This window comes from Dipodomys spectabilis, unplaced genomic scaffold, assembly GCF_019054845.1.
Source record: "Dipodomys spectabilis isolate Male_0828 unplaced genomic scaffold, ASM1905484v1 ptg000083l, whole genome shotgun sequence".
Classification (NCBI taxonomy): domain Eukaryota; kingdom Metazoa; phylum Chordata; class Mammalia; order Rodentia; family Heteromyidae; genus Dipodomys; species Dipodomys spectabilis.
Window position 1 is genome coordinate 775,694 of NW_024870760.1, and position 288,358 is coordinate 1,064,051.

General features: G+C 41.5%; 3 protein-coding genes, 1 long non-coding RNA gene and 2 pseudogenes across 5 annotated transcripts; 4 read left to right on the plus strand and 2 right to left on the minus strand.

The window, feature by feature from the left end:
- Positions 1-35,402: 35,402 nt before the first annotated feature.
- Positions 35,403-178,502, plus strand: Rab31 (RAB31, member RAS oncogene family). The gene is made up of 7 exons (XM_042683684.1): positions 35,403-35,546; positions 100,236-100,315; positions 110,119-110,200; positions 128,277-128,348; positions 131,221-131,327; positions 164,298-164,407; positions 178,296-178,502. The coding sequence occupies exons 1-7, from the start codon at positions 35,508-35,510 to the stop codon at positions 178,391-178,393; spliced, it is 588 nt and encodes a 195-aa protein (XP_042539618.1). The 5' UTR covers positions 35,403-35,507; the 3' UTR covers positions 178,394-178,502.
- Positions 141,294-141,895, plus strand: LOC122110963 (annotated as a pseudogene).
- A 3,817-nt stretch (positions 178,503-182,319) lies between the features above and the next one.
- Positions 182,320-192,237, minus strand: LOC122110964. The gene is made up of 3 exons (XR_006147953.1): positions 192,226-192,237; positions 189,841-189,844; positions 182,320-182,400 (listed from the first exon to the last, which is right to left on the minus strand). It is a non-coding gene; the product is annotated as an uncharacterized LOC122110964 (long non-coding RNA).
- A 2,341-nt stretch (positions 192,238-194,578) lies between these two features.
- Txndc2 (thioredoxin domain containing 2) lies at positions 194,579-196,900 on the plus strand. Its single transcript, XM_042683690.1, is given in 3 exon segments — positions 194,579-194,602; positions 194,742-194,811; positions 194,814-196,900. Coding segments are annotated over 3 exon segments (2,181 nt in total).
- Positions 196,901-241,285: 44,385 nt separating this feature from the next.
- Positions 241,286-280,189, plus strand: Vapa (VAMP associated protein A). 2 transcript variants are annotated; one of them, XM_042683656.1, is made up of 7 exons: positions 241,286-241,615; positions 255,495-255,647; positions 260,256-260,359; positions 261,284-261,364; positions 269,753-269,887; positions 274,773-274,946; positions 279,426-280,189. In XM_042683656.1, exons 1-7 carry the CDS (start codon positions 241,537-241,539, stop codon positions 279,582-279,584), a joined length of 885 nt encoding a protein of 294 aa, XP_042539590.1. In that variant the 5' UTR covers positions 241,286-241,536; the 3' UTR covers positions 279,585-280,189. The 2 variants fall into 2 exon arrangements, with proteins under 2 accessions (XP_042539590.1, XP_042539589.1); XM_042683655.1 differs by lacking the exon at positions 269,753-269,887 and having other exon boundaries at positions 241,288-241,615.
- A 7,391-nt stretch (positions 280,190-287,580) lies between these two features.
- Positions 287,581-288,358, minus strand: part of LOC122110974 — a 1,233-nt pseudogene continuing 455 nt past the window's right edge.

Here is a 288,358-nt window from a genome sequence, read left to right on the forward strand (position 1 = left end):
AAAAGATTGTACATGTTCAGTAAAAGTGCAATGTTTTCTAATATTTTCTCTGTTGTTGATTCTACAGAGGGATCCATACATGGGTATTGAAGGCAAACTGTATTCACATTTAAAGATAGAGTTTCCCGGCCTCTAACCAGCAGTTATTTCCTTTCCTCGGGGGCATGATATGAGGGCTAGGCATAATGTTTGTGTTAGTTGGAGGGATTTTGAAAATGAAAACCCCAACCTCAACTAACCTGAGCTGCAGAAGAATTTATTGGCTTGTTCTTCCAAGCTTAGGAAAGAAATGACCCAAGGTGATTAAGACTGTGGTACCTGCAACCTTGGACATGGGTGTCCTCTATCTTTTAGATTTATAGCCAAATCTTGATGCTTCTATACTTCTAAAACAGTCACTAAGGCAAGGACAAGCCTGGCTTGTTCAGATGAAAGGTTTTAAGTAACAGTCTTTGTGAATGTGTCGTAGTCACCCACCTACTCTAGAGGCAGCTTTTGGGGCCCTACATTGTGTCTCCTCCCTCTGCTAGGTTGGGTTTCTCTTAGAGGTTCTGCTTCCTCTCTGAAATACAGAGACTTAAAGCTACCCTGAGCTTTCCTGGACTGACTTACATATGTGTATTCTTCTTCTCCTGGTAAGTTCTTTCCTAATGCAACACCCTCTAGTATAAAAAAATAAGAAAGATCCAGGCATTGGTGGCTCACACCTGTAATCCTAGGTACTCAAGAGGCTGAGATGTGAAGATCTTGGTCCAAAGCCAGCCCGGGCAGGAAAGTCTGTGAGACTCTTATCTCCAATTAACCAGGAGAAGTGGTACTATGGCTCAAGTGGTAGAGTGCTCACCTTGGGCTGAAGAGCTCAGAGGCAGCACCCAGGCCCAGAGTTTAAGCCCCATGACCAACAAAAAAAGAAAAAAGAAAAGAAAAGAAAAAGAATTATGTACTCATTATCTTGCCCATGTAATTGTAACCCCTCTGTACGGTATGTTCACAAAAAATAAAAATAAAATAAAAAATAGAAAAAAAAAGAAAGAAAAAGAATTAGAGTTCTTCAGAGAAATAGCTGACTGCATGTCTGGGATAGGTACAGCAAAAGTAAACCTGAAACACATATTGTGTGAGAATGCACTCAATACAGAGGGAAAAGATCACTCTACTTGGGAAATCTAGTGTATACCACCTCAACCAAGTCAGCATCATTGACAGAGAAATAGTCTTCCACTTGTGCTTTCTGCTGTAACAAAATTGGAAGAATGCACCTGCCCTTTGAACATTGTCACCAAAATCTTTGACCTGAGTCTAATGAGAAGGAAACACCAGACACATCCAGATCATAAAGTACTCTGGAAGAAAACAGCTCCTCACAAATGCTAAAAAAAAAAAATCTTAGAGGAAGCTAGACCCCTTTGTTCACACCTGTAATCCTAACAACTCAGGAGGCTGAGATATGAGGAACCTGATTCAAACCTAGGTAGGGAAGAAAAGTCCATGACACTCTTATCTCCAAGTAATCACCAAAAAGCTGAAAGTGGTGGTATGACTTATGTGGTCAAATGCTAGCCTTGTACAGAAAAAGCTCAGGAACAGCACGTAGGTCCTGAGTTCACCAGGACCAACACACACACACACACACACATCTTAGGGGAACTGGACATTGGTGGCTCACACCTGTATTCCTAGCTACTTAGTAGGCTAAAGAACAGGAAAATCGTCTAACACCTGAATCATGTTCATGAGATACTTTTCAAATGAATACTAGGCATGGTGGTGTATTGCTGTCATCCTTGTCACACTGGAGATCACAATATGGAGGATCATAGTTCCAATCCAGCTCTAAGCAGAAAAATATACAAGACTCCATCTTAGTGAAGAAGCTGAGTAAGGTGGTTGTATGCCTGTCATCCCAGCTACAATGGGAAGCCTAGATTGTGGTCCAAGTACATGCCTGGTGTTAGCCCAATAGCCTCCTCTCTCATAGTTTAGCGTGCTCCTTTCCCAGGCAAACAGTAGGCCCATTTAGTAAAAGTAGTGAATAATTAGCCTCCACCCCCCTTTACCTTGAGAGGCACTCTTTTGGGACAGCTATAACCATGTAAGACAGCAAGATACCCTAAACTTTGCAGGTTATAAAGGTCATCTGAGACAATTGCTGGCACTTCTCTTGTGAGAAGGGGTTTTGCCTGTCCCTTTACTGACAATAAACCCTTCCTTTGTTCTTTGTACCTGGGTGTCTGATGTGGTCTTCTGGCAAAATCTAATTTACTCTAACACCCAGGCTATAACTGAGACCTTTCTCACTAACAGTGTAAAAAAAAAAAAAAAAAAAGAAGGGTTGATGGTATGGGCCAAGTAGTAGAGCACTTGCTTAGCAAGTGTGAGGCCTTGAATTCAAACTGCAATCCTGTAGAATCCTGGCTCCTGCAAATATATCCACTGACTCAGATCAAAAGGGAAGGGAGTCTTTATTAGCTGCGTGGAGACTACATCCCACTCCCCATTCATCGGGTAGTGAAGCATAGTGATCAAGCTCTCTCACAGGATGGCTTATAAAGGAAAGAGGTCACATGCAGGTCAATAATCACAAATAGTAATTTTCCAGAGTTTAACTGATGTTTACCAAAACATATCCCAAGCTTCCTATTCACAAAAAAACACATTTCAAACACATTTCACACACCTTAGACACATTTCACATAGCCTAGACAACATACATTTCAAACACATTTCACATATCCTAGACATTTCATATATCCTAGACAAAATATTCAAACACATTATCCTAGACTTCTTGTTTATTAAGTCTAAGGCCAAACCACCTTCCTAGTTTCTAGGCTTTTCCTGAATTCTGCTGTTATTTACCACATTTCAGTAAGTTGATGTTTAACTTATTTAACCTGGACTTTCTCTTTACAAAGAGGTTCTGCCTTAAATGCTTTGTCCTATTTTTAATAATAATTTTATTCTGTCTCTGCGTTTGCATTTTACAATACCACATGTACATACAAACACAAAATTGTGCAGGAAAAGAAAGCCATGAAATAGTTCTAGATTAACTATGACATCCTTGATTGGATCTCAGCTCAACTCCCATGAAAACAAATTAAAGACTAATTATGTTAAAATGAATTGCACATTAGATGACTTTGTGCCTTGGGAGTGATGTTATTATAATTTTATAAAAGTGCTTTGGTTTTGGTAGATAAATGCTGAAGCATTTAGAGATGAAATGTGATCTCTTTCAAACTCTGTAATGTGTGAGTGTGTGAGTGTGTGTGTGCAAGCAAAAATGCACACACTCTTGGGCTTATGCATACACACATAGACCTAGAGATAGGGGGTGAGAGGGAAAGCAAATATGGCAAATGTCAATTGGTGGTTGTAGACAAAGGTGTCAGTCTGGATGTTTTAATTCTTCTGTAGCCTTGAAAATTTCAAAACAAAATGTTTGAGGCAAACATTGTCAATTCTCCTGTTGGCAGCAGCCACTTGATAACACCATAGAGCAAGTGGAGGTCCACATAGCGCTTAAAAATAGAATATAAGATATATTAGAAAGAAAGTTCCAGGGGCTGGGAAAATGGCTCAGTGGTAGAGCACTTGCCTTGTATGCCTGAGGCCCTGGGTTCGATTCCTCAGCACCACATAAGCAAAAAGAAAAAAGCCGGAGTGGCGCTGTGGCTCAAGTGGTAGAGTGCTAGCCTTGAGCTGAAGAGCTGAGGGACGGCGCCCAGGCCCAGAGTTCAGGTCCCACGTCCGGACCCAAAAAAAAAAAGAAAAGAAAGAAAGTTCCATCACTGATTCCACCATTCACAATTGGAACAAACCTTAAAGCCATAGAATTTAGCTCCAGAGTCTTAGATTTCATGGGGGAGAAGAGGGACAAGGCATAAGGGCAAAAGGATAGAGAGAAACAGAAGGAGAGAGAGAGGGAGGGAGACAAAGAGAGAACAAATAAAAATGGGGAAATTACATAAAGTTAACTTTACATTGTGTAATAATGACTGACATTCATTTAATAATGAATACTTATATAATTAACATGCCATAACAATTGATTATCTTTTTTTGTCCGTTGTGGGGGCTGAAGTCTGGCCTGGGCGCTGTCCCTCAGCTCTCCAGCTCAAGGCTAGCACCCTACTTGAGCCACAGCACCATTTCCATCTTTTTCATGCTTATATGGTGCTGAGGAATTGAACCCAGAGGTTCGAGGTTGTGAGGCAAGCACTCTACCACTGAGCCAACTTCCCAGCCCCAGACAACCGATTATCTTGCAGAGAAGTTTCTAAAAATTTGATATAAGCCAAGCATGGGTAGTTCAAGTCAGTAATCCTATCTATTCAGTAGATTGAGATTTAAGGGTTACAGTTCAAAGCCAGCCTCAGTGGCTCACACCTGTAATTCTACCTTCCCAGGAGTCTGAGACCTGTGGATTGTAATTCATAGCCAGCCCAGTCAAGAAGGTCCATGAAACTACAATTAGCCACCAAAATGAAACAAAAAGCCTAAGCAAACAAAAACCCACCAGGAAGTGTAACTGTGGTAGAGTGCCAGCCTTGAGTGAAAAAGCTAAGGGACAGTGCTCAGATCTGAGTTCAAGCCCCAGTACTGGCAAAATTTTAGAAGCGGGGGGGACAGCAAAGCTAGAAACCAACCTACTTTCTAAGTTCTTGGCTTATTATTGATTTGTTAACATTTTTGGAGCCACCCTAACTGGTAGGCTTAGATGGTAGCATATCTAGGAGTTTTTTTCTGTTGTTCATAACAATCCCCCATACACTGGGTAAATTATAAAGAGGTTGATTTTTATGTCATGGTTCTGAGCCAAAGTTGAACACCATATCTGGTGATAGTGAGAACCCTATCTTCCTTGTAGCACAGTTCCCAGGCCTCACATAGCATCACTTGGCACACAGGAAATGCTTGTATATGTGCATTTGTCTCATATGTTATCTCTTAGTTTTGTTTTGTTTTAAATTTGTGCAACTGAGGACGTGGGTTCTGCCCCTCAGTTTTTTGTTTTTTGTTTTTTGCTCAAAACTGGTGCTGTACCACTTGAACCACAGCTCTGATTGTGGCTTTCTGATGGTTAAATGGAGATAAGAGTCTGACAGACTTTCCTGCCCAGGCTTGCTTAGAACCACAATCTTCAGATATAATTTCCTGAGTAGCTAATATTACAGGCTTGAGTCACTGGTGTCAGGCTCTCCCCATTCTTAATAAGACACCAGATTCATACCTGGGCTGTCTATTCTAATGTTCTTTCCTAACCTTACTTACTTCTCAAAGACCTTTCCTAAAGACCATAGAGGCATTGCATTGTCTCCACTCCCTTAATATGCCACATTGTGAATTAAATGTCAACACAAGAAACCTCAGGAACACTCACACCCTACCCTACAAAAGCACCTTTGGAGTCATCATTCTACCAGCATAGCTGGTTGGAAAAGGGGAATCTGGAGTTTCTAGATAGTTCAGAGACTGTGCAAATGTGGATTTAGGGTTTTGACCATGAAAAGTTGAAAAATACTGTCTTGAATGTCTGATAACATCTTCTGAAGTAAGGAAGAAAAAAGACAGAAAGACTCAAGGAGACAGGATAAAACTGGACTTTGAGCAGGCCACCTGTGACTCACACCTGTAATCCTAACTACTCGGGAGGTTGAGATCCAAGGATTAGGTTTTCAATCCAGCCCAAGGACTCTTCTCTCCAGGTAACCACCAAAAAGCCAGAAGTAGCCCCGTAGCTTAAGTGGTAGAGTACGAGCCTTGAGTGGAAAAGCTCAAAGACAGTGCCCAGACCTCAGTCCCAGGGACTGAAACAAAAAATAATCAAACAAATTTAAAAAAAGAAAAAAGAAAAACTAGACCTTGAGGAACATTGGTTTACATAAATGGCTCTCAAATTTTAGTGTACAGGAATTTCTAATTTAGTAGTTGAGGGAAGAACTTGAAAACTTTAATTCATAAACATCAGATGATTCTGGTGCTGCTAGTCTGGGGATTATGGTTTGAGAACCACTAGTTACACATTCAGAGATGTAGAATTCTAGCAAAGGCTGATTGGCAAGGAGATGGAGTAGATGTAGGGAAGTGGGGGGAAAAGGGGTAAGATTTTGTAGATTAGTGAGTGTCATGTTGAAGAATTGGAACTTTATTTGATAGGCAAGATCTCAGAGTAGAGGAGAGGGATTTCAAATGGTTATACTTGTCTAGGGGGAGTTGTTATCTCAGTCCAACAAAACACAGGACATGAGAGATGCAGGAAGTTGAGAACTTCATTACAGGAGCCACACTAGTTGAAAGAGAAAGTAACAGCTGCCTCCTTCTGCTGTGATTCCAGAAATTGTAGAGGAAGTTCTTGCTGCTGTTGGAATCCCAAGTGTTTCTGAGAGTCTTCAGAAAACTCTATTGCTCCCCCACTGCCATCAAAGCTACTCTATCAGGCAAACCAAAGGAAGGTTCCGGTGTTCAAGCAGAGGAGAATCCAAGTACCTCAAAGTCAAATCAGATTCTGAGTGGCTGCTCATTACTATAAAGAAGATGGTGACTGACTTGGTAGAATTTCTATGTGACAAGTACACAAGAAAGGAACCTGTTAAAAAGAAAGAACTGCTGAAGTATGTTACCAAAGAGCTCAAGAGTTACTTTCCCCAAATCTTCAGAACTCTTTGTGAATGCATGGAAGGAGTCCTTGGCATTGAGATGAAGGAAACAGATTCTTCTCCCCACTCCTATATGTTCATCAAAATTCTAGATCTTATCTATGATGGGATGGAGAGTGATGATGACAGCCTTCCCAAGACTGGCCTTCTCCTAATTGTACTATATGTGATCTTCATGGAGGGCAACCATGTCCCTGAGAAGGTCTGGGAGGTGCTGAATATAACTGGCTGTATTCTGGGAAGAAGAATTTTATTTTTGGAGATCCCAGGAAGTTGATTACTGAAGATTTTGTGCAGGTGGAGTATCTGAAGTACAGGGTGGTGTCCTTCACTTACCCAGCTTACTATGAGTTCAGGTGAGGCCCAAGGGGCCATGCTGAAATCAGCAAGATGAAACTCTTGCCATTTTTCTCCAAGGTCAGAGGAAGTAATCGCCAGACCTTTGCAGCTTTGTACAATGAAGCTATGGTTGGTTGAAGAGGAAGAGAGAATTAAGCTTGCAATAGGCACTCAGAATGAGTCTTAATTTTTTTTTTTTTTTAAGATTTAGAGCCAACTACAGCAGCTCCAGTACCTTAAGTAAAGACGGCATCGGGCAGGAAAGTTCGTGAAACTCTTAATTCCAGTTAACCACCAGAAAACCAGAAGTGGCACTGTGGCTCAAGTGGTTAAGCACTGGACTTCAGCTGAATTGGTCAGGGACAGTGCCAAGGCCCAAAGTTCAAGCCCCATGACTGACAAAAGAAACAACAACAATAACAAAAAGAATGGTTATATTCTTCACTCTATGCTTGAAAAAGTCAGTGGAAGCTCTGTGTAATGGAGTCCAGGGCGAAGCTGGGGTGGGAGCAGAGGGTACAGCATCTCAGCCTTTCTACTCTCGATGAGTAACAGATATATTTTTGTGCAATTTTCAAATATAATAAGCTGTACATCAGAATCTAAAGTTATGAATGGTGGGTCACACATTTATAGCACCTTATGCTTGAAACTAGAAACTGTCATTTAGCAAAACAAATTGTGAAATCTTCAAATGTTTTGTGATCTGAACATAATATGATGACATTGCAAGAGACATTTCCTTGAAAATTTGAAAAAAAATGCCAGCAGGAAATAAAAAGAATTCAAGAAATAGAAGGAAAACTCTAATGGACAGTTAATTCTTACAATTATCTTTCACTACTTTTCCGGATAATGAAACAATATTTATGAATTTTCTGTTGGTTATTTGAGGTGTGAGGTGGCTCACACCTGTAATCCTAGCTACTCAGGAGGCTGAGATCTGAGGATCACGGTTCAAAGCCAGCCAGGGCAGGAAACTCCGTGAGACTCATCTCCAATAATCCACTAGAAAACCAGAAGTGGTGCAGTGGCTCAAGCGGTAGAGCGCTCGCCTTGAGCTGAAGAGCGCACGGACAGCACCCAGGCCCAGAGTTCAAGCCCCATGACCGACAAAAAAAAAAAAGAGAAAGAGTCCAATTATGAGGCAGGAAATATGAGGGTAGATCTGAAAGTAACAGTAAGATGCCAGGGGAAACTGAGGAAAAGACCCTTAGCTATTGTCATGTTGGTATAATCCCCAACCCAGACTCCTGATTAGGAGTATTTATGCCATAGGAAGTCTTATTCCCTTGTTTTCTCAGGCAAATAGGAGGAGCAAAGTACAAACTTCTTGGTTCTTAGTGTGAGGAAGCTAGAAATGGGACCTGGAAATCAGTAGCCTTACTGCAGACTCATGAGGAGTCTCTAAGTCCTTTTGGTGAGTCTCAGCTGCTCACCACCTGGTTGAGTCACGTGCTCCTACTTAGCCCCAGGGAGGAGTGTGTGTAGGTTCCAGAGTCAAGGTCTTTGCCTTCTTACAGTTGTTATCTTAACTTTCCCAGAGGATAGGACAGGCTCCAAAGGGCAGTCACAACTTTCCCAAGATCTTTTGAAAGAGTAGGAGGTACAGTCTCCAGGGGCCATCAGGAAGAGGTCTCTATCTGCCTACATAGGTCTAAATCTCCCTTATTATAACACATCGAAGGGTATGAAAGCTAGATGCTGGTAGTTCATGTCTGTAAGCCTGGATATTCTGGAGGCTGAAACCTGAGAATTGCAATTCAAAGCCAGCTCAGAAAAATTTGTGAGACTCCAATTAACCAGCAAAAAGAAGGAGGTAGAAATGTGGCTCAAGTGATAAAAAGACAAGTGAGTGTTAATACCCTGAGTTCAAGCTCCAGTATCAGCACACACAGACATGCATAGGCACATACACACACAGGAGTGAAGTATTTAAAAATGCCACAAGATGGAGATGCAAATTGCAGAAAGGCCCAGGATGGGGAAAAAAAGTGTGGCCAGATGTGGACATACTGGATTCGATGTGACCTCAGGGCCTGGAACCTCCCATGGTCCTAGGGGAGGGGTGAGTGAGGTCAGCCCAGGAAGTGACATCAGAGAAGGGGAGAAGAGGCTGCTTCCAGGTGTGCAGTTACCTCGGTGACTCAGGTACTGGGTGGAAACTTAATCAAGAGGAGGGAGGAGTCTGCCTGGGTTCCCGGGGTGGACCTTACAGTAAGCACTCTAGTGTCAGTAGTTCTTAGAATCCGTCTGGTCCTCCACAATGTGGAGCCAAGACTGAAAGCCACTGCACAAAGTCATTGTCCCAATTATTACTAGCTCTGCCTCCAAGTTCTTATCAGAGCTGTCACACTCCCTTTTCAGTTTTAATTTGTTCTACTTGGTGATTTCAGAAGATAATTCTTTAATACTCCATTAAGCTTTTTTTTTTTCTGGTTGGTCATGGGGCTTAAACTCAAGGCCTGGGCACTGTCCCTGAGCTCTTTTTGCTCAAGGCTAGCACTCTACCACTTTGAGCCATAGCACCACTTCTGGGTTTTGAGTGGTTAATTGGAGATATGAGTCTCACAGGGACTTTTCTGCTGGAGCTGGCTTCAAACTGATGTGGTGAAGAAAGTGAGGATAAGAGATAATGTTTGATTTGAGTTATATAAAATTAATAATGAATGATTTTAAGATATAACTGTAACCATGCTTATTTTTTTTTTTTTGGTCGGTCGTGGGGCTTGAACTCTGGGCCTGGGCGCTGTCCCTCAGCTCTTCAGCTCAAGGTGAGTGCTCTACCACTTGAGCCACAGTGTCACTTCCAGTTTTCTGTTGGTTTATTGGAGATAGGAGTCTCACGGTCTCTCCTTCCCGGGCTGGCTTTGAACCGTGATCCTCAGATCTCAGCCTCCTGAGTAGCTAGGATTACAGGCGTGAGCCACCAGCGCCCAGCTTGTAACCATGCTTTTTTATGGATAAGACTAAGATTTCTCTGCTAACTAACCAGCTGTTTCAGCTTCTGTAACTCTACTTCTGCTGTTTTTTTAACAATGTGTGTCAAGCTGAGTCACCATCGCCCTTTGTTCTATTCTCCAGCCTCCGGCCAATTCTGATAAAATCCCTATGCGGGAAAACCCTAGATGGAAAGCTTAAACTGAAGGCACGACTTTTTGGAATAGCTGTGTATGCTTGTATCCTCCCCTTCTCCCTGCCCCAGCGAAAATTGCTTAAAAGGCAACATAGATCAGTGCTCAGGCGGTTCCCTGAGATCCCAACCTCAGGAGCTGACCTGGCACATCAGCACTTTCTTGTCAAATAAAATTTTGTTTTAGCTATAAAAGAAAAAAGGAAAAAAAAGAAAAGAAAAATGCCACAAGATGGATCAAACTCAAAATCATCATGCTCAGTGGAAGAAGTCATGGACAGAAGGCCACATACAATTTGACTCTATTTATGGGAAATACATGGAATCAGCAAAACTATAGAAACAGAAAACACATCAGTGGTTGCCTAGTGTGGGGAGAGGGAGAATATGGAGGGACTGCAAATGAGTATGCAGTATCCCTTTGGAGTGATCAAATGTTCTGGAATTAGAAAGTGATGATAATGACATGGCATTGATATACTGCATTTCACTGAAGTTATGTGTACTTTGTTATACTAAAAAGTAGCATGTTCTTCCAGATTAGATAAAATGAATACTTGGGATACAATCCTAAGTAATACAAGATACAAAATTATTTATGAAGAATGGTTATAACCATATCAAGGCTCAATATTATCCACAGAAAGTGAGAGCTCTGTGTATGTGTGTGTGTGTGTGTGTGTGTGTGTGTGTGTGTGTGTGTGTGTGTGTGTATGTTAGCTGGCTAAAGTAATGTGATTTATTTCCTATCATAGTTTTCCTTAATTTTCAGTAATAACCAAATATTACTTACATAATTTTTAGAAGGTTTAAAAAACAGAGGAAAAGGAAAGGACCAATTTGAATATAATATACTAAGACTGAGTCTTCTCTAGAAAAGGAGTATTGAGTCTGAGCAATGAGAAAGAGTTGTGAGTTGGTGTGAGGATTTAAGGAGTCTGGGGTTCTTTGAAAAAATAAATAGAATTGATGGACCATTGGCAAGATTAATTAAGAAAAGAAGAGAGGAAACCCAAATTAACAAGACCAGGGATGCCACGGGAAAAAAATCACAAGAAGTACCCAAGATATCCAAACAATTTTAAAGGACTATTTTCAAAAGTTATACTCTCTAAAGAAAGAAAACCTGGCAGAAATTGATACATTTTTAGAGAAATACAAGTTGCCCAACCTGAGCAAAGAAGAAGTAAATCAAATAAGCCAACATCTTACAACAAGATACAGGAAGCAATCAGAAGACTTCCAACAAGGAAAAGCCCAGGACAAGATGGATTCACAACAGAATTCTATAAGACCTTTAAAGAAGAACTAATACCCATACTACTCAAGCTCTTCAGAGAAACAGAGAAGGAGGGAACTATCCCAAACTTATTCTATGATGCCAATATCACACTCATCCCCAAACCAGGCAAAGACCCAACCAAAAAAGAGAACTACAGCCAGGCACTGGTGGCTTACACCTGTAATCCTAGCTACTCAGGAGGCTGAGATCTGAGGATTGTGGTTCAAAGCCAGTCAGGACAGGAAAGACCGTGAGACTCCTATCTCCAATAAACCAACAGAAAACTGGAAGTGGCACGGTAGCTCAAGTGGTAGAGCACTCGCCTTGAGCTGAAGAGCTGAGGGACAGCACCCAAGCCCAGAGTTCAAGCCCCATGACTGACAAAAAAAAAAGAGAGAGAGTGAGAGAGAGAGAACTACAGACCAATTTCCTTGATGAACACAGATGCAAAGATCCTTAACAAAATTCTAGCTAACAGAATCCAGAAACAGATTTTTTAAAAAAAATCATACATTATGACCAGGTAGGCTTCATCCCAGAGATGTAGGGATGGTTTAACATACGTAAGTCAATAAATGTAATCCAACACATTAACAGAGCCAAGGTCAAGAATCACATGATTATCTCCACAGATGCAGAAAAGGCTTTTGAAAAAATACCACATTCATTCATGTTAAAAGCTCTGGAGAAAATAGGAATAGAAGGAACATTCCTTAAAACAAAAAAAGCCATATACGACAGACCAATAGTGAATATTATCCTTAATGGGCAAGAACTACAACCAATTCTCCTAAAATCAGGAACAAGGCAAGGATGCCCACTGTCTCCACTCCTCTTCAATATAGTCCTGGAACCCTTAGCCAGGGCAATAAGGCAAGAAAAAGACATTAAAGGTATCCACATAGGGAAAGAAGAAGTTAAACTATCCCTTTTTGCAGATGACATGATATTATACCTTCATGATCCCAAAAACTCCATCCCTAAACTCTTAGAAATTATAACTCACTTCGGCAAAGTAGCAGGATACAAAATCAACCCACAAAAATCAGTTGCCTTCCTGTACACTGACAGTGTACAAGCAGAGAGGGAAATAAAGGAAGCAATCCCAATCACAATAACCGCCCAAAAAATAAAATATTTAGGAATTAACCTAACCAAAGATGTATAATGAAAACTTTAAAAAGTTAAAGAAAGAAATTACAGAAGACACTAGGAAATGGAAAGACAGATAGGCAGACTTAATATAGTGAAAATGGCAATACTGCCAAAATTAATATATAAATTCAATGCAATTCCAATTAAAATCCCAATGATGTACATCTCTGAAATACAGAAAACAGTCCAAAAATTCACAACAAAAGACTAGAATAGCCAAAACAATTCTAGGAAAAAAGACAACATGGGAGGGATCTCGATGCCAAACTTCAAACTCTACTATAGAGCCATAATAACGAAGACAGCATGGTATTGGCACAAAAACAGACCCGAAGACCAATGGAATATAATAGAAGATCCAGAAATAAAACCACATGCCTACAGTCAGCTGATATTTGGCAAAGGATCCAAAGACATACAGTGGAAGAAACAGCCTCTTCAACCACTGGTGCTGGGAAAACTGGGCGGCCACATGCAGAAGACTAAAAGTGGACCCCAGCCTATCACCATGCACCAACATCAACTCAAAATGGATTAAAGACCTTAACATCAAACTTGAATCTCTGAAACTACTGCAGGACAGAGTAGGAGAGACACTTGAATTTATAGGCACAGGAAGGAACTTCTGAACAGAGAGTCCCAGGGTCACAACAAATTGGAGAGAGACTCGACAAATGGGACTACCTTAAAATAAAAAGTTTCTGCACAGCTAAAGCTATAGCAACCAAGCTACAAAGACAACCAACTAATTGGGAAAAAATATTTATCAGCAGTATATCAGACAATGGTTTAATATCCAGTATATACAGGGAACTCCAGAAACTAATCCCTCCCAAACCTAACAAACCAATTACTAAATGGGCAAGGGACCTAAAGAGAGACTTCTCAGAAGAAGAGATAAAAATGGCAAAGAAACACATGAGGAAATGTTCATCATCTCTGGTTGTGAAGGAAATGCAAATAAAGACAACCCTGAGATACCACCTTACCCCAGTCAGAATGTCCCACATCCTCATGTCAGCCAATGACAAATGCTGGAGGGGATGCAGAGAAAGAGGAACCCTATTACACTGCTGATGGGAATGTACACTTATACAACCACTTTGGAAAGCAGTCTGGAGGGTCCTCAGAAAGCTAAATATTGACCTCCCTTATGATTCAGCCATACCACTTCTAGGCATCTATCCTGAACAACAGGAACCAATATACAAGGACACATGCATCTCCCTGTTTATTGCAGCACTGTTCACAATAGCCAGGATATGGAAACAACCCAGATGTCCCACCACAGATGAATGCATCCAAAAATTATTATATCTATACACAATGGAATATTATGCAGCCATTAGAAAGGACAAAATAATGGCATTTGCAGGAAAATGGATGGAGACAGAAGAAATGTTGAGCGAGGTAAGCCAAGTACAAAGAGACAAATGGCACATGGTGTTTGGTGATATGACAAATTTAACAGGACTTAAGAAACAAAGGACTTCTACTCATCTGGTCGAATCACCACTAAATAACCCCATGCTGCTGATCACATGTATGGTATATATGTGCACACTGGAGGGAAACCAGGAGGACGACACAGAACTAGAGGGAATCAGGGAAAAACGTACAACAGCAGGACCCATCAGCTGCACTGGACATTGACCAAAATGAACTAAGCAACTCAATGGCAGAGATGGGAAGGAGGGAACAAGTGGGAAAGAGGGAACAGCTGATGCTATGCAAAACAAAAGAAATGTACATATCACCAATGTGGAAGAAATCACTGTATTGCAAAGCTCATAGAACTCATAAATGTTATAGACCATGATAGACAATTCGCTCCATGAAAGTTAGAATGTGTTTGTGACTTTAACTAAGCATCACTATCCCACAATACTGTGAAATTTGGGAAATTAATCACAATAAAAAATTGGGGGAAGAAAGGGGGGGAGGGTTCTGGCCTAGGGGAAAGAAGGGTAGCAGAGTGACGGCAGATGGAGATGTCCTAGAGCAGAAGTGGTGGCCACACACTGCCCCACCCAAGGTCCCTGCTTGTCTCCTCAGCCCTCCCTCTTCTCTTTTACTTCCTTTTCATTTTCTCCTTTGATTCATCTATCATATCCCCCACAGATTTTATTCATCCACCCATTCATTTCTCAACAATACTGAATATCTATTCTCTGTCTCAGTACAGCTCTACTGTCCATGTAGCTAACTTGCAGGCCCACTGTCATGTTATTCTGGCCAGCAGGGACTGGTTAAAGTCTTTGTGAGGTTTTTTCCTCTCATATTCTAGATAGGCTTGTTTTCTAGTCCTAGACTGGATGTAGCCCTTTCTCAGTTCCTGTGGACAATGAGGAAGTAAAGCCTTTTTGTTTCCTTTCTCTTAGTCATCTTTTTTTTTTAATTTTTTTTGGGGGGTTCGGTTGGGGGGCCTGAACTCTGGGCCTGGGTGCTGTCCCTCAGCTCTTCAGCTCAAGGCTAGTGCTCTACCACTTGAGCCACAGTGCCACTTCCAGCTTTTTTTCTTTTTGCTTATGTGGTCTAAGGAATCGAACCCAGGGCCTCAGGCATGCAAGGCAAGCGCTCTACCACTGAGCCACCTTCCTAGCCCCTTTTATTTTATTTTATTAACTCAAGGTCTGGGTTGTTGTCCCTTAGCATTTCTGGTTAAGGTAGCACTCTGCCAATTTAGCCACAACTAGCTTTGTGGTGGATAATTGTAGATAAGAATATCATGGACTTTACTCCTTGAGCTGTCTTCAAACCTCAATGCTCAGATCTCAGCCTTCTGAGTAGCTAAGATTACAGTAAGCCATAGGTGCCTGCCTATGGCTTTGAGACAGGTTATATAATGTAGTCTCAACAAAGTCCTTGACATACTGATGGTGTCCTTAGCAAGGCTTTCTAAAATGATCTCTCCAGAAGGCCCAGCTTCATGCAGAGGCCCTGCTGTCCTGTTCTCAACCATCATCTTTCACTCTCACATCTCTGCTTTTCCATCAGCTTGGCTTTCTAGTTCTGCCACTTCTTATAGACTAAGACTAAATCTATCCTTATTTTTATCTGGATTTACTATCTGTAGTTTTTTAGTCATTACTGACCTTGTCCTTGCAACCTGACTATGGCTCAAGGCAGGGCACTAGTGGCTCATGCCTGTAATCTTAGCTACTCTAGAGGCTGAAATCTGAGAGTTGAGGTTCAAAGCCAACCTGGGCAGATCAGTCCACATGACTCCAATTACCCATCAAAACGCTGGGTGTAGAAGTGTGGCTCAAGTGGTTGATTGCCAGCCTTGAGCAGAAAAAGTTAAGCAAAGAGCACAGAGCCCAAGTTTCAGTCCTAGTACTAACACAAAAAAGAAAAGGAAAGTTAAAAAAAATACAACTCAAATCATACTCATGAATTCTTACATTGGGGCTGCAGAAAGAGAAATATTCCTTAAAAGGGTAATGGTTGACAGCACACTCAGACTGGGGCATCCTGATGCCAGCACTTGTGACCTTCCAGAAAGACCTCTGTCACTTGGCCTTCAATTTGGCACAGATAGGTGTGTTACTATTATTTGTGCAACAGAATCAGAGTTTGTAGGTGTGTATACTGGATGTGAATTAAGACAAAAACATTTCACTATTGTATTTATCAGCGTTCTTCAGAGAAATATGACTCATAGTATAGATGGATTGTTCTCTATATGGGTAGATCAATAGATGATTTTAAGGAATTACCTCGTGCCATTGTAGAGACTGACAAGTCTAGGCAGAAGAATCCAGAGAAAATTTGGTTTTGCAGCTAGAGTCTGAAGACAGATTGCATGAGGCCAAACACATTATGCTGGATACTCTGCTTTACTCAGAGTTTACTGATATAAATATTAATCTCAGCTACAACACCTTCACCGGACTGTCTGAAATAATGTTGATCACATGTTTGTGTACTAAATGCTAGCTAGGTTCAAATAAAGAACTGACAACTACAAATACTGTTGTGATTATTGGTTGTTCATGTTAGAACTCTAAGATATTAATAATATACTAATAAATAATAGTGATACCCTAAGAAATACCCTAATAAATTATACCCTAATAAATAATGATAGTATATTCGAATGTAAGATGTGTTTCATAGAAATGATACCTTGTGGTCAGTTAATACTTATTATTCAGGGAGTTAAAATTCCTCACACCTGAAGGAAAATTACAATATTGGGCTATAGTTGTCAAGCCCCTAGAAGCTTCTGGCCAACAGGAGGCATTGGATCTGGACCAATAGCAATGAGTGATTATGCCAATCTCAGGCAATTTGCTTATTTTGATTGCTAATTCCTGATTTTTCACATTGAGTTCCAAAGCTTTATATCCCTCTCTGCTTAGTTTTCTTGTCTGATATCCCTGCTATTGCCTTAAACTCAAAACTGATTAAGGTGCACATGCCTTTGTAGTTCCTGTCCTTCCTGAAGCCTATGGGATGAGTACAGGCTGCTAAGGATCTTCCTTGAATGCCTTTGCAGAGCTCTTGGCCTGACTGGAGAACAATGGTCCTTCCTCTGGAAAGACAGAGAGCAGTGAGATCACTGATAACAGATGTTGGCACCTGTAATTGGTGGCCTGTAATTGGTACTTAGCTAGTGATTAAACTTCAGTATTAGCCTGTGTGGTGAGTTGAATCACTCTGCCTTTCAGTATGTTTATTTTCTGTGGTATTACTAGGGCTTGAATTCAGGGCCTAGGTGCTGTCTTTTATATTGTTCAAGGATAGTGCTCTAGCACTTGAGCCACAACACCATTTCTGGCTTTTTGGTGGCTAATTGGAGATAAGAGGTTTATGGACTTTTCTACTTTGGCTGGCTGCAAACCTTAATCCTCAAATCTGCATCCTGAATAGTTAGGATTACAGATGTGAGGATCCTTTCAGGTTGTTATGCAGAAGAGTGTCTCATTATTTAGACTCAAAGTCTCTTTTCTTCTTTTTTCTTTTTCTTATTTATCTATTGTTCTGAGCCGAGGGCTCTCCCTCTCTGGAACTCACTCTCTCTCCCTCCTTCTCTCTCTCTACTTTTTTTTTTTTTGGTCGGTCGTGGGGCTTGAACTCTGGCCTGGGCGCTGTCCCTCAGCTCTTCAGCTCAAGGCGAGCGGTCTACCACTTGAGCTACAGCGCCACTTCCGGTTTTCTGGTGGTTTATTGGAGATAGGAGTCTCCCGGTCTCTCCTGCCCGGGCTGGCTTTGAACCGCGATCCTCAGGTCTCAGCCTCCTGAGTAGCTGGAATTACAGGCGTGAGCCGCCAGCGCCCAGCTCTCTCTCTATTTTTATGCTAACTAAAATATTGCCCAAATAAGATTTTTCAATTCTTTGGCTAATCTTGGTGTGCGTGCGTGCGTGCATGTGTGTGTGTGTGTGTGTGTGTGTGTGTGTGTGTGTGTGTGCTGATACTGGGGTTTTCTTATTTGGCTCTCTTGTTCAAGGTAGCATTCCACCACTTGAACCACAGCTCTAAGAGTTTCTGAGATTCTTCTGTCTAGGCTGTCTTTGAACCTTAGTCCTCAGATCTCAAAATGCTGAGCTGCTAGGATTACAGACATGAGCCACTGGCGCCTGTCAGAAACTGTGTGCCTTCACTTTCTTTCCTCATACATACATACTCTGCTTGTGAATTGCCTGATAATGTCTGCTTCATTTTCCCTAATGTGCTGGTTTTATAAAACCAAATTAGCGTAGTTCTATGTTAAGATCACTAATCATTAACATTTATACTACATAGTATCCCAGATTGCAGTATTGTGTTTATAATATTTATTTCACAAAATAGATGTTAACTTGTATGTGATCAAATCAATAACCCTCTTTTTTTAATTGAAAAAGTAATGATCAGGGGAGTTACAGTTACATAAGTAAGGTAATGAGTACAATTGTTTTTTATCTTTGTTACCCAATCCCTCATTATCTCCCACTTACCCCTCCGTATTCCCCTCCCTGCCAAGTTGTAAGGTTCTTATCCCACATAGTGTTAAGTAAGTATCAGTGTTGCATTAGTTCATCCTTTGTCCTGATGTTTCTGTGACCCTTTCCCTTCCACATATCAAGCAATCTTACATACAAAACACATGGTACCGAAAACTGAGAGAAAGAAAAAAAAAGAAAAAGAAAACTACGTACAGGACCATTGTAATAACCTCTTATTTCCATATACGCTTCATTATATATGGTCCTATGCAGAAAGCAATTGAATAGCCCTCTTTTCTTGTGATTTCTGAGTAAAAACCTTTATTTCCCTTTCTCTGTTTAGGAGAACTAAAGCTTTGGTTCTCCATTCCCAGACTTTCCACAGCAAACCACTAAATACTCTTGACACCTTACTTTTAAAAATCACTGACAGTAGAGCCAAGATAGGTTCTGTTACGTTTGGTCTAAGTCTGTCTCCTTACATATTTCAAGTTTGGTCTAAGGGTTGTTTTTCAAATAGTGAATTAATGAACTATAGCCTAGTTTGATGTTTAAACAACTGCAATCCATTCTTGTGTGCGCACGTGTGTGTGTGTGTGTGTGTGTGTGTATTTGAGTGTGTGAGTATGTGTGTGTGTGTGTGTGTGTGTGTGTGTGTGTGTGCTGGTACTAAGGCTTGAACTCGGGTCTTAGGCACTGTCCCTGAGCTTTTATGTTCAAGGCTAGCTCTCCACACTTAAGCCACAGTTCCAGTTCCAGATTCATTTGGTGATTAATTAGAGATAAGAGTCTCCATGGACTCCTGCCTAGGCTAGCTTTGAACCTCGATCCTTAGATCTCAGCCTCCTGAGTAGCTAGAATTACAGACTTGAGACACCAGCACTCTGCTGTAATCTATTCTTGTATTAAAGAGCTCAGTCTCTGCTAATTATAAATGGCCAACTGTTGGAAGTGGGGCAAAGTGTTGCGAATCTATCTGTGGTTTGCTGCTCAGTTTGCTTTCTGGGTATAAATACAAACTGTAAGTGTCCCAGGAAGGACTTTTCTTTGGTCTAGATGGCTGCCTGGTTCTTTTTTTTTTTTTTTTTTTTTTGGGTCCGGTTGTGTGCCTGAACTTTGGGCCTGGGTGCTGTCCCTTAGCTCTTCAGCTCAAGGCTAGCGCTCTACTACTTGAGCCACAGTGCCACTTCCAGCTTTTTTCTTTTTGCTTATGTGGTGCTGAGGAATCAAACCCAGGGCCTCAGGCATGCAAGGCAAGCGCTCTACCACTGAGCCACCTTCCCAGCCCCTGCCTGGTTCTATAATCACAAAGCCAATTATAATCTGCAATTTCTTGTTATTTTTTCTCTTTGTAATTACTCCATAGTTTGAAGCTCAGGGACCAGATGTGAGCTAAGTGAATGATTGTTTGCAAGAAGGTGAATATCCCAGAAATGCTTATCCAAAGGAGAATTCTACTTTAAAGATCTTAAAGTTGGGGTTGGGAAGGTAGCTCAGTGATAGAGCGCTTGCCTTGTATGCATGAGGCCCTGGGTTCAATTCCCCAGCACCACATAAGCAAAAAGAAAAAAAAAGCCGGAAGTGGCGCTGTGGCTCAAGTGGTAGAGCGTTAGCCTTGAGCTGAAGAGCTGAGGGACAGCGCCCAGGCCCAGAGTTCAGGCCCCTGGACTGGACCCAAAAAAAAAAAAAAAGATCTTAAAGTCGCTTGTGCCAAAGTTAGTAGTAGCGGCTCATGTTTGTAACCCTAGCTAATTCAAAGGCTATGGATCAAGGTTTGAAGCCAGCCTGGGTCAAACAAGTCTGAGAGACTGTTATCTCTAATTAACTAGCAAAAAGCCAAAAGTGGAGGTATATGTCAAGTGGTAGCGTGCAGATGTAAGAAATATGCTGATCCACAGTGTGATGTCCTGAGTTTAAGCTCCTGTATGAAATACACACATATCCCTTGCATCAGAGTTCCTGATGACTGGTGCTGAAAGAAAGGCTGAGTTCAGTAGGAAGGTGACATTGAAGACACAAGTGCAGGGAAGTGTTGACTTGGTGGAGAGGGGGTGGAGGGGGTGGGGACTCTTATGGAGCAGGGACCTGTTGCTAGCAGAAAATAAAGCCATCATTTCTTATTTCCTGTTTTTGTTTTTTCTTTTCCCATACTAATGATAATGCCTTTCAGTAAAGCAGTTGCTATTTAGCTGAAGTTTTAATTAGCATAATGAGCTTGCTGTATGAACTGAGTGTGAGAGGGAGAGACAATCATGGATAATTGAGAGGTTTATTCTTATCCTTTCAATACAGTTTTCTGAATCTGGAGTGTTTTCTACACTCAATTCTGACAAGCTGAGGAAGGAACTTAGGGTGTTTGGAGGTTAACACCTTTTTTTAATAGGTAACAAAGCAAAAGGAGTTACCTAAGCTAAGAGAAGGGTATAAGGATAGAAATCCTTACTGTTTTCCTTGCAGCTGAAGATTCCCAGGATGCAGGATTTTCAGTGCTGAAATATGAACCATTCCACACAAATGGGCAGCTCATCATCTAGATTTGCCATTGACATACGTGGATCTTATGTAATCCCTCAAACAATTCACCTCTGTGTGTGTGTGTGTGTGTGTGTGTGTATACATGTGTGTGTACGTGCTGGTATTGGGGCTTGAACTGGTCCTCATGCCACAGCTCCACTTCTGGCTTTGTGGTTCACTGGAGATAAGATTCTCTTGGGGCTGGGAAGGTGGCTCAGTGGTAGAGTGCTTGCCTTGTATGCATGAGGCCCTGGGTTTGATTCCTCAGCACCACATAAGCAGAAAAATCCTGAAGTGGCGCTGTAGCTCAAGTGGTAGCTCAAGTGGTAGAGCAATAACTTTGAGCTGAAGAGCTGAGGGACAATGCCCAGGCCCAGAGTTCAGGCCCCACAACTGACCAAAAAAAAAAAAGAAAGAAAGAAAAAGAAAAAGAAAGGAAAAGAAAGAAAGAAAGATTCTCTTATCTTCTGCACAGACTGGCTTCAAACCACAATCCTCAAATCTTAGTCTTAGGATTATAGGTATTAAGCCAGCAGGACCCAGCCAAACAATGCATCTTTTATTTTTTTTATTGTAAAAATACTGTACAGAGGGGTTACAATTACATGGGCAAGATAATGAGTATATTTCTTATCAAGCATTGTAGCCTCCTCCTTTGTTTCCCCTTCCCATCCATTCCCATCCTCCCCCTGCCCCCCCCAATCCTCCCCCCCAACAAAGTTGTAAAGTTTGTTTTCGACAGAAAGACTTGTACATCTCATTGTTGCAATGGGTCCACCTTTATCCCTATTTAAACCATTTGTTTTTCCCCTTCCCCTCCACAAATTATACCGACACCAAATACAGTGAAAGCAGGGGTTATACTGTGGGGGAGGGATATACAAAGCAACAAAGGAATAATCTTATAAATATGTTAGAAACAATCGCATGAAAGAAAAAAAAAACATTTGAATACATATCTTAGGGTTCATTTCCCTAACATCACCTTATCTGACCTTTTCTGCTTGACTCAGACATATACTAGATATTGCAAATAAGGGAAACCATGGGACATATGTTTCTTTGGGCCTGGCTTACTTCACTTAATATAATTTTTTCCAAGTCTTTCCATTTCCTAACAAATGGGGTAATGTCATTCTTTCTGATGGAAGCATAGAATTCCATTGTGTATATATACCACATTTTCTTGATCCATTCATTCTACTGAGGGGCATCTGGGTTGGTTCCATATCTTAAATAATGCTGCAATAAACATAGTCATGCTGGTAGCTTTAGTGTGGTCTCAAACAATGCATCTTTTATGTCTGCATTTGACATAGGATAAAACTATAGAGATTCAGAAAGTCAGGAATAAAAAAGCAAGAGTAGACACTTAGTCTTTTTTTTTTTTGTCTAAGTGTCAAAGTGATCTTTTGGCTCAACTATACTGATTTTTTCCCCTTCTTTTCTATTTCCTTCCTTCCTTCCTTTCTTCTTCCTCTTCCTCCTCATTCTTCTTCCTCCTCCTTCCTCTTTCTCTTTCTCTTCCTCCTCCTCCTTCTTCTTTTTTGCCAGCACTGGGCTTGCACTCAAGACCTAAGATCTAGGTGCTGTTCACTTAGCTTTTTCATTCAAGGCTGGCACTCTGTCACTTGAACCAGAGCTCCACATCTGGCCTTTTGGTGGTAAATTGAAGAAAAGAGTTTCACAGACTTTCTTGCCTGCACAGGTTCAAAACGCAGGTCCTTAGATCTCTGTCTCTTCATTAGCAATGATTACAGGCATGGGTTCCATGCCAGCAAGCAGCCTCTTTCTCAGCTGATTGTCCCAAGTGTGGTGCACAGAAGTGCCTCCTGAATGGGTGAAGACACAAACTTAAGTCACCTTTTAGTTTGACTCTATCTATTATAAAAACAGTGATCATAGTCTCTTAAAAAATCCTAAACTGCATAGTATTTGTTAGCGAAATCAACTCCCTTCCCATAGCTTAGTCCACTCCTTCACCTCTCTACAGCTTAGCATGCTCCCTTCCTAAGCAACACTAGGCCCACTTAGTAAAGGCAATACATAATCAGCTTCCAACCCTCTTTACCTTGGGATGGTACTTCTCTGGGGCAGCTACCACCATATAAGGCAACAGGAGCCCCCTTAAGAGTGACCTTCAGGTCTGGACAGCTGCAGGGACCCTTATCTATTATTTGGATAGCAGCCATAAATCTTAGTCTGCCATGATGAAGCCCCTGGCCTGCATTCCACACCAGGGTCTCCGCCTTCTATCCCCTTCTAGCTCCTCCTAAGCCTCCTAGGTTATATAGGTAACCTCAGACAATAGCCTGTGCTTCTTCTCACTTTTCCCTTGTGAGCAGGGGACTTGCCGGCTCCCTTTCCCAACAATAAACCTTTCTTTGTTCTCTGTATCTGGATGTCTGTTTGGTTCTCTGGCAAAGTCTAACCTAATCTATCACTATTACTCAAAGTAATTGTAATAAATTTCACAAGACCAGCCAGAAAAAAACAATTTATTGATGGTATAAGATACAAAATTGGTTACAGTGACATTGGTCTGTTATCACTGTCATTTGAATTTTCCATTTTTGCAGTAAGAACAGGTCTGGGTGAATTACATTACCATGGCTATTAGGAGGATCTATAGCTGGTTCAATCCCTGACATTCTTGGGAACTGCTAATTCATATCTGTATTTTCTTTTCTTTTAATTCAACACTTTCAACGGAAGCAGGATTTCAAAGAACAGCAAAGTCCTTGTACTCATTTGACCACACAGAGGCCAGCCACCTGGATGACAAGGTTGCTGTAAGCTACTTCTTTCTGGCAATAAGGAAGGTGCATCTAAAACATTTTAACGTGGTCACCAGACACCAATCCTTTATGAATCCCACAGAGGCCTGTCTTATGTTGTGTAAGGGCAGGTAATTGGAGTTACACTGCTTAGGAAAGGACAAAACTGAGGAGCATTTCTGCCTTCTTCTGCTCCCATCCATCTGTCTGTCCAGCTGAGTGGTCAAAAGCCTTTGGCAGCTGTTCCTGAGCTTCTGAGAGACCTCATTGTCCCTTCCAACAGTGGTACAGACACCCTGTGAGGAGGGCATAGTCCTTCACTAAGGGTCTTGTGCCCTCTTACATTTCACTACCTCTTCCCTGCTGCCACATATGTTCTGGAGGCTTCCTCAGCCACTTGCCTGCCATAGATAGAGGCTAGTTCACTTACTGGTCAGCAGGTAATTTGGAAGGCTCCCTCACCTTTATTAATTCAAATCCTACCTCTACCCACATGGGCTCAGAATTTGAAAGCACCCATCCCAGAAGATCATGTGGACACAGTCACATACAGGAAAAGCAGTTTATTACCAGCAGAGGATGACAAGGCCACCTCCCTCACTGGAGACTGAAAAATGTTACCTCTCTCTTTCCCAGGGGGACCCTTATACCACTGGGGCTAGGGGCAGGAGATACTCTGCATGGACAGCCCAAAGCAGCACGTGGTGGGGGCGGGGGCAGTTTAGGTTTAAGCAGAGAGCAGGAATGCAGGATCTGGGAGTTCTCTTTTCTTTGTGAAAGGCAGGTCTGGGTGGAGTTCAGGTCTGGGTGGAAGGCTTTCTGCCGATCCAGCTGGGGGCTAAAGACATATGCTACTAACAGAATTCATTTCTTCAAAAGATCTGAGGTTCAAGCAAGATAAGGCAGAACTGTTAACAAGTTTCTGAAGCCAAAGGAAACAAGGAAAGGAATGAGGGAGGGAGGAACAAATATCATATAAAAAAGAAGCTATTCAAGATGGGCACCAGTGGCTCTTGCCTGTAATCCTAGCTACTCAGGAGACAAGACCTAAACATTACAGTGTGAAGCTCATTTGAAAAGACAAGGAAAAGATCATGTGTAAAGTTTGCAAGAAAGGACATCACCACATGGTTCAAGGCAGAAATAATTTTTGGGGGGAGAGCAAACTGCAGGCCCCCAAGAGATGGAGGCATGCGGAGACAGAAGGGAAGGAAGAAGAGAAAAAGAGAGAGGGATATGTTAAGCCAGATAATATAGGAAAGGCAGGAGACAGGACCACAGTGGATGCGGATGTGATGCCTGGGGAACCTCTCCCTGTCTGAGGAAGATGTGACCAGGGCAGTTCAGGAAATGACCTCAGCGGATGAGGAAGTGACCTCAGAGCCTGGGATCCTTTGTGGACTCATAGTCAGGTGATTGACAATCAGATGATTATTGGTTTCAGGCAGGTGAAGAGGAAGGAGAGAGGGGCTCTCCTCCCTGGCAGACCTAACACCATGAGATTCTTATTTTGAATTAACAAAGAAAAAGAAAAAAAACCAAGCCAGATAGGGAGCTGTGGCTCAAATAGTAGAGTACCAGCTTTGAGCAAAAAAAAAACTAGGAGAGAGGCCCGGAGTACACTGCCCAGGCCCTAGTACAAAACAACAACTACAACAACGAAATCCAATGTTGAAGCAGACCAGATGATTCACCTCTGGAGCCAGAGCTCTAGAGGGCTGTAACATTTCTACTGATTAGAATATTTAATATGTAGAGATTTCTTTGAGTCATGCTTTTTTTGAATAGGTTCTTATTTCTCATAACAGCCTCTATAAGTCCACATAGTATTTAAAACCTAACTAACATTACTGGACATCATATGTTGCTTAGCCATTTCCCAATTACTAAGAAACCTTTGTTCCTATCCATTTCATTTCTAGTAGATGCAACTACTCTGTTTACGTTCCTCTAAACAAAAGATGATCTTCCATTTTTCTTGTACATGTATTGATGCACAAACAGGCATTTCCCCCCTTTATCAAAAAGAATTGATTTAATAATAATAAAAAAAAAAAAAGAATGGAACTGGGTCTTGCATTCTCACTTAGCTCTTTCACTCAAGGTTGGCTTTCCATTTCCAGCTTTTGGGTGGTTAATTGGAGATAAAAATCTCAGAATTGGGCTGGGAAGGTAGCTCAGTGGTAGAGCGCTTGCCTTGCATGCATGAGGCCCTGGGTTCGATTCCTCAGCACCACATAAGCAAAAAGAAAAAAGCTGGAAGTGCCACTGTGGCTCAAGTGGTAGAGTGCTAGCCTTGAGCTGAAGAGCTGAGGGACAGCGCCCAGGCCCAGAGTTCAGGCCCCATGACTGGACCCCAAAAAAAAAAAAAAATCTCAGAATTTACTGTCCAGGCTGGCTTTGAGAATCTTCCAAGGTTGAGGAGCATTCCTTGTTCTACACTCTACTATATGAAGAGTCTCCTGAACCAGATTCTAGGATCCTACTAGAATGATTCTGCAGTCTTCTAGGCCTTAAGATCCACCAGGGATCTTGTGGATTTTATAGTCTTGTTTATAACTGTATAAAGTTATATGATTTCTAATCATTTAAAAAATGGCTATGCATTTACAAGACATGCTGGGGAGTAGATTTTAGATGGTATTGCTATCAATCTGTCAGGGTTCTTTTGGGGGGGGGAGGGGTCAGGTCGTGGGGCCTGAACTCTGGGCCTGGGCGCTGTCCCTCAGCTCTTCAGCTCAAGGCTAGCGCTCTACCACTTGAGCCACAGCGCCACTTCCAGCTTTTTTCTTTTTGCTTATGTGGTGCTGAGGAATCGAACCCAGGGCCTCATGCATGCAAGGCAAGCACTCTACCACTGAGCCACCTTCCCAGCCCCTGTCAGGTTCTTTTGCTCAACCTGAGGTAGCAATTGTGAAGAGACAATGCCAACTGAGGAGGGAACAGACATTTGTTATGGTCTGGGTGCTGTCCCTGCACAGGTGCACTGGTGATTCTGCTGGTCCAATACTGGCACCTCACATGGTCTAGGAGTCTTTAATATACCTTGTCTAATCTTCATTCAGCTCAGTGATCTGCCTATGGTTGTTGAGTCTATTAGGGATTAGTTTATAGAAAAATCGCAGAGATGTCACTGCTGTTACCCCAGGAAGATCATATATAGGTTGCAATGGACATTCATTCTGCCCAGAGTCTCTTTGAAAAGCAATTCCTGGACCTGGTTATCCTGTGAGTATGACAGGGAAAAAAATTGTGTGTGTGTGTGTGTGTGTGTGTAATCAGAGCCCTCTATTTAATCTTAGCATGGTGTCCTTGGAGATGTTGAAGCAGCAAAAGAGTATAAGTCCTAGTACAATGAGTTTCACTTTATGAAGTCCTCATTAAAAAAATGACATTTTCTAACCAGGTGCTGATGGTCTGTAATCCCAGCCACTCAGGAGGCTGATATCTGATCATTTTAGTTCATAAACAGTCCTCACAGAAAAGTATGTCCAACTTAACAGCAAAAGGGCAGGAAGTGAAGCTGTGGCTCAGGTAGTAGAGTGTCTACCTTGAGCAAAAAAACTAGAGGACAGTGCCTGTGCTCTAAGTTTAAAACCCCAGTACTGCCACACACATAAGAAACTGCATTTCCTAATTTATATTTTTAAAATTTTTGGTTATCATTGGTTTTTAAAAATCATTTTTATGAAACTATATCAACACTTTTTGTTTTTGCAGAATATTCTGAAGGAGTCAGGTTGGGTACTGTGGTCTGGACAAAGTCAAGGTGTGTCCATCAACCAAACATTCATGTTTGGGGATGCTTGGTCCCCAATGGTATGATGCTTGGAAGTAGTAAAACCTTTAAGAGATAAAGCCTAATGAGAGGTCCTCAGATACCTAGGGATCTTCCTTCCCAAGAGATTAAGGTAACTCTCCTGGGATCCCTGAGCTCACTCTGGGTGAATTGGTAGAAGAGTGATTGTTACCCTTCAACTGTATTCTGCTTCCTGCAACTAGAACTCTTCTCCTAGCTGGGCATGGATGGTTCATGATCTGAGGATCAAGGTTCAAAGCCAGCCTGGGCAGGAAACTCTGTGAGACTCTTATCATCAATTAACCACCAGAAAATTGGAAGTGGTGCTGTGGCTCAAGTGGTAGAGTGCTTGCCTTGAGCTGAAGAGCCCAAGAGGGACAGCACCCAGTCCCAGAGTTCAAGCCACATAACCAACAGCAACAACAACAAAAAGAACTCTTCTCCTTTGCAGTCTTGCCTTCACTGACCACTGTATGTGGCCACTCCAGAGCTGGCTGGATGAGTCTGTGCCATGCTGTTTGGATTTACAGCCTTTAAAACCATGAGCTGCTTGTTCCTTATACTTAGTCTGCGTCAGATGTTTTGCTACAGTGATGCAATCCTGACTAATATGAAGAGTCCTCAGTAAAGTCAAGGTATAATAATGGAGAACGTCATACCTTTGAAAAGTTGAAAATTATCTAGGCTATATCATGCATAGAACATATTTTACATGCTTTGTGGTAGTCATCTTGTCTTCTTTGTGTTAGGTCTGCCCTGGAAAAATGGCCCCTTCCCCATAATCCAGGTAAGTGGCACACCTGGGGGGCCAGGGGATGTCCCCCAGGCTGAGGTCTTCCCTGTGGCCATACCTCCTCCCTGCCCTCTCCCTGTATATCAGTTTCCATCATTAGTTCTGCTCCCTTGCAGCCTTTCCCCTTGTCCTTTTCCCCTTGGCCCCTTTCCCTTTCCCTGCGCCCCTCCAGGCTGACAGTATGATGCTCCTCCCTCCCCCCACCACTGCCCAGCTTCCACCGCAATGAACTCTTTTAACCATGTAGTGGTCTCCTTTAACTGAACCTTAAACTTTGAGTTAGAGCTTTCTTTTTCTTTTTTGGTTGTGTGTGTGTGTGTGTGTGTGTGTGTGAGAGAGAGAGAGAGAGAGAGAGAGAGAGAGAGAGAGAGAGAGCGCACGCACTAGTCCTGGGCCTTCAACTCACCATCTGTCCCTTAGCTTTTTTGCTCAAGTTTAGCCCTCTACCACTTGGGCCCCAGCTCCATTTCTGTCTTTTTGCTAGTCAACTGGGGATGAAAGTCTCACAGACTTACCTACCAGGGATGACTTTAACCCATGATCCACAGATCTCAGCCTCCTGAGTAGCTGGGGTCACAGATGTAAGCCACCAGCACTGGTTTTGAATCACAACTTTATGCCTGTCACCTGACAGAGGTAAGGTTTAGTGAAGCTCCCTTTAAATACAAGAACTCTTCTCTTAGGGTTCTTGACTTTGATTGCCCATTAAGGATTTCTGGACAAGTCACAATGGTAAGAAAACTTGGCAGGGCTTTATTAAATAAACAAGCAAGGAAACAGACAAACAGAAGGGCAGGGGCCTACTTTAGCAGAGTGTGAGTACTCTCATAGGGACACAAAGACACAGACAAACACAAGGAGACACCCAGAGAGACACACAGCTCCTTGGACTGCTGGGTATTTATAGGGTAAAGGCAGGGCGTCTGGCTCTAAGTTATGCAAAGCTAGGTGCTTTGTCTTTGCTTTAACTACACCTGGTGTTATTCTCTGAGTTTCCAGGTAAGAATGCATCCTGCCATAAAACAGATCCTTATCCTTGAAACAAGAAGACACCCTGCCTTGCCATCTGCATTTTGGAGCATCCTGTCAGGCAGTTGTGAATTCTTGGGTGAGAAATGCATCCCTCAGGAAAGAATGCATTCAGTTACCTCTCTTTGAAGCAAAGATAGCATTTCTAAGTTTCTAGATACCATATTTCTGAGGTACTTATACCAGGCTTCAGTTTTCTTAAGTTATCCTGCTTCATGACCATGGCCTGGTTTTTATGACATGACACCATGCTGAAGTCTCCAGGTATGTCCTAGCTGAGAAGGGAATTCTAAACCTGTGAACACTTTTCTTGACAAACTAGACTGCCACTTTGTAAAGCAGAGATAAAGATCTGATCTTAATAAGACACGAATAATAAACAAGTTGGGATGATTCTCAAGGAGGCCAGGCCTGAAAAGAATACTTTTAGGAAAGCCTAGAGGGTGTGTGAGTATCTCAGATACCGGTCAAGTGAAGAAGAATAAAGCAGAATGGAACGAATGATGAAAAAGAACAGGGAGCAGAGGGGAATTCTGTCTCCTCACTTTCCTCATTTCTGAGCATAGTCTAGCCCTTAATGTCTATTTCAAATTTATGAAAACTTGCTTGCTTCTATGAAGTGGAAAGTGTTTCTTCCTCCTGGTTTCACTGACTTGTGCAGCCAGTAGAAATGCCAAAGGAAAGCCATCTCCTTTTCGTGGGAGATCCCTAGGAGTAGTGAAAGCCTAGGAAAGACTTGGCCAAGGTGTCTCTGTGACACTGAAGCAGTTTTTTCCCAGGCTCAGTAAACCTGAGCAACAGTGGGGTATTGTCTGCAGAACCGGACAGTGCTCTGCAACCTCTATTCCTCCTGCCCACACAGAGCACTGCACAAGATGCAGTCAAGGATGGATACTGACACATTATGGGAACTGTGACTTAGCCAGACTAGAAGGCTACTTTTTCATCAATTTAGTCCAGATAAGTTGTCCTTCACCTGACTCAAAGCCAAGTCCCCACTGCTCTGGAAAATTCAATTGTCAAGTGTTTGTGTTGTTGATTTTTTTTTTTTGCTGTTGTTATCCTAATGTTGTTCTCTCTGGAGGGCTTGCTTTGGAAGCTTCCATTATATGGGGTTTACTCAGGTACTGGTTTCAATAGGAGAAAAGTCAGATAATCAAGGTGGCTGGTATGCTGAGAGAATGGAAAAGCCATTGATAAAACATGCAAAGAGAAGCCTTAGAGTTAGAGATGGTGAATGAAATTTGTTAAACCTAGACTTTCAAAAACAACAAGGTGGATGTCAATGACTCACCTATAATCCTAACTACTCAGGAGGCTGAGAAAGTTCAAAGCCATCTGGGGCAGAAAAGTCCAGGCTTAGCTCTAGCCAGCAATCAGCTGGAAGTGGGAAACTGTCACCAGATGCAGATGTCACTTCACTTAGGGTCCTTGATTATCATCACAGAATAAGACTTTTTGGACAAGTCATAATGGCAAGAGAACTTGGCAGAGCTTTATTGAGTAAGTGAACAAGTAGGCAAGCAGATAAAAAGCAGACAGACAAGCAGAAAAGCAGGGGCAAACTAACAGAGTGTGGGTGCTTCAAAGGGAGAGATTCTCAGCTCTTTGGCTGTCAGGGGTATTTATATGGTAAAGGCAAGCAGTCTGATTTCAAAGTTATGCAAAGATAGATGTTTTATCTTTGCTCTAATCTTTCCTAATGTTCTTGGGTGTTTTGGGCTTTTCTTCCAGGTAAGAATGCATCCAGACATAAAACAGATACTTATCCTAGAGATAAGGAAGGCATCCAGATGCTTCTCTTTAAGATAAGGAAGGTGTCGTGTTGTCTACATTTTTGGTAGGTGATTGCTTATGTTTTGGGGGAGCATTTCTCTCAGGATAGCATATATCCTACCAAACAAATATCAATTCTTGGGGTGAGACATGCATCTCTCAGGAAGGAATGCATCCTGTTGCTTTTCTTTGAAACATAGATGGTGTTTCTATGTTTCTAATTACCGTGTTTCTGAGTTGCCTTCATCAGGCCTCCTTTTCCTCCTGCCTCAGAGCTGTGGCTCAAGTGGTGGAACACTAGCCCTGAGTAAAAAAAACTAAAGACAGCCTTCAGGCCCAGAGTTCAAGCCCAGGTACCTGCACAAAAACAAAACAAAGTTTCCAATCTGAAATATCAACAGATGATTCAGATTCTATCCAAAGGCTAACAATGATGTAACAGCCACCAAAGAAGCTATTTGAGTGGGTGAAGCACCCCAGGCCAAACACAGAGAGAAAAGAGCATGATCCTTCTATAAGACTCAGACTCCTCGGGCTGGGAAGGTGGCTCAGTGGTAAAGTGCTTGCCTTGCATGCTTGAGGCCCTGGGTTCGATGCCTCAGCACCCATAAGCAAAAAACAAACAAAAAAAGCCACAAGTGGTGCTGTGGAGGGGCAGCGCCCAGGCTCAGAGTTCAGGCCCATGACGGGACCCAAAAATAAAACAAACAAACAAAAACTCAGACTCCTCATTTCTTAAAGAAGCTGCCAAAGGTCAAGAGCTCCACTTTCTTTCTCTTTCCCCTCCTTTCTTCTTTCCCTTTCCCCTCCCCTTCTTTCCCCTCCCCCTCTTTCCCCTCCTGGAGCCAGTGCAAGGCTTGTCTTCTTGTGCCAAGATCAGGGCTTGAACTCTGAACTCAAGGGTTTGCATTTTCTCTCCTTTGAGATTTCCATTCCAGTCTGGCACTGTACCAATTGAGCCTTACCTCCACTTATGGCTTGTTGCTGGTTAACAGTAGATGAGTTGTTAGTATTATGCTCACCTTTGGTTCTTTGCTCCACCCAGACCTGAGCCCCTTCCATCCCTGGAGTTCCTACTGTACAACCGGCCTCTCCCTCTCTCCACCCTGGTCTCCAATCCACCTCTCTTCCAACCCTCAGAGCTCTCTTATTACCTGGATGGTGGCAGAGGCTATGTGGTCCCTCTTGGGGGAAATATAGCTCCTCTAATGAAGCTTGTAATAATCTTTCTCCTGTGCCTGCCTGCCTCCGCATGGTCCCCTGGGATGGATGTGTGGGACCCTTCCAGAGTCTCACAAGGAAGTGGCGCTGTGGCTCAAGTGGTAGAGCACCAGCCTTGAGCTGAAGAGCTGAGGGACAGCACCCAGGCCCTGAGTTCAAGCCCCACGACCGACAAAAAAAAAAAAGTCTCACAAACTTTCCTTCCAGAGATGGATTTGAACAATGATCCTCAGATCTCAGTCTCCTGAGTAGCTAGGATTACAATCAGTTCCTGACTCTAGCTTTACTTCTGAGGAATGGATTCCATGACCACACAAGTTGTTGGACTTTCTATAAGCAAGGGAAGGAGCTCCCTGACAATTGAATTTCCCTTTCAAGCCCTGTCAGACCAGTATTGGAGGTAAAAACGGTCTACTATTTCCAGAAATCATCTCCAGTTTCATACAGAAAAATGAATATAAGAATGAAAGTGAGGAGCTATAGGAGGTAATTTAAAGCCCCAATATCAGGAGGACAACTGCAGGTATACCTTGCCTCTCCTCACCCATCCAGGTTGTTTGTTCGGTGGCTTGATAATCTTAATGAAGTGGGGAGATCTGGTCTGGCCTGGGTCATCTTGGCCACGTGGTGAATGATAGGATCTGGTAACTTGTCTTCCTGGTGGGGGAAGGTGAAGCCCCTGCCTCCCAGGTGGGGAGTGTGCTTGAATCCCTGAGGCAGGGGCAGGGACTTGGATGATAGGCTACTAAACCTGTCAGTTCAGTGCCTGGAACTCAAGTTTCCTGTGACCCTGCCCCCAAAACACCTGCCCTCCCTCCCCCGCCCATTATTTAGGCCAAGACCAGCTCAGACACTACGCCACACATCTCCTTGTCTGCTCATGGCCTGTCTTGTGGCACTTCTCTGGTTGCCATGGCATCTCACTTCAGCTTTCCATTGGAGCTGAATTGGTTTGTTGTTATTGTTTTATTCTTTCTTTCCTCTCCGGGCCTTATGGCTCAGTTTCCTAACAGTGTTAAGTGTATTTGCTGGCTACAGATCTTTGAGACAAGAGTTCATCTGAAGTCACTGGCCTTTTAGTAAAGACTCCAAATTCGACCTCTCAAAATGTGGCTTTTGCCAGGCACTGGTGGCTCACATCTATAATCCTAGCGACTCAGGAGGCTAAGTGTTAGCAAAATGAGCTCCCTTTCCGTAGCTTAGTCCACTCCTTCCCCTCTCCACAGCTTAGCATGCTCCCTTCCAAGGCAACACTAGGCCCACTTAGTAAAGGCAGTAAATAATCAACTTCCAACACCCTCTACCTTGGGATGGCACTTCTCTGGGGCAGCTACCACCATATAAGGCAACAAGAGCCCCTTAGAGTGACCTTCAGGTCTGGGCAGCTGCAGGATCCCCTATCTACTATTTAGACAGCAGCCATAAATCCTAGTCTGCTATGATGAAGCCCCTGGCCCGCATGTCCACACCAGAGTCTCAGCCTCCTAGTCCCTTCTAGCCCCTCCTAAACCTCCTAGGTTATATAGGTCACCCCAGACAATAGCCGGTGCTTCTTCTCACTTCTCCCTTGTGAGCAGGGGTCTTGCTGGCCCCTTTCCCAGCACTAAACTTTTCTTTGTTCTCTGTACCTGGATGTCTGCGTGGTTCTCTGGCAAAGTCTAATAATCTAACACTGAGATCTGAGGATCAGGATTCAAAGCCAGACTGTGCAGGGAAGTCTGTGAGACTCTTACCTCCAATTAACCACCAGAAAACCAGAAGTGGGGCTGTAGCTCAAGTGGTAGTGTGCTAGCCTTGGACTGAAGAGCTGAGGGACAGCGCCCAGGCCCTATGATCAACAACAACAAAAATAAAATGTGTCTCTGTTTTCTCCTTGAAGCTGGATACACTAGGGGAAAATGAGGTACGGTTAGCTAACAGTAAATACAGGAGATATTCCCTCATGTTCTTCCCTTACAATTAAGGGAACAGTCATTTTAGGGGAAATGAAGCAGGATAACTTAAGGAAACAGATCTGGTGAAGGCAACTCAGAAGTACGGTATTTAGACACATAGAAGTGCTGTCTTCGCTTCAAAGAGAGACAACAGGATGCATTCCTTCCTGAGAGATGCATTCCTCCTCACCCCAAGAATGAGCACTTGTCTGACAGGATGTATGCCTTCCTGGGAAAATTGCTTCCCCAAACTTAAGCCACCTCCTGCCTCAAAATGCAAAGAGCAGGGCACTTCCTTGTCTCAAGGATAAGGATCTGTTTTGGCAGGATGCATTCTTACCTGGAAACTAAGAAAGAACTAACAACAGTTGTGATTAGAACAAATGCAAAGCATCTATCCTTACATAACTTTGAAGCCAGACCCCCTGTCTTTATCCTAGAAACACTCCAACAGCCCAAGGGACGGTGTGTCTCACCCTATGAGGGCATCCACACTCTGCTAAAGAGTGTGCCCCTGCCCTTTCATATGTATTTGTCTGCTTTTTGTCTGTCTGCTTGCCTGCTTGTTTACTTAGTAAAGCTCTGCCAAGTTTTCTTACCATTGTGACTTGTCTAGAAATTCTTATTCTGAGATCCAAGTCAAGGTCCCTAAGTGAATAGTTCCTACGTTTAAAAGGCAGCTTCACTAAACCTCACCTCGGTCTGGTCTGGTGACATCCTGACCGGATTTATATCTGATTTACTGTACGACATTAATGGTAGGGTTCCCCATAGATTCCCAAGGGCTTCCCAAGTGCTCCGTGCCCAGCATCCACTCTGTGGATGAGAGGTGGTATCCGAAGGGATCGAGCCTCCCACGCCAGGACTCGCAGCCCCAGGCGTGTCCCGGGGGCGGGCGGAGGCTCTGAGCTGGCCAGGGGGAGGCGATCTGCTGAGCTGTGGCTGCTGGGCGGCCTTGGGGCGGCTGTGCCCGGACCCCACGCGCCGCCCGGGAGGAGCTGGGCGGCACGTGACCCAGCGCAGCCGGCTCGGCCCAGAAATAGCCAAGACGGCGGTTCCGCCTTGGGCCGGCGCGGTCTTGGGGAGACGGCGGGACGCAGGCCGGGCGCGGTGCAGCCCGGACGATGCTGCTGAGCCCCAGCACGGCCCTGCCCGGAGCACATGATGGCCATACGGGAACTCAAAGTTTGTCTTCTCGGGGTGAGTGCCGGTCCCCATTCCCCGGGATGCGGGGTCCCTTGGCCCGCGCCTCCGGATCCAGCCCCGCACCCGTCCCCGCGCCGCGTTGCTCTGGCCCCGCACCCGTGCGTCGCGCCCCTTCTGGCCGTCCGCAGCCGGCTCCCAGCTGCCCCTGGCTGGCCCGCTCCGTACCCCGTGCCTGAACACGGCAGGGACGAGGGCAGCGGGCAGCTCCCTCCCAGCCGGCCAGCCCCGACCCCGGCCACTCGGGCAGCCCCCCACGGCCCCAGAGGGCTGGCCCCCCTCCGCCCGGATCACTTCCTTCCGGCAGAATGCTGAAGTTCCCCAGCCAAGGCGCCAGTTGTCCTGGGCCTCCCTGGGGCTCTAGGTTTACTCATTAAGCAACAGAAGTCCAAAAGCCAGCAGAAAGCCCGGGGCTTGGCCAGACTAAGGCCAAGGAAGTGTGGTGCACACTGGGGCCTAGCAAACTTCGCTGCTGCCTTTCAGAGCCCGCCGGAGACCAAGTTCAATCCTCATCTTGTCCCCATTTTGCCTCCCCAACCAAAACTTTCCCAGTCCCAGCAACATCGCAGCCCTTGAAACAAAGAAGCAACTCTCCCAGCTGGTGGCAGAGCTGCCTCCCCGAAAAGTGCCCCAAGAAATTCGGATAATGAGGAAGGTCATTTCCTTGGGGTGCCCACATCCAGTTCCAGAATCTTCCCGAGGAATAGCTGTTCTTGAAGAGCTCAGCCTTTGCCACTGGTGTCTAGTGGGCTGCGGTTGGTTCTGGTTGGCAAATCTGGAGCCCCAAATTCATTTCCTAAGTAAGAGAGCAGAGACAGCAGACCCGCTCTGTTGTCTCAAAGCTGTACTTGGTGGTCTGTCAAGACTGCACACACAAAAGATGCAGTCTAAATAGACAGACTGACTGTAGTTTAGGACTGAATTGTTCCAGACCAGGGTGTGTCTAGGCTTCATCTGGGGTCTTCCCATCCTTTGGTAGAAGGTAGAAGGATGTTCTCCTGACTGCACCTACTACCATCTTCTAAAACATTTACTTAGCTCCAGGAGTTAGTGTGGTTGGCTGGGGGGCTCCAGGGGTTCTCTCCAAACCCCTTCTCTTTTAGGCCAGCACAGACTCCCCTCTGTGAGCCCCAGTTGTTAGGGGCCCAGTTGTTAAGTGCTGATCTGGGCTTTCTTAAGGATGGCAGACTGTCCAGACTGTTGCTGCCATTCCAGGCTTCCTCAGAGCTATATGTCAGCCCCAGAGATAGCTTCAAAGACGTACAAGGACTAGCATGTCCAGGGAACCAAGGGGGTAATTTGTGTGTGTGTGTGTGTGTGTGTGTGTGTGTGTGTGTGTATGTGCACGTGCCAGCCAGTCTGGAGCTTGAACTCAGGGCCTGAGTGCTGTCCCTGAGCTTCTTTTTGCTCAAGGCTAGCGCTCTACCACTTGAGCCATAGCACCACTTCTGGCTTTTTCTGTGTATGTGGTACTGAGGAATCAAACCCAGGGTTTCATCCATGGTAGGCAAGCACTCTGCCACTAATCCACCTTCCCAGCCCTCAAGGGGTAATTTTGACATGGGTTTGATGGGTCACACTTGGTCTTGCTGTTGTTGTTGGTCATGGGGATTGAACTATGTTCTTCAGCTCTTCAATTCAAGGCTAGTGCTCTACCACTTGAGCCACTGTGCCACTTCTGGTTTTCTGGTGCTTTATTGGCGGTAAGAGTCTCATGGACTTTCCCACTTGGGCTGGCTTTGAACCACTATCCTCAGATCTCAGTCTCTTGGATAGCTAGGATTACAGGCTTGAGCCACGGGTGCCTGGCTTTCTTCCTTTTTCTTTTGGAAGGCACAGGCCCTACTCCATCGTGACAGTGTTAATTTTCATTTTCAATCTTTAGTGATAAGTCTTTATATCTTTCTACAAGGACCAGGCCAGGAGGTAGGAGCTCAGAATCAACTTGGAGGTAGGAAAACTGGGCTCTCCTGTCCCATGTATGAATTTACAGGTTTGGACAAGTACTTGTATTACATCATTTATAAAATGAACATAATATCAACTTCTGTTTTAAGGCAGAGCACAATACTAGATTGTCTCTTAAGATATGTGGTATCATTTCCTGCTTATCTGTGATGACAGGGTAATAGTAAACTGGATAAACAAGGCAGCAGGATATGGCTGTACATCTTTTATTCTTCATCTCCAAGAATGATACATTGTTCTTTCTTTGTGCTGGTTTTGTGGATAGGAATTTGAACTTGGAGAGGGAAAGACTGGTGCCAATGCAGAAGAAAAAATTGAGTTCTAGGCAGATGTCTCATACCAAATCATTGTGGCCTTCTGTTCTTAGTACATTTAATCTAAGGCCAGAGGAAATTGTGCACTTCTGCGTGTGCATGTGTGTGCGCACATACACACACACACAGAGGAAGGCTTGAACCCAGGGCCTCACATTCTTGTTTGACTTTTCTGCTCAAGACTGCCCCTCCTTAGGTATTTAAGTAGGTAGGTTTAATTAGGTAAGGTGGAGACCACGTGGCGGAAAAGGGCGGGCTGAGTTCAGACCTGGGGTTAAGTAGAAAGGGGGCAGGGAGAAGGTATGGACAGGTGAGGGAAGGTGTGGCCACACTAGTGTGGATGTGACTTAAGGGCCTAGGATTCTCCTCTGGTCGGATGGGAATTGTGACCAGGGGTGGCCCAGGATGTGACCTTGGAGGAGGGGGAGGTCACTGCCCAGGTGTGCCAGTTACCTAGGTGACAAAGGTACTGGGCGGAGACTTAGCCAAGAGGAGGGAGGAGTCTGCTTTGACTTCCCAGAGCAGACCTTACATCTACAACTTGAGCCACATCATTCATTCAGTCTTTGTCTTTGGAGGACTTCTAGAAAGGCTGGTATTACTTAATTACGGAAACAGAACAAGAACAATTCTTTGAGGTTCTGCCTATTTGCTTTAAGATGATATAAAGAAGACATTGCTTGAAAGTTGGGGGAGAAGGATGGAAGGGCTGATATATCAAGATGCATTATACTCTTATCCTGACTCATGGAATTGAAACCTCTTTGTATAACTACTTACTAAAACAAAATAAAGTAAAATAAACTTTAATGTGGGTAAGAACCTTCAAGGTTCGTTTAAATAAGGATACAGGTGGACCCGTTGCAACAATGAGAAGTACAAGTCGTTATGTTCAAAACGAACTTTACAATTTTGGTGGTGGGGGGGGGGACGGGGAGAAGGGAAGGGATGGGAAGGGATGGGAAGGGGAAACAAAGGAGGAGGCTACAATGCTTGATAAGAAATGTACTCACTATCTTGCCCATGTAATTGTAACCCCTCTGTACAGTATTTTCACAATAAAAAATAAATAAAAATTAAAACAAAGAACCTTCAAGGTAAAAATGAACTTGAAATAGAATTACAGGTATTACAATTTTTATTTTTTTATTTTATTTTTTTGGGTCCGGTCATGGGGCCTGAACTCTGGGCCTGGGCACTGTCCCTCAGCTCTTCAGCTCAAGGTAGCACTCTACCACTTGAACCACAGTGCCACTTCCAACCTTTTTTGTTTATGTGGTACTGAGGAACGAGCCCAGGGCTTCATGCTTGCTAGGCAAGCACTCTACTAACTAAGGCTCATTTCCAGCCCAAGATATTAAAATTTTTAAAGCACAAAAAATAGTTTTGGAAGTTAACCTAACATAATTTAGTATTAAAATCTTGTGATTTGGGGCTGGGAAGGTGACTCAGTGGTAGAGGCTAGCCTTGCATGCACGAGGCCCTGGGTTCGATTGCTCAGCACCACATAAGCAAAAAGAAAAAAGCCGGAAGTGGCGCTGTGGCTCAAGTGGTAGTGTGCTAGCCTTGAGCTGAAGAGCTGAGGGACAGCACCCAGGCCCAGAGTTCAGGCCTTACGACCGGACCCAAAAATAAAATAAAATTAAAATCTTGTGATTTATGTGAAGATTCTATAGAACTCACTTGCTGGACTATTATGCAGCTAGTGTTCTCAAAAAAAAAAAAAGAAAAAAAATTTCTTGAGAGCAAAATGAGAGCATCAAAATGATGCTTATCACTGAATCTTCTCTTTCCTCTTGCAAACAGGTTATTGCAAAAGGACTATAGAAGAAAATAGCCCAGATCAAAGGACACAGATAAAGCCAGGCACTGGTGGCTCATACTTGTAATGCTAGCTACTAAGGAGGTGATCTGAGGATCAAGGTTCAAAATCAGACTGTGAGAATTATCTCCAATCAACTGCTAGAAAACCAGAAGTGGGTCTGAGGCTCCAAGTAGTAGAGAGCTAGCCTTGAACAAAAATGCTCAGGGAGCTGGGCGCTGGTGGCTCATGCCTGTAATCCTAGCTACTCAGGAGGCCTGAGATCTGGTTCAAAGCCAGCCGGGGCCGGAAAACTGGAAGTGGTGCTGTGGCTCAAGTGGTAGAGCGCTAGCCTTGAGCTGAAGAGCTGAGGGACAGTGCTCAGGCCCAGAGTTCAAGCCCCCTGACCAACAAAAACAAAATAAAACAAAACAAAAAAATGCTCCAGGACAATGCCTAGGCTCTGAGTTTTAAGGCTCACAACCACCACCACTAATAACAAAAAGGATACAGATAAAGTTGTGAGACTTTTAGTTAGTTCACAAGATCCAGCAGAAGCATCTTACAGATGGAAGAGGGAAAGGAGTCAATGCTGAATCCAAATGTCCTTCCAGAATTTTATCAGCATCTCCAGAGTCCTTTATTCTTTGTGTAGGGAGGCTTTTCCTTTCTGGATGGAGTGTGTCATGCAGCTGGCATTTACCTTCCTGGTGTGTGTGTGTGTGTGTGTGTGTGTGTGTGTGTGTGTGTGTGTGTGTGTGTGTGTGTGTGTGTGTGTGTGTGTGTGTGTGTGTGTGTGTGTGTGTGTGTGTGTGTGTGTGTGTGTTCAGTTGCTAGGCTTGAACTCAGGCCTTGGTCTGTCCTATAGCTTTTTGGCTTAAGGCTGGTACTCTACCACTTTGGACACTTACAGCTTTTGGAGGTTAAATGGAGATAAGAGTCTCACAGACTTTCTCATCCTGGCTTTGATCCTCAGATCTCAGCCTCCTTATTAGCTACGATGACAGACGAACTACCTGTGTCTGGCAGCTTCCTGGATTTTGGTCATGCTACATCTCCCTGAAGTCTCAATATGATTAAACCCTTGGAAGACATAACCTTGCTTGCCTAGAAGGTGATGGAGAATATGGACTTATAGCAATGTTTTCTGTCTCCTTGGATAAGTTAGGGGCAGTCTTTTTGTGCCTGGTTGCATACTTGGTGTTTGCTTAAATCCCCAAGTGCTTTCAAACATGGTGGTGCTGCCTTTATCCCAGGTACCCTGGTAATTTCTCTTTCTACTGTTAGGCTCTTACCCTGGATTTCAAGAGGCGAGTGTCTATCTCCTGAGGTCATTTGCAGCAGATGGAAATGAGATCAAGGTGACCCAAAGGCACAATCTTTTTGTGCCTGTACCTAAGCCTTTCAGAATCCTGACACTGTTTTCTGGGCATGTGAAGCATGTCAGATCTTACTTCTTTGGTGAGTGTTCCAAGACTAGATTGGCAGTTGCCTAAGGGGCATTCTTTGAATGATTAGTGCTCAAGAGTCTTGAATCTATTTATGTTACCTGTGATAATTTCTTAGCGTGCATTTTTCAAGTATGGACTTTCTCATGCTTCTCTGCCTGGGACAGTGCTCTTCCCTGTGGTAGGCAAGCTGATTGGAAGCTAACAATATATAGGGGAGTGTTTGGCCAGGAAAAGCAAATTGGGCAGGAGCTGGTGAACACCCAAGATCCCAAGAGTCTCAGCCTTCCAGTCACCCCACTATGGAACCAGAGCTACTATTGTGAAACATGTAGTTCTAAAACACTCATAAAACCAGCGGAGTACATTAAAAAAAAAAAAAAAACCTAACAAAACCAATATTGAGTCAGCAGCTGTTTCCACCTCAAAGGTGGAAACCTTTCCAGTATGCATTTTTAGCACTCATTACCATGTGACAGAAGAACAAGAGGGAGGAAGAGAGGACAGGGGAGAGGTGGGGAGAGGAGAAAGGGAGAGGAAGGAAGAGATATGTGTATGTGTGTGCACACGGATACACCCACAAGAACACTTCCGGAAGGAATCCCAAAGAGATTTATATTTGTACTTTGGTTGTCTTGACAACAGTGTAGAAAGTTCTGCTGCTTCCCCAACAGCTGAGTGAGTAAAGGACAAGTAAGGGCTTCTGTGTCTCTGTTAGGCAATGTGTGGAAACATCTCTTCTTGGCTTTGTTAGCATCTAAATTGTGCCTCATCAAAGAATTATGATTATGATTATTATTATTATTGTCGGTCGTGGGGCCTGAACTCCGGGCCTGGACACTGTCCCTCAGCTCTTCAGCTCCAGGTTAGCGCTCTACCACTTGAGCCACAGCACCACTTTCGGTTCTTTCTGCTTATGTGGTGCTGAGGAATCGAACCCAGAGCATCATGCATGCAAGGTAACCACTCTACCACTGAGCCACCTTCCCAGCCTTCAAAGAACAATTATATTCCCAGGTTTTAGTGAGACATCTGGGCAGTGAGATTTTAGATTTGTACAGAGTTGCACATGGTAAGCCTCTGTGATTCCCAAAGGTACCAGAACCTAAGTGAACAGGTTTCTGGTTGCCAAAAAGCAGAGCAATTAAAGCTGGGCAACCTCACATGGATCCTGAGTGCTGGTGAGCTCTCCATTATTGAAAAAGCTTCCAGTAAGGTTATTTGAATTTGTTAGAGTTATTGTAGAAGGAATGTGCTGAGCGCGCATATAGCATCATGCTTAGACTAGTAAGTTTCATTCAATTTATTCAAACACTTCAAATATAATCCACACCAATAACTCATGCCTAATTCTACTAAGCTTGTCCCACATGCAGGGTTGCTCCCGTGGCATGTCACTTGGTCCAGAGGTCAAGGGGAGTCTGCCGAGGGTGTCCTCTGCGCTGCTTCGAGTCGCTGAAGGGAGAAGCGGCCAGCTTGCTGGGCGGCTCTAGTGGAGAGTCAGTCCGACGTGGAGTCCCCTCATTTGGGGAGGCCGTCTCACTGGGTCTCTGCTGCCCTGGGCTTTAGGCTGGGCCTTTTCATTTCTGGTTATGTCTGATTATCAGGGTTGCCTTGATGGCTGCTTCGCTTGTGGCCTGGTTATCGAGAGGACAGGGTTGCCTTGTTTCTGGCTGTCTAGTTGTCATGGTAGGCCTTGGTGATGGCTCTGTAGGCTCCCTGGGTGTGTACTTAACCTCTATATTCCATAGTTCTAACTCCTAACTTATAACTCCTAATTTTACAGCTTAATACTTTATACTACTTCGCAGCACACATGCATTCAATGTATTCCTATTCAATAACCTACCATGTCAATATTCAATAACACAGTGTCAGTGTTCCATAATATTCACTACAAGGAACTAATGCATACAATAGTGGGCTGAGGTTGGTAACTGTTTTAGGCTATTTTCTCTTACTGTAAATTTAGAAGGTAAAGAGGCTTATTTGCCTTGTGATTGTGGTGACTAGAGTGTCCAAAGAGCATGACATTGGCCACTTGTAAGGAAATATGAGGGGAAGGAGATCCAAAATAAAATGGCCCTTGTTAGTGGGGTCCATGGGAGAGGGAGTCAGGCTGTGAGTGGAATAACAGAGCCTGGAGTCCATGTTCCCTTTCCTCATCCATTTCCTTTCTGTTCCAAGAGCCATTCCCAGATTCCCCATTGCCAGCCTCCAGTAGGCTTCATCGGTTTTCCACACCTTCCACTATATCACATGACACCACAAGAGTAGACCACGGTGCCCCTCCTGTGCATGTGACTGTTCTCACTGCCCACCTAGGTCTCCAGCAGGGACCAGAACCCACCTTCCCCATTTTCTGTCTCTAGGAGAGTTAACACACTAGCTTGCTGGAGCAGGTCCTCAAAACACACCTTGAGCACAAATGTGCTGTCTCTCACAGGGTTCTCATATCTAATAAGATGGTTGACAGTATCAAACCGGCCCCTTTCACGGTTGCCAGTTCCTTTTCATATACTTTATTTTTAAAGTTATTCAAACTTAAAAACAGTTGATAGAATAATGTAAGTGGTTCCTTTTATTGCTGGTTCTCTTACCTTCAGTCAACTGGGGTCTGAAAAAGGTAAACAGAAAGTTCCTCAAAAAGCAGACACTGGTGGCTTATGCCTGTAATCCTAGCTACTCAGAAGGCTGAGATCTGCGGATTGCGGTTTGAAGCCAGCCCGGTAGGAAAGTCTGTGAAACTCTTATCTCCAATAAACTGCTCAGAAAAAGCTGGAAATTGTGCTGTGGTAGAGCCTAGCCTTGAGTACAAAGAGGCTCAGGGACAGCTCCCAGGCCCAGAGTTCAAGCCCCAAAACAGGGAAAGAAAGAGAAAGAGAGAGAGAGAGAGAGAGAGACAGACAGACAGACAGACAGACAGACAGACAAACAGAAAGAGAGAGAAATAGAAAAAGTTCCTGGAAGTAGAGAATTCATGAACTGGAGGCCTATGGCTCCTGCCTCCTAGCCACTAAGGATATGTGTTGAGCTTCCAAGTCTCTTATCTTCAGTTAACTAGCAAAGAAGCCAGAAGTAGAGCTGTGGTTTAAGTGGTAGAGCATTAGCCTTGAGTGGAAAAAGCTGAGGGCCAGTGCCTAGACCCTGAGTTCAAGCCCCCGCAACAAGCAAGTGCGCGAATCCACATACACACACACACAGAAAAAAAAAATCACATTTTTTTGCCTTTGTGAGATAAATTCTCACTATATATTACAGGATGGCCTTGAATTATTGATCTCTTGTATCAGCTTCCTAAGTGCTGGGATTACAAGGGTACACCACAATGCTCTACAGACTTTTCTGTCTGAGGTGGCCTCTAATGTTTATCATCCCATTTTCCAAGTAGCCTCTAAGTAGCTAGGATTGTTGGTAGTTAGCCAAAGCCCCTAATACAATAGACTGCTATAATTAGTTTACTAAATTGTTACTTATTGTTGCTAATGCCTTGCTGTGCTTAATTTTTGAGCTAAAAATTTCCATATGGGGCTGGGAAGTTGGCTCAGTGGTAGAGCGTTTGCCTTGCATGCCTGAGGCCCTTGGTTCGATTCCTCAGCATCACATAAGCAAAAAGAAAAAACCCGGAAGTGGCACTGTGGCTCAAGGGTAGAGCGCTAGCCTTGAGCTGAAGAGCTGTGGGACAGCGCCCAGGCCCAGAGTTCAGGCCCCATGACCGGACCCAAAAAAAAAAAAAAAAAAAAATTCCATATATGTATGTATAGGAAACAATAGTATGTACAAACTTCAGTATTATAGGCCTACTCTAGGGGTCTCTGAAATGTGTATCCACATAGAAGTAGGAGACTCCTTTTCCTGAATCATCTCAACCAACAAAAGTAAATTTCAGACAAGACAAATATCCCTAAATATTCAAGTGTGTAACTTTTATTATTTTGGCAGTACTGAGCTTTGAACATAGGGCCATGTGCTTGCTAGGCATGTAATATAATACCTAAAACACAACCCCAGCTCCTAGCATGTGTCTTTTAGTGAGAAGGACATTCTTCTACACAATCACAAAACCATCATCTCATTCCAAAATTGAACACAATTGCAATTGTAGTCAGAGGTCATTTGTTTCATATGCTTGTGATAATTCTTCAGCCTTAAAAAAAACAGCCCCTTCCTTCTTTTTCTTCTTAACACTAGTATTTTTGAAGATTTCAGGACATTTGCTGGATGCCAGTGGCTCATGTCTATAATCAATCCTAGCTGCTTTGGAGTCTTGAGATGTAAGGATCAAGGTTCAAACCAACTTGGGCAGAAAAACCCATGAGACTCAACTCCAATTGGCCAACAAAAAGCTAGAAGTAGAGCTGTGGCTTAGTGGTAGAGTGGACAGCCTTGAACAAAAAAGCTAAGGAATCTGGGCATTAGTAGCCCATGCCTGTAATCGTAGCTACTTATAAGGCTGAGATATGAGGATCATGGTTCAAAGCCAGCCCAAGCCGGAAAGTCTCTGAGACTTTTATCTCCAATTAACTACAAAAAAAAAGCCAAAAGTAGATCTGTGGCTCAAATGGCAGAGTTTCAGCCTTGAGCAAAAGAAGGTCAGGGGTAGCACCCAGGTCCCCAGGTCCTGAGTTCAAGTCTTAGAACACACACACCTTGAACTTTGATCCTTACATCTCGGACTCCAAAGCAGCTAGGATTGATTATAGGCAAAGAGAAAGAGCGAGAGAGAGAGAGATCACTAAGGGATAATGCCTAGGCTCTGAGTGTAAGCCCTTAGTACCAGCACATATCACATACTGTACACACATCTAGTACCCTATTTACCTAATTCATCAGAGTGTCTTTCAGGCTACATGTTTGATTAAGAATACAACACAGAAATGATGTTCAGTGCTCTTGTATTTCTATCTGATCATGTATGATATTAATGTGCTCTGCCATTTATGTCTATGGCATTCAATCAAATATTAGCTTCTACCTGCATGTAGAATGAAATAGACCAGGACTTTGGCCATATGGAACCTATCTGTTAGAAGGAAAATAGAAAAAATAAATTAGTGCTTAGTACCCTTCACCTGAAATGGTTGGGGCCAGAGAAGTTTGAGATTTTGGAACTTTGCACATTTGGGGATATTTGCATATAATTAACTTGGTGATCATTCTTAATAACAAATATGAGATTTGAGATTCTCCAAAATCTGAAACTTTGGGATGTTGTGATGGTGCTCAGAGATTGCAGATTTTTGAGGCACTTCTGATTTCACACTATTGGGTTAGAGTTGCACAGGATGTATGTGTGTGTGTGTGTGTGTATGTGTGTGTGTGTGCTGGTACTGAGGCTTGAATTAAAGGCCTCATATTCTCCCTTAGCTTTTACTATTCAAGTCACAACTCTATTTCTAGCTTTTTGGTGGCTAATTGGAGGTAAGAGCCTCACAGACTTTTTTGGCTGGGTTGTAATCCTCAGATTTTAGCCTCTTGAGTATCTAGGGTTATAATCATGAGTTACAAATGGGCACTCTTTGCTAAGGTGGCATGTGCTTCTTGGTAAATCAGACAGTGAAACAGGGACCCAGAGCCCTGGGGAAGGTGGGAGCTGGGTGGTGGGCTATTAGTGTTGATTTTCTACTGAAAACTTGGGTTACTTCGATTCTGTAGCCTTTCTTCATGCCTTTGGCATGGCTTCTGAGCTGCTAAGAGGAGGAAGTGTTCTGAGAAGCCACAGCTGTTTTTCTTGGTGCCTAGCTTTGCCAGCAGAAATAAGAACAAGGAAATTGAGACTTAATATGGAGTTACAGAACAGGTTTGTCACTGTGGAATCTTGTTTCTGTGAATCTTTATCTAATAAGTATTTTCTTGCTTTTGATTTTTTGGGTCTGATCAGCTTCTCAGGAGCTCATGAATGGAACTTCTGTTTCTTCTGCATTTAACCTTTTATTTATTTATGCTGGTACTTGGGCTTGAACTTAGGACCTAGATACTGTCCCCTTCGCTTTTTCACTCAAGGCTGGCACTCTACCGCTTGAACTACATTCTCCTTCCAACTTTTTTGGTGGTTAATTGGAGATGAGGGCCCCATGCTAGCTTTGAATGACTGTCTTCAATCTCATCCTCTTGAGTACCTAGGTATATAGGCATGAGCCACCAGTGCTTGGCATCTTCTCCTCGCTTCAGTCCTTTCAGAGGTACCTAAAAACTCTAGTTTCCAGAATATTGAATGGGACCTGCAGGACAGCTGATAGAAGATAACATGTGATATGTCAGTCAGATTTTATTTTCTATAACAAAATACCTGAGAAAAACAATTGGAGGGAGAAAAGATTTATTGGTTTAAAAAATGTCCATGGTTGGCTGGCTCAGTTATTTCTGGGCCTGTGGTAAAATGGCAGAATTTTTCACCTCATGGTGGCAGAGAGATGTCAAAAGAGGCCCAAGACAAGATATAGTCCTCAGTCAGGTAACAGCTACTCAAAAGGCTGAAATCTGAAGATTGAGATTCAAAGCTAGCTGGAGCAGGAAAGTTTATGAGACTCTTATCTCTAATAGATTACTCAGAAAAAGCCTGAAGTGGAGCGGAGGCTCAATGGTAGAATACTAGCCTTGAGCCGAAAGAAGCTCAGGGATAGCTCTCAGGCCTTGAGTTCAAGCCCCAGCACCAGCACATACACAAAAAACAAAACCTGGAAGTGGAACGTGCAAGGGTAGAGGTCAAGGGGAGACAAATAAAGTGGGGGTGGGTAAGGGAGAGAATGTAGTCAAGAATTCATTGTGTATTCCACAAAGTTAAGAAAAGTAAGGGAAGGGGTAGATCGAAGGTGGGTAAGAATGTTAAAGGGGTGACACTGTCAAGATGCATTATATTCATAAACTGCTTTGTTAAATGGCAAATCCTTTGTACAATTACTTTATAATAAAAAAATTTAAAACCTAGAGGTGGAGATGTGGCTCAAGTGGTAAGGGACCAGCTGTGAAAAAGCTAAGGACAGCACCTTGAATTCAAGCTCCATTACTGGCATATATACACACAAAGATATAGCCCCCAAAGACACATCCTCACATACTTTCTTTTTTTTTGGTCTGCCATGGGGCTTGAACTCTTGGCCTGGGTGCTGTCCCTGAGCTCATCAGCTCAAGGCAAGCTCTACCACTTGAGCCACAACATCACTTCTGGCTTTCTGGGTAGTTAGATAATTGGAGATAAGAGACTCACAGATCCCTGCCCTTCCCCCCACCCCCCCAAGCTGGCTTTGAACTGCCAACCTCAGATCTCAGTGAGTAGCTAGGATTACAGGTGTGAGCCACTGGCACCCAGTTTCAGTCACTTTCTCCAGGTACCACCACCCTCAGTTTTCCAGTGCCCAGTACTACGAAATATGAATTTATCAGTGGATTAACCCATTGATTATGGTTAATCTCTAAAGATCTAATTACTTCCCAGTAATTGGACCTACCAGCTTGGGACTAAGACTTCAATAAATGAGTCTTGGTGGGGAGCCATTTCATATTCAAACCATAGCAAAAGGGAAATAATCTCCTCTTTGTGTTCTCTTTTTTTGGATAAGGTCTCTTTGTATCAATGTATTTGTTTTTCTGAGAAAAAAAAATTAGCTGAATACTCCAGCATTACTCCCTTTTTGCTCTCACAGCATCACTGGTCTACTTAGGATCTTTAATGTGATGATTGTCCCCAAAGTGCTTTTATCTAAGTTTCCCTACAAAGGGAGGCAGGGGGGAGAAAGGGGAGGATACAGGAGGGGAGAATGGGAGAGAGGAGGAAAGAAGGGGAACAAAAGAAAGGAAAACACACACACTAAAACTAGCCTTCCTTTGAACTAGAAAAGAACAAAGTGTCCCTGCTTTGTTTTTGTGGCCAAACTCTTGATCAAAGAATTTACATTTATGGAACATTTAGTTAAGAAAGTCTACTTCCTTCTTTCTTTCATTTCTTTCTTCCTTCCTTTTTTGGTATTTCTGAAGTTGGAATTCATGCTTGTTCAGGAGATGCTCTACTGCTTGAGCTATGCCCCAGCCTTTTTTGTCCATTGTGGGGCTTGAACTCATGGTGTGGGTGCTGTTCCTGAACTGTTCTGTTCAAGGCTAATACTCTACCACCTTGAGCCACAGCACTACTTCCTGTTTTTGAGTGTAATTGGAGATAAGAGCCTCACAGACTTTCCTGCCCAGGCTAGCTTTGAACTGTGATCCTCAGATTTCAGACTCCTGAGTAGCTAGGATTACAGACATGAGTCACTAGCACCCAGTCCTTTATATTATGGTCTTTTTTTTTTTGGCAGTACTTGGGTTTTGAAAGCCTGTGTTTCTAGGCAAGTGCCCTACTACTTGTGCCACATCTTAGTCTTTTTTGCTTTAGTTACTTATTTTTTTCTTCTATAGGGTCTCACTTTTATTGTTTTTCAGGAGTAGCCTCAGACTGTGATGATCATTTATGCCACCTATGAAGCTGGGATTACAAGTGTGAAGTCACAGTACCCCAACTTCTCTTGCATTTTTTACCTGGGCTGGCCTCAAACTGCTATCCTTCTGCTATACTCCTTTTGAGTAGCTGGGGTTAGAGGCCTGAGTCACTACATGCAGTTCTACTTTTTATTTTCTGATCAGCATTCTGCCCACTTTCTTCTTCAGTGGGTCCATTCTGTTCTTCTGGCAGTATTGTTTCCTTTTTATCACTCCTCATGCGAAACCATTGGCATGTCCTCTCTGGAAGTGGCACCCAGGGCTTTAAGGCTCTTGCAGGATATTGGGTCCAGATCTACATTACACTGTCCCATACTCAGCTCAGTGGACTATGGCTGTCATGCCAGGGTGCTCAGCAAGTGGCTGTGTGCAGCTATAGAGAATAACTCAGACATTCCTTAAGTTGTGTGGTTTTAGTTCCAAACATAACAAAAAGGAGTCTCTATAAACTCCTGGAATAAGCCAAACACAGGCTCATGCCTGTGACTTTAGTTACTCGGGAGGCTTAAGTTGAGGATCACCGTTGTAAACTAACCCAGGTAGAACTTATCGTGGGACTCTTATCTCCAGTTAACCACAAGAATGCCAAAAGTAAAGATGTAGCTCAAGTGCCTGCCTTGAGCAAAAAAGCCAAGCAAAGAGTGTGAGGCTCTGAGTTCAAGCCCCAGTACCCAAGTACTAACACATTAAAACAACAACAACAACAAAAACCCCAACAACATGAAAGTTCAGGAATCAAGGGAGAAAACTTGAGTGTCTCCATCCTCTCACAGGTATATAGGGTTCCTGACTGTGATGTGCCAGCTCTCACAGATTGAGGGCTCAGTTACCAAGACTGCTCCTATTCCTGCTTCAGTGTCAGTCACAAGTCTCAGGTTGTACCTTTGTTTTTGACAGAGCAGCTATCAAGAGATTCCCATACTTCTGCCTTGGAATCAGTTAAGTCACCAGAATAGCTCAGAGAACTCTTTACTGGTTTATTATAAAAGACTTTAAAAATGATAGAGCTGTAGAGATGCACAGGTCAGCTGAGGGATGGGAGAAGGTGTGCTGAGCTTCCATGCCTACTTTCTGCGCCCTGTCTACCGATGTGTCCAGTTTTCCAGAAACCTCCAACCCTGTCCTCTTGGTTTTTGTGGAGGCTTCATTATAGAGCATGATATGCTACATAATTCTCCATGATGATCAACTTACCCTTTAACCTCTCTCTTCTCCCCACAGATTGAGGATAGGGCTGAAAATCCTAACCCTCTAGTCCCATTTTTCATATGACTGACCCCATCCAGAAGCCACTTAGGGATTATAAGTCTCCAGTCTTCTCATTCTAACTCCCCCCCCCCCCCGCCCCCTCCCCCCAGCAGCAGATCCTAAGGATTTTAAAGGGAATATTGTATATATTTCACCATGTCAGTAAAAGTAAGTCTTTTGTTAACACATAATGGACCAGTTATTGTGAGGGACAAATAGAAATCCTTAGTTATCAAACATGTATTACATGGAGTAATACATGGAATAGGCTAAAAAAATAAGGGACTCTGGCCAGGCACTGATGGCTCAAGCCTGTAATCCTAGTTACCTAGGAGGCTAAGATCTGACAATTGAGCTTTAAGATATCCTGGACAGAAAGGATTATGAAACTCTATTTCCTATTAACCACCAAAAATGCTAGAAGTAGAGCAGTAGGTCAGTTGGTAGAGTGCCAGCCTTGAGTGGCACCCAGTCTAGTATTGGCATTAAAAGAAAAGAAAGAACCTCGGGGAAGGGAGGGAGGGAGGAGATGGTAGGGGGAAAACAATGGAGGGGGTAACAATGTTCAAGAGGAAGTGTACTCATAACCTCACTCATGTAACTGTAACCCTCTGTATAGTAGCTTTACAATAAAAAAAAAAAAAAAAAGAAAAGAAAAGAAAGAAACTGATCTTGAGGTTTCCAGTCTAGCAGGAAACTTAAAATAGGCCTTGTTTTTTTTTTTAACTTGCTTAACTTGGGAAAAGTAACAATACTATACCTCATGAGATGCCCTGTGATGGAAAAGGGGGCACAGAAGAGTCTGGGAGTGAAGGTGGGCTAAGGTGCCCGCTGAGAGCTGGAGGAATGGTAAGGTGAAGTTAGTACAGAAGAAGGACATGTCTGGGAATGAATAAGGAGTTTCACCTCACCTATGCGAAGAAGATTTTGAGAAGACACCAGTGCCAAAGTGGTTACTGTGTGGAATGAGGACAGATTTGGGCTTGAAAATCATTTTTGTTCTTTCTTCTTTTCTTTTCAGTATTGCTTTATTTAGTAAGCATATACTACTTGTATAATTAAACAACAAAAATGTACTATTTGTTTAGAGTGTGTGTGTGTGTGTGTGTGTGTGTGTGCGCGTGCGTGCGTGCGTGCGTGCTGGTAATAGGGATAGAACTCAGGGTCTCTCTCTCTCACTTGACTTGTTTGCTAATAACTCGTACTCTATCACTTGAGCTATATCTTCAGCTCACTATTTTACTGGTTAACAGGAGACAAAGTTTTGCAGCATTTTAAAAATAATTCTTCATTTTGAATTTTGTTTTTCATTTTTCCAGTTGTTTAACTTTTTTTCTACAAAAAGAGACTTAAGTTCATGAACATTTGATTCTTGACATGTTTAAAGAAATACGCAGTAACATCACTGGTACTAAATTTACATGTGTCAATTTTAAAAAATCAGCCTAGATTAAAGGTGCATTGAGGTCTGTCTTGCATATTTTCCTTTTTTAAAATTTTTTATTTTTGTCTGTCATGGGGCTTGAACTCTGGGCCTGAGTGGTGTCCCTCAGCTCTTCAGCTCAAGGCTAGTGCTCTACTAGTTGAGCTACAGCGCCACTTCTGATTTTCTAGTGGTTTATTGCAGAGAAGAGTTTCATGGACTTTCGTGCCCGGGCTGGCTTTGAACCATGATCCTCAGATCTCAGCCTCCTGAGTAGCTAGGATTACAGGCGTGAGCCACCAGCGCCCAGCTTATTTTCCTTTTTAAATTATATATTTTATTTTCTTTAAGTAGTATACAAAGGGGTTTCACTTTTACAAATCAGATTATGAGTACCAATGCTTCTTGATCAATGTTACCCCTCCCATCATTCTTTCCCATATTTTATGCAGATTTTTATGTCCAGGCTGGCTTTAAATTGAGACCCTCTGATCTCAGTTTTCTGAGTAGCTACAGGCACAAGCCACCAGCACCTGGCTGTTTGTTTGCTTTTGTTGCTGTGAATTGAGCCTGGGACCCTGCAAATACACTCTAACCCTGAGCTACCCTCCCAACCCCAATGTTTTGTTTTGGGAAAAATAAATACAGTTACATCCTGTATCTTCTAAGCCATCATCCTGTAACAGAACTCTGTGTCATAGCTTTAAGGCCCACTGAAACTGGGAATAGAGAAAAGAAGTAGGCATCGTTAGTAAAAAATCATGTTCTGGGCCACATGAGGACCAGGTGACTGCCTGGCAGATGCCTTAGGTGTTTTCCGAGTTCCTGCTGTATGCCAAACACCTTTCTTGTGCCAGGTGATGAAAGTCACCATGCTACCTTGTCTCATAGAGCTGAAATCTTAGATGCATACAGGTGCTGAATGTGACTGGTAGAGAAAAGACAGGGCAGAATCTGGGAGGGTGGGCTGGCAGGGCACAATTGAGGGACTTGTAAAAGTCTCACTGAGAAGGAGGCATCTGAGCCTGAGACATGTATTCCTGGTCTCGGTAGCTATGGGCAGAGGGGACAGAGCTAGAGTTGGGGTGGGAATCCTGGTAAGCTAAGGAATATCAGGCAGGCAGGTGGCTGTGGTAGAAGAGAGGAAATAGAGGAGGGGGATGAGCACAGGAAGTGAGGACAGCTTGTGACCTGGTCCTGTGGGATCTTATGAGCTCATGTTGGGATGTTGGTGTTTTCCCTGTCATTAAAGTGGAGGGAGCTAGTGAAGGTTTTTAGGCAAAGAAGCTACACATTCTGATTAAACCTTTTTTGGGGGGGGGAGGTTGCTGGTACTGGGTCTTGAACCCAGGGCCTGGGCATTTTGCCTTAGCTTTTTCACTCAAAGCTGGCATGTTACAGTTGAACTACACCACCATTTTTTAACTTTTTACTGGTAAATTGAAGATAAAAATCTTAACAGACTTTCCTTCCTGGGCTGGCTGCAATGCTTAGATTACAGGTGTGACCCACAGGCTCCCAGCTTGACTCACCTTTTATCAAGATGACCCTAGCAGCCGTGCTGAGGGTGGACCATAGGAGGGTGCTGGGAGCCTGGAGGTGTCAGTGATTTCCAGAGCTTGACAGCCAGGTGGTGGGTCCCTCCCACTAAAGTTTTGAGGGAGCAGATGACAGTGTGAGGGTTTAATGCATTTGGTGCCAGAATCATGCTGACCTCAGAATTCAGCTACAGCAGAAAAATGTGGCCCATCATGGAAAACTCATGTTAATTAAATGCCATAGGATTTTTTTTTTAATTATTTTTTTTATTGTAAAGCTACTATACAGAGGGTTACAGTTACATGAGTGAGGTTATGAGTACACTTCCTCTTGAACATTGTTACCCCCTCCATTGTTTTCCCCCTACCATCCCCTCCCTCCCTCCCTTCCCCGAGGTTCTTTTTTTTTTTTTTTTTTGATTGTGATTAAATGATTACATAATTTCAAAGTCACAAGTTCATTCTAACTTCCCTGGAGCAAATTGTCTACCACAGTCTGTAATATATAACAGTGTTCACATGTTATATACCATATTTGTGCTCAGCAGCATGAGGATATTTAGTAGTGGTTCAACCAGATGAGCGGGAGTTCTTTGTTTCTTAAGTCCTGTTAGTTTTGTCGTATCACCTAACATTTTGGATTTAGCATCCACTTATGAGGGAGACCATGTACCGTTTGTCTCTTCGTTCTTGGCTTACCTCGCTCAACATGATTCCTTCTAGCTCCATCCATTTCCCTGCAAATGCCATTATTTTGTCATTTCTAATGGCTGCATAATATTCCATTGTGTATAGATACCACAATTTTTGGATCCATTCATCTGTGGTGGGGCACCTAGGTTGTTTCCATATCCTAGCTATTGTGAACAGTGCTGCAATAAACATGGAGGTGCACGTGTCCTTGTATATTGGTTCCTGTTGTTCAGGGTAGATGCCTAGAAGTGGTATGACTGGGTCGTAAGGGAGGTCAATCTTTAGCTTTCTAAGGACCCTCCAGACTGCTTTCCAAAGTGGTTGTATAAGTGTACATTCCCACCAGCAGTGTAATAGGGTTCCTCTTTCTCCACATCCCCTCCAGCATTTGTCGTTGGCTGATTTGTGGATGTGGGACATTCTGACTGGGGTAAGGTGGTATCTCAGGGTTGTCTTTATTTGCATTTCCTTCACCACCAGGGATAATGAACATTTCCTCATGTGTTTCTTTGCCATTTTTATTTCTTCATTTGAGAAGTCCCTCTTTAGTTCCCTTGCCCATTTAGTAATTGGTTTGTTAGGTTTGGGAGGGATTAGTTTCTTGAGTTCCCTGTATATACAGGATGTTAACCCCTTGTCTGATATATTGCTGGTAAATATTTTTTCCCAATTAGTTGGTTGTCTTTCTAGCTTAGTTGCGATAGATTTAGCTGTGCAGAAGCTTTTTATTTTAAGGTAGTCCCATTTGTCGAGTCTCTCTCCAACTTGTTGTGACCCTGGGACTCTGTTCAGGAAGTTCCTTCCTGTGCCTATTAGTTCAAGTGTCTCTCCTACTCTGTCCTGCAGTAGTTTCAGAGATTCAGGTTTAATGTTAAGGTCTTTAATCCATTTTGAGTTGATGTTGGTGCATGGTGATAGGCTGGGGTCCACTTTTAGTTTTCTGCATGTGGCTGCCCAGTTTTCCCAGCACCAGCGGTTGAAGAGGCTGTGTTTCTTCCATTGTATGTCTTTGACTCCTTTGTCGAATATCAGCTGGCTGTAGGCCTGTGGATTTATATCTGGATCTTCTATTCTGTTCCATTGGTCTTCGGGTCTGTTTTTGTGCCAGTACCATGCTGTCTTTGTGATTATAGCTCTGTAGTAGAGTTTGAAGTTCGGCATGGATAGCCCTCCCATATTGTCTTTATCCCCTAGAATTGTTTTGGCTATTCTAGGTCTTTTGTTGTTCCATATAAATTTTTGGACTGTTTTCTGTATTTCAGTGATGTACGTCATTGGGATTTTAATAGGAATTGCATTGAATTTGTATATTAGTTTTGGAAGTATCACCATCTTTACTATATTAAGTCGGCCTATCCAGGAGCATGGGAGGTCTTTCCATTTCCTAGTGTCTTCTGCAATTTCTTTCTTTAACTTTTTATAGTTCTCATTAAATAGTTCTTTTACATCTTTGGTTAGGTTAATTCCTAAATATTTTATTTTTTGGGAGGTTATTGTGAATGGGGTTGCTCCCTTTATTTCCCTCTCTTCCTGTGCGTTATCAGTGTATAGGAAGGCAACTGATTTTTGTGGGTTTATTTTGTATCCTGCTATTTTGCCGAAGTGACTTATGATTTCTAAAAGTTTGGGGATGGAGTTTTTGGGATCGTGGAGGTATAGTATCATGTCATCTGCAAAAAGGGATAGTTTCACTTCTTCTTTCCCTATGCGGATCCCTTTAATGTGTTTTTCTTGCCTTATTGCCCTGGCTAAGGGTTCTAGGACTATGTTGAAGAGGAGTGGAGACAGTGGCCATCCTTGCCTTGTTCCTGTTTTTAGGAGGATTGGTTGTAGCTTTTCCCCATTAAGTATAATATTGGCTATTGGTCTGTCATAAATGGCTTTTATTGTTTTTAGAAATGTTCCTTCTATTCCTATTTTCTCCAGAGCTTTTAGCATGAATGAATGTTGAATTTTATCAAAGGCCTTTTCTGCATCTGTGGCGATAATCATGTGATTCTTGACCTTGGCTCTGTTGATATGCTGGATTACATTTATTGACTTACGTATGTTAAACCATCCCTGTGTCTCTGGGATGAAGCCTACCTGATCATAGTGTATTATTTTTTTTATGTGTTTCTGGATTCTGTTAGCTAGAATCTTGTTAAGGATCTTTGCATCTGTGTTCATCAAGGAGATTGGCCTGTAATTCTCCTTTTTGGTTGGGTCTTTGCCTGGTTTGGGGATGAGTGTGATATTGGCTTCGTAGAATGAGTTTGGGATAGCTCCCTCCTTCTCTGTTTCTCTGAAGAGCTTGAGGAGTATGGGTATTAGTTCTTCTTTAAAGGTCTTATAGAATTCTGCTGTGAATCCATCTGGTCCTGGGCTTTTTTTTGTTGGAAGACTTTTGATAGCTTCCCGTATCTCATTATAGGATATTGGCTTATTTAATTGGTTAACTTCTTCTTTGCTCAGTTTGGGTAACTTGTATTTCTCTAAAAATGCATCCATTTCCGCCAGATTTTCTTCCTTTAGAGAGTATAGCTTTTGAAAGTAGTCTGTTAGAATTGTTTGGATATCTTGGGTACGTGTTGTGATGTTTCCCGTGGCATCCCTAATCCTATTAATATGGGCTTCCTCTCTTCTTTTTTTTAATTAATCTTGCCAACGGACCATCAATTTTGTTTATTTTTTCAAAGAACCAGCTTTTTGTTTGGTTTATTTTGGTTATGGTTTTCTGATTTTCTAATTGGTTAATCTCTGTCTCAATTTGGTTATCTGGCTTCGTCTAGTAGCTTTAGGTCCCATTTTTTCTTGTTTTTCTAGCTGTTTTAGTTGCAACATGAGATTATTTACTTGGTCTGTCTCCATTCTCTTGATGTGGGCACTGAGGGCAATAAATTTGCCCCTCAGGACTGCTTTTGCTGTGTCCCACAAGTTTCTTTGTGAGGTGTTTTCATTTTCATTGAGTTCTAGGAAATGCTTTATTTCTTCTCTGATCTCTTCTGTTACCCAGGCCTTGTTAAGGAGTGTGCTGTTCAATTTCCATGTATTAGAGAAATTTCTGCGGTATGCTTTGTTATTGAGAGCTAGCTTGATTCCACTGTGGTCAGATAGGATACAGGGGATTATGTCGATCCCTTTGTATTTGCTTAAGTTCCTTGAATGAACTATGATATGGTCTATTTTGGAGAAAGTTCCATGAGCTGCTGAGAAGAATGTGTATTGTGTTGTTTTAGGGTGAAATACTCGGTAGATGTCAGTTAATTCCGCTTGAAGTATGGCCTCACTTAATTCGGTAGCTTCTTTGCCAATCCTCTGGTTGGTAGACCTGTCCTTTGGTGAGAGTGGCGTGTTAAAGTCTCCTAGTATTATCGTATTGGGATCTATTTTATTCTGTAAGTTTGAGAGCATTTGTTTAACATATCTGGGTGCACCAATATTTGGGGCATATAAGTTGATGATGGTTATATCCTCCTCTTGGATTGTTCCCTTTATTAATATGTAGTGTCCGTCCTTGTCTTTCTGTACTGATTTTAATGAAAAGTTTATTTTGTCAGATATCAGGATAGCTACACCTGCTTTCTTACTGGGGGCATTTGATTGGTAGATCCTTTTCCACCCCTTCACTCTGAGTTTGTTTGTATGTTTGGCTGAGAGGTGGGTCTCCTGAAGGCAACAGATGGATGGGTCTTGTTTTCTGATCCAGTCCTCAGTTCGTTTTCTTTTAATTGGCAAATTCAGCCCATTTATATTAAGAGAAAGTATAGAGAGATGCATTGTTGTCCCTGCCATTCCGTTTTCCTAAGTTTTTCTTCTTTCCTTTCCTCCTGTGCTTGCTCAGTTAGACTTTGAGTAATGCCTGTTTGGGGCAGGTCCCAGTTCCTGGTTGCTTTCTTCAGGTTGTGTCCCCCCTCTTAGAATTCTTTGTAATGCTGGCTTAATGTTTATGTATTCATTTAGTTTTTCTTTGCTATTAAAAGTTTTCAGTTCTCCATCGAATGTGAATGCTAGCTTTGCCGGGTATATCAGTCTGGGTTGGCAGTTATTGGCTCTCAGGGCTCGTATGGTGCTTTCCCAGGCTTTTCTTGCATTCATTGTTTGTGTGGAGAGATGTGCAGTGATTCTAATTTTTTTCCCGTTGTAGTATAGCTCCTTCTTCATTTTTGCTGCATGCAGTATTGTTTCCTTATTATTCAGATCCATCATTGTTACTATTATGTGCCTAGAAGTGTTTCTCCTGGGATCTTGCTTGTTGGGTGTTCGATAAGCTTTTGTGATGTAGTTAAGATGGTCGTTTTTGAGGTGGGGAAAATTTTCATTGACTATCTTGTTAAATAGGTGTTGCATTCCCTTGCTCTGGAATTCCTCACCTTCGTCCACTCCGATTATGCGAAGGTTAAATTTTTTAGCATTATCTGCTTGCTCTTGAATTTCCCTTTGGTTTAATTTGAGTGCTTTTTCCATATCTGTCACTTTTTGGTCCAGTTGGTGTATTCTGTCTTCTGTATCTGACACTCTACCTTCCATTTCATTCACTCTGTTGACCGTGGCTTCTATTGTGGTTTGCATGGTGGAAATGGATCCCTTTATGGATTCAATGTTGGTTCTCAGAGTACTGATCTCACCTCTCAATGAGGTGAGATCAGTATGCATTACCTCTAATTTGGCGTTTATCTCACTTCTTACTGAGGTTTGTGCAGCTTCTATTTTTGCATCCAACTTTTGTTTGATATCCTGTCTATCTTTTGATAGTTCATCCTTGTGCTCTTTCAATTTCTGATCCATTTCTCGCTTTATTTCTTGAGTCATTGCCTCCAGCAACCCTTGGATGTAGCTTTTGTCTTCCATTCCTGCTTTGCTCCCACTGAGGCTCTCCCCTGCGTGGCTGCTGGCTTTTGAGGTGAGCTTGCTGTCCTGGGTAGTGGTAAACCTTGTGATTTTTCTCTGTGATTTTCGCATGGGGGTTCAGGAGACTGCTCTTCAATTTTGTTTTGGTGTGTCTGTCTTTGCTTGGTTGCTGATTCTGTATTGGTAGAGAGAGTCTGTGCCTGATCTGGATTCTGTTGGGAGCCTATTTCCAGCTGCTATTCACTTAGGATTCTCAGCTCTCTGCTGTAGCAATTCCCGCCTTTGGAAGGGTTGAGCAGCCTAGACTGCTTGTGTTTGCTCCTGCGGATGCTCTTGGGAAGATCAGATGCTCTGGATGCACTCTCCCAAATACTGGAGTCTGCTATGGGCTCCTGATGTGTTTTTGTTTGTTTGTTTTGGGCTGGTTGTGGGCTTGAACTCTAGGTTTGGGTGCTGTCCCTCAGCTCTTCAGCTCAGGGCTGGCACCCTACCATTTGAGCCACAGCCCCACTTCTGACCCTTTTTGCTTTGTTCAGGCGCCGGTCCCCTGGTCTGGTTCCGGCCCCAGCCTGGAGCGCGCTCGTTAGGCCTGTGCTAATGTGTATACCACCTTGGTTATGCAGCCTGGAGGACACAGTTCAAATTTCTTCTACTGTTGGTAGTCTTGACCCAGGGGCACTGTTCCTGGCTTGAGCATTTAAGCTCCCTTCCAGGGGCGCTCTTGCTCTGGCCTGGCCAGCAGAGTGTGCTCCACCGGCTGGTGGAGCTCTCGAACAGTTCCCAGTTTTAGTGGGTCCTGTGGTCCGGGTGTTGGGGTAGGGAGTCTAGGTCAGGGTCTGGGGATTCCCTCCAGCTCTGGTCTCCCTTGAGGGATTCACTGTCCCCTGATGGGTACTCACCCTGTAGGTCGTCAGTTGTTGTTGCAGTCCGTCAGTTGTTGTTGCAGTCCGAGTTCAGTTGGGGTGGTTGCGGGCTGGGTTGGGCGGCCCCCCGCCGGGTAGTTGCGATCGCGATTGGGCGGGTGGTGTGCGGACAGGTCCCTTTGTGGCGCTGCTGGTGCCGGGCGGCTTTGGCGGGATGGAGCCTCTCCGCTCCGGTGGAGAGTGAGGGGTGGGGGTGGGATCCTCGTGGAGACTCCCGGCTGGTAGGTTTCTCTGTTCCTGGCGATCCGCTGTTCTGCAATCCGGTACCTGGTGATCTGCAAGCAGCCCCCTGTGACTCTGGGGCTCCGGCAGCCCCCGCCGGGCCGGCTGGCCGGCGGCTTGGCGCACTGCCGCGCGGCCAGTAAAGGTTGGGGGAGGGGTCTTCGCTCTTCTCTGTTCTGAAATTCTTCTTTTCCTCTCTTTGTTTTTTTGTTATTTTCCACCTCTGGTTTTTCTCTGAGTTCGTCTTTTTGTTGTTGTCGGTCTCTTGGGGAGATTAAAGGTTGGAACTCGAACTCTCTTTTTGGTTGGAGAGAGCTGTGGCGTTTCCCTACTGCCCCGTCGCCATCTTGGTCCCCCCTCAATGCCATAGGATTTTATAGCTCAATCCAGTGCATTTGTCTTAGTATGTTGTTTTAGAATAGTATAACTAGTTATGTATGCTTATGTGTATGTATTTGTGTATATTCACGCAATAAAATACTTCATGACTACATTTGGGTCTATGGGCAGTTATTTTGAAGTGACCTGGTAAGCCCCACTCTGACCATTGAGGCTGGCTCTGGGTGAAGGGGTGCTTTTGTTCCCTAAGCGAGGGTTGGTTCATTGGCAGGGCTCTGGCCACAGTAGGCTATGTTCTCATGGCATCAGCAAATAGAACCTGGAGGAGGGTTTTGAGGATGGCCCACTGTTTCTTAGGCTGTTCCTTCAATACTATCCCCAGGTTTATAGTCCACTACTTTTTCTGACATCGTAAAACTGACAAATAAAATCCTAAGTGCACCCACATCAGTATCTGTGGGCATTTGAAAAATCAAGGGTGATGTGGACAAATAAATTGGAAAATGCATTAAGGTTTTTTTTTTCATGAAAGTATTTTATAGGCATGTGAATAATTATAGAGAGTCTAAAATATTCTTAAAAATAAGAAACCATTAATAAACAAGATTTTTTTTTTGTCAGTAGTGGGACCTGAACTCTGGGCCTGGGCGCTGTCCCTCAGCTCTTCAGCTCAAGGCTAGTGCTCTACCACTTGAGCCTCAGCACCACTTCTGGCTTTTTCTGCTTATGTGGTGCTGAGAAAATGAACCCAGGGCCTCATGTACGCAAGGCAAGCGCTCTACCACTGAGCCACCTTCCCAGTCCCAACAGTCAATATTTTTTTAAAAAATGAGTGGTATTATTTTTAGACCCATCTAAAAATAAATTATTCTTAGTAAGAATGAATGTGTAGTATTTTATAATTAAACTAATGTTAATTTGCATGTTGTTCGTTTTATAATCAAATATATTTGGGGGAGGTTAGTAATGGGGATTGAACTCAGGGGGTTTTGTGCTTGCTAGGCAGGCATCCTATGACTTGAATCAGACCTCCAGCCCCAAATACAGTTTTTTGTGTGTGCTGAACTCGGGGTCTGGGTATTGTTCTATAGCTTTTTCACACAAGGTTAGTGTTCTACCACTGAGCCACAGCTCTGCTGCTGGCTTGTTGGCAGTTAATTGGAAATAAGAATCATGGATTTTCCTGCTTGGGCTGACTTTGAACTGTAGTCCTCAGATCTTAGCCTCCCGAGTAGCTGAAACTATAGGTGTAAGCCATCAGTGCCCAGGTCTAACCATATTTTTTTTAAATGCTTCTGTTGGGTAGATCGCATGGCTGTATATTTTACTTGCTTTAGACTTTGTTTCTGATTTGCTCCTTAGAGCTACTGTGTCACCCAGTTGGAGTCTCGTGGACTTTTCTGTTTCAGACTGGCTTCAAACTGATCTTCAGAATAAGGTGGCCCTTATCAGGCAATAAACAAGGTCATTACACTGCAAGTAACTTTTCATATAGACTTCTTCCTTATTGAAAAGATATTTGGGTGAAAGAAAAACAGTAATTATAAGCTCACAAGCACTGTAATAATTTGTCATGGCTCCTACCATGGATCTTGGTGACATCAGTAGTGGTTGAGAAGGTCTGGCACAGAGCCCTGGGTGGAAGCCAGAACTTGCTCCTGTGTTTCCCATTCAAGGAAGCACTTCAGAAAGCCCGTGATTAAGAAGGATGTCATTGTACATCACTGATGAGCTTGTAATCACTGTAGACACACAGCAGTGGGCCTGGGCTGAGAGTTGCAATGGCCCACTGATGTGTAACAACCCACCCTCAATTGAGAGTTATGATTGGCTACATTTAGCTGGGCAGTTCTGACTCAGGGTTTCTCATGCAGTTTCTGTCTGATGGTAGAGGAAGCTGGGTGCTAGTGGCTCATGCCTATAATCCTAACTACTCAGGAGACAGTCTGCCAGTCCTGGTAGACAAATCCAGGAGACTCTCCAATTAACTACCAAAAAGCCAGACATGGAATTATGGCTGTAGTGGTAGAGCGCTGGCTTTGATTGAAAAAGCTAAGTGAGTCCTGAGTTCAAGCCCCCCTCTCTCCCCCCCCCCCTCCCCCCCCCACAAAATGATGGTTAAGGGTAGCACCATCTGAAGGCTTTGTCATTCACATGCCTGGTGCCTGGGCAGTAGATCAAGCAACTCCCTCAATGTGGTCTCCCTAACCAGTTGGCTTGGTCATCAGATTTGTTTGCAACTTAGTATTAGCTGCTTCCATAGCAAGTGTTTGAAGAACTTGGGTGGGTGATAGCTGAAAAGTTTTTGTCCTGATGGATAGATCCCAGAATGTTACTTCTTCCTTCTTCATTGATCAAGTCTGTCACTACCTCTTGATGGGAGACAGAGCCAGAATTCTTCTTTCCTTCTTCCTCCCCCGCCCCCCCCTTTCCTTTTTTCTTTTTTGACAGATAGTCTGGGCTAGGTGAAGTCAGGATCCTATTGTTTCAGACTTAACAGTGCTAGGATTTTAAGTGTATGTCACCAGTGGAGATACAGCACAAGTGGTAGAGTATCACCCTTGAGCAAAAAAGCCAAGCAAGAGTAAGAAGACCTGAATCCATGCTCTACTACTGGCACTGGTGTGCAAGCACACATGCATACACATACATGAGCCAACATGTTGCTGTGTTCTAGTGGCTCAAGCCTGTAATCTTGGCTACTCAGGAGGCTGAGACCTGAGGATCACAGTTCTGCCCAGTGTGGGCAGAAAAGTGTAAGACTCTTTTTTTTTTTTTTAATTTAATTTTATTTTATTTGAGAACATACTGTACAGAGGGGTTACAATTACATGGGCAGGATAATGCATACATTTCTTACCAAGCATTGCAGCCTCCTCCTTTGTTTATCCTTCACCTCCCTTCCCAGCCTCCCTCCTCCCCCCCACCCAATCCTCTCCCCCCCCCCCACACCGATATTGTAAAGCTCGTTTTTGACATGACAATTTGTACTTCTCATTGTTGCAACAGGTCTACCTGAATCCTTAAACGACTTGTTTGTCCCCATCTCCTCCACAAGTTATACTGACATCAAATATAGTGAAAGCGGGGGTTACAAAAGTGTAAGACTCTTAACATCAACCGCCAAAAAGCTGAGGAGGACTTGTGGCATAAATGATAGAGTGTCAGTCTTGAGTGAAAAGGCTAAGGGATAGTGCCAAGGCCTTAAGTTTAAGTCTTAATACAGAGATGCACACACACACACACACACACACACACACACACGTGTGCGCACGATAGCATGCAAGCAAGAAAGCCAAGTGAGAACACAAGGCCCCAAGTTCAAGCCCCAGTGCTGTCACCAAAAAAAAAATGTCACCATAACCAACTTACAGTATTCTTTAATCAATCCTAGTGATTAGTAGTTTCCATATATAACAACATTAAAGGGTTAGGAAGGTGGGTTCTGTTGCTAATGGGGAAACTGAAGCTCAAGTTACATAACATGCACAAGGTCTCCCTGCTTGCTTCAGGAGGAGTGCTCACTTTGTATTTCAAAACTCAATGCATAGAACTTCCTTCTGCAGCAAACTTTAATGGTAATGATGGTCACATTATTTGTTCCATACCTGCATGAAATTGGGAGTACAGCTACTCAAATAGAATAGCAGTTACAAGAATAAGATAGTGTCAGAACTAAGTTGAATTTTAGGACTCAGCTGGGGTTGGTTGCTGTGGCTTTGCGGCTTCCTGAGTAGAAGGAACTCGCCACACCTGGTGTCACAAGTATGTTGTGACTCTCTTATTTCACAATATTTACCCATTTTGTGTTATTTGTAAGGTGCTTGGTATGTGTGTGTACATGTGTGTGTACATGTACATGCTGATAGAGGGGACTGAACTCAGGGCCAAGGCACTACTATCTCTTAGATTTTTCCACACAAGGTTGGCACTCTACCACTTGAGCCACAGCTCCATTTCTTTTTTTTTTTTTTCAGTTGTGGGGCTTGAACTCTGGGCCTGGGTGCTGTCCCTCAGCTCTTCAGCTCAAGGCAAGTGCTCTACCACTTGAACCACAGCACCACTTCCGGTTTTCTGAGTGCTTTATTGGAGATTGGCATTTCACAGACTTTCCTATCCCAGCTGGCTTTGAACTGTGATCCTCAGATCTCAGCCTCCTGAGTAGCTAAGATTACAGGCATGAGCCATCGGTGCCCGGCTTTGTCTCCATTTCTTAGTCTTGATCTCTTGTTTCTCATGCTTCAGTCTCTTGAGCGCTGGTGTCATAGGCATGCACTACCATACCCATCACTAGTCTGTCTGTTCATTCTGGTGATTGTTTCTTTGCTGGGCAGAATCTTTTTAATTTGATACCATTTCATTTGTTAATACTTGTGCTAAGCCACTATTAACAGACAGAGTTTTGCTCAATGTTGAGTGTGGTTAGCAAGTTTTCATGGTCTGCGATAGTGCTTGTTAATACTGCAGAAGATCATCCTCATGGCATTTAGGTGATGTTGACTTTAAGGCCCCTTAGTTAATGCAACACTGAGGTTTCTCATGCCGTTTCTGTCTGATGATGGAGAAGCCGGGTGCTAGTGGCTCATGCTTATAATCCTAACTACTCAGGAGGTAGTCTGCCAGTCCTGGTAGACAAATCCGGGAGACTCTTGGTAGTATCTTTTTTTGATTGGTCATGGGGCTTGAACTCTGGGCCTGGGTGTTGTCCTTCAGCTCTTCAGCTCAAGGCGAGTACTCTACCATTTGAGCCACAGCCACAGCACCATTTCCAGGAGATTCTTATCTCCAATTACAAAAAAGCCAGATGTGGAGCTGTGGCTCTAGTGCTAAAGCACTGGCTTTGATTGAAAAAACTGAGAGTGTGAAGCCCTGAGTTCAAGCCCCAACATACACACACACACACACACACACACACACACACACACACACACACACACACACAATGATGATGGTTGAAACTAGCACCATCTGAAGGCTTTGTCACTCACATGCCTGGTGCCTGGGCAGTGGATCAAGCACCACCCTCAATGTGGTCTCCCTAACCAGTTGGCTTGATCATCAGAAATGAGGTGTTTTTTTGCTATTGCTTTTGTTTTATTTTTATCCTGTTTGTTTATCTGTCTTTGGGAGGGTTAGGGGAACAGGGGACACAGAAATGGAGGAATAGATGCAGCCATGGTACTCACTAGACACTATGTTGAAAATGAATTATACAATTTGTGCGTAGGGATGGGAGGGAAATACTGAGTGTGTGAGAAAGGGGGACATTATCCCGAAAGAAATGTACTCATTACCTAACTTTTATGACTGCAAACTCTCTGTATATTACCTGTACAATAACAAATAAAGATAAGTACAAGGATCTTGTTCTGAGCATCCTAAGCATCTGAGGTCTTAGGGCCCCAGGCAGCACTGCCAAACATAAAAAATTATCAAGATATATTTCATTCATAAACTGCTGTGTTAAGTGGCAACTCTTTTGTACAGCTATTTAAAGATAACTTTTTAATGTCCTTCTAGATTGCTCCTCACCCCCTAAAAAAGAAAAAAAGCCACTTTTTATGTAAGTGTGAGGGTTTGAAATTTGAAAGCCAGATCAGGCAGGGTCTGATCTATAGGTTTATTTATAATAATGATACCACAAAGCCTATACCTATCTCACAAAAAGAGGGCTTCCCCTTTTGGCCAGTATTGGGGCTTGAACTCAAGGCTGTCACTTTATCTTTTTTACTCAAAGCTAGTGCTCTACCACTTTAGCCACAGCTTCACTTTCAGCTTTTTGGATGTTAATTGGAGATAAGAGTTTTCTGAACTGGCTGGCTTTGAATAGAGATCCTCAGATCTCAGCCTTCGGTATAGCAAGGATAACAGACATGAGCCACTGGCACCCAGCAGCTTTTCATCATTTTCATATTGAAGATAAGCAACATCTTTGCCAAGATGAAAGCCTTTTCTTTTGACTCAAACATCTTGTTCCTAAGCCTAGATCTGTGTGTTGACCTCATGTATGTCCTTGTCTAGACCATCCATAGACAGAGTCAGCCCTAGCCTCCCTTCTAGTACTGTAGCCTAGACCCATACTCTGATGACCCTGGAGGAGCCCTTTCCCCCTAATGTTTCTTTGGTGCCTTTGTGGATTGATAGAGCTAAAACTTCCAAATATATTTGAATTTGGTTTTGTTCATTTATAAGTCCACTGATGACTCAATACATCAAAGTAGTAGCATTCATCTTGGGAATTTCTGGTAAATATTTGCTTTTTGTGTTAATATACATCCAAAGCCAATTCAATAAGTATTCATTAATAATAAGATTGACCAAGAAATATTGGCTATGCTTTCAGTTTCTGAAAAAGCTTCAGACTATAGTAGTAATACATTTGATTTGAAAATTGAGTATAATTTGTATTAGAATACAGAGATTTATTTTTAAAATCAGAGTACTCTTCTATAGTAAGCTTTCAACTTTCCCCTAACACTGGATAATATTTTAGAGCTAGGCACTGGTGGCTCACACCTGTAATCCTGCCTATTCAAGAGGCTGAGATCTGAGGATCCTGGTTTGAAACCATCCTGGGCAGAAAAGTCCCTGTGAGACTCTTATTTCCAGTTAATCACTCAAATAACCTAGAAGTGGAGCTGTGGCTCAAAGTGGTAGAATGCTAGCCTTGAGCAAAAGAGCTCAGGGACAGCATCCAGGCCCTGAGTTCAAGCTCCACAACCAACAAAATGATGATGATGATGGTGGTGATGATGATGATGATGATGATGATGATGATGATGATGATGGTGATGATAATGTTTTGGTGCCAGAGTTTTGAGATATCATTGGGTGAAAGGGCAAGGCTCATTATTTTTGTTTTTAATTCTATATAGTCTCAAATTTCCTCTTTCAAATAACTATTAAAATTTATTACATATTTGCACTGATAAATGTTTTATACACTAGTTTTGAGACTGTTTCAGTGTATGTGTCTAGCAGAAATTTGATTAGTTTTGAATAGTATGGCAAAGTGATTTTCTTGGCTTTATACTTTCCATGAATGATGTATTCTGCTCTTGTGACAAAGTTGAGCCTATAAAAATATCAAATGCCAAAATGCAAAGTTCCACCCATGAGTTAAGTTTTATAATGTCTTTGTCAGTATGGCTAGTGATTTAATCTGTTTTATACTTTTTCTTTTTTTTTTTTTTTTATACCAGTACTGGAGCTTGAACTCAGAGCCTGGGCTCTGTCCTTTAGCTTTTTCATTGAAGGTTAATACTCTACTACTTAAGCCACAGCTCCACTTCTGGCTTTTTGTTGGGTTATTAGAAGTAAGAATCTCATGGACTTTCCTGCTTTGGCTGGCTTTGAACCATAACCCTCAGATGTCAGCCTCCTGGGTAGCTAGAGTTATAGACACGATCCATGGCACCCAGTTCCATCTGTTTCAATTTAAGGTTAGCTCCAGTCCTACCTCTGAAGTAGGTCACACACACACACACACACACACACACACACACACACACACACACACACACACACACACACACGCAGTTTTCCTAGGTAACATCTATACTGTAAATGTAAAATATTAATATATAACCATGATAAAAGATACAAACAGATTTATTTCAGTTGTAATAGAGGATGAGTATATAGAATTACAAAATATCTGTAGTTCAATATTTCAGAGTAGAAAGCTGCCTTTTTTTTCTTTGTGAAACAATTTTTTCCCATTATCTGCTTGGTTTGGAATAGATAAACAATGCTGTCACTTATACCTTTCCACTAATGAGTAAATTGCTCTCATCTCTATTGTGACTCTTCTATAGACATGTTGTCACCAAATACAAGTGAACTGCTTGTATTTGTTATTCTAGTCACAGGTTAGCACCAGGTGTCATAGTCAATTGATCTCGGGTTGGTAATAGATTGTCATGAAGGCAGAAAATTGCAAGCAGGAACAAATTGTTTTGTACCTATTATGTAATTTCAAATAATGATGGTTGGTTATATTCATAAGAGCTGAATTATTCCATGGTATAAGGAAACTGAGCAGAGGTCTCTAAATAGGTCAAAGGGTTCTAGCAGATGCCCCACCTCCTTCTGCTTCTTTTAAAGGCTCTTGTTACTGAATGTCATGAAAAGAGTTTTGTCTAACCAACAAGACAGGGTTACCAACAGTGTGGTCCTGGCAGGTGGCCAGGGTGCTGGCATGGAAATGATGCTCGCTACCGTGGCAACCTACTGGGCCTGTGATGGTGGAAATAGATGCAGCTGCTGGAGAGAGACAAGGAGAATCTAGAAAGTGGCAGCAGGGAACCTAGCCCTGGTCTCAGCAATGCTGCTGAGAAGTCAGGGTGGCACATAGACCACTTCCCAGACAGCTAAATGTAGGGTGGGTGGTATGTATCATGAAATACCTATTTGAGCTTTATCCCAGGTTCCTGACATAAAAGTTTCCTAATGCTCCTAAAACCCTTAAAATCTTAAGAGTTATGAGGATGTCTTTTTATTGACCAATGGCCAATAACTTTGGTAGCTTTAGGGTAGAGACTGTCACAGGAAAAATACAATATGATTAGAGGCTTGGGGCTTTTTAGTCCCGTCCCTCAGCCTATGGGGAGTCTAGAGAGATGGAAATTGAGTTGGTTACCAATCATTACTGATGTAACCAACTATGCCTATGCAATGACATCTCCATAAAAGCCTAAAAGGACCAAATTGGAAGATCCTAGATAGCTGGACATGATGGAGTTCCGTTATCAGTCCTGGTGGCTGGGTTCAGTCCTGGCATAGTGACTTGTGGGGTCAGCACATTGCCAACACTCCCTTTCTGTTTGCTAAACCTACTCACACAGCCATCTCTAAGGAATAATCTAGCCTTAAAATGGATGGGAAAGGCCCTTCTAGCTGTCAGAATTCTTTCTGTACTAGATGAAGCAGTAACTGAGTGGTATGGATCCCGAACAACATTTTTCATTAGCATCTTTTAGGTTGAAAGAAGGATGTTACCAGGACAGCAATGCTTTGACTTGAACTTTGTCATGCAGATGTGTGTGTGTGTGCACACGCGCGCACGTGCGCACCTATATTAGGTTTGAACTCAGTCCCTTAGCTTCGTTGCTCAAGGCTAGCGTTCTACCACTTGAACCACAGCTCCACCTCTGGCTTTTTTTCTGGTTAATTGAAGGTAAGAGTTTCATGGACTTTTTTTTGCCTGGGCTGTATTTGAACTGCAATCCTCAGATCTCAGCCTCTGGAGTATCTAGGATTACAGGTGTGAGCCACCAGTGCCTGGATGTCATACACACTTAGAATAAACTTTTACCTAGATTTTGAGCTTTAAGGGTGAGAAGTAAATGGGGTCTTGGGTGAACTTGGTCATTCTGGTTTGACACTGATGTGGATGAATCTTAATTCCACCTCTTGCTGCTCATGTGGCCTCAAGTGGAAGTGTTGAGTCTCTCTGAGACTTCGATTAATCATTTGCAAAATGCTGACATGATAACTATCTCCTTGGGTCTGTACCAGTTAAATAGCTCAAGTCACATGAGAACCTCTGGGATAATGCTAGTCACATGATAAATTCTCAGGAAATATTAGCTTGTACTTTCCACTCTTAGGAGAGTTTTACAACTCTCCTACTTCCCTAATTGATTTGCATGAGTGCAAATATTTGTGACACCACTTTACAGTAAGGATATCTTCTCAAACACAAATTTAGGAATTCTGTTTCCAGTTCTTGTTTACTCAGAGGCAACTCTTCTCTCATACCTTCTTCTGGCCACACCATGGCACTCAGGTTAAAGGGATGAATAAAAGAAGTTGTTTTTCCTGGGAAGTGATACCACAAAGGGAATCTCCAGTTGCAATATGTAGCCTCCAGGGGGCACTGTGGTGTACTTAGCCATGACCTTTGGGTCGTAAACTCAGTTGTGTAGGTTGATGAATAAATCTGAGCAAGCTAAGGCAGCGGCAACTCCTGGGGTTCACTGTGAAGTGTGAGAGGACTCATTCGGAGCAAACTTCAGAATGGGGGCCAATACTGAACTACCAAGACAGAATATGGGTGGATCACAGGATGAATGGTAAAGAGGAGTAAAGCTTTATGCTCTTTAATGATGTCTCTTGCCACCCTTCCTGTACAGCTTTTCACTTGGGGTGGGTTTTCACAGGAGCGGTGCATGCCCAGCAGAGTAAAATCATGCTGTGCCCCTAATGCTGGTGCCTTTCTGATGGCTGTGCTCACACATGTGTGCACATATGAGCATGCACACAGCAGCTGTGCACTGACACGCTAGCTTCCTGGGGTGCCCCTCCTGCAGCCCCTTCAAGAGCCTGATCTTACTTGTGGAGGATGGGAACTTCGTATGAAAATACTCACCTTGTCTTCCCATATGGCTCTTTTGGTCTTTTATGGGTGGAACACATCCCTCCGCCCCTGCCCACAGGTGTCCTCAGGTCCCCCAAGACCCTAGGACAGGCAGGGTCCCCCTCCAAAGTGGCTATTAGGTATATGGGTGGTTAGGCTCCAGCTCACTGCCTTCTGCTCTGCCCAAATGCCTTCCCCAGTTCCCATTAGCATTGCCTGTTAAGAGAGTTGACTTGATTATGGCCACAAGCAAAAGACCTCTTGAAGGACTGGTGGGACTCAGGAGGCTTGGTCTGACTTTACTTAGCACAGCAGCCTTGATTAAACCCGCTACAGGAGCAGGGCTAGGACTGGGGAGAAGCATCCTATGCAATGTAGGGTTGATGAAAATGGGAAGGCCAGACAGCTTCTGATGCACATAGTTACCATGCTTTCCCCTGTTGGGCTTCTCTGGAAGGTTCCAGCTGGTACTACTCAGAAGATTTTTAATAAAATATTTTTATTAGGTGTGCACTGGTGGTTCATGTCTATAATCCTTAGCTACTCAGCAGGCTGGATTGTGGTCCAAAGTCAGCCCAGGCAGGAAAATCCATGAGACTCTTATCTCCAGTTAACCACTAAAAAGCTAGAGCTGTAATTCAAGTGGTAGAGCACCAGCCTTGAGCACAAACAAAGCTCAGAGATAGCACCCAGACCCTGGGTTCAAGCCTCAGGACCAGCAGAGAGAGAGACAGAGAGACAGAGAGAGAGAGACAGAGAGAGAGAGACAGAGAGACAGAGACAGACAGACAGAGACAGACAGAGACACAGAGAGACAGAGAGATAGGCAGACAGACAGACAGACAAAGACAGAGACAGAGACAGAGATTATGTGTTGTTGATGGAGATTAGACTTATTTAGAAAGCAATATAACACTGTCTGGAATGTGATTTTATTCACCAAGACTGTTGAAAAGACTTTCAGAATTTAGTTCCTAGCCTACTTTTGCCTAAAATGGTTTGCTTGAAAAAAAGTTATTTTTCTTGAATTTTATGACTCCTATTTCTTCTGTTCCTTTGGTAACTTTTTCTCTACAGGCATTACTATCATTTGAGAAAGAATGATTAATAGATGTACAAATAACTTTAATGTGAGCTGGTGACTCACATCTATAATTCTGGCTACTTAGGAGGCTTAATTCTGAGGATCGTGGATTGAAGCTAGCCTGGGCAGACAAACTTGAGAGACTTTTTTTAATCAGCAAAAAGCCAGAAATGGAGGTGTTAGTCAATTGGTGAGAGCCAGTCTTGAGTTAAAAGGATAAGATCAAGTTTGAGGCTCTGAGTTCAAGCTCTAGTACTGGCACACATGTACACACACACACACACACACACACACACACACACACACACACACACACACACACACACACACTTTAATATTCTTGAAAGCTATAAAATGTTTGAATCAGGTAGCAGGCTCACACCAGTTATCCTAGCCACCAAGGAGACTGAGATCTGAGGATGATGTTTGAAGCTAGATGGAGTATGAGAGACTCTTATCTCCAATTAACCAGGATAATACCTGGACTGGAGGTATGACTCAAGTGGTAGAGTACCAGGTGTGAACGACAAAGCTGACAAGTCTTAGCTTTCAAGATCCTGAGGCTCTGAGTTCAAACTCTGGCACCAGCACAAACCAAAAACATAAACAACAATGTTTGTTACTGAAATAATCAGGTTAGGAGTAATATCTAAATTATATAAATAAAATATTGAAAATAAAATATTGCCTTACATCAAATAATTGGCTGTTTGCTATCTGAAGTATTATATATAGGTTTGTTTATTCCTCATTTGTGGTGCTTGGGATAGAATATAAGGCCTTATATGTGTAAATTAAGCACTGTACTACCTAGCATTTATAAAGTTGCTGTTACTCCTTAGATTTCTAAAAGTTTGGTTCACAAGAAGAAGACTAGTTAATGTGGAAAGGAGTTGAATCCAAGCCTTGTCACAGTTCCCGCTGATGCTGAGATGGAGGAAAATCCTGAGTCTATTTTGGCCAGATGTACTTCCTGTGCTAGTCTGGGGGAATATGCCTTCTCAGCCACATGCAAAACCAGTCTGTTTAAGTCATCCCTGACACACTGTGAGTCACGAACCAGTGGGAAGCTGGAGGTGACCTGGAGGGCTCTCTCTCGAAGCCTAGATCTGCATGTGCACAGGTCTACACATGTGCCCTGAGCTCTGGGGACCCAGTCTTTCTCACACTGCTGTGGTTTCCTGTCTTAACCCATGGGGTGAGTGGGCTTGCCCTTCTTTCTTGTGATCTCTGGCTCCTGCTACCTCTCTGTGGCTAGGAGACATAGTGATCTTTAATGATTCCAGTTCCCATTTATATTTAGTGGTGGACTTACTTACACAGTTTCCTTTTGTTTGTCCCCACCTTTTTATTTTCTGTGTCATTTTGAGAGGAAATTAGGAACAAGCAGAAGAGACTACAGTGGAAAAATGCATTCTACAGATGAGCCATTCCAATTGAGCCACAGCTCCACTTTCAGCTTTTTGGTGGTTTATTGGAGATAAGAATTTCATGGTTTTAGCTGGGTGGGGGCAGCTCATGCCTTTAATCCTAGCTACTCAGGAGGCTGAGATCTGAGGATTGAGGTTCAAAGCCAGCCCAAGCAGGAAAGTCTGTGAGACTCTTATCTCCAATAAATTATTCAGAAAACCAGAAGTGGTGCAGTGGCTCAAGTGGTAGAGTGTTAGCCTTGAGCAGAAGAGCCGAGTGACAGCGTTCAGGCCCAAAGTTCAAGCCCCATGACCAACAAAAAGAAAAAAAATCTACTTACTTTTAGGGGCTGGAAAAGCAGCTCAGTGGTAGAGTGCTAGCCTTGCATGCATGAAGCCCTGGGTTCGATTCCTCAGCACCATATAAGCAGAAAAGACCAGAAGTGGCACTGTGGCTCAAATGGTAGAGCATTAACTTTGAGCTGAAGAGCTGAGGGACAGCGCCGAGGCCCAGAGTCCAGAGTTCAGGTCCCACAACTGGCAATAAAAAAAAAAAAAAAAGAAAAAATTGTTTCATGGCCTTTCCTACCAACGCTGGTTTCAAACCATGATCCTCAAATCTCAGACTCCTGAGCAGCTAGGATTATAAGCTTGAGTCACTGGTGCCTGGTTCACTCTTTTTTGTTATTGTCTTCAAATAGTTGTACCAAAGACTTTTAATTTAACATCTCCACTTATGTACATCTTGATCAGTCACCTTTTCCATCATTCTGCCATTAATCTCATTACTATCTTTCTCCTCAAACTTTCTACTTCCATTATTCATGTATGTACATTGAGTACTATGACTGTTCAATTTCATTTTCTGTTTTTCTACCTTCCTTTCCTTCACCCTACTCCCTTTCAATCAAGACATAGTTTAGCTTCCTGGTATTCATTTTATTAAACTGTTAATTGTTCAAAGAGGTTGCATCATGGAAATCTACCCCTGCCTATACCATATGTTTGTCAGTTTGATCACACACACACACACACACACACACACACACACACACACACACACACACACACACACACACACACACACACACACACGTGGCCTGGTATGTGTTATAATATATGTTTCTGTTTTAGGACTAACTTTCTAAAGAAGACATGTTTTCTTTTTTCCTATGAAAGAAAAGAGATGCCCTTAGTCTCTCTGATCCTGACTTACTTGGATCAATTTTTGTTAATAACTAGTAGCAAAGCAAAGTAATTATTATGTTTAAAAAATTTGTTGGCAATGGTTAAAGTGGTCCTCCCTCAACCCAGTTTTGTGTTTGCAAATTTATTTCAGTATTCATTCCTTTACTCCATACAAATTATACTTTTGTGACTTCTTTAAATTAGTCATAACATCTTGTTGATTTTCTCACTAATAATGAAGACAATAAAATCTTCAACACATGTTCATTTTATATCTGTATAAGAATCAACTCTTGAGCTGGACACCGGTGGCTCATGCCTGTAATCCTAGCTACTCAGGATCATGGTTCAAAGCCAGCCCAGGCAGGAAAGTCCGTGAGACTCTTAACTCCAATAAACCACTAGAAAACTAGAAGTAGCACTGTGGCTCAAGTGGTAGAGCACTTGCCTTGAGCTGAAGAGCACAGGGACAGTGCCCAAGCCCAGAGTTCAAGTCCCACGACCGACCAAAAAAAAGAATCAACTATTCCTTAATATAACATTTTGTGGTCCCTACTAAAGTAATACAAGTGCTGTATTTCCTAGTTAGGCAGTGACAGGAATAGATTCCACTAAGAAGAACCTGAGTGCAAAAAAGTAGGAGACCAAATTAATCCTAGGCCTGTTGAAGACTTTGCAAATTCTTTTTGTTACTGTTGTAAAAATGAGTGTAGATTTAACATTTACATTAGTAAGTTGTTGGGTCTTCGTCCGTCCCACAAAAGGTAAGTGTGGCCCTCGCCCGTTCCCCAGCCTCCCTCAGCCCGGGAGACAATCAGACACAGTGAGGAGCCAAATCCAGCAGGTAGAAAACTCGTTTATTAACAGAGAGCAGCCCTTTTTAAAGCCAAAAAGGGCGGGTGGCATGGCAAGGGAGGAAGAGGAACCAATCACTGTCAAGGTCACACCCTATCATGCACCTGAGCCCTCACCGGCTGGTTAGGCACTGATCGGAAGATCAGTTGGGCTCTGCCCACTCTACTCTCTCCCAGCGCCATCTTTGCTGCCCATGTGCTCTACAGTAAATTAGGCTCTGCCCACTCAACCCCCTCTCAGCTCCATCTTTGCTGAACTTGTGCTCTACAGTAAGTTAACTTATTAACTCATTAACATTAATGAGTGTAGATAAACAAGTAGTGAGTCAAAGAAGAAATTATAGTGGAACTTTATAGTGCTTTAAGGTAAATGAAAATGCAAGCATACTATGTAAAAATCTGTAGCACATTGTAGATGCAATGCTCAAAGGGAGACATAGCTGTAAATACCTAAATTACAAATGAAGTAATATTCAAATCAGTAACATTTTACACTAGAAAAAGAGGAGAAAAATACCCTCAAACTTCCAAGACTGAGAAATGGTAGGTTAGAGAGAAGATAGAAAATAAAAGCTGGACACTGGTGCCTCATCTCTGTAATCCTAGCTGCTCAGGAGGCTGAGATCTGCAAATCAAGGTTTGAAGGGAGGAAAGTCTACGATTCTTATCTTCAATCAATTACCAAAAAGTTGAAGTAGAGGTGTGGCTCAAGTGGTAGAGCACTATCCTTGAGCAGACAAAACTAAGGGGTACTGCCAAGGCTCTGAGTTCAAGCCCCAGTATCTAAAGAGAAAAAGGAAGCAGAGAGCAAAAAACCAGTAGAGAAATCAATGAAACAAAAAATCAGTTCTTTGAATATCAATAAAGACAAACTTTGAGCTGGGCACTGGTGGCTCACGCCTGTAATCCTAGCTACTCAGGAAGCTGAGATCTGAGGATCATGGTTCAAAGCCAACCCGGGCAGGAAAGTCCATGAGACTCTTTTTTTTTTTGTCGGTTGTGGGGCTTGAACTCTGGGCCTCGGCGCTGTCCCTCAGTTCTTCAGCTCAAGGCTAGCGCTCTATCACTTGAGCTACAGCGCCACTTCTGGTTTTCTGGTGGTTTATTGGAGATAAGAGTTTCACGGACTTTCCTGCCCAGGTTGGCTTTGAACCGAGATCCTCACTGTGGCTCAAATAGTAGAGCACTCACCTTGAGCTGAAGAACCGAGGGACAGCACCCAGGCCCAGAGTTCAAGCCCCATGATCGACAAAAACAAACAAACTTTAAGCTAGAGTAATAACAAAAGAGGAGAGATGAAATCATTAAAAATTAAAAAGTCAAAGTTATTATATTACTACTGATCTTAGACAACTGAAAAGTATTAAAAGAATGTACACATTAGATGATATACAAGAATTGTACAAATTCCAAAAAAACACAGAAACTATCAGCCTATCAAATGTCTCAAGAAAAAGTATATCAAATCTGAATAGATGTAAAACTAGTAAAGAGCTTGAATCAAAAAACCCTAATGTTCAGGGCCAGATGGCCTTATTGATAAATTCCACCAAACTCTCAAACTATAATATTAATCTTTCTGAGATGCTTCAAAAAATAGAAAAGAAAACATTTAAATTCATTTTCTGAAGTCAGTATTGCCTTGATATTAAAGCCAGAGACTGTTACTACAACAGAACTATAGACTAATAGTCCTTACAATACTGGTACAAAATTTCTCAACAAAACACTAGCATATTGAACATAGGAAAGGAATTACATACCATGACCAAGTGGAATTTCCCCATGAGTGCAAGGGTGGCTCAAAGTACAAAAACTGACTCACCTAAACATTTCAGGATGCAGACAAAAACATTTTATAAATTCTAACATCCTTCAGGATAAAAAAATAAAAACAGACTACTGGAAATAGAAATACTGCCTAAACTTTAGAAAGCACATGAAAAATCCACAGCTAACTTTTACTCAATAATTAAGAGACTGAAAGCATTTCCAGCCTAGGCTACCCCTTCCTTCTTTCCTTTCTTTCCTTTCCTTTCTCCCTCCCTCCCTTCTTCCTTCTTTTTTTCCTTTGCCCCTCCCTCTCTGTTTTTTCTTCCCTCCTTCCCGCCCTCTCTCCCTTTTCCTTCCTTCCTTCCTTCCTTCCTTCCTTCCTTCCTTCCTTCCTTCCTTCCTTCCTTCCTTCCTTCCTTCCTTCCTTCCTTCCTTCCTTCCTTCCTTCCTTTCTTCCTTCCGTGCTGGTCTTGGGGCTTAAACTTAGGGCCTGGGTGCTGACCCTGAGCTTTTGTGCTCAAGGTTAAGTCTCTACCACTTTGAGCCACAGCTCCATTTCTGTTTTTTAGCTAGTTAATTGGAGTTTAGAATATCTTAGACTTTCCTGCCTGGGTGGGCTTTGAACCACAATCCTCAGGTCTTAGCCTCCTGAGTAGCCAGGATTACAGGTAAGAGCCACTGACTCCTTACTTTCTCCAGTGATTTTTCAAGATGATACTAGTAAGTCTAACCAGAATGATTTTATATGAACAAGAAATAATGAAACTGAGTTGGAAAGGGAAACATGAAACTGGATGATAGGATGCTAGATATAGAAAATACCAAAGAACATTCCCTCCCTCCCCCCCAGTCAAGCAAAAGAGAAAGAAAGAAAGAAAGAAAAAGAGAAAGAAAGGAAGGAAGAAGGAAGGAAGGAAGGAAGGAAAAAATAATAACTCAATAAATTCAGCGAAGTTACAGGTTGCAGGGTAGACACATAGGTCAGTTGTGACATTAATATTCAACACAAAAAGGAATGAAACACAAAAAGGAATGCTAACATTGCAACAATGAGAAGTACAAGTCGTTATGTCGAAAATGAACTTTACAACTTTGGTGGGGGGGTGGGGAGGATTGGGGGGGGCGGGGGGAGGATGGGAAGGGATGGGGAGGGGAAACAAAGGAGGAGGCTACAATGCTTAAAGAAATGTACTTATTATCTTGCCCATGTAATTGTAACCCCTCTGTACAGTATTTTCACAATAAAAAATAATAATAATAAAAAAAGGAATGCTAACATGCCACATACAGATGAACCATGAAATCTCTATGCCTAATGAAAGAAACTGGACAGGAAAGACAGAAAATTGTATGATTCTATTTAAGTGATATTTCTAGAGTAGATGAATCCATAGAGACAAACATTTGTGACTAGTAGGGCTGTGTGAGGCAGAGGAAGGGAGGTAGAGTTAACTTTGGGGTGAAACAGCTTTTTAGGGGCTCACAGGAATGGTGGACAATGTTGTGAAGGTACTGCTACATGGTCATTCACTTTAAAATGTTATGTGAATTACACATCAATAAAGAATGATTGATACAGTTTAAATGTGACTAATTAGTTCCTAAGAGGAAGAGAGCTTATGTCATCATCATTAAGTATTTCCCACCGAAAACACAGCACATAGAAACACCAGTTCAAAGGCATCCACACAGGAAACACACTTCCAAGGATTCCCAATTTATGTGCAATTTCCAGTGAGTTTCCTGAATGGCACCTCATCAACTTTTTTAGGTAACTCTGACTAATGCAACTTAGATCTTACAGAGGCAAGAATCTATGATTTAAGTTATAATCATTTTGCTTTTAAATTTTAGCTGATTCAAAAAACATAAAAGCTATGTATATTTATTCATACCATGTAATGTTTGATGTCTATAAATTCCTTAATGTTTATATCAAGTTAAACACATTTATTCCTCAGTTATGTATTAATCTTTTTTTCTCTTTTTAATATATGTATGTGTGTGCCAGTATTGAACTCAGTACTTCATGTTCTCTTGGCTTTTTCACTTAAGACTGGTGTTCTACTTCTTGAGCAGACTAATTGGAAATAAGTCTAAAATGTGTCCTACCAGGCTGGCTTTGAACCTTGATCTCAGTAGCTAAGATTACAGGCATGAGCAATTAATGAGAAGCCATTTATTAGTCTTCTGTGGTGAAACTTTCAAAAAGGTTTCTTGTAGCTATTTGAAAGGTACAGTACATAGTTATTATCTATAGTCACTATATTTTGCAATAATACCCCAAAGCTTCTTGCTCCTAACTGTAACCTGTTATCAAGTGATTAGATTCTGTTTAGGAATGGATGGTCATAATTATGGTAATCTGAAGGTTAAGGGACTGAAGTTTGGGGGAGAAAGTGTCAGTGTCACAAAGATAATGTTCACAGAGAAGCTTAGAGAAGGACATGAGACTTGTACCCCCATTAATTCCTACACCTAGGTCATATCTGGTGACATTTGAAAAATACAAGGAATATGTTATGTAGATTACAAAGTTCAAAGGTTACAGGAAGGAACAGAATGGAGGCAATGGTTTGAAAGGTTTTGTGATTCTCTGTGTCTCTTACTTTCTTTCCTCCCTCCCTCTCTTCTTTCTTTCCTTCTTTTCACTTTTTTGTGTGCCAGTACTGGGGTTTGAACTAAAAGTTCTCACACTTTTGCTTTGCTTTTTCACTCAAGGCTGGCAGTCTACCCTTTGAGCCATACCTCTATTTGTAGCTTTTTTTGTTGATTAATTGGAGCTAAGAGTCCCAGGGACTTTGCTCAGATGGTTTCCAACCATGATCCAATTATCTCAGCTTCCTAAATAGCTAGGGGGGCTGGGAAGGTGGCTCAGTGGTAGAGCTCATGCCTTGCATGTCAGAGACCCTGGGTTCGATTCCTCAGCACCACATAAGCAAAAAGAAAAAAGCCGGAAGTGGCGCTGTGGCTCAAGTGGTAGAGCACTAGCCTTGAGCTGAAGAGCTGAGGGACAGCCCCCAGATCCAGAGTTCAGGCCCCAAGACCGGACCCCCCCCCCCCCCCAAAAAAAAAAAAAAAAAAGCTAGGATTACAGGTGTGAGTCAGCATAATATACCCTCCTTCCCAGGAACTGTTTCAAGCTGTGTGCCTATGTTGACACACACTGATATTTTAAAAGAAAGGATGTCTTTACAGAGTTGCATGTGGTTTATTTCCTTCAACATACTCTGGAGCTCCTTCCATTGTACCAGCACCTACAGATCTGTTCCCTTAAGAGGCAGTGTGTTTATCACATCAACAAAAAGAGGCAATTGAACCTTGACTCCCATCTATACCCTACTAAGTGTTATAAACACCTTCTGTTTAATCTTCCCACACTCCGATGAGCATTACTGTTTGACTCCTGATTTCTTTTCACAGATGAGGAAACCTAGTAAGAGATTTTAATTCTGGGCATTTGATCCCAGAGCCCAAGGGCTGACTGACCACACTCCTGCTCCCTACATAGTTGGTTTATGGAAGAGCTGGGATTTATCATACACTGTTTACATACATTCTACTTTAAGGCTGGTTTTTTTTTTTTGGTTCCAGTTTTATGAATAGGTTCCTTAAGAGGGCATGCCTTGCCAAGGTGCCAGTGGCTCATGCCTGTAACTCCAGCTGCTCAGGAGGTTGAGATGTAAAGAAATTGAAGCTAGCCTAGATGGAAAGTCTGAGAAACTCTTACCTCTAATTCATCACCAAAAAAGCAAGAAGTGAGGCTGTGGCTCAAGTGGTAGAGCACCAGCCTTGACCAAAAAAGCTAATGGAGAAAGACCAGGCCCTGAGTTCCAGCATTTAAGGCCCCAATACTAGCATTTTAAGAGAGAGAAAGAGAGAGGTGTCTTTGGGACCTCCTTGAGTCTACCTTATACTTTTCTTTATGTTGCTTTCCTTACATTGGAAGATGTAGGGAATAACTAAGAGGGATAAAACAGTTACAAGTAAAGTCTGCAAAATCATTCCCAAGAATTGCTCCAGATCTGGACCTATTAGCCTTGAATAGAGTGTCTGCTATTTCCATATCCTGGAATATGTCCATAACAAACCTTCATAAGCTTTCTCCATACTGTGGGAAGCAAGTCAAAGTGGTCCCTTTCTGAGCACACATGAGACACCACACAGCAGGAGGATGGATCCCAGAAGGAAGGACCCAGGGCAAAGAAGCCAGTGCATGACTGAGTTGGTGGCTGAGGCCTTGCATTCTTCTTTCTACACACTGGGTTATTATGTCTTTGCAGACTGAGGTACATAGAGAAATAGGGTTGTAACCACAGCTAACAAATAAGCCTCATTGAACAAGTCAAGAGAAGAGAGGGAACCTTTCTTGGAACTTTATGGAAATATCAGTAGAACACTGGGAATCTGCATTCTAGCTTTTGAGGAGAGAAAGTAAGTAGATACAGACAGCTGTGGTGCTTGTTTGGATCTGGGATTAAAAGGAAACCCTGCCAGGTACTAGTAGCTCACATCTGTAATCCTAACTACTCAGGAGGCTGAGGTCTGAGGATCATGGTTCGAAGCCAGCCCCAGCAGGAAAGTCTGTGAGACTTTTACCTCCAATCGCCCAGGAAAAAACCAGAAATGAAGATGTGGCTCAAGTTGTAGAGTGCTAGCCTTATGCAAAAAAAAGCTAAAGGATGGCATTTCCCTGAGTTTAAGCCCTAATAGTGGCAAAAAGAGATGTAATAAACAACAATAAAAACAAAAGCAAACCCTGAAACTTTTTATGTTCAGCAGAAAAGTATGATGTTGCTGCTTTCTGCATGTCCCAGGTGACCCTGGCCATGTAGTTTGTCATTCAGACCCATTTAGCAGAAAGAGCTGTTCATTTAGAAGGATCCTGCTTTTGAGATAAAATGCAGATGTATTGTACACTAGGACTCAGTACTCATTCATAGTATCCTAACATATCCCTTTTTTGCAGAGGGGAAAGTAATTGCATACCAAGTCAAAGACTCCTGGTGCAGATCTGCTCCAGTGTGTGTTCATAGGTGGCAGACACTTAGGAAAGGCTCTTTTATGCCAGTTTGAGTAAGACACCAGATTCATGGGTAGGAAACCAAAGTTCCAAGTTATCTGTTAAGGCCAGCTGTTTGTTTAGTCAGCTCAGGACAGAGGGAAAGTTGGCATTGTGAATTCTGAGATCTGTAATAGCTTTCTTGACCTGTGAAGTCCAAACCACAGAGTGAAGAAACATACTTCCTTTGGGTCATCTGACAAAATTACAAACTGTAAACTTCTGGTCTGATAGCCTTGGTCTAACTGCAATGCTTCTGACTGTTTGAGGGAGGAACTGAGTGAGGGAGAGAGGTGTATGGTTTTTCATCAGGGTCAAAACATAAACAGACAAAAGTGTCCAAATTAAAACTAGAATAATTATTTCACTCCTGGAACAGATCTTCATCTATCCTAGCTTGAATGCCTGCCTGCCTGCTCCTTCCTTCCTTTTTTCCTTCCTTCCTTTTTTCCTTCCTTCCTTCCTTCCTCCTTCCTCCCCTCCCCCCCCTCTCTCTTACTGTCTCTCTGTCTGCCTCTGTTTCTGTTTTTTTAAAAAGCCAGTCACAACTTAAGAGGTTAGGATCTGAGGATTTGTGGTTCAAAGCCAGCCAGGGCATGAGACACTTATCTCCAATTAACTGCCAAAAGCTAGAAGTGGTGCTGTGGCTCAAGCAGTAGAACACTAGCCTTGAGCAAAAAAGATCAGGAACAGTGCCCACAGCCTGAGTTCAAGCCCCAGGATGGGCATCGAGAGAGAAAGAGAGAGAGAGAGAGAGAGAGAGGCAGTCAGCTGTGTTTTTGTAAAGCTAGAATACAGAAAAGAAATTCTCTGAGAGTTTAAACAACTTTGTAAATGAGTGCATGTGTGCTGTGCCTTTGAACCATGCCCTTGGCTTCCAGCACAGGATGGATCCTCAGGCATAGAGTGTGTCCTAGGGAAACTCCTGATGCTTTGGACAGAAAGCAGACGATTGGTGTTGGCATGTCCTAACATCACCACAGTGGTTTTTTCCAGGCTAATTGGGATGTCATTGTGTTGCTGTATTTCTCCATGCATAGGGCAGAGCAGCACATTGTGATGTTACACTCTGAACGTATAATAAATAACACTTGTAGCAGAAACTTAGCTGATGCATGGAAAAGTGGTATGTTATTGGTGTGACTAAAGGGCTTACCTGTAAAAGGTTGGAACATTTCTTCCTGGGGGTAGCTGGTTGCTTGTGAGCATTAGGAGGGACAGCACGCCCAAGCTTCAATGAACAAAGCAAAGTATTCCATAGAAATGTAGAAACTGGAATGCAGCCTTGTGTGGATCTGCCAGCAGCTCTAGCTCTGTCTTTGGGATGCCTGGCCAATCTCATCTCTGCACAGCAGCTTCTTCCCACTTCCCAACTCCTCTGCAGGAAGTAAAGGGGCCTGACTGAAGCCTCTGATCACATGAGAGCTTTATCTCTAAATGTTTCCCAGCCTCTATGTAAAGGATATTCTGAATCTTTTCCCTGATATGCTGCACTTATTCATTACATGTTTATCTGAGAGGCCAAAAGGCTCTTTTGGTGAACAGAACTGTGAGACTTGTAATCCTAACTACTCAGGAGGAGGCTGGGACCTGAGGATGGCAGTTCAAAGCCAGCCAAGGTAGGAAAAGTCTATGAGACTCTTACCTACAATTAACCACCCCAAAACTAGAAGTAGATCTGTGGCTCAAGTGGTTGAACCCCAGCCTTAAATAAAAAAGCTAAGGGCCAGTGCCCAGCCCCTGAATTGAAGCCCTAATATTGGCAACAGAGAGACAGAGATAACATGATATACCTCAGAGTGACATGCCTCCAGTGACTTGTATCCTCTAAGTATACTCCATCTCCTTCCAATAATGCCATCATATGACCACTCTATCAAGGGATCAGTCCATTGATTTGGTTAATGGAGAGGCGTAATCACTTCTTCTAAACCTCTCAGCTATCAACCACACCTCCAACATATATATGATCCTGTGGAAGGATTCATATTTCATATTCTTTCCCTGGCCCAATGACCATCTCATAATGCAAAATACATTTAGTTCACCTTTTTTTTTGTCGGTCATGGGGCTTGAACTCTGGGCTTGAGCGCAGTCCCTCAGCTCTTCAGCTCAAGGTTAGCGCTCTACCACTTGAGCCACAGTGCACTTCTGGTTTTCTGGTGGTTTTATTGGAGATAAGAGTCTCATGGACTTTCCTGCTGGGGCTGACTTTGAACCATGAGCCTCCTAGCCTCCTGAGTAGCTAGGATTACAGGCACGAGCCAGCAGTGCCTGGCTTTAGTTCATCTTACAGAGCTCCCATAGTCTTAAAAGTTCCTACTTTATGTCATGGTCCCCAGATCCCCAACAAAGGACATGTGGCGAAGAAGAAATAGTAGGAAAGAGTCTGTTGGTGTGGGATTCCCTGCTGGGTCCTAACAGGTGGGAATAGCATCAAATGAAGGAATTTTTCTAATGGGATAAGGCATTTAATAAAATAATGAGCACTTTGCAAGTCTCTTTGTTAATGGTGACTTAAAGCAACTCTGAAATGTCTCTAATGATATCTCAAATTAAGAGTTCTGAAATCTCTAATTCCTTGTGGGTTTTTGTTTCTTTGTTATTTGTTCTCAGCCTTCTGAAGAGCGAGGATTATAAACATCAGCCCCCAGTGGCTGGCTAAAATCCTGATTCTTAAAATCTCTTTTCTAGAGATTCATTCTTAGACTGAATTTCAGCTTTCCACAGCTCTTTGTCCATACTAGGTTTATTGCTAACTTCACATTTACCTCTAGTAGTTAAATTCTTCTAAATAGGTTTTTTTTTTGTCAGATAAAGTGATGTCATCATTTCCATTTCTAATAGTACAGAGAACAGATTCTTCCAGAATACTCAGAATCATTGTGCTCAAGTATACTCCCTTGTATAAGTCCTATAACTGTTGCCCTTATTATCCAGCTTGGACCACCTTTAGACCTTAATTGCCTAATCTATACAATGGAGACAACCAACCCTACCTCATGAGCATGGATGCATGGATTTAACATGAAGACTGCATGGATAGACAGTGTTTAATGTCATCTGTTACATTTGTATTTATTATCCATTGCTATTAACACTTTTCCCCATACTTAATAGCTTAAAAGATCATGTATATATTTTTGAATATAATTTTATTGTTATTATTAAGGTGTTATACAGAAGGTTACCGTTTTGTAAGTCAGGTAATGAGTACATTTCTTTTTGGACAATGTCACTTGCCCTGCTTCTTTTGCCTTTTTTTATTTTTGGTTGGTCATGGGGCCTGAACTCGGCCTGGTGCTGTCCTTCTGTTCTTCAGCTCAAGGCTAGTGCTCTACCACTTGAGCCACAGCACCACTTCTGGCTTTTTCTGCTTATGTGGTGCTGAGGAATCAAACCCAGGGCCTCATGCATGTAAAGCAAGCAGTCTACCATTGAGCCACCTTTCCAGCCTCTCCTTTGCCTTTTCCCCAGTTTGCCCATCCTGTCCCTGTCCACAAGTTTTACAGTTTATTTTCTACATAGTATCTACTGAATATCATGTCTGCATTTGTTCATCCTTCCTCCCTTAATTCCTGTGCCCCCTTTATTCCTTCCAAGACAGAAAAAAGAACAAATAAAAAACACAAAATAAATACCACTACTACCAACAACAATAATAACAAAAACAAAAACCCATGCTTCCATTTTGTGGAATTTGTCTTTTTTTGTTGTTTTTGGTCAGCCGTGGGGCTTGAACTCTGGGCCTAGGCGCTGTCCCTGAGCTCTTGAGCTTAAGGTGAGTGCTCTACCATTTGAGCCACAGCAATACTTCCAGTTTTTTGGTGGTTAATTGGAGATAAGAGTCTCATGGATTTTCTTGCCTGGGCTGGCCTTGACCTGTGATCCTCAGATCTCAGCCTCCTGAGTAGCTAAGATTATGGGCATGAGCCACCAGCGCCCGCCTATCAGTGAATAGTATTTTATGTGTTCAGAGATACTGTCCCTTCGGGTTCTTCTCCTAAGAGTATCCTCTTTTAGTCCTCTTTTAGCGTGTGTATCTAGAGTCCTGTATAATTTATTATGCCCAGTGTATTTTAGATCTAGCTTCCACATATGAGAAAAAACACATGCCATGTGTCTCTCTTAGTGTAGTTTACCTTCTTTAACACATAATGTATTATGATGTGTTTGTGGGTCAGGAATCTGAACATGGCTGGAATTACAGTCATCTCAAAACAGAATTGGATGTGGACTGGTTGTTGACAGGATGCATTTGTGGGTAGCCTGTTACACATGTTCACTGGGGACCTCTTGGTTCTTTGTTTCATGGAACCCTCCATGTATGGCAGCTTGCTTTGTTTGAGTAAGAAAGAGGGAGTGTCAAGTTCCTTTATAATACCTTCAAGAGGATATCCATTACTTTTTCTGTATCCTGTTTCCTGGGAGCAAGTTCTTTAGGTCCAGGTCTAGACAGGAGTTAGTAGGAACAGGTGAACCCATGGGAACCATTTTATAAACTGTCTACTCCAATGATGTTCATTCTTCCTCCTTTTGCGCTGGATTTGCAACTCAGGAACAGTAATAGTACCTTGTAAAACATAGTACAGAATATAACAATTACAGTTTAAAATTTAAAGCTTGATACATTTATAAGCTAAATATCACATATGATATTTCCCCTAGATATGGCAACTTACATCTCTGTTATTTGTTGAGTGACCTGTCTTGTTGAATCAAGACTTTGTGAAGAAAGGAAGGTTCACAAAGGAACCATCTGTTCCTCTGGCAGGAAATGTGATTTGGTTGTTTTCTTTGACCCAGATTGGAATTCAGAGCCTGGATGCTGTCCCTTAGCTTTTACGTGCAAGGCTAGAGCACTCCTATTTGAGCCTCAGCTCTACTTCTGGCTTTTGCTGGAGTCTCATGGCCTTTTATGCCCCAGGTGACTTGGAATCACAATCCTCAGATCTCAGTCTCCTGAGTAGCTAGGATTATAGGCATGAGCCACATGGCCAATACCTGACTTCTTTAGCTTATCTGTGAAATACAGGAGAAAGAAAAGTGATGGCAGTGAGCTGCCTAAGATCTGTGCATGCCTGTCTAAGGCCTGTGGCATGCCTGTCTTTACTACTGATAGTGTAAAGGATTCTGAATTTCCTAGAACTCTATCATGAGATGCTAGTTGCCATCAGAAAGGCCAGAAGTCACCTTGTTGAAGCCAGAGCACTCAGTGACTGAGAGATTGTTAGACTTAGGGATCTGCAAGCCTACCAGCTCAGCAACAAGAAGAGGCTAATAAATGTAATAACAGTAGAGAGAAATTTTAAATTTTATATATGTTTTCTTACAAGGAAGAGTTCCTTAGTGTGGATGGTGAGACAGAACCAAGACTCTGTGGTGGGCTGGGAATGTGGCTTAGTGGTAGACAGTTTGTATGAAGTCCTGGGTTTGATTCCTCAGTACCACATAAACAGAAAAAGCCAGAAGTGGTGCTGTGGTACAAGCGGTAGAGTGCTAGCCCTGAGCAAAAAGAGCTCAGGGACAGTGCCCAGGCCCTGAGTTCAAGCACCAGGACTGACAAAGAAAGAAAAAAGAAAAAAAAAACCAAGACTCTATGTTATATTCTTTATTTTTTAATTTATTATTATTATTATTATTTTTGCCAGTCATGGGGCCTGAACTCTGGGTCTGGGTGCTGTTCCTCAGCTCTTCAGCTCAAGGCTAGCATTCTACCACTTGAGCCACAGCACCACTTTTGGCTTTTTACTGTTTATGTGGTGCTGAGGAATTGAACCCAGGGCCTCATGCATATGAGGCAATCACTCTACCACTGAGCTACCTTCCTAGCCCTATGTTATATTCTTTATTAAACATTCCTCTAAGAATTTGAGAAGCTGAATGGTATCCAAGCTTTGACATATGTCCTTGGATGATTTATTTCCTTCTTTGAAACAATGTTGCTCAAGCTTAATTAGACACAATCATAACCAGAGTTTCCATAACCAGAGTTTCCATAAGACCAGAAAAGTTCTCACAAAAATCTTTCAACATCTTGGAGCCTGTAGCTCACACCTGTAACCCTAGCTACTTGGGAGGCTGAGCCAGAGGATCCTGATTTAAAGCTATCCTGAGCAGTCAAAAATCCCAGAGACTTATCTAAACACCAGAGCCAGAAATGGAGGTGCGGCTCAAGTGGTAATGAGACAACCTTGAGAAAAAAAGCTTTCTAAGAGTGTGAAGTTCTGACTTCAAGCCCCTGTACTGAGGCACGTGCACACACATGTGCACACTCACACACATGTGCACACACACACACACACACACACACACACACTAAAACTTTTCAACAGGCAAATAAGAATAAATCTACCAAGTACCTAAGTAACGGAGTTATCAAACATGGACTTTATAATATAAATGTTTAATGTATTCAAAGAAATAAAAAGCAGGGGCTGGGAAGGTGGCTCAGTGGTAGAGTGCTTGCTTTGAATGCATGAGGCCTTGGGTTCGATTCCTTAGCACCACATAAGCAAAAAGAAAAAAAGCCGGAAGTGGTGCTGTGGCTCAAGTGGTAGAGCGCTAGCCTTGAGGTGAAGAGCTGAGGAGCAGCGCCCAGGCCCAGAATTCAGGCCCCACGACCGGACCCCCCCCCCAAAAAAAAAAAAAAAAAAAGAAATAAAAAGCATTATTTAAAACTCTGGCAAGAAGTTGGATGCCAGTGGCTCATGCTTTTAATCATAGCTACTCAGGAGGTTGAGATCTAAGGTTTGTGTTTCTCTAAGGAGTCTTTTGGTCATTTTCCAGAGTGAAGGTCAATATTTTGACCTTGAGTTTTTGGTCCATACCTTGGATAGAATACATCTATTTAGGGAACTTGGTCTTTTGTAGATTTTATGGGATTGAGTACTTGGTTTCATTGTAACCAACACACTGCAGAGGATGAGCTGTATATCTTCCCCTGTAGCTGAAGCTTAAAAAAAAAAGTGCATAATGATTGCTTAATGGGTTAGTGTGTCATTTGTACTGCATTTCTACAGGGTTTCTTTGCAATCTATAAAAACTACAGCAGGATTGAGCTCTCTGAGACTGTTCTGTAGGAAACTTGGAATGATGATGATGTTTTTTACTTCTCTGCAACCCAGATGATAACCAATCCAATCTTTATCTGCACATCCCTAATCTACAGTCCTTGCAAAAACTGGATTTCAGATAAAGATGAAGGAAATTACAGTACACAGAAAAAGATACCGATAGTCAGTGATATCAACATTGAATATATTTTAAGTCCAAGATGCAGGATTAGAACAATAGTCAGAGCAAAATAATCATACTGCTGGTGACACACGCGCGCGCACACACACACACACACACACACAGGTTAGTTATTAAAACTTAAGTGATGTTATATTCCACAAATGGCAACTACAAAGAAAAGAAAAAAAATTGATGCAAAGTGTCAGCCTTTTCAAGAGGACAAATTATTATGGACAAATTATTTATTTTTATTGTTGGAGTCAAAGGCAAACCTGTGCACTTGGTTTGTGGTGATGCATTAGAAGGAATGAAAAAAGCTAAATTGGAGTGTCAGCTCAGCTCACAACACACTGAACACAAGGAATTGGGAAGTCAAATGCATCTGGATAAAAATCAATGCTCTTCTGTGGAATTTGGAATCTTAACAAGTCGCCTCAATAGGCCTGTTGTGATAGAGACAACATAAGATGAGTTACGTATTGAGTGAGTTACTTTCCATATAGAGAAATAGTTTGTGAAAAAGTTCATGTTGGCTGCTATCTAGTTGTCTCAGATAAGATTACTGATTCACAGAAAATATTGAAAAAACCATCGAAGGTCCTCTGGTGCAGATTTCCAGTTTTTCACTGTCTTGACAAGACATTTTTGTTCATGAGCTAACTGCAGAGTTTGATAAAGCATGAGAGGAATTGCTAACATGACTATCACTGGAAGCCATGCATGGCACACATTAAAACAAGAACTGAGTACTTGTTTGAGGGACTTGTTTTACCAGTGGAAAAAGTTGAGCTAACATTTAAAAAGTTAAGTAACTTAATGAGCTCTAGCCATAGTTCACTGGCCAAAAGGGCTAATAGTATTTACCAAGAATATATACAATCTGGGTGCCAGTGGTTCATGCCTATACTCCTACCTACTCAGGAGGCTGAGATCTGAGGATCAGGGTTCAAAGCCAGCCCAGGCAGGAAAGTCTGTGAGACTCTTATTTCCAATAAACTACTCAGAAAACCGGAAGTGGCGCTGTGGCTCAAGTGGTAGAGAGCTCACCTTGAACTGAAGAGCTCAGGGATAGCGCCCAGGCCCAGAGTTCAAGCCCCAAGACTGACAAAAGCAAACAAACAAAAAAGAATGTATACAAACATTATCTAAGATATGGAATATGCTAGGAAAGATTTCTGTGGTGTAACACCTTTGAACAAGAAAATGATGTCTGCAGTGTACGTTTTGTCAAAAGCAGAGATTTTAAAACAGTTTAAAGAGTTACTGAATGATCTTGCCTCTGAGTATGAGGCTCTTATCACTGTGAAGTGTGGTGGCTGAATCATAAGAGCATGCTCATTAGATTTTATGAATTGTGGGATAAACTCAAACCATTTGTGGTGATAAAAGGACAACTTGTCAGGGAACTTAGTGGTGGTGGGCAAGTGATCTGACATTTATGGTGGACATTACCAATTACCTCTCAAAGCTGAATGTCTAACTACAGGGCCCCAGCCAGTTTTTCAGCACCCTGCTTTCATTTGAAGCTAAATGAAGGCTGTGGAAAGTGCAGTTGATAGGAATAATCATACATTTCCCCACTCTGGAAGGATGAAAACGTTCCATGATATTTGAATATGTTGCGAATGTGCAAAACCATAGGTGAGGCTTTTAATGAAAGATTCAAGGATGTGAAAAGTAAACAAATGGAATTGAACATCTTTGCTACACCATTCAATGTGGTGCTAGCTGATGTGCCTGATAACCTACAACAGGAAATCATTCAGGTGTTGAAGAGAAGATGAGCTGAAACCTCCCACTGATTGAGCTCTACTATAAATGTCATATAAGCAATGGCAATTTTTTCTCTTTGAGGAGCCATGCATTGAAATATGCTATTTTGGGAGCTACTTAATGCATTTAAATTTCTTTTTAAAACAGAGTTGGCTACATTTCAGACTGAAATAAACATGGAAAAAGCAGTTACAAGTAGCAATATCACCAATGCAATGCCAGCTCACCAAAGAGAAGCAGTTCCAGCCATCACATTAGGGGTAAATTAATTAAATGTTTGGCCAAATATAGCAGGATACGTTTTAAGTTTATAATTTTGAATAAATATACAAATGACACTTGGCAGAAAAAAATGATTCTGCCTTAACACATTAAGGTTTTCTAGATGTATGTAGCAAAAGACTAAACATTTAACCAAGTAAATGATTGAATAAAACAAATAAATGCCGAAATCATTGCTATATAATTCTGAGACCAGAGACCTGTAATACTGGGTGTTCCAAATGAGTAGTAATATTTGAGCCCATTTCTGTGGTATGTAGGTGGTGTCTTAACTTCTAATGGTTGATAGGATTTTGCGGTGGTATGAAGGAGTAACCATGTGATTGATCATTCTGTTTTACACTTTCAGTACAGTACACAGTAAATTACATGAAATACTTTCCTTCCTACCTTCTTCCTTTCCTTCTTTCTTTTCTTTTCTTTCCTTCTTTTCTTACTTTTCTTTTCTTTCCTTCCTTCTTTCCTTCCTTCCTTCCTTCCTTTCTTCTTTTTCTTTCTTTCTTTCTCTTTCTCTCTTTCCTTCTTTCTCTTTCTCTTTCTTTCTTTCTCTCTTTCTCTCTTTCCCTCCCTCCCTCCCTTCCTTCCTTCCTTCCTTTCTTTCTTTCATTCCTTCTTTCTTTCTTTTTCACACTGCAGCTTGAACTCAGATCCCCGCCGGAACAGTCTCTTAGCTATTCTTCTCAAGGCTAGTGTTTTGCCACTTGAGCTACACCTCCACTTCTAGCTCTTTACTGATTGAGTAGAGAAAAGTATCTTTCAGACTTTCCTGCCCAGGCTGGCTTTGAACCATGATCCTCAGATCTCAGCCTCCTGAGTAGCTAGGTTTATAGGCATGAGCTACTAGTGCCCAGTCCATTTCTCATTTTTATAAGTTGTATTGCAATGGACTTTATACCTGTAGTTTAATTTTTTTTTTTTTTTTTGTCGGTCGTGGGGCCTGAACTATGGGCCTGGGCGCTGTCCCTCAGCTCTTCAGCTGTAGACCAGCACTCTACCACCTGAGCCTCAGCCCCACTTCCGGATTTTTCTGCTTATGTGGTGCTGAGGAATCAAACCGAGGGCCTCATGCATGCAAGGCAGGCACTCTACCACTGAGCCACCTTCCCAGCCCCTGTATTTAAAATTTTTAACTATATTATTAGGAATGGAATTTTCAAGGCAATGGATCTTGTTATAACCTGTGATTTCCTTCCCATAAAAGGCATGTTGATTTATATCATCAACAATATTATATTATTTTTTTAAATACCTTAGAGCAGTGCTTCTTGTGTTTATAGTGGAGAAGTGAAAAGGAGTGTGTAGAATGTTAGTGAGGCTAGAGCAAGTAGCAGTCTCTTCACAGGACCCCCTTACTCAAGCCCTAGTGACTCCCTGCAGACTGGACTGAACAGACATTAAGGTTGAACCTGAGCATTCAGGTTCAATATGAGAGCATAGGCATAGTCGATTCATGATATTTGCTATGAGTGGTGATATATTTGCCTCTGAGCTACCGTTCTCCTTAAGGTGTAGGAAACAAAGGTCCTATCAGCAGCTAAATCTGTGATTCCTCACTTCATAATCATGGGCCAACATGTGGTGAATGAATGTGACAATTCAAGTTGCAGAGGTTGTGGTCATAGAGGAGAGGAATATAATATAGGTCCATTCTAATAGGTAGATGGACACAGTTGCTTGGCTGCAGCACACGGGGATATGAATCATACAAAAGAGCATAGCAACACCTTGACAACCTAGGTAGAATTTCACTCCTGCTGGGTAGAATCAAAACTTGTTTTCTCTGGTTGCCACTCAGCAGTCTCCCATTTATTACTGGCAAGTAAACACAGCTGGAGCTTCATAGAATGAGACTCTTGAGTAATGTGAGCCATACAAGGTGCAACCAGAGAGCAGTATGAAAAATACTCCTTGGGTTTCAGGAGTCTCAGGCCAGTCCCAGGAACTGGCCCTTCTTTTCATGAAGGTATTGGGATTTGAACTCAAGGCCTGATGCTCTGACATGTCTTTTTTGTTCAAGGCTGATGCTCTACCATTTGAACCCCTGATTTTTTGCTGCTTAATTGGAAGTAAGAGTCTCATGGACTTTTCTGCCAGACTAGTTTCAAACCCTGAGCCTCAGATCTCAGCTTCCTGAGTAGAAATTATTTATTTTATTTATTTATTTTTTCGATGGTGGGGCTTAAACTCGGGACCTGAGCCCTGTCCCTGAGCTCTTTTTGGTCAAGACTAGCTCTCTACCACTTTGAGCCACAGTGCCACTTCCCTGAGGAGATAAGATTACAGGCTTGAGCTACCAATGCCTGTCCAGCCGTTGTTTTCTTTTAAACGATATTTGCACTGGACTGGAAGGTTGATTTATTCTGGTTAAAAACCTTAAGAGGATTTGACAAGGATTCCAAATCTTTGGTTCTGATTCTGATTCTTCCAACCAGCTGTGACCTTGAGGAAGTCACGCAGCTTCCTCTTCTGTAAAACTTGAAGATTGAACAAGACAGGCTATGATTTTCTCAGAATATAAGTGGAAAAATACATAGACTAGTCCACTAAAGATAAAATGGCTCTTAAATCTGGTGGGAAGCCTCTCTTCTCAGTCTGTCTTTTTTTCTAGTGGACTTCCTTTACCCAGGCATCTGTGTTCTTTTTCTGTTTTCAACGTTTGTGTTTTCATGTGTGATAATCCTGACTTGCTGTGCCTTTTCTTCATTGTGTATAGGGAGGGAAGGAGGTCTGTGTGTGCACGTGTGTGTGTGTGTGTGTGTGTGAGAGAGAGAGAGAGAGAGAAAGAGAGAGAGAGAGAGAGAGAAACCGACCGTAATTGCTTCTGTAAATCACAGCTCCAGTGAGGCTCAGGCAGGAAAAGAAAATCAGTATGGGGGGGTTGACCTGGTTCTACAGCTAAGTGTGGACAGGTCTGCCCCTTGTGGCCATCTGATAAACAGCAGCTGCCCCAGAGGAAGGAGGCCTCAGGCCCCAGAGAAAACAGCAAGATTCTCTCCTGTCACAGTCACCTGCCAGAGATATCATTTGGCACTGTTCTTTATAAACTATTTCCCTTTCTGAGAAAAACCAAATTTCCCTCTATCCTTTTTTCGTGTTAGATTTTTCCTACAAAATGTCTAAGAGAGAGAGAGAAGTGTTCAGAGTTAAACAGTTGAAAAATTAAAATTAAAAAAGAATGTTGCCAGGTGGTTATGGCTTACTCATGTAATCCTAGCTACTCAGGAGGCTGAGATCTTAGAATCATAGTTCAAAGCCAGCCCATGTAGGAAAATCTGTGAGACTTTTATCTCCAGTTAACCACCAAAAAAGTCAGAAGTGGGGTGTGGCGCAAAGGTAGAGTGCTAGTCCTGAACAACAAACTAGATAAGATCATGAGACCCTGAGGTCAAGCCCTAATGTCAACACAGAAAAAAAAAAAGGTCAAGTATATTTTACTAATAAATCAATTATCGCAGTTACATTTAAACAAGCTTGCTGATCCATCTACTCAGAAAAGCTGTTTTTTAGTGTGAGTTGTAGCTGCCAAGGAATAAAGATGGTTTTTTAAATTGTTATCAGAAAGAGTATTTTGAGGGTGATGGGTGAGTTGTTTGGAACAGAGTTGGGTCAATGGACTGCAGGCTGATGCCATCCCAGAGCAGCATCTCAGCTGAGAAGGTGTGGCATCCGTCAAAACCCGGGCATCAGTAGCCACAGCACCACTGTGAGTCCTGTGAGAGTTTTTTGGAGGAGGGAGGATAGAGAAAGGAGGGCAAAGCAGGAACCAAGCTTGGCGGTTGAGGAATTGAGTGCCTCAGTTTGTTTCAGAAGAGTGCAACTCAACCCCTGCCCCTTTTGCCCTGCCGCCACCAGCTGCCACCCACCCACCACTGCTGCAGGATTCTAGCAGGCCATGGAAGGTTGAATCTAGTAAACTTTGATCTGGAGAAGGCAGGGCGTAGTGAATGCTTATTTGGTGAATGAAAATGGTGGTGATTCACACCTCTAATCCTAGCTACTCAGGAGACTGAGATCTAAGGATTCAGATTTGAAGACAGCCCTAGCAGGAAAGTCCCTGAGACAGAACTGGAGCTGTGGCTCAAGTGGTTGAGCACTAGCCCTGAGAGAAAAAGCAAAGGGGGAAAAAGAATGAATGAGTATATGAATGGTGGTTGTAAAAGCCCTGAGAAAGAATTCCTAAACTACAATGGAGAAAAATAGGAATTGAGTGGTCAGCAGAAGGGCTAGGTCCCCACTCTGAAGTGTAGCCATCTGGAGGAAACAGTTGGCTTCCTGGAAGAGTGCTGGCAGCCAGGGGGGTTGTCCTTGTCTGCAGGGGCAGGGAAAGGAGTCACAGCTGTCCAGTTTTTATTTATTTCCCTGGGGTTGGCATGGATGAAGGAAGGCAAGGGTGTGCCCATCCACAAGACTGTGACTTAAGAGCAAAGTCTAAACTGTGTTGGTTTGGAGGAGGGAAGGGCATCTGGGCCAGAATCTACAGGAAGCTATAGACCAGAGCTGCTGGAGTTGATTGGAATCTTCTGCACTGATATCTTTTTGCTGTTGTCACTTAAGAAAAAAAAACAAAAACAAAAACAAAAAAAAAACCTCTCTAAACATCAGTTTGTCCAGAGAATCAGCCTTGGAGAGAGAGAGAGAAAGAGAGAGAGAGAGAGAGAGAGTCTGTGTCTGTGTGTCTGTGTCTGTGTGTTTGGGGTCTTGGCTGTGACCATCCACAGATAGTCTACCCCAGAAGGCCCCACCCCTATGGGGGTCCCTCTTGCCTCAGATTTCCAGATATTGTCTCCCAAACACAGAAGTAAGAAAGGATCCAAGTAATTCAGATTGCCAGTTGCACTTCAGGTCTCATTTCTAATTTCAGTGTCTGAAGAAAAACACATTTCTTTTGAGTTTTTAACATTTTCTCCTTGATCTTTCGGCTTTAAATTTTTTTTAATAAGTTTTTTTATTGTGAAAATACCATGCAGAGGGGTTACAGTTACATGAGCAAGGTAATGAGTACATTTCTTATCAAGCATTGTTGCCTCCTCCTTTGTTTTTCCCCTACCATCCCTGCCCTCCCACCTCCACGACTACACTTCCCCCACCCCCTATCCCCCCACCTCCCATCCCCCATCCTCTGCTTTTAAATTTATACCTTTAATTCATGAGAATGGACTTGCTGTTCTTCCCTTGCTTGCTAAATGAGTTGTACTTGTCTTTTTCTTATAAATCTCAGAAAGTTTCTGTGTTAGTTAGCTTTCTGTAGCCACAACAAAATGCCAGAGATGATCAACTTAAAAGGATTAAAGGTTTATTTTGACTCATGGTTTTAGAGATTTCTGGCTGTGGTTGGTCCCTCTGTTTCCAGGTGCGTGGTGAGGTAGAACATCATGGCAGTGAGTATGCAGTGTGCAGTGAAGCAGAGCTGCTTCCCCATAGCAGATACAAAGCGAAGAATGGGGAACCAGGAAGGAGCTAGGGACAAACTACATCTTTCAAGTTCACATTCCCAGTGACTTACTTCATGCAAGTAGTCCCTGCCTCTTCAAATTCCTACCACCTCTCAATAGCCCAATTCAGCTGCGATCCAAAATCAGAGCCTTCCAGATATAATCAGTCTCCTTGGGCAAAACCCCTGAATGCTGCTGCACTGGGACCAAGTCTTTCACACATGAAATCCTGGGGGACATTCCAGGCTCAACTACAGTTGTGTCCATGGTCCTAACAGATAAGGACACTGAAATCTGTGTTGACAGTGTCTTTGAATGTTGGTCTTCTGCTTTTGCTGTATCTTCAGATGAGTAATTCTTAATTGTACTGTACTTTAGTGTTACATTCTGCCAGTTTTCTGATTTTCATCTTCTAATTCCTCCTTTGCAATTTAAATTTCTGCCATCATAATTTTAATTTCAAAGACATTGCTTTTATTCTAACCTTGCTATGTTTTTGGAGGGAGCATCAGTGTCTGTTTTTTTTTTTATAATGAAAATTCAGGGCCTAGTGTGGTAATGCAGATTTGTAATTCCAGCTATTTAGGAGGCAGAGCTCTGTGGAATGAGGTTTGAGACTTAGCTGGAACAAAAAGTTAACAAGAGGGCTGGGAAGGTGTCTCAGTGGTAGAGTGCTTGCCTTGCATGCATGAGGCCCTGAGTTCGATTCCTCAGCACCACATAAGCAAAAAGAAAAAAGCCGGAAGTGGTGTTGTGGCTCAAGTGGTAGAGCGTTAGCCTTGAGCCTGAAGAGCTGAGGGACAGCACCCAGGCCCAGAGTTCAGGCCCCACGACCAGATCCAAAAAAAAAAAGTTAACAAGACCTTTGTCTCAACTAACAAGGTATGTTGATACACATCTGTAATCCCAGCTATGAGAATAGGTGAAAAGAGAGTTAGGTAGGATTGTGGTCCAATTTGGCCAGGGCAAAAAAAATAGAGATCTTACCTTAAAAACAAACAAACAAACAAAAAGCCTAAAGAAAACAGGGCTGGGGCATGGCTAAAATGGTAGAGCATCTGGCTAACAGGCATGGGATTCAGTCTAAAGTCCAGTACTGCCAAAAAAAAAAAAAGCAAACTGAAAGCTGTGTTTCAATAGGTCTTGTGGATTGAAGCACACATGCTGTTTAGTTAAAAGACTACTGTTAAAGTGGTAGAGTGTCAGCCTTGAGTGAAAAGGCTAAGAGAAAGCATCTAGGCCCTGAGTTCAAGCCCTACTACCGGCACAAAAAGTGACTGAGAGAGACAGAGAGGGAAACAGAGAGATCTTTGGGATTTGTGGGCTTTTTCCCTATCACCCAGTGCAGAACTCATCCAGCTTCTGCCTGGATTTGTATAGCTCAGGGGAATGATACTGGGCTCCCTCCTTGACTGTGCTTCCTAAAGGATAGCCCCCGCCCCACTCTTGTCTTCCTGGAATGCAGACTGCTTCCGCCCCATCATTGGAGGCTCTTGGGTATGCTTTCCTGTGGCTTTTCTGTGGATTCTGTTTTCAGCCATATCTTCCAAGTCTAAATGGATTCTCTGGCATAAACTGACTGCTACCCTTCTGGTGCCCTTCCTGCTGCCAGGTTTCAGAATCTTCTTCCTCAGGCATCTGTCTCCCTGTCTTGGCTGATACCACTTGTCTGGGTCTGTCTCTTTGCCTGTCTTTGATCTTGTCTCTTTTTCCTTTTATTTCTTAAACTACTACTTAGCAAGGGCTTAGGAAGTGAATGGAGATCGGCTGAGACATGTATATTTCCACTATTTATTGGGAGCCAGTCCTAATTAGTTATTAAGAATTGTTTAATAGGGCTGGGAAGATGGCTCAGTGGTAGAGCGCTTGCCTTGCATGCCTGAGGCCCTGGGTTCGATTCCTCAGCACCACATAAGCAAAAAGAAAAAAGCCGGAAGTGGCGCTGTGGCTCAAGTGGTAGAGCGCTAGTCTTGAGCTGAAGAGCTGAGGGACAGCGCCCAGGCCCAGAGTTCAGGCCCCACGACCGGACCCAAAAAAAAAAAAAAAAAAAAGAATTGTTTAATAGGGAAGGAGCTAGAAGCTAGAAGGTCCACACTCAGGCTGAGTGTGAACCCTTAGCCTTCTTACTCAAGGCTTGTTGCGCTAGCACTTGAGCCTACCTTAGTTTTTTGGTGGTTAATTGGAAAAAAGGATCTCAAGGACTTTCCCACTCAGCCTGGCTTCAAATTCTGGTCCTCAGATCCTTGTCTCCTGCCTGAGTAGCTAGGATTACAAGAAACACCTGTAAGACCTATGGATCCCAATTGCTACATTTCTTACACTTTTTTCTTTATAAGCAGGGACTGATAAACAAACAAAAAACACACCAAAACAAAACAAAACAAAACAAAATCACCAAACCTTCCAGTTGCTGGTGGCTCACACTTGTAATCTGAGCCGCTCAGGAAGCTGAGGTCTCAGGATTGCAGTTTGAAGCCAGCACTGGCAGAAAAATCTGTGATACTCTATCTTCAATGAACTGCCTTCTTAGGCAGGGAGGGGGAGGCGGGGGGAGGCAGGGAGGGAAGGAGAGGAGGGAATTTGATTCAAGTGGTAGAGTACTAGCACTGAGAGAAAAAGCTAAGGAACAGTTTCCTGTCCCTGAGTTTGTCTTAGTAACATGTGCTAGACACACACACACACACATACACACAGATCAGTTTTCTTTCTGTTTGTTGCTTAGGCCTTCTCTAGACACTTCTCCAATGCTCATGTTCTGGAGATACATATTGTAAGCAAGCTTGTTCTAGGCTAATTGTATATGTGTGGAATGTGTTTTAAAAACATTTCCTATACTTCTTTTATTTCTATGAAAGCAGTATGTTTACATTAATAGACAATACTGGTGGGAAATTAAAGCAGATATCCTCCTTTCTGCTCTGGAAGTGTCATCAACCAGAAATGGCCTCTGTGTCCTTTTGTGTCATGCTCCTATGTCCTTGGTCTTCATGGCTATCTTCTTTCTCTTCTAGGACACAGGGGTTGGGAAGTCAAGCATCGTGTGCCGCTTTGTCCAGGACCACTTTGACCACAATATTAGCCCCACCATTGGGTAAGTTCCTGTGTGTTCCCCCTCCTCACTGCTTTCTTCGTGAGTGTATAGGGAGGTGGTCCTGTTGGCATCCAGTTTCCCTTCCTGCCAGTGACAATCACTTTCAACTGGAGACTACCAGGAAAACGGGGATTTCTCAGCTAGCCCCCCTTCTGCTATAAGCCAGGGTCATCTCCTTGACCTTCAAGAGCATGATTTTGCAAATAAACACGGCTTTATTTCCAGATTAAAAACAATGTACAGAACCTTGCCTGGTCCTTACCCTGGCAACACTATATTGCTATACCAGGACAGTCTGGGTGGTTTGTGGAGAGGATTCATTTCTCATTTCTGGGTGAATCTAATGTCATCATATATATACAGTACTTGGAGAGTGGGATGGGGTGGGTTGGAGACTTTGACACTGGGATGCACAGGTGTTTTCCTGCCTCATCTCTCTTTCTTGTGAGTTCTTTGGCCAAGTGTTCTTTGTCTGGGCCATTTTTGGATTCTGGCTCTTCACTCTCTTAGATGTTAACTTGAAGATGCCATATTTTTTATGAGCAGGGGAAAGGGTGAGTGTGTTTATTTGGGGGACCTGTGAGATTAGTGAGGGCGGAGGGATGGCTTCGATTGTGGGAAGTTGAGATAATTCCTGCAGAGACTACATAGCTGCTTCAAGCAGTGGGTTGATTATGTTGGGTTCATTAAAGAAACATGTTCATGAAAGGCTGTGTCATGGACCATGAATGGTTTAAGTTATCACTCTACTTCCCAGAGTGGTAGCATTATAGGTTGGTTCCCTGAGCCTCGATTTCCCATAAGATGACATTAAGACAAATGACACCTTAAAAGTATTAGTTGAGTTACAGGAGACACAGAGAGGAACGCTGAGTAATAGAGTAACATTTATTTCATATTTTATATATGTATATTTCTAAATCTTTTATACTGGTAGTGTGTCTACCTGGCCTGTCCCTTTCTTCCCAAGCTGCTTAGTATATAAATATTGTTTTAAAGAGCCTGGGGAAAGAGATATCTACAATGGGAAACACTCAGGAGGAATGGCTTCCCAACACAGACACTTGTGTGATAGAAAGATGGTTATTTTTTATTTGTTTTTCTTTTTATAGCAGTACTGAGAACTCAGGGCCTGTGCACTCTTCCTTAGATTCTTCATTCAAGCCTAGAGCTATATTATTTGAGCTACAGCTCCATTTCCAGCTTTTTGGTGCCCAGACTAGCTTTGAATCTTGAGACTCGGATCTCAGTTTCTAGAGTGGCTAGGATTATAGATGTGAGTCGCTGGCACCTAGCAGGAAGATTTTTTGTAGATATTCTTTTCACTTTTCTCCAGATTTCTTTTTTGTACTTAGGGCCTCATGCTTGCTAGACAAGTGTACCACCAGTTACTTGAGCCATACCTTGAGACCTTTTACCTTATCTCATTATTTTTAAATAGGATCTCTCATTTTTTTGAGCTGACCTGGACCTCAATCCTCCTGTTGATGCCTCCTACAGAGCTGGGATGACTGGTGCGCACTACCACACCCAGCTTTTTATTGGTTGAGTTGGGGTTTTGTGAACTTTTTGCCCAGATGAGTCTTAAAATGCTTTCCTCTCCATTCACCTCCTAAGTATTGAGATTATAGGCATGAGCCACCATGTTTGCCTCCTCTTTAATATTTTGCTTTGTGTTTCTTGATAATGAAAACAAAACCTCTAAGGCAGTAATGATGATATGTGACTGTGGAAGACAAAAGACTCTCAACTTCTACTTTCTAAACTTTTTGTTTAACTTTTTTGTTTTCCTTTTTGCTGTGCTGGAGATTGAACTCAGACCCTCACACATACTAGGCAAACATTTCACCCCTGAGCTACATATATCTCCAGTCCTGAATTCAAATAAAAACAACAAATCTGCATTCCTTTGTAATGATTTCTTAAAATAGCAAGGACTGCTCATACCATAAATTGTGGTCAATACATACAAATGGTAAGTATATGTTAAGCATATTATATCTATAGTAGGTGTGTCATTTGGGTCATAATTTCTTGATCAAAGTACATCATAATGTCAGCCTACATTCAAAGGTAGGGAAATATACTCCTCCTCATGGTGGGAGGAGGGTGGGAAAGGCATTGGTAGCCATTCTGGAGGTGACTACAATTGACAGTACTTGGCTTAGTAAATGCATTTAGTGGTATTAGGAGGATATATATATATATTTTTTCTTTACATATTTTATATTCATACATCTATTTTACATATCTATATTTTATATATTTTATACATTTATACATGTAAATATATTCATATAAACAGATGTATGTTTAATTTATATATTAAAATAGCATTTAATAAATAATATAAAGAAATTATATTTTTATATATATGTGTTAGTATATATGTATGTATATATAAATGTATACATATGTTTAAAATGTCAGATTATGTATATATATGTATATATGTTATATAGAAACTCATTGTACTTTCTGCTCTGTTTCTCTATAAACTCTAGAACTGCTCTACAAAAATTAAATACAAATTGTAGCTAGGCACTGGTGGCTCACGCCTGTCATCCTAGCTACTCAGGAGGCTGGGATCTGAGAATGTGATTCAAAGCCAGGTCAGGCGAAAATGTCTTTAAGGTTCTTATCTCCCATTAGCCACCAAAAAGCCCAAAGTGGACCAAGGGTAAGAGCTCTAGCCTTGACCAAAAAACAGCTCAGGGACAGTAACTAGACCCTGAGTTCAAATCCCGGATGTCACACATACGAAACAATATATGGGGCTGGGAAGGTGGCTCAGTGGTAGAGCGCTTGCCTTGCATGCATGAGGCCCTGGGTTCGATTCCTCAGCACCACGTAAGCAGAAAAGAAAAAAAACTGGAATTGGCACTGTGGCTCAAGTAGTAGAGTGCTAGCCTTGAGGTGAAAGGCTGAGGGACAGCGCCCAGGCCCAGAGTTCAGGCCCACGATCGGACCCAAAAACTAAAACAAAATATATACTAAAAACTAAAACAAAATATATACCCTAGTTTTTTAGTTTTTTAAAGTTAAAATACTCATTATGAAAAAAATTAGGTAATATAAAAGTACAAATAAAATCAGGTCCTGGGGGCTCTTGCTTGTAATCCTCTACTCAGGAGGCTGAGTTCTGAGAATTGTGGTTCAGAGCTATCCCAAGCAGGAAAGTTTGTGAGTCTCTTATTTCCAATTAAGCACCAGAAAACCACCACTGTGGTTCAAAGTGGTAGAGCACTAGCCTTGAGCAAAAGGAGCTCAGGGACAGCTCCCAGGCCCAAGTTCAAGCCCCTTGACTGACCCCCCCCATGCCCCCCCAAATCCCGCCACCCCGCCCAAAAAAAACCCTGAAAACTAGGCACCTGTGGCTCATACTTGTAATTCTAGCTACTTGGGAGGTTTAGAATGTGAGGAACAAGGTTCTAGGCCAACGTGGAGAGACTCCATCTTCATGGAGGGAAGCTTGATATAGTAGCATGCATCTGTGATCCCAGCAATGATGGGAAACCTAAAATAGGCAGCTTAAGGCTCAGATGCACAACCCAGCAGGAAGTGAGACCCTATTCTAAAATTATGCAGTGAAAAACAGGGCTGAAGGCATAGCTCTCCAATATCACACCAGCCGAACAAGTGCAAGTCTCTGAGTTTAACCTCACTACTTCCTATCAGTAAACAAAATGAGAAGTGAAGTAATTATTTTTTTACTACCTTTTGAATTCCATATTCTGAAATTCATGGATTCCATATTCTGAAATTCATATAACCAACATTCCAAAGTATATACTGAACATAATATGTTCCATATGTTTGTAAAGGTCTAAATAAATCATTTCTAAAATAGCAATGTATCAAATCATTTTTAACATTCCACAGAATGTAGTCTCTTCCTATCCTTTTTTTTTTTTTTTCAGTCGGTCGTGGGGCTTGAACTCTGGGCAAGAGCGCTGTCCTTCAGCTCTTCAGCTCAAGGCTAGCACTCTACCACTTGAGCCACAGCACCTCTTTCTCTTCCTATGCTTTTTTTATGGATTGCTTTTTTTTTTTAAATGTAGCTTCTTGACAAGCCCAACATTAAGTCTATATTTTCTGATTATAAAAACTCATATTAGGGGCTGGGAAGGTGGCTCAGTGGTAGAGCACTTGCCTTGCATGCGTGAGGCCCTGGGTTCGATTCCCCAGCACTACATAAGCAAAAAGAAAAAAAGCCGGAAGTGGTGCTGTGCCTCAAGAGGTAGAGCGCTAGCCTTGAGCTGAAGAGCTGAGGGACAGCGCCCAGGCCCAGAGTTCAGGCCCCATGACCGGAACCCCCAAAAAAAACAAAACAAAAAAACTTATGTTATATTTATAAGATTATGTCTTTGTTGCCTTGTATGTCCCTCCCCCATGGTACAACCCCTGCTTTTACTATATATGATATTGGTATATGTGAAGGGGAAGCGAAAAAACAAATAATTGTTAAAACAGGGATACAGGAGGACCCATTTCAACAATGAGATGTACAAGTCGTTATTTCGAAAAACGAACTTTACAACTTTGGTGTGGGAGGATGGGGGGGGCGGGGGAGGGGGGAGGATACAAAGGGATGGGAAGGGGAAACAAAGCAGGAGGCTACAATGCTTGATAAGAAATGTGCTCATTATCTTACCCACGTAATTGTAACCCCTCTGTACAGTATTTTCACAATAAAAATATATCAAAAAAAAAACAAAAAAACTCATGTTAGTTGGGGATGTAGCTCAGTGGCAGAACATTTGATTTCCACTTGAGGGGCCCTGGGTTCTGTTCCAGCACTGGGGGGAAAATTGTGTGTGTGTGTGTGTGTGTGTGTGTGTGTGTGTGTGTGTGTGTGTGTGTGTGTGTGATGATACTGGGGCTTGAACTCGGGACCTGGATGTTGTCCCTGAGCTTTTATGCTCAAAGCTGGCACACTACCACTTGAACCAGACCTCTACTTCTTGTTTTTTGGGGGGTTGGATGTGCTGGAGCTATTTTCTACCTAAGCTAGCTTTAAACCTCAATCCTGAGATCTCAGCCTCCTGAGCAGCTAGGATTACAAGTGTGAGCCACTAGTGTTCAGCAGCAAGAAAAAAAAAGTTATGCTCACTTCTTTTTTAATTTTTTTTTTCAGGTAAGGGGTAGATTTATGCATCGTTCTGGCTGGCACCAGGCCATGTTGGCCCTCCACGTGGCTGGGAAAGGCCTGGGAAAGAGAGCTGGGGAAGAGAGAGAGAGCTGGGAAAGAGAAAGAGAGCTGCAAAAGAGCTGAAAAGGAAAGAGCTGACAGAGAACGTCTGGGCCTGGGCTAGGCCTTATCTAGGGTATGGGTGGAGAAAGGTGTGGCCACATCAAATTCAGATAAGACCTCAACGGATGCAGATGTGACACTTCCAGGTGTGCCAGTTGCCTAGGTAATGCAGGTACTGGGTGGAGACTTTGCTGCGAGGAGGGTGGAGTCTTCTCACCATGCAGAAGCCGACCTTACATTCCAGCCTTTTAATAATCATGAAATAGGGCACAGATTCTCTCTGGCTACTTCCTGCAGACAAGGGGCATCGACAATAGGGGTAAAAGGCTGGAATTTGGTCCCCTCCCAGAGAAGGCAGCAAGCTGCAGCTGTCCCTTGGTGACGTTTGTCCTTAGATGAAATCTGGAGAAGTCTCATGAGGCATTGAGGGGCTGGAAAAAAAATACTAGAGAGCAAATAAATGGCAAGAGGAAGGACTTGGGGCTGAAAAATATTGGTAGAAATGTCCCTAGCTACTTCTGACATCTGGTGACTAGGTAGAGGAGAAGTCAGGTAACTGTAAATTCTTGTCCAGTTAATAGGTAGACAAGTATGGACATCCGATGAGCAGGCTTCTTTTACTGACCTCCTGGCTGGTTAATTTTGAAAGAGCAGGCGCAAAGTAGCTGATGTGATATAATCTCCTCTTACTCCTCTCCATGTTCCCTTGTTCCCCAGACTGGCTGAGTCTAGGTGCTCATTGCTGGATGGCTTGTCCCAGTTGGTATTCAAGGAGGATTCAACTCAAGGCCTGGGTACTGTCCCTGAGCACTTCTGCTCAAGGCCAGAACTGAACCATTTTGAGTTACAGTACCACTTGCAGTGTTTGCTGGTTAGAGATAAGAGTCTTGAGCCATGCTTCCAGCCTAGCTCTTTGCAGGTTAGTTGGGAGATGGAGTCTTAGGGATTTTTCGGCCTGGACTGGCTTTGAACTGCAATCTTTGCCACAAAAGCCCTTTATTATTTCCAATTAAAGCAACAAGGAGATCAAGTAGAATAAGTAGAGTTTACCTTGTTCTTATCAGGAATTGCCAACAAATATTCTGAAATGACAAAACTCATTGGATGTGAGAATATTAGCACAGATATGCCCAATATTTTAGAGTCATGTAGTCAGTACCAGAATACACAACACAAAACAAAAAAGGCAAAACTCAAAACCTAAAATTTTGACATCAATTTTTAGACATCTTTGCTAACAAAGCACATGAGGTGGTTGGGCCTCCGTTACCAGGGCCTGTGAAAAGAGCAACTTGTTAGCAAGGCACCTTAGAATAGATGGAGTAGTAAGCTTGGTGGAAGGTTAAGGGTCAGATGGGGCCAAACCCTTAACCCACCATGTGGCCAAGATGGCGAACTCAAGATGGCGAATTTCTGAAAAAATGCTAAGAAACCCTGAACAGATAGATCAAGCCTACATTGGCTAGCCTTTGGGAGGGAATCTAGAGGGGGGTCCCCAGGACCCAGCCAGTGTCACACTCTTCAGAGCACAAGCCAAAAAGTTGTAGAAAAAAAGGAGAGAAAGTTGGAAATGATTAGCAGAGAGAGCAAAGAGAGCCTAAAAGTAAACAGACTTCTGCCCATGTACCATTGCAGAGGCAAAAACTGTCTAAAACTGAGAATGGTGTAAAAATTGACTCGCAGCACCCCATTAGATGTGTAGGAGAGTCAGTCTGGTGAGTGAAGGAGAGCTAACCAGACAGAAGAGGTGTCCCGACTTCCCCCAGAGCCCTCTAGAGAGAGAAATGGTCAAGCCCCCAAAACCAAGCGTCCTCAGCTTCAGAGGTGACTGGCCTTTCAGCTAAAGGCCATAGGAGCTCTCTGGCATGGCACCACGTCTGGACAGAGAATGAGCAACAGAGAACCGTAGAGAGTAGTTTCACTCACCAGAGTAGAGAAGTGGTGTGGACGTGGGTGTGAAGGCCAGCAATGGTATCCATGCGCTGTGTCCGCAGCCGACAGACCGGGTCACAAAAGGCCGTCAGAACTATGGGTATTCCTCAGAGCAAAAAGGGAAGAACAAACAGAAAAAAAGAGGAAACGAAACAGAGAGGAATCCCACCTATCCTGACTTTAAGCCCTTTATCCGAGTCACGCACCTCTTATGTTAGGTTTTTAAAAAGAGGTAGCTGAGTAAGAACAACACCACGCACGTGGTATTCAGGTAAGGGGTAGTTTATTCATCGTTCTGGCTGGCACCAGGCCATGTTGGCCCTCCACGTGGCTGGGAAAGGCCTGGGAAAGAGAGAGCTGGGAAAGAGAGAGAGAGCACTGGGAAAGAGAGCGAGAAAGAGAGAGAAAGAGAGAGCTGAGAAGGAAAGAGCTGAGAGAGAAGTGCTCACTTCTAAATTCCCTCCAAAACAAAGAATCGCTAGATCCTGCTTTTAGTTAATATATGGTTGGTCTTGCCTCAGGACACGCCCCCCCCCCCCCCCCAATAAACTTGATCAATGATATCTTGAATATAGTCCAAATTAAAGTCTTCTAATTATCTTTTTGTTGTTGTTGTTGGTTGTAGGACTTGAACTCTGGGCCTGCACCCTGTCCCTGAGCTCTTCAGCTCAAGGCTAGCGCTCTACTACTTGAGCCACAGCGCCACTTCCAGTTTTCTGGTGGTTTATTGGAGATGAGAGCCTCACCACTTTCTTGCCTGGCTGGCTTTGAACTGAGATCCTCAGATCTCAGCCTCTTGAGTAGCTAGGATTACAGGCTTGAGCCACGGCCACCCAGCTCTTCTAATTATCTTTATCTTTTTGTTTTGCTTTTCTTTGTAAAGCTGGGGTTGAACCAAGAACCTCACTCATGCTAGGTAAATGTTCTACTACTGAGTCATATTCCCAGCTCCTCTGTCACTAATACAAGAATATATGTATCAAAGGTCCTTGTTATGTCCTTCCTTCCTCTTTATCTAGATTCTAGGAAAATATTTCTGCTACCACTCTATTTCCCTTTATGAAACTGGGGATTTTGAAATAGGGATTTGTACGTATAGGCAGATGCTCCACCACATGAGCTACACCCAGTTCTGGTTGTGTGTGTGTGTGTGTGTGTGTGTGTGTGTGTGTGTGTGTGTGTGTGTGTGTGTGTGTGTGTGTGTATGTGTGTGAGAGAGAGAGAGAGAGAGAGAGAGAGAGTGATAGTACTAAGGTTTGAACTGAGCACCTGGACACTGTTCCTTAGCTTTTTCTGCTTGAGGCTGATGTTCTACCACTTGAGCCACAGCTCCACTTCTGGCTTTTTGGTGGTTAATTAAAGATGAGAATCTCATGGTCTTTTTTATTTGGGCTGGCTTTGAACCATGATCCTCAGATCTCAGCCTGCTGAATAGCTAGGAGTATAGGTATAAGCCACTAGTACCTAGCCAGTCCTGTTTTCTTAGTGAATGGGAAACTAACTCCAGCAGAAGAAAAATCAAGGCTATGAAACACTTCCTATATTGAATTTTTACAGCTTTCACAAGCACAAAGAAAATGCTTATTAAGAAGGAAATAAAAAACAGAATAGCAAGTGTTCCATGATATACTGACAGTTTAAAATTTTTCCTTGTTAGCAGAGAAAACAAATTTTTAAAATATTTTATTATCTTTAAGGAGTACAAAGGAGTTGCCATTCAATAAAGCAGTTTATGAATACGATGTGTCTTGATCAACTTCACCCCTTTCAACATTCTTACCCATCCCACTCAGCCCACCTCTTCCCTCATTTAACTTTCAGAGTATGTATTGAATTTTTTTGCCATTTAACACAGCAGTTTGTATATATGACACATCTTAATTAGATCAAGACAACAAATTTTTATGTTATGATCTTTATCTGTACATTTCTGCCTAAAAGTTGGAATTTAGATGTAATATTTTGTTAGTCATTGCTACTGTGGGATTCGTATCGGCATCAGTATATATGTAAGCCAGTTTTGCTTCCTTTTCAGTCAGGAAGCCAAAGTCATAACATGCCAAAATGCCAAGTGCTGCTTCACACTCTTAATTGGCATAATAGATTTTTAATATTCCCCTGTGGTCTGGGAGATTTTTTTTTTCTTTGAACAATTTAACCTGTTTTCTGAGCACCTATTTTGTTTGTTTGCTCTGTGTATGTGTGTGTGTGTGTGTGTGTGTGTGTGTGTGTGTGTGTGTGTACATGCATGCATCTCTATCACTTAAGCCATAACTCAACTTTCAGCTTTTTGGTGGTTAATTAAAGATGAGTCACGTGGACTTTGCTGCCCCACCTGGCTTCACACTCTCATTCTCAGATCTCAGCCTCCTGAGTTGTTAAAGATTACCAGCATGAGCTACCAGTGCCTGGCTTGGTTTACTTTGAAATGTTCAGTTAGAGTAACAGAAAATGCAGAATATGTTCTTTGGGTGAAAGCACTCTTAACAACCCATCTTTGCCTGTTATTAGTTGTCTATGGGCAGAACTCTTGGAGTCCTGTTGAGGCATAATGCTAACTTATTTGACCCATGAATCTTTGTACTTAGTAATATAGAAGTGTTTACTCTCTTTTCAGGGCATCTTTCATGACCAAAACTGTGCCTTGTGGAAACGAACTTCATAAATTCCTCATCTGGGACACTGCTGGTCAGGAACGGGTGAGTATGCACTGTTAACTTTTTTTTTCTTCCTTTTTTACACAGTACTAGGAATTGACACAGCACCTTGCACTTGTAGATAGGCACTCTATTACTTAAGCTGTACCTCCAGCTCCTTTTTATCTTGGTTATTTTTGAGGTAGGGTCTTGCTTTGTACCAGAACCGACCTCCTGTCTCCCACTCCCCACTTGTGGGGGAAATGCCCTGCACCACGGGACCCAGATATTTAATGAGATGGAGTCTTTTTGCCTGGGTTGGCCCTTGAAATCCCTCAATTTCCACTCCCAATTACCTGGGGTTACAGGCTTGAGCCACTGAGCTCAGCTGCTTACTTTCTCAGAAAAAAAGTAGAGATTAGCTACTGAAGGGTTCTCTGTATTTGCCAAGGCTCTTGGTTGCAGACGACAGAGCCTGACTTGGAATGATGGAAATAGAAAGGAAATGTATCTTCCAGCTATGTGAAAATTGAAGTGAGGTCTTATGGTGAGACTAAATCCAAGGCCCCCAGAAATAGCACCAGAGGTGCTAATCTTTTTTTTTTTAAATTCCCATTTCTTTCCAGTTAGCACAGTTGTATCTATACTTCATTGGCTTCATCTTTAGGTTAACTCTCCTTCTCCTTTCCCCAGGGGTGGCAAAAATGACTCCATAAATCATTCAGACCTATACTCTGTCACCTTAGCAACCTGGTAGGGGAGCATCCTCTGCCAGAGAGGACATGGATCTGAGTGCCAAGGGTTCTTAGTAGTTTCCTATGGGTCACTGGGTACTCCTGAACTTCAGGGGGTATCAGCATCACCTAAGTTCCACTGGCGGATGTTTCCCAAGGAAAATCTGGATTCTCTTCCTGGAAATGTTTATATAAAGATTACATATTCAAGAAGCTTATGCCTTTAAGTTTTTTTTAAATTTTAATGTATGTATGTATGTATGTATATATGTATGTATGTCAGTTGTGGGGCTTGAACTCTGGGCCTGGGTGCTGTCCCTCAGCTCTTCAGCTCAAGGCTAGCACCTTACCACTTGAGCCATAGCACCACTTCCAGTTTTCTGGTGCTTTACTGGAGATAAGAGTCTCCTGGACTTTCCTGCTTGGGCTGGCTTTGATATTAGCCTCTGTGTTGCTAGGATTACAAACGTGAGCCACTGGTTCCCAGCTTGCCTTTAGATTTAAATCAGGAGAAATATTACTAGTAGGGTATGTGTGTCATAACCACTGTGCATATTATCAATACTAAAAGGGATGTCTAGGATAAATGAAATAGAGATAACTGAAACCTTGTCTTAACTGGAGCTTTTAATCCAGCATAGAGATCTGAGAATCAAAGTTCACAGCCAGCTGGGCAGACAAATCAGAGAGACTCTTATCTCCAGTTAACCAGCTAAAAGCCATATGTGAAGATGTGGCCCAAATGCTAGAGCACCAGTGAAAAAGCTAAGGGAGGGCTGGGAAGGTGGCTCAGTGGTAGAGGCCCTGGATTCGATTCCTCACCACCACATAAGCAAAAAGAAAAAAGCCGGAAGTGGCACTGTGGCTCAAGCGGTAGAGCACTAGCCTTGAGCTGAAGAGCTGAGGGACAGCGCCCAGGCCCAGAGTTCAGCCCCACGACTGGACCCCCCAAAAAAATGCTAAGGGAGAGAACCAGGAGTCCTGGTTCAAACCTTAATACAGACACCAAAACAACAACTACTTAGTTGGTGCTGATAATTCTGCAGTATAATTGATTAAACTCTCCCTGGTCTAATTCAAACTCAAATGTCACTTTTTCTACCTACCCTATTCAAATTGTTAATACTTCTCTCCCTAGTCAACTCTACTTCCTGCTGCATTTTCTCCACAGATTTACCTGATAATCAACTATTTATTTCACTTACTGATATTGTTTATTTTCTTTCTTTATTTTTTGTGAATTTTGGGGCTTGACCTCAGAGCCTGAGCATTGTCCCTGAGCTTCTTTTGTTCAAAGCTAGTGGTAGAGACCACTTGAGCCACATTCCCAGCCATGATATTGTTTATTTTCTGTCTCTAAAAGGATTATCTGATCTTTTTAAATCAAGTGTTAGTCTATACAATTTTTCTTTTATATACCTCCCTCCTTTTTTTAAAACTAAAGTTCCAGCCTTTGTAGGTTAAGGCATTTTAAAGAGTCTTTAAGAAATAGGATGAATCTTTTGGCCTATAAATTCTAACCTCATTAGAACATCTTCTCTTTTTGCTGCTAAGTTGAGAGAGAGAGAGAGAGAGAGAGAGAGAGAGAGAGAGAGAGAGAGAGAGATTTGTACATGTGAAGTAACCACTTGGGGCTCCTCTTCAACTTGCTAGTCACCTGTACCCATTGACTCCCCAAATGAGGTGACCAAGTTAAGGGGAATGTTTGCTGTGCTCTCACTTCGTGTTCTTTATAGCTGATCTGCGAAATATTTTGGTTTATTTCTCAATTATTTTGCAAACCTAAATGGAAAGGCTTTTTCATTCCCTTTCTTACTTTTGGCCATGAGCAATTGCTTTTGCTGAGCAGTCAATTTTACAAATACCTGGTTTGGCATTAGTAGCACTACTGTGTCTACTGCCAACTGCTACTTTCTGTTCTGTACACTGTTTGAGTGCCTCATGTTTGCACATGCATTTAGCCCTCTCAAAAGCACTGTGGCTCACACTTGTATTCTAGCTCCTCAGAATGCTGAGTCTGAGGGATTGTGGTTCAAAGCCAGTCTAGTCAAATTTGAGAGAAGTTAGAGGTATGGCTCAAGTGGTAGAATGCCAGCCTTTAGTGAAAAAGCTAAGCAAGAATGCAATGCCCTGAGTTCAAGCCTCAGTACTGGCCCCCCCCCACACACAAAATAAAGCATGGTGAGGTACAGTCTCTATCTATTTACACATGAAGTCATGAGGGCATACAGAGATTATGCAGCTGGTTCAAGACTAATAAGGCATAAAGGTGAAATCTGAATCCTGAAATCTGGGTCCTAAGCTTTATAGTTTTGTTTTGAGAGCAATTATGCAAAAGCTATGCAATTGAAAGTAAAATTATCTACCTAGATATTTACACTATTAACATTAGATAATACAATCGAGCAGTTCCTTTTTGTGCTTGGACAATTTCTTATCAGTGGGATCATGACCTTTTATAGCCTGCTGTTTTCATTTTATGGAAAGTATAACTAAAGAGAGACTTTTGTTTAATCTGGACAGATTTTTTTGGTGTTCATTTATCCATTCTAATAGATTGAGGTTTTTGTGTGTGTGTGTGTGTGTGTGTGTGTGTGTGTGTGTGTGTGTGTGTGTGTGTGTGTACCAGTGCTGGGGCTTAAACCCACAGCCTGGCTACTTTTCCATAGCTTTTTAGATCAGGCTGTCACTCTACCACTTAAGCTACATCTCCACTTCTGCCTTTTTGCTGGTTATCTGAAGATAAGAGGACTTTCCTGCTGGGGCTGGCTTTGAACTGTGATCCTGAGAACTCAGGTTCCTAATAGGACTATAGGCATGAGCCATGTATACCTGGCTAGATTGACAGCTTTTGATGAGATAGGATACAATAGACCACTTACCATGTCAAAGGAAAATAACAATGGGTAATTTTTAGTTGATCCTATTTCTAATTATTATAATTTTTAAAAAGTACTAAATAAGCTGGATGCTGATGGCTCACACTTGTAATCTTAGCTGCTCAGGAAGCTAAGATCTAAGGATTGCAGTTCAAAGCCAGCCCAGGCAGGAAAGTCAATGAGACTTATCTCCAATGAACCACCAGAAAACTGGAGCTGTGGCTCAAAGTGGTAGAGTGCTAGCCTTGAGCAAAACACTTGAGGGACAGTCTCCAGGCCCTGAGTGCAAGCCCTAGGACCTACAACAACAAAATAGTAATAAAAATTACTACACAGATGGCAATGTGTCATAATTTCCATCTTTTATTTCAATCATAATTTTGTTTTGTTGTTCCTATGGTACTGGAGATGGCCACAGGGCTTGGGCATGTAGACAAGTACTCTAGCATGGATCCCTGCCCTTGGTCCATATTCTTAGAAGCACTGGTATTTTACATGTGAAGCATGGCTCCAGGTACTGACACTCATTCTTTAAATTTCTGAGAGGAGAGGCTTAGTTTGGGATAGTAGCCAACGCTACTATCACGTTGCACGTCAGCAACAACTACAGGATCTTCGTAGGCATCCAGCCCACTAATCCTCAGAGTTCTGACCAGTTTATGCTCAGATCAGCCTCTTCTGGTGTTCTCTGATGGAGTCTCAAATTCTCTCCAGTGATGACAGGTTTTCAGTTGGTTTAGGCAGCTTGTCTTCAGCTTTAATTGTACTTGTAATGACATGTTTAATGTTTGATTCCTAATGTCGAATCCCTTCTGTTGATTGGACATAGTTCTATTTGCTCTCTTACATTAATTATTAGAATGCAAGAAGACTTATTATTCTACTCTATTACTACTTGTCCTGTAGAAATCTGCTACTATTTCCCTTCCTTTCATAATTTTAAACAATGTCTTTGGATGTATGATGTGACAATATAAAAACATAGATTTCTATGTTCTCTAAAAGGTTAATGCCTGGCACTTCCCATCTGCTAATCCCACAGTATTTGTTTTACCTGGGAGGTGACAATACTAGCTCCTGCCTAACAGTGTTCTGGTTAATGTCCTACTTTCTGTTCAGTACTAATCTTCTCTTTTATTTGAGTACTGGAAGTGTAAAAGGAATCCTCCTCCTTTCCTTCTTTGTATGAAGAAAGCATCCAGCTTCCTAAGCCACCCACATTTTGCTTTCTTTATTGCTTTCTTCACTCCACCATGTAGCCTGGGCTTCCTTTCTAATTCTTTCAGAGACTATAAAGAAATCTGCTATAAACATGGGTTTCAAATGCATTTTCCAGTTGACCATTACATCCACATTGGTAGCAGCTTAACTTCTTTAAGATCCGTGCATTCATTGATAGCTCCCATAAGGGTGGTGGAAAGGGGTGAAGGCTGTTGGACTTCTTTTTTTTTTTTCTTTGTCATGGGGCTTGAACTCTGGGCCTAGGCACTGTCCCTCAGCTCTTCAGCTCAAGACAAGCGCTCTACCACTTGAGCCACAGCACCACTTCCCGCTTTTTCTGCTTATGTGATGCTGACGAATTGAACCCAGGGCCTCATGCATGCAAAGCAAGCACTCTACCACTAAGCCACCTTCCCAGTCCCATGTCCCTGAACTCTTTAGCTCAAGGCTAGAGCTTTACCACCTGAGCCACCAAGCCCCTTCTGGTTCTCTGGTGGTCAATTGGAGATAAGAGTCTCATGAACTTTCCTGCTTGGGCTGGCTTTGAATCATAATCCTCAGATCTCAGCCTCCGGAGTAGCTAGGATTACAGGCAAGAGCCACCAGCACCTGGCTAGACTTCTTTATCTCTGTGAACAATGGGAGGTTTCCATCTTGTACCCTTTGTACTATACTTATACTGACTAAGGCTTCACTACAAAATGTGAAGAGAACAGGGTAGGAAGGTCAGAAGACCTCTTAGGGAGAATGTACACAGGACATTTCTTTTTTGTTTGTTTTTTGTTTTTGTCAGTCCTGGGGCTTGAACTCTGGGCCTGGGCACTGTCCCTGAGCTCTTCAGCTCAAGGCGAGTGCTATACCACTTGAGCCATTGCGCCATTTCTGGTTTTCTTGTAGTTAATTGGAGAAAAGAGTCTCACAGACTTTCCTGCCTGGGCTGGCTTTGAACCTTGATCCTCATATCTCAGCCTTCTAGTAGCTAGGATTATAGGCATGAGCAACTAGCATCCAGCAAGACATTTCCTATCAATGGAATCACTGAGTGGGCCTGGGAGAGAAAGGGATTTATTTGCTGAGTTCTGCTCTGCCATCTCCCACCAGTCAGAATCTGTGTTGGGGAGGTAAGACTCTTGTCCCGAAGTGTCAAGTCACATTTTCCCATACAGTTCCATTTGGAGTTGCTTCTTTGATTTCTTACTTAGACTGGGGCATATAATATCTCCATTGCTATGAAAAAATGACTTGTGGGGCTGGGAATGTGGCTTAGTGGTAGAATGCTTGTCTAGCATGCATGAAGCCCTGGGTTTGATTCCTCAGTAAAAGGCTAGAAGTGGCACCGTGGCTCAAGTGCTGGCCTTGAGCAAAAGAAGCTCAAGGACAGTACCCTGAGTTCAAGTGCTAGGACTTGTGTGTGTGTGCGCGCGCACGCACGTGCATGCGTGCATGCTTGCTCGTTTACATACACACACACACAAAAGACTCGCGAAGGCCAGGACATGGTGGTACACAACTGTCTTTCCAGCTATGTGGTAAACATAAGTAGGTGGATCACTGTCCAGGCCAGTCTGGGCAAACAGTGAAGCTCTATCACAAAATGAGCATGGTATTTCTGCCCACACCCGTGTCATGGCTCAGAGAGGAGAAGAGGAGACTTTAATGGCACTCAGGGAGGGTCTGAAAGGCAACGTCAGCATAACTGGGCATGAGTTCCCAGAGAAGTGGAGTGAGTCTTTAATGGCTCTGTGATAGCGTTGCTTGCTCTGTGTACTATGGAGGGCCAACCTTGCTCAGCCTGAAACTTCCTTTAGACATTTCCCTACAGGTGCTATAGGAGTTTTCCTTTGACTTTTCCGTAAAGTTTTACCCAACACAATTTTCTTAGAAAAAATTGAAGCTGCTAATAATATGTTTCAGTTGACATATTTAAACTTTGTCCCATGTAGTTTTTGTAACACTGTATTATTCAATTGATGCTGAAAAAAATTGAAGCTGTCCAAAAATGTTCAATTCTCCATGGCTTTTAAGAGATATTTACTACTTCATCTGTTCTAAGAGCTATTATTGGCCATGTTGAGGAATGATCTAGATGTGCCCAGTGAAGTGCTGGGCTCTGTGGCAGAGACTTCTCGCTTGGTCCCTCTTCACTCATTCTGGACCCACTCAGAGCTCAAGCCTTTCTGCTCCTTGTCCTCACTCTCTGGTTTGCCTTGAAAGCAACCAAGGCCTGCTTCCATATTTTCTGGATCCTTGAGTTTTAGTCGTTAGACATTACATTGACTGAAAAATGTTAACCATTTGATGTGCTAAACATCAGCATATGGAGTATTATCAACTTTTTTTCTGTTTTTAAAAAAGATCTATTGAGATCTAATTAACATACAATACAGTCACTTGTTTAAAGTATGAATGGTGTATTAAAGTATGAATGGTGTATTCAGAGTTGTGCAGCCATGACTACAATCATTGTCACACCAGAAGGAAACCAGGAGCATATTGGCTGTTTCTCTCAATTTCCCTGCAAGTCCCTCAGCCCAAGCCACATTCTTCTACCCTCCCTTTCAGTCTCTCCTTTTCCCATTCCCTTCTCCTTTTGTTTTCTTTTTTGGTGGTGCCATGGATCCAACCTAGGGGCTCACACATGCTAAGCACCTGATCTACCACTGAGCCTCACAGGCTACTTTAGATTTCCTAATTACACATCCTAGGACTTTTGTTGCTCGTTTCTTTTTTTCTTTTTCTTTTTGTCAGTCATGGGGCTTGAACTCTGGGCTTGGGCACTATCCCTGTGCTCTTCAGCTCAAGGCGAGCACTCTACTGCTTGAGCCACAGTACCACTTCCGGTTTTCTGGTGGTTAATTGGAGATAAGCGTCTCATGGCCTTTTCTGCCCGGGCTGGCTTTGAACCATGATCCTCAGATCTCAGCCTCCTGAGTAGCTAGGATTACAGGCGTAAGACACCGGCTCCCAGCCCACTCATTTCTTTTTTTTTTTTTTTTTTTTGGGTCCGGTCGCGTGGCCTGAACTCTGGGCCTGGGCGCTGTCCCTCAGCTCTTCAGCTCAAGGCTAGCGCTCTACCACTTGAGCCACAGCGCCACTTCCGGCTTTTTTCTTTTTGCTTATGTGGTGCTGAGGAATCGAACCCAGGGCCTCAGGCATGCAAGGCAAGCGCTTTACCACTGAGCCAACTTCCCAGCCCCCCACTCATTTTTTTAGCTTAGAGTTCTGTCATCAGGTTCATCAGCAGTTCTCATCTATTGATGGCTGAATAGCATTCCATTGTGTGTATATGCAGGGTGAGAATTCTTTAGCTAATATTCTTGTGACCAGTATTTCATTTTTCTGAGTTCTAGGGCTTCACATAAACATGTTGAGCCATCTTGGGGATAGGATCCAAGCCTAAAGTTCATTTATGTCTCATGTACACTTTATACACACAGCCTGAAGGGGACTTTGCACAATATTTTTGTGCACCTGTGTTTTGCCTACAACCTGGCACAGGAGGTCAGGTGTGGGATTTTCTGGTAGCGTCACGTCAGTTCTCAAGTTTCAGATTTTGGAGAATTTTGGCTTTGGGACTTTCAAAGTAGAAATGCTCCTATTTTGCTTATTTATCACTTGATAAAAATTTGGGTTATTTCCACTGTTCAATCATGAATAATGGCACTTTGAGCATTCATCAGCAAGGGGTGTGTGTGTGTGTGTGTTTTGGTATCTTGGGTATATATCTGGGAGTGGATTTGTTGGATCAGATGGTAACTCTGTGTCATTTAGAGGAACTGTGACACTTTGCCGAAGTGGCTGGATCATTTTATGTTCCTCCCAGAATGTGGGATATGAAGTTTCTTTATGTTCTTACTAGCACTAGTCTGTTAACCCAAGACTTCCAAAATGGACTCCTATGTTTTCTTTCAAGAGTTTCATAGTTTTAATTCATATTATAGTTCTAAGATTCATTTGGAGTTCATTTGTGTCTTTTGTATGGAGAGACTTCACTTTACTTTTTGTTGTTGTTGCTGGTCCTGGGATTTAAACTTAGGGCCTAGGCACTGTCCCTGAGCTTTTGTGCTCAAGGCTAGCACTTGAGCCACAGCTCCACTTCTGGGTTTTTGGGGATAGGAATCTCTCTGAGTTATCTGCCTGAGCTGACATTGAACTGAAATCTTCAGATCTTAGCCTCCTGAGTGGCTAAGATTACAGGCATGAGCCACCACCTCCAAGCCTAACTTCACCTTCTGTATGTGTCTGTTTACCTGTCCCAGCAGGATTTATTGGAAAGACTGTTCTTTGTCCAATTAATTGTTTTAGTGCTTTTATTGAAAAGTAACTGATACTAAATTTGAGTTTTCCTTCCATGCTTTCTGCTGTCTTCCTTAGATCTGGATTCTCATTCTTATGATACAGGTTTTCTGCTGTTGCAGTTAGTGAGTGGAGCCTACAAAGCCCTTTGGCTCAGCAGTTGACAGAGACCACTAGGGTTGCAGCCCTGTAGCAGCCAAGGCTGCTTAATATTGTATGCTGCAGCTCAGTGGTAGACAGTGCCTACCCATGTTGCAGGTCTACTGCCAGTGATGCTGTAGTCTCAGATTCTTGCCTCAGGAACTCAATGAATCAGTGAACCCCTTTTGTGAAGAATTTTATTCAGAAGAGAAGTAACCTGTCTGCTACTGCTGCTCTGTCAGTTACTCATCCTCTCTTCAGGTGGCTATTTCTGTGCCTATGTCTCTTTCTCAGTGGTGTGAGTGTAGGGATTCTTATAACTTGGACTGTGCTGATTCATTATCCATATTACAGTTAGGTATTTTGAAAGGTGACATGGTATTGGTCAAGTCCTATAACACTCTGATTGCTTGTTAATTCCTAATCAAGTCCCTTCTGCAAACTCTCTCCCCAGGGTCTTGGGCAGGCTATAGAAACTTGAAGGAGGTAGGGAAGGCAGAGGCTAGATGTTCTAAAACATGTCTCTTTTGCATCTGGTTTCAGCCTCCTGGGCAAAGATGCTGTCCCAGAGGCCCTGGATTCTAACTAATTTTTTCTTTGACTTCTGCCAGTGCTGCTGTCTTGATTAGTGTGAATTCTCCAATTTTGTTCTTCTTTTTTAAAGATGTTTGGGAGCCTGGGGTAGGAAATGAGGCAGATGTCTATGTTTGGCAAGGATAGAACCTGTGCTACAGGGAGGGGAAAGGCATGGCTTTGCTCCACCCTGTACTCAAAGGAAAAATGCCACCTTTTTTGTGAGTGTTTGTGTATGCCCATCCTGGAGTTTAAATTCAAGGTCTGGGTACTGCCCCTCAAATTTTTTGGTCAAGGCTCTACCAACTGAACCATACCTTTACCTCTGGCCTTTTGCTGGTTAGTAGGAGATAAGAATTTTCAGGACTTGTTTTCCCAGGCTGGCCTTGAACCACAATCCTCAGATCTCAAACTCTTGAGTAGCTAGGATTACAGCATCAGCACCATGCGTCACAGCCTTTAAAAAATCATGTGTCAACAAAGGGTGAACAAATACAGCAGTGGTACTCACTAGACACTATGTGGAAAAAGGAACTGTACATCTTGTGGGTAGGGACAGGAGGGAAACTGGGAGAGGGAAGGGGAGACATGGTTCAAAAACAATTGTACTTGGGGCTAGGAAGGTGGCTCAGTGGTAGAGTGCTTGCCTTGCATGCATGACGCCCTGGGTTCAATTCCTCAGCACCACATGAGCAGACAAAGCTGGAAGTGGCGCTGAGGCTCAAGTGGTAGAGTGCTCGCCTTGAGCTGAAGAGCCAAGGGACAGCACTGAGGCCCAGAGATCAAGCCCCACCACTGACAAAAAAAAATTACTATTACCTGATTCATCTCCTCCGTATATCAACTTTACAACAGCAATAAAATAAAAATAAAAAAATCACGTACGTACGTGTGTGTGTGTGTGTGTGTGTGTGTGTGTAGAGGTTTGGGTTCACTTCATTTTTTCTTGAAGAAAGTTTTTATTGCACCTGTCAGAAGGGGGCCCTGTCACCTCCAATTTAGCTTTCTCATGATGCTGTGCATCCCTTGGTGCTGAGGAAACTCTCTAGCTTTAATACCACATTAAGAGGGCGAAAAAAGAAAAAGAAAGAAAAAAGAAAGCAACATCCTTTGTTAGTGCAGAAATCATGAATCATGTTAAAATATTTCTGAATGATTCAGAAATAATAAAGCAAATGCTGGGCTGTTTTCTAGCACCTTTAGTTAGAAATAATTGTTGTTGGTAATTTGGTGTATTGTCTCTCCTGGCCCCTTTTCTGTTCAGCTTCAGGCTGTCTGGGCTGGCATACTAAGTAGCTCTCTGCTTTTCTGTGAAGAGAGGGGGCCTATGTGAAAGCCAGAGCTCTTCTGAATGGTTCAGAAAGAACCTTCAGTAAGGCATTTTCCCATTCAACTTCTGCCAGCTGAGAATTTTGGGAATGTCCGGAATTTTCTTCCACTGCTTCCCTCTTTGTTTGAATTGTCTGCAGCCAGGCTCCTTTTGGCTTCTGCCCTTGACTCTCCCTGGCCTCGCCTGAACCTACATTCCTGGGGAGAGTGCGAATGTTGACTATGAGCTGGCACCTGAGGCAGATCTGCAGACTGCTCCCACACTGGCATTGGCTCCTTGGCTGCATCTGACTCACCAGAGACAGATTTCTCTAGAAATAATGCTTTGAAAACCAATTCTGCAAGTTGTAGGACCTGATGCCAGAGTGTTCTGGCTTGGGTACTGGGGAGGCAGAGCCCAGCTGGAGCTGTACTTGTTTGGAAACTTGATGTATTTTCCACTGTTGCTCATTCCTGACCTGCAGGATGTCACTGATGCTGGGGAATTTATGATGCACTTGAAAAACCTGCACTTAAGAAATTTTGCCTAAAGCAGACTGAGTGGTCTGAAGGATTAGATTTCTGGAATAATAAATACTTTCATTGCAGTGATAAATTGTGTGTGTGTGTGTGTGTGTGTGTGTGTGTGTTGTGTGTGTTGTGTGTTTACATGGGTTAATAGGAGGTAGGAAAAATAAAGAGTTGTATTATAGGTAAGACACTGAAGAATCCAGAATAGGAAAGGCAAGTAGGTCCCCATTGGCCTATCCTAATGCCTTAGGCATTATCCTAAGGCCTCTATATTGGACTAAACCTTTAAAACAAGAGGCCTTCCCCCTCCTTTTCTTGGGTGCTGGTACTGGGACTTGAATTAAGTCTTCTGCTCTTGCTTGGCTTTTTCTACTCAAGGATGGTGCTCTACCACTTGAACCATACCTTCATTTCGGACTTTTTGCTGGTTAATTAGAGAGAATGGAGTCTCACAGACTTTTTTTGCTTGGACTGGCTTTGAACCTTGATCCTCAGATCTAGCCTCTTTAAGCAGCTAGGATTACATGTGTTTGCCTGGCTAATCCATGAGCCTTTGGGGGATAAATCCAACCTATAGCAGGTATTAGAACTGCCTCCACCTCCAACAAACAAGCATGATCTCTTTGAAAAGCAACTGGACATTGCATTTCTGGAGTATAAAAATGGTTCATATGCTTTAATTCATTGATTCTACCTCCAAAGCAAATGGTCAGAGGTAGAACTTAGAACCTTACATGGATGTTGTCACTGACCTGTCACAACTGACACTGCCTCAACTCCATGCCATTTCCCCAAATATGAAAACTAAATATGAAGAGCCAGGCCAATCCTAGAAGAAAGTTCTCTTTAAATTGTGCCCCTAAGGTAGGTTCTGATCACCTAGGTCTTATGTTTTTATTTCTATTTGTTCTGGTACTGGGGGCTTGAACTCAAGTCCTCATGGTCTCACTTGTCTTTTTTGCTCAGTTCTGGTGGCTCTACCACTTGAGCCACACCTCCACTTCAGACTTTTTGCTGATTAATTGGAGATAAGAGTCTCTTGGACTTTTCTGCCTGGGCAGGCTTTGATCTCAGCCTCTGTAATAGCTAGGATTATAGGGATGAGCCACAGTGCCTGGCTAGGTCTTGGATGTTAATAAATACTACTTGGGAAAGGGTTAACAAAAGCCGGGCACTAGTGGCTCATGCCTATAATCCTAGCTACTCAGGAAGCGAAGCTGAAATCTGAGGATCATGGTTCAAAGCCAGCCCAGGCAGGAAAAGTCCATGAGACTCTTATCTCCAAAAAACCACTCAGAAAACCAGAAGTGGTGCTGTAGCTCAAGTGGTAGAGAGCTGGCCTCGAGCTGAACTCCTCAGGGACAGTGCCCAGGCCCAGAGTTCAAACCCCATGACCACCACCACCACCAACAACAACAAAAAGATTAACAAAGGAAACAAAGAATTAAAAGGAAACAAATAAGTTTCATTTCTACAGTGCCTTGAATGTAATGATAACTTTGCAAGCTTCTTACTAAGCATTATTACATGCTGTGTTTCTTAAGGCTATATTTACCAGGGTATCTTCTTTTCAAATAAGCATCTTACAAGTTTGTTCTGCATAAGACCCTGGTGAAAATACTGTGTTATATAATCTTGGCTCATGTGTTATTAACTTTTTCAAAAGCTTAAGTGTAGAATGAAGGAAGGGGTGATGTTGACCAAGAAACACTGTATTTATCACCTGACTTATGGATTTATAATCCCTTTGCACCTACTACTACTACTACTACTACTACATCATCATCATCATCATCATCATTATCATCGTTGTCATCAAAAAAATCTTCAGTGTAATTCTTACCTACTATTCCATATGGTTATACTAAAATTTATGTTTCCATACCCTAGTTCTTCTGCTTAACCAGCAGTTCTGGAATGAAATCTTATGACTTTGTGACTATCTGGAAAATCTCTGATTATTCCCTTTAGAGGTGGAATTATTGAATCCAAAATTATGAACAGTTTTAAGACTAAAGATATACTGTCTAGTTGCTTTCCAGAAAGATCATGCTTATATGTCCTTCTGCCACTTGCTGGTTATATGGGCAGACCTAGCATCTGCTACCTCTTGGATATTGAGTGTCTTCTGAAAGCCCACGTGTTAAAGATTGGGCCTTGAGAGGTGGCCCTTATGTCACTAGGGGCATGCCCTTGAAGGGTATATGGCACTCTGGTCCCTTCTTATTCCTCTCTTTTTTTTTGGGGGGGGGGGTCCAGTTGTGGAGCCTGAACTCTGGGCCTGGGTGCTGTCCCTCGGCTCTTCAGCTCAAGGCTAGCACTCTACCTCTTGCGCCACAGCGCCACTTCCGGCTTTTTTCTTTTTGCTTATGTGGTGCTGGGGAATCGAACCCAGGGCCTCATGCATTGCAAGGCAAGCTCTCTACCACTGAGCCACCTTCCCAGCCCTTATTCCTCTCTTTTGTTCTCTGGTCCCTGATAAGGTAAAAGGCTCCTGTCCACCCCACAGTCCCACCATAATGTGTTGCCTTATCACAGGCCTAAAGTCACAGAGCCAGTGGTCAGAGACTGAGACCTCCAAGATTGAACCTTCTTTGCAAGATGATCATCTCAGGAATTTTGTAATAATAATGGAAAGCACTTATCAGTGAAAGCTGAGGAGTCCAAGAAATTCCAAGTATTGGAAAGCTATTCCATTCTCTTTCACCATGAATATACCCAGCAATGAAACACCAAATAGTGACATATGCAAAGATGAAGAATGACCATTTCTTCTGAAGAGACAGATTGTCTTTTTACAATACTCTGGACTGTTTTTAAGTCATTAAATGATACTTGAAAGTTATCTAACCACTCAAATTTGAAAATATTTCATTGGATAGTTAAAGAACGTATTTTGAAATGGTAGCTGTTATGCTGATTTTTAAGTAACCTTTCAAGGTGAACTAGAAAAGTAAAGCTTCACCACTCCTGTGGCTATGAACTTCTATCTGGAAGACTTTTTGTGTGTGTGAGCATTCAGTCATCAATCTTGATTCTGACCTCAGGGAAATTGAATTTTGTTATGTTGGTCAGAGGCTGACTCTGGTGCAATTTGTTTTATATTTGTATGAGAAAAGTGTATATATTGGAGAGAAAGAGATTGTAGGCTGGAAGTGATTTACCTTTTTGTCCTCTATAAATATTAGTATTGGTCAATGCATTATTGAGTCTGGAATTTAGGTATGAACTTTCAACTCATTAAAAGCTCCACATCTCCAGAAATAAAGTCCTCTAAATGGTTTCACCAACAGATTTATTTCAAAGTGATTCCATTTGGAGGAAGGAAGAATGGGTAATGCATCATGAACAGAGATATTTTCAATAATTCATGAGACCTGCACATCACTAGCCATTTGAGATGCAGTATATGGCATCAGAGCCTGAAAGGAACTCTGTGCAGAGCGACATCCGCAGTTTGCTTCTCTGGTGTTTGAGTCTCTAGTGTCTTGGTTTTAAAGAAATAAAGTCTATACTGACTCTCTTCCTTACATGGAAGCTATGTTTAAAAGAATTGCCATTTTGTATCATTGGGTTGAAAGGATACTTTATATACACTCCCTACCCTTAGCAAAACAGCAGTGTTTCAAGGCATATTGCTTTTTCCCTTTTGGGCAGGAGTTCAGATTGTTTTTGATGTGTGAGGAATGGATTGCCAAAGGCTGGACTACACATGAATTTATGGAAGGTTAGTGCTTATGACAAGCACAGGGGTGGGCCAGTCAGTGAACATGGAAAGGCACACATGGAAAATGGGCATCATGCTCCCATGAGATAATTGAGTGACATTTCTTGGGCAGAGGAGAGTGGCATAGCCAAGACCTGTCAGCATCCTGGCCACTGCCTGGTTCAGCTGTGAGCTTCTTGGTCCAGTCTGAGCTTAGCAGATTCTTTCTTTTTCTGAAGACCATAGAGGTTCCAGGGTGATTTTTCTTCATGGGAAAGACTTGCATGAATATCCTGGGGATTGCCTGCTTCCTTCTCTCTATTGTGAGTTTCTCTCCAGTATTCGTATTCCTTAGTTGACCATAGGCCTCAAATTTCCAAGTTGGTCACTTCCATTTGGCAAGTATTTAATCAATGAGATGTATCCAGTAGGAAATAAAATGAATGAGTATGATTCTGTTGTTTGTTAGAAAAGCTTTGGGATCTATATCCTTCCTCTTTTAACCCTCTCACACATCCCAATTTTTTTTTAAGGCTGCTTTTGAACTTTAACTTAAAATATGTAAAAATTTATACTATACAGTTTTATAAAGAATGTATTTCAATTACTCATCCTACCATTGACATTTTGTCATGTGATTCTCACACAGAGACAGACTACTATACATGTTTTATACATATGCTGCCTCGAGACTACTTTTTCATTTAATGGGAGGTCCAGTATCCTTTTTTTTTTTTTTTTTTGATCAGCTGTGGGGCTTGAACTCAGGGACTGGGCACTGTCCCTAAACTCTTTTGCTCTACCACTTTGAGCTACAGTTTTTGAGTGGTTAACTGGAGATAAGAGTCTCATGATGACTTCTTTCCAAGCTGGCTTTGAACTATGATTCTCAGATCTCATCTTCCTGAGTAGCTAGCATTATAGGCATGAGCCACTGGTGCATGACTTCAGTATTTTTTTGTTGTTATTTTGTAGCCATACTGGGGCTAGAACTCAGGGCCTCATGCTTTCACTTGACTTTTTGCTCAAGGCTGGCACTCTACCACTTGAACCACATCTTCACTTCTGGCTTTTTGCTGGTTAATTGGAGATAGGAGTCTCAAAGACTTTTCTTTCCAGGTTGGCTTGGAACTGTAGCCCTCAAATCTCAGTCTCCAAGTAGCTAGGATTATACTTGTGAGCCACTAGAACCCAGCTAATTATATCTCTTCCTATACATAAAAATCTTCATTATTTTAATAATTATGGGATATTTTACCACACAAACATGCTCTCTCTCTCTCTCTTTCTCTCTCTCTCTCTCTCTCATATCAAAATGCTATTGATTGAATAAGCAACAAACCTGTATCCCTCACTGTTAAGGAGCCTGGGAAGTCCGTCCGACATCAGGGTGCTGGCAGATTCAGTATCTGGTGAAGGCTTATTTCCTGGTTTGCAGACCAACAGTACCTGGCAGAACTCTTAGTATTTAACAAATAGTTGCCTCATTTTTTTTTTAAATTGTCAATTTTTTATGTTAATTGAACATCTACTGATAATTTACACTTCTTCCACTGTACTTTTCTTTGTGTAAATTGTTTATCCATTCTGTAGTGAGTTATCCTCTCTTAATGGACTTTCAAACCCTTCTATGATGTTTTTGAATTAAAAAAAAAATAAAGAAGCCAGGCACCAATGGCTCACAACTATAATCCTAGCTCACACATCCTCTGAGATCAGAGGATGGTGGTATAAAGCCAGGACAGGAAAGTTCAAGAAGACTCTTATCTCCAGTTAACCACCAAAAAGCTGGAAGTGAAGCTGTGGCTCAAGTGGTAGAGCACTAGCCTTGATTTAGGGCACACAAAAAAAAAAAAGCTCAGGGACAGAGCCCAGGCCCTGAGTTCAAGCCCCAGGATGGACACCAAAAAGAAAATAAAAATAAAGCCAAGAATGAACACTTTTGAAAACACAAAATATACATGTTCTGAGAACACTTATCCTGTTGGGGTGAAAGTCCAGGACCCAGTGCTACCAGTGGTCAGGTTTTGGAATGAAGTACACCCAAGGCACGTCACTGGCTGACCTCCTGTAGGGGAGAAGCTCTACCAGTCAGACCAAGGGTGGAAGAGGAGGTGGTTGGCTGTGCTGGGCAGGGCCAAGGATGGGGCAGGGTCAGTGGCTTTGCTGGCATTGTTTATCCCCTTAAAATGTGTCTTTTCTTATTGCTGTATAATTCTGAGACAGCCTGAGGTTGATTCAATAAATGATGAGCAGTAGAGAGTAGAAAATTCATAGGATTTAAGGTAAAATTTGGGGCTGGGATTATGTCTTAGTGGTAGAGTGCTTGCACAACATGCATGTAACCCTGGGTTCGATTCTTCAGTTCCATATAAACAGAGAAAGCCAGAAGTGGTACTGTGGCTCAAGTGCTCAAGTGTGGTAGAGTGCTAGTCTTGAGCAAAAGAAGCGCAGAAGCAGTGCCCAGGCCCTGAGTTCAAGCCCAGGACTAACAAAAATATAAAAAATAAAATAAAATAAAGCAAAATTTGTTTATGGTTTTTGCTCGAAAGGAGATTTTTATGATCTGTAAACTACAAGAGCCTTCTTGTGTCCTTGGGGAATAAAATTTATGGTTTAATATAGACGAATCCAAAGAAAAATTTAGAGATCCTGTAGGGATGATATAGAATACAAATATAGTATTTACTCGGAGATTGCTGAAAATCTGTGTATTCACTGTGGCCTAACCCTGCTCATTGTTCTTACAGTTTCATTCCCTGGCGCCCATGTACTATCGCGGATCTGCTGCAGCTGTTATAGTATATGATATCACCAAACAGGTAAGGTATCCCCCTTAGAACTCAGATGCTTTTGTGGAGATGGACTCAGAAAGATCGAAACAGACCCATCACTGCTTGATATTCATCAGTAGCCTGGAATAGCATCTCACGGGGAGGGGGGGGCAGGGGGGGGAAGGAAGGCTACATACTGATGTGTTCACCCCTGTAAAACCAAGTACCCATTATCTACTCTGTTAGGCAAGCAGCAGTGAGTATTCTTTTTTTTTTTTTTTTAAGTGATTGTTTATGGAGACAAGGCCATGACTGTCACTGCTGTTCTCCAGAAGTCAGCTTTTCAAGAAAAAAATGAAATTATTTTAAGTTATGGGTGTTTATTATTTTTTCTGTGAGTAGTTCAGTTGACTCTATTTAAAGATCAAGGACAGCTGGGCACTGATGGTTCACACCTACTCAGGATGCTGAGATCTGAGGCTCACTGTTAGAAGTCAATCTGGAAGTAAAAACCATAAGATTCTTATCTCCAGTTAGCCACCCAAAGGAAAAAAACAAAACCTGAACTGGATCTGTGGCTCAAGTGGTAGAGTGCCAGCCTTGAGCAAAAAGCTAAGGGACAGCATTTACTACCTACCAAGTTCAACCCCAGGATTGGCACACACAACACACACAAAAAAGGCCAAGGAAAATATTATATGTGTGAGTGTGTATACAGTTGTCCTCTTCATCTTTAATTTTACTCTCTATGGGTTTAGTTACTCAAGGTCAACTGCTATCCAAAAATATTAAATGGGGAATTCTGGAAGCAAACAAGTCATAATGCAATATTATAGTTACTCTATTTTGTTACTAGTGTTCATTTTTACTGTACCTGACTTATAAATTTAACTTTTGCATAGGCATGTATACAAAGATAAAAGATAGTGTAGATAGGGCTGGGTTTCAGGAATCTACTGAGGAGCTACAGATGAGCTCCCTTCAAATGAGGGGCTTGGTTATATGTAATAGAAATGTATTGTTAATTTTGTAGAAAGCCTCTAAAATATTCATAAAAAAATAAATACAATGGCTTTGTGACATTTACTGCATTCAGGCACATTGAATTCCTTTTTTCCTGTGACAGTCCTGGGCACTATCCCTGAGTTTTTGTTCTCAAGGCTAATGATCTATCACTTGAGCCACAGCGCCACTTCCAGCTTTTTGATGGTTAATCAACGATAAGATCTCACAGATTTTCCTGCTTGAACTCTCTTTAAATGGTAATACTCAGATATCAGACTCCTGAGTAGCTAGGATTATAGGCAAAAGCCACCAGAGCCTGATGACCTATTTTGTTTTTCCTTGGAGAGATGACTCAGTGCTCATGACTGTTAGCTGAGTGAGCCATTGGTGAGGCCTTCTACAAATCCTGACTGCCTCTCACTAGGGTGATACCCACCTTGGCCTCCCTCCTGGAAGGCGGCTGCAAGGGAAGGGCCAAAGAGGAAGACAGGATTCCAAACAGGTGCATTTCCTTTCCGACATAGGAATGCACATTGTGCATCCCGCTATCCTTGGAGACTGAAGGCTATGATTTTTTAAGTAATGTTGCTTGTAAAAGAGAATTACAAATGCAGTTTTTTAAATTTCATCTTTTTTTTGTTATACACACACAGAGGGATTACAGTTATATGTCAGGTAATGAGTCCATTTCTTTTTGGACAATGTCCCCCCTTCCCTCACTCTCTCCTGATTTTTTCTTCCCACCCCTACCCACAAGTTGTATAGTTTATTTTCAACAAACTTCATCATATTTTAATTGTGAAATATTTTAAAACATTTTTGTAGCAGTACTAGGGTTTGAACTCAGGGCTTTTTACTTGCTAGGCAGGTATTTCATCCCTAAGCCATGCCTTCAATCAGCATGAAGGATCTCATGCTTTTTTTTTTTTTTTTTTTTTGGGTCCAGTTGTGGGACCTAAACTCTGGGCCTGGGCACTGTCCCTCAGCTCTTCACCTCAAGCCTCGCATTCTACCACTTGAGCCACAGTGCCACTTCCGGCTTTTTTTCTTATTGCTTATGTGGTGCTGAGGAATCGAACCCAGGGCCTCATTCATGCAAGGCAAGCGCTGTACTACTGAGCCACCTTCCCAGCCCTCTCATGCTTTTTTGTGTTGTTTGTTTGATTTTTAGACAAGGCCAGTCTGGACCTCAGTCAGCTTACTGTCCTAGCTGTGATGAAGGCATGTGGCATTGCCCATGCAGCTTTCCTGTTGAGATGGGCAGCTCATAAACCTTTTTTTGTCCAGTTTGGCCTGGTACTGTGATCCTCCCGATCTTGGCCTTCTAAGTAGTTAGGTTCACAAGCATAAGCCACCAGTGCCCAGCTCAGAAAAGGAATATTATACAGGCTAACTCCAGCTTAGCTAAGACTAACTACATTTCTCCTAGGGCATTTTTTGTTTGTGTTTTCTCTTTTCTTTTCTGTCTAGGCCAGCCTGTACTGATTCCCCCTCTTTATGAGAATGCAGTTAGATCTGTGAAGACTTGTATCACCATGCCCAGCCTTTTCTGTTATTTCTGTTAAAATAATTCCATATTTTTCTTCATTAAGTTATGTTTGTTGTTGTTGTTGGTTGTGGGGTTTGGACTCCGGGCCTGAATGCTGCCCCTGAGCTTTTCAGCTCAAGGCAAACACTCTACCACTTGAGCCATAGCACCACTTCCAGTTTTCTGGTGGTTTACTGGAGATAAGAGTCTCATGGACTTTTCTGCCCGGGCTGGCTTTGAACTGTGGTCCTCAGATCTCAGCCTCCTGAGTAGCTAGGATTATAGGCATGAGCCACCAGCACCTGGCTTAGATGGGGTTTGTATTTCTAGTTGGTTGAAGTATTATAAGACAACCATTTTAGTGATTCATTTTAACTTTTCATTTAGGATTCATTTCATACCTTGAAGAAATGGGTTAAAGAGCTAAAAGAACATGGTCCAGAAAACATTGTAATGGCTATTGCTGGTAACAAATGTGACCTCTCAGATATTAGGTAAGATTCATTTACAGTTTTGTGTATGTAGTTTGTATCCTCCATTCCTGATTGCTTATGAACCTGTGCTATTATTTGTGCTGTCAGAGTAGTAAGTTGAGGACTCATCACTTGTGGTGGTCCGTATGGCATTATTCAACTGGAGTGGGTTTAAGGGAAAAGAATGCAAATCTGATGATAAATATTAAAACCAAATTTTCCATTCTTTAACACACACAGGTGCATCCCCAACATTAGATGTCTTTGGCTATATTGTTTGTTACTCTTATTGTTGCCTTTCTCATTATTCTTCTGATCATTACTATCAACATTGTTTTAGTAATTTTCACACAGAAAATTATCATTATAATTCTAGATATTTTCCCATAGCACTCATGTTTGTTTTAGTTCTGTATTAACATAAGGATATAGTCTAATCTTATATAATTAACTATTTTGTTCTAAGACATATATAGGAGCACTTTTAAGCACTGACATCTAGTGACAATGGGTCATGGAAATCTTTTACCTGGTGTCTGTCTCGGTTATTTCAGAATACCTGAGTCTGGGTATAATATTTTTTTTAAAAAAGGTTTATTTGGCTTTGTCCAGTGTTTCAAGAGCAACAGTAGCCAGGTCCCACTGGCTGTGTCAGAACATGGTGGAGAAACAAAGGAAATAAGCGTGCAGAGTGATCACTTTGGCATGATAGGAGGTCAAAGAGATTCAGGAACCAGTTTTTCACTTTTTATAGAAACCCACTCTTTCATGGACTAACTGGAATACTATGAGAACTACATTAAGTTCCTTGCAACTGGTACCCACCATGACCTAATCACTATCCATCAGCCTTCATTTCTTTTTTTCTTTTTTTTTGGGGGGGGGTCTGGTTGTGGGGCCTGAACTGTGGGCCTGGGCACTGTCCCTCAGCTCTTCAGCTCAAGGATGAAGAGCTCAAGGCTCAGCGCCACTTCTGGCTTTTTTCTTTTTGCTTATGTGGTGCTGAGGAATCGAACCCAGGGCCTCAGGCATGCAAGGCAAGCGCTCTACCACTGAGCCACCTTCTAGCCCCAGCCTTCATTTCTTTTGTTTGTTTTTTTGGGGGTCCGGTCGTGGGGCCTAACTCTGGGCCTGGGCACTGTCCCTCAGCTCTTCAGCTCAAGGCTAGCACTCTACCACTTGAGCCACAGCACTACTTCCAGCTTTTTTTTTCTGCTTATGTGGTGCTGAGAAATCGAACCCAGGGCCTTGAGGATGCAAGGCAAGTGCTCTACCACTGAGCCACCTTCCCAGCCCCCCTCCCCCCAGCCTTCATTTCTTAGGAGGTTCCCCAACTCAGCATCTTCACACTGAGCACCAAATTTCCAGCACATGATCCGTAGGGACTCACTCACACCTTATCTAAATCATACCACATAGAGAGTGAATTAGAGTTTTGAAAACAGCTTTATCTAGCCTGTTAAGCTAGCTGCTTTATTAAAACAATGCTATTTCAAAGGGATTTATAGTAGTCTTCCTTTATCTATGCAGTACATTTAAATATCCTAGTGGATATTGAAACCCAGTGGATATTGAAACCCAGGCATCTCTGTGGATGCTTGAAACCACAAATAGTACTGAATCTAATATATACTGGGTTTTATCATATATAAAGTTTAATTTATATGTTAGGCACAACAAAAGATTAATAACAACAACTAATAATAAAGTAGAAAAATTATAATCATACTTGAGAGTTATTCAAAGTTTATGAATTGTTTCTGGAATTTTCTTTATTTGTTCTCTCTTCTCTCTCTTTCTCTCTCCCCCTCTTTCTTTCTTTCATTTTTTTTTTTTTTTTTTTTGTATGTCGTGGGGGCCTAAACTCTGGGCCTGGGCGCTGTCCCTCAGCTCTTCATACTAAGGCTAGTGCGCTACCACTTGAGCCATAGCAGCACTTCCTCTTTTTCCGCTGATGTGGTGCTGAAGAATTAAACCCAAGGTCTCATGCATGCAAGGCAAGCACTTTACCACTGAACCACCTTCCCAGCCTTCTTCTTTGTTTTTTGTGCTTGTACTGGGACTTGAACTAAGGACCTTATTCTATCCTTTAGTTTTTCAATCAAGGCTGACACTCTACAACTTTGAGCCACAGCTCTACTTCTGGATTTTTCATGGTTAATTGTAGATAAGATTCTCATAGGACTTTCTGCTCAGGCTGGCTTCAAACTACAATCCTCAAATCCCAGCCTCCTGAGAATTTGCCATTTGTTATTTTTGGACCCTGTTGACTCTGACTAACTAAAGCTATAGAAAATGAACCATTAAAGTCTACTGTGGCAAGTTTATGTAGTCTCCATTCACTTTGCTGATTTAATTATCAATAGTTCCAGTCGTTGATTTTCATGAAGACAATTATTCTGTGCTTCCCATTTTCCTAATCCAAATATAATTAAGCCAGTTAATAATAAGCCAGTTAACTAAGCAATGAAAATGGATCTTTCAAGTGTTCTTATGACACTTGACAAATGGCTCTGTTCCTTTGAGATTACAAAAGGTTTATGTTGCATTACATCACAATGATTTATGATAACAGCTATAAACCACTTAATCACTTGTTTTTTTCTTCTTCTTCTGGGTTTTGGACAAATCTTTAAACTTCCTAGATTTGGTTCATGTATCTGCCTTCTTCTACTGTAATCCTAAAGCCACTTGCTTGGATAGAGTTCCCTGCCCTGAAAGCCAGAGCAGGGACAGCGAGGCTTTGCTGAGCAAGGCAGTATCATCTAACATCACTTCACTGCGGTAAAGAGAAACTTAGAGTGGAGACAGCCTTGTATGTGGGAATGCAGATGGGTAGAATTAAAGCAGAAAAGGATGTTGAGTTAAATAGTATTAAATAGTACTCTTCATTACTTGGAAACAAAACTTAAATGAAATTAATTTTATTTTAATTTTTTCTCTGCTTTTCCTATTTTGTTTTTTCTTTTTGTTATTATAAAGGTGGTGTACAGAAGGGTTACAGTTACATAACTCGAGTAAAGATTAATTCCTTTTTGGACAATGTTACCCCTTCCCTCACTCTCTCCCAGTTTTTCCCTCCCATCACAAGTTGTATAGTTCATTTTCAACATAATGTCCAGTGAGTACCATTGCTGCATTTGTTTACTTTCTCTGCCTCCCTTATACTCCCAAAAACATATAAATAAACAGGACAAAAAGAAAAGAAAAAAAAAAGAAAAAGAAAAAAAAAACCTCGTTTCTTTTTCCTGGAGTTAATTTTGATAAATATTATTTTGTATGATTAGATGCACATAAGCACTGTGCCTTTCTGTTCCTCTTCCACGAGTATCTTCTTTTGGTTTCACTGTATGTGAATGCCTAGAGACCTGTATAATTTATTATGTCCTGGGTATTTTAGATCTAGTTTCCATGTATGAGAGAAAATATGAACCATTTGTCTCTCTGAATTTGGTTTACCTCACTTAACACTATTTGTTCTAGGTCCATCCATTTCACTGCAATTGACATAATATTATTCTTTCTAATGGCTGTGTAAAATTCCCAATTTTATTTTAACAAGGAGGATTTTGCTAGTTGTCATGGCTCATGCTTGTAATCCTACTCAGGACATTGAGATCTCATGATCTCAATTTGAAGCCAGCTTAAACAGAAAATCTGTGCGATGCTTTTTTTTTTCTTTTTTCTTTTTTCCTGGTTCTAAGGTTTGATCTCAGGGTCTGGGTGCTGTACCTGAGCTTTTCACTCAAGGCTAGCACTTTACCAGTTTGAGCCACTGTGCCACTTCCAATTTTCTACTGGTTAATTGGAGATAAAAGTTATTTGGAGATAAAGTTTCCAACCCAGGCTGGCTTCAAACTATGATCCTCAGATGTCAGCCTCCTGAGTAGCTAAGATTACAGGTGCGAGCCACTAGTGGCTGGCATTCTTATCTTTAATTAACCAGCAAAAACCAGGGGGATGGGCTTTATTGAAAGGTAGCCATATGATAAAAAGACAAATAACAGGGAAACTAATAGCATCTGGAGAAATAACTGCTTGGCATTTACTGTTTTAAGTATTAAAATGCTATGGAAGGAGTTCCCAAAGTCCAACAAAGTCACCGTGGGAATGGGAAAGTGGGAGCCTTGAAAAGTTACAACTCTTAAATGAATGGAGCCTCTACTCAAAACATGCCTGCGATGTGCTGCTTTGCCTTTGAACATACCACTTCCCAGGTGGAAGTCACCCATACATATTGGAACCATGTTCCCCTCTGCAGGCATTCTGAATTACACACAGCTTATTCTTATGTATGTGGTTTGCAAGATGCTCTGACAACCATAACCCATCCATCTCCCTTTCAACTAAACTTCATTCTCAATTTCTTCATCTCCATGGGTGATCATTCTGCCACTAATGGTGACACCAGTGCCACTGCCTCAGGAGTCCAGGCTCTGGGCATTTTCCTTTTTTCTAGTTGAGGCTCAGTGAGGTCTGAATGTAGCTTTACAAAATCTCACAATTGTGTGTGAAGTGCACAACATGTATCTTCTGTTACACATAAAAGTAATCTAGATTAGAGTTAGTTTTTAATTAGGCAACAAAAAAATGACTCTTCAAACCTCTGAATTCATTAGTGAGAAAGCCTAGAATGATGTTAGTTTTAGTCAGGCCTCATACTTGCTAAGCAGTCAGCCACACTTTCAGCCTATTTTTTGCAAGACAGGGTCTTGCCCTTTGCTTAGGCCTACACCTGAACTGTAACCCTATTTCCAACAATAGCATGCTGTTTTACAAAGCATGCTCTTCTGTAAGGCACCTTAAAATCTGAATTAAGAGTAACCCTGAGGTAGATTGGTTTCAGCACTAATGGAACCTCAGATTCCAGACAGAGCTATACAGACTACAATCAAGAATGAGGGGAAGTCTGGGCACATGTGGCTCATACTTGTAAATCCAGCTATTCAAGAGGCTGAGATGTGAATGTCATGGTTCAAAGCTAGCTTGGGCAGAAGAGTCTTATGAGACTCTGATCTCAAATTAACCAATAGTAAGCCAAAGTGAAGGTGTGGCTCAAGCCGCAGAGCATCAGCCTTGGCAAAAAAGCCAGGCAAGGGGCTGGGAAGGTGGCTCAGTGGTAGAGTGCTTGCCTCTCAAGCATGAGGCCCTGGGTTCGATTCCTCAGCACCACATAAACAGAAAAAGCTGGAAGTGGTACTGTGGCTCAAGTGGTAGAGTGCTAGCCTTGAGCAACAGAAGCTTAGAGACAGTGCCTAGGCCCTTAGTTCAAGCCCCAGGACTGGCAAAAAAAAAAAAAAAAAAAAGCCAAGCAAGAATGTAAACTCCCAAGTTAAAGCCCCAGTACCAGCCCAACAAAAGTGATGAAAATGGATATTTTTCTTCTCTATGAATTTAGGGGCACAGCATTTAGCCTTTCTCTATTGAGTGTGTTCTTAGTTAAATTATTACATTGAAGCTGAGCATATCTATTTCAGATTTTTAGGAAAGTAAATATTTACAATAATAAAGAGTTCTCTAAATAGTACTTTTGTAGCATCCCACGAGTCTTAGTATGTTCTGCTTTTAATGATCTCAAAGTCCTAATTTATTTCCTGAGTCATTATTTAGTTGTATATTGTTTAATTTTCTCACATTTGTGGATTGCCCAAATTTCTGTCAATGATTTCTTATTTAATAACATTGTAATGTGAAACATGCTTGGTGTAATTTTAATTACTTTAATTCTTTTGAGGTTTGTTTTGTGACTTAGTACGTGGTCTGTTCTGGGGAGTATTCCCCATGAGCCTGAAGTCTGCAAATGTTTTCTATGCACATGTGGTGTTGGGGACCAGTGGGTTTCTCACACCTGTGTGCACTTGCTCTTCTCCCTATGAGTGAGAGGTAGGGGAGAGAAGTCTGCAGACAATTTCATTCCTACTTTTTTTTACATTCTTTTATGACCATTAATAGTAGTGTTCTATTTATGATAGTAGTATAAAATTGCTTTGAAGGTAGGTGTGTGTGTGTGTGTTGTGTGTGTGTGTGTGTGTTGGTCCTAAGACTTGGGCCTGAGCACTAATACTGAGCCCCTTTTTGCTCAATGTTAGTGCTCTACCACTTGAGCCACAGCTCCACTTCTGATGTTTTGGAGTTTATTAGAAATAAAATTCCCACAGACTTTTCCTTCCTGGGCTGGCTTTGAACCACAACCCTCCAATTTCAGACTTTTGAGTAGCTAGGATTATGGGTGTGAGTCACTGGTGCCCAACTTACACATGTATTTGTGAAAAGTTACTTTATGTTCAAGACATTATTGTCTATATAGGAAGAAAATAAAAACCAGGTACTGATGACTCCTGCCTGTAATCTAGCTACTCAGGACACAGATATAGAGATCAAGGTTCAAAGCCAGTTAAGCAGGAAAATTGGTTCTTATCTCCAATACCATCAAGAGGCTAGATGTAGAGGTATGGCTAAAATGGTAGAGCACAGGCCTTGAATAAGAAAGTAAAGGGACAGAGCCCAGGTACTGAGTTCAAGTTCCAGTATTGGCATGAGTGTATGTGTGTGTGCACGCAGGCGTGCACATATGCATGTACACGCCCCCCCTCCCACACAGAGCTCTAAATTGACAGGGATAAAAAGAGATTAACAGACATTTCACACAAGAGAATATGAAGATGGAGAGATGAATATGAAAAGATGTTCAGCATCATTGTGGACTTGTCAGAATGGCTGGAAAAAGACAGCAGCCACCCTAATGTTGGTGAGGATATATAAAGGCAGGGTGGTTCTTGCTTGCAACATGAATAGCTGTACTCACTAGCAAAGCCAGTCCAGAAAGAAAGCTGTTGGACAGTTTCTTACAAAACTAAGCATGAGAACATTTACCACATGGTGAAGCAATTAGCACTCTAGAACATTTACCCAGAAAAATGAAATGTTATGCTTACACAAAACCTGCACATAAATATTCATAGACACTTGGTTTGTAACAGCCCCAAACTAGAATCAGCCCAGATGTCCTTCAACAAGTGAGTGGTTAAATAAACTATGGTACATCCACACAGCAATAAAAGGAAACAAATGCTGTTACATGCAACTTGAATGTTGCTGTAGGGGAATTATGCCCAGTGAATCAAGCTCAATTAGACAGCTGTCCATTCTTTATAACAAATACTGACACAAATTAACCTATATAGAGAGGTTTATTTTGGCCCCTAATTTTAGAGGTATCAATCCTTGATGGGTTGGCCCGTTTTCTTTGAGCCTGTGATGATACATTGTGGTAGGAGCAAAGCACCCATTCACCTCATGGCCAGAAATGAAAGAGGAGGAAGGAAGTTCCCCACCTTCTTCAGAGATGCTCCCACAATGACTGACAGGCTTTCACTAGGACCATCTTAAAGTTGCTGACACCTCCAGTTGCACCAAACTGAAGCCCAGGCCTTTAACATGGGGACTTTGTTTTGAGAGGTATTCTAAAGCCAGAGTATGGCAGAAGCTAATTCAAAGTTGTTATGTATGATGTATGATCCCATTTATACAGCATTTTTTAAAAGAAAACATTTTTTTTGAGAGAGAAGATAGATTAATGAGTGTTTGCTGGGGTTTATGGTTGGGATGATAGTATAGGGGAGGGGAAGTTGACATAGTTATAAATGGTTAACAAAAAATACCTTTATTTGAACTTGTCCATAGACTTACACAATTGATAAGAATGTATAGACTTCACATACACACATACACATACACACACACACACACACACACACACACACACACATACACAAAGAAGTAAATACTAGTCAACCTAGAAAAATCTAAACAAGACAGGACATATCAATTTAAAATCCTGTTTATGATGATATTATAGTTTTGAAAAATTAAGCAAACAAGAAATCTGTTGATATTATTTGTTATCTTCACATGTGAATCTACAATTTAAAAAAATTTTTTTTTGTCAGTCATGAGGGCTTGAACTCTGGGCCTGAGTGCTATCCCTGAGCTGTTTTGCTCAGGGCGAGTGTTCTACCACTTTGAGCCACACAGCACCACTTCCATGAATCTAAAATTATCCCAACAAAAGTTCAACAAAGAAAATGTTGATTTAGATAAAAGGTAATATATTAGAATAGTGGTAAATGTGTATATGTACATTATATATGATTATATAGCTAAAAATGGCAAAATGATTGGATTAAATTGGATAAATGATTAACTTAACCTTGATAAATACACCCAGTACATAAAAGAAACTCAAAGCCGGGCACCAGAGGCTCAAGCCTATAATCCTAGCTACTCAGGAGGCTGACATCTAAGGGTTGTAGTTCAAAGCCAGCTCTGGAAGGAAAGCCTGTGAGATTCTTAGCTACAATAAACCACTCAAGTTCCCTCCCCACCCCTGCCCAATTGTGAGCTTGAACTCTGGGCCTGGGCGCTGTCCTTGAGCTCTTCAGCTCCAGGCAAGTGCTCTATCACTTGAGCCACAGTGCCACTTCCAGTTTTCTGGTGGTTTTTTTGGAGATAAGAGTCTCACAGACTTTTCTGCCCCGGCTGGCTTTGAATTTTGACCCTCAGATCTCAGCCTCCTGAGTAACTAGGATTACAGATCTGAGCCACCAGCACCTGGCTTTAAACCACTATGAAAAAACCAGAAGTGGTGCTATGGCTCAAGTGGTGGTAGAGTGCTAAGCTTGAGAAAAAGAATCTCAGGGACAGAGACCAGGCCCTGAGTTCAAGCCCCAGGACTAGCACAAAAGGAAAACAAAGAAAAGAAAAGAAACAAAAGATAATTTTATTAAAAACTCCCCTTCTTTAAACTAGGGGCTAATATTTCATGCTCATAATCCTAGCTACTCAGGAGACTGAGATCTAAGGACCATGGTTCTAAGCCAGGAGACACAGTAAAGTCCATGAGATTCAGAAGTCACGATGTGGCTCAAATGATAGAGCACTAGCCTTTAGTGGAAAAACTAAGGAACAGCTCTAGTACCAGCCCCACACATGCACACATATACAAAATCTCCTATTTAGAGAAAGATGATTATAGTTCAGTAATAGAACACTTGCCAAAAGTATGTGCAAGATCCTAGATTTTATTTTCACTACCACAAAAACAAAACTTAAAACAATACCCACTTAAACCCAACAACAATGAAATTACTACCATTTAAGAAAGAGGAAAGGAAAAGGCTGCTCTCTAGTTCTCTACCCAGAGTATATGTGCACTAGTCTGATCAGTGGTAGCACTGTGACCCTTGTGGGCTCCTGCTTGCTGATGCCAGTTGGGCCACCTGCTTTCCATGCAGGAGAATTTAGTTCTTGGTCAGCCAGTCTGGCTGCTCTGAATTCTGCCTGCTATCAGAAATTTTCTGGGGAGTTGGCCAAATCTCTAAGCCTTCAACCTCATTCAGCACTTGACCTTCTTACTCTGATTACAGCGTTCTTTGCTGTCCTGTAATTCCCAGGAAACTGTATTTCTCATAAGATGGGAGGGTGGGGGGTACATTCAGGATAACAGTATGTAGATGTGCCTGCATGTGTGTGAACATGTGGTGTATGTTCCTCTGTGTGTGTGTATGTGTGTGTGTGTGTGTGTGTGTGTATGTGTGTGTGTGTGAAGCTGATACCATCTTACCTACTTTGGCCATGTAAGCTAGTTGGGGTATTTTGAGAGTAGACTGGAATGGAAGTGGAATTCTGTCTCCAAATTTGGCCCAACCCATGTGAAACATTTAAGTACAAAGTGCTTGGCAGAGGAAGTCCTGTTCTGCCATCAGTGTGCTTTCTGTCCATCACTGCCCAGAAGATAGTACAAATTAAGTAGCCCCCTATCTGAAATGCTTATGACCAATAGTGTTTGGGTTTCAGATCTCAGCATTATTTTTATAAACATAAAAAGATGCCACCCAATCGAGGTTGTGGTCATGGTAGAGGCTGGGGTCATGGCCATGGGCCTCCTGGAGGCAAAGCCAAAGACAATCAATGGATACCCGTCACCAAACTGGGCCACCTGGTTAAGGACATGAAGATCAAGTCTTTGGAGATGTGTCTTTCCTCTCTGCCCATCAAGGCATCTGAGATCAAGGATGAGGTGTTGAAGATTATGCCCATGCAGAAGCAGACTCTAGCTGGCCAGAGCATCAATGGCCAAGTCCGTCTGGTTGTTAAGTGTTCCAAGGAGATTGCCACTGCCATCCCAGGTGCCATCATCTTGGCCAAGCTCTCCATCATCCCTGTGCGGGGAGGTTACTGGGGGAACAAGATTGGCAGGCCTCACACTGTCCTGTGCAAGGTGACAGGCCACTGCGGTTCTGTGCTGGTGTACCTCATCCCCGCCCCCAGAGGCACCAAGATTGTGTCAGCTCCTATCCCAAGAAGCTGCTGCTGATGGCAGGCATCGATGATGCCAGGGGCTGTACTGCTACCTTGGAGAACTTTGCCAAGGCCACCTTTGATGCCATCTCTAAGACCTGACCCCTGACCTCTGGAAAAAGACCATAATCACCAAATCTCCTTATCAGGAATTCAGTGACCATCTTGTGAAAACCCACACCAGAGCCTCCATGCAGAGGACCCAGGCTCCAGCTGTACCTACAACATAGAATTTTATATAAAAATAATAAAGCGAATTAAGCCCATTAAAAAGAAAAAAGATGCAACCAAGTCTACAACATGCAATTCATTTATGTTTCACCTACACCTTATAAACATAGCCTAAAGGTTATTTTACACAATACTTTAAATAATTTTGTGCACAAAAATGAAGCGTTATTGTGGATTCATGGTGCTACTTTAAAAGTGTCAGACTGGAACATTTTGGACTTTGGATCTTTGGACTAGGGTTGCTCATACTGCCATTCAGGGGTAAATGCAAGACTTCTGGCTTGAATTTTTTTTTGGTGGGGGGGAGGGTGTTGATTGTGGGGCTTGGCTGAGTTCAAGGCTAGCCCTCTACCATTTTTGCCACAGAGCTCCACTTCCAGTTTTCTGGTGGTTAATTGAAGATAAAGTCTCACAGCCTGGGCTGGCTTTGAACTGCAGTCCTCAGATCTCAGCCTCCTTAGTGGCTAGGATTACAAGTGTGAGCCACCAGCACCTGGCTCTGACTTGGATTTTTTTTTGGGGGGGGGGGGGGAGGTCTGGGCATGGGGCCTGAACTCTGGGCCTGGGTGCTGTCCCTCAGCTCTTCAGTTCAAGGCTAGCGCTCTACCACTTGAGCCACAACATCACTTCCGGCTTTTTTCTTTTTGCTTATGTTGTGCTGAGGAATCGAATCCAGGGCCTCAGGCATGCAAGGCAAGCACTCTACCACTGAGTCACCTTCCCAGCCCCATGATTTGGATTTTTTTAAGGCTCTAAACCTGAGTGAGAGATTTTCCTGACTTATCTTGGACAGTGCTAGACAAAATTCTTTCTTTGTTGAGATGATTATAAAGCTAGAGTATCTTGTGACTTGAGTGTCTGGAGCATGGAGGCACCGTGGGTGTAGGAAACTGTCTGGGGTGGCATAGAACAGCTTTTGTGGCCACCACTTCTCCTCCTTCCTCCTTCCCACCAGTACTCACCTTGGAGTAGCATTGGCCCAGCTCTCAGGGGCTGGATGCCTAGCTCCTGATGAGACTTGGCTATTTCCTGCTCCTTACCATCTGCTAACACCTGGGTAAAGATTATAAAGTTGAGGACATTTAAAGGACATGCTAATGTTGAAAGAAAGAAAAATTGGCCAGGTCTGGAGGTACATGCCTGTTATCCCAGCACTCAGAAGGTAGAAGCAGGAAGATGAAGAATTCAAGACCAGCATAAACTCCATAATGAGACTCTGTCTCAAGAAAGCAAAAAAGAAGAAAAGAAAGAACCTCAGCTCTGTTGAACATGCATGATCTGGGTTGTCAACTGCTTGTAAAACCTCAGCAGTGCAGAGGCCGGGGAGGAAAACCTCTCCTGGTGGCTTGGCCTGTCCAGGCTGTCAGGAGGAGCAGACACACATGCAGAGCAAATGACATGAGGCCCAGGGCTCATTCTAGGCCTTCTCTGGCTGCAGGATAACAAATTGGCCTGGAGTTCACATAGGAAAAAAATCTTCTCAGAAAGTCTGAGGCACCCAGCAGCCTGGGCAAGTGGGAAAGTGGGGCAACTGAGTCAAGAAGGAAGGAAGGAAGGAAGGAAAGGAGGGAGGGAGGGAGGAAGGAAGGAAAGGAGGGAGGGAGGGAGGGAGGGAGGGAGGGAGGGAGGGAGGGAAGAAGGGGATAACCTTATATTGGTGGTTTAAAAAAAAATTTAAAGCATAAGAATCCATGTGACTCATTAAAAATTTTTATTTCAAGATCCAGTCCTAGAGGTTCTGATTCAGTAGGAAGAGACAGGCAGAGATATAGGTATTTTAAAAAGTGATCTTTAGCTAGACCTAAAAGACACACATATTTATTATGGACATGTGTACACACACACACACACACACACACACACACACACACACACACACACACACGATTGTTTTTATAGTTAAATACGGAACATGAATTAAACTAAGAGACTGTGCAGGAAGGGAAGGGAGAAGGGAGAAAGGAAAAAGAGGGTGAAGAGAAACTCAACAAAAGCTGTTGATCAAATTATATAGGACTCTAGGCATTCACACACAGTGAGACCAAAGGGAGGATACTCTTAGGAGAGGAACAGAAAGGTACAAATACCTATGTGTATCTGATCACATAAAATAATATTTATCGGTCTGGGAAAGTGGCTCAGTGGTAGAGCGCTTGCCTTGCATGCCTGAGGCCCTGGGTTAGATTCCTCAGCACAACATAAGCAAAAAGAAAAAAGCCGGAAGTGGCGCTGTGGCTCAAGTGGTAGAGCGCTAGCCTTGAGCTGAAGAACTGAGGGACAGCGCCCAGGCCCAGAATTCAGGCCCCATGACCAGACCCCAATATATATATGTATATGTATATATACGTATACGTATATATATATGTGTATATATGTACATATCAAAATTACCTTTTTTTTTTTTTTTGGGTCCAGTCATGGGGCCTGAACTCTGGGCACTGTCCCTCAGCTCTTCAGCTCAAGGCTAGCGCTCTACCTCTTGAGCCACAGTACCACTTCTGGCTTTTTTCTTTTTGCTTATGTGGTGCTGGGGAATCGAACCCAGGGCCTCTGGCATGCAAGGCAAGCGCTCTACCACTGAGCCACCTTCCCAGCCCCTACCTTAAAAAGAAAAAAGAAAACCTGTTGATCAGCAGTAAGGAGAGAAATAGACTCTGGTTATTGGGCCAGGGCTGGCTTGGCAGAGAGGATAAAAGAGGTTGAATACAGTTGAATTACATGATTGCAACTATGAAAATGGAACCAGAAAACCTGCTGCAGATGCTATTTTTTTTTGGCATGGGAGGGAGGCAGGGAGTGAGATAGAGGTGGTAAGATTGATTGGAATATAGTATAAACACGTGTGGAGATGTAACAGTGAAAGAATCTCCATATAACTAATACAGGCAAATTGATTTTTTTAAGTGATCCATTTCCAGATGGTTCAGAAATCATACCTGGAAACATATTGCCTTAAGTGATAGAGAAGAATGAAGAAGGAATACATCCCAACTGATTGTAGGCCACATCTGCCTGGGCCTCTTGCTCCTTGCAGGCTTTATGGAGAATAGAGAGGCATCTCACTTTTCAGGAATGTTACTCCATCCCACTCCCTATAGAAGCAGCTCCAGCAGCCCTCTGTCCTTCCTCTTGTGCATTCCTCACATCAACTGTCATCAGGAGAAAATGTGAAATTGGATTGGTTTGCTTGCATTTGATAACAGGAGTCTCCTCCTGGAATGTTGACTCTCTTTTATCCAATCCATACCGATTTGTCTTTGGCTGAGGCAGGGAATTGGGATCATTTGGCTGTGAGGTGGCTATCAATGAAGAAAAGTCCTGCTTATCCCTCTCCTAGCCTTAAAGCCAGAAATACTCCCTCATGGTTCCTCTATAAAGGTCATCTTTATAAGAAACCTGGATACATAGCCACCCTCATAAGTACTTTCTCGGAAGAAACTACTCCTACCTCACCCCTCCTCTATGACACTATCTGGTTCCATATTCCCTTTGCTTGATCTTGCTTTGCTGATTCTGAATTTGTGTGGGGAGGGGGCGGGAGGGGGGTTCATGCATGCATGTATGCTGGTATGGGACCTTGAATACAGGGCTTGGCACTGTCCCTTATCTTTGAGCCACAGCTCCACTTCTGGCTTTCTGGTGGATAACTGGAGATAAGAGACTTAAGGACATTCCTGCTTACTCTGGCTTCGAACTAGGATCCTCAGATCTCAGTATCCTGAGTAGTTATAATTATGACTTTGAGCCACCAACGTCTGGTGATTTTGAACTTTTGACTCTACATAAGTCCCTTTTTGGATTCTGCCAGATAATGGGATTCAGCTAATGGATTCTATTGTAATGTGAGCTGCTCTTCAAGTTTAAGGTGCTCTGTGATCATTTCCACTTCTCCCCAGCATCATTAGGACTGTGAATGAATCAGAAAGGGAAAGGCGGGGAACCATGATGTTCTGATAGGACACCCGCTAGTGGTGAGAGTTGCCCAATAAGAGAGATAGTAGAAGTTGGGTTTTGGTATCTTATACCTGTAATCCTAAAATGTTCAGGAGGCTGAGATACTAGGATTGTGGTTCACGGTCAGCTTGGGCAGGAAAGTCTATGGGACTCTGTCTCCACTTAACCACCAAAAAGCTAGAAGTGGAGATGTGGCTCAAACAGTAGAGTACTAGCTTTGGACACACAAAAAAGCTAAGGGACAGTGCCCAGGCCCTGAATTCAAGCCCCAGAACTACTAGTGTGCACATGCGCGCGCACACACACACACACACACACACACACACACACACACACACACACACACACACACACACAGACTTGGCTGAGAAATGTAAACAGTGAATCTTCCTTCCTCTCAGAGGTGTGAGTGATGAGCTTGAAAGATGCTGATATCATTGGTCTCCTCTATGCAAGACCCTCCCATTTCCCCATCCATGCAACCAAGAGCACTTGGAGGCAATTGTTATAATCACTGCCCCTTCTATGGAATGGTATTGTGGTCTCTGAGATCTCACAATAATGCTCTGTTTTCTCTTAGAGTCACACTGGAAAATATTGGTGAGGGTAGGGCCAGTGAGTCAGGAACTTTTATTCTGGAGTAGAGTTTTTTGGCAAGAGAAGAGCATCTGGAGAAGAAGTGAAAAAAGAGTAAGATTGGAAGAGGGGAATTTGGCTTGTCAGTTCTGTCACATGTTAAACATCACATGTCATAAGTGGGGCTATGGAGATGGTGAATCATGGTGGCCAGTGTCACAGGCAGAGCTGAGAGGATGCCACCTGTCGTGGTGGGGTTAACTATGACTGGGGTAAAAAGAAGATTCCTGAAAGAGGAAGCTTCTGGACAAAACCTGAGGTGGGAGTGGGCTTGGTACATGTGATGGGGAAGGGTCCTCAAGAACATGTTGGAGAACATCCTGACAGAGTGACAGGCCTGCTTTTGAACCTTATACAAGTGGAATAATACTGTATTTTGCGATGACTTGGTTTTTTGTGTTCAACCAGCTTATGAGATCCACCCAAATGAATGTTAGCTGAAGTTTGTACATTTTCATTGCTGTGTATGGTTTCATTTTATGTATCTGTCTATTTTATTGCTGATGAGTACTTCTGGTTTCATATTTTGAGCATCATTCTTTGCTATTCTTGTCCACACTTTACAATGCCATATGGGCCTCACAGATCTTTGAGCTGTGGTATATGAGTTTAATTAGCAAGATGGACACATGTTCAGTTTAATCTGGTCATGTCAATATTCTCCAGAGTAAATACCGACAATTTGTGAGGCTTCCTGCTGCCCTACATCCTTGCTAAGTCTTGTATTGGGAGACTTCAGTATGTGTGGTGGCATCTGACAGTCATTTCAGTTTATACTTCCCTAGCTAGCAACAGAGCTGACACCTTTTTATATGTCTAGTTGGCCATTCTCATTTTCTTTGTTTTTCCTTGCCTATTAACCTTTAAGTAGTTGTACACAGAGGTTTCAATTCAACATGTCAATCTATAAGTATAATGAATCTCATTCTTGTTTTCTTTGCTTTAAAAAACATTTCATTGTCAAGATGATGTAAAGAGGGGTTACAGTTATATAAGTAAGGCAGTGATTACATTTCTTGTCTAACTTGTTACCCCTTCCCTCATTTTTCTCCCTCCTTCTCTCCCCCCCAATTGGAAACCCCAAGTTGTACAGATCATTTCCAACATATTGCCTTGTAAGTATCATTGTTGCATAGGTTCCCCCTTTGTCTTTTGTATCACCATTTTGTTGTTCCCTTTCCCTTCCCTAGTTTAGATAAACATACATACAATACCCAGGGTACCAAAATCAAACAGTGACAACAGAGGATAAACCAAAGGGGGGAAAACACAAAAGAAAAAAGAAATTGCATCGTATATTGAGAACAACAACAACAAAGAAAAACCTCTGTCGTCCATGTCTCGAGTTCATTTCGTTTAGCATCATCTTATATTGTCATATGTACATAGCTATTGAGCTATTCTGCTCATCTGCTAAGATTATCCTAGATATATTCTTTTATGTGAAGTCCATTCCATTTTCTACCAAGTTTTCTGTTGGATTACCTTAAACTTGTTTATGTTATTTTATTTTTATTTTGCCAGTACTGGGGCTTGAACTCAGGCCTGTGTACGGTCCCTGAGCTTCTTTTGCTCAAGGCTAGCACTATACTACTTGAGCCATAGCACCACTTCTGGCCTTTTCTGTTTATATGGTATTAAGGAATTGAACCCAGGGCTTCATGCATGCTTAGGCAAGCACTCTGCCACTAAGCCACATTCCCAGCCCCTTGTTTATTCTTTTTTGTTTTGGTTTGTTTTTTTTTGGTCGTTCATGGGGCTTGAACTCTGGGCTAGGGTGTTTGTCCCTCAACTCTCTCAGTTCAAGGCAAGCGTTCCTCCACTTGAGCCACAGCACCACTTCCAGTTTTCTGGTGGTTTATTGGAGATAAGAGTCTTACGGAGTTTCTTGCCTGGGCTGGCTTTGAACTGTGATCCTCAGATCTCAGCCTCCTGAGTAGCTAGGATTACAGGTGTGAGCCACCGGTGCTCAGCCCCTTGCTTATTCTTAAAATAAAAAAAAAAATGTATATTTAATCAATGCTGTTCCTTTGTCATCTGTATATATTGGAATATTGTCTTCAGTTTATCTAAGTCTTATCTTCTTATTCCATGTTGTCACTTTAGTATCACAAGTCCTTAAGTCTTATGTAATGTGATTTGTCAAATTTTTCCTTTATTGTTTGTTTCATTGGAAAATGGTTTTGGGGGTGCCTTATAAGAAATCTTTCCAGTATTCCAAGATCAGGAAGAGAGTCTCCTGCTTTGCAGTTTTGTGATGCTCTGTTTTTAAGTCACTTGACTTTTTTTTTTGTCAGTCATGGGGCTTGAACTCTGGGCCTGGGCGCTGTCCCTCAGCTCTTCAGCTCAAGACGAGCACTGTACCACTTGAGCCACAGCGCCACTTCTGATTTTCTGAGTGGTTTATTGGAGATAAGAGTCTCACGGACTTTCCTGCCCGGGCTGGCTTTGAACCGCGATCTTCAGATCTCAGCCTCCTGAGTAGCTAGTTTTACAGGCTTGAGCCACCAGCACCCAGCGTCATTTGACATTTTTACATATGCTGTTGCTTTTCTTAGCTATTTGGTTATCTCAATGTTATTAAGAACCTTTTATTCTCTGAGCCAGTACTGGGACTTGAACTCTGAGACTGGGTGCTATCCCTGAGCTTTTTTACTTCAACCACTGGTTCTCTACCACTTGAGCCATAGCTCTGCTTCCAGCTTTTTGGTGCCTAGTTGGAAAGAAGAGTTTCATGAACTTTCCTGCCCTGTTTGGCTTTGAACTATGATCCTCAATTCTCAGCCTCTAGAGTAGCCAGGATTACAGACATGAGCCTTCAGTGTTCAGCTAAGTCCTTTCTTTCCCCACTGTCTTTCAGTACCATATTAGGCTTATATCACGTGTGATATATTTCCAAGGTTCTCTATTCTGTTCTTATTTATATGCAAATGTTACACTCAATCAGTACAGTTTTTTTTTTTTGGGGGGGGGGGGGGTCCGGTCGTGGGGCCTGAACTCTGGGCCTGGGCACTGTCCCTCAGCTCTTCAGCTCAAGGCTAGCGCTCTACCACTTGAGCCATAGCGCCACTTCCGACTTTTTTCTTTTTGCTTATGTGGTGCTGAGGAATTGAACCCAGGGCCTCAGGCATGCAAGGCAAGCACTCTACCACTGAGCCACCTTCCCAGCCCCTTAATCAGTACAGTTTTATCATACGTCTTGGCAAATGAATGGACTTATGATGTGCTCTGGTTATCTTTATCTGGCCCTAGAAGATTTTCTGATGGTAGTCTGGATTAGGATATGTCTGTTACATTGGATTTATTTTATACTTTGGGTTAGAATGTACTACTGTGTTATTTTTTGTTCTGGAAGTGGAACTGTCTCAAGAGCACCTGCCTTGAGTGAAAAAGCCAAGCAAAAGTAGATCCCTGAGTTCAAGCCCCATTACTGACACACACATAGGCACCCCCCCCCCCCCAACATATGCACACATATACACACACAAATAGCATATTTATTTAGTTGTGTTAACTGTTCCAGTTTGGGCCACTACGAGTTCTTTCTGGTGACTTCTGGGCCTCTATGACATTGTCTATCACTTTGGGCTTTTTGTTTGTTTTGTTTTTGTTTTTTTTGAGTGTTTGCTTAAGCATAATAAGATGCTCCAGAATTACTTTATATTGTCAGTCCCAGCTGCAGAGTGGCCCATTTTTCCAAGGAGCTCTAGATTCTTTTACTGGAAAAGTGGTATTAAAAAACAAGATCTGAAGGCTCACACCTGTAATCCTAACTACTCAGGAGACTGAGATCTGAGGATCATAGTTCAAGGCTAACCCAAGCAAGAAAATCTGAATAGTTTGTGCTAATCTTGATAATCCCACCAAAAATGTCAGTGCTATTATTCATAAGGAAGCTCCCACAGGGTAGTTAGGAGCTTGCTCTGGGCCCTGTAGCTGGCAGGGTATATGGCCCAGCTTTCAAACTAGCAAATCTTGTGAGCTTCACCTTCTTGCTATTTCACATCTCATAAGAAGTAAAGTTCAAATAAGGGTTGAGACAAAGGATAATCTCCAAAATTTGGCACAGATAATTCTTTCCAGTGTTTTGTGGCTTCTGCAGGACTAGACTAAATTTCTGTGGGGTCTTTTTTTTTTTTTTTTGGTTGGTCATGGAGCTTGAACTCTGGGCCTGAGCGCCGTCCCTCAGCTCTACAGCTCAAGGCTAGTGCTCTACCATTTGCGCCACAGTGCCACTTCTGGTTTTCTGGTGGTTTATTGGAGATAAGAGTTTCACGACTTTTCCTTCTCTGGGCTGGCTTTGAACTGCAAGCCTCAGATCTCAGCCTCCTAGTAGCTAGGATTATAGGCGTGAGCCACCAGTGCCCGGCTGAAATGGGGAATTAAGAAGTAAATTTTGCCAGGTGTCAAAGGCCTATGCCTGTAATCCTCGCTACCCAGGAGGCTGTAATCTAAGGATCATGGTTCAAAGCCAGTCTGTACAGGAAAGTCTGTGAGGCTCTTATGTCCAATTACCCAACAAAAACCCAAAAGTGGAGCTGTGGCTCAAGTGGTAGAATGCCAGTGTTAAGTGAAAACACTAAAGGACAACAGTTAGGGCCTGAGTTCAATTCCCAGTACTGGCACAAAAAAACAAACAAACAAATTTTTCTGAGACCATGTTTTCTGCTTGATACTTAAGTTCCAATCCCTTAGTTTCCATGAAAAGCAACCTATTTTAAGTTTGTGGCAGAGAACCTGGCACAGCCTGCTCGAATTTGACACCAGGAATTTGGCCCTGAGTAATCAGCTATGCCCGACACACATTATTAAGCAGGCTGAACCCCATGGGAACAGAAACTGGAAGACCTCAGATCATTGTTACAGGTCGTTGTCCAGTTAGATCCTTACAGGAAAGGTATTAATTATTCTCCCTTTTTTAAAAAAAGGAGTTGATTTGGGGTTTAGTTTGAGTACAAACATCTGTAACAACTAGCACTCAAAATTGATTTGCTGCATTCAATAGTTAGAAAGGCTGGTAAAAGTGTGTGTATTGCACAGATGTTTTGATTATTTGGAGAAAACAGGAACTAATGGGATGGAAACCTCTAAACATTTCACTGGGTGCTGTGGGGAATGGAGAGGTGTATGACTGTTTCAAGGGAGCATGGTCCCTTACTAGGCTTGGTCTTGATGGAATGTGGTAGATTTCCTTGCTGTGGGCTAGAATACCTGAACCTTGTGGCTTTGACCAAAAAAAAGTTCCATTCAGTGTTTACCAGCATTCTTCTGCTCATGGTTGGTTGCTCTGTTAATGATGTTAATGATGGCCTGTATTAATATAGCATGCTTAGTCTTTTAAATGTCACCTTGGATCTGGGCTGTGGTTCCCAGTGAAAATAAAAGAGGGTGTTAATATTTTAAATGAAATATTAAATGTTATATTTTAGGAGCATGGCAGAATATAAAACTTTTTTTTATTGCTGCTATGGAGTTTGATGGATTAATTGATTGCCAAAACTGAGGCTTGAACTCAGAGCCTCATGCTCTTGTGTATTTTTGCCCAACTCAACCACTTGAGGCACAGCTCTACTTCTGGCTTTTTCTTGGAGATAACAGTCTCACAGACTTTCTTTCCCTGGCTGACTTCAAATCATTTTATTGATTGATTGATTGGTTGCCAGTCCTGGGGCTTGAACTCAGGGCCTGGACACTGTTGCTGAGCTTTTTTTGCTTAATGATAGCACTCTACCACTTGAGCCACAGTGCCATTTCCAGCTTTTTCTGTTTATCTGGTACTGAGGAATCGAACCCAGGGTTTCATGCATCCTAGGCAAGCACTCTACCACTAAGCCACATTTCCAGGCCCTGGCTTTAAAACTTAATCTTCAGATCTCCTAAGTGGCTAGGATGTCAGGCATGAATCACCAGAACTTGATAGCTATGGAGTTTTAGAAAAACAATGTGCATTCTACAAATAACCAGAAGACTTGTTCTGGGAAGAACTCCCGGCCACATGTCACTCCTCCACACATCACTGTAAAATGGTGCCTGAGCAATGGGCATTTTATTATGCTCTATAAATCGCCATCTTGATACAACTTTCTAAAATCTTGGAGTCATAGTGTCCTGTGATGAATCAGACAGAATACAAAAGCATCATCTCAGCCTTTAATGGTCCACCCCCTGAATGGTTCCTCTCAAGCTTTACAATGCATAAGAAGGAAGCTTTGATCTTGCAGAATTCCTGTTCACCCAAGGACATTCTGTTTCAGTAGCTCTGGGACAATGGGTTCTCCTTATCCAACCATTGCCAAAATGATCATTATTGTAAGTGGGCAGCATTTTGAAGGGATCCTTGGGATTGTTGCAGGGTAGTGAGGCAGGGGTCACTTCTCCCCTAGTTTGTAACATCCTGGTGTGTTGCTTTTTGATAAGTGTTTTATTTTGGGGGGAAGCAACAATTCTTTTGCTGTGCTCCAAGGTGCCTGACCATCCTAGTGGACACAGTTGGTTACAGTTAAGCTCCCTGAACTCTGGTCAGCAGCCTGCCTGCAATGCGCATGCTCCATGTTACGTGCTTATGCTCCCACATGACCTACTACTGAACATGTGTCAGCTTGGCCTTTGTGGATGAAATAGTGAACCTATTTTCATATGTTAGCAGGAATAAGAAACCTGCCATTATTTTCTGTTTTTACCTACACACAAATATCCAGTTAGAAATTAAACTAATAATTAAACACAATAACTAATTAGAAATACACAAATACCAATTAAAAAGTGAAATAGTAATTAAACCCTTAACCATAGTAACTAAAAAATTTAAATAACATAGTAGTCAGCTTTTTTTATGTAACTTTTTATTTATTTATTTATTTATTTGGTCGGTTGTGGGGCTTGAACTCTAGGCCTGATCACTTTCCCTGCACTTTTCAGCTCAAGGCAAGCACTCTACGGCTTGAGCCACAGTACCACTTGTAGTTTTCAAGTGGTTTACTGGAGATAAGAGTCTCACGGCGTTTCCTGCCCGGGCTGGCTTTGAACCATGTTCCTCAGATTTCAGCCTCCTGAGTCGTTAGGATTACAGCGTGAACCACTAGCACCTGCCTTAACTTTTTAATTTTTGAAAAATTTTAATTTTAGGAAAATTTTACAGAAAGCTAGGTTCCCTAATATGTAAAGCTGACTTACAGATAAGATGATTTCCCTCCATAATACCAAAACCAAACCAAAAGGGAACACACACAGGAAGCATGCCACAGAAATACTCATGTGTGGCTTAGGAAATGTTTTACATTCTTGAATTAAAATTTCTCAGAATTAATGTCTGATTGTGTGTGTGTGTGTGTGTGTGTGTGTGTGTGTGCACGCGCACACACCCACGTGCTCTGAACTCAGGGCCTTATTTGGCTTTTTCACACAAAGCTGATGCCCTACCACTTGAACTACTTCCAGGTTTTTGGTGGTTAATTGGAGATAAGAGTCTTTGGGATTGGTCTGCCAAGAGTGGCTTTGAATCTCAATCCTCAGATCTCAGCCTTTCTGAATAGCTAGGATTACTGGCATGCACCACCAGCATTTGGCCTTCTGGGTATTTTATTAGGCCACCTGTGAATAGGTCTCAAATTAAAACCTGTGATTAGAACACTGCCTGGGGTAGAGACGAGGTATTGGGGAGGATGGCTCTCATCTATCTTCAAAGAGGTGCAGGAACTGAACTTCCCTTAAGCCCTTGGGGAGCAGAAGGCGTTGTCTGGTGACCTACCAATTTGATCCCCTCCTTCTCAGACAGGGGGTTGGGATTCCTTTCTGGTGTACCTGTCTTCTTTTTCTTTGCTATTGGTAGAGGAGGAACCCTGGAAACTTGAACTAGTCCTGAAATTAGAACAAGTCAGCTGCCATGTTGCTGGGTAACACCCATGACAACAAACAAAGACCTTTATTGGGTAGTACAGGCCTGTTAAATTCTAGAGCCCACAGGAATGCTGTGTACCTCTTGCCCCTTCCAAGCAGCCTCTAAGTACAAGTGGCCAGCTCAGGGTTTCTGCTTGTGTCCAGGGATCTCAAGGAAATACAATAAATGGGATTAAAGCTGGGCTGACAAAGAGTCGCCTGTTTCATGTACTTTCACACCAAAGGCTTTTCTGGCCTTTGCAATAATGCAGCCAGTCCTCATTCCTAGGGCTTTTCCTGTGGGCCTTCCCCTTAAGCCCATATAACCCCTCCCTGTCTGCCTCTGCTTTTCACAGATGGTGGCTTGGGTATCTGTCAGCAAGCCATTCAACAGGTGTTTACTGATAGGTTTTACTTAAGTGCCAGATTCTCTGAGAATACTGTACACTGACAAATGCCATGATCTTAGCTTTGTATCACTGCTCCTTCTAGTCCCTGGCAACCAAAAGTTTTAGGGAAATAGGCTCAGGAGGCAAAGAGACTCTTGCACTCAAACTGCCTCCTCAGAAGGATCTAGAATTCTCATTATTTACAAGGGGCCTCTCATTCCATGCTGAGCACTATGCTAAACATTGGGATTGCCCAAGATGGACTCTGGGCCTGAAGGAGTGGGTAGGAGAACACTGAGCATGGAAGTAGAAGTATTTTCTTCCTCTCAACTAGAAAGCTAGTTGAGGAATGCAAAAACAAAAACAAAAATAAAAAAGAAGGAAAAGAAAAAAAATCACAATTTCATCAGCCTTTATGGTTTAATAGTTCAAACTCCCATTCAGAGTAGCTTAATTAAAAGATTATTTGATGTATAATCTTTTTTGTTTTTTATTGTGATACTGTACAGAGGGGTTACAGTTACATTAGCAAGGTAATGAGTACATTGTTGCTTCTTCCTTTGTTTCCCCCCTACCATCCCTTCCCTCCCACCTCCACAACTACACTCCCCCCTCCTCTCTCTACCCCCCCCCCCCATCCCCAGTCTAAACTTCATTTTTCAATAAAACACTAGTCTTATACATCTCATTGTTACAGTGGGTCACCCTGTATTCCTATTTAAACATTTTGTTTTTTCCCTTCCCCACCCCAAATTATACCGACATCAAATACAGTGAAAACAGGGGTTATACTATGGGGGAGGAACATACAAAGCAACAAAATAATCACATGGTACCATATAAATACATTAGAAACAATAGCAAGAAAGAAAAAACCAGCTGGGTGCTTGTGGCTCATACCTGTAATCCTAGCTACTCAGGAGGCTAAGATCTGAGGATCATGGTTCGAAGCCAGCCCGGGCAGGAAAGTCCCTGAGACTCTTATCTCCAATAAACCACTAGAAAAAACAGAAGTGGCGCTGTGGCTCAAGCAGTAGAGTGCTCGCCTTGAGCTGAAGAGCACAGGGACAGCGCCCAAGCCCAGAGTCCAAGCCCCACAACCACCAAAAAAATAAATAAAAGAAGAGAAAAGAAAAGAAAAAACCACTTGTGTCCCTATCTTGGGGTTCATTTCGCTTGGCTTCATCTTATCTGGTCATATGAACATAGCTTTTGACCTTTTCTACTTGTCCCAGACATATACTAGTTATTGCAAATAAGGGAAACCATGGGGCCTATGTTTCTTTGGGCCTGGCTTATTTCACTTAATATAATTTCTCCCATTTCCTAACAAATGGAGCAATGTCATTCTTTCTGATGGAGGCATAGAATTCCATTGTGTATATATACCACATTTTCTTGATCCATTCATCTACTGAGGGGCATCTGGGTTGCTTCCATATCTTAGCTATGGTAAATAATGCTGCAATAAACATAGTTGTGCTGGTAGTTTTAGTTGTTTGTGATCATTTGGGTAAATGCCCAAAAGTGGGATTGCTGGGTCATAAGGGAGCTCTATGTGGAGTCTTTTGAGGAACCTCCATACTGCTTTCTAAAGTGGTTGAACAAGTTCACCCTCCCACCAAAAGTGCAGTAGGGTTCCCTTCTGGCCACATCCACTCCAGCATCTGTTATTAGAGTTCTTGATTATAGCCATTCTAACGGGTGAGGTGGAATCTCAATGATGTTTTGATTTGCATTTCTTTTATGGCTAGAGAGGTTGAACATTTCTTCATGTATCTATTGGCCATTCTTATTTCCTCTTCAGAAAAGTTTCTTTTTTTTCTTTTTTTTTGGTTGGTCGTGGGGCTTGAACTCGGCTTGGGTGCTGTCCCTGCGAGCTTCAGTGAGCGCTCTACCACTTGAGCCACAGCGCCACTTCCCAGAAAAGTTTCTATTTAAGTCTTTATCCCACTTATTTATTGGGCAGTTGTTTCTTTGAGGATTTGTTTTTGGGGGATTTAATTTTTTGAGTTCCAAGTATATTTTAGATATGAGACCCTTGTCCAATGTATGTCTAGTGAAGATCTTCTCCCACTCTGTGGGCTTTCTATTGACCTTGCTAGCTATGTCCTTTGCCATGCAGAAGCTCTGCAGCTTCATGCAATCCCATTGTCCACCTTTCTTTGATTTGTTGTGCTTCTGGGTCTCTATTAAGAAAATTTAACCTGTGCCAAGGAGACCTAGGGTTTCTCCTATTCTGTCCTGTAATACTTTGACTCCGAGGTCTTTGATCCATATGGAGTTGATTCTGGTGATATAGAAGGACCTAGCTTTAGTTTTCTATAGGTGATTAACCAATTTTACCAGCACCATTTACTGAAGAGGCTGTCTTTCTTTCATTCTATTTGTTTAGCTCCCTTATTGAAGATTAGGTGGCTATAGGTCTGTGGGTTCATTTCTGGGTTTTCAATTCTATTGCATTGGCCTGAGGTCTGTTCTTATGCCAGTACCAAGCTGTTTTAATTGCTATGGCTTTGTAGTAGAGTTTGAAATTTGGTATTGATGTTCCTCCAGTACTGTTCTTTCTGTTAAGGATTGTTTTTGCTATTTAGGATCTTTTATTGTTCCATATGAATTTTTGGATTGCCTCTTCTATTTCCTTGAAGAATGAGGTTGAAATATTGATAGGTATTGCATTTGAGTTTGTAGATAGCCTTGGGAAGTATTGCCATTTTTAGGATGTTGATCCTTCCAATCCAGGAGCATGGGAGGTTTTTCCACTTTCTGAGTTCTGTTTTGATTTCCTTTTTCAGGTTTTTAAAGTTTCTATTGTAGATGTCCTTCACTTCTTTAGTTGAGTTAATTTCTAGGTATTTTATTTTTTGTGGGGCTATTACAAAAGGAGTTGCTTTTCTGATTTCAGCTGTGCTCTTCTCATTGTTGGCATACAGAAAAGCCATTGATTTTTGAGGGTTAATTTTATTCCCTGCTACTTTGCCAAATTTTGAATCAGCTTGAGTAATTTGGGAATGGAATCCATGGGATTCTTTAAATACAAGATCATGTCATCTGCAAAGAGGGAGAGTTTTACTTCCTCTTTTCCTATTTCGATCCCCTTTATATTTGCATCTTGTCTTATCGCTGTAGCTAGGCATTCTAATACTAAATTGAAGAGAAGCGGAAAGAGTGAACATCCTTGTCTCATTCTTGAGTTTAAAGGAAATGGCTTTAGTTTTTCACCATTAAGTGTAATGCTGGCTGTAGGTTTTTCATATATAGCCTTTATCATATTGATGAATGTTCCATGGATTCCTAATTTTTCCAGAGCCTTCATCATAAAGGGGTGTTAGATCTTGTCAAATGCTTTTTCTGCATCTATTGAGATAACCATGTGGTTCTTATCCTTGCTCTTGTTGATGTGAATAATTATATTAATTGATTTGCATATATTGAACCATGATGTATAATCTTAAGAGTGGTGAGGGGGTTGGAGGCATAGTTCAGTTGGTAGAGTGCTAACCAGTGAGTGAAAGCATTAGGCACCAAGTTTGAGTTCTAGTCTTGGACTTCCTCCTCGCCCCCCTCCCCCCAAAAAAGTGGTAAATCTTACCTTCAGATCTTGCCACTTAGGAACAAGAATGAATAGATGCAGATTGTAGAACTTTTGCTATCTGGAATGGTCTCCTTCTTGCTACCCATATAGTTGCACTTGCTCTGTAGAGGAAGATGCTGGAGTTGAGAGATGATAGGCCTTGATTCTCATCAGCCAAGGTCATGGCTGTTCTCCTTAGCAGTGGGTGAAACTAGCTGGGTACTAGTGGCTCATCCTAACTACTCAAGAGACTGAGCTCTGAGGATCATGGTTCAAAGCTAGCCAGAATAGAAAAGTCTGAGCCTCTTATCTCCAGTTATCCATCAAAAAGCTAGAAGTGGAGTTATGGTTCGAGTGGTAGTGGAAAAGGCTAAGGGAAAGTGTTCAGGCCTTGAGTCCAAACTCTAGTGCCAGTGCCGCCCTCCCCTCCCCCCCCCCCCCATTTTTTCAAATTAAAAATAAAACAAGCGGGGCTGGGAAGGTGGCTCAGTGGTAGAGCGCTTGCCTTCATGCTTGAAGCCCTGGGTTCGATTCCTCAGCACCACATAAACAAAAAGAAAAAAAAGCCGGAAGTGGCGCTGTGCATCAAGTGGTAGAGCGCTAGCCTTGAGCTGAAGAGCTGAAGGACAGCGCCCAGGCCCAGAGTTCAGGCCCAGGACTGGACCCCCCCCCCCCAAAAAAAAAAAAATAAAATAAAACAAGCAAAATCCCATCTCGTCACGGCTATTCTGAGAAGTTGAGAAAATGCAGAGTCCAGCACAGTGCCTGGCAGAGTTGTGCTCAACTTTTGTTATATCTCTGAAAGAATCCTTATATTTCCAAGATTTTTTTTTTTTTTTTGGTCCGGTCGTGGGGCCTGAACTCTGGGCCTGGGCGCTGTCCCTCAGCTCTTCAGCTTAAGGCTAGCGCTCTACCATTTGAGCCACAGCGCCACTTCCGGCTTTTTTCTTTTTGCTTATGTGGTGCTGGGGAATCGAACCCAGGGCCTCAGGCATGCAAGGCAAGCGCTCTACCACTGAGCCACCTTCCCAGCCCTATTTCCAAGATTATTGCAGAGATCAAGGAACAACATATTTCAAAAATGACTTCCTCTAGACATAGTATATTTGGATGAACAAGTTGAGCTCCAAACATGACAAATATTTGTCCAAAACAGATGGTTAGTTAGTCAATGGCTAAACTAGAATTTAAATTCATGACAGTCTGCCCTTTGTGACCAGGACTGATGTTTACAGCCGAGAACCTATAGTAAGCTCTTGACATTTCAGTAAAAATGTGTCTCAGTTGACCTGTGGTTTGCTTCTGATGCTTCTACTATACAGCTAATTTCCTGGCTTGAATTTGCTTGAATTTCAGCCTATTTACTTGACTTCCTTCTGTGTACTCGTCTGCTAGCATTGACAGAATAAAACAGCACACATGCTTGTGGGAGAGAAGTTTCCTTTCTCACAGTGCTGGAGGCTAGGAAGTCTAAGATCAGGATGCCACCAAGGTGGGATTTGTTCTGAGATCTCTTTCCAAGTCACCATCTTGCTGTGTATTCATGTGGCCCTTCTCTGTATCCACACAGACACAGAACAAACTCTCTGTTGCCTTTTATTACAAGTACACTGATCTTTTTGGACAGGACTCTACCCTCTGACCTCCTTTAAGCTTAATCACTTCTATGTAGGGCTTGACTCCAAGTCCTGTCACATTGGAGATTAAGGCTTCAATGTGTGGGTTGGGGCAGGAACACAATTCAATCTATAGTATTGTGTCACATATCCTTCCCCCATCCCTCATGAGCCATTCCATTCAAAACTGTTTCGAATAGGAGGTCTGGGGGTGAATATGTAAGTATACTAAGAACCTAATCATGAGGTTATATGTTTTAGGCTCCTTTTTCTTGGTCATCCGTTAGCCAAATCCAAACAATATGTCTGAAGCCCAAGTTCAGATCAGTGTGTTAAATGGTCATATGAAGGGTGAGTTTCAGGACTGAAGAGTTTAACTGAGATAGGTAAGAGGATTCATTCAGAGAAAAAAAAAACCAACAGGAAGAAATTTTCTTTGCAGGTGAACAGAAACAGGGAAGCTCTTAAACATAGAGCAACTTGAGCCTACTAGGATCTTATTCCAATGCACCAGAACAATTCTGTACTGTTTTGAAATCAGCCACTGACATTTATTCTGGTATTTCCAGGGGGCAATTATATAAAATAACACATTTTTGAGGAAAATTAGTGTGTGTGTGTGTGTGTGTGTGTGTGTGTGTGTGTGTGTGTGTGTGTGTGTGTACACTAGAACTGCAGCTTAAACTCAGGGCCTAGCTGCTCCACTAGCCTTTTTCACTCAACACTGGTACTCTACCACTTGAGCCACACCTTCACTTCCGGCTCTTTGCTAGTTAATTGCAGATAAAAGTCTCATGGACTTTTCCTGTACTAGCTGGCTTTGAACTTCAATGTTCAGACTCAGGCTCCTGAGGAGCAAGGATTTACAGAGTAAGCCATCAGCACCATCTAAAAATTGTTTGTTTAGACAGATAAAAGGAAAACAAAATTTGTCAAAGTATATAGTGAAATATCCAGATTTAATGAGCCTCCAATAAAATGAATGTAATACAGCTTTATTTCTCTGGTACCAAGAGTTTGTCCATTCAGCAGTGATTTTTAAATCAACCAGCTGCTTATCCCAATTACACAGAAACTTTGGAGTGCTTCGGCTTTTTTTGTAAGATAATGGCCTTCACACCCTTGAAGAAATGACAACAGCTGTTTTCTTTGCTAAGTGAGGCTCCAAATAGTTCTCACCTATATCTCAAAGAAATGTATACAATAAATTATAAAATAACACATGAACAATACAGGCTTCCAGAAAAAATCCAACTTATTTCCCTTCCCCTGAGCCCATTTGATCTAAGTGTCTGATTTTTTTTTCAGATTTTAAAATATGTATTTACTTATAGGTAGCTGGACAAATACTTTTATAATCATATTATGCTATTTTATTCTCAACACTTACTTGCTACAAAGTTTAAATAAACATTGATGCACAAAAATCCCACATGGTCCTTCCTTAAACACACTGCTTCTTTGGGTAGCCAGTTTCACAGGACAGAAGCTTGTATCATGAGAGCAGTGTGCTCAGGTTGTTAAGGAATGAGGGGCAGAACAGCTTCTTTGGAGAAGGGGTAGGAGGGTACAAGATAGAACTCTTTAGAAGGCTGAGTAGAAAGTTGCCATGTAAATAGGGAGGGTATGCATTAATCAGTAAAAAGCCAGAAGTGTAGGTATAGTTCAAATGGTAGAACACTATGATTTGATCAGAAAAGCCCAGTGAGAGCTTGAGGCTCTGAGTTCAAGCCCCAGTGTGCATGCATACGTACGCACATGCACACACAGACACAGACACACACATACACACACACAGGATAACAAGCCAAATTGAACAGAGGAAATATTTTATTCTGGAATCTTGCAAATGTAAAAGTGATTGACAAAAATCCTCAAGAACAATCCCTGTGTCAGGCCAGGGGCTGGTCTATTAAAAACAATGAAGATGGGTTTTGGAGCACCTATTTTCTTACAGCATCTAAAGTAAAGATGACTGAGACCCACTGATTCCAACGGACAGGTTCTGGCTTTGAGTGGTGTGACAACTGCCTTTCATATGGTTTGACCCTTCTCTTCTAGAACCTGGAAAGTCTTCCTCTAGTATGATTTGGGCTTCATGAGAGTTTGAATGCCAAGGTACACTTTGCTTTGTAACTTTACAGACCAGTCAAAACTGTTGATGAGACATTTTCAGTGAGAAGAGGACAGGGAAGAAGATGGATACAGTCTCTTCTCTTTCCCTTTCCAGCGTTGATTGTGTTCCTTTTTCTTTTCCTGTTCTAACCAGTTGCATTTGCTCTCACGCCCATAGGAAATCTTCCAGATCCCCTTAACCAATGGAGATAGCTTATCATTTCTATTCTTGAGTATAAGACTGGTTACATATGCCTCCTGCCCACTTGCCACCATTCTGCGGGGTCATTCCTTTCTCAGAACCAGACACTTCATATGTATAATCACCATAAAATCTAGGCAATATTGGCTGTGGAATCTACCTTTAATAACATCAGGGAATAGATGAACTCTCTCTCCCTTGGGCCTACTTTGCCTTCATAGTCACATTTCAGATGATGTCATTCAATCAAAACACGTTGCTTTTTACTCTTGAGGCAGTTTATGTTACAGTATGTGTATTCAAGTGACCGTGGATGTGTTCTGTTTGTCTCTGTTCTGACATGTACACTCTACAAGGTAGAGACTACTGTATGCCCTAACGCCTAGGAGGACTGTCATACAAGACCTGCTCAATAAATATTTACTGAGTAAATGCAAGAATTTCTAGATAATAAGAAATATTTTTTAGTTTTATTTTTTGTGCTGGCACTGGGATTCTGGACGAGCCCTCATCTGTTGTAAGGTGAACTATCCCAGAAGCCACATTTTGATAGATGGAATTTTGGAGTCTTTATTACACAGTTAGCAGGCCACAGACAGCCAGTTGTTATAAAGGCCTGCAGCCCCCAAAAACACATAACACGGTTAGGAAAAAGGCCAGATTGGAAAGAAAGAACAAAAACAATACCAACAGACCAATTCAGCTCTCAGTTGGGATGCCATGACCACTGAAGACGAGCCAGGAGACAGGAGACAGGACATGATCACAGAGACACATATATGGTGTCCTGGCACCTATGCTGTTCCAGGCCTAAATAGGATCAGGGTAGGGGGCAGGGTCACAGGACATTTCCAGCCCCAGGCACTGAACTGACAGGTTCAGCAACCTATCAGCCAAGTGTCCACCCCTGTCTCCAGGGATACAGACACACCATTCATCTGAGAAGGGTCATGCTCCCGACCCCTACCATGATGACTAGATGCCAGACCTTAAATGGATATACTCTGGTACCAGCAGAACTTTTCCATCCAGGGAAGATAGGCCTTAACCTTCTATATGCTTAGGTTACTCAGAGGCTGGTGATTCAAACCATTTAGGGAGCTAATCAGTGCAGAATCAGAGCTTCAGCTTTCCAAAGGCTATGACATCTGCATTTCTCTAAAGCAGAGCCCTCCTAGCTCACCCCAATGAGCCAGGCATCTGCACTTCAAAGGATGTCTTGTCTCATATCTAGGCTTTGGAGCTGGGTGAACAGCCCCCATCTCCTGCCTAGGCACCAGAATGTCTGCAAGAAATTATGTAGGCTCAGCTACCTTACTTCAGGATTAGGGCTTGGACTCAGGGCTTGATTCTTTTCCATAGCTTTGTTGCTCAAGGCTGTTACTCTACCACCAAAGCTACAGCTCCACTTCCAGTTTTTATGCTGGCTAATTGGAGGCAAGAATCGTACAGACTTTTCCTGCCCAGACCAGCTTCCAACCATAATCCTCAACCCTTAACCGCCTAAGTAGGTAGGATTATGCTGTGAATCACTACCGCTGGCTTGGTTTTGTGTCTTTTTAATCTTTGTCTCTACCACAGCATCTTTACATTGAAAATAGATTTTTTTTTAAAGATTTTTTTATTTAGATTTTATTTCCTAAAAATTTATGGCAACTGCCTTTAAAAGATGAAAATTCAGACATGCTTAACCCCACCATTGCTACAGCCATTTTCATTTCCAAATTGTCTGATTATGTCACGGGTTTTCCTTGGTATGTAAAAGACAATTGAGCTGTCCCTCAGTGTCCTAGAGGGGAGGGTTAGTTGTAGGATCCTTATGAGTACCACTGTTTTTTTCTATTGATAAAATGATGAGATGAAATAGTGGTACTCATAAGTTTTAGGATTCACTAGGTGTTATATTTGCTAAGCAATTAAATTGTTATTCTATACAAAAATAAAGGTGTTCTTTCCACCTGTACTATTGGGATCATTGGGAGATATTTTATATTTTACAATCAAGCATTCATTTCTCTCTGGGTTTGACCTGTTTTTCAGGGAGGTTCCCTTGAAGGATGCCAAGGAATATGCTGAATCCATAGGTGCTATTGTGGTTGAAACAAGTGCAAAGAATGCTATTAATATTGAGGAGCTCTTTCAAGGAATCAGTAAGTACTTGCAATTGTGTTTCCTCTTACCTTGCATTTTTAGGCTTCAAGGAGACAAAGGATAAGAGTATAGAGCTCAGGAAGTAGAACTTATCCACTGTGTAAATTTATCTGTTGCCACACATAAACTTCCAACTCTGCATGCACCTCTCTTATGCCTTTCCATTCCAAATTTCCATAATTCTATGCCTTAATCTGCTTTTTCTGGTTTATATTAATCTATAAACTCATTTTAATCAATGAACTAATGATGTTGTAAAAATAAATTTTATTTATTTATGCCAATCCTGAGGCTTGAACTCAAGGCCTGGGCGCTGTCCCTCAGCTCTTCAGCTCAAGGCTAGCACTCTACCACTTGAGCCACAGTGCCACTTCCAGCTTTTTCTGCTTATGTGGTGTTGAGGAATCAAACCCAGGGTCTCAAGCAGGCAAGGCAAGAACTCTACCACAGAGCTACCTTCCCAGCCGCTACAATTTATTTTTATAATTAGATTTAGTTGTATTTATAATTAAAATCAAGTTCTATAGCATTTTGTGTATGTTGAGAGGAGAGGAGATGAAATAGGCAATGATATAATATAGAAATACAAAGTCATCCATTAAGCTGAATAACTCTAGACAAACAGGTAATAAGGAAGCTGGATGACCACACACACTCACACAAAGTCTTCCTCTCATATGACCTGAAATTGGAAAATGGGTAATCTGTTACATATGGATTCCTTTCCTCATTTCTGATAAACTGATTCCTGAAAGGGGACAACTGTGTGTGCCCAGTTCTGTATCATGTCATGCCTCACTTTCTTTCTTTCTTTCTTTTTTGTTGTCGGTTGTGGGGATTGAACTCTGGGCTTGGGTGCTGTCCCTGTGCTCTTTAGCTCAAGGCAAGTACTCTACTACTTGAGCCACAGCGCCACTTCCGGTTTTCTAGTGGTTTATTGGAGATAAGAGTCTCAGGGACTTTCCTGTCCAGGCTGGCTTTGAACTGTGATTCTCAGATCTCAGCCTCCTTAGAAGCTAGGATTACAGATGTGAGCCTCCGGTACCCAACTTCACGCCTCACTTTCTTTACCATGGTTTCTCATGAATGACCCCATCAATGATGCTTCCCACTAATGGCCATACTAGCACAATGGTCTGCATCTGTGAGACTTCATAAGTGGATCATGACACTCTGTTCTGGCTCCTGCCAGAGAAGTACCTGCTGAAGGCTGTCAGGGGAAATGGCTCTCAATTTCCAACACACATCAGAGTGGTCCTCAAAGAGCTTAAGAGGAGTTCCTATATTTGGTGAGATGCTGGCATTACATGTTCTGGGGGCCCCTCACTAGTTAGCAGTTGTCCTCATACATCTTTGTGTCTGACATTTCTAGAAGGGACACTGATAGCTTGGCTCTTGCCTCTGCTTGAGGTCATAGTTGGCTGATCTCTCTGAGGCCAGAACAGATCTGATTTTTGCTATACTAGTTTAGGTCAATTATTCGGGGTGGGGGGGCATTGTTTATATTTATTTATGTTGACCTCATGGACAATTCAGTGGAGATAGGTGTTCTGGTCTATGTAACTTCTGTTCAAAAGAAATATGCAAAGGAATGCTCTAGAGCTTTTCTTCACAGCATGGGCCTGTAACCACAGGGACTTAATTCTGTTCCTTCCTTCTTCCTTCACAAGTATGGTTTCCTAATGTTATATAACACCTGCAACCGAAAGATGTCCTCAAACTCTACCTGGGTGGTTATGTTATATGGCGAGAAAACAGAGAAGCCACATTTTGAAAGGTCAATCTGGGAGTCTTTATTAAAAGGCAGATGGATCTGCAGATGGATTCCTGTCTTAAAGATCTGTAGCCTCGAACAGAGCTTTTAAGGACAAAAAGACCACATACTTGAGGTGGGGGCTAAGCAAAAGCAGACCTTATTAGGACATACTCAGGAACAAGCTCAGGTACCAGCAGAACTTTTCCATCTAGGGAAGATAGCCTCTACCTGCCCTATAGGGGAAATCTTAAGCCATTTAGGGAGTTACTAAAGGCAGAATCAGAATACTCTATGCAAATCTTTCCTAAGGCTATGACATCTGCATCTCTGAAGCTGGGCTCTCCAAGCTCACCTGGAGTTAGGCATCTGCATTCAGTGAATGGCCTGTCTTATCTCTTTTTCTGCACTGGGTGGAAAACTTCCACCCAGCAAGAAGTACCAGGATGGCTGTAAGAAGTTACTTAGACTCAGCCTCCTTACTGCAGATCTTTAGCTTGCTAAGGCTTCAACACATTGTTGTTGATCCCACGTGCTCACTCTTCAGCTGCTTCTGGGATGAATGGGCTGGGGAAGCAGATGTTGTTAGTACTAAAGTAACTTCTTACAATCATCCTGGTGCCACTTGCTGTGTGGAGGGAATTCTCCACCCAGTGTTGAAAGCCTAGAGGTGATGCCTAGCTCAAAGTGAGCTAGGAGGGGTTCGCTTCAAAGCAATGCAGATGTCATAGCCTTAGGAAAGCTTTGCATAGGGAATGCTCTGATTCTGCCGTAACTCCCTAAATGGCTTGAATTGCCTACCTCTGAGTAGCCTATATGGAAGGTTGTGATGGTAAAGTTCTGCTGGTACCTGAATATATCTATACAGGGTCTGGCATCCTGCCTTCATAGTGAGAGAAGGTGAAGCCCCCCACCTCCCAGGTGATGGGTGTTCCTAAATCCCTGGAGACAGGGGAGAGTACTTGGAGAATAGGCTACTAAAGCTGTCAGTCCACTACTTGGGATGGGGAGTTTCCTGTGACTCTACCCCCTGAGCTGACTGTATCTAGGCCCAGACCAGTTCAGGCACCATTACATCATGTCGCCTGTCTGCCGTGTTCCTATCATGTCTCCCGTCTCCTGGTTCTTTTCTGGTTACCATGGCTTCCCAGTTCAGCTTCCCAGGAGCTGAACTGGTTTGTTGGTATTGTTTTTGTTTCTTTCTTCTCTGGCCTTCATGGCTCAGTTTCCTAACAGTGTTAAGTGTGTTTGCTGGCTGCTGGTCTCTGAGACAGGAGTCCACTATGGAGTTGCCAGCCTTTTAATAGACTCCAAGATTCGCCCTCTCAAAAATGTGGTTTCTCTATTTTCTCACCTTACAACAGTACCAGTGTCACTCCTGAGGTAGCTCAGGTTCTGCCTGAGTTCATTATGTTAGACTTGAATTTGAGACCCCCGAGCAACCCCCAGAGACCACGACCAATGCAAACAGCAAAAGAGTCGTTTATTTGCAAGATCGATCCTAGACTCACAATCATCACCGACATGTTCAGTAGGGTTCTTATAGGGTTTCTAGCAAATAGGAGGGGGTTGAAGGGTTGTGGGCTTCTACATAATTGGTCAGCAATTGGTCAGCATTTCGCGGGCTGATTCGGGGTAAGGTCATTGGTTAGGGGCATAATCATTTCCAGTTAAGGGTAGGAGCTTTCCAACTTAGTAGTTACAAGATTGGTTAAATCATACATAGCAAGCAGATCATTGGTTGGGATACATAAGACTAACCATAGGAATGCAGGAAACAATATATTTATAGGAAACAATATATTTTTTAACTTTTTATGACCCTACAGGTGCTTTTTCTAGGAACTTGACCCACCTGTCCATTTTCCAGTAACTGGAGTTGTGTTTCTCAACCCTTTGCCTAATGGCAGCTGCTAGGGGATATAATTGCAGTTTCAATTGTGGGTTTTCCGAGAACCGTCCAAGAACTGGTTTTCCCAATAACTGTTTGTCCCTTAAGTGGCTAACTTGTGTTCTCCCTCAACAATTAATTATATGACCCTGTATTTTAGAGAAAATTCATTCTGTTCTTTTTTATACTAGTACTGAGACTTGAATTCATGGCTTAGGTACTGTACTTTGGCTTCTTTGCTCAAGACTGATACTACCACTTGAGTCATCATATCACTTCCTGCTTTTGTTGGTTAATTGTAGATAAAAGTCTTAATGGACTTTTCAAAGTCCTGCTTGGACTGGCTTTAAACTCTGACCTCAGATCTTAGTCTTCTGAGCTGCTAGGATTACAAGGGTGAGCCAACTGCACTTGGTACTAAATTGATTCTTATCTGGTGTTATTAGGCCTTTCTAGTAGAGTCAGCTATTAAGCCTTTTGTTTCTACAGGTAGTTTTTGTTGTTGTTGGTTGGTTGGTTTTTTCTTTTTTTTTTTTTCTTTTGGGGAGGGGGGGTTTGGCCAGCCCTGGGGCTTGAACTCAGGGCCTGGGTACTATTCCTGAACTTCTTTTGCTCAAGGCTAGCACTCTACTACTTGAGCCACAGCACCACTTCTGGCTTTTCTGCTTATGTGGTATTGAGGAATTGAACCCAGCGCTTCATGCATGCTAGGCAAGCACTCTACCACTAAGCCACATTCCCAGTCCTCTACAGATAGTTTTAATTAACAATCCAGTACTGTTGCATTAGTGTCTCTTGTTTGTATAGTTCCTTGTAGTCTGTAAAGCCCATTCTCCAGCATGAACTCTGGCTCCAACAGAAGACTGACAGAAAAGGTTACCAAGGGAGCTCAGTGCTTTGTGTGCCTTTAATTCACCATAAGATTTCCCTGAAATAGATGAAAGTTTATTATTAAGATTTAAAAAAATTACAGCCAGGGGCCAGTGGTCATGCCTGTGATCCTAGATGCTCAGGGAGCACATATTAAAAGGATGGATTTCAGTTAAGGCAAGCTGGGGGTGGGGGGAGTTTCTTTTTTATTTTTGGGTCCGGTTGCGGGGGCCTGAACTCTGGGCCTGGGTGCTGTCCCTCAGCTCTTCAGCTCAAGGCTAGCACTCTATCACTTGAGCCACAGCGCCACTTCCAGCTTTTTTCTTTTTGCTTATGTGGTGCTGGGGAATCGAACCCAGGGCCTCATGTATGCAAGGCAAGCGCTCTACCACTTAGCTAGTTTTTGAGACTCCATCTCAACCAATAACTTGATACAGAGGTATGTCCTGGTCATTTCAACTACATTGAAGTAGCTGAGGATTTCAGTTCTAGGTCAGCTATAAGAACAAAAAAAGAAAAAAAAGATGTTTACAAAACCCCCATCTCAACAGAAAAAACTGGGCATGATAGTTTAGTTTCAGCTATAGAGGGAAACATAAAATAAGAGAATTGCATACTAGGCCAACCCAGGAAAATATTAGACCCTATCTCAAAAATAACCAAGGAGAGCAAGGGAAGGGCGACATTATCCAAAAAGAAATGTACTCATTACCTGACTAATGTAACTGCAACCCTTCTGTATATCACCTTTATACTAACAATAAAAATTGAAAAATTAAAAACAAATAACCAAAGGAAAAAGGGCTAGAGGTATGGTTCAGGCAGTAGAGTGCCTGCATAGCAAGTGGGTAGCCCTAAGTTCAAACTCTAGTACTGTCACTAAATAATTATAAATAAAAATCAAACAAGGACTTCAGGAGAACAACAAGCCTAGGCAGCAAAAATTATTATCTTAACCGGAAAGATTAATTTGTATGGCTCAGCCAATATACATTCCTCTTCATGAATAAAGTCCTTGTGGCTCCCAGTGATGAAGATTCTGAATTATTACATTCCTCAGATCCTGGCGGTCTGCTTTCCTGAGAAAAATGTGTTTCGTTTAAAGCATGATATAATCATAGCTTCAAAGTTATATAGACCTTAGGAAACGTGCCATCTCATCTTCACATCAAATAAACAACTGTTTGTTTCTCTGTTGTTATGCTTTAGTTCAAGAAGGCTTACAAGATGCATAGCTTATGGCAGAATCTCTGTACATGTCAATCTTCGTATTTACTTCTCTATTGTCTATCTCTGTCTTTATTCATCTCTATTCATGGTTCTACCTTTATCCATTTCCCTATATCTATCTCTATGTCTACACAATTATTTCTATCTATATCTGATTATTCATGCATCTATCTATCTTGTCTGTCCAATTATCTCTCTGCTTCCTCTTCTTTCTCCTCTCTGTCTCTCTCTGTGTGTCTGTGTCTTTGTCTGTCTGTCTGTCTCTCTCTCTCTATAAGCGCCTGTTCCTTTGGCTCTTTACTCCTTCAGGTAAATTTCATCACAGTGATTCTCATAGCCTAATTACAGGTTAATTTAAAACAATTCCAAGTACACCTGACTATAGTGCAACAGACTTTTCATTTACTTTGTTTCCCTACTTGTTCCTACTTGTATTACATGTGCCCCTCCCTGAGCTTAAAATAGAGCTAGAGATTGCTGACACCTCTGCTCCATAAAGCAATGTTCCAGTGACAAATAAGCCTGGGGAAAAAAAGATGCATTAAAAAATCAAGACCAAGTAATGAAAACAAAAGCCTTTTAAACAGGTATACTTGAACAAAATTACTTCATAGACTTGGACAAAGATGCAAATGCTTCTTGTTTATTCTCAGTATATTCATAAACCAGAAGATCAATGTGTTTTCTAAACATGAGCTGGTACACTTTTTAACTGCATATTGTTTGCCAAAATATTGCATTTATTTGAAGACTGGAACTTTTTGGTGAAGGATTTTGCTGTCACTCTGTACCAGGTGGTGTAAATACAGCATAGCCTCATGCAAAACCTCATTCTCTGGCAGGCATTCTAGTCTAAGTCACACTTCTGGACTTACATTATCCTGCTGCATGGGACTCTTTCTTTATCTTCAAGTAGTTGTACAAAGTGGTTTCAATTCAACATATCTTACAAATACAAATATCTTGATCAATATTACACCTTCCATCATTCTCCTCCATCTGTCCCAACCCCACCTATCTCACTGAATTACCTGGCTTCATTTTCACGTATATTATACATACATGAATTATGATGATGATTTTCTGTGCAATTCCACACAAGACTTGTTTACTTTTCTTCCTTAGATTCTTTACTTAATCATTAAAAGTTTCCTTTTTGAGTTGAAATGAAGAAAAATTATTGGCTAAGAAATCATTGTACTTTTGATATTTTGGATTGGTTATACCAGTAACGTATACCAATGTAATGTATACCAATAATGTATACCAATGTAAACACTAAGAATATTGTGTTGCTGCTTACCTATTGTAACATTACAACTCCAGACACAAGATCTTGATGGCCTTCTATACATGCTACTCTCTTAGCCTTCCCTGTATATCAGGGTTGTAGAGTTTTGGCTCTGGTGCCTGCTTCTTGGTAGGCTTTGTCTTTATTTCCTCTTGGTATATTTTCCTACTCTGGCCCTGGGTGCCTCTTCTCTCCTTGCAGACCTCATTTGTTCCAGATCCATTTCAGACCTTCATGGAGTCTTCATCTGCTCACTTGCTCAGATTATTCCTGCTGGAGTCTACTTTTAATGTTCCTAGTGGTTTGTTCCTATTGTTTTGACATCTGACCATGTTCTGTGTGTGTGTGTGTGTGTGTGTGTGTGTGTGTGTGTGTGTGTGTGTCTCCCTGTGTCTATATCTCTCTCTGTCTCTCAATCTCTGTCTCCGTCTCCCTCTCCCCATCCTAGGGAAATTGCAAGTTCTCTAGAACCAGTAGTTTTATCTTTTACTTTCTCCAGTGAAGCTGCAATTGGTTAATCATAAAGAACTAATTGCCAGTGGCTCATGCCTGTAATCCTAGCTACTCAGGAGGCTGAGATCTGAGGATCGTGGTTCAAAGCCAGCCCGGGCAGGAAAGTCCATGACACTCTTATTTCCAATAAACCACCAGAAAACTGGAAGTGGCACTGTAGCTCAAGTAGTAGAGTGCTAGTCTTGAGCTGAAGAGCTGAGGGACAGCCCTCAGGCCCAGAGTTCAAGCCCCATGACTGACAAAAAAAAAAAAAAAGAACCTCATGGTTTGAACTTGAATTTTATTCCTTTTCTTCTAATGTTCTAGGTGATATTTTTGTGGGTTCATTAGATCAAGTGAAATGTAGTAGTCATCTTCCTATGAGGACTTAAGGTTGAACAACACTAGTAGACTACAAAAGTTTCTCTTGTTTCGTTTGTTTAGCAAATGCATGCTGCCATATTTTATGCATTAAATGCCATGCTAGTTGTAGGAAAAGAGTCATATAGCTATATGCTTGTATGTTGTAATAAATGCTATGACCATAAGAGAGAATGACAGAGAGTTTGAACCTAAACCAGATCCCCAATGAAGTGTTTCTACAAACTTTGGGTGTTTTCTGTGCAGTGTTCTACAGAGACCCTTCTCTCTTAAGTATAGAGACCTGGCTGTCATTATTAAGCATAAGTACTGCCAAGCCCTAGAAAACCTGATCAGTGTACTAGTCTGCATGATTCAGAAAAATCAGGATCAAGAATGGATGTCATGGGGGGGCTGGGAAGGTGGCTCAGTGGTAGAGCACTTGCCTTGCATGCATGAGGCCCTGGGTTCGATTCCTCAGCACCATATAAGCAGAAAAAAAAGCCAGAAGTGGTGCAGTGGCTCAAGTGGTAGAGCGCTCGCCTTGAGCTGAAGAGCTGAGGGACAGCGCCCAGGCCCAGAGTTCAAGCCCCACGACCGACAAAAAAAAAAAGAATGGATGTCACGGGAAGTAGAAGTGTGGTTCAACTGTTAGCACTCCAGCCTTGAGTAGAAAAAGCTAAGCAAGAGTGCAAGGCCCTAAGTTCAAACCCCACTACAAGCAAAAATATTTAAGTAAATAATGAAATTGGAAGAGGAAATTTTATTCCTCATATACTCTCATAATTAAAAAAAAAAAGAATGAAATCACACGATACCCATTAGCAGAACTCCCAGAGAAGGAGACAAGCAAACCAGTATGGAATGGAATGAAAGGGGCTGATTCAAACAGCAAAATGCTTCCAGAGTTTGAGGAGGAAGCGGCTGACTTACTACACGAAGAGAACAACTGTAGTTAAGCATGCTGTTTTATTCTTGTTGTATGTAAATACATTACAGACTCTGATAAAATGTATAGGTTTGAATTTTTCTCACCTTGCATTCCTAAGGAAGCATTTATAAAACCTGCTATTCCTCAGGACTATCCACTGTCAAGAAAAATCAATGGAATCATCACAATTCAAACCTTATTAAAATAAACATTCTGGCCTAGAATGTTCGAGAACAACTTGTTATGAAAGTTGTATGCTTAGAGGACATTTTGTAAGAGAACAGACATTGAGAGGATGCTTTTCAATATCAGTGTCTTTGTCCAACCCTGGGCCCAGTAAATAAAACTGACTGAGCAGGGTTCCCGGATGTATAATACTGTGTGGTCCATTTCTGAAACTAAGTCTAGTTAACCTTTGGGTAAGTCCTAAATGCCTTAGATCATAAAGTTGGAATTGGCATTCTGTTCTCACAGCATTGTTGGCTTTTGCTTCCTCCTCCCTTTACTGCTGCTTTCCTCACTGTAATGACCTGGCTTTCCTCTGGCCTGCTTTTTAAATGGGAGTGTTTTTCTTCTCACTCTGAAGTTGGAATGGGTTGACTCATCCTAAGCAAATCCTTCTACTACTTGAACTTTGAAAATTAGCCATAAACTTGGCCTTGAAGCCCTAGAGGCATTTATTTCTCTTCTAAGATTAGTGAGCCCTGCCTAGAACCTCTTGGCTGCCTGGAACACCGTCACCCTTAATCCCCTCTCTGTTAACCATAGTCATATATACAGGGTGAGAGTTGCTGAGGTATTTGGAGTCCTTTCTCTCTATGTCCCTCTCTGTCACTCTCTTTCTCTCTCCCTTCCTCCCTTCCTCCCTCTCTCCTCTCTCCTCTTTTCTCCTTCTCCTCTCTTGTGCCAGTGAATTCAGGACATCAAGCTCTTGCTTAGCTTCTTCACTCAAAGCTGATGTTCTACCACTTGAATCACAGCTCCACTTCTTGCTTTTTGATGGTTAATTGGAGATAAGAGTCTCACAGACTTTTCTGCCAGAGCTGGCTTTGAAACACAATCCTTAGATCTTATTCCCCTGAGCTAGCTAGGATTACAGGTTTGAGCTACCAGTACCTGACTCTTTCTTACAGTCTTTACATAGGTGAGGAAAAGAAGGCTTGGAGATTTTAAAGTAACTGGTCTAGGTTTATTTAATTGGAGCATGTGATTCTTAAATCTTAAAACTCTTCTTACTCAAGGAGAAAAATAAAGTCTGAGGAAATTCCAGTAATTCTGCCTCTGAGAAATACAACAGTCTCCTCTTCGCTACAGTTTAGTTACTGGCAGACAACTGTAGTTTAGCAATACTAAATGGAAAATTCTAAAAGTAAACAATTTATGTTTTCTTTTAAAAAAACTTTTTTTCTGAACTTCAAAAGATTGTACAAGGGGGTTACAAGGGATAATGTGGCATCTAAGTGTCCAGTGCCTCCTGTTCAGTCATTCCTTCCATCATTCTTCCCTTCCCATATGCATCCACACACACACACACACACACCCCTGTAGCTAGGATTACAGGCATGAGTCACCTGCTCCTAGCTTCTGTTTTGCTTATGATGCTCTTCCTTTCTAGATTTTTCAGAACACCTCTATATGGACATACATTCTTTGTCTATATTTTAGGCACACAGGCGTGTAGAATAATCATGTAAAGCAGTGCAGAAAGGCCAGTGCTGTTTTGCTAGCTGAAGTTTATGTTAAAATAGCACAAAGCTTCCAGCTGCTGGTAGCTCATGCCTGTAATCCTAGCTACTAAGGACGCTGAGATCTGAGGATCACAGTTTAAAGCCAGCCCAGGCAGGAAAGTCTGTGAGACTCTTATCTCCAATTAATCACTCAGAAAACAAGAAGTGGCGCTGTGGTTCAAGTGGTAGAGTGCTTGCCTTGAGCTGAAGAGCTGAGGGTCAGTGCCCAGATCCAGAGTTCAAGCCCCACAACTTACCAAAAAAAAAAAAAGGCACAAAGCTGACCTAAACATGGCATTAGTTTTGTTATTGTTACAATACTAAAATTTTCACTCCTTATAAAAACAGTTCTTGTTTTTTACATTAAGTAGTACAATAGCTTGTACTAATCAAAATTATAATTTCCCTCAAAAATCTTTGTGTCGCAAAGTCTAAACTTGGTGTTTTGGTGCTTAACACTGTCAGTGGGCACTTCAAGAACTGATGTTTTTTGTTGTTGTATTGTTGTTTTTATTTTTGAGCTGTACTGCGGCTTGAATTTAGGCCTGGGCACTGTCCCTTAGCTTTTTCACTGAAGGCTGGTGCCCTACCACTTAAGCCACAGCTCTGCTTCCAGTTTTTTCTTTTGGACTTTTCTTCCTGGACTGGCTTTGAACTGTGATCCTCAGATCTCAGCCTCCTAAGTAGCTAGGATTATAGGTATGAGCCCTAGTGCTGACCCTTAAGGAGTGCTAATAGGGTATAGCTTGGTGCTGTCATCCATTAGAGCACATGACTTGCTCCTGAGAAAAGATGAAAGCTTTAATGGCATCATGAGACTGGGATGAATCTTTAGAGTGCTGACCATCACGGAGACTTTCTCCTCTGTTTACCATTGTAGGCTGACAAGGTAGAAGAGGCATTGCATTTACTTTCTTTTGGTTATGAATAGTAAGCAACATGTCTAGAAGAGGAAAACGCATACTTACCCTGCTATTTGTTTCTACAAGTGGATCGAGATGTTTTGAAAATACCTGCATAGCATTGTACAACTCTCTTGGCTACACAAGATAGCAGAAGCAATGACTAATGAAATTTACAAACTTTTAGTGTGCTTAGTACTCAGATCTAACTCTACCATTCATGTTTAATTACATGCCCATGAGCAAAATCTTTGTGCTTGAACTTTGTTGTGTGTCCACACCTTACAGTCTATGCAATGCATCAGCCTCAGAAATTTCCTCTCACCACCTCTTCTGCAAAGAAACTTTGGTGTGTGTGTGTGTGTGTGTGTGTGTGTGTGTGTGTGTGTGTGTGTCCTGGGGCTTGAAGTTAGTGCCTAGGCACTGTCCCTGAGCTCTTTTGCTCAAGACTAGTGCCCTGCTACTTGAGTTACTACTCCACTTTTGGCTTTTTGGTGATTACTTGGAGATGAGTGTCTCACAGACTTTCCTGGCTGGCCTAGTTTTGAACCACAATCCTCAGATCTCAACCCCCTGAGTAGATAGAATTACAACTATAAGCCACCAGTGACTGGAAGGATAACGTCTTTTGGCTCTCTAGATGGTCTTTAGATAGCTTATACTGAAGACTTTGTCTTTGGAACCAATTTCCCTCAACTTCTAATTACTGGAAACTTAGAAAACTACTATTCTAGTTAATCAGCTTTTTTAGATCTTCCTTTTAAAGCTAATTTTTTATATGTTTTCAAGGGTGTTAGAAAAATAGAAGAGTGCATGTGGGACAGGCTTGGGGTTATAATCAAAGAACTACTTGTACCATTTACTACTGATAGCACCTAGAGTTGGGTTCTCATTCTCTGCCAATTAAAGAATTAAAGGCAGGAAAATGTTTAAAGCAGAGAAAGCTAATTTGACAGTTAAGGAAAAACAGTAAAGACCACTCTTCAATCAGAGGGGCCTCAAAGATTGAAACCCATTTGGACCAGCCAGATATGCTGTCCCTTTACCCTCAGTCCCCAACCCCTGACTATTTTTTGTTTCATTGGTTGAGTGATGGCCATGAATCACTGGGGATCTCATGGTTGCTTTCCTTGCCTTAGAGCATGAGTGCAGAAGTTTTCTTTTAATTGGGCCTCCTACTTGGAAGGCGTTTCTCCACAAGCACAGAATGGGGACATACACTACACTGCCACTCATGTAGGTGCATTACCCAGTGGGAACAAGAGACACATTCATCCCACCCACTTTTTTCCAAACTACCTTGCCAAGACAGCTAACTCTCCCTCATAAGTGACATGGTCTTCAGCAATAACATAAATTCTTTGAGTTATAATACTGGTTGTAACACTGATGTTCACGTGAACTTCACAGTCCAAGGTGAGGGTGGGATCTGTGAAAAATCTTTTGAGAGGCCCTGAGTCTGTTTAAGACTACTTAAGAGATACCACTACCTTTAATAAATATGGCTTTGTCGAATCGAAATTCACATACCATGCCTTCCACCCAATTCAAGGGTAGTGTTCAGTGGCTTAGTAAATACAGGTATGTGTAACCATTAGAACGGTCTGCTTGAAACACTTTTATTGTTTCAAAATCCCCACATCCTTTAGCTATCATTTTCTAACCCTTTCCCATGTCTAATTTTTACTTTGTGTTTATTTATAAATGATAATTTTAAATGAAACAAAGTAAGACTAAGATTTATTTATTTATTTATTTAGTCAGTCATGGGGCCTGAACTCTGGGCCTAGGCACTGTCCCGAAGCTCTTCAGCTCAAGGCTAGCACTCTACCACTTGAGCCACAGCGCCACTTCCGGCTTTTTCTGCTTATGTGGTGCTGAGGAATTTAACCCAGGGCCTCATGTATGCAAGGCAAACATTCTAGCACTGAGTCGCCTTCCCAGCCCAGAGACTAAGATTTCTGATGCATGACATTGAAATACTGCTTCCTATGCAGGCAGGCCTGTGAAAAGGACTTTCTAGTTAACCATCTGATTGCACTGGCAGGAGCAGGGTGGGTAAGCAGAGTGGTGTCACTGGGAAGATTGCAATTCTAAGCTTGTTTCTATTTTGAGACACAGAAAAGAAGGATGAGTACTCATTGTTGAAGTCAGGCCACAAATGTTGTCATGGCTCTGTGAGAAAGCTGGAACAAGGAATGCATGGGTGGGCAGAGGGGCCAGCTGGAAGCTGCCACCTAGAAGCAGATCTACTTGGCCCCAGGAAGCCCAAATTGTCAGGAACCTGATGGTACTTTTTCTTAAATTTGACTTAATGCAGCAGCAGAAGAAAGGAAAATGAAAAGAAGAAAGGGAGGAGCTATTTTTTTGTGATAACCTGTGTGTGTACAATGTTTCTTGGGGAAAAAGCAACTCAGTTTTGGTCTCCTTTTTATTCCAGGCCGCCAGATCCCACCCTTGGACCCCCATGAAAATGGAAGCAGTGGAATGGTCAAGCTTGGGAGCCAGAGCTCGCAAGTCAGCCGACGGTGCTGCTGACCTGAGGCCTGAGCCTTTATCGTGGGCCCTGCTGAAGGAGCCTACTCTGGGGCTGGCACCCACCATACTCCTGAAAGGCCTTCAGGGAGAGGAGCAGGAAATGTCCCTGAAAAACAAGATCTCAGAAAACTGGAGGAAAAACAACACCACCACCACCACATCATCCCAGCATGCCTGAAATCCATGAAATGCACCAGAGAGAGATTAGACTTAATAGGTATAGTTGCTTTTGCTAAAAATCTTAGAAAATTTTCAAGTTTATACACAATCTGAAAGTATACATTTTCCTCTGACTTTGGTGTCACTTATATAGCCAGATCCAGTTGTTTCTCTAGGGCCTTCATTACATGGCCAGCCATTACCACAAGGAAGTATCAGAGCAGAAGGCAAGTTTTTATCTGGCTTTGGAAGTAAGCCTTTATTATACTTTTCTGAAGAAAATCAGAGAACTGTAACTGGACCATCACTCAAGCTGAGACTTGAGAATCTCTAAAACAAAAGAAAGATACAATAGAGACCGGAATCTGTTTCTTTTTTTTAATCTATTGATAAACTCTTCCCCCCCCCCCCCCATTTTTGGTCACATATAAACAAACCAAATCAGACTGAAAGATTGCTTACAGTATAGGGGTCGGGGTCTGGTTTCAGAGAGTCAGTTAAGTAGTTACTATATAAGGAAATGTATAAGTACTATTCAGGAGACCACTTAGCATACATCACCCCCCAGGAAATAAATTCTCACACTTTAAGAGGCATATAATACAAAGTCTTGTTCTACTAAGAGAATAGGTCATGGTTTCATATCTAAGGCAAAAATTAACCAAAAGATGTAAGTCTAAACTGTAAGGCAAACTTTCAATAATAGCAATTAATCATAGGGCACAGCAAACTCAGCCAGAAGAAGTATTACCACCATAAAATTCTAGACTCCCTTCCAAAGCATCAAGTCAGTGAAAGCATTTTAAATGTTGCCAGGCTTGAGCAGGAAGACAATGGGGTCAATCATAGGTCTAACCTGGGGAATACCAATGAAAACTTTCCTTAACAGCCCTGTTGTCTGCTCAGTTAAAGATGTCTGATTTCAAAGTAAGTAAAGAGAAAGCATGGAAAGAACAGCAAAAGTTTGAAAATTCAAATCTTATTTCTAGCTGAATGTTCGGAAAAGCCTGGGATGAAGAAGCAGCTGGTTTTCTTTTTTGGCTTTTTCTTTTTCTCGTGCCAGCACTGGGGCTCCAATCAGGGCCTGGACTCTGTTCCTTAGCTTTTTCCACTCACAGCTCTACTTCCAGCTTTTTGCTGGTTAATTGGAAGAAAGAATCTCATGGACTTTCCTACCTGGCTGTCTTTGAACCTCTATCCTCAGATCTCAGTTTCCTGAGTTGTTAGTATTACAGGCGTGAGCCACTGATGCCCAACACAGCTGGTTTTCTTAACAGGGCTCTTACTAAGAGATGATTCTTAAAGATTAGAAGTACTCTTGGCTATCAAAGGGCCAGGAAGCCATGCAGGCATAGCAAGAAAGTGGGTCAGCTTACAACATGCCAATAGAGGCCACCTGACACCTTCTATCCATGAATGCTCAAAGCCAGCAAATTCTATTGACAAGTCACAGTGTGAAAGCTGGGAAAGAGACTCTAAGCTGTGAGTTTCCAATAACTCAGTCCTTACTGCTGCTGTAGGGATATATCACAACTATGCCACCAAATTCCTGAAGGACAAGATACACTGAATCATGTCATCCATAGAAAGAAGGAGCTGGAGAGCCCAGGGCTAAGTTTACACTTGTTTTCTTTTTTGTTATCTGGATTCACTATATTGCCCAGGCTGGCCTCAAACTTCTGGCTTAAGAGATCTTCCATTTCAGCCTTCCAAGTAGCTGAGACTACAGGTATTCAACATCATACCCATTTTGCATTTTTTGTAGATGGTCACTGAGGAAACAGGACTAGATTCCAGCCACAGATTTGAGCTTTTCGCTTCAACTCCCAACTTGGGAGAGCTGAATGGCAGTCATTGACTGTGAAGGCTAGAAAACACCAAATTTTGGATCAAGAGGGTCACATGCTGGTCAAGACAGGCCATCTCAGAAACTGCAGCAAGCAGTATTTGGGTGTCTCAGTAGCCTTAACAAGGATCATTAAAGCAATCTGCTAGGAATTAGCACACCTCTTGCCAAAGGGAAAGAAATGAGTTGTGCATTGAAGTGACCTCTTTCCAAGTGACATGTGGACTTTTCTGAACCTTTCCTGTACAGCTCTTCCTCAGAGTCTGGGTTTCTCTAGCCAGCAACACAGATTTCTAAGTTAAGATGGTACCTGTTAGCCCAGCTGATAGCATCGCAGCATTTGGCTAGGTGGCAGTATTTGTATTTTACACAAAATGTCTGGAGTTAACCCATATAGTGAGCTAACCACTAATGAACCCTTGGTTTTACTCCAGAAGCAAGTGAGGTTATAAAAAACACTCTTGTGTATGTGTGCACCAGGACTAGATGCTGTCCCTTAGTTTTCATGCTCAAAGCTGGCATTTTACCACTTGAGCCACAGCTCCACACCCATGAAACACTTTTTTTGTTACCTTATTTCATACACCTTCAATTGTGCCTTAGCTATTGAAGCCAGCAGAGGACAAAGTGCTATAATCACCACAAGGAGATAAGAGAGTAGATGACCCTTGGACACATAGTATCTTGAGTTTTTCCTGAAAATAGATGCTTCAAGCTTGTCTACAATGGCACTTGCCTATTTTCTTGATTTTAGCTTGACATGATTTTCTAGTTGTTTTAAGTTGAGCCATCAGCATTTAACAATAGTATGAAAAGACCTAGAAATTGCTTTGCTGAAAATGTCAAGTAGTTTTATGGGATGTGCATCTTGGCCTCATCTCCCAAAATTTACCCTTCCTCCATTTTCATGTGTAATATATGTGTGTATATGTGTAAATATGATTTTCTATTGGTTATACTGGCATGTAATCCTTTTCAAACAGTGTGGGAGCTGGCTCAAGCTTTAAAGACAGCCTGGGCAGGAAAGTCTGTGAGTCTTTTTTCTCCAATTAACCACCAAAAAGCCAGAGTAAAGCTCTAGCTCAAGTGCTAGAGTTCTAGCTTGAGTAGAAAAGCTAAGGCTCTGATTTCAAGCCCTGATACCAGCATAACAAGAATCAAAACAACAACAAAAGAACAGTGTGGGTTTGGCTCACAGGCATGTGCTTTATAAGGTCGGGCTTATAAAGCTTAGGTGGAGTTCTTAACCCCTGAGAATAGCAGTGGAGTCATGCAAACATTCCCCACAGATACTGAATTGACTTGCCACTTTCCAGACTAGAAGTGGTTCATTAGGATGCTGTATAGGACATTAACTTTGCAAAGCATAATGTTGAAGACTCCAAGCTGAGTTTTAGCCAACCATTGGGCTATGCCCTGATGAAAACCAAGCTCTTTTCCTGAGGGAAGTTTGGATGACTGAGCTATTTCCTCAAAGGTCAACGCTGAGGCCTGCTATAGCCAGAAGTAAGCTGCTTTGTGTGGGTGGGCTTCACTTCTCACTACTCTGCCAAACAGAGTGGTCAGCCATCCAGCTTCTGAACCAGAGGTCTCTGAGCTATGGTGAAGCCAAGCAGCTATGGAGATTGTACTCACTACCATTGACCAGAGACCCAGTGACTGTGCAATCACACCAACTGCAGCCTTTTCCTTCTGCCTCTGCAAAGGTCTTCCACTGGGCTGGACCCGGTTCTTGCATTTGCAAGATTCCTTTACAGAGGATCTTTGCACCTTGTCCTCTAATGCATAGTAAAGTGCTCCTTTGACAACACCTCTTTCTATCCATTATTTTGGGTTTTAACACACACTGTTCTGTATTAATAAAATATTTTAAGTTTTACCACATTTGTCTGTTTCTTATTACTCAAAAATTTTTGAATTGCTTTTAATTCAGAATTAAGAGTGGTAATTCTCCAGAGAAATAAATGCATTGTACCTCTGAATACATGTAGAAGGATGTTCACTGAGGCACTGGTGGCAATATGTATACAGATAAACAGTGTCAAGCACTAGTGTTTCATGATCCTAGCTACTCAGGAAGCTGAGATCTGAGAATCAGAGTTCATAGTCAATCTAAGACAAATCTGAGAGACTGTTATCACCTATTAACCAGCAAAAAGCCAGAAGTGGAGGTGTGCCTCAAGTGGTAGCATATTAGCCTAGGATTAAAAGCTAAACAAGAGTTTGAGAGACTGAGTTCAAGTCCCAGTATTGGCACACTCACACAAAAGGAAATGGAAGCAAAGTAGAGCACAGGCCCATGGTGAAAGCTATGGGATAATTGGAATGAGTCAGTAATCTACATGGTATCAACATGCTTCTCAAAGGCAGAACATGAAATGCTAGGCTGCCATCCTGCACATCGATGAGGGTGTATAACAGGACTCATGGGAATTGTGCTATATACAACTTGAGTAACAGAACTGTGGCCTTTGCCACAGTTGAAAGTTGAATTACAAATGCTTATCAAATGCACAAAGAATAAAGTATATTTGAGAAAGAGGATGGGAAGGAATAGGAGGAGGAGAAGGGAGAGGACGAGAAAGAGGATGAAAAGAGGAGAAAGAAGAAACAAAACAGGACCTGCTCAGAATGGGGTCGTACTCCCAGATGAATCTTCTGGTTAGAAATCTTACCACAAGTACTGTGGAAGAAAACAAAAGACCATGGGGTCAGGAGAGTTCATTGGCTCACCTGCTATCATCTACCTAAGAGAGGAGAAAAGCTCCAGATGGCCTACAGGTTTGTTGTATTTCCTCAGTATTTAAACTCATCAATTTATGTTTATTCTGCTGCTTCCTCAGTTTCATATGCTGGCCTAAAAGCTATAAGTCCTATTTTAATTATTGTGCATTAATCTGCAGCCTAAATAAACTAGTAACAGGGTTAAAACAAACAACAAAAATGCTCACATGAATTCAAAACCCAGGGTTGCAATACAGGTCTCCAACATTTAAGTGTTGATATTGACAAAGGTGAGTTAAAAATATACTTAGAGCTGGGAGTGTAGCTTAGTGGTAGAGTGCTTGTCTAGCATACATGTAGCCCTGAGTTCAATTCCTCAGTATCACATAAACAGAAAAAGCTGGAAGTGGCGCTGTGGCTCAAGTAGTAGATTGCTAGTCTTGAGCAAAAGAAGCTCAGGGACAGTGTTAGCCAAATTAGTCCTTTCCCATAGCTTAGTCCATTCCTTCCCTTCTCCACAGCTTAGCATGCTCCCTTCCTAGGCAACACTAGGCCCATGTAGTAAAGGCAGTAAATAATCAGCCTCCAACCCCCTTTACCTTGGGATGGTACTTCTCTGGGGCAGCTACCACTACATAAGGCAACAAGAGCCCGTTAGAGTGACCTTCAGGTCTGGGCAGCTGCAGGACCCCTTATCTACTATTTGGACAGTAGTCATAAATCCTAGTCTGCCATGATGAAGGCCTGGCCCACACGTCCACACCAGGGTTCAGTCTCCTAGCCCCTTCTAGCCCCTCCTAGACCTCCTAGGTTATATAGGTCACCCCAGACAATAGCCGGTGCTTCTCACTTCTCCCTTGTGAGAGTCTTGCTGGCCCCCTTTCCTGGCAATAAACCTGTCTTTGTTCTCTGTACCTGGATGTCTGTGTGGTTCTCTGGCAAAGTCTAATAATCTTACAGTGTGTATTTAATATCATATATAATCTATTGCTTATAACACAGTGCTCTGAGTTTAAGTTGGTATGAAACAATAAACACCATCTTTCAGTTTCTGAGGGCAGGAATTTGAAAGTGGCTTAGTTGAGTGAGTCTGGCTGGAGTAGCTAATACAACTAAATTGAGATGTTGGCTGGGACTGAAACTATCTGAAGATTCAACTGCCTGGGATTCTGCATCCTAGACTAATTCACCAACTGTGGGCAGGAGGCCATATAACATGGCATAAGACCTCACTGTGTCGGATGCAGAAAGCTGAATTCAGTTAATCTAGTTCTCTTACGTGGCTTATAGTAGCTTCCAGCACTTTTGTTATAAACATGCTATCAGAATTTAAGTTTCTCTCACTTCTTCCTAGAGTTCACAAAAAGTATCAGGGTTCATGCACATTGCTAGAGGGCTTCTGTGAAAATCTGATTCATCTGTCTGGTCTGTAGTTTACAGACCCCATGCCCATCCACTCTTGGCCTTTCTGTCCTCTGTCTTGTATACCTGACTCAGGCCATTTCCTTCCCTCGTTTGGAGCACCAGGGAGATTTTGGATGTAAGCAAGGGCCCCTTTGTATCTCCATCTACTCACCCATGCATTCCTCCGTTCACTTACCTATCTACCCACTCCTTATGAGTCCACTCATCCCATCCACTCATCAGGTGCTGAATTAGTCCTCCATGCCCCATCGGATCTGCATAATTGTCAGGCTTACACAAAAGGAAACAGAAAAACAATGTAAGCCAAGAATGGCCAGAATGAGAAGTTCCTGCAACTACAGATAAGCTACAGGCTGGAGTAGGCCTTTTGGCCACATGGGTAGAAACCTGGGCTCTTCTCTCTTCTTCAAAGGATCCTGAGGGAGTTATACAGCCTCTCAGTCTCAGTACTGAGTATCTAGTATCCCATTCTGGGGATGACATCAAGATGAAGTGAAATCATGTGCACATGATTTTGGACAGGGAACTTGGTGTTTGTAATGATCTCATAAGCGTTGACTTTTCCCTGGAGCTGGGAAGAGCTCCTCTTACCTGATACTTTTTGTGATCTGTTCACTTTTTTTTTTTTTTTTTTTGCGGGGCGGGGGGGGGGTGGGGGGGGTGGGGGAAGCAATGATGTATAGAGGTTAAGAAAGTCAGAGTCAGAAATTTAGAATCAGACCATCCAAATCCTGCTCCCTATTCTACCAGTTGCTGGTTGATGGAACTTTAGCAAATGAGCCACCCCCTCCCCCGCCCCCCGAGCATGTTAAATGAAGATAGGCACGTACATGTATACATAACCACAATTCTGGAACCCAGAAAGCTTCATAAATTAAAAAGTTCTCAAGATAGGTCTGATGGCTCAGACCTATAATCCTACTCAAGGGGCTGAGCTCTGAGGTTAACAGTTCAAAACCAGCCCATGCTGAAAAGTCTGTGAGAGTCTTATCTCCAATGAATCAGCAAAAAGCCAGAAGTGGAGCTGTGGTTCAAGTGGCAGAGTACTTGAGTGAAAAAAACTATGGGATAGTGCCCAGGTCCTAAGTTCAAGCCCCAGTAATGGAGAGGGGGGAAGAAGAAGCTTAAGAAACCAATCCTGAACTGATGTGGGTGAATATTTGCTCACTAGCCTGTAGAAATACTACTGTGTTGTTTTGTTTTTGGTTGTTTGTGGGGCTTGAACTCAGGGCCTGGGCGCTGTCCCTGAGCTCTTTTGTTCAAGGCTGTTGCTCTACCACATTAAGCCATAGCTCCATTTCTAGTTTTTGAGTGATTAACTGGCGACGAGAGAGTCTCATGGGGATTTTTCTGCCTGGGCTGGCTTTGAACGGTGATCCTCAGATCTCAGCCTCCTGAATAGCTAGAATTACAAGCATGAGCCACCAGCACCTGTCTCTACTGTGTCTGATTATAGGATTCTCTCCAACTCTATTGGGATGCTCTGTGGTAGACACACATTATACTACTTTTATAAAATTCAAACAACAGTACTAATTCTGAAAGCATCTACCACCAACACATTAGCATATTATCAGCCCTTGGAAGCTAAGTCATGACCATGCCCTGAGGACTAAGCAAGCAGTGCTTGGGGTGAGACTGGTTCAAGAGGAGCTCCCATAATCCCACAAATGCTTTCTATTGGGAACGTAATGCTCATGGCGCTACCTGAGTTGAGCCACAAGGTTTTTTTCTCAGAGAAGCATTTTTTTTTTCCTCTGTGGCCCTTGCACCAAGCAAGAATTCAAAAGGGTCCCGGTGCAATGACTCACAACTATAATTCTAGCTATTGTGAGGCAGGGATCAGGAGGATAATAGTTCAGATCAGCTGGGGCAAAAAGGTTAATCAAATGCTACTGAATCAACTACTGAAAGCAGTGTACGGTGGCCCACACCTGTCATCAAAGCTACACAGGAAGCATAAGTAGGAGGATATAAATAGCATAAATAGGAGGTCCATGTGGGCCTAGGCATAAATAAAAGACCCTATCTTGAAAAAAAAAATAAAGCAAAATGAGTTGGGGATGTGGTTCACGTGGTAGAGCGCTTGCCTAGCAAGAACAGAGCTCTGAGTTCAACAAGGAAAAACTCAAAACTGTCACAGCTGTGTTTTGGTGGCTCATGTCTATAATCTTAGCTACTTAGGAGGCTGGGATCTAAGGGTCATGGTTCAATGCCAGCTAGGGCAGGAAAACCAAGAGACTCTTATCTCCAGTTAACCACCAGAAAACCAGATGTGTCACTGTGGCTCAAAGTAGTAAAGCACTAGCCTTGAGTTAAAGAGCTCAGGGATAGTATCCAGGCCCTGAATTCAAGCCCTACAACCGAAATAAATAAAAGAGAAAAAACTATCAGTGATATGCCATATGAATCAAGCAGCCTGCTGTGTTAGACAGTCTCAAGTATTTCACAGCTCATTTTAACAATCTTTATGTGGTTGATACTATTATTGTCTCCATTTTACAGATGAGTAGATAAAGGCTCAGGAGGGTAATTGCCCAAGATCATTAGACCTAAGTAAAATAGACTAGAGCTGGTAGCACATGCCTGTAATCCTAGCTACTCAGGAGGCTAAGATCTGAGGATTGCAGTTCAAAGCCAGCCTAGGTACATCTTGAACCAATTAACCACCAGAAAATGTGGCTCAAATTGGTAGAGTGCCGCCTTGAGTAAAAAGAGCTCAGGGACAGATCCCAGACCCTGGATTCATGAACTACTTTCAAATTGTATCCTGTTCTGTCCACAAAACAAATCTGAGAAGAATGCATCATATTCATATTCATTAGACCTTCCTCGCCCTCCTTCTCATGCTGAGGTCGGAACCCAGGGCCTTACACATCCTAGGCAAGCGCTCTGCCTCTGAGCTACATCCCTAGCCCAGTTCTTCTCATTTGTAAGGAAGGAGCAGAGGGAGTTTAATTTAATTCAGAGAAAGTAGGGCAAGCTGTATCCATGCCAAGGCCTGTCCTACTTTCTAAACTCATTCTCACATATGAGGAGGAAGTTTTGACTGGAGAACTTTGAGTTAATAGCTCAGACCAGAAGATCTGAATCACCCAATTAATAGAGACTTGCTGGTTTGCTTTCTCGTATCATCTGATCCCAAACTGCTGGTCTCACTGTCCTGGAATTGACAGCTCAGGCAGCTTCAAGTATCTTTTCATGTCTGTCCCTGACCTTGATGTTGAAACCATTGCTCAGCTCCCTCAGGAGCTCAGGCAATCCTCCATGCCCTAAGCCTGTCTCCTTCTAAAGTGTACATAAGGAAAATGTTGGGGGGAAACTCAACAAGACCTCTTCAACCAAGTGCTCAAGGTCATCAATGATCAGTCATGTTTAGTAGCATGTACCTTCATAAGTTTATAGTAAAAACAGTGAAGTAAGGGTCTAAGTAAGTCATCTTGCTTTCACAACCATCCTGTTGCCTAACCAGGTGATAGGGGCTGTCTACCCAGCTTCCAATGCCTAGAGGTGAGACAAGCCATCCTTTGAATTGCAGATAAACTAAGTAGTTTAGATCCAAGAGAGGATGTGTAAACACATCCTGATGTTTAGCCCCAGAGAAATCCTACCTCTCAGGTGATGGATGTGCCTGAAGGACAGGGCGGGGACTGGAATGATAGGTTACTGGACCTATCAATCCAGTGCCTTGAACTTGGGAGATCCTGTCCTCAGAATTGTCTGGATTTTAGGGTCAGAGTAGAGCAGAGCAGATGCCATTATGCCAGGCTTCATGTGCTGTGTCTCCTGGCTCTCCTCTGGTCATCATGGTGTCCCATTCATAAGAGTTGATCTGGGTTATTGGTATTGTTTTTCTGCTCTTTCTTTCCTCTCCTGCTCTCATGGCTCAGTTTTCTAAGTGTTAAGTGTATTCACAGGGCTGCAGGTCTCTGCGAGAAGAGTTGCCTGTATTCACCAGCTTTCCAATTCAACCTCTTTATCTTCTCTATCTCACTGATGGGATTCACCCATCACCCATTCACTGGTTGCCAGTGGCTCACACCTGTAATCCTAGCTATTAGGGAGGCTGAGATGTGAACATTGCATTGGAAGCCATCCTAGGCAAGAAAGTCTGTGAGACTCTTATCTCCAATCAATCACACAAAAGAGCCAGAAGTGGAGCTGTGGCTCAAAGTGGTAGAGCACTAGACTTGAGTGATAAAACTCAGGGAGAGCACCCAGGCCCTGAGTTCAAGACCCACAACTGGGGGAAAAAAATCACTTCTGTTTTTCTGCTTAAAGTTCACCACCCATGAGCAATATATCAGATAAACTAATTGAGGTAGAACTTTCCAATATTTTGAAGTTACCAGGTTTATTCCTAAGGAGTCTAGGAATAAAAGTCCATAATAAAGCAAGAACTGTGCTATCTGTACAGACACTGGCCAGGAAGCCTCAGTGTGAGGGAGAGAGGGACAATTGAGGGAGGAGCTATTGTGTCAAAGCACCATCACTGGGTCCCTTTTCTGGGAGAGAGCACCAGAATATACTATTTTTCTTTCATTTATTTTTCTGGTGCTGGTTCTGGGGCTTGAACTCATGGACTGGGTGCTGTCCCTTAGCTTTTTTTGCTCATAGCCAGTGCTCTACCACTTGAGCCATACCTCCACTTCCAAGAATACATTCTTAAGGAAATATGATTATGAAAATAAAATCTGTTTGAAAATGTCTCATTTGAAAAAATCTGCATGTGGGCAGAAAAAGACCAACAATGGACCTAGTACCCATGATCCCTGAAAATGGACGTGATAAGTAATTTTTGTTTCCTTTTTAGGGATGTTTTCTAATTTTTTTTATTATAAATGTGTATTGTTTATGAAAGTATAAAAGCACACATTTATACCAGGATAATGTGTGTGTGTGTGTGTGTGTGTGTGTGTGTGTTATTATTATGTCAGTTGTGGAGCCTAAACTCTGGTCTGGGCACTGTCCCTCAGCTCTCCAAGGCTAGTGCTCTACCACTTTGAGCCACAGCACCACTTCCAGTTTTTTCTACTTATGTGGTGCTGAGGAATCGAACTCAGGGCCTCATGCAGGAGAGGTAAGCACTCTACCACTGAGCCACTTTCCCATATTTTTTTTAAAGCTAGTCTCTAATGTTGTGTTTGTAAGGGTAGAAATGAATTCCCACTTTGTGTTGATACCAACTTCCTTGCATTCTGGGTGCAAATTAAGATTCCACCAACTTAGAGCGCTAGCCTTGAGCTGAAGAGCTGAGGGACAGTGCTCAGGCCCAGAGTTCAGGCCCCACGACCGGACTCAAAAAAAAAAAAAAAAAAAAAAGATTCCACCAACAAATGAGCCTGTTGAGGAGGCCATTATTCACTCCTTGCTCTGTTCCTCCTGCAAGGTGCCAGGTGGAAAGACTGTTTGAGCAGAATACCAACGTTCATTTACCTCTACCTCTAAGCAGAGAGGAAGTCTAGACCATGGTGGTTCATGCTAGATACAGCTCTCGCAGAAAGTTCCTGCAGCCAGCCCAGCTATGACAGTGGTGGTCTCTGATTCCCTCTCTGCTTTTCTAGGGTTCCTGAGGCTACAGTAGCCCTGAAGGCCTCCCAGCATTCTGGGAAATGCTTCTGGACCCTTAACCTCAATAGGAGCTTTTCCATATGTTTTATTATTGCCTAAGCTATCCTATGCCAAAAATAAGTGGTGGTTTCTGTTTCCCGAGACACAACCCTCACATACATAAAGACTCTTGAGCAATTTGCAGACAGCTTGTACTGAAGGAAAACATATATTTTATGAGGAGAGCCATCAATATTTCAAGTTTCTTGGAAACCATGTGAAATGTGGGAGGAAGAGTAGGAACTACTAGAACCTAACAGGCAAAATTGTAACCTAAAACTGGGAAGGAGAATAGCTCAGGGTCACAGATCTCTGCGTTTTATCTAAGATACAATGTAGCATAAACATTTTCTAAATAGATCAACTCTTTTCCCCCTACAGCCCTATCTCCTCAAAGAGCAGAGATACCAAATTATAAATGCTTGTTTGTAGGATTTCAGGGTAAAGAACACTTTCTCTTGGTGATAGCACTTCAGTGTTTCAATTCCTCCACTTCCCTCCAACTATCTAGGGGTAAACATAGCTGTGCCAAGTGCTCTGGCCTCTTGCTGTTTTCCCATGTGAAGCAGTCAACCTAGTCTGATCCTAGACACAACCACAAGGACTGTGAGCGGGGCACCAGTAGCTCATACTTGTAATCCTAGCTACTCAGGAGACTGAGATCTGAGGATTGTGGTTCAAAGCCAGCCAGGGCAGGAAAAGTCCATGAGACTCTTATCTCCAATAAATCACTAACAAAACTGGAAGTGGTGCTGTGGCTTGAGTGGTAGAGTGCTAGCCTTGAACTGAAGAGCTGAGGAACAGAGCCCAGGCTCAGAGTTTAAGCTCCACTACCACCACCTCCACCATCACCACCACTACCAGCAACGGCAAAAGAATTGGCTCAATGTCTAGCAAATGCCCATTAAAGGCTTGACCTCCAGCCTGTGACACTATTGTAAGTGGTAGTGACCTTAAGAGATGAGGCCCAATGGGATATTTTCTGGTCACTGGAGGCTATGACCTTGAAAGAGACAGTAGAAGCCCAGGCCCTTCTCTTTCCTTGCTTCCCAGCCACCATGAGGTAAATAATTTCCTCTGTCACATTCACCTGCCATAATATACCATCTAACAACAGGTCCAAAGGAATGGGGCTAGCTGACTATCCGCTAAAATATCCAAAACTGTGAGTCCAAAACAAATCTGCCTTTCTTGCTCTCTCTCTCTTTTTTCCTTTCTTTCTCTTTCTTTTCTTCATTTCTCTGTCTCTGTCTCTGTCTCTCTCCTTCTTTCTTTGTGCCAGTACTGGGGCTTGAACTCAGAACCTTGCACTCTTGCTTGGCTGGCTCAAGGTTGGTGCTCTACCATTTGACCTATACCTCTACTTCTGCCTTTTTTCCCCACTAACATAAGAACATAGGAACTAGAGTTGCCTTTCAGGCTGGCTTTGACCCATGACTCTCAGATCAGTCTCCTGAGTAACTAGGAATACAGGCATGAGCCACTACTAGCCCCTGACACAAACCTTTCCGCTTTTAAATTGATAACTCAGGTATTTGTTGCATTGCTGGAAAGCTGACCAACAGAAGGACTTACATTACTTATGTCCAATCTTATGTTTTTGCTTCCTTTCTCCTAATACTAAGGAAGACTATATTAGATGATAAGTGTCTGATATTTATTTTCATTATCTGCTTTAAAATGTTGCACAATCAGCTGCTGCAGCCTTTTATAGTAGAGAATAAATTCATACATTACATCCTAAAGTTCTGTTAACTCTTTACCCAAAGCCAATCAGCCAGGAAAGAAATAGCTTATTTTGTCAGGATGAGCTCTTTCCTTAGAAAAGGATTAAGTAACAATACCAAAAATTATGAATTTACAAGTCATTTAAGGATACAGGCGGACCCGATGCAACTATGAGAAGTACAGGTTGTTATGTCAAAAACGAACTTTACAACTTTGGTCCGGGGGGGGGGGGGGGGGGGGGGGGGGGAAGGGATGTGAAGGGTAAACAAAGGAGGAGGCTGCAATGCTTGATAAGAAATGTACTCATTATCTTGCCCATGTAATTGTAACCCCTCTGTACAGCATGTTCACAAAAAATAAAAATTTAAAATTTAAAAAAAATTATGAATTTGCTAAGACCAACATCTCTTTCCTCCATCTCCACTCCCCCTTAAAAATACATTTCAGCTGGGTGATGGTAGCTCACATGTGTAATCTGAGCTACTCAGGAGACAGATCTGAGAATTGTGGCATGGGACCAGACCAGGAAGAAAAGTCTTATCAGCAGTTAACCAGCAGAAATCTGAGGCAGAGCTGTGGCTCAAGTGCTACATAGTGCCAATCTTGAGCAAAATAGCCAAACAAAAGCAGGAGGCCCTGAGTACTAGCATCCACATACATACAAAATATGTTCTGGTATAAATAATAATAGATGTTCTGAAGCTTCTATTTTACTTAGGCAATCTTTTTAGTTTCAACTCTCACACTGATGTGGTAAAACAAAAAAAGTATACATCAAGAATATAAAACTCTATGTTGACCCATATCTTGAGCAGCATGTGTTCTAAAGAGATTGGGAAATAAACAAGTAGTCTAAAACTGACAGACTTCCAGATATTCCTGGAGGAGAGGTATTTATGTGCTAAGGATCTAACCCAGGGTCTTATACATACCAGGCAAGCTTTCCACCACTCAACTCCCTCCTCATTACTGAGGAAAGGGATTGGATCTCAATTCTATAGAATGAGCTAGGATGGAGCACGAGGAGGGTGAGAGTAAGAAGATGGTAAACTGGAGGTACTGAAAAAGTATAGGTGAAGCTCATGGAGGTGGAAGATGGGACAGAGGCTATATGACAGAAGCTGGACATTTGCCATCAGGTGACAGTTTTCCAAAAAAGGCTAGAATGATCTTGGGACATGTAGTTATGCTGTGGTTTCCATCTGGTATGTCTTCTAAAAGCTTACTTTGGAAGCTTGGTACCCAATGTGGCAGCAGAGATGTGGTAGGACCTTTAAGAGGTGGTGAGGTACTTTGTCAGGGCATGGGGGAGGGGCAAGAGGGTAGTTGACAGTACTGCCTTTGGAAGGGATTGAGGTAGTTCTCATGAACCTGAGATACAGAGTCCTTGTGAGAAGGTTGTTAGGAGAAGGTCTGGCTTTTCCCCATGCTCTGGCTACCTGTGTTACCCTGTGATTTCTTCCTCTTGATCTACTCCATCATTGTTGGACCTCATGTTTATATACCATGAGGTGTTGTTAGGCACTTTACCACTACATCTATGCCCTACCCCTAAATTTCTCTTTTCATAAAATTTCCAGCCTGGAATGTTTTGTTATAGTAACAAAAAATGTACTAACATAATAAGAAAGTCATAAAGAGAAAGGAGGGTCTAGAGAACCCTGGAGGTAGATTATAGGAACATTTGTTTACATTACCCAGTCTGGACAGGAAATTCAACAAAGATCAGAGTCTAGTACAGCTATTCTGAGTATGGACTTTAGGCCCAGCCCTCATCCCTGCTTTGTGACCTTAAATGAGCTATGTATCTTCTGTAAGGTTCAGCTTTCCCATCTGTAAAGTGCTGATCATAATGGCACTGATGTCAGTGGTTTGTGGTGCTTTAGGAAATAATGCCTGTGGATGTATATGTCACCACAGCCTCATCCAGTGTAGCCACCAGCACCAAGACTGTGCTGAAGCTCTCAGGTATCACTGTTGGGAGTACTGATGGAGAAGACCAACTGTAAGTGCTACCTGAGTATAAGCTGTAACTCACATTTTGTTATCAATTTAGATAAACTGGAAAAAAGTTTTATGGTGGAGTAAAGCTTTCACTGTGAAACATCTATGAAAGATCAGGAATGGAGGTAGAACAAAGAGCTGTAAATAGAAGTTGTTCAAGCTGGAGTCCCAAAAAGAACCAGAAATGAAATAGAACAATCAAGAAGAAACAAATGAGCTGGGCACTGGTGGCCAACTCCTGTAATTCTAGCTACTCAAGAAGCTGAGATCTAAGGATTCAGGCTCAAAACCAGCCTGGGTAGAAACTTAAGTTCAATTAACCATCGAAAGCCAGAAATGAAGGCATGGCTCAAGTGGTAGAATATCAGCCTTAAATGGCAAAAGCCAATTGAGAGCTTGACATTCTGAGTTCAAGCTCAAGTAGTACTGGCACCCTGCCCCCCACTCCAGAAAGGGGGAGAAGAGAAAGAGAGAGAGAGAGAGAGAGAGAGAAAGAGAGAGAGAGAAACAAATGAAGGTGATATCAGTGGTAAAGGGGAGAAAGGAAGAGAAGAATTGCATTAAGTAGGTGTCAGTGTTGAACCAAGAATAAGTTGTCATGAAAACTGTGTGTGTGTGTGTGTGTATGTGTGTGTGTGTGTGTGTGTGTGTGTGTGTGTGTGGAGGGGGGGAGAAGGAGGGAGAGAGAGATGCAGGGAATCATCTACTACTTGGTCTCCTGGTGAGTGAAGTTATTCAGTGAATACTTAATCAGACTTCATTTGTTTTTCTGAGAAGGACATCAAGTGTTTTGTTTGTTGCTTCTTTTGCATTTTTATTTACTTATTTTTTGTTCAAAAACTTCATTACAAGTATTTTTCTTCCAGAAATACAATTGTTCTGATCTCAGAGTTCTTGGACATAACCCATACCAAAGAGAAGGCCTCTGTTCGGTGGTCAGCCACTTACTCCATATGTCCAGAGAGAAGCCTGAGACCTCACAGCAGAATAGCAATATCCCTAATTTCTCAATAAACAACATCTCCATCAGTTTCCAGCCAGATGACTCCAAACAGGAGACTGTTCTTAAGTCCCCACCAAAACCCCAGTTTAAAATGGGCAACACACCAAAGATCTCAGCAAAAAGGGGAACCATTCCTAAGTCCGCAGTACCTGTTACCCAGTCTAAGCATGGTAGAATCCCCAAGTCCATGGCAAAAACTATCCAGCCCAAACAGGATTCCACCCCTCAGCCCGCAGAGGAAAACAGCCAGTTCAATGAGAGTGGTATTTCCAAGTCCCCAGAGGAAACTGTCCAGTCCTGTGTGGGTGGTTTCCTCAAGTCTTCAGCACAGACCATTGGACCCAGACAGAAGACTATCCCTCAGGCCGCAGAGGAAAACAGCCAGTTCAATGAAAGTGGTACTTCCCAGTCCCCAGAGGAATCTGTCCAGTCCTATGTGGGTGGTTTCCTCAAGTCTTCAGCACAGACCATTGAGCCCAGACAGAAGACTAGCGCTCAGGATGCAGAGGAAAACAGCCAGTTCAATGAGAGTGGTATTTCCGAGTCCCCAGAGGAATCTGCCCAGTCCTATGTGGGTGTTTTCCTCAAGTCTTCAGCACAGACCATTGGGCCCAGACAGAAGACTAGCGCTCAGGATGCAGAGGAAAACAGCCAGTTCAATGAGAGTGGTATTTCCGAGTCCCCAGAGGAATCTGTCCAGTCCTATGTGGGTGGTTTCCTCAAGCCTTCAGCACAGACCATTGGGCCCAGACAGAAGACTATCCCTCAGGATGCGGAGGAAAACAACCAGTTCAATGAAAGTGGTACTTCCGAGTCCCCAGAGGAATCTGTCCAGTCCTATGTGGGTGGTTTCCTCAAGTCTGCAACACAGACAGTTCAACCTAGACAAAGGACCATCTCCAATTCCTCAGAGAAAACTGGCCAGTCTAATGAGGGCAGCATCCCCAAGTCCTCTGTACCCATGCAACCTAAGCAAGATGTCCTCAAGTCCATGGCAAAACCTATCCATTCCAAGCAGAGGACCATCCCCAAGACCTCAGAGGAAACCAGCCAATCCAATGAAGGTGGCATTCCCATTCATCCCAAACTCAGGACTATTCCTCAGGGAAAGGACAAGTCCTCAGAGGAAACTGACCAACTCAATGAAGATGACATCCCCCAGTCCTCAGCATACATCCAACTCAAGCCAGGAGATACCTTAAAGTCCTTGGCAAAACCAGTGCCTCCCAAGCAGGGGAGCATGTTCAAGTCCTTAGAGGAAACTGACCAGGCCAATAAGGAAGATATCCTCCAGTCCTCAGCCTACATACAACTGAAGGAATTAGTAAAATCTATCCAATACAAGCCAGGGGTCCTCCTCCAGTCCTTAGAAGAAAATAGCCAGTTCAGTGAGGATAGTGCCCCCAAGTCCCCAGCATATACTTTACATCACAAGTCTTTGGTGAAAACTATTCTACCTAACGATGAGACAATCCCCAAGTTTTCAGGGGAAACCAACAAGTCCAAAAAAGATGGCATCCCCAAGTCCTCAGTATATACCAACAAGTTCAAGGAAGTCAAACCCTTATACAAATCCATCCTGCCTAAGAAGGGCAGCATCACTAATGTCTCAGAGGAAACCTTGCAGCAGCCCATGAAAAGCACCCTTGAAAAGTTCCAAGAAGAATTGACAGAATACCCAAAGGAAACCCTGGTGAACATGATTCTGAGCCATGATGAATTCAAGGACATGCTCAGGGAGGCAGAGCATAAGCTGGTAGTAGTGAACTTCTCAGCCTCTTGGTGCAGCTCTTGTAGGATTATGAGGCCATTCTACCATTCCTTGTCTGTGAAGTATGAGAATGTGATGTTTCTGGAAGTGGATGCTGATGATTGTGAGGAGGTGGTGAAAGTGTGTTCAGTTGCGTGTCTTCCAACCTTTCAGTTTTATAAAAAAGAAGAAAAAGTGTATGAGTTTCATGGGGCCCTTAAGGAAAAACTTGAAGAAACCATTAGAGAATTAAAATAATCCTATATTCTGAGAACATTGTAAACAGTCAGTGGTTGATAGCTTAGTACTTTTTTTGTAACTTGCGGGGAGGGGGGAGCGGGGGGAAGTTATGTAAAACAAATATAGATCAAAATGTTATTGCTTGTATATTATACATAATAATGTGCATAAATATGAAGTCTATCCTTCTCAAAGCACAAAACATGCCGGGCGCCAGTGGCTCACGCCTGTAATCCTAGCTACTCAGGAGCCTGAGATCTGAGGATCATGGTTCAAAGCCAGCCCGGGCAGGAAAGTCCATGAAACTCTTATCTCCAATAAAACACCAGAAAACTGGAAGTGGCACTGTAGTTCAAGTGGTACAGTGCTAGCCTTGAGCAGAAGAGCTGAGGGACAGCGCCCAGGCCCAGAGTTCAAGGCCTACGACCAACCAAAAAGAAAAAGAACATAAAACATATTCTGATCATACTTTTATTGGAAAGAGAGGGTGAAATTAACAATTCCTTGTCTGAGGCTGGGAATGTGGCTTAGGGGTAGAGTGCTTGGCTAGCATGCATGAAGTCCTGGGTTTGATTTCTCAGTACCACGTAAAAAACAACAAAAAAGCTGGAAGTAGTGCTATGGCTCAAGTGGTAGAGTGCTAGCCTTAAGCAAAAGAAGCTCAGGGACAATGCCTAGGCCCTGAGTTCAAGCCCCAGGACTGGCAAAAAGAATTCCTTGTCTGAGGTTCCACTGTTTCCTCTTTTCTTATATTTTATTCTTCTGTTTATCTTTAAAAATTCTGCTCACTGTTTGCAGCAATATTGGAAAGGTGGGTCACTTCTGTAGATATTTATGACTAAAAGATGAATGGAAAGTTTTTTTCCCACGCTTACATATCTTTGGAGGTCCTGCTAAGACACTTCTGGACATAGTCACATGTCATAGCTAACCTTCTTCTTGTATTAGGATGCTGAAAATGTGCCCACAAACCAAGGATGCTTCCCAATTTCAGGTCCAGTGCTTTTCTTTCTTTCTTCCCTTTCCTTCCTTCCTTTCCTTCCTCCCTCCCTTCCCCCCACCCTCCTCCTCCTTTCTTCATCTTCCTCTTCCACCTCCTCCTCCTCCTCCCCAGGTTCTGGATTCCTTTTCCTAGGCATCTTTAAGACAAAAGACCTACGTCTGGATCAAGTCTGGCTTGGTACAATCTTCTTGTTGTTGGTTTGGTGCTGACACTGAGGCTTGAATTCAGGGCTATGTGTTCTCACTTGACTTTTTTGCTCAATACTGGCATTCTACCACTTGAGACATAACTCCACTTCTGACTTTTTGCAGGTTAATAGAAGATAATTGTCTCATGGACTTTCCTGCCCAGGATGGCTTTAAATCTGGATCCTCAACCCCCTAAGTAGCTGGGATTACAGGTGTGATCCATGAGTACCCACCTGGCTGGGTTTTTTTGTTGTTGTTTATTTGTTTTTGTCAGTTGTAGGGCTTGAACTCAGAGCCAGGGTGTTGTCTTGAGCTCTTTTGCCCAAGGCTAGTGCTCTACCACTTTGAGCCACAGCACCTCTTCTGGTTTGTCTGATGGTTCATTGGAGATAAGAGTCTCAAGGACCTTCCTGTGTGGGTTGGTTTTGAACTGAAATTCTCAGATTGCAGCCTCCTAAGTAGCCAGGATTACAGGCATGAGCCACTAGTGCCCAGCTATTTGTTGTTGTTTTTAACAGGTTTGTGGAGGTACAATGGATATACAAACTACACGTTTAGTGTAGATAAGTGGGTAAGTTTGGTCAAGCACATTCATCAGTGATGTGCATTGCCTTCCAGAAGTTGCCTTATCTCCCTTTGCTTGTATTACTAGCTGTCATAACAAGAGCATTTAACTTGATATCTACCCTCTTAATCTGTGTGTGTGTGTGTGTGTGCTCATCCTGGAGTTAGAAGTCAGGGCCTGAGTGCTGTTCTTGAGTTGGTTTGCTCAAGGCTAGCACTCTACCACTTGAGCCACAGCTCCATTTCCAGCTTTTATTTTCATTTAGAGACCATCCTGGGGCTTGAACTCAGGGATTGAGTGCTGTCCCTGAGATTTTTGTGCTCAAGGCTAGTGCTCTACCACTTGAGCTACAGCTCTATTTCTGATTTCTTTGGTGTTAAATTGGAGAGTTACAGGGACTCTCCTACTGGGGCTGACTTCAAACCTCAATCCTCATATCTCAACTTCCTGAGTAGCTAGAATAATAAGCATGAGTCACAGGCACCTGGCTGTCTTAACACATTCTTAAGTTGCTGATGCCATATTAGTCTCTTTGTTATGCAAATCTCTAAATCCAGTTTTATTCTCTTACCTTATATTGGTGGAGAATATTTTTTTAAACATGAGTTCTTAGTCTGGACAACAGTGGCTCATACCTGTAATTCTAGCTACTCAGGAAACTGAGACCTGAAGATTAAGATTTGAAGTCAGCCCAGCCAGGAAAGTCCACGAAACTCTTATCTCTAATGGACTAGCAAAAAGCTGAAAGTAGAAATTGGTAAAGTACTAGCTTTGAGCAAAAACAAACAACAAAACCTCAGGGACAGTACTCAGGTCCTGAGTTCAAGCCCTAGGACTGATACAAATGTAAACAATAATTGACCCACCTTTCAAAAACCAGGATTCCTTCCAAACCTAATAGAAATCTATACTTTTCTTGAGAAATTGTAAAGTTTGACAATACATAGTTGAAATTACTTCAAGAAAATTACAATCCTAAAGTCTGAGTGGAAGCATCCTTGGTTCCTGACACCCCCTTGTCCTCTTCCACAGAACTCAGCAGGCTTCCTTATCCAGTTGAGTGTCAGTCCCTATGGAAAGTTTGCAAGTGTTATTCCACTGCAGTCTCATGCTCTTGGTACCACTAACAACTTCCTAACAGAAAGCAATAAAGATATCATATGTACTTGTCCATGCTTCCACAAAACAACTTGGAATGACCTACAAAAATATTAGTATTAAGGCTAAGAAATGAATAAGAGGCTGGGTACCAGTGGCTCATGCCTATATAATCCTAGCTACTCAGAAAGCTGGGATCTGAGGGTCATGTTTCAAAGCCAGCCAGGTCAGGAGAGTCCATAAGACTCTTATCTCCAAATAACCATCAAAAAGCCAGAAGTAGAGCTGTAGTTAAGTGGTACCAACCTCTAGCAAAAAAGTTATGGGATAGCTATCAGGCTCTGAGTTCAAACCCCAGTACCAGCACCCAAAAAAAAAAAAAAAAAAAGCATGAAGAGAATGGGCTGTCAACTCTGATATTACATTACTATGATAATTAGAGTAATTACTGAATAAGTACTTGGGTTTAGTAGTCAATTTTGTTGTGAGCTTCTAATTTTGGGAGAGAAAAAGGAAATTCAGTGATTCCCAGATGCGATTCCCCTAAATGAGCAAGCTATAGAATATAGCTATTCTTGACTACAGCCCTGAATGAAATTTCCTATTGAAAAGAATAGGATTTGAGTTTAGGGCCTTCTAGTTGCTAGGAAGGCATTGTGAGCCTTTCTTGAGCAGGCTTGAGCATACCTTCAGCCCTAGTTCTTGTACTAATTTCTTCTTTGGATAGAATCTTGTAGTTTTTGCCCAGGGCAAGCTTTAGATCCACAATTCTCTTACCTCTGCTGGTATTATAAAAGTGTTCTGTCATTACTGACTTGATGAGTTGGGCTCTCACTTTTTGCCCAGGCTGGCTGTAAACTGTGGTTTTCTTTATCTCAACCTCCTAAGAAGCTGTGATTACAGGCATATGCCAACACACCCTGAGATTTTTGATGCACATTTTTCAGTTTTGTAATAAATTCAGAATAGTTATCGCGTAGCTATTCTTGTCCATACAGCCAATGCTGTAAATAACAAGATACTTTTCCACAAGAGGATACGAGATTCAGTCTGCCCTTTTTGTCTTTGTTTGTTTGTCAGTCATTGGGCCTGAACACCATATGATTTCAAGGATCAGAGATGCAGAAATCTAACATTAGTGACTAACATCAACCAATTGCTTTGTGTGGGACTATAGTAGCAAAGCCATTTCTGTCAAGGATCTTTCTATTATTTAGACTACTGTTATGGCTTTAATATAAAATGTCCCCTAAAGTCTCATGAATTGAAGTTTAGCCTCTAGCTGGTGAGGAGCTGGTGAGAAAATTCCTCCTAAAGTTCCCACGTTAGGAGGAAGCAGATTCCTAAGGATGTGCTCTAGAAAGATAGACCTTGCCCGTGGTCCCTACCACTCTGTCTCAACTTCCTGTCCACCATAAAGTGAGCTGCTCCATTCCAACACATGCTTTCTACCTTGATGTTCAACCTTGTCTCAGGCCCACAGCAATGGAGTCAGGTTTTGCAGGTGATTTAAAATGTTTTTCATGTAAGTCAAATTAGAAAGACAAAGCCCAACTCCAGGTCAGCAATGCTGTAGGACTAAGGTGACACAAACAGTTGTCCTTTGAAGGTCTCTGATCCAAGGATCAGAAGAAAGACACTAATTTATGCCCTTCAAGCTACTTGCATTGAGTATTATTCCTCTTCTTTGACTCTAGATAGTAGCTGAACCAGCAGCCTGGTCACAGGTTTTCTGGCAGAAAGCTTGAGAATGAACATTCTATGTTGCTAAGAATGAAGCACAAACAAAAAAAAAAATTGCAGCAATATTTTTCACCTCCAATATTTAATATGAAAGAAATATTAGCATTTATGAGAAAGGAAGATTCTGAATAATCATATTGGCTGTGGATATCATCTGACTAGAGCCTTAAGAATCAGTAGAAAGCCAAGGCAAATGGCTCATGTTTGTAATCCTAGCTACTCAGGAGGCTGTGATCTAAGGATTGCAGTTCAAAACCATCCAGGAAAGTCTATATGACACTTACTTGAATAAACTACAAAAAAGCCAGAAGTGGAGCTATTGCTCAAGTGGTAGATCATGCACCTTGAGCAAAAAGTTCAAGGATAGTGCCTAAGCCCTGAGTTCAAGCCCCAGGATCGGCACAAAATAACAACAAAAAGAATCTAATAGAGATCATATTAGGATTAATAAGAAAATTTAGCAGATGGGTACCATGCCTGTAATCCTAGCTACTCAGGAGGCTGAGTTCTAAGGATTGAGGTTCAAGCCAGCCAGGGCAGGAAACTCCATGAGACTTTTATCTCCAATTAATCACAGAAAAAGCCAGAAGTGAGGATTTAAAAATATTAGCTCTTTCCACTTAATAGATGAGGTAATTGTAACCAATGTCTCTGGGATATTTGAAAAAATAAATATGACAAAATACGTCAAACTTTCCAGATACGGGGGCTCATGGCCATAATCCTAGCTAGTTATGAGGCTGAGGTCTGAGGATGAAGTTTCAAAGCTTAACTGTGCAGAAAAGACTATAAGACTCTTATCTCCAACTAACTAAAAAGCCAGAAGTGGAGCTGTGGCTCAAGTGGTAGAATGCCTGCCTTAAACATAAACATAAGGAACAGCACCTAGACCCTGAGTTCAAGCTCCAGTATCAGCACCAAATAAATAAAAATAAAAATTTAAGAAGTTTTAAAAATTCAAATTTTAGTGAGCACAGTAGACAGGAGTCCCTAGCAAAATCCTTCAATGAGAAGGGATGGAGATGTTTCTATCCAGTTAGATAACTAAGCAATAACTCGTACAACAACTAGGAGAGAAACTAGTAGTAGAGAAACAAACACAACAGAGAGGCCCATCAACTGTACTGGATATTGATTAAAATGAAGTAAGCAACTCAAGGGGAGTGATGGGAGGGAGGGAATGAGAAGGAAAGAGTGAACAGCTTACACTAAGCAAAAGGAAAGAAATGTACATATCACCTGATGTGGAAGAAATAGTTGTATTGTCAAAGATCATAGAATTCACAAACATTGTAGACCATGATAATAATAATTTGCCTTGTGAATGTTAAAAGGTGTTTTTGACTTTAATTATCATTAGCCCACAATACTGTGAAATTTGTGAAATTTATCTAATCACAATCTCAATAAAAAAATTATTAAAAAAAGAAAAAGAGCAATTTAACATAATAACCTCCAAGAAAAACGCCCTGTCGTGTTAAGCAGAAATGTGAAAAAGTAAATATTTCAATTGGATGGAGTGTGAGTAGTTTTTTTTTTTGATTGCATGGTGAAATTTTGGTACTTGACAGAAAAGTTCATTTGTACTTCATAACTATGCTAGCACCCAAATCAAAGATAAGTTAGATTAAGGAGTAAAAACAAAATATGGAAACATAAAAAGGGAAAAAATATAAAATTTATGACTTTTAGATGTAAACTTTTTCTTTTTTCTTTTTTTGTGGTTGTGGGCCTTGAACTCTCAGCCTGGGTGCTGTCCCTGAGCAATTCTGCTCAAGGCTAGTATTCTACCATTTGAGCCACAGTGCCACTTCCAGCCTTTTCTGTTTATGTGGTGCTGAGGAATTGAACTCAGGGCCTCGTGCATGCGAGGTAAGCACTCTACCACTGAGCCACCTTCCCAGCCCCTAAATTTTTTTCTAAACATAAATGTTGAGCAATTGGTTTGGGCTGGATCCTAGAGCTGGAACTGAGGGCCTGGGCACTGTCCTTTAGCTTTTTCTGCTCAAAGCTGGTACTCTACTACTTGAGCCACACCTCCACTTCCTGCTCTTTTCTGGTTAACTGGAGATGAGAGTCTCACTGATTTTTTTGCCCAGGTTGGCTTTAAACTGTGATCCTCAGATCTCAGCCTCCTGAGTACCTACGATTATAAGTGTGAACCACAGGCACCCAAAAGTGTTTTTTTTAATCATCCTTTATGTTGGGCATGGTGGCACATGCCTCTAATCCCAAAAGACAAGATCATTATAAATTCAAGGGTAGGTGGGGCTATAGTGTGAGGCCTAGTCTGAAAAAAAAAAACTAAAACAGGGCTAGGAACATGGCTCAAGTGTTAGTGCCCCTGCTAAAAGAGGATGACCCTGAGTTCAAACCCCTATATTATCAAAATCAATCATCCTTCCATCCATCCATCCATCCTTTATGTCCTGAGATAAACTGTCCTGAAGAATTGTTAGTGGGATTTCCTCCCTTGTTCATTATCTTCTAAACTATTAGGTAAAAAGTTGTTCATCACACTAAATCCTCAAATAAAAGAAGTGGATTTTTAAATTTTTAAAATTTTTTTGACTGTCATGGGGCTTGAACTCGGGGCTGGGGTGCTATCCCTGAGCTCTTTTGCTCAAGGCTGAGTGTTCTACCACTTTTAGCCAGAGCCCCACTTCTAAATTTGTGGAGGGGAAGAGCAAAAATAAACCATTTAAATAGGGATACAGGTGGACCCATTGCAACAATGAGATGTACAAGTCGTAATATTGAAAAACGAACTTTACAACTTTGGTGGGGGTAGATGGGAAGGGATGGAAAGGGGAAACAAAAGAGGAGGCAAGTTGATAAGAAATGTACTCATTACCTTGCCCATGTAATTGTAACCCCTCTGTACAGTATTTTCACAATAAAAAATTTAAAAAATAAAAATAAATAAGTGGATTATTCCATTTAAAAAAAAAGAAGTTTGGGCTGGGTGCCTATGGCTAACATTTGTGATCCTAGTCTCTCAGGATGCTGAGATCTGGGAATACAAATTTGAAGCCAAAATGGGCAGGAAATTTTGTGAGACTTTTATCTTCAATTTACCACCTAAAAGCCAAAAGTTAAGCTATGGCTTAAGTGGTAGAGTGCCAGCCTCAAGTAAAAAAGCTGAGACAGTACCCAGGCCCTGAGTTCAAGCTCCAGTACCAACACACAATAAAAGAAAGCAAGCAAGCAAGAAAGAGGAATAAAGCTTTCCATAGCAACACACAAACAAATTTAACCATAAACAAAACAAAATACAAAAAAAAACCCAGAATATTTGTTAGATGAACACTATATCATGTAATATTCTTAACTATAAAAGGAATCATACGGGCTGGGAAGGTGGCTCAGTGGTAGAGGGCTTGCCTTGCATGCCTGAGGCCCTTGGTTCGATTCCTCAGCACCACATAAGCAAAAAGAAAAAAAGCCGGAAGTGGCGCTGTGGCTCAAGGGGTAGAGTGCTAGCCTTGAGCTGAAGAGCTGAGGGACAGTGCCCAGGCCCAGAGTTCAGGCCCCACGACCAGACCCCCCCCCCCCAAAAAAAAGAAGGAATCATACAAGCGAGTAAGAAAAAGAATACTTCAACAGCAAAATAGGCAAAATATATACTTAAGGACAAAGTGGTAATAATTGTGAAACTTTTCTATTAGTATAGACTAAATAGGGAAACATAAATGAAAGTTTGCAAGGTTTTGATAGTAGGGACATAAGGAACCCATCATTCATGTAGCTCATGACAATTCAGTTGGCTACAGCCCTTCTAGTTACAGTATAACAAATTTCAGACAACCTTATGTGTTCATTTGTTTAGGCAGCAGTTTCAGCATCAAACCTCTATTTCTCACAGCTCCAGGGCCTAAAGTGTAAAATCAGGTGTCTTGGCTTTGGTTTTTAGTGAGACCTTTATCCTGTGCCTGAGAATGGCACATTTCATTCAGTGTTTCTCCTACTCTGAAAGAGGCCTGGAAGATTGTGAGCCAATCATCAAGCTCTCTATCCCAAAGCATATAGCAACTGGTCATTTTATACTCTTTTCTAACTTGTTGGATTGAATGAAAATCTACTGAATTCTTTTCTGCTCCCTTTGTGTAGGACAGGTGTAAATATACCCAGAGGTGGCTCAGAAACTATAGTAAACCAGGGATCTTAAGTAAATTAGCATAACAATCAGGGGTTTTTGTTAAAAATTCAAATTAAGGCTTCTGGACTGAAACAAACAAACAAACAAAAAACCCTGCTTCAGTAATTGTAGAGCAGTGCCAGAGTATCTCCTATTGTTCAGAGGAAAATCATCCAACATGACGACCCTTCTGGTGGCCCTCCTTTTTGCAACCCTGCGATTCCTATTGACATTTCCTGCTCTTTGGACCTTTGTCTGCTGGGACATCATCACTCTAAATCTCCACACACTTTTCTGGAAACTCAGAAGCCTACCTAAGGCACAGTTTAGATCATAGACCTTACAGGCCCCTTTGTTGAAAGCTCTTGGTCCTCAGTTTGCCATTATTGGGAGGCGATATAGGACCTGTAGGAGGTGAGACCTAGTGGGAAGGACTTAGGTTATTGGAGGTGTTTCTTCCCCCTTCCTAGTTTTGCTTCCTGGCTGCTATGCATGATGGGAGAAGCTCACTCTGCCATGTGTTCCTGTTGTGATATACTGCTTCATTATAGTCCCAGAAGCAATGGGTCAAGATGATGGATTAAATTTTCTAAAGCTGCAAACCAAAATAAATCTTCCTCTTTTCGGTTGTCACAGACTTCTCCCCCCCCCCCCCCCCCCCCCCAGTAACCAAAGCTGTCTAACTTACCTAGAACTGATCAGCTTCTCAGCAGTATTTTCTTACGTTGTACTCAGTTTAGAATCCCATTGCTAATAGGAGGCCCTACAGTCTCTAGAGTCTGTTTCATACAAAATTCTGGGGCCTGGCTGGGTGTAATCTCTTGAGATTTCTTTATTAGTATGAATTGCAGATGTGCCCCCTGTATTTTCAGTAATTTAGTCATAATCGCTAATGCCAATCCACTTTTGCAATAGAAATCACTTTTTAATGACAGCTCTCTACTCCATACAGAGCTCCCTCTTCCTAGAGGACAACCTGCAAGACTGCTTATTTTCCAATAGAATTAGGATTCCACATTATTATTGACACTAAACATGAGCTCCTGGCCTGATCGGCACAAAAGCCAAAACAGTGACACTGGGTTTTGCAAAAAGAACTTTGTTAAAGGTATACTGGCAAAGAGAGAGGAAGTATGCTCACATTTCCTCCATTGCCTAGGGAATGGAGTGCTTTAAAACTTTCAGAAGTTAATGAGTCTGATAGGATCTTGGGTCTTGATTGAATGCAGCTGTCACTTTCTTTACTATGTTAGTACTATGTTATAATTTCATGGTCAACACCTCACACTTTTCTTTTTGTAGTACTAGAACTCAGGGCCTCACCCCTTTTAGGTGGGTTCTCTACTGCTGAGCTATATCTACAGTTCTTTTTGCACTAGTTACTTTGAGATAGGGTCTCTCTTTTGACCTGGGCCCACTCCAGGAGTTTGTCATAGATGAAGTGATTGGTAGATGCCATCATGGCTACTTTCTTCCATTGACATGGAGTCTTGGGGACTTTTCTGCCTGGGCTGATCCAATCACAGCAGGATGACAGGTGTGTAACTCTGTACTCAGTTCCTGATTGTGAAGGAGTCTTGTGGACTTTTCTACTCCAGCTGGCTTTGAACTGTGTTCTTCCTGATCTCAGTTTCCCAAGTAGGTAGGTTTGCATGCATGAGCCACAGGTACCCAGCTTCTCCTAACTCTTGTGATCTATACAACTGAATCTAAGCTCAGGTTTCATTGGTGTTAAGACTGATCTACCTCATGGTCATTCTTAATTGAGATATTAAGGTGCCTTTCAGAATAGCATTCTCTACAAAAACAGTTTTGCAAAACAGCAGTTAGAAATGAAAAAGTAGAGCCAGGCACCAGTGGCTCACACCAGCAATCCTAGCTATTCAGGAGGCTGGGATCTGAGGATCACAGTTCAAAGCCAGCCCAGGCAGGAAAGCCCATGTGTCTATTATCTTCTGTTAACCACCAGAAAACCAAAAGTGGCTCTGTGGCTCAAGTGGTAGAATGCTCGCTTGGAAGCCCACAACTGACTGGAAAAAAAAAAAAGAAATGAAACAGTTATTCATTAAAAATATTTTAAAAAATTCAATGCCAAATATTTTTAAAAATTCAATGCCAGCAGGAGAATACAGAAAAGGCTGTGTTCCATTCTGATTTCATTAGTAGAAAGAAGGGGCTCAGTGGAGGCAAAGAGCTGGGATGGGGCTACAGTGATCTGAACCAGGATTCTAACCAACCCTAGAGTTTTAGAAACAGAGGTCTTTATTCTTTTCATGATAAAGGTCTTATAGATGGCCTCTGAATTATAAGAGATATGTTTTTACCATTAGAAGCCTGTTTATTTGCAAATGCCTATCCCAAACAAGGTCTCTGTTTCATATTTAGAGATACTTTTATCTACCTTTCTTCCAACTTCTAATATCAGGCTCCTTGGGAGCTTAAATACGGTCTCTGCTCAGTCATATTTATATCATAGTTCAGTAAGTGATACTTCCTGGATCAGGTCAGAACAAGAATATAGCCAGAGTCCTGAACCTGATTTATTTGGCCAAAGGTATTTCTTCTTCTTGATGATATTGAGAAGGGATGGCAGCTGAGAGTGAACTGGTGTACCTCCTCCACATTTACTGAGAAATGACACCAGGCATGGAAGTACAAAACTGTAATTCCAACACTTGGGAGGCTGAGGTCAGCCTGGACTACATAGCAAGGTCCTAACACACACACACACATACACACACACACACACACACACACACACACACATCACTGAAAATGGAAAAAAAGTCAAAATGCTAAAAACAATGATGCTTATTCTATTTGTTAAATAAAGGCATAAGAAGTTATCTCATTGTTAGCAACCATGAGTGGTTCACATCTGTAATCCTAGCTACTCAGGTGGCTGAGATCTGAGGGTGGTGTTTTAAAGCCAGTGGGGACAAAAGTCCTGAGACTTGGGGCTGGGAAGGTGGCCCTGGGTTTGATTCCTCAGCACCACATAAGCAAAAATAAAAAAGCTGGAAGTGGCACTGTGGCTCAAGTGTTAGAGCGCTATCCTTGAGCTGAAGAGCTGAGGGACAGCACCCAGGCCCAGAGTTCAGGCCTCACGACCGGACCTCTCCCCCCACCCAAAAAAAAAGAGTCCTGAGACTTTATCTCAATTAACCACCAACAACCTGCAAGTAGAGGTATAGCTTCAATAGTACAGCACTGGCTATGAGGAAAAACTCAATGACCAAGCACTGGCCCTGAGTTTAAGCTTCAGGACACCGCCCCATAGCCAAGTGTGTGTGCACATGCACATTCACACACAAAAAATCATTGGTTATCATTGTGCATAGATTTTTTTTTTTTATTTTTGGTCAGTTGTGGGTCTTGAACTCTGGGTCTGAGTGCTGTCCCTCAGCTCTTCAGCTCAAGGCTAGAGCTCTACCAATTGAGCTACTGTGCCACTTCCAGATATTTTTTCTTTAATTGAAATTTTGATTTATTTTACTTGCTTATATGATGAGACACTAATTATTTGGGTATTGCTAAGGAATCCACATACATGCTGGAAAACAGCACATATGTGAGATCTAAAGTAAGGGAAGTGAGCACAAGGCCAAGGATACTATAAACTGATTTTAACCAGAAGTTCCATTTTCCAGTTATGCATTCTGCCTTCAGAGTACAAATGATCTAAGAAGAGAATGAATCAGTAGATATTCTTCTGCGAACTACTGTTTTCTACTATTTGGAGAGGAATTTAGAGATCGTGGGCCAGGTGATGTATATTGGTTTCTAGCAACAGAAACCCAATTCAAACATGGTCCAGTTAAATTGGAGAGTATATTAAAGCTTGAAACAATCAAAATTCATCTTGCTGGGTAAGATGTGAGGGAAAAATTGGGAGACAGCAAGTGAAGGGGTGACATTGACCAGAAAGAAAATGTTCTCTTTACCTGATTTATATAACTGTAACCCCTCTTGTACATCATCTTTATAATAACAATGCAAAAAACATTTAAAAAGTAATCTTGCTGTCAGAATATGATAATTGAATCTAAAGTGAAATCAAGAGGAATTACCTCCTACAAATAAATATACAAGTTGTTGAAACAATTTTTTAAATTTTAAACAGTTTTATAGTTATTATTAAGGTGATGTACAGAGGGGTTACAGTTATATAAAACAGGTACAAAGTACATTTCTTTTTGGACTATGTCATCCCTTTCCTCAGTTTTCTCCACTTTTTCCTTCCCATCCCCACCCACAAGTTTTATAGTTCATTTTTTTCTTTTATTATTATTAGTATTATCTTTAAGTAGTTGTACAAAGAAGTTCCCATTCTACAAAACAGCATATTGAGTACAAAGTGACAACATTGTCACCCATCTCTCCTAACCCATCCCTTCTCTCACTTTTTTTCTTTGAGATTAGGTGATTACATAAATTTCACATATTTCACAGTACTGTGAAATAGTGATACTTAGTTAAAGTCACAAACACATTTTAACCTTCACAAGGCAAATTGTCATTACCATGGTCTATATAGTTTGTGAATTCTATGAACTTGAAACAATTTTAAAGAACAAAAACAAGCAAAATTCTAGAGGACCAACTGCTTCAGGTGGATGCAGAAATCAATCATTGGGACATAGTTTATCTACCTCTCAGCTCTGTTGTTCATCTTGACTTTATTATTTGCTTTGGTGGCTCATGACCAAAGATAAAAAAGTAAGCCAGTTTCCTATTAACCCCAACAAAAGTGCCAGGAGAGATTGATTGGCTAGGTCATGTGTCAATCCCCAAGTCATTGTGTATTTGGGGAAGTTGAAGACCACATCAAACTTGGTCACTAGCACATGCTTGGAGCAAGGTCAATCTCATGGAGCCAGAGAAGCTGATGAGGATTGGAGAGAGGAAGAATTGCCATGCATACAAGCACATTGATTATAGGAAATGGCGTTTGAGCACACTTCATTAGACCAAGAAACTGCAGTAATGATGTCAGATTCACTCTTATCCTCACTTATAAATCCTCATAAAAATGCAAACCCATCGTGGGTCTGTATGCCTATCAATTTTCCTGTACACATACCTCCTCCTCTTGGTCCAATCTCATTTCGGGTCTGTAACTAAATCTTTGTGCCTTATTCAGATGATGTGTTACTGTATAATTACAAGTAACTTTCACTAAAATCGTCATTTGGAGTATTAATCAAAAGAGAATGTGAGGCTGGGCAAGGGGGACTCATACCCGTAATCCATAAGGCTGAGATCTGAAGATTGCAGTTCACAGCCAGCTTGAACAGGAAAGTCTATAGGACTTATCTCCAATTAACCACAAAAACCTGGAAGTGGAGGCGTGGCTCAAGTGGTAGCTGTCAGCCTTGAGTGAAAAAGCTATGGGACAGTGCCCAGGTGGTGATTTGAAATTCCAATAACCACTTCCCCCCGTCCCCCCCCCAACATATACACAAGAGAAACAGAAAATGTGAAATATTAGTCTGTTTTGTATAGCTATAATAGAATCCCTAACATTGGATACTTTAGAAAGAAAAGTTGACTTCACTCACAGTTTTAGAGCATGAAAGTCCAAATTCAGTGGGCCTATCTTTTCTGTACCTGGTGCCGCATATTGAGACGGGATAACTTGAGGAAAATGAGGCCCAGTGAAGGCAACTCAAAAATATGGTATTTAGAAATAAAGACATGTCATCATTGCTTAAAGAGAGACACTTGTCTGACAGGATGTATGCCTTCCTGAGAAAAACGCTTTTCCAAAACTTAAGCAACCTCCTACCAAAATACAGATAAAAGGGTGCCTACCTTGTCTCAAAGACAAGGATCTGTTTTATGGCAGGATGTATTCTTACCTGGAAAGAGTGCTCATAGCATCCAGAAACTCAGAAAGCAACATCAGTAGTAATTAGAGCAAAGATAAAACACCTTTCTTTGCATAACTTTGAAGCCAAAGCCCTTACCTTTACCCTATAAATACCCCTAACAGCTGAGAAGCCATGTGTCTCTGTCTTCCTGTGAGAGCACCCACACTCTGTTAGAGTGTGCCCCTGGCCTTCTGTTTTTTATGTTTATCTGTTTTTTTGTCTGCTTGCCTGCTTGCCTGCTGGCTTACTTAATAAAGCTCTGCCAAGTTTTCTTACCATCATGACTTGTCCAGAAACTCTTATTCTGCAATTGAAGACAAGGACCCAAAGTGAAGAGTGGCCACTTTTAAAGGGAAACGTCACAAACACTTACCTGCATCCAGTGACAATATCATGGTGGAAAAGCAAAAAAGGCAACAGCCTTGGGCTGGGAAGTTGGCTCAGTGGTAGAATGTTTGCCTCACATGCATGAGGCCTTGGGCTCGATTCCTCATCACCACATAAGCAAAACAACAACAACAAACTGGAAGTGGCGCTGTGGCTCAAGTGGTAGGGTGCTCGCCTTGAGGGACAGCACCCAGGCCCAGAGTTCAGCCCCCATCCATGACCGACACACACACACACACAAAAAGACAACAGCCTTAATATAGTCTAGGGGCTTTACAGGCCCTTTTCTTTGTACTTTAAAGAATAAAAAAGTGTTTAAGGTAAACAGTTTATTGAAGGTGAAAGGAAAGCCATGAAAGAAAGTAGAAAGAAGGAAAATAGCAGACTTCCCAAGTGAGGAGAAGGAAATCTAAGGCTTCTTTGTTCCTGCTAGATATTTGGTCCCTAGTCTCCTCCCTCGTGGTTTTATATCTGGTTTCTGATTGAATATGTTTCTGTCCGGCTAGACCCCTCCCATCCTGGGTGAAAGTGGGAAGTCTTACCTTCTGCTTTTGTTCACTAGACTTGGAGCCTGCTGCCGTGGGCAGGAACAAGAAAGGTGGTTTATGTCCTTTCTTTGTTTCTTCCACATGTGGTCCTTTGTTGCAGTCTCCTTCTATCCCTAACTGCCCAATTGGGATCAAATATCTGTTCTTTAATCTCATAAGAAAGGGATCAGGCATGGACTCACTTTATTATAACCTGCTCTTAGGAATATTAACCTACTCCATGAGACCAGCACTATTCCTTCTGAGAGTGGTGCATCTAAACACCTTTCACTAGGCTCCACATCCTAAATGTTCTACCATCTCAACGCAGTCTCTCTGAGGATCCAGCTTCTGGAATAGCCTTTGAAGGGCATACTCCAACCTTATCTTAACCATAGAGAACACCTTCCAAGAACAAATGACCAGAAAAATACAAAGCATATGACTAGGAAAATATACATCCAGTGCAACAATGGGAACTATTGGGGTCTGACATCAGGGAAGTCAGATAATACTGCTCCTAAGGCTGTACTTAAAGACTTCGGAAAATCAAGATTTTTAAATACTAGAATAGAAAGATGATTTATTTATAAACCAAAATGTTAATCAAGAAAATGGTAAAAGAAGCTACTTAGCTATTTGGGCTGTTGAGTGAGAGGATCATGTTTCATCCTCTTGTGAATATCTTTTGCTCAATCAATAGTTGGTTGTAGTGGCACCTGCCTATCATTTTAGCTACATGGAAGGCTGAAATTGAGGAGATGAGGTACCAGGCCAGCCTAAGAAAGAAAAGTTCACACATTTTTTCTCAATGAAAGAAGTTGAGTATGGTGGTATGCACCTGATATCCCAGCTGCAGTGGGAAACAAACAAAACAAAAAAGGATCAAAGTCCAGCTGCACCAAGGCAGGAAGTGAGATTCCATCTCAAAACTAATCTCAACATTCAAGAAAGAACTAGAGGAATGGTTCAGTAGTGTGCCTGCCTAGCAAGTATTATTGTATGCTTTTTATCCAAAGGAAACCACTTTTAATACCCTTTCCAAAGCCTTTCTTTAATAAATACTGCTTGCTTTACAGTCCCTTTGCTTTACTTTGCATTTAACCCTTCAGAAAACTTTTAATTAAGTTCCTCTTTAATGCAATGTAATAAACCTTTGAAACATTTGGTAATGCCCAAATCTGTCAACCTTCTTTGTAGTTTAACACTGACCATTTTTTAACCTTGGCTGCTGGTCACAATCAGCTTAGATACTAGTTATAATTGAAGTTAAAATGCAATTATTAGCCAGGCGCCAATGGCTCATGCCTGTAATCCTAGCTACTCAGGAGGCTGAGATCTGAGGATCGTGGTTCAAAGCCAGCCTGGGCAGGAAAGTCTGTGAGACTCTTATCTCCAATAAACCACTAGAAAACTGGAAGTGGTGCTGTGGCTCAAGCAATAGAGTGCTTGCCTTGAGCTGAAGAAGCCCAGAGTTCAAGCCCCGCGACCAACCAAAAAAAACAAAAAACCCAAAAAAAACCAAAAGCAAATATTTCAGGGGATATCAATATAAAAATCAATATTTAAGAAGCACTTTAGTGTGATAGAAAATACTTTTTCCTCATACCATGATGACAGTTTCTATGTATTAAAATGAGGGTTTTGGTTTTTTTCTTAACACATTCACACACAGACATTTGTGGACAAAAGTGTTAAGGCACATTTAGGTTTAACAAAAAATGAAAATCAGCCATAAGTTTCCAGAATTTAGTCGCAAGAGATACATGATAGAACCACATAGGCTGGGAATATGGCTAAGTGGTAGAGTGCTTGCTTAGCATGTATGAAGCCATGGATTAAATTCCTCAGTATCACATAAACAGAAAAAGCTGGAAGTGGTGCTGTGGCTCAAATGGTAGAGTTCTAGCCTGAGCAAAAGAAGCTCAGGGACAGTGCCCAGGCCCTGATGTCAAGCCCTAGGAATGGCACAAAAAGAAAGAAAGAAAGAAAGAAAGAAAGAAAGAAAGAAAGAAAGAAAGAAAGAAAGAAAGAAAGAAAGAAAGAAAGAAAGAAAGAAAGAAAGAAAGAAAGAAAGAAAAAGAAAGAAAGAAAGAAAGAAAGAAAGAAAGAAAGAAAGAAGGAAAAGAAGGAAGGAAGGAAGGAAGGAAGGAAGGAAGGAAGGAAGGAAGGAAGGAAGAAAGGAAAAGAAACAAAGAAAAGGAAAAAAAAAAGAACTAGAACCATGTGATCAATGATAGAAAAACAGGAAACACCAAACAAAATACAAGGCAAAACTCAAGACACAAAACTTTTACCCACAACAAACAGAATTTCTTATAGATAACCAAGACCAACCTAAATATCTAAGAACAGAGTATGGTTAGACATCTTTGCTAACAAAGCACATTAAATTAGTGGGCCTCAGTTTCCAGGGCCTGTGAAGAGAGGTAGCAACTTTGTTAGCATGGCACATTAGCGTATGAATTGATCAGTGAATACTTCCAGATGGGTAGAGGAGTAAGCTTGGTGGAAGCAAGTGGGTCATATGAAGCTGAACCTGTGGCCCAGATGACAAATTTCTTGATAAGTCAGGATGGTAAGAAAACTTGGCAGAGCTTTACTGAGTAAGCAAGCAAGCAGACAAGCAGACAAACATACAACCAGAAAGGAAGGGGAATACTCTAATAGAGTATGGGTGCTCTTGAGGAAAGAGAGAGAATGGGGGAGAGGGACAGTTTTAGCTAAGAGAATTCAAGCCTAGGATGGCTAGCCTTTAAGAAGGAACCTACAGGTGGGACCCAGCCTGCATTAGTCTGTCAAGGGCACAAGCCAATGGGCTGTCAGCTGGAATGGAGGCAATCCAGTTGCAAATGATATCCAGTCTGAGGTCATGAGAGAGAAAGGAGGAGAAGGAGGAGGAGAAGGAGAAGGAGAAGGAGAAGGAAGAGGAGAGGAGGAGGAGGAGGAGAAGGAGGAGGGGAGGAAGAGGAGGAGGAGGGGGAGGAGGAGAGGAGGAGGAGGAGGAGAGACAGAGAATGAACTACAATGTAGGGAAAGTTACCTTTCTAGAGAACATGGCTAGGAGGCAGAGGTAAAAGTCCACAAGGGAGTTTGTTTAAAGAGACAGAGAAAAGGAAACCTGAATGTATGGGAACTCTGATAATTACCATTACCTTGGAAGAAATTATCCAAATCTTGCAATATTGTGGCATCAAAAGTACTGTACTCAGGTTAATGATTGCAATTATCCAATTGCTACTGAAGTCAAATTTCTAAGTGGTTAAGTTTTTTTAATTTTTCAATTGTGTGATTGACACTGAAACCAAATTTCTAAAAGGATAAGTTTCTTTTGATTTTAGATCTGGTTTCAAGCCCAGAATGGCTAGTCTTCAATAGGGAACCTAGAAGCGGGGTGGGGGGGGGTTCCTAGAATCCAGCCAGGGTCACACTCTCAAGGGCATAATCCAAAAGATTGGCCATTAGCTATAAGGCATTTTGGTTTATGGAGTAGTCTGGTGAGGACATAGGATTCCTATAAGGATTTGGGAGGGAGTCCACAAGGACACAGAGGGGGTCTGCTAGGATGTGGAGGGGGTCTATAAGGATGTACACAGGAGTCCATAAGGACATAGAGGGAGGCCCATAAGAATGTAGAAAGGGTTCTGTAAGGATATAGAGTCAAATTCTCGATTCAGGAGTCTCTTAATTGAGAACAGACTGGTCAAAAAAGCATAAGGGTTTTGTAAGGGAATCCATAAAGATGTAGAGTCAAATTTTCTATTCAGGCATCCCCAAAACTAGAAGAGACTGATCAAAAAGACATATGTGTGTGTGTGTGTGGGGGGGGGTGTCCCTCTGCCATGGTACCATGTTGAAAAGACAAGATGAACAGAGGGCCTTTAGATGAGAGTTACATGCCAGACAAAGAGAGGAGATAGTGTAGTAGATACATAGCCAGAAATGGTATAAACAAGATGTCTTTGGTGGGGTTCCTCCAGCGTTTTGCAGTTTGTGTCCAAAGAGCAGTGGTTAGGAGGCAAATTGCCCCTCAGAGACAGAAGAGTGGATTCAACAACTGCTGATACCATACCCTCCTGGATTTTGGCAACAGATGTAAGGTTTGCCAACAGGAGACTGACACATGGTTCAGGCAGAAAAGAGTTTATTAGGAGGAGAGCAAAGTGATGGCCTGCATGAGATGGAGGTGTGCAGAGAGAGAAGAGAAAAAGAGAGGAAGAGAATAAGGGGAAGAGAGGGAGAGAAGAAGAAGGAGGGATTTGTTGTTGAGAAAGATTATGTAGGGGAAGGTGGAGAGTCATAACCACAGTAAATGCGGAAGTAATCTCAGAGCCTGGGAACCTCTCAGTGACCAAAGGAGGCATGATCAGATGGTTCAGGAAGTGACTTCTGCAGATGTAGAAGTGACCTCAGAATCAGGTGATGGACAATTAGGTGATTATTTGTTTTAGGCAGTGATTTCTGGTAAGATTATGTGTTGTCTTTATTTTTTTTTTTTTTTTTTTTTTATTTTATTTTTTTATTGTAAAGCTACTATACAGAGGGTTACAGTTACATGAGTGAGGTTATGAGTACACTTCCTCTTGAACATTGTTACCCCCTCCATTGTTTTCCCCCTACCATCCCCTCCCTCCCTCCCTTCCCCGAGGTTCTTTTTTTTTTTTTTTTTTTTGATTGTGATTAAATGATTACATAATTTCAAAGTCACAAGTTCATTCTAACTTCCCTGGAGCAAATTGTCTACCACAGTCTGTAATATATAACAGTGTTCACATGTTATATACCATATTTGTGATCAGCAGCATGAGGATATTTAGTAGTGGTTCAACCAGATGAGCGGGAGTTCTTTGTTTCTTAAGTCCTGTTAGTTTTGTCGTATCACTAACCTTTTGGATTTAGCATCCACTTATGAGGGAGACCATGTACCGTTTGTCTCTTCGTTCTTGGCTTACCTCGCTCAACATGATTCCTTCTAGCTCTATCCATTTCCCTGCAAATGCCATTATTTTGTCATTTCTAATGGCTGCATAATATTCCATTGTGTATAGATACCACAATTTTTGGATCCATTCATCTGTGGTGGGGCACCTAGGTTGTTTCCATATCCTAGCTATTGCGAACAGTGCTGCAATAAACATGGAGGTGCACGTGTCCTTGTATATTGGTTCCTGTTGTTCAGGGTAGATGCCTAGAAGTGGTATGACTGGGTCGTAAGGGAGGTCAATCTTTAGCTTTCTAAGGACCCTCCAGACTGCTTTCCAAAGTGGTTGTATAAGTGTACATTCCCACCAGCAGTGTAATAGGGTTCCTCTTTCTCCACATCCCCTCCAGCATTTGTCGTTGGCTGATTTGTGGATGTGGGACATTCTGACTGGGGTAAGGTGGTATCTCAGGGTTGTCTTTATTTGCATTTCCTTCACCACCAGGGATGATGAACATTTCCTCATGTGTTTCTTTGCCATTTTTATTTCTTCATTTGAGAAGTCCCTCTTTAGTTCCCTTGCCCATTTAGTAATTGGTTTGTTAGGTTTGGGAGGGATTAGTTTCTTGAGTTCCCTGTATATACAGGATGTTAACCCCTTGTCTGATATATTGCTGGTAAATATTTTTTCCCAATTAGTTGGTTGTCTTTCTAGCTTAGTTGCGATAGATTTAGCTGTGCAGAAGCTTTTTATTTTAAGGTAGTCCCATTTGTCGAGTCTCTCTCCAACTTGTTGTGACCCTGGGACTCTGTTCAGGAAGTTCCTTCCTGTGCCTATTAGTTCAAGTGTCTCTCCTACTCTGTCCTGCAGTAGTTTCAGAGATTCAGGTTTAATGTTAAGGTCTTTAATCCATTTTGAGTTGATGTTGGTGCATGGTGATAGGCTGGGGTCCACTTTTAGTTTTCTGCATGTGGCTGCCCAGTTTTCCCAGCACCAGCGGTTGAAGAGGCTGTGTTTCTTCCATTGTATGTCTTTGGCTCCTTTGTCGAATATCAGCTGGCTGTAGGCCTGTGGATTTATATCTGGATCTTCTATTCTGTTCCATTGGTCTTCGGGTCTGTTTTTGTGCCAGTACCATGCTGTCTTTGTGATTATAGCTCTGTAGTAGAGTTTGAAGTTCGGCATGGATAGCCCTCCCATATTGTCTTTATCCCCTAGAATTGTTTTGGCTATTCTAGGTCTTTTGTTGTTCCATATAAATTTTTGGACTGTTTTCTGTATTTCAGTGATGTACGTCATTGGGATTTTAATAGGAATTGCATTGAATTTGTATATTAATTTTGGAAGTATCACCATCTTTACTATATTAAGTCGGCCTATCCAGGAGCATGGGAGGTCTTTCCATTTCCTAGTGTCTTCTGCAATTTCTTTCTTTAACTTTTTATAGTTCTCATTAAATAGTTCTTTTACATCTTTGGTTAGGTTAATTCCTAAATATTTTATTTTTTGGGAGGTTATTGTGAATGGGGTTGCTCCCTTTATTTCCCTCTCTTCCTGTGCGTTATCAGTGTATAGGAAGGCAACTGATTTTTGTGGGTTTATTTTGTATCCTGCTATTTTGCTGAAGTGACTTATGATTTCTAAAAGTTTGGGGATGGAGTTTTTGGGATCGTGGAGGTATAGTATCATGTCGTCTGCAAAAAGGGATAGTTTCACTTCTTCTTTCCCTATGCGGATCCCTTTAATGTCTTTTTCTTGCCTTATTGCCCTGGCTAAGGGTTCTAGGACTATGTTGAAGAGGAGTGGAGACAGTGGACATCCTTGCCTTGTTCCTGTTTTTAGGAGGATTGGTTGTAGCTTTTCCCCATTAAGTATAATATTGGCTATTGGTCTGTCATAAATGGCTTTTATTGTTTTTAGAAATGTTCCTTCTATTCCTATTTTCTCCAGAGCTTTTAGCATGAATGAATGTTGAATTTTATCAAAGGCCTTTTCTGCATCTGTGGCGATAATCATGTGATTCTTGACCTTGGCTCTGTTGATATGCTGGATTACATTTATTGACTTACGTATGTTAAACCATCCCTGTGTCTCTGGGATGAAGCCTACCTGATCATAGTGTATTATTTTTTTTATGTGTTTCTGGATTCTGTTAGCTAGAATCTTGTTAAGGATCTTTGCATCTGTGTTCATCAAGGAGATTGGCCTGTAATTCTCCTTTTTGGTTGGGTCTTTGCCTGGTTTGGGGATGAGTGTGATATTGGCTTCGTAGAATGAGTTTGGGATAGCTCCCTCCTTCTCTGTTTCTCTGAAGAGCTTGAGGAGTATGGGTATTAGTTCTTCTTTAAAGGTCTTATAGAATTCTGCTGTGAATCCATCTGGTCCTGGGCTTTTTTTTGTTGGAAGACTTTTGATAGCTTCCTGTATCTCATTATAGGATATTGGCTTATTTAATTGGTTAACTTCTTCTTTGCTCAGTTTGGGTAACTTGTATTTCTCTAAAAATGCATCCATTTCCGCCAGATTTTCTTCCTTTAGAGAGTATAGCTTTTGAAAGTAGTCTGTTAGAATTGTTTGGATATCTTGGGTACGTGTTGTGATGTTTCCCGTGGCATCCCTAATCCTATTAATATGGGTTTCCTCTCTTCTTTTTTTAATTAATCTTGCCAACGGGCCATCAATTTTGTTTATTTTTTCAAAGAACCAGCTTTTTGTTTGGTTTATTTTGGTTATGGTTTTCTGATTTTCTAATTGGTTAATCTCTGCTCTCAATTTGGTTATCTGGCTTCGTCTAGTAGCTTTAGGTCCCATTTTTTCTTGTTTTTCTAGCTGTTTTAGTTGCAACATGAGATTATTTACTTGGTCTGTCTCCATTCTCTTGATGTGGGCACTGAGGGCAATAAATTTGCCCCTCAGGACTGCTTTTGCTGTGTCCCACAAGTTTCTTTGTGAGGTGTTTTCATTTTCATTGAGTTCTAGGAAATGCTTTATTTCTTCTCTGATCTCTTCTGTTACCCAGGCCTTGTTAAGGAGTGTGCTGTTCAATTTCCATGTATTAGAGAAATTTCTGCGGTATGCTTTGTTATTGAGAGCTAGCTTGATTCCACTGTGGTCAGATAGGATACAGGGGATTATGTCGATCCCTTTGTATTTGCTTAAGTTCCTTGAATGAACTATGATATGGTCTATTTTGGAGAAAGTTCCATGAGCTGCTGAGAAAAATGTGTACTGTGTTGTTTTAGGGTGAAATACTCGGTAGATGTCAGTTAATTCCGCTTGAAGTATGGCCTCACTTAATTCGGTAGCTTCTTTGCCAATCCTCTGGTTGGTAGACCTGTCCTTTGGTGAGAGTGGCGTGTTAAAGTCTCCTAGTATTATCGTATTGGGATCTATTTTATTCTGTAAGTTTGAGAGCATTTGTTTAACATATCTGGGTGCACCGATATTTGGGGCATATAAGTTGATGATGGTTATATCCTCCTCTTGGATTGTTCCCTTTATTAATATGTAGTGTCCGTCCTTGTCTTTCTGTACTGATTTTAATGAAAAGTTTATTTTGTCAGATATCAGGATAGCTACACCTGCTTTCTTATTGGGGGAATTTGATTGGTAGATCCTTTTCCATCCCTTCACTCTGAGTTTGTTTGTATGTTTGGCTGAGAGGTGGGTCTCCTGAAGGCAACAGATGGATGGGTCTTGTTTTCTGATCCAGTCCTCAGTTCGTTTTCTTTTAATTGGCGAATTCAGCCCATTTATATTAAGAGAAAGTATAGAGAGATGCATTGTTGTCCCTGCCATTCCGTTTTCCTAAGTTTTTCTTCTTTCCTTTCCTCCTGTGCTTGCTCAGTTAGACTTTGAGTAATGCCTGTTTGGGGCAGGTCCCTGTTCCTGGTTGCTTTCTTCAGGTTGTGTCCCCCCTCTTAGAATTCTTTGTAATGCTGGCTTAATGTTTATGTATTCATTTAGTTTTTCTTTGCTATTAAAAGTTTTCAGTTCTCCATCGAATGTGAATGCTAGCTTTGCCGGGTATATCAGTCTGGGTTGGCAGTTATTGGCTCTCAGGGCTCGTATGGTGCTTTCCCAGGCTTTTCTTGCATTCATTGTTTGTGTGGAGAGATCTGCAGTGATTCTAATTTTTTTCCCGTTGTAGTATAGCTCCTTCTTCATTTTTGCTGCATGCAGGATTGTTTCCTTATTATTCAGATCCATCATTGTTACTATTATGTGCCTAGAAGTGTTTCTCCTGGGATCTTGCTTGTTGGGTGTTCGATAAGCTTTTGTGATGTAGTTAAGATGGTCGTTTTTGAGGTGGGGAAAATTTTCATTGACTATCTTGTTAAATAGGTGTTGCATTCCCTTGCTCTGGAATTCCTCACCTTCGTCCACTCCGATTATGCGAAGGTTAAATTTTTTAGCATTATCTGCTTGCTCTTGAATTTCCCTTTGGTTTAATTTGAGTGATTTTTCCATATCTGTCACTTTTTGGTCCAGTTGGTGTATTCTGTCTTCTGTATCTGACACTCTACCTTCCATTTCATTCACTCTGTTGACCGTGGCTTCTATTGTGGTTTGCATGGTGGAAATGGATCCCTTTATGGATTCAATGTTGGTTCTCAGAGTACTGATCTCACCTCTCAATGAGGTGATATCAGTATGCATTACCTCTAATTTGGCGTTTATCTCACTTCTTACTGAGGTTTGTGCAGCTTCTATTTTTGCATCCAATTTTTGTTTGATATCCTGTATATCTTTTGATAGTTCATCCTTGTGCTCTTTCAATTTCTGATCCATTTCTCGCTTTATTTCTTGAGTCATTGCCTCCAGCAACCCTTGGATGTAGTTTTTGTCTTCCATTCCTGCTTTGCTCCCACTGGGGCTCTCCCCTGCGTGGCTGCTGGCTTTTGAGGTGAGCTTGCTGTCCTGGGTAGTGGTAAACCTTGTGATTTTTCTCTGTGATTTTCGCATGGGGGTTCAGGAGACTGCTCTTCAATCTTGTTTTGGTGTGTCTGTCTTTGCTTGGTTGCTGATTCTCTATTGGTAGAGAGAGTCTGTGCCTGATCTGGATTCTGTTGGGAGCCTATTTCCAGCTGCTATTCACTTAGGATTCTCAGCTCTCTGCTGTAGCAATTCCCGCCTTTGGAAGGGTTGAGCAGCCTAGACTGCTTGTGTTTGCTCCTGCGGGTGCTCTTGGGAAGATCAGATGCTCTGGATGCACTCTCCCAAATACTGGAGTCTGCTATGGGCTCCTGATGTGTTTTTGTTTGTTTGTTTTGGGCTGGTTGTGGGCTTGAACTCTAGGTTTGGGTGCTGTCCCTCAGCTCTTCAGCTCAGGGCTGGCACCCTACCATTTGAGCCACAGCCCCACTTCTGACCCTTTTTGCTTTGTTCAGGCGCCGGTCCCCTGGCCTGGTTCCGGCCCCAGCCTGGAGCGCGCTCGTTAGGCCTGTGCTAATGTGTATACCACCTTGGTTATGCAGCCTGGAGGACACAGTTCAAATTTCTTCTACTGTTGGTAGTCTTGACCCAGGGGCACTGTTCCTGGCTTGAACATTTAAGCTCCCGTCCCGGGGCGCTCTTGCTCTGGCCTGGCCAGCAGAGTGTGCTCCACCGGCTGGTGGGGCTCTCGAACAGTTCCCAGTTTTAGTGGGTCCTGTGGTCCGGGTGTTGGGGTAGGGAGTCTAGGTCAGGGTCTGGGGATTCCCTCCAGCTCTGGTCTCCCTTGATGGATTCCCTGTCCCCTGATGGGTACTCACCCTGTAGGTCGTCAGTTGTTGTTGCAGTCCGTCAGTTGTTGTTGCAGTCCGAGTTCAGTTGGGGTGGTTGCGGGCTGGGTTGGGCGGCCCCCCGCCGGGTCGTTGCGATCGCGATTGGGCGGGTGGGTCTGCGGACAGGTCCCTTTGTGGCGCTGCTGGTGCCGGGCGGCTTTGGCGGGATGGAGCCTCTCCGCTCCGGTGGAGAGTGATGGGTGGGGTGGGATCCTCCTGGAGACTCCCGGCTGGTAGGTTTCTCTGTTTCTGGTGATCCGCTGTTCTGCAATCCGGTACCTGGTGATCTGCGAGCAGCCCCCTGTGTCTCTGTGGCTCCGGCAGCCCCTGCCGGGCCGGCTGGCCGGCGGCTTGGCGCACTGCCGAGCGGCCAGTAAAGGTTGGGGGAGGGGTCTTCGCTCTTCTCTGTTCTGATATTCTTCTTTTCCTCTCTTTCTTTTTTTGTTATTTTCCACCTCTGGTTTTTCTCTGAGTGTTCGTCTTTTTGTTGTTGTCGGTCTCTTGGGGAGATTAAAGGTTGGAACTCGAACTCTCTTTTTGGTTGGAGAGAGCTGTGGCGTTTCCCTACTGCCCCGTCGCCATCTTGAGAACTCCCCCTATGTGTTGTCTTTAATGGAGAGGTAGGAGAGAGGAAGTTGTCTTAGGCAGACCTAACATTTTCCTTCTAAAGTTTTTCCAGTTTTTTTTAATGCATCCCAAAGGGGCAGTTTTTAGGAATACTAATCACATTACCCACATTACCATCAGGCTTTCAGTGGAAAAGAACAGAAAGGAAAGGAGCAGGAAAAGCCGGGCGCTGGTGGCTCATGCCTGTAATCCTAGCTACTCAGGAGGCTGAGATCTGAGGATCACGGTTCAAAGCCAGCTCGGGCAGGAGAGACCGTGAGACTCCTATCTCCAATAAACCACCAGAAAACCGGAAGTGGCGCTGTAGCTCAAGTGGTAGAGTGCTCGCCTTGAGCTGAAGAGCTGAGGGACAGCGCCCAGACCCAGAGTTCAAGCCCCACGACCGACAAAAAAAAAAAAAAAAAAAAGAAAGGAGCAGGAAAAGAAACAGAACAGGAAAAGAAACAGAAGTGAAGATAGACACCGCCAGCCTGTTCCTTATTTCTCATTTGTTGATGAGAGGGCTTCCTCTCCTGGGACGAGGGCGGGGCAGTCAATTCTTTTTCCTTGGGCATTCCCAGAGGAGCTGAATCGAACCAATCTTTTGTATTGATTCCTTCCTGAGATGGAAACTAAGGCAGTTCCAGAAATGGACATAACAGATAATATCTTCGACAGTAATAGACAAGCCTTTACACTTAAATTTCTGAAATTTAGCCCCGAATTTCAACAATGGAAGGGAATAAAATAAAAAACCTAAGTCCTCAAGAGATTTAAATTTTTGCTAAGCCAGATAACTGTTGATTACAGTGCTAACAGCTTTTATCTTGAACATGTTCACACACACACACACACACACACACACACACATACACACACATGCAGAAAGGTCTTTAAGTGTGCAAAAATGGTCATACATTTTTTTCTGGAATTCTAATGGCAAGACATACTTTTGCCCATAGCACTATAGCACCACAGTAGTCAGTGTTAAAAAATTAACCTTAAAAACTTTTGCCAACAACCAAACTAAATATCTTACTCTTACAGATGACCAAGATCTAGATGTTGAGACAACCTTTGCTAGCAAGGCACATTAGCACATAAATTGATCTTGAATATTTAGAGCACTTTACATACCAATTTATATTGAGGCCAAATTATATTACCCAGGGAAATTAACTTGCCTCCCTTACGATTCTCCTGAATCTGTGGTGAAAGTTTTTAACCATACATTGGAGGACAGTAGGCTTGCTTTGTGCAGAAGCACGGTTGGTACAGGCAGTATAAGACAGAGTGAGATAAGTAAAAGAGAGAGAGAGAGAACATAGAAAGACACAACTTGACAGACAAAATGACACCACATATCTTGTCAGGCCCAACCAAATGTCTTCCTGAGACCAGATGGATGTCCTTGTCAAGACCATCTAATAAGAAACTATCCCAGAAACCAAATTTAGGAAGAACAGACGAGTTAACTCACCATGAGTTAACTCACAAAAAGTCCTTATCATAAGGAGCAATCCCAGAGACTAGAGTCACATCCATGCCCAGTCAAAACTAAATTCGGGAAGACCAAGACAGAGACACAGAAACTGAAGCCTGCTGGGTAGGTCTGGTCTGCAGACCTCCTTCCTCAGCAATAACCAGAACTCTCTACTGCTCTGAGAGAATGCTGGGCAGGCCTGATCCAGATATCTTCCACCTTAGCCGCAACTAGAACTCTTTACAGTATGAGAGCTTGCTGGGTGGGCGTCTCCCACTTCAGCAATCCCAAACCCTCTGTTGTTGTCACTAACCCTGAGGGCTGTGGGGCAGGTCTTGAGCACATCTGTTTCCCTTACCTCCACATTTCCAGATGGATCTATCCCCAGAAACCAGACAAACAGGCAAACAGAAAAGAGAGAAAAACAGAAACTTACTCTGGAGGTCTCCTGAGTGACTCCAAAAAATTAAGTGACCTGTCAGACATCCATAACCTGATTGTCAGAGTGGCAGATTAGCTTACAGGCCTTGAGAAAGGTCTCAGGCAGCACCTGCCCTTTGGAGTCTCCCATCCTTTAGCAAATAGTTGATTGAGGCCAGCCACCAGTAGCTTTCAGGAACCTGTGTGCTCCTCAGCACTGGAATGGCACTGGAGCCTACAAATATTGTTTGGGAATTCACTCACAAGAAAGCCACATCTTGAGAGGTGAAACTGGGAGTATTTACTGGAAAGCTGGCAACCGTGGGTAGACTCTTGTCTCAATGGCCTGCAGCCTGGAACCAAGCTTGTGCAAAAACCGTGTGTTTGGGGTAGAGACACCAGCTCAACAAAAGCAGGCCATGGAGGGAAATACTCAAGGGCAAGCAAAAGAAACCAAATAAGGAAATACTCAAGGGCACACATCCTCTGTAGCAAAGCTTTCCTAAGGCTAAACTACCTGACATTTTTAGTTCAGAGAACGGCCTATGTCACTTCAAGGCTTTTGGGAGCTGGGTAAAAAGCACCATCCACCCAGCAAGGCACAGGACGTCTGTAAGAGCAAGATGTTACTTAGAACCAGTATCCTTATTTCAGTATAAAACTCTGAGTTAAAAAAATCCATTCCTGCCAAAAAGAATAAAAGAATAAAAAAGAGAAAATGGTAAATGCAAAGTTTTAAAAATATGAACAGTTTGGCTCAATAGGGAGATTCTACATAAGCTTCAATGTTCACATCTGTCTTTTTTGAGACAAAAATTATTATTCAAATAAATTATATTTAGCAAATACTTGGAAGGGTTTTGTTGCTTAGAATTCTATTGTTATTTTTTGGCAGATATTTTTAAGTTTCCCAGAACTTGTAAGTGAGTTGTGAAATGTGACATTCTATAGAAGTAAAAATCAAAAGTAAACAAAAAAAAAAGAAGGAAGTTAAGATTCAAATTTTGAAATAATAAAGTCTTTTTGTTTGGGAGATCTTTTATTACCACAAGCAAAAGGACACACCCAGCCATGTACTGGTGGCTCTTGCCTGTAATGCTAGTTGCTCAAGAGACTAAGATTTGAAGATTGTGATTCAAAGCCAGCCCAGCAAGAAAATCTGTTGAGTCTTCTCTCCAATTAACACCCCTCCCCACCCAAACAAGAAATAGAGCTGTGGCTCAAGTGGTACAGTGCTAACCTCCAGCAAAAATGTTTAAGGACAGTGCCCTGACTCAGAGTTCAAGCCACAGGACTGGTACATGTATGAACATACCCAGTCCAACAATGGGAAACATTTTGATCTCAGTAAAAGTCAGATAACATTATTCTTAAAGACTTAGAAAAAAAATCACATTTTTCAAATTCCAGAATGGAAAAACAAAAGATTATTTTTTTGAAAATCAAAACATTAATCACAGAAGAAAGGAAATGCAAAAGAAGTTGAGATTGGCAATCACAGGCAGAGATTGAAATGGAGGAAGCTGAATTTGAAAACTACAAGAAAAACGCAATCATGATCTATTGACTAGACGTGTATGATATATTTTGTGTGTGTGTTGGTACTAGGGCTTGACCTCAGGGCCAGGACCCTGTCCCTCAACTGTTTTACGAATTGCTGGTTCTCTACCACTTGAGTGGCTGCTCTACTTCCAGCTAATTGGACAGAAGACTATCATGGACTTTTCATCCCTGGCTGGGTTGGAAACAGAATCCTCATATATCTCATCATCCTCAATAGCTAGGATTTCATGCATGAGCCACTATGCACCAGTTGAGAGACATTTTTTAGGTTAAGATGGAAATTTCGAGTAAGAGTGAGATCTGGAAGAGCAAGGCTAAGGAAGCCCTAGGGAAGGGTCTGGAGCTCTGGAGAAGCACATTACTGGCATGTTATGTATGAGAAAGGGGGAAAAGTGCTGCTCCTCTCACCTGTCTCTGAAACCCTCAAAGCCTTGGTATTTGAACCACCAAGCTAAATGTGATGTAAATGATTCCTCAATCAATATCTTTTCACTGACTTTAGGAAGATGGAGGAGGGAGTCACTAATGTTTCTTAGTTTAGAAATTGTGCCTTTCCAGAGAATGCTTTAAAAAGACTTCACTCAAATCACACTAAGTTAATGGCTATACTATAGAGTATTGTCTTGCTATCTGAAGCAGCTAAATAATTGGAATTTAATCAGGTTCTTAGTGTAACAATTCAACATTAATGATCTTGATGATTTTCCTGCTCCCTCCCTCCCTCCCTCCCTCCCTGCCTCCCTCCCTCCCTCCCTTTCTTCCTTCCTTCCTTCCTTCCTTCCAAGTTGTCCAAGGCTGTCCTTAAACTTATGATCTTTCTCTTCAGCTTAAGTGCTGAGGTTATAGAATTACCCCCGCTTTTTAAATTTAAATTTTAATTATAAATTAAAGAGGGAAATACTGAGGCTCAGAAATCCCACAAAATATAGGTACATAAAAGTGTCTAAAATTATGTAGGATCTAAAGTAAAGGACTTGTACACATTAGCGCCTTTGTAAACCCAAAAGATCAAGGAATGTATATTGGTTCCTGGAGGATGGGCACCTGGAGACAACATGGAAGCTCTCACCTCTTCTCCTAGCCCTTACCTGAGCATCTCTTCATCTGTATCCTTTGTACCATAATCACTACTAACCTTTAGCATAATTTATATTTGATGTTATTTTCACAATGCCTCAGTAATTTTTATAAGACAATTAGGAACAAAGAGGTAATTTTCACTTTCCACAATTGGGTAAATTTTTTTTCTCTCTTTCTTTCTTTCTTTCTTTCTTTCTTTCTTTCTTTCTTTCTTTCTTTCTTTCTTTCTTTCTTTCTTTCTTTCTTTCTTTCTTTCTTTCTTTCTTCCTATCTTTCTTTCTTTCTTCCTTTCTTTTTGTCAGTTGTGGGGCTTGAACTCTGGGCTTGGGCACTGTTCCTCAGCTCTTCAGCTCAAGGCTTGCACTCTACCACTTGAGCCACAGCGCCACTTCGGGTTTTCTGGTGGTTTATTGGAGATAAGAGTCTCACAGTGTTTCCTGCCTGGGCTGGCTTTGAACTGCAATTCTCAGATCTCAGCCTCCTGAGTAGCTAGGATTACAGGCATGAGCCACCGGCGCCCAGTTAATTTTTTTCTTTAAATCTTCAACTAGTGGTAGTTTGTGTTGTGTTGATACTTCTTTATTTTATTACATTTCTGTGCCTTTGGTCAGAAAAACTTTAACAATTGAATTCTTAAGTTACCGTTAAGGTAAATATTATCATATGTGATGGGCTGAATGGTGATCTCAAAGGTATCAGCACCTACTCCTAAGAATCTGTAAATGTTTATTGGAGAGAAACATCTTTTAAGATGTGATTAAGTTAAAGATCTTGAGATGCAGAAATACTACTGTATTATCTGGGTGAACGCTAAGTGCCATCCCAAACATGCTTCTGCCAGACATGCTTCTGCCTTGAAGGGGAAGACAATGGGAAGAGGAAATGTAGTGATAGGGCCAGGAGGAAATAGTACCTGTGGCCACCAGAAGAACAGAACAGATTCTTCCCTAGAGCTTCTGAGGACGTACAATTCTACCCACACTTTGATTTTAGACTTTTAGTCTGCACAGCTATAGGAAAATAAATGTTTTCCATACCTAGTTCAGGGTAATTTATTACAATATCCATTAGAAAAATAGTACATCAACGAATAAAATATTTTCATAAAATATCTGACATGAACAAAAGTTAAGGTATATTGAAGGATAGTGTGTTCCTGCATATCGGATAATGCATTTCTTTCTTTTATTGTGCCAGGCATGGTGCTTGAATTCAGGACCTGCACGCTGTCTCTGAGCTTTTTTGTTCAAGACTGGTACTCTACCACTTTGTGTCACAGCTTCAGTTCCAGTTTTCTGATGCTTAATTGGAGATAAGAGTCTTACTGACTTTCCTGCCTGGGCTAGCTTTAAACCGTGATCCTCAGATCTCAGCCTCCTGAGTAGCTAGGATTGCAGGTGTGAGCCACTAGCACCCAGCTGCATTTCTTATATGATGTTTTCTTAATTATCTAAGAAGTTTGTGATCTTCCCAAGTATGAGAATATTATATGCACATATATTTTACTTATTTCCATTCCACATAGGATCAGGTAATATGAAAATTCTGGTGATTTACCTTTTGGTAATCAAAATCCCAGTTGTGGCACACACTCATAATCATAGCTACTCTGGAAGCTGATATCTGAGATCACAGTTCAAAACCAGCCTGGGCAGAAGAATCCCCATGAGTCTCTTACCTTCAATTATCCACTCAAAAACTGGAAGTGAAGCTGTGACTCAAAGTGGTAGAGTACTAGCCTTGAGCAACAGAGTTCAGGGACAGTGCCCAAGTTCTGAGTTCAAGCCCCACAAATGACAAAAAAAAAATCTAGTTATGTATTTTACTGTATGTCTCTTTTGGTTCCTACCCCATCATTCTGTTACAAGACAATATTATAAGACATGAGGAATTATATCAATATTATAAGACACGAGATATTATATCAAAAGACACAATGGCCAGGAGTAAGTGTAATCCTGGCTACTCAAGAGGCTGAGATCTGAGGATCACATTTCAAAGATAGCCCCAGCAGAAAAGTCTGTGAGACTATAATCTTCAACTAACCACACCAAAATATTGGAAGTGAAGATGAGACTCAAGTGGTAGAGAAGTTTGAGCAAAGAAGTTGAGGGACAGTCCCCAGTTCCTGAATTCAAGCCCCATTACCATCACATACATGCACAAAAAACATAAGATGATCAATTAATTCCAATGAACATATTCATCAGAAGGGAATCAAAGACTTCAGAAGAGATTGTGCAGTAGTATGTGAGCAGAGGGTTTTGAGGATTCAAGAAAAGAATGTCTGGAGCTTTCCTGGGTAAGTGCAGGATGTGGGCAGATGCTGGAGGAGCTCCAGACCAAAGTGCAGCTGCTCCAATGCAAAGCTATATTTCCCTTGTTCAGTTCAAATACCTAAACCAAACTTCACATTCAGAACTTATTGATCCAAGAGAGGACTGAGGTCCTTGGAGTCAGGATGCAGTAATACTATGGCACATATAAACACTGAAGTGACTCCCTTGGCTCTGTGCTAGAAACACCAGTGGCCACTTATTTGGGATTGTTTATATAAGGACTGAGGTAAATTCTATGGATAATTAGAATTATGAAATGTAATCTTTCTGTACCTCCTAAAACTCCTGTCCTGGGCATGTTCATAAGTTTACTTTTGGTCCTATAGCCACAATCACCATGTTTGAGCTTGAGCATATATTTGGGGTAATATTCTCCTTAACTCCTTGGCCTATGGGGTAAGAGCTGTAATAGTGTGGAGAAGCTGGGTGCTAGTGGCTTGAGCCGGTAATCCTAGATACTTAGCAGACTGAGATCTGAGGATCATGGTTTAAAGCCATCACAGGCAGGAAAGCCTATGTGACTGTCTCCAATTAACCCCCAGGAAATTGGAAGTGGTGCTGTGGCTCAATATGGTACAGAACTTGCCTTGAGCAAAAAAGCTCAGGGACAGCATCCAGGCCTTGAGTTTAAGCCCCATGACAGCCAAAAAAAAAAAAAAAAAAAAAAAAGGAGGGTGGGTGGGGTGGGGTGGGGAGGACTATGGAGAAGATTCTTGAAGTATTAAGATTTTAGAAGTATCAGGGTCATGAAAGGCAAAAAGTGTAAAAGAATGATCATAGATTGGACTATATGGAAGAGACATTGCAGCAGGGATGCTGCCATGACATGCATGCCATGCCATGTTGGCCCCAAGGTGGATTGTTGGGAGTCCAGTGTAACTGGTGCCATCTTGTCTTCACGGTAGAGGAAATGGAAGTCCCACCTCCTAAGTGATGAGCATGCCTGAATTCCTAAAAGCAGGGGTGGGGACTTGGATGATAGGTTACTGGACCTGTCAATCTTGTGCTTTGAACTGGCCAGACACTCAAGTTTCCTGTGATGCTGCTCCCTGACCCTGACTCTATTTAGGCCTGGACCAGCTGAAGTGCTAGAATGCCATGCCACATGTCTCCTGTCTGCTTGTGTCCTGTCTCATACATGCCTTTCCTCTGGTCAACATGGAGCTGATCTGGTTTGTTTGCTGCTCTTTTTTTTTCCTCTCTGGCACTCATGGTTCAGTTTGTTGAGTGTGTTAAGTATGGGTGGAGGGGCCTGTAGGTCTTTGTGACAAAAGTCCACCTGCATTTGCCGGCTTTCAAATAAAGACTCCCAATTTGACCTCTCAAATAGCCTCTCTGTTACTTGTGATTGAGGTACCTTAGAACAACATGCCAGGAGCTTAGTGGTAGAGTGCTTGCCTGGCATGCACGAAGCCCCGGGTTCGATTCCTCAGTTCCAAATAAACAGAAAAAAACAGAAGTGGAGCCATCACTCAAGCGGTAGAGTGCTAGCCTTGAGCAAAAGAAACTCAGGGACAATGTCCGGGCTGTGAGTTCAAACCCCAGGACTGGCAAAACAACAACAACAGGACAACTGAATGTAGATGAGGGGCTGAACTTTATCCTTGATAAATGAAAGGACACTGCAGAAAACTGGTAGAAGTTCTGGTGTGGGGTAAAGATCTGCTAATAATATGGAATCAGTGCTGTTTGCCTGGAATACAAAAGTGCCAAATTATTTTGGTTATGAATTTAAGTGTCTAACAAATTATTTCCCAAAGTGAAATAAAATTTTGTTAAATATCATATAGCAGTCATTTTTTGGGGGGGGGGGGTCCGGTTGTGGGGCCTGAACTCTGGGCCTGGCTACTGTCCCTCAGCTCTTCAGCTCAAGGCTAGCACTCTACCACTTGAGCCACAGCGCCACTTCCAGCCTTTTTCTTTTTGCTTATGTGGTGCTGAGGAATCGAACCCAGGGCCTCATGCCTGCAAGGCAAGCACTCTACCACTGAGCCACCTTCCCAGGCCCCCTAGCAGTCATTTTTAAAAGGCTTTTTTTGCTGAATTCTACATACATATTATTTTATTTAGTGCTTATAGGAAAGAGTAACTATGGATTACATAATTACCATTTTATTGACAAAGCCATAGAGTTCAATTGTACTACAGGGAAAAATGTGATTGGTCTGTATTCTAGTCTAATGCCCAAACTGTGTACTATTAGCCTCACAGCTACTCTAGGTTCTCTCTTGGCTGTATAAAGGATCTTGTACTTGAGAGTCCCAGCAGCCAGACAAGATGTCACATAGGATTCAACGTTCATCAACATCGTTTGGCTTCTTCTTACTGAGTTTCCTTCAGTAGTAATGAACTCACAAAGAGTGTCTAGTTTCTTCTCAGTGCTCTCATCTTTGTTGTCTAAAGAACAATAGAAAGAGCATGAAGACAAGATAGATTCAAGGAACAAGCATGGCATCAAAGCCAAGCGCTCACCCCTAAATAATACTAGCTACTCAGAAGGCTGGGATCTGAGGATCATGTTCCAAAGCCAGCCACGTCAGGAAAGTTCATAAGACTTATCTCCAATAAACGACTCAAAAAACTGGAAATGGTGCTGTGACTCAAATGGTAGAACGCTAGCTTTGAGCTGAAGAGCTGTGGGACAGCGCTCAGGCCAGAGTTCAAGCCCCAAGACTGACAAAAAAACAAAAACAAAAACAAAACAAAATGGCAACAATATTAATGTAAAATTACCTCCTACAACTGTAATTGTTTCTTGGCAGTACTTGGACTTGAACTAAGGGCCTTAAACTCATATGTTTAGAGGGCAGAACTGTTGGCCCAAAACAGTTCATCACACACACACACACACACACACACACACACACACACCGACAAAATGCCTTTGCATTTGAAGAAATGGAGAAGGTAGCCATCCTCAGACATCCCAGACATTCTTTACAGAAATGTAGATTGCTATAATCCTTCGGATAAACAGATCACATGTTCTATTAAAATAAGAAATAGTATTTTTCTTTTCTCTTTGGGTTTTGGTGGTATGTGGATTTGAACTGAAGGCCTCATGCTTGTTAGGCAGGCATTCTGTTACTTGAGCCACTCTTTTTAACACTTTTTGCTTTATTTTTTTCATTTAAGGTTTCACTTTTTCCCTGGTACTAGCTTTGAATCATGATCCTCCTACCTAATGACTCTTTGTAACTGAGGATCACAAGTTTGAAACACCATGCCCAGCTTGTTGAATGGGGTCTTACTAACTTTTGGCCAGGCTGGCCTGGAACTGCAATCAACCCAATCTCTGCTTCTTGAGTAGCTTGGATTATAAATATGACCCATCATCTCTAGCTTGAATTAGGAAATATTCTTGATTCAGTGGTCCTACTTCTGATCATCTCTAGCTTGAATTAGGAAATATTCTTGATTCAGTGGTCCTACTTCTGAGAATCTTCCTATGGTCATTACATCATTCCTATGGTAAAGATATATGCATAATATCTTTATTGGAACAATATTTGCTGTGAAAATACCCTATGTCTGTTTCCATGTTTATCAATAAAGGGCCAAATGGTTCCACTGTAAAATAATCTAGTTTATGGATTCACCTGTACAAAGACTAATTTAGATCTCAGCCAAAGGACTTACTCAAATAGCTCTAATGCACTGTTAGGTAAGAAAAGCAACTGTGGAACAAAATATTAGATTTTTGTATATCGTATCAATAACAACAACTATAAGTTATGTTTTCACAGGTATTTTTAAAGTGGGAGCATGATACATAACCTGGCAGTTGATGTTAGTTATTCTGATAGAATAGGAATTGGTAATGTAGAAGGACTTGTGTTTATATGCCTTTGGATTGTGTGACTCATTACAATAGTACATGTTGTTTTCAAAGTAGAAACGATTAATTTTAAAAACATTGTCTGTGCATACACACGCACATGCATATGTGCATGCGCGCGTGAGCGCACACACCCACACACACAAACTGGTACTGGGGCTTGAACTTAGGACCTGGGCACTGTCCCTCAGATTTTGTGCTCAAGATTAATTCTTTACTACTTGAGAAACAGCTCCATTTTCAGCTTTTTGATGGTTAATTGGAGATAAGAGTCCCACAGACTTTCCTGACCAAGCTGGCTTTGAACTTCAACCCTCAGCCTCCTGAGTAGCTAAGATTATAGGTGTGAGACACTGGATCCTAGAAAAAAATGCATTATTTTTTCACAGATAAGTGATTGTTAATCTTTAAGTTTTAACTATTTTATCTGGTCATACAAAGAAAAGCATTCAGGGTAAATTTTCCCTATGTTCTTTCCAGTTTTGATTTTACATAGTGTCACTTTCTCTTGCCTTCTTTTGGACTCTATTTCACACAGATATCTGGAAAATACACTACAATAAACATACTTACATATCTTCAATTACACAGTACTGCTTTCCTGGGATTCTTTTTGACCCTGAACAAATTTTCAGCTAGTTATCACTACCATGTCAATCTGCTTCATAAAGAGTTCCTTTGTGTGCTTTGACTTTCATTTATTTGCACTCTCAGTATCTCTGTCCCTCTGCAAATCTTGTCCTTGATGGTTAAGTCAGCAGATTTTTGCACTGTTCATCTTCCTGATACACTCTTGGCTTCCCTAGCAACTTACTCTCTTACCATTCAGTTACTGTAAGTAAGAAGTGAGCTCCTAATGGGAATTAGGCAACTCACCAAGTGTTGCAAGAGCTGGAGGAACAGGACATAATCTAACTCTCTGGCAATTGACAAGATTATATTGTTCCATCAGGGCAACTCTCACCACAGAGGCTACTCTGAAACTGTGACTTTAAGACACACTCTTTACTTTTGCTCCAGGGATCCAGAAGCTAGGGCTATTGCTTCTTGTGTTGTCCCTTCAACAACTAATTGCCTCTTGGTATCCAGCCAGGGTCAATGGGCAATGGACTACTGTTGAGAAAAACCTCATCTCTGTGCTTTTGCTCTAGCAGGAACATAGCTGGAAGGGGCAAAATGAAGGAACAGAATCCTGGATGCCCAGGAGTCCAAGAAGGAATCTCCAAGGTATAGGAAGTGGGGATAACTGTGCCACCCAAGTTCTGTCACATTCTCTTGGTTCTTTTCCAGCCTATCTCTCTGGACATGCCTTCCCACCTATGGTAACACATTCTAGTTAATGAGATTTAGAAGTGCTATTTCTGGAGACTTAGTACAAAGCTGTCTCCATTTGTCTATCTGGACCAGGTGATTGCTCTCACTCATGACCACAACTTCAATTACCATGCATCTTAGGGCTCTAAGGTTTAGTTTTCAGCACAGAAATACTTCCCCTAAAGTCTAAATATGTCATTGCTTTATCACCATTTTCCCACGAGTGTGTCAAAAGCATGTTGTGTCACATTCCCTATATCTTCCATTCCCGGTATCTCAACATTCCTCAGTTCCCTCGCCACGAATGATGCAACCATGCATCGACCTGCAGAAGAAGGGAAGTCAGTCTATGACCTCAGTTCCTCTTACTATCCCATCATAACTGATGGGTTATTGATTTTTACTACCTAGAGATCTCTCAAACTGTCCATCTAACCTAGGTCAAGCTGTCATCCTCTGTAAAAACATCCTCTGTGTTCTGAATTATAGCAATATTGTCAATGGCCTTTCCTTGCATTTCCTTCCTTCCTTCCTTCCTTCCTTCCTTCCTTCCTTCCTTCCGTCCTTCCTCCCTCCCTCCCTTCCTTCCTTCTTTCCCCCACTTCCTTGCTTCTCTTTTTTTGGTCAGTCATGAGGCTTGAACTCAGGACCTGGACACTTTTTGCTCAAGGCTGGCACTCTTACCACTTTGAGTCACAGCTCCACTTTCAATTTTTGAGTGATTATTTGGACATAAAAGTCCCACAGGGGCTTTTCTACCTGGGATGGCTTTGAACTATGATCCTCAGATGTCAGTCTCATGAGTAGCTAGGATTATAGTCATGAACCTGGCTCCGCTCTCTCTCTCCTTCCTTTTTCCTTTCTCCTCCCCTACCCTTCCCTTTCATTCTCACCAGTATCAGGATTTTAACTTAGGGCTTTTTAGCTAAACAGCTCACAGATGGTGCTCTATTACTTGAACTATACCTCCAATCCAGCTTTTTTGTACCTGAATTGGGGCTTGAACTCAAGGCCTAGGCATTGTCCCTTAACTTTTTCTGCTTAAGGCATTCTACCACTTGAGCTTTAGCTTCACTACTAGCTTTTGGGGGATGATTAATTGGAGATGTCTCACTTTCTTGCTCAGGCTGGCTTTGAACTGTGATCCTCAGAGCTCAGGCTCCTGAGTAGCTAGAATTATAGCCACTGGTGCCTAGAACTGCTTTTTGGCTGGTTAATCAGAGGTAGAGTCTCTTGGAATTTTCTGCCTGTACTGGTTTGGCACCCAGATCCTCAGATTTCAGTCTCCATTGTAGCTAGGATTACAGGCAAGAACTACCATTTTCTAGCTTGCCTTTGATTTTCCTTAATGCAATCTCGAATATTGTATCCAAGAGATCTTTGAAAAATGTTCATAGGATTCTATTATTTAAATCCTTTGATGTTTTCCCATTTTTTATGATAAAGATCCAAATCCTCAATATGGCTTACAATAACCTATATAACCTGAACTTTTATTTTCATCTCTTGTTACTTACTACTGACTTTATTCACATGGCACATGGTCTTTCTTTGGTGGCTTAAAATGAGCCCTGCTAGGGTCCGGTTTATGTTTTTCCATTTGCCTGGAATATCAGGTAATTCTTTACAATATCATTTCCTAAAGATGTGTCTTTAGACATCCAACTCAGCTCCTACTGGCCACTCTCATACTACCCTAGACTCCTTACTTTAATAATTGAAATAATTGTATATTTATTCATTTTACATTTGTCTTGCTAATGTGAATATAAGCCAATAAGGGCAAGTATCAGGGCAAGGGCTCTTAGTCACCAGCACCTATCAAGAATTAAACTTAGAAGTTCAAGATACAAAGCGAGTACCTCTATTTATTTTGTTTATTTATTTATTGTAGGTTGTAGGGCTTGAACTCTGGGCTTGGGTGCTGTTTCTGCGCCCTTCAGCTCAAGGCGAGCGCTCTATCACTTGAGCCACAGTCCACTTCCAGTTTTCTGGTGGTTTATTGGAGATAAGAGTCTCACGGACTTTTCTGACTGGGCTGAGTTTGAACTTTGATCCTCAGATCTCAGCCTCCTGAGTAACTAGGATTACAGGCATGGGCCACTGACACTCGGCTTCAAAGCGAGTACCTTTATTGACTATATTTTATTGCTGTATTTAGTGGATACATGTAAATGTCTACTGAATAGAAGTCTTCAGAGGGTTTCTCACAAACAAAATCATTTATAGAGCACTTCCATAGAAAAGTTTAATTTACCTAATAATAAAGCAGCAGCAGCAGAAGCAGCAGCAGCAGAATAAGGAGGAGGAAAAAATTTAAAAATATATTTTTTTTAAAAAAAGAGATAGACTTAATATGTAGTCCTAACTGGACTCAAACTCAAGATCTTCTTGCCTCAGCCTCCTAAGTGCCAGAATTACAGGTGTGTGCTAGCATGCCTGGTTGAGTTTACTTTGATATCATCTCTACTGGAAACCTAAAAAAAAATGTTGTCAATCTCTTTAGCAATAATCTGTCCAAAGGTGCATACAATTAGCTATTTGAACAAGTTGAAAGTTGAAATGATATTCTAGGCCTTCATATCTCTTAGGCTTATAAAAATTTAGAAAAACATGTTTAAGATTACATACGTATATACTTAATAATACTTTAAGAACTCTTTCTGTGTTGCCTTAATCAATCTAAAATTCAAAAAGAGCAAAAAGAATAAACATTAGTTCATGCTTTACCATTCCTAGCTAAATGGCTAAATAACATAGAAGTCAATTTCTTTTTAAATTATCACCTTGATCACTGCAGGTCATCATTTCTGAATGCTTTTAGAAAGAACAAAAATGCACAGAATGTAAAATTGGACAATGCCCCCTCCATGGCTTAGCTCTACTACTAACATAAATGCTCTCATATACATTTTCATTTACAGTTAACAACAAAAGTTATACTTGCCAACTGTATAACCTTGTTTAGAGTTTGTGATGATCTTTGTATTGGAACAAGAAAGGTACTAATAAATATCACGACTCAAATTGTTAGTAAAATATTTGTTGAGGAATGTATGATTTTAGGAGAACTCCCAGCCATTATCATTGCAATACTCTAAAATAGTAATGGGGAGATTCAGAGATGTTTCATGTATTTTTAGCATATCAACTATTTACATTCATATAGATCTTAAGAGTGTGTCTATATGATTTTGGGGCAATGTTGAGAAGAAACAATTGGTTCCAATGGTAAATGATCGAAAATACAGGCTCTCTCTCTCTCCATATATATAATATATATATATATATATACATATATATATAATTGGATGGATTATGGTATCTAAACTGTAATCCATCTAATTCAGTCTTCCCATGAACCCACAATGAACAGATGACCAAGTGGCCTTGAGTCCAGTTTGGACAACATAGTAAGTCCATCTCTTTAAGGGAGTGACTGTGAGCTTTTTCTGTAGCTAACATCCAGATGTGAAAGACCAGTTTCATCAAGGCTAGCTCACTCATGAAAGAGTTCTTAAATAGGGAAAAATTTGTAGTGAGAAAATTCAGGGCTGTCAATTCACAAGTAAATATGTATGGGACACTATCCTGTGGACCATCAAGCACAGCCTTTGTATTTATTTTTCCTTTTTAATTTTTAAGAAAAAAATCACTTTAAACCTTTCACTAAACATACAATTTTTGTACTGTGTTTGTGGCAGTATTGAGTACTAAAATTAAGGCCTCTTGACTTGGCCAGAGTTCTACTGCCTGAGCTATACCCGTCTTTTTATTTTTATTTTTTTCCCTTTAGGTTATTTTTCAGACAGTCTTGAGTTTTAGCCAGCACTAATCTCTGGTGGTGATCCCTCTACCCATGCCTCCCCTCAGCAGGGAGGACAGCCAGAAACCACCATGCCCAACCCTTAAAATTATCTAAAAATTATATATTACCTTAAAAATTATATATTACCTTAAAAATTATATATTACCTTAAAAATTATCTAAAAATAAATAATAATTCTAAATAAAAATAAATTTCAAAGTTGTTTTCCAAACTTTTTTTTTTTTTTTTTGTCGGTCGTGGGACTTGAACTCTGGGCCTGGGCGCTGTCCCTCAGCTCTTCAGCTCAAGGCGAGCACTCTACCACTTGAGCCACAGCACCACTTCGGGTTTTCTGGTGGTTTATTGGAGATAGGAGTCTCACGGTCTCTCCTGCCCGGGCTGGCTTTGAACCGCGATCCTCAGATCTCAGCCTCCTGAGTAGCTAGGATTACAGGCGTGAGCCACCAGCGCCAGGCTTTTCCAAACATTTTTAAACACTCTTCATTTGAGGTTCTTCACGACTTAAGACAAACGTCCTTGGCTTTGTGTACGTTAACTTGGTGAACGTTAACTTCAGGAGAGCTGGTTACACGCTGAAGCTTGAACTCTGTCTAGTCTACTGCTCAATTTGTGTTACTTCTTTCTAGTCACTCTGGGCTGGTTCCTTCATTCCACTGGCACGTCCTCTGTGTCTTGGTGCTGCCTAAGGATTTAAATTCAAACAGTACCATAAAAATACAATCAGGGTTTGTTTACAGCAGTCAGTTTTCATTGGCTCTATCATGGGGTACGCAGGCCATGGTTGGAAGGTTTGGGTTTTTCAGATTTGGCTCACTTCACTGCAGGCTGTCTCTCACCTGAGAACGTGACAACTGTTTTGGTTGGGGTGTGCCATGAATCAAACTGAAGGGCAGCCACAGAATTCCGCGCCGTGGAACGGGGCTCAGATCCGCAGCCGGAGCACACGGGCCTGCCGAAGACCCCCCACGACACGCCTGCCCCTCGCCACAAGGTGTCTCCGGGTCTGATTTCGCATTCAGGGCGCGAACTGAGAGCAGGAGCCGCCGCCTCGGAACGTCGCGGAGACTGCGGCTTCGCCGTCACGGGGGCGGGGGGAGTCACTCAGGGCCGGCCCACCTCGTCGGGTTTGCAGGGCTTCTGACAGGGGTCGGCCTTCCAAAGGGCTTTGTTTCTGAGTAGACGTGACCAGCTGAGAGCCGGGGTGGGGGGAAGAGGGAAGGGGAGGGTGAACCAAATAGGGGGGGGCGTCCCACCCACTAGCCTCCAACCGACTTCGTCCTCCTTCCCGCCCACGAGCAGCCGCCACTACAGCTCCCAGCAGGCACTGCGCGGGCCGCCGGGCGCCGCGAGACTCCACCCGCACGGAGCATGCTGGGAATCGTGGTGTAGGAAGGGCGCTACTCGACTTCTTCCTTCTATTAGGATCCCCTCTTGGAACTCCACGACACACCATCGTAGTAGGCTCTCCGGCTTCGCCCTAGTCGCTGGTCGTCTCAGAAGATCGCACCTCCTCCCCAGCTCAGAGCACCGGGTCCGACCCTCGGCTCCGCCCACTGCTCACACCCGTTCCCTTGACAGCTAGACTACTCCTGGAGCCGCGGCGAGGCCCCGAGTGCGAGTGCGCAGGCGCACCAGCGCCGCGCCGCGCCCAATCGGCCCTTGGGGCGGGGCGAGCGCGTGGGCGCTCGGCTGCGGGGGCGCGCACGTAGGCACGCAGAGCCCGTCACGTGGGACGCCGAAGATCGCAGTGCGCGTGGCCGAGGCGACTGGTGTGGGGTTGAGTCAGTTGTGACACCCGGAGCTGCGACCCGGCTGGCGGCCCACCGAACCCGCAGCAGGGCCGCAGACGTGGAGACCCGGGAGCCGCGAGCCTGGCCGCTTCCTAGAGCTCCGCAGTGCCGGCGCCGCTCCCACTCCCCGCCCCCGTCAGCGAACCGCCGCCGCGGGCGCGCCCCCGCTCTGCCCTGTCTCAGATGGCGTCCGCCTCCGGGGCCATGGCGAAGTACGAGCAGATCCTAGTCCTCGACCCTCCCACAGACCTCAAATTCAAAGGTGAGTCGGCGGGGTTCGCCCGGGCGGCGGGGTCCTTGCGGGCGGCGGCCTGCGGGCGGCGGGCGAGGGCCGCTTGGGCCCCGCAGCAGCCCCTCCCCCACACCGGTGATTCGCGTCCCGGCGGCCGTCTGGCTGCTTCTCCAGGTCGGCGCCAGGGCGCCTGGGTTCTCCGGGGCGCGCCGGCTGGGGCGAGGTGAAGAGGAGGGAGCTGGCCCGGGCGCGGCGCAAGGCTCGGCTCGGGCGCCGCCGCCATCTTGCGGCCCGCGGGGGCGCCGTGGGGGCCCGCCCGCCCGCCCGCCCGCGCTGCGTCCTTGCCCTGGTGCCGCCGCTGGCCCTGCGGGCTGTGGCGTGGAGGGGTCGAGCCGTGGCGGATTCCTGCCAGCGTCTGTCTGTGGCGGGAGAAGGCGGCGGGCGATGGGACTCGTGGGGAATCAGGGGTCGGGTGGGGCGGCCTTGGTCCCGACCGAGATCCTTCCCCGACAAGGTACGGAGCTCGGCGCTTTAAGTGACCCCGTGTGCTTGCCTAGCCCCGTGCGCTCGCGGTGGGGAGCTGTGCGTCACCCTGAGGATAGATGGTTGTAGGTTCATAGTAGTGAGTCTTTCTGTGAGGGCTGGACGCTTGCTCTTTGCAGAGAAATCTCCACTGTTCGTGACTTGCCATTAACGTTTGCGCTTTCGCAGCACACTCTGAGAAAGCTGATTAGGTGGCACCACGCTCTTGAACTCTTGGTTTTGGACCACTGCCTTGTGCCAAATAATCAGTGTGATTTCGTGGATTCATATTGAATCTAGGGGCCTTTCCTTAGTCAAACACGTCGGATACTTTATGGAAGAAACTTAAAACGGAACCGCTTTTACAGGAATACTGGTAGAGTATGGAAAGCTCTGTAGGAAGTAGACTCCTTTCTGTCTTTAAATTATAAAGTGAAGTCTCCTGCAGGAAGTCTTTTCTTGTGTCTTAATTTCAGGAACTGTGATGACATCAGTTTGTGTGAGGTCCATATAGCATTTTCAATGCTAAAAAAATCTTTTTACTATATAAAATTAAGTCCAAATGATAAACGTCTACATTATTTTCCATAGTAAACATTTTAAATGGTTTCAGGAATTAAAAAATACTACATGTTGGTATTGAGAGTTAAATTTGCTTCGCAGGCGTTTTAGTGACTAGAAGCAAAGTGAAATCCTTGTTAGGTAAGGATTCGGTTTTGAGGTCCAGCGAATGGATTTGTTGTACCGTATTTCTGTATGTGATGATGTGTTACGTGAGGGTCGAGAAAATCTTTTTGAACTCCGGAAATTTGTGTGGAAGTTGCCATTATCTTTTAAGTTTTAAGAATTTAAACCTTTATGATGCATGCTTTAACAGAGTAGTTGGCTTTTACCTTCTCATAGGTTGAGCTTACTGGGGAAATTTCCTGTGCCACATAAATCATATGTGAGTTGCTATTAGGTACTTAACCCCTCCCTCTCCTATCTAGCCTAGCCTTTGAGCCTCACCTCCAGTTCAGGGACTTGGAATAACCCTTAAAACTAGTTTGAGGCCAGGCAATTCCCACAGAGTTCCATTTTTTTCCTAGGGAAGTTGTACCATTGCCATAGTTGGAGACTTATTTGGTGGAGAAGCAAGTTTAAACAACAGCCAAAACCCTGCATCGGAACTTGTGAGGTTTGAAAAACCAAAAAAACCCAGTTTATCCATTTTTGTCTCATACTGGGATATTTAAGATTACACAACATGTTCTTTGTTATTAATGAAAATAATAACTAAGATACGTAAGGGAGAGGCAGGAAAGGTAAAGAGGCCCAAGGATGTTTGAGGAACATAGTTCTTTCCTTCTACTTTTCCCTTTTAAGAAGCCCTTCTAGGGGGAGGTTTCATTCCAGTTGTTGAGTGAAGTTGGGCTGAGGGAGTGGTTGAATAAACAAAGAAGTGAAAACCTGCCTGATAACTGCCCCAAGATTGTTTAAACTCTTTTGCTTAAAGGTGAGAGTAATGGGGGTTACTATTACTATTATTATTTCATCTTAGGTCTGTAAGATGAAATAGGTGTTGACATAGCTTTTGATTCCTTCCTCCTTAATGTTACTGTCAGTCAGGTAATAGTTTGCTATGATGGAAATCTGTAATGCACAGCTCAACACACTGGTGAGGAGACTCCACATGTGCAGTGCCTAGGTTGATAGTATTAGAATTATTTAACTGACTTCTCTTAAATCACCTATAACTTTTCGTTTAAGTGTATGTCTATACTGGTTAGTTTCACAAAGTTATTTGTCATCTTCTAGTACTTTTTTCTTGGGGGAGGGGATATGGCAGGGCTTGAATTCAGGGCCTGGGCACTGTCCTGGTTCTCTGCTCAAGGCTAGTGCTCTACCACCTTGAGCCACAACGCCACTTAATTGAAGAGTCTCATGGACTTTCCTTCCAGGACTGGCTTCAAACCCACAGCCTGCAGAGTAACTAGGATTACAGGATGAGCCACTGGTGCCTGGCTGTAGGTTTATTTTAATTACTTTGATTCTACCATTCGACCAAGATGGAATTTCCAGGTGTGTCTGATTAACTATTCAGGAACTGGATGGAGTTTATATGCATAACATGTACATCCTCAATAATGAGTTATCAGCATGTTGTACACTTTTGGAGAAGTAGGTAAGAGTTTAGTACATCCTTCTGCATGTATCAGCCTTTAATTAAAAGAATTGTTTCATCTAATGTACAATATGTAAAAGTGGTTTATAGTGACTTTTTTTTGTGATATTTCTAAGATTTTGAACTCTAGTTTTGTCCTTGCTCGCAGGGCTCTACCACTTACTCTACCACTTGAGCTATGCTCTCCAGCTCTTAGTTGTATTTATTTTTCATGTAAGGCCTTTAGTTTTGCCCTGGCCAGCCTCAGGACCTGATCCTTCTACCTTTGCCTCCAAGTGCCTGGTATTATATACAAGCTTTCATTGCCTGGCCCTTAGATAAATTCTAAAGTAGATCTTTTACTGCCTTACTAAATAAAAATACCTTGTTTTCTTTAAGTTTTGGTTAAGCCATGACAATTACTTGACCTTAAATTCAGATTTGACATTTAGTATTTTATATGAATAGCTGAAACTTGAATTTTCAAGTTTTCTTTAAGTTTTGGTTAAGCCATGACAATTACTTGACCTTAAATTCAGATTTGACATTTGGTATTTTATATGAATAGCTGAAACTTGAATTTTCAAGTTTCTTCCTTTGTATTATGCAATCCTTTTTCCTGTTAGCACTTTTGGAGAGAAGTCTGAAGAAGAAAGTTTAGAAAATGCTAAAGTAAGTAAATACTTTTTTTATTAATAATCTAGTAGAGGCCGATATGATGATCGTGTTGAAATTGGTTTGTACTAGTACAAAGCACTAATGGGAATCAAGGTGAGGCATCACAGGACCTGTGGTGGCTCTCTCAGCACATGAATAAATAAGCAGAAGTGAAGATAGAGCATACTCCTGCTTCTCCAGATTTTGGCACATTTTTAAGTAGTTCAGAAGCTCCTCCTATTAGTAAACCTCTGAGTGACCCACAGCCCTACTTTCCCTTAGCCATAAAGGTCATCTTATTACTCCATTCTTTAATAGTTAGATATTTCTGTTACCCACATATTAAAGTCTTGATTTTGGGGAAACGGGTGCCATAAATAAGCCTTCCCATGGTGTGCTGACTTGTCTGTATCTGTACACATCATGATTTTTTCCCTGAGCAAGAAATATCTTCATATCTAATCTAAGCTTCTTTGCTCTTTTTTTGCTGGTTAAGGTAAAAATTCTTCATGACTCATGTTTAGACCATGTTCCATCAGCTTTTTCTCCCTCTCAAGTTTTCAACCACTGGCTTATAACACACAAAACTCACTGTAGTCTGTCTTTTTTTTGGAGGGGGGGGGTTCCGGTCGTGGGGCCTGAACTCTGGGCATGGGCACTGTCCCTCAGCTCTTCAGCTCAAGGCTAGCACTCTGCCACTTGAGCCACAGCACCACTTCCAGCTTTTTTTTTTTATCTGTTTATGTGGTGCTGAGGAATGGAACCCAGGGCCTCATGCATGCAAGGCAAGCGCTGTACCACTGAGCCACCTTCCCAGCCCTGTAGTCTTTCATTTTAAGAATAAATTAGCAGGCAGTACTTTCTGTATCCCAGCTGTCTTATGTCCCTTCTGGTCTTTAGTTTCTTTTACATTCATACTATTTTGGAAAAGCAGTCCATGTTCATTGTCTCTCCAGTTCTTAATCTCCTGTCATCACTCTACCTTACTTCTGTTTGTGTTCTCACTTGGTATTGATCACCCCTACATTGATCATTTCCAAGTTTTATCTCATTTGACCTGTCACTGACCATCACTAACAACAGTTCCTCTTCAGTTCTCTTTACCTGTATAAAAACTATTGCCTTCAGAGTTTCTTTGTTCTCATTTTGCTCTTCTGTGGCCTTTTTTCTGTGGCTGATATTTCTGATTTGGTTTTAGCTGTCTTTCTGCTTCTTGTTTCGACTCAGTTTTAAAATTTCCTGTTTCTCTTCCTTGCTCCAGTACGTATCCAAATCTAACTCGGTATTTTAATTTAGAGCTTAAGCTCAACAGCTTAGCTGCTTTAGAGCATACTCTTATTTAGATTTGAATGCTTCTTAGACCTCTCAAAATTAACATCTGAGCTGTTTTTTTTTTTTTTTTTTTTTTTACTACCTGAGCCTAATTTTCTTCCTGTGTGTTTTAAAATTACTTTTTAGTAGCATCACTATTACTCATACTAGAAACATTTTGCAAATAGTTAAAATTTGTGTTTCTACTTCTTAGATTATCTGACTATTCCCTTTAATGCACTTTTACTTCTAAATTCATTATTTTAAAAGCTCAATCTTGAATCCAATATAATGACATTAGTTTTGAGCACCTGTAATATGTCAGGTTTGAGGAATCAGTGTTAGAACCTTGGTTATGAGTAAAAACATTACTCAATTCTAAAGGAGAGATAAGACTAATCAAGATATTCAGATAAATGAATTATAGCTATAAACACACATATACTCTCTCTATATATATACTATATTAAATATATATACACAGTGCTGTTAGAATCTAAAATAGGGAAAGACTGTTGAGGTATTGAAGGAAGCCTGACACTGGATGGTATTAAGATTCTAAGCAGAAGTTACTGGGGGGAGAGGGACCACCTTCAGGTGCAAAGAAACGTGTATGTACAAAAATCTGTGGTAGAAGGGAACATGGCATATTTATAAGGCGATTGACTGTGTTGATTTGAGGGTGGGCTGGAAGTTAGGGGGAATAGAGTAATATTGGGTTGCACTAAGAAATAATATTAAGCAAGAATACTGAATAGCACTACTTAGTTGCAATGAAAATTAAAATTAGAAGGGATAAAGTAGGCAGCTGTTGTAATCATCCTGGGGAGAGGTGACCAATTGTGTTGAAGTGCCATTGTGCTGGAGATGAGGAAACTTGAAAATCAAACTAGTGAGAGTTGGTTAACTCTGTGTACTTTAGAAAGAGAAGGGGGTTGTTGGTTTCATGAGCAACTAGGAGATTTCTGCTTACATGAAGTAGAATGATGGTGCTATTCATTGGATTAAGAAATGCTGGATGATGACTAAATTGTCTTTCATTTGGAGGCTTGTGGTAGAGAGGATAGGAAGATCATAATCTCATTCAGTGTGCCAGGTATGTTTTGATCCTTTAAAGGTGTTGATGAAAAGACGCCAAGTTAGACAGTTCACTTTATAAATGTATATTTTATCAGAGGTAGGTCTGAACTTTAGATATAGTTTTTATTTCAGGTGATTATCTTCTATCTTTTCTGGTCAGCAGACTGGTTTCATTTTCTGTAGTGTCAGCTTTCTTCAGCCTAATTTTTCCACACTGTGGCTATAATTATGCCTAGAAAAAGCAAAATCTAGTATAATTGCTCTCTAGGTTAAAGTACCTGCAGTTAATACCTGTATGTACTTGAAAAGTCCTGAATCTCCTGCCTATCAAACTTAGTGCCTGCTATTTCTCTTCCACCTATACTTTCGGCTATATGAAACTTGCTTCCTTAAATATTATTAATTTCCACCTATAGTTTTGGCTATATGAAACTTCCTTATATATTATTAATTTTGCAAGACATTGTACATGCTCTGCTTGGAAACTTTTATCTCCAGTTCAAGAATCACTTCGTCTTGTGATATCTTTGATTTCTTCCAATCCAAGTAGCATTTTTCATGCCACTTTGAAGGTTATGCTTACCCAAAATAATGCTTGTCATATGATGCATATGCTTATATTTTTTCCTCTTTCAAACTATGTGAGCTGTGTGAGAATTTAACAGTTACTTTTATCTTTGTATTCCTGGAGTTCCTGGAAATAAGATTTGGCATCATAGAATGATTACTGAGTATCATAGAGAGGATTAATAAGATTGAGATGATCTTACTTGTAATTCCTTTTCTCTTTGGTCTTGAATCTCTTACAATTGGGTTTTTCATCAGGCTGTAGATGTCATAATTGAAAATGGTGATTGAGGATGTTTTTGAGGTTAGTGGACTAAAATCCATAGATAGACTTTCTCTTTTTGTGCCTTTTTTCTAAAGTGAGAGGAAGAACTAAGTAAATCTTTAGGTGTTTTGGCTGTAAAGGTTTGTGTCTATGACAGTGGAGAAGACATTTTAAAAAGTGAGGTGGAAAAACAGGAAGTAAGCACACTCCCCCATGGATTTTGACTGCTTGAACAGTTCTAGAAATACCTCTTAAAGTCTGGTGCTGCCTTGCTTCCTCATGCCCAGAGTGTGGCTATTTCTATGGCCAACAACTGCTTTGTGCTCACCTGTCAGTTACTTAACAGAGATCTCATCAGAATGCTGCTGCTATTGCTGTGCTTGTTAGTCCCCAAACAATAAGAATAGTAGGGCTGACAATTTACATATGTCTGTGCTATAGCAAGGAGAACCCATCAAATGTTTCCTTTAAGTGAAATTGTGGAAGTTCTCAATAAGGAAAGAAGAAAATATTTGCGGAAGTTGCTAAGATCTACCATAAGAAAAAAAGTTCAATCCACGAGATGGTTGCTGGTTTTGCTATCCCACTTTAGGCTTTAAAATTTGTGGCCACCTTGTATGTTGTTAAATGGAAAAGGTATTACAGGTTTGCCACTATCCTAGGTTTTAGGCATCCCTTGGGGGATTGGCAGTCTTGGAACACAGCTTTTAGGAATAAGGGGAGGGGAGGCTGTTGTGATTGGGAAAAATTAGCTGGCTTGCATCTGTAATCTTGGTTATGTAGGAGCCTGAGGAGGGATGCGGTTCAAAGTTAGCCTAGACAGGAAAATCTGTGAAACAATTAAGCATCAGAAAAAGCTCGAAGTGGAACTATGGCTCCAGTGGTATAGGGCCAGCATTGAGTGGTAAAAATTAAGGGACAGTGCCTAGGCTCTTTAGTCAAGCCCCAATAACCCTTCTCCTCCCAAAAAAGCCCCTCAAAAAACAAAAACCCCTCAAAACAAAAGTAACTTTGTAATTTTTTTCCTGGATTTTCTCCTCACTGGGGATTCAATTTGTGCAAGGCAAGCTCTCTACCATTGAGTTACATTCCCAGCCCAATAGCTTAGTATTTTTCAGTTCTTACCTTTTAATACTGTTACTGGGTTACAGTTCAATACTCTCTCCTAAATTTTACTGTTTTTAAGGTATAAAACATGATTTTATGAAACATATACATAATAAAGTGGTTGTTTGACTGAAGCAAATTGATAATCTCCCACCTGATTTCTTTTTTTATAGAATAGTTTAAGCTCATTTATCAGGAATCATAACTATAACACAATTTTATGGTCTGTAGTGCATTAGATCTCTGGAGGTGTTTATCCTTCAAATGTGCTATCTTGTATCATTTTTGGCTTTTATCAGTCAGGTTTCCTTACCTTTTGAATTTCCTGTAAGGCCTTAATCTTGCAAAATGTCTGTGAACAGAGCCTGTTAGGCACCCTTTTTATTTTCTCACAGATACTTCCTGCTCTTTTTCCTGTTGACTTTGTATCTTACTTTGAGTGACCATACCTTGAAGTCATACTCGCCTTTCAGAGATAGGAGGTTGCTTGTTTTGAATCACGAAAAAATAGTTTTAGAAGAAAATTAAAAAGACTTTGCAAATGGTTGCTTATTGGGGTTTATTGTAACTGGAAAGTAACAGCAATTACTCAAAAAGAAGACAACTTTCAAACATTGAGGTACTTTAAGGTCCTCCCTCCCTCCCTTCTTTCCCAGAGTCCCCAATGCAATATGAACTGGCCTTGAAACTCACCATTAGTAGCTGAGGTTCAGTTTTAACTCATAATCTTCCTGCTTTTGGGAGGGGGGGGGTTGGAGGGGGGGGAGGAGATGCCTGGGAAGATGGCTCAGTGGTAGAGTGCTTGCCTCCTATGCATGAGGCCCTGGATTGGATTCCTCAGCACCACATTAACTGAAAAAGCCAGAAGTGGTGCTGTGGCTCAAGTGGTAGAGGGCTTGCCTTGAGCTAAAGAGCTGGGGACAGCGCCCAGACCCAGAGTTCAAGCCCCAGGACCAACCAAAAAAAAAGTCTTCTGTTTTGGCTTCCTGAGTACTAGAATTACTGGCTTATATACCATTAAGCTTAGCCTGATTTAAAAAAAGAAAAAAAAAGACACATACATTGTTTTATAGAATTTAAATTGTCAAATAAAGGCACATATTCTTTTTTTTTAAAGAATAAATTAAGTTCCTTGTAAGTGTAAGAGATCCTTTAAGGTAATAAAGTTGATCATAGTCTCACATAATTTTAGTAAGAAAATATCAGGGATCATTTTGCTTACTCTAAATTGAAACAAGTTATATTGGTTAAAGAGGTTAAGTGATTAACCCAGTTAATGGTTTTTTATTGTGAAAATATTGTACAGAGGTTACAGTTACTTGAGCAAGGTAATGAGTACATTTCTTATCAAGCATTGTTGCCTCCTCCTTTGTTTTTCCTGTACCATCCCCCCATCCCTTCCTTCTACTTAAAGTCTTAAAAAATACATTGATGAGAGACAGTATGTTGCGCACCCCTCCAATGAAGAGGTGTTTTTTTTTTTTTTTTAAAAAAACCTTTAAGTATGTGAAGGTGATGGATAACTATGAAAGTGCATGGTCTCTGTCTGTTGGGTAACTTTTTTTTTTTTTTTAAATTAAAGTTATGGGGCTTGAACTCAGGCCTTGAACTCAGGTCTTGAGTTCTTTTGCTCAGGGGTAGCACTGTACTACTTTGAGCCACAGCTCCACCTCTGGTTTTTTTTTCTGTTTTTTTTTTTTTTTTTTAATTGTAAAAATACCATACAGAGGAGTTACAATTACATGGGCAAGATAATGAGTACATTTCTTATCAATCATTGTTGCCTCCTCCTTTCTTTCCCCTTTTTAACCCTTCCATCTCCTCCCCTTGACCCCCCGTATTTCCCCCACTCCCCAAATCCCCCCCCCCCAAAGTTGTAAGGTTCGTTTTTTAACATGACTTGTACATCTCATTGTTGCAATGGGTCCACCTGTATCCCTATTTAACCAATTTGTCTTTTCCCTTCCCCTCTACAAAGTATACCAACATCAAATACAGTGAAAACAGGAGTTATATCGTTGGGGAGGGACATACAAAGCAACAAAGAAATAATCTTATGTGTTAGAAACAATCACATGAAAGAAAAAAAACATTTGAATACTTATCTTGGGGTTCATTTCACCTAACATCAACTTTTATCTGACCTTTTCTGTTTGTCTCAGACATATACTAGTTATTGCAAATAAGGGAAACCATGGGGCCTATGTTTCTTTGGGCCTGGCTTACTTCACTTCATATAATTTTTTGCAAGCCTTTCCATTTCCTAACAAATGGGGCAATGTCATTCTTTCTTATGGAGGCATAGAATTCCATTGTGTATATATACCACATTTTCTTGATCCATTCATCTACTGAGGGGCATTTGGGTTGGTTCCATATCTTAGCTATGGTAAATAATGCTGCAAAAAACATAGTTGTGCTGGTAGCTTTAGTATGGTCTTGTTTGTGATCATTTGGGTAAATGCCCAAATGTGGAGTCTTTTGAGGAACCTCCATACTGCTTTCCAAAGTGGTTGGAACAAGTTTACACTCCCACCAACAATGCAGTAAGGCTCCCTTATGGGTTTTGAGTGGTTAATTTGAGGTAAGAGTCTCAGGGATTTTCTGCCCAGTCTGGTTTCAAATCCATATCATCAGATTTCAGCCTCCAGAGTAGCTAGGATTACAGGTGTGAGCCACTGGTGCCCAGTTCTGTTGGCTAAGTAACTTCTAACTACAACTTTAGGTCCATAGAGTTAGACAGTCCTTTTATTTATTTTCAGATGAGACTGCTGTGCTTGGTGAGTTTTAGAGATTTTTTTTTTTTAAATGAAACATTCAGAAACTTAATTGACTAATGCAGTATGAATAAATATTTCAGTATTACAAATGTAGGTAAAATAATGAAGTTTTGCTCAGAATTCATACTAAAATTTTATGAAGAAAATTTTTAATCCTTTGGTAGCTAAATTTGTTTGACTTGAAATAGGACTTTCGGTGATACTGTTTATTTGCATGATATTTGTACAATAATTGTTACTATTATACCAGGTATTGGTTTAGATGTTGGAGACATAGCAGTAGACAAAAGAAGGACTCTGTCTTTATGGGGCCTACTTACATCAAGTCTTACAGTATTGTATGAGATAGAAGAGGCCAATATATTTAAGGTAACTTCATTTATAAACTTGTAGAAAAATATTTTAGAGCTTCCTTGGACATAAACTCTGTAAAAATACTTTGGTCACATTGACTTGTGTGAACAAGGGAAGCACACTATTTAAAATTCTTCTCATATATTGCTTATTGATGGCATTTTCACTTTTAATGCTCCAGAAATGTACCTGGTATGCTTATGGATTAGGAAATATAGTTAGGTGATATGTAAATAATTTAAGAGTGTTAACAGCCTAGTTAATTTTCTAAAACCTGTATAAACATATATAATGACCTGCATTGCTGTAGCTAATTATTTCAGCCTTGCCTCCTTGAGGAACTGGAATTCCATAATTTTTTCTAGAACACTTCGCTTCTGATCTAACTTTGTCCCATTTGGCTCCACTACATTCCTTTACCTCCCAGTAGCATTGCTTTAGGATCAAGCCTTTAGCACATGGGCTTATAGGGGACATTCGAGTTCTAAGCTGCAGCAGGGACCAGTATTTGAAAATTTGCTAAGATGGGGGCATAATACTATGAGTGAGCTGTCCGGGCATTGCAGAACGGATATGGACCATTGTTCCTTCCCTCTTGTATAACCCAGTCATTCATAATGCCATACAAATACCCTGTGTCATTGTCATGTAAAAGATTGTTTTTAGCTCAGTACACACTTGACCTCAAACCTGTAATAATCAACTTTTGGGGTAGAGGAATGATACAAATCTCCCCTGCAACCCAAATTTCTTATCATTCCTAAAATTGAGTGTTAATTTTTTTTTTGCCAGTCCTGGGTCTTGAACTCAGGACCTGAACACCATCCCTGAGCTTTTTGGCTCAAGGCTAGCACTCTACCACTTGAGCCACAGTGCCACTTCCAGCTTTTTCTGTTTATGTGGTGCGGAGGAATCAAACCCAGGGCTTTGCATGCTAGGCAAACACTCTTACCACTAAGCCACATTCCCAGCCCTTGAGTATTAAGTTTGTGTGTGTGTGTGTGTCTATATCTGTTTCTTAGGGGTGGATTTGTTTGATTCACAAAGGAATCTGGATTTTACAAATGTGGGCCAGTTGTTTCCACGACTTTTTTAAAGCTATGCAATTGGTTATTCTTAGCTCTGGTCCTCAGTATTGGAAAATAGGCTCCGATTTTGAAGTGTTTGCTGGGTGCAACCTTCCTTTAAAAAGTTGGTTGATAAAATTGATAACATGACCATGCTCTTGTGGCTTGAGATCTGAGTTTAAAGGGATCAGGGGAAAAAATGAGCAGAAAAGTCTAGAAGACTTCAGTTAACTGCCAAAAAACAGAAGTTGCAGGTGAAGTTGTGGCTCAAGTGATAGAGTGCTAGCCTTCAGCAAAAAACGCTAAGGCATAATGCCCAAGCACCAGTGTTCAAGACCCAGGACTGGCACCAAAGAATAAAATCAGTTTTAAAAATCACTGATTTCGAAGATTCATATTTTTCTCTTTAGGGAAAATAAAAAATATCACATAATTTAAAAATTAAGTGTTAAACTTACATAATGATATTAGGAAAATACAGAATTGTTCAAAATAATTTTTGAAGTTCTTATGTTAACCAAGAAATTTGATTTTTATTCTTAGTGCTAATAATAAAGGCCTAATGTAGCTTAGAAAATTTTACACTCAGTTATAATTTGTGGGTTTTTTAAAAAAAACTGAATAAGAGGTTATTTGAAAGTAAAAGCAGTGAAAGTAGCAAAAAACTTCCCATCTGGAGAGAGGATGACTTAAGAGGAGTTCTAAATATGGGTTTTAGAATGGTAAAGGTAGAATTTAATACTCCTTGTTTTACAGCTATGTGTTTCCATGTAACCTGTGTGGATGTATATAGTAAAGGACACAGGTTACAGTTTTTCCTTTCCCTTGATGTTGACTGTGGTGAGGAGCTAATCTATTTTTTTAATATGAACAATAAAGAGCCACAGAGGGTATATGTCAAAAGGTTGAATTAGCTTGACAATATGATTAAGCATTCATAATAAAATCATTGTACTTCTAGGGCTTGAGCAAAACTATTGTACCTTTGTTCTGTCAATTTCCTGTTCTCCATTCACACAAGACTTTCATCTCCTGCACACCTTTCTAATACCTCTTTAGATTTGTTTTTTCCAGTATTTATCAAGATGAAAACTTTTACTTGGTTGGAGAATTGTCTTGAGTTTAGACATATATACTGTGACTGTTCCAAAGTTTGGAAAGACACTCTTAACTCATGCTCAGAAGATTCAAATTAAGATAAGCTTTTATAGTGGCCTCAGCCTCCAGTCCCCTATTGATGTTCATTAAACATAAGATGAGTTCTGTGTGTTTACGTGTGCATGGGTGTGCAGGTATTGGTCCCGGTCCTTGAATGCAAGGCCTAGCTAGGCACTGTCCCTGAGCTTTGTTGCTCAAGCTAGCACATCACCACTTGAGCCACAGCTCCACTTCTAAGTTTTATTTCATGCCTCTAAATTAACAAATAATTAATTTTTGTTATCTAATCAGTAATAACAAATCTTTATGGCTTGAGGATTACTGGTTTAAACAAATGGGGACTAGATCAGTTTGTTTTTGTTTTTATTTTTGGTTTTGGTTCAAAACAAATCTTAAAACCTTAAAAACTTTGTATTTAGATGGAACAATGTGAGTGAATGGATTGAATAAATGAGTTAAGTCCACCAAGTCAAATTGAGATGAGTGGCACATAGTGGTCAGTTATAGTGTCTTCAGGTACAGGGACGTCATAAGGTGAACTTTAAATTGGCACTGGTTTGAAGACCATTAGAAAATTCTGTTGCATTCAGTCATGTGAGAGTATACTAGAAGAATGTAATTGTTAACTTATCCCATAGATTGAAACTTCCAAAAGATATTAAAAGAAAATAATTAATGCTTTTTGTAGACATGTTGCAAGTTACAGGTTCAGAATGAAGAGGAAATTACCTGGTTAGTAAGTCTACCACCTAGAAAAAAGGCATTGTTGGCCATTGGTAATATTTGTGCCTCTACAGACATAAGTATATAAACAGAATTGAGGTTATGTTCGTGTAGTTTTCAATTCATCTTTTGTTATGAATCTAATTACATTTTTTTCTCTTTTTAAACCTAATAGGCCCCTTTACAGATGTAGTCACTACAAATCTTAAATTGCGAAATCCGTCGGATAGAAAAGTATGTTTCAAAGTGAAAACTACAGCGCCTCGCCGGTACTGTGTGAGGCCTAACAGTGGAATTATTGACCCAGGCTCAACTGTGACTGTTTCAGGTAAAAATCAGTTTTGAATTGTGTTGTTTTATGATTATATTTTGACTTGTTAGGTAAATGTTTCATCTTGAGGGGAGAGAAAGTTTTTATATTATTCTGACTTTGCTTTCAAAGATATTCTCTGGTTATTCCATAGAACATTTCTCACTTATGTAAGTATGATTAATTTGTAATTGTCAAAACTTGGTAGTTAAAAAAACTAAATGTCAGGCTCTAAATTAGCTTATACTTCATTCTCTGCTATGATTCCTCTTACTATTTAATCTTTGAAAATGACAGCATATTTATGATTACTTGTAGTGTTCTGATGTTTTTGCTTAAAGTGTGCAATGCAAATATCTTGCCTTTGAAAACTTCATTAGTCCCTTGTTTACTTACCTTTGGAAAGTGTCCTTGGTTTCTTCCATGTATAGATTGTTTACTACTGTGGAATCTATGCTGATACCTTCTGTAATGTGTTTTCTCAGTGCCTTAACATTTTCCAAGATGGTACTCCTTAGCAATCTAATATAGTTGAAAGATAGGAAGCAAGTATGAGAATATATGTCTTGTTATAAATATGCTCTCCAAAAACCATTGGAGTCAGCGATAGACATAAAAAGAATTGTCCCAGCAAGGCAAAACTTTTTAACAGTTCAAAAATAATCTAAAAATGTACCCATATATCCTCCATTTCTTATATAGTCTAAGACAAAACGTTAGATTTCAAAAATCCTTATCTCAAAGCAGTTCCTCTTTTTCTTAGCAAGAACCAAGTCACCAGGCCAAAGCAAGAACTTTTAAGCAATACACTTTGATAGAAAAGACAGTGTTTTCTTAACAGTTTCTGGTATGTAGACTCCAGCTCTTAGACCTCATGTGTAGACCATTTATTCTTTTTTACAACATTAATTCTCACACTGTGTGCTGTCATACTTGGGAAGGAGGGATACACCTATAGATACAGATTCAGCATCTTTCAGGTCAGAATTGGGGATATGGCTGAGAAATACTTGAATTAAAAAAGATCCTTGATGCCTGTAAACCTAGTTAGTTAATGTTAGGTCGGCCCAGGAGAACAGGGTCCTCTCCCCCCCTCCTCATCCCCCCCTTCTTCACCTGCCTGAAACCAGTAATCACCTGACTATGAGTCAGCAAAGGACCCCAGACTCTGAGGTCACTTCCTAAACTGCCCTGGTCATGCCTCCTTTGGACTATGAGAGGTTCCCCAGACTTTGATACCACTTCCAGATCAGCTGTGGTCACATCTTCCCATCTTTCCTTATATAATCCCACTCATCCACAGTCTCCTCCCTCTTTTTGCTTGATCTGCATGCTTCCATCTCCTGTGGGCCCATGTGTGCCGGCAGTTTGCTCTCCCCCAAATAAACACTTTTTCCTTTTCTACTGGACAGACCTAACAGAAGGCTGAAATCTGAGGCTGAAATCCTGGTTCAAAGACAGCCCAAGTAGGAAAGTCTGAGACTCTTTATCTACACTTAACCAGCAAAAGCTGGAAGTGGAGCTGTAGCTCAGCTGGTAGTTTGTCAGGCTTGAGCATAAAAAAACTGAGGGACAGCACCCAGGCCTTGAAATCAAACCCCAGTGTCTGCACCAAAAAAACCCAGAAAGCTTAGATGAATCCTAATAAATAAATATTAAGATAATAAAACAATTCTGTGTTGGTTTTACATTTTCAAACCTACAAGCATATTAAAAGTAACAAATTATACAGGATGGAAAGCTAATAGAGCAGGCCCATTGAGAGAATTAAAGTATAGCACTACTGCAAAGGCAGGATGGACAGACAGTTCTTGTTGACACTGTCCTCCCATAGGTGTATCCTAAACTTGAGAGCTAGGAGGCTATATAAAAGGATTTTTGTTGTTGTTGTTGTTTGAGAGAGGTTTGTGATAAGGTGGCCTGGGAGGATTGCTTTCATATTTGCTTGCTTAGTCCACTTAATTAGTTCCTGAGAAGATGGGTGGGAAATAAGAGAAAGATACATATCTGGATTCAGTGGCACATACTTGATTCCTCCTACTCTGAAGGTAAAGATTGAGAGTATTTCAGTTGGAGACCAGCCTAGGGAAAAAATTTGGAGAGCTCCATCTCAGCAAGCCAGGCATGACAACACAACTGTAATCCCAGCCAAGTGAGAGTTGTAAGAGGAGAATTGAGTCCCAGTCCAGCCTGTGCAAAATGTTTAAGACCTTATGTGAGAGATAACTACTTGCCTTAGAGTTGAATTCAAACCCTATACTGGGAGTTTGGAATGTTAAATTAAGAGTATAAGGGAGAGCCCAGGTACTGAAGGCTCACACCTGTAATTTGTAGCTGCTCTAGAGTCTTAAGATCTGAGAACAGTTCAAAAGCTATCCAGGGCAGGAAAGTCCAATTAACTACCCAAAAGCAAGAAGTGGAGCTGTGGCTTAAGTCGTAGAACAAGAGACTTGAGTGAAAAAGCTAAGGGACAGTACTCAGTCTCTCTGAACTCTAGTCCTGGTACTGGCACAAAGAAAAAAATTAAGAAATTTAAAAACAAAGGAATTAGCTAGGCTCAGGTGGCTCACACCTGGAATCATAGCTATTCAGGAGGTTAAAATCTAGGGTGATGGTTCAAAGCTAACTTGGGCAGCAAAGTCTGTGAGACTTTTTCATCTCCAATTAACCACTAAAAAGAAGGAAGTAAAGCTGTGCCTGAGGGGTAGGTAGAACACTGGCTTCAGCACAAAAGCTCAGGGACAGTGCCCAGTTCAAGCCTCAGGATAAACATTTCAAAAAAAAAAGGAGTTACATGCATTCTGGATTTTTTTTCTGTGTGTGTTCTCTGGCACTTGAACTCAGGGCCTGTGCTGTCCCTGAGCTTTTTTGCTCAAGGGTAGGGCCCTACTATGAACCACAGCTCCACTTCCCGTTTTCTGGTGGTTAATTAGAGATGAGTCACACTTTCCTGCTCAGGTTGGCTTTGAACCTTGATCCTTAGATCTTAGCCTCCTGAGTAGCTAGGATTACAGGCATGAGCCTCCAGTGCCCGGTGCATTCTAGATCATGTTTTCTGTCTACATTTTTAATCCTTTAGCTAAACGAGAAGAAAATGTAATTATTAAATCCATGTAGTTAAAGATCAATGCAGTTATATTAAACCTAGGCATCCATAAAAGTATTCTGAATAAGTTTTTCTTCGAAGGTTTCTGATTGCTGAACTTATATTAGTATTTCTTAAGAAAAAAATGTACTTTCAGAACACTTTCTTCTACACAATCCCCCCGTATTTGAACAAGTAGCTTGTTGAAAACTTTATAAACTACCCACTCACTAGACTAGTTACTGATTCTTCTCATGGAATTCTTAGGCTACTAAGAATTAGAAAAATTTTGAATACTAATACTAGGAATTAAAATTCCAGACATCAAGAGTTTTATGATTTCATATTTTCTTAAAATCAGATTTGATTGAACAGTAGGTACTTTTTTGAGTAACTGTTACATCCCTTTTAGAAAAATATTAAAGCATGGTAATCAGATTTTTGTTTAAGACTTACATAAAGGGGTTTCAGTTCAACAATTCCATTTATAAGTACAATGCATCTTCATCAATGTCACCCCTTCTAACTTCTCCCTGATCTTTCCCAACCCCATCAATTGCTTCAAGTTAAATGGTTCCATTTAAGTATGTGTGCATTGAATATAATGATTGTATTTACCTACCCTTCCTCTTATTTGTCTGCCCTATTTCCTTTGACACCCCTCCCTCCAAGAAACAAATGCTTCCGCTTCTTGGTATTCATTCTGTTAAAACGTTGGCTAGTTGTTCAGAGGAGTTATGCATTGGAATTCTCGTGTGTGTGTGTGTGTGTGTGTGTGTGTGTGCACGCGCGCGCGTATGCACACGTGCATGTGTGAGTATGTGCGCATGCACATGCGCATGTGTGCATACATATGTATGTTTATGATTTAAATCTAACTTCCATTTATGAGAAAACATGAGCCATTTGGTCTTTCTGAGCCTAAAATAGTTTTTAAAGTCATTGAGTATCTAAGGAAGCATCTCAGTTATGTAATTTAAAATTACAATGGAATACTAAAGTCGTCTAAATTTGTATTGCAAGTAGTTTTAACAAGCAGTTTACTAGATTTAATAGTAATATCAATAAAGTTTAAAAATTTTCACAAATTAAGTTTAGAGAAGGCAGCATACATTCATATGCATTTTTAAATATTGTTAGGTTATTAATGACTTAGCAAGTCAGAAGACAGACATTAGAAAATTAATTATTGGGGCCCATAAAGTTGATTGTGGATACTTTAGTGTAAAGAGTCCAAGGGCTGGGAATGTGGCTTAGTGGGAGATTGCTTGCCTAGTATACATGAAACCCTGGGTTTGATTCCTCAGTACTATATAAACAGAAAAAGCTAGAAGTGATACTGTGGCTCAAGGGGTAGAGTGCCAGTCTTGAGTACCAAATGGTTCCAGGACAGTGTCCAGGCCCTGAGTTCAAGACCCAGGACTAGCAAACAAACAAAACAAATCCAGTGTTTGCTTCCTTAAGCCATCTTGGTTTTTTTTAAAGTTGAGTTGTTACTGAGGTCATAGAAATGATAACCAAATATGTCTTTTCTTATTTAGTAATGCTGCAACCCTTTGACTATGATCCGAATGAAAAAAGTAAACATAAGTTTATGGTACAGACAATTTTTGCTCCACCAAACTTTACAGATATGGAAGCTGTGGTAAGTATAGAAGTGTGTGTGTGTGTGTGTGTGTGTGTGTGTGTGTGAGAGAGAGAGAGAGAGAGAGAGAGAGTATATATGTTGTGTGTTTGTGTGTGTATGTCCTGGGGTTTGAACTCAGGGCTTGGGTGCTATCCCTGAACTGTTGTGCTTAAGGGTAGTACTCTACTTGAACCACCGCTCTACTGTTCAGCTTTTTGGTGTTTAATGGGAGAGTTGCATGGACTTTATTGTTACAGACTTTTCCTGCCTGGGCTGGCTTCAAATAGTGATTCTCAGTCTCCTGAGTAAACTAGGAGAGGTATGAGCTACTGGTACCAGGCTGCAAACCTATTTTTTTTTTTTTTTGGGTTGGACTTGGGCTTTAACTCTGGGCCTGGGCGCTGGCCCTGAACTCTTCAGTTCAAGGCTAACACTCTACCACTTGAGCCACAGTGCCACTTCCGGTTTTCTGGTGGTTTATTGGAGCTAAGAGTCTCATGGACTTTTTCTGCCTGGGCTGGATTTGAACTGTGATCCTCAGATCTCAGTCTCCTGAGTAGCTAGGATTGCAAGGCATGAGCCACCAGTGCCCCGGCTAACAAACCTAATTTTTAACATTTGAAAATGTCTGTTCATTGCAAAGAATCCTAATTTGAAGAAGAATTTTGAAATATTGTTTGAAATTATTCAGAAATGGGTTGAATTTACATTATCACTGTTGATATCAAATTAATGGATGGTGACTTTAAGTCTAGGATTATCTGAAGGTTTTATGACACTAGGAGATTATAATTGTAATGCACACTCCATTGGGGTTCCTGGCTGAGTTATATACTCTTTACTAGTGCCCAGAGCAGCCATACTTGAGCTATAGTAATCCCTTCAGGTAAAATGTTTGCTACAGCCATACTTTTTATGTCTCATAATGGTTTTGTTTTTTAGTGGAAGGAGGCAAAACCTGATGAATTAATGGATTCTAAGTTGAGATGTGTATTTGAAATGCCCAATGAAAATGATAAACTGGTAAGTAGGAAAATGTTACAAAAATTTTGGAATTTAAGTTGAACTTGTTAGCTACTTGGATTACCAGCTTTTATTTTGGACTTTAGGGTATATAGTCTGTGGTTTGTCTACTTAAGACATTTTTAGATAAACTTAAGCCAACATGCTGTTCGCTCACAACTAATCCTAGCTACCCACGAGGCTAAGATCTAAGGATTATAGTTTGAAGCTAGCCCAGGCAGGAAAGTTTGTGAGACTTTCCAATTAACCACCTAGAATACTAGCCTTGAACACAAAAACTCAGGGACGTACCCTATGTTCAAATCCTGCAAACAACCACAACACAACACAACAACTTGGCTGACTTCATTTTATATTATTTTATTTTTCTAAGAAATAATTCATCTTGTAGGTCCAAGTTTCTGGGTGAAAAATTATTTAATTCACATCTCGGCCATTTAAGCCCCTTCAAGTTCATTCTGTATTTGATCTTTGCTAAAATACTTTGCTCATTTGGCTAAAATCAATGCGGATTTTATTTTTTATTTATTTATTTTTCGTTATTGGGATTTGAGCTCAGGGTCCTGTGCTTGTTCAACTATCACATGAGCCATGCCTCCAGTCCTACTTTTTGCCAGTTAGTTTAGAAATGGAGTCTCATGATCTTTTTCTGATTCCATTGGCTTCAAACCTGTGGTTCTTTGGATTTCAGCTTCCTGAAATAGGATTACGAGTGTGAGCCATTAGCATCTGGCACTACTATATATTAGCAGAGTAATTATCGGTGCTTATTGATTAATATGAAGCAAATACAATTTTGAGGACTGAGGTACAGTTACATGTTTAATTAGAGTAAAAAGCCATTAATCTGTAAATGTATAGAGTGGGTTGTATAGAGTTACATTTCCTGTCTGGAATATAAATTTGAACTTTATTCCAGTGGTTTGTAGGGGAGACTGATAGGTAAGTTTCCTTGTTTTTATTTTTCTATGTACAGTACAGTAATATGGATGAATGTAATTGCTTGGTTATAATCTGACATAACTCTTGGCTTAAATATGGGGAATCATTTGTCCTGTTTAGCTCACTTATTATGTCATTCTTACAGTAAGGCTGAAATGAAAACGTTACTGAATGTCTCTTCGACTAAATTATTTGTTGAGTTTTGAAATATCTTTTTTTTTTTTTTTTTTTGGGTGCTGGTCCTGGGGCTTGAACTCAGGGCCTAGGTGTTATCCTGAGCTTTTGTGTTCAGTGTTAGTGCTCTATCTACCACTTTTTGAGCTACAGCTCCATTTTCAGCTATTTTTGTAGTTAATTGGAGATATCACAGACTTTTCTGCTTGCCAAGCAGTTACTCTACCACTTAGGCCATGCCTCCAGTCCTAATCTACAAATTATTTTGAGATATTTTTCCAAGGACTGTAAAAGGGATACATCTTTAACATAATTCTCATTATATAAACCATAATTTTTTTTTTTTTAAATGCTAGTCCTGAGGCTTGAACTTGGGGAGTTGGCTCACTTGAGTTTTTGTGCTTAAGGCTAGCAACATAACCGGTTGGGCCATGGCTCTACTTCTGGCTTTTTTTTTTTGGTCAGTAATGGGGTTTGAATTCAGGACCTGGGCTGTCCTAAACTTTTTTGCTCAAGGCTAGCCCATTACCACTTTGAGCCATAGCGTTACTTCTGGTTTTCTGGTGGTTACTTGGAGGTAAGAGTCTCATGGACTTTCCTCCCTAGGTTGGCTTTGTACCATGATCCTCAGATCTTAGCTTCCTGAGTAGCTGGGATAATAGTCGTGAGCTATAGGTGCCTGGCTACTTCTTTCATTTTGCTTTAATTGGAGGTAAGTTTGAAGGACTTTACTGCCTGGGCTAGCTTTGAACCATGATCCTCAGGTCTCAGCCTCTTGAGTATCTAGGATTATGGACATGAGCCACTGGTACCTGATAATGCTTTTAAAATGTGTTACTAGTATCTGACTGTCCTGGTTTAACATTAAATTCATCTCATGAGTGTCAGTCAACTATTTTGTTAGAATTGAAGCAATCTAAATGGTGTGTTTAGGGGAGGGGTTTGGTCAGTATGGAGGTTTGAGGTCAGGGCACTGTGCTTACTGTGAGCCACCAGTGCCTGGTTGGAGGCACTTGTGGTTTGTAGACAGAGTTGCTAGGTAGCCTAGGCTGGCTTTGAACTATTAATCCCGTGTCAGCCTCCTCAGTGCTGGGGTTACATACTTGAGCCACCATGCCTGCCTTGATTTTTGATTTTGTCAGAAATTATGTAAAACCAGTCTTGGTCAAGATTCGAGTAGTAAGTTAGCACTTACTACTTGAGACACATCTCTGGACCATGGAGGTGTTAGTAGACTAGCTTTACTTTTCACTCAACAAAAGTAATAAATAAATGGTTTCCTACATGTGGTATCACTTAATTTTATCTTTGGCATTTCCTATAATTGGAAGTTGGATCTAGATTTAGATTTGTTTTTACTGGAAGTGTGGTGTGGGGGGGAGACTTATCTTTTGGGTGTTAGTCTCAAGGAGGCACACAATGCCTCCTTTTTGTTGTTGGCATGGTGGCAGTGTAAGCAGCCCACTGATGTATGTACAGTGTCTAGTTGAGAAATCTTTATCCAGGATGTTTGGTTTATCTCTCAGGGACAAAGTCTTAAGTGAAAAGAGAGGATAAACACTTCAAACATCTGTCTAATTTGGTGGAGGCCTAGAATGCTGCTTAATTTTCTGTGGTGAAGACTATAGCCCCTACAACTAGGGTTTTAAAATGTCAATGAAATTGAGATTTAGAAAATAACAATTTAGATCTGTTCTGTCATTCTATTTTATGTACAGTTTAGTATACTTATGTAAAAATGAATTTTCATTTAGTATTTGATTATTCAGTGACAATTTACAAAGGCAGGATAGATGCTTGTCTCTTTTAGCTATATGTGTTTAAAAAGTGAGCTGATTCACAAGCATCCTTCTGTTGGTGTTTAAAACAAACCTCCTTCCTAATGTTTAAAACTAATCTTTCTGGGGGGGGAGTGAGGGGGGAGAGGCTGGGAAGGGATGTGAAGGGTAAACAAAGGAGGAGGCTGCAATGCTTGGTAAGAAATGTACTCATTATCCTGCCCATGTAATTGTAACCCCTCTGTACAGTATGTTCACGAAAAAAATAAAATAAAATGAAAAAAAAAACCAAAAAAACCCCCTAATCTTTCTCTTGTCCTCTTTCTTCCTCTCTTCTACCTTTCATTTTTGTACTGGGGATTGAACCTTGGACCTTGTACATGGCAAATGTACTACCACTTAAGTTGTATCCCCTTGGGTTTTTATTTTTATTTTTTAAATTTTTTTTCTTTTTATTTTTTGTGAACGTACTGTACAGAGGGGTTACAATTACATGGGTAAGATAATGAGTACATTTCTTATCAAGCATTGCAGCCTCCTCCTTTGTTTACCCTTCACATCCCTTCCCAGCGCCCCCCCCCCCCCCCCCCCCCCCCGCCCCAAAGTTGTAAAGTTCGTTTTCAACAAGACAACTTGTACTTCTCATTGTTGCAATGGGTCCACCTGTATCCTTAAACGACTTGTTTTTCCCCATCTCCTCCACAAATTTGGGTTTTTATTTTTATTTTTTGTTTAAACTAGGATTTGGACTCTGGGCCTTACACTTGCTTGGCTTGCTTGCTTAGCTGGCATTTTACCATTTGAGCTCTTGGGCTGTCTTTGAATATCGATCTCAGCCTTCATGAGTAGCTAGGATTATAGATATGAGCCCCTAGCACCAGCATTTATTTTGTTTTTGAGGTAAAATCTTGATTATTTTGCCTAGTTGGGCTTCAACATGGAATCTTCCTTCTACCTTCCAAATAGCTGAGGTTCTAGGTCTGTTTTTCTCTGCTTAGGGTTAGGGTTTAAATAAGTGTTTAGATTCTACTCCCTGCAGTTGTTAGCATTATTGATGCTCACTCAGATTGATGGCAAGAGGTTTTTCAAGTCAGTATGTGAGTCCTTTTGGCCCAAGTAGTTATTAGTAACTTTGTTGATACTTTATATGGCAAGAGTTTTTTCCAGGTATGCCCAGATCTGTAATCAGCTATTTCTTTAGAAGCTCTATGTCCTTTCAGTGGGAGAGGTATTTGAAGGGGCTGGGAAAGGTGGCTCAGTGGTAGAGCGCTTGCCTTGCATGCATGAGGCACTGGGTTCCATTCCTCAGCACCATATAAGCAGAAAAAAAAAAAGCTGGAAGTGGTGCTGGGGCTCAAGTGGTAGAGTGCTAGCCTTGAGCTGAAGAGCTGAGGGAGAGCGCCCAGGCCCTGAGTTCAGGCCCCAAAACTGGACCAAAAAACAGGTTTGTGAAAATCACAATTTATTTGTTACCTTGTAGACAAAATTGCTAGGTAGCCTAGGCTGGCTTTGAACTATTAATCCCGTGTCAGCCTTCTGAGTGCTGGGATTACATATTTGAGCCACCATGCCTGCCTTGATTTTTGATCTTGTCAGAATTTTTGTTAAGCCAGTCTTGGTCAAGATTCGAGTGGAAGCTTATTTATCAAATGATGGTTTCTTCAAATGGCAAAATTTTAATGATGAAATTGCTTCATAAGTGCATAGGATGAGGTGGATTCTTTCATTTTTTAAAATGATGATTGTATTTAATAGGATACAATTTTGAAAGTACTGGATAATTCAGTGTGCAAAACTTAGCACTATCTAGGAAGGGACCTGCTCTTTAATATAGCATAGTTTTCATTGCATCATTTGAAAAATGCTTTTCAAAATATTCCTCTTTGACTCTTAACTCTTCTGAGGCCAGTTAGTATGCAGATTCTATAAGCACTGTTAACCACTGAGATACTCATTGTAATCTTGATAGAGTTTAATGTTGCATCACATTCTTTACAGAAAATATGAAACCTCAAATCAACAATATTGAAGTCTTTATGATAACATAAAATAGGAAATACTTGCTTATATATAATAACTAACAAGATTGGGTTTTTGGTTTGTTTTTTGCCTCTGTCCTTGAAATTGAAATTAGGGCCTTGAGCTCTTGGTCAGCTTTTTTGCTCACTACTCATACTTAACCATTCTGGCTTGCTGCTGGTTAATTGGAGATAAGAGTCTCTTGAATTTGTCTGCCGGGGCTAGTTTGGAACTATGATTCTGAATAGCTGGGATTATAGGCATGAGCTACTGGTACCTGGTGGGAACTTTTTATGAATACATATAAATGAATTCACAACTCCTCTTTTATATTACTTTATATCGTAGTTATATCTTATCAATAATTTCCAGTTTTGTATTGTCTTTAGGGAAGTTGATAAAAGGTCATACTATATTTTACATTATTTAAAAAAAAGCATTAATAGATTAAATTACATAATATCCCCTTTGTGTTAGGTCTATAAGAAATTAGTCTTTTTGGAAATTTGGGTATACTTGCATAGATAGTGTTATGCTTAAGTATAATTTGTCAAAAAAATTAGCTTCAGATATGTTAGTAAATACTCTGTGAGCCAGGTACAGGTGCTCACATCTTCATCCCAGCTACATGCCACATGGAAGACTGAAAGACTTAATATTGCTAAGATTGTGGATTCAGATCAGGATGAGCAAAAATGTTTGTGAGACCCCATCTGAACAGAACAAGCCCCGTATGAGGGTGTACATGCGTCATCCTAGTTATGGATGGAAATATAACTAAGGTTTGTGGTCCAGGCTGACCTGGAAAAAGAAAAAGTAAGGCCCAATCTTAAACAGTGCAGAAAGAGCTAAAGGTATGAGTCAAGTGGTTGAACAACAAAAATATTCAGATAAAATGTTTTTGGTAAAATATATTTATAAAAGTACAAGAAGCTGGTGGCTCACTCCTGTAATCCTCTCTACTCATGAGGCTAAGATCTGAGGATTTGCAGTTTGAAGCCAACGCAGGCAGGACAGTCTGTGAAACTCTTTATCTCCAATACACTACCAAAAAATGTCAGAAAGGGAGCTGTGGCTCAAGTGATAGATCTCTGGCCTTGAGCAAAAGAAGCTCAGGGACAGCATCCAGGCCCAGAGTTCAAGTCAAGCATGGGAAAAAACAAAAAAAACCCCACAAGAATATAAAATATGTATGCGTTTAGAAGTTTTGGTTGTGACATACCAAATCCCTTGAGATATGTTGACTCTTGTTCTTTTTCTCTTTTCTAGTTTGTTTGTTTAGCAGTATTTGGGATGGCATCTAGGACAACAAGTAGAAAAGGCTGGCTACTACTGAGTTATATCTCCATTCTGGCTATTAGTGTATCAACCTTACCAAAATTAAATTTAGTTTCTAATAAGTAGTTGGTGATAATTTCTAGCTTAATGCAGTTCTAGATGACATATGCACTGTGTATTGATCCTTCTTTGCTGTTTGAAGCTGTGGGGAAATCCATAGTACACTATACTTTATTATTATGCTTCCTATATGTATAGTGTACATTATGAGAAAATTGCCATGGTCAAATTAGTTAACTATATCCATTGTCAAACAGCAATTTTTGCCATACTTCAGTTGATCATTAAGATTTTATTAGCTTATTTCTTGATGCTTTCTTCTCAAACATGATAGAGATAGCAGGCCTTTGTGATTTTTGGTAACCGTCCTACCTACTTCTTCATATATCTCACCATGCCTTCCTGCCCACCCCCCTTCCCACCTCCAAAAAGTATGCATGTATGTAAGTATAATATATATGTCTACTGCATGCACCGGAGGTTACTGATCTTTTTAGGTTTGTTATTAGTGCTTGGACATTTATGTATTCTAAAATCTGGGGAAAGGGTGCTATTTTGTTGATTTTTTTAGAATTTTTAAGATCTTGATACTAAGTATGTACATAAGGACACTATGGAAGTCTTGTAAGGTAATAGAAGGAAGCAGCTTTAGAAGTGCAGGGGTGGAGTCCATGTTTTTCTATTTAAATAGTTGGGTTTTTTGGGCAGATAAGGCAACTGATTTATTTGAACCATCAATCCTTAATGGATTTCTCTTTGGACATATACCTCTGATTATTTATAGATAACATGGCCAAGGAAAGCTAAGAATCCCTTTACTTTTGAATGAAATACATTTTTTCCCCTGGGCAAGAATAAAATAATACTGTACAGTAAGATGTGTAATTAAAATTACCTTTATACCCAGGGAACATCAGTTGTGTGGTTGAGTATCTTAAGTTCATTAAGGGTCTGTAGTGTTTTCAGCAGTAGAGTTGTTCTCAGTACCAGTATTATTAGAGAGATACTCATGCAGATAATATTATACAGTGTTGACAGTTGTATAAAATACAGTTTTCTAAATTATTATTAGTGTTAGGAAATACCTAGTGTCTGAGTGATAGTGTTTTTTTTTAAAGGATTGAATGTGTTTTATTTTCATTCTTAAAGTTTTATGATCTGTTATGAGTTCAAGTATTTTGAAGGCTTAACTTTATTTGACATTTTCCAGATTTTTTAATGAAGATTTTAGAGATTTCAGAGATATTTTTATAAAGACATCTTATTGTTAAAAAATAACGTTTTGGTTGAGACAAAGGACAGATAGATTGAATATCAGCAAGTCTGTTCCAACCTTTTTGATTAATATTTTTATTTATTCTAAAGGAATTTAGGAGACAAAAATCCTAGGTAAAGAACTGTTAATACTTACAGAGTACTATACGAGTCTGATTTTATTGATCTGTGTGTGTGTGTGTGTGTGTGTGTGTGTGTGTGTGTGTGTGTGTGTGTGTTATATGAGCAGATGTTTACAAGAAGTTTTATTGTTTTGTTTGTGGTATTGGGGCTTGAAATACCACCTCTCTTACCCCATGATTGAGACCTCTGCCATTGGAGCTACAGCTACACTTCCAGCATTTTGCTCTCAGATTTGTCTATCTGGGTTGTATTGAATCTCAATTCTCAGGTTTCAGCTTCCTGAGTAGCTTGGACTATAGGCAAGCCACTGGTGCCCAATGAGGAGTTTTTGAGTAAAGAAGTGTAGTTAGTAAACATTACATTTTGAACTTCAGGGGAGAAATACTATGAAAGGTAAGAAAACATGAATGTACTTCTTTTTCAGATATGAATTGGTAGTAGTAAAGAGGAAGAAAATTTTATTTTAGGATAATATGAAGTTGAAGTATGTACATTTAATAAGTGACCATACATAATAGGTCATAACTAATTTTCTATATATGTGAAAGGAAGTTTAGAAACTTTTTTTGCTTTAACATAGCTGTTTATTAGTATTGTTTCTTACGCATAACTAGGTAAAAAGTAGAATAAAATACCAATGTTTTAGAGTCTAATGCTGTCTGTGTTAGTCATTCCCAATACCATACAGGAGAAATCAGAGTTTGGTGAATCTGAGAATATGTTTCCCATGCCATCTCAGGGTAAAACTCTACCAGGGATTGTTCCGACTGTCACTTCAATGAGCAGCATCAACAACACAGTTGCAACACCTGCCAGTTATCACACGAAGAATGATCCCAGGGGACTCAGTGTGTTCAAACAGGAGAAGCAGAAGGTTTGTTATAGGGAGTTAACAGACTTAGGAGTCTACTAGTATTACTAAGTTAATGTAGATAATAACTAAGGAGATAAATTGTTACTATGTTACATCTAACTAAGTAATTAGAGTTCAATTTTTAATCTATGTTTAAAACTACTGTAGAATCCTAAAGCACTTAATGGTAGACCTAGCTCATTGTGTTAATTTAAAAAATTGTCAGTAACAGCAAGGATAAAAGTAAGTGAACATTACGTTGTAATTCCTGTCAATAAGATTTAGAAAGCATATGCTAAAATTAATTTTACAGCTTCTTTGAATTAGAATAGCAGGTACAGCACTGATAGGAGCTGGCAAATACATTTTTTAGAGACATATTTGTATTGAGGTTTTAAAGGATGAAATTGTACCTTGAAATTTCTTTGTAAATACAAGTATAATACACTCCATAGCTCATTTTTAATAGTTGACAGTCTTTTATGGTAGGAAAATTTGTAGCTAAAGACCTAATGTTCTTAGGTCATTATTAATTGTATGTGTGTGAATGTACACATGAACACATGTTCACACCTGTGTGTATGAATTTAAATTCACAAAGTAAAATGGCACCCCATCAGTAAGGTAACTGATTTTAGTGGTGTATGGATGTTGTAAGATTCCCTTTTCCATTTCTTTTCATACTGGGAGCTTCAGAAACTGTCCAGTTTTAATAGACTGTATTTACTTTGGCTTATGTGATGTACATAGTAATAAAGTTTAAAAATACCCTTTATCGAAATGCCTTTAGCACTTTTTTGATTTTGTAATTTGAAGTAATTTATTTCTGGGAATCATGGTCAGAAAGAATACATTCAAATATTATTATATTATTTTCCCAGTTGTGGGTGGAACTGTGGGCCTGGGCGCTGTCCCTCTGTTCTTCAGCTCAAGGCCAGTGCTCTACCACTTAAGCCACAGCGCCACTTCTGGTTTTCTGAGTGGTTTATTGGAGATAGGAGTCTCAAGTCATGTCTTAGGCTGGCTTTGAACCACGATCCTCAGATCTCAGCCTCCAGAGTAGCTAGGATTACAGGCATGAGCCACTGGCACCCTTGCACATGGTATTTCTTAACTCACAGATTATAACCAAAATTCTGATATATAGGTTTTTCCCTTTAAGCCATAAATATTATCTCCTGTACTTGTAGTATTAAGTATACAGTTGTATGCTTACGTCCTTTAGCCACTCTACAGAGCTTCATTGCAAACACTTGCTACTTCATGTTTTACTTTCCCCTTCTATGTCAAGTCCTTGCTCTAATTGCTTTCTGTAGAATTATTTGGAATATTGTAATTAAAATATTGGTGGTTGTTAAAAAGAACACAGAAGTGTGATTCATAAATGAAGAGACTATTGAAGATAGGTTAAATAATCTAAGATGTACAACATATGATATGTTGTCTAGTCTTAATGTACCTCCTTAAGTTTTCAGCTTATTGTTAAATATAATGCTAATGTTGATATTTATTATTAAGAATCACAGCATGTTGAATCCTTTTAGTTTGCTTGTTTCATGGTTCTCAGAACAACCAGTCTCCTCTTTCTGGACCAGTATGAAGCACCTTTCAAGGAACAAGCTGTTTTCCTGCAGCCAAACCTCACCTCCTGAGTGGAAGCATTTACTTAAAGTCACACCTGCTTAGTGTTTCCCATCAGGCTCTTCTGATTGTCATTGCGCAAATGGCTCAGCCTTCCCCCCTTTAAATGCCAACTGAGTTAGGTTACATTTGCTTATATATTAAATATCCATAAATAAATTAGATTTCTTTGCATCTGCTATGTATTTTGACTGGTTTGTAGGGGGATTAAATAGTATTTGATAGAACTATTCTGTGTAGCTTGTTTTATTATTTACTTGGCTTTAGTATATAGCTTTCATTCTATTATGAATACTTATGCTCCACAAATTGGTTGGTTATATGTTCTCCTTGTTATGTAAACAACATGAAGAAAATTTTCAACTATAAACCAAAATTAATTTTCCATCGTAAGAAAGTACACATTAGTGTGTTAATTTGAGTCCAAAATAATGTGAAACTAACTGCAAACAAAAGTGAAATGTTAAATAATTTTGGCAAGGCATAGGATAGAATAATGACATATTGTGTCATTTAAAGTTATACTTGAGATAACATATAAATTGGCAAAGTAAGGAAAGGATCGTGTATATGCTGACTTTTTCCTTTTGCAGTTCTGGGGTGGTTTGAATCCAGGGTTAGAATTTAGGATTTTGTACATTATATAAAATGTGCATATAAAAGAATATCAGAAGATAAATAATGGCTGTTAGACTAATGAATAATGGGATGATATCCTCCTGATTTAAAGAACAACCTATTTGTAAAGAGCTTATTTTTTTTTTAAATTTTAACTTTTTTCTTTTCATTGCTAGTGTCATATATAGCCTCTTTATTTCTTTGCCAGCTTTCAGATTGGATATGATTATTTTTCCCCAATCATTAACCAAAACCTGATTTTTTTTTTTTTTCTTTTTTTGGCCAGTCCTGGCACTTGAACTCTGGGCCTGGTCTTTGTCCCTGAGCCTCTCTCTCTGTGCTCAAGGCAAGCATTGTACCACTCAAGCCACAGTGTCACTCTGGCCTTTTCTAAGTAGTTTATTGGAGATAAGAGTGTCATGGACTTTCCTGCTTGGGTTAACTTCAAACTGCAATCCTTAGATATTAGCCTCCTGATTACAGGCATGAGCCACCAAAACCTAAAGATTTTGTAGTTACCTGTTTTTTGGAGGTGGGCAGGGGACATCAGTTATGAGGGTTGAACTCAGGGCCTGAGCACTGCCCCTGAACTTTTTCACTGTACCACTTTGAGCCACAGTGCTGCTTCCGGGTTTTCTGGTGGTTCATTGGAGATAAGAGTTTCATGGATTTGCCTGCCCTAGCTGCCTTTTGAATTGTGATTCTCAGATCTCAGCCTCCTGAGTAGCTAGGATTACAGGTGTGAGCCAGTGGTGCCTAGCTATAATAGTTACATTACTGAATATGACCTTTAAAGCATGAAGCCGTCTGTAAATCAGAAGTTAGACTTAAACTAGGATGGTATTTGAGCACACTTGGAAGAAGAATCATTTTGGAGAATTTTAGTTGCTATTAAGGAAAAGAAAAATTGGTAGAAGAGAAAAATATATCTAAAACATTTCTCATAGTAGAGGCAGGATTATCAGCTAAGCATCAGGGATTGGGATGAAGAACAAGAATGCTTACAAGAGAAAAACTTGGGGAAGATACTGAAGTAGGAGTATTAAATCATACTTTGTAACTGTGACCCTGACCATAAATGGAAAAGCTTCCAGGCAGGTCAAATATAATGTATATCAGAACCTTATTATAACATGATTACTTTTTAAATGGGCTTCTGCGTACTGATCAGTTTAATCTTTCTAAGGGCTACTAGTTTTATTTTTTGTTTTTGTGCCCATACTGGAGTTTGAACTAGTGCCTCGGTGCTGTTCTTAGCTTTTGTACTCAAAGATAGCCCTCACCATATTGGGAGTTAATTAGACAAAATTCTCAGACTTTTCTTCCTGGACTGGCATTGAAGCTCAATCCTCCCACCTCAGGTTCCTAAGTTGCTAGTTCTAAGTTTACAGTTGTAAGCAACTGTTTCCCCGCAGTCGTTACTAGTTTTGACCTTAAATGATATGTCTATACCTTATTTAAATTTGGAGGCTAAGATGGTACAGAATATGTACTGCTTCAGATTTTACTGTACATGAGCTTTGTGCTTTCCATAAAGTTTAATTTATTATTAATTTTTTTTAGCAGTTTATATAGGCTTATGTCTTACTTGCAATGTTTTGGGTGGTGGGTACGGAACCCTGGGCCTCTTGAATTCTATACAGATGATCTACCACTGATCCATATCCCCAGCCCTCCAAATCTTCAACAATTAAAAATTTATTAAAATGAAAAAGACAACATGTTACACTGATGGTATGCTATGTGGTGGCAGAAATGAGGTTGAGGTGAAGGATACTGAGGCAACAGTCCTTAGGTGCAAGGGTCCATAGGAATTATCATACAACATTTATCTGCTTCAAATGGGTATGGTATTGTGTTAAGAATGACGATTTGGGGTTTCATAGTTTTGAAAGTGTCTTAAGTAATACTTTAGTGTTATTCCAAATGAATCATATGAGTTAAACACTATTACAACTTGAATCACTTAACCTTTAAAATCATAAACTATGAAACTTTTTGGGTCAATGGTACATTTGTGTCTGTTGTTTTCCTTTCAATATTTATACCCTGCAGTTAATTTTTTCCACTAATAGTTGAATAGTTGTTAGGTTTTCCTATGAGAGAGAGAGAGAGAGTGTGTGTGTGTGTGTGTGTGTGTGTGTGTGTTTAGGTAGTTATTTCTTTGATTATGGAAACATACTCCTAACTCCCTACTCCTAGAGCCTCATTCAGACTGCAGAATCTGAGCATTGGAAGTGACTTTCATATTTGGATTTGGTTGGTATCAGTTGTTCAGCATACTTTGATTGAAAAGCTACTTTTGGCCAATGTTCTGGATTTAGGGGTAAATACAAAGAGAAATAGCTGTTGCTTTCCCAGCCTTTGCAGTGTTATAGGGAAGAACTTGAACAGTACATCATTTTGATATATGATAAGTACTATGGTAAGTATCAAGGGTACTGGAGTATAGATGAGGGAGTGGGCTGCTTGTTTTGATTTATCTGTTGGTTAATACTGACTTTAATTGAAATGGTTCACAGATGACCATGATATTTGGTATCAAAAAATTATCAACTTTTTTGCAAAGGTAAAGAATTTACATTTTTATTTGTTTAAAATCCATAAGGAGATTTGGTTAAAGATTACCAATATCTTTGTAATACAGAATGACATGGAACCTAGCAAAGCTGTTCCACTAAATGCATCTAAGCAAGATGGACCCATGCCAAAACCGCATAGTGCTTCACTCAATGATACTGAAACAAGAAAACTAATGGAAGAATGTAAAAGACTTCAGGGAGAAATGATGAAGCTATCAGAAGAAAATCGACATCTGAGAGTAAGTCTGTTGATGAAAATGAGTTAGTTGTACTTAAAAGGTATATGAAATGTATTATTAGGCTCCATTATCATTTTTTTCTCCTTTCTTCCAATTTATCTCTTGATTTTGGTACTCTGTCTTTATTTCTTATCCTTTAACAGCCTCACCATGGCTTCTCTAGTTCCCTGTAAGCAATCAGGTAAGCAACCAGGAGAGAGCACACAGACACAGAGTACAGTCATAGAAAGTCTTTATTAGCTGGCTAGTGACTACACTGGATCAGCTCCCCAAGTTCAATGTTGAGCCAGTTTTTAAGGCTCCTTTTATACCAAAACCCCACATCCTTGTTTGCTCAGGGGTAGAAAGTCCTTACTAAGGGTTCTTTTCTGAAGATGGAAGCCAAGTGGGAAGTTACAGAAGCCAAACACAGCATTGAGCAAGGGCAGTGTGACCCTTACTAAGGGACATAAACAGAACATTGGGTACATATTTTTACATGTTAAACCATAAGGAGCTAGTCTGATGGGTGGTTGGGGTTCTTGAGTGCTTTTTTCTTCTAAAATGAAGTCACAGAAGTAAAATGGAATTAGAGAAGTTAAGGGTAAACTCTAAAGACTGTGAGGTTTGAGAAATTCTATTATGCCTGTGAGTTCCTTTGCTTTGTGGTATCTTAGTTATTTGTGATAATGGCTGGTGGCATTGCTAACATTCCTCTCTTTTTTGTTGGTCATGGGGCTTGAACTCTGAACCTGGGTACTGTCCCTCAGCTCTTCAACTCACAGCTAGGATTACCTGGCTTTAATCTCCTCTCTTATTTGTATTATTGTTTACTTTTTGTGTCCCAGTACATGTAAAACTGTATTATCTTTTAGTCACTTGTCACTGGGAACTTCTGAGAATGTGAAATGTAGTTCGTTCAGAGATGTGTTGTGAGTATAAAATGTACACCAAAATGTACATTAAAATTAATGGCACAAATATTTTTTACAATTTTTTTACAAATTATTTTTTAGTGTTTCATTAGAAAATTTATAATAATGTGTGGCCTACATTTGAAGCTCATTTGTTTTTGTTGAACAGTTTTGAGCTGCAGTACCTTAAAGAAGTTTCTCTTGCTAGTCCTTTTTTGCTCTTTGTTCTGACTATAAGGTCCTGAAACTGCTGTCCATGTAGTATATACACAAGCACATGCTTACTCTTTTTTTGGGGGGGTGGTCCGGTTGTGGGGCCTGAACTCTGGGCCTGGGCGCTGTCCCTCAGCTCTTCAGCTCAAGGCTAGCGCTCTACCACTTGAGCCACAGCGCCACTTCCGGCTTTTTTCTTTTTGCTTATGTGGTACTGAGGAATCGAACCCAGGGCCTCATGCATGCAAGGCAAGTGCTCTTACCACTGAGCCACCTTCCCAGCCCCACAGGCTTATTCTTTCTTCACCTTTTAGTATAGGCTTCCCTCAAAAACAAAATGGTTGTTTTCAAATGTTTTTTCCTTGAGTTTTATCATTCATTACATCTGATGATTGCTCTTATTTGCTTGAGACCTTTTTCCTCTGAATGAACAACTATTTTCTCAGAGAAGGATTGTTTCATTTTCTTTGCATTCACAGCATGTGCATATATTTAAATGGATGGACTGTCAAAGGAAGACTGATTTGTGGGGTTTATGAATAATTTGCCTTTGACATGTAATTACCTTTGTTCAAGAGCTGAGTACTTTTAAATTGCTTTTAGACTTTGAAGCTTTGACATCAAAGCAGATGGTGCAAAGATGTATATATGTAGATAGCTAAATTCTAGAAATTCTACACTTGATATTACTGCTAACTGTTTGAGGAACTATACTCTGACTCTTAAGTCATCATGTATTGAGTTGATGTGTAACCTTTTCTTTTTTAGTGATTTCTCAGAATTATCTATCTATCTATCCATCCATCTATCTATCTATCTATCTATCTATCTATCTATCTATCTATCTATCTAATCTATCTATCTATCTATCTATCGTGGGTTTTGTGGGACTTGGAACCCCTGAGCTCTTCAGTTTAAGATGATTGCTCTACCACTTGAGCCATAGTGCCACTTCCGGTTTCCTGATGGGTAATGGGGGAGATAAGAGTGTCAACACACTTTCCTGCCCAGGTTGGCTTTGAACCATGATCCTTAGATCTCAGTCTCCTGAGCAGCTAGGATTACAAGTGTGAGCAACCGGCACCTGGCCATCTTTTAATTTTTTAATAGTACCTGTGAGGAAAGAATGTCTGTTTCACACTCAGATATAATAAATTTCTTAGACTTTTTTTTTATTGTTGGTTTTACTTCACAATGACTCTCACAGTATTTTTTTTTTTCCCTTTGTTGGTCGTGGGTCTTGAATTCTGGGCCTGGGCACTATCCCTGAGCTTTTCAGCTCAAGACTAGTGCTGTACCACTTGAGTCACAGCACCACTTCCGGTTTTCTAGTAGTTAATTGGAAATAAGAGTCTCACAGACTTTCTTGCCTGGGCTAGCTTCAAACAGCGATCCTCAGATCTCAGCCTCCTGAATAGCTAGGATTACAGGCATGAACCACCAATGCCCGGCTTGGTTAATTTTAACTGCTGTAGTCTCTCTTGGCAAGGAGCAAGTATAAATGGTAGGCATGACAATAGATAGTGAAGGATTGTAAAATAGGAAACAGGAAAGTCAGTGAGACTTTTATTCCTGATGGAATGACAATAGATAGTAAAGGACTAGAAAATAGACAGGAAATGGGAAAATCAGTGAGACTTTTATTCCTGATGTCTCTTCTTTATATATCAGTGTTCTCTATGAGACTTTATTTGAAAGCAGTCTGCCATATAAAAAATAAGAGAACTCAAAGACCACTGTGTGATAGTCATTTTTATAACAAATTGTGATATGCACAGCTTATGATAATTTGTCATATAACTTGGTTGGCCATGTTCACTCACTGTACTTTTTTGTTTTTATAGCTGTGTGGTACTCATACATATTGCAAATCTGGATCATCCAAGGGAACTTTTGAAAACTAGAAACAATTAGGTCCTCCTTAGATGAAATATTATCTCAGAATCTCTGGAAATATGCCAAAAGTTATTCAAATATTTGTGATGGGTAGCTGGTCCTGAGTTACTAAGAGCTAATTAGTATAATGCTACAGAAACCCAGTAAGGGAAATAAGACAGGTATAAAACAGGTATAGCTGTCAGGTATGGATTTTGAAAGAATTGAATTCCTGCAAAGCTTAATATCTGAAATTATAATTAAGTCAACACATTCAGTACATATAACCTGTGAAATAGTTTTAGCCACATAGCACAGTACACACAGTTTATTTGTTGATTTTCTCTTGAAGCTGTGAGGCTGACTCAGGAATTGTCCCTCTCTGCTTTTGCTGAGTACAAGTTGGTCATGCCAAGTGCAGCATCTTCAACTCAGAACTGAGATCAAAATTCAAAGTACAGTTTGTACTAATAACACTTAAATTAGCCTAAAGTCAAAAATTGTAAATTCAACCATCATAAAATTGGAAATCTGCATTTGTAAACATAATTGAGGAATTGTGTGAGCGAGTAAAAACTAGTTTGCATTGAGGAAGTAAAATGCCATTCATCAGCTTATATAACAGAGCCAGCTGCATAGTTAGTGTTAACTGGTGACAGTGTTTTCCCCAAGGCGTACAGTGACATAACTGCCCACTTTGAGAGACTTTCTTGAGAAACTTTGTCCTCTTAGAACATCAAGTGTTAGAAATTTAGTGCTGTGCAAAACAATTCAGTAAGAATGAAGCAGCCCAGTCTTCGCTAAAGGATTTGACTTATTTTGACACACAGAAGCAGCCTCAGTTTCCAAATCAGGTGAGAGTTATAGGTAAAGGATTCTACCTCTATCTTTATTTGGAGTTTTTTTTTGAAGAAAAAGGATTCTGTATCCACTTTGCATCCTAGACCTTATGCTGACCTTTGTACAGTTTTTCACTCTGTTTGAAGCATACTGAACATTATCAAAGCACTGTTTCTCAAATTGTATCCTGAAATTCTTTTCCCAGTTTCTATGTTATCTCTTTTGTAAGATACCAGTCCCTTTTATCTCTGCTGTATGTGTTCCTGAATTATAATGAATTAATGAAGCTGTTAGGTAACTAGTTTGTTCTTGGTAGTCTTTGGCCAACAAGTGTAACCAGTTTAAAATAATGTGGACCATCTTCACCAAATAAGCTTTTTAGGAATATGTTTCTCAGAGTTTTAAAAACTAGTTTTACTGAGATATAATTTACATCATATGAAGCCACTCATTGTTAGTATACAATTTAAGGACCGTTAGTAAATTTATAGAAAGGTACCGCGATTTCTCTAATCCAGAATTGTTTCCATCTTGCCTCAGGTTCCTGATGATTAGTGGCCACTGATCTGCCTCAATCTCTTTAGACTTCTAGTTGCAGTAGATTCATTTGTGTCTGTATCTGTTTTTAAAGTCTCTTTTTGTGCATTTCCCCCCCTAGGATGAAGGCCTAAGGCTCAGAAAGGTAGCACATTCGGATAAACCTGGATCAACCTCAACTGCAACCTTCAGAGATAATGTCACCAGTCCTCTTCCTTCTCTTCTGGTTGTGATTGCAGCCATTTTCATTGGATTCTTTCTAGGGAAATTCATCTTGTAGAGTGAAGCATGCCGAGTACTATTTCTTTTATTTCCTTCTGACCAGAAAAAAATTTGTTTACCTACCATTTCATTGGTAGTATGGCCCGCGGTGACCATTTTTTTTTTGTGTGTACAGCGACATATAGGCTTTGCCTTTAATGATCTCTTACGGTTAGAAAACACAATAAGACAAACTGTTCGGCTACTGGACAAATTGTATAATACCAGATCATCACTAGCAGGTGTCAGTTGCACATTCTGTCCTTTATGAAATTCATAAATAAAGAATTGTTCTTTCTTTGTGGTTTAATAAGAGTTCAAGAATTGTTCAGAGTCTTGTAAATGTTGTTTTAATAACCCTTTAAATTTTATCTGTTGCTGTTACCTCTTGAAATATGATTTATTAGATTGCTAATCCCACTCATTCAGGAAATGCCAAGAGGTGTTCTGTGGGGAAATGGTGCCTCTTACCGTGTAAATTTTTTCCTTTACCTTTGCTAATATCATGGCAGAATTTTTCTTATCCCTTGTGAGGCAGTTGTTGACTGAGTTTTTCATCCTTACAATCCTGTCCCATGGTATTTAACATAAAAAAATAAACCGTTAACAGATTCTTGCTCGATAGCCTGTTTGTGTCTCTTGTCATTAGAAGGGGGTATCAGAAAGTTCAGTGTATGGGAATTTGAAATTGATAATGCCTAAATTTTCTCTTGCAGTCAAGCTCTTCTAGATAATTTATTATTTGTAATTAAAATTCCTCAATGGAGTTGATAATTTCAAGATAGTTTAAATGTTTCAGAAAATCATGATTCATTTGTTTTCAAGAAACATAAAACAAATTCCATAAATAAAATGCTGTAATTTTAGTGAGTTCTTGTGTATGCCATGTGGCTGTATTGTATTTAATTTGCCCCATTCTTGCTATGTTCTTGTACTATTTGCTCAAGCAAGATTTGTTCTTTTTGATTTTAAAGTACTTTGAAACCAGCTAATAATTCTTAAGACTTTTTTTTATGATAGCTAAAAGTAGTTATACACCCTCCTCCTGTCCAACTTAAATTTCTGTTACAGAAATTTAGCATTATTGAGCAAGTTTTGGAAATTTTCTTTGTGAAAAATGACTTTTTCTTGCAAATCAATCTGTTATCCACTCAACACTTTCAGTGTAAACTCATTGTAGGGCCTGATACTTTCCTGCACTTGGTTTTATGTCTTCATTTACTAGTGCTAGGATAGAAAATTTTGGAACTAGAAAAAATAATGTTTTCAACTGAGTATAGTCTTAGTACAAATAAATTTTTATTCTTCAAAGTAGCTGTTTGTTTTGTAGAAGATGCAGACCACCTAAAAGAGAAATTGGACCTTGGGACTTAATGTGGTACAGTGAAGTAGGTTAGGCCCAGGTCTGTGTACACATTTTATGAAGAGTGGAATATTCTCAAGTATTTTGTCTTTTCATTTCAAACGTGTTTTGAAATCAGATGACTTTATTGTGTAATGTGTTCAATGGTATATTTTATAAAACCTCTTGCTTGTGTGCAAAAGTTATTAAAAACAAGCAGAAGTAATGCTTTGCCATTACTAGCATGCTACTACAGGTAATGTTTCCACTGCTGTATGCTTTCTGTCATTGTAATAAGTCCTACCCCCAATAACTGGAAAAGCATGGTAAAGTATTCCATCCCATAAATGAATCATTCTTTGTTATAAAGCTCTCTATTTAATCAACATCAGTGGTGATAAGTATCAAGCTTTGTATTTCATAAATATCTTTTTAAAAGATTTGTTTTAAAAAATTTAGCAAAATCCCCGTTTTATGGGAGTGCTTCTTAGAATTGAATCTGTTCAGTCCCTTTGTTTTACAATTGACAAGTAAGTGTAAGGCCCCCAAGGGCTTAACAGACTGTTCATTACCCACATCTCAAAATAGTTTTAGAAGCAGAGCTAAAAATAGTAATTTGTCTCCTGATTGATTCTAGCTCCATTTTTCCTGATAATGTAGGAACCAAACAACTTGTCTTAATTTGACAGACAGCTGAAATAATGAACTTACAATGCTGTCTAATAAGTATATGTGAGATTTCTTACTGTAAGACTGTCTGACAAGCAACTGTTAATCTCATGTATGTTTTAGTGTTTAAGCTAGTAATGCCTCCCATATTGATAATAAACATTACAAAATACAGTGTATTTCTTGGTGAATTTTTGCAGAATGCTTTATGCAACATTTAGTTTTAAGATAGGTTGTCATTTTTGTAGCATCTTCAAAAGTGTATGTGGGCTTAACTGCTCTACATATCAAGAGATGCTCACATTGTATAGCTTTTATTTTGCTTCTTTTTAATTGTTCTATGAAATGTGATCAGATTATTTTCCTACCAATAGTTATACTTTCAAAAGAGTCCACCTGTATTAATTGACAGATAATATATAGATTAAGTTATTTGTCTTAATCTTTACATGTTTAGAAATGTTTGCATTGTCTACCTGCTTACTTGTGTATGTAAGCATGAGGGAGAAAAACTTGTTGATACTGAAATTACAGTCTAATAACTAAGGCCTTAAGTTCAATGCACTACTTTTATTGTTTTTATAAAGTCATGTATCTTAATTTATCATATTCTTGTATTTACAAGAAGCAAATTTAAAAATTATGTTCTAAACACAACACTTGGAGGAAAATGCGCATTAAATTCAGAAATTCTAGTCAAATAGTATTAATTTCTCTTAAGTTTCTAACTTAGAAGTTTCCTTAAAATTTGGTAATCGATGGCATGGAAAGAATTTTGGCTGTAACCTTTGCAAATATAAAGTTGTATCAATAACAGGTCTTACTGAATATATTCCCCAAATTTGATCTGCCACTTCATAATAGTTTCCTGGAGCTTTGCACATTCCTATTCATTTACTTTGGTGTGTGCATAGTTTTTTTTTTTTTTTTTTAATTGACCTTTCTGAGAGTTAGGAAAAGACACCAAAATCAGGAGTGATCTTTGTTTTCTAGCTTTCAAGGGAAATTAAAATATTGCGTGAATAAATTGTTAAAAATGTAGTGAAGTGTCACTTTCTTTTCCATAATAAACACAAATACTTCTAACTTAATATGGTTTGTATATTTATGTTCTGGCAAGCATTGTAATGGCCAGTTGGGAGTTGAGTTCTGAGGGCAGATTTTCTCTAGTCTTTGGTTTAGCAATCTCAAGTAGTTTTTAAGTACAAGTAAGGTTTTATCAATCCCTTGTGTTTTGCTTCTGGGAATTCTTTGTAATACTAGTAGTATCTTGGGATTGCCCAGGCTGCTGGGGGGTGGATAGAGAAGTGTGAATATACATCCCTAAGAAAACACTTACTTTCTTTCTACATTTCTAACTGCAGAAAATGTTAACATGCATTTTAAGCAATTTGGAAAATAGTAAAAAGCCAAATCTGTAGTTGCTGTGCACGTTTAACTTGTTTCTCTGTGACATTAGTATTCTTTAAGAAAATGTATGTAATATATACTATTCGTATGGACTTTACTGAAAACCAATATTATGGCAAAAAGTGCTTTTTAGTCTTTTTTTCCCCTTACATTTTGGACATTTTATAACACTACCCTTGATGGATGTTATTCTGTCTTGGAACTCATTGTCCCAATGTGTAACATTCATCTAAGATTTTTAAGTAAACCTTTCAAAAATGTTTCTTTTTAAAAAGGGAATTGTAAGTCACCTTTGAGATTTGCTTAATACAGAAGTTACCCTTGTAAAGTCAGGATTGCTAGGATACCCATGAAGGTTTTTGAGTTGTAAATAAACTTTGAGCTGTGAGTGCAATATCAAAAGCAATTTGCAAATTTTAAATTTGTAAGTAAATGAGCTGTCAGTGCAAAAATAAACAATTGAGAAATTTTGTGGGCCTCAGTTTTAATTGCCACTTAGGTCAATCTACCCCAGAAGTGTTTTTTTAACTCCCATTTATTTCTAAGCACTAATAGTTTCTAGTTACACAGTGTTTTTTTAAGAGTGCGTTGTCACTTTCATATTATTTAACTTGATCTTAAATGCCATATGGGCAGGAGATGGGCTTATATTTAAATTGTAGAGGTAGAGCCAAGCTTTTGAGATAAGTACATTGGAATGTATACTTAAAAGGTTGATGGCTCCTTTTGAGTTTTCAAAAGGATTAAAGGGGAATAGCTATCATTCAGTGAAGTGTCTTGTTTCTGCATTTGGTTGAAGTGGATAATACAAATGCTTCCAACAAATACTAAGCTCATATAAATTGGTAAATCTGTACTTTTTCTACTTCTAAAAGAACTGCACATGCCAGTAATAAAGTTTTATATTTGGATGATGCATGCCCCCCCACAGTATGGGAATAAAAAAGACTGATGTCCCCAGAATGTTGTATTTCCTTTAGATCTTTTACTTTGCTTACCATTTCCTTCTCTACTAATTTGAGATCTGTGTCACTATCCAGGTCTTAGTGTTTTACTACATGTGTATACTACATGTTTTAAAGTGCTATGAATGTATCTGTTAACTGGGAATTGTCTAGCTTCACCTTTGCCTAATTTTTTTTTGGTAGGTCGTGTGGCTTGAACTCTGGGCCTGGGTGCTGTCCCTCAGCTCTTCAGCTCAAGGCAAGTGTTCTACCACTTGAGCCACAGCGCCACTTCCGAGGTATATTTATAATGTTAAGAATGTTGACTATTGGGTCATAGGGGAAAAAAAAAACATTTTGATTAAATTTTGCATCTCCAAACTTAATTCCCTTGAGACAGCTCCTATTCTATGAGCTTGAAGCAGCTTTAACCCATGGTTGTGTTTTCTGAAAGGAGATTTGAAACACCAGTGCCTAAAGGTCCGCCACTACTGTGAAGCCTGTTGATCCATTGTAGTCACTGCTTGATGTGTCTACGTTGGTTGGGGGGTACCACCTTCCAGAATGTTTGTAGTAAGCCCACACGACCTCTTAGCTCTTCAGTTTTTGAGTCTCAGGTACACAGGCTGGCCAGGAGGGCTGTTGATATGTGTCTATTTAATAAACGCATGCAATTTTAGATATATCTTAAAGGAAGAGATGAATGAAGGTCTCCATGTGATTTATGTACTTAAATTTTGTGGTGATGGGGTTGAATTGGGCCTGGACTCTGTCCCTGAGCTTTTTGCTCAAGGCTAGTGCTGAGCTACAGCTCCATTTTCTGTTTTCTGGTGGTTAATTGGAGAGAAGGGTCTTAAGGACTTTCCTGCCATGGCTGGCTTTGAATCTTGATCTTCAGATCTCAGCCTTCTGAATAGCTAGGATTACAGATGTAAGCCACCAGCATCCAACTTTCTGTATGTGAGAACTTTTATTCTCCCCCCCTTCTCCCTCCTTCCCTCCCCTTCTCTTTTTTCTTTTCTATTTTCCCTCCCTCCCTCCCTTCCTTCCTTTCTTTTCTTTCTTCCTTCCTTCCTTCCTTTCTTTCTTTCTTTCTTTGCTTTCTTTCTTTCTTTCTTTCTTTCTTTCTTTCTTTCTTTCTTTCTTTCTTTCTTTCTTTCTTTCTTTCTTTTTTGCTTCCTTTCTTCCTTCCCTCCCTCCTTCCCTCCCTCCCTCCTTTCTTTTTCATTCTTTCTTCCTTTCTTGCTTCCCTGCTTCTTTCCCTCCCTTCCTCCCTCCCTCCCTCCCTCCCTCCCTCTCTCCCTCCCTCCCTCTCTCCCTTCCTTCCTTCCTTCCTTCCTTCCTTCCTTCCTTCCTTCCTTCCTTCCTTCCTTCCTTCCTTCCTTCCTTCCTTCCTTCCTTCCTTCCTTCCTTCCTTCCGTCCTTCCTTCCGTCCTTCCTTCCGTCCTTCCTTCCGTCCTTCCTTCCTTCCTTCCTTCCTTCCTTGTGCTGGGGCTTCAACTCAGGGCCTGGGCATTGTCCCTAAGCTTCTTTTCATCAAGGTTAACCCTCTACCACTTGAGCCCCAGTGCCACTTCTGGCTTTTTCTCTTTATGTGATACTGAGGAATGGACCCAGGGCTTCAAGCATGTTAGGCAAGCACTCTATCACTAAGCCACATTCTCAGCCCTGTATGTGAGATCTTTACCAAGTCATTTGTGCTTAAGCATATGATGCAGAAGGTGTGGGTGATAGTGAAGGTTTTTCTAGCCTCTTTAGGAAAGGGGAAATGAAACAATTATCTATGAAAGTTCAAAATTTCTGGGTCACAGGATTTGCATTGCCAAGTTCATGGCAATTATCTGGAGTCAAGTACCAGTCTTAAAATAATCTCTTTTTTAGTACTATTTTACTTAAATTCATAACCATTGTAATCCCTGCGTTTGAATTTGTGGCACCTGGTTCAGATATTTCTCACAAATTAGCCAATTCTGCCTGTAAAATATTTTTGCCTTATGCTGAGTATTTGCATTTAGGGTTGTATTAGATTAAAATTTTGGGATCTCACCAAAAACACAACAAAGAAACAGCTTTGACATTATAGACTAATTATATATAACATACATACATAATTTTTCATCTAGTAGCTGCACAATATACTTTTTTTTTTCAACAGTCCATGGGACATTCCAAAATGGACTATTCTAGGTTATACAGCATGTCTCAGCAAATTTAAGAAGGTTGAAATAAACCGGTGTCCTGTCAGAACAGGACACAGATCTTTTGAGAACAAAAGAAACCACAGAAAATAAACAAATGAAGATGGAGCACATTGCTGAAAGATCAGTGGGTCATCAAGATAAGAAGGGAAACCAGAAGTTCCTAGAATCTAATGAAAATATCCCACAACCTTTGGGACACAGCAAAGGCAGTTCTAAGAGGAAAGTTTATAGCTATAAGCACCTACATTTCCAAATCTCAGTGCATGCTTTTAGAAGAGCAACAAATCTCAAGCTAGTAGATGGGAAGAAATGATAAATGATCAGAAATGTCCTAGTGACTAAAAGAACTACACAGGAACAAAATAAAGTTTGTTTTTTGAAAAGATAAAATTGGTAAGCCTTTAGCCAATCTGACCAAAAGAAAATAAATCACCTCAATAAAATTAAGAAAAATAGGATATCCAACAAATATGAGTGAAATTAAGACATTATAAAGGGAAAGTTATAAATATACAAACTGGAAAATCTGAAAAAAGGGATATATTCCTAGATAATTTCAGTGTGTCAAAATCGAGCAAAGGATATAAGCCATTGAAATGGCAATAAAGAATCACCTGGCAAAAGTCCAGCTGAAATCTATCAAGACCTTTAAAGAAGAACTAAAACCATACTCTTCAAACTTTGGTGAAATAGAAAGGGAGGGATTATTACCAAATGAATCCTGTGTAGCCATCATCCCCAAACTCACAGGCTCAACAAAACAATAGACCAGTTTCTTTGAACATAATTTCTTTTTTTTTTCCCTCTGGGAAAAACCACCACTCATGACTAATAAATTAGTCATGAGAAACTGGACTTGGAATCAGGGCATGTCTTACACACACGGTTCATTTAGGTCTTCTCGTGAATCTTTTGAACTTTTAAAACAGCCAATCTGGATCATTTCTTAGGTCATTTAGCAAACCCTTGGCTGTTGCTAGATTGTTCGCACTGGTTTCAGTTTTGCCAAGTAAGCCACCAAAGTGTCCGTGATAGTCCTGAGCATCTTTAAGTCCGTCTCCATTTGACTCAATGAGGACTTCAGGTTGTCTAGAGAAGCAAGTTTGTTCAGTAACTCCTGAGGAGGCAGATAGGCGGCCTGGGCCTGGTCCTGCAACTGGTCATTCACATCACTGTGGAGGGCCAGCTGGGTCTCTTCCAAGTGTCTCAGGTGCTCTTCTAGCTCTTGGGAGTCATTCTAGGCTCTTGGTCCAGCGCAGAGAGACCACTTGAACCAAATGGACTCTGTCCTCTACACTGGAGCCTGGAGTCCAGTCCTTGATTGTTCTGGAGTGCATCTACAGCATCGAAGCTTTGGAAATCATCTTCCTGGGGCCTCTGGGCCTCCACCTTCAGCTGGAGTAGCTCTTCTTCCAGCTTCCTGGTCTTCTGGGGGAGGTGAGAGGTGGACTACTTGGATTGGTGGGGTTTCTCAGAAAGGACCTGCAGGAGATAGTTTTTGCACCTCTGTGTAGATGTCAGGCTCCCTGCAGCAAGTTCCTCAGGCGTTAATTTCCTCTGGCTTCTCTTCTGGACTTTGGTGAAGATGGCATATCGTTGATGGATTTTGAGAGTGTCAGCCACTCCTTCACCATGTACTCCAGGGGCGTGAAGTCATACTCTTGGGCACCTCTCACCATGTGTATTTCTGAGAGGTCTTTGAAGATCTTGTTCTTCCACTTCTGTAGGCCTTCACTGATGCAGTTGATCTCACACTCTCCTTGCTTCACCACCTCCATGAGGTCCTGCTTATGCTGGGAAGCTTCTCAAGATGGACTCAAAGGTCCCAAATGTGGCTGGCAGAGACTGCACTTCTTCATCCAAGCCCTGCAAGCCCTGGCTCAGCTCCTCGCGCTGCCAGGAGCAGGACTGGTGGCTGCGCTGGACCTGCTGGACTTGGTCCAGGATGTGGTAGATATACCTGCCAGAGAAGGCGGAGGCAGCCACCAGGGAGAGGTAGAAGAGGAGGTGGAGCATCTGGCTAAGGTGGCGCAAGCCAGCGGAGGAGGCAGAGGATGCAGCCGTGGACCCGGTGCCCTTGTAGTGGCTGCCTTGTGGTGTGGGCTGCAACAGCAGTGGTAGTGGTGGCTGGTATAACAGCTGGGAGCGGGAGTGGCAGCAGGGGTCTGAGGAACAATTTCAAAATTTGAAATGGTGCTAGGGAAACAGGACACCCATTTGCAGTAGA

Excerpts from the sequence above, each read along its gene's own strand:
- Rab31 (XM_042683684.1), top strand. The coding sequence starts at position 35,508 with ATGATGGCCATACGGGAACTCAAAGTTTGTCTTCTCGGG. Across the intron at positions 100,316-110,118 it reads AATATTAGCCCCACCATTGG|GGCATCTTTCATGACCAAAA; the intron begins GTAAGTTCCTGT and ends CTCTCTTTTCAG. Across the intron at positions 164,408-178,295 it reads GGAGCTCTTTCAAGGAATCA|GCCGCCAGATCCCACCCTTG; the intron begins GTAAGTACTTGC and ends TTTTTATTCCAG.
- Vapa (XM_042683656.1), top strand. The coding sequence starts at position 241,537 with ATGGCGTCCGCCTCCGGGGCCATGGCGAAGTACGAGCAGATCCTAGTC. Across the intron at positions 261,365-269,752 it reads CCAATGAAAATGATAAACTG|GGTAAAACTCTACCAGGGAT; the intron begins GTAAGTAGGAAA and ends ATGCCATCTCAG. Across the intron at positions 274,947-279,425 it reads AAGAAAATCGACATCTGAGA|GATGAAGGCCTAAGGCTCAG; the intron begins GTAAGTCTGTTG and ends TTCCCCCCCTAG.